Source organism: Rattus norvegicus, chromosome 2, assembly GCF_036323735.1.
Source record: "Rattus norvegicus strain BN/NHsdMcwi chromosome 2, GRCr8, whole genome shotgun sequence".
NCBI lineage: Eukaryota > Metazoa > Chordata > Mammalia > Rodentia > Muridae > Rattus > Rattus norvegicus.
This window is the reverse complement of record NC_086020.1, coordinates 31748770-32037127: the sequence shown is the minus strand read 5'-3', so window position 1 is coordinate 32037127 and position 288358 is coordinate 31748770. Positions and strand designations below refer to the sequence as shown.

The following is a 288358-nucleotide window of genomic DNA, read 5'->3' as shown; positions in this document are numbered from 1 at the left end:
AAAAGAAAAAAAAAGACTGATTTCTAGTCAGCTAGGGTGAGGGTCTTAAGCCCATGCCCACAGTGACACACCTACTCCAATAGGGCCACACCTCCTAATAGTGCCACTTCCTGCGCTAAGCACATAGAAACCAACATACAGGGTAAACAACTTTCCTTTCCCAAGTGTCTACTCTCTCACTGCTGTGCCATTTTCTAACCTTCATGTTCTTATTTTTGTCAACTTTGTCACTTGAGAAATAATAGAGGTTCTAATTAAAGAATAGAAAGGCTGTATGGTTAAAAACAAGTTTATTTACCATCTTAAATTTCAAAATATGTCACTGAAAAATGCCAACGATTCTGCAGAGTCTCACGTCGTGAAATGTAAAGAGAAGACATCACTGGGTGGCCAGTATCGTATGCACTGATGAAAAGCAAAATTAAATAAGTTTTGGAGATATGCCTTAAGATGAGTAAGAGCTACTGTTTAAAACACATTTTTAACTTAAGGTTAGATAGAGACGAAAACCACTTATAAGCCTCTCTACCCAGAATCACTGTATAGCATTCTCATTTCAACATAATGAAAGAATAGATTCTTGGACTACCTCATCCCAATTTTTTAAAAAGATTTATTTTATGTATGTGAGTACACTGTCTTCATTCACACCAGAAGAGGACATCACATCCCATTACAGATGGTTGTGAGCCACCATGTGGTTGCTGAGAATTGAACTCAGGACCTCTGGAAGAGCAGTCAGTGTTTTTAACCACTGAGCCATCTCTCCATCCCCATCTCAACTTTATAACATCTGATAACCAAGGATTTTTTCTTTAAAAAGAATTCCAGGGAATAAATTCTTTTTTTTTTTTTTTCCGGAGCTGGGGACCAAACCCAGGGCCTTGTGCTTGCTAGCCAAGCACTCTACCACTGAGCTAAATCCCCAACCCCCCCGAATAAATTCTTTTACATAATACCAATTAATATTCAGTCCTTCCTCCTTCCAATTAACTTCACTTATTCCCAAAGTATTATTTAGATGAATTAATATTAATTACTTGGTAGGTCCTATAATTACCATTAATTGGTAATCTTTCAGATTAATTTTATTTATTTTATGCATGAGAGTGTTTTGCTGACATGTACACCATGGGTATGCCTGGTCCCTGAGGAGGTCAGCAGAGGGCATTGGACTCCTGAAACTGGAATTAAGAACAGTTATGATATACTTCCTGGTTTCAAGAATAAAACCCAAGTACTCTGTAAAACAAGAGTTGTTGCCCTGAACCATTTTCCCAGCCCCTCATAGATTTTAATGCTATTTTATTTTTTAAGTCTCCAGCAATGTAAAATTCAGTTACCACAGTCCTCTGACTTATACAAGCCTCTACTCTACAACGAAATCTTTTAAGTATAAAAATAAGACCTGTTTACATTTTCCTTGCAGTAAATTTTCTTGCAGACCCACCAAACTGCTCTGGAGGAAGGTTTATATTAAATTGTTTTTCTTAGGAATATATATTCCTTCTTAGAAAATTCCTTTCCAAGAACACTACTCTATCCAACTTCTATTAAATCAACATTTAAAATGTTTAGTTTATTCTATAGAGACAGAGTTTCTCTGTGTAGCCCTGGCTGTCCTGGAACTCCCTCTGTAGACCGGGCTGGCCAGGAACTTAGCATTCTGCCTGCCTCTGCCTCTGGAGTGATGGGGCTGAAAGTGTGGGCCACCATGCCCGGCCATATTTTAGTTATTTTAAATATGTTCCCTTTCAATGTTCAACTTTCTGATGATAAAAACCATATATATTTTTTTTTTTTGGTTCTTTTTTTTTCGGAGCTGGGGACCGAACCCAGGGCCTTGCGCTTCCTAGGTAAGCGCTCTACCACTGAGCTAAATCCCCAGCCCCTAAAAACCGTATTCTATCTCAAACTTTGAGTTAAACTAATTGTAACACTAAAATGTACTACAAGTGAAGACTTTAACCGTCTTAATAAATAAGTTGTAAATATTTGGCATTTTCGAGAATTAGGGGGGGGTTGGGGATTTAGCTCAGTGGTAGAGCGCTTGCCTAGGAAGCGCAAGGCCCTGGGTTCGGTCCCCAGCTCCGAGAAAAAAAAAAAAAAAAAAGAAAAAGAAAAGTGCCTACCTCTCCCATTTAAAACATTTTCAGCTTGAAATTACAGTACTTCTTCTCTCTTGGTGGCTGTACAAGGAGAGAGGAGCTTAGTATTTCCAAGTTCAAGGAACCAGCTTTATATTAGAAACAAACCTAGAGAAGTAAAGCTAATTTTCTAAATCAGGTCGTTTGGTTTATAGATAGTAGTTTCGCGCTACATCAGCACATTTCACCCCGCGTGTTACAAGCGGGCAGCCGTCCGCCCACACCCGTCGGCCTTGTGCCAGGGAAGCAGTAACAGTTCGAGCGGCCTATTGGGTGTCGCAAGGCTCTGGGCTCGGCGGTCCCCGGGGAAAACAAGGTCCGGGCACGTCACCTGCCGGAAGGGCCTTGAATCTGGGCGTTCCCACTCAAGGGCGGGGCAGCGCCGGCTGCGATTGAACCCCAGGCTGGGTTGTGGGGGCTGCAGCGGGCGCGAGAGCGTGTGAGGAGGGCGCGGGGCCGAAGCCGAAGCCTCGACCCCGGGACCCCGCTTGGGAAAACCGCTGCTGGGCGCCACCCGACGCAGGCCCGCAGGCCCAGGCCGCAGTTTTCCCAGCCCCGTCTTCGTTGCCAAGGCGACCGCCGCCGAAGATTCCCGCGCCGGGCTCCGCCCCCCGGCCAATCGGACCGGCGCTCGCCCGAGCCCGGATTCTCTTTGTTCCGCAGCCATTTCAGGCCCCGGACGGGAGGCAGCGCCGCTTCGGCAGAAAGGCCCGAGCGCCGGAGGCCTCTGGGATGGTGTGGGACCGGGTAGGTTGGCGTGTGGGTGCGTGGTCGGGGCAGAGAGGCGGAAGCGGCCGAGCGAGCTCCGACCGGCCGCCGTGCGGAGGGCACCACGCTCGGCTGTCCGCCCTCTCGGACCCGGCCTGGCCGTTTGGAGCCCGCCGGCGACGGCGCGGTTCTAAGCCCAACAGCTGCCGTCCCGGGCACCCTGCGGGACCCGGACGGGACAAGCGATGTCCCGGGGGCGGGAGGTCGGTCCTGGGGCGGCGGGGAGGCCGGCGGCTGGCGGGGCGAGCTGCTGCGTTGCCTGTCAGGCCGCACGGTGCGAGGGCCCGAGGTCGCCCGTCTTTGTCCCGGAGCCTCGCACACTCTGGTTTCTGCAGCCAGCTGCTCCGTCTCTCCTGAGGGCCCTCTGGCCTCGCGACCTGTGAACATAATTTGAATGTTTGTAACTATGGGTTTTGTTTAGGTCTGTGGGTTTTGCACGTCTGCCTCTGTCCTATCCGCCCACGCCACCGGGAACGGCTGCCGAGAAACAGACCCGCCACCACAATCAAACTGGTTTTAGAAAGCCTTTCTTCCTCTTAGAAGTGATCTCGCGGTGTTTAATTTTTTTAAGTCACGTGGGTTTTGCAGGGATTGTTGACAGTTTCACTTTGTTGTGCCAGTCGCAAATCAGCTGCTGTAACTGTAGAAACGAAGTTAGAGGCTGTCCACTAATTGGGGAGATTGTATTAAGAAGCTTAGTATGTCCTGCTCTAAAACAGTGATGGCTTCAATGAGTACGTAAGCAGTGCCTCCCCCCTCACCCCCAAAGACCACTCTTAAATGCAAACTATTGAGTGAAATCAGTATTTGAAACTGACCTGTCTGCAGTGTGCCGGTTCAGATGTAACTGCTGGGTTTTTGAGTCTCCCTATCGAAACTTTCACTTAAGTGTGGTGAGAAAGTGCGCTTAATGAAGTAAGTAGTGTATACGGTTTGTATTTTGGGAGAAATCATGCTTTTTACTGCTCCTCAACCTTGCATCCTGGTTGTTCTAGAGAATGAATGCTCTATGTGGAAACTTGTAGCGGCAAAGGAAAAATACTAGTTTAGAGGCGGCAGATTTCTTTTAAAACCCTCGACACTTGCAATGTGTGGGTGAATAGTGGTTTGGCAATACGGCTTTTATTTGAGTCCGTGTACGCCTGTTGCAATATGGGTGTTCCGTTTTCCCTTTCTGAAGAGAGACTCCGTTAGCCTTCCCGTGCTTTTCCATCATGCCCTGGCCAGGAAGTACTGAATTCCTCCCACTGAAAGACCTATAGAAAATATTTTTGTATTTCTCCCTCTATTTCTAAAAGCCTTTTTGCCGTTACATAGTGTGAACAGAATAGAATTTTGTCTAAAAACAAATATCCTAGCTGTGACTATTTCCAGTATCAATATTTGTTACAGTCATTGTTTTCATGACTAATTTTCTCTACTTAGATTTTGTTAAAGTGAAGTAAATTTAACTGATGTAAACAGGAGGGAAGAAGGCAGCAGCAGTGGGGACTGGCTGCCTTTCTTTGCCAGGTATAATCCCTGCCCCAGGGAGGCAGAGGCAGGCAGGTCTCTGAGTTCAAGGACAGCCAGGGCTACAACTAAGAAACCCTGTCTCCAAAAGCAAACAAAACAGGAAAGAAAGAAAGGAATGTGGTATATGATGCCAAAGATTTGGCCCTCCTCTCACTCCCCCACCTTTCCCCCAACTGCCAAAGAGATTGAGAGAGCTGAGCTAGAGTGTAACTGGTGATGTTTTCAAAACCATGTGGGATGGTGCCCCTTCAAAAAGGAAGGGTTGGGGTGAAATCTCTCACAAGGTCCTGCTTGGCTAGTGTTAGTAAGGCTGTAGCAGGTTAGAGGGGTGAGTTCACTGTTGGACAGAAGTCTGTGAGAGTGTGTGGATCGAGGTTAGGCAGGTAGAGGTTAGTGAAGGGAGGTACTCAGTGCTCGAGTGGTTCTGACACTTCTAGGTAGTGTTCTTAGAAGTACTGTCAGTTGGTGTCATGAGTAAAAATATTAGCTTTCAAGCATCTTCATGCTCAAACTATCAAAACAGGAAATGAGGATGGAAATTTGTCTTAAACTTTTTTTGAGACAAGGGCTCACTGTATAGTTTGGTTGGCTTGGAACTCACTTTGTAGACCAGGTTGGACTCAAATCCATGAAGAACCAATACTACTCCTTCAACCTCCCAGTGCTGGGTTTAAAAGCTTGCACCACATATGTCTGTCTTCAAATTTTTCTGAGATAAAATGTATACAAGAATGATGGCCACATCTTGTTTCCAAAAGGCAGTCAGTGACAGTGGAACTGTTTAAACTCAGTTTGCAAAGGAGACTGGTGGCTCTTGGTGTGACGAGCTTGAGTCATAGGTGCTGTTCTAATGACTTTATGATACAAGGTAGAGAGAGAGAAGGTGTCCTATGTGTGGATGGGCAGTCTCAGCTAGGCCCTTTGTAATTGTCAGTGTAATGTGAAACAAGTTACAGTGTCTCAATTAGTAGTATTCTGAGAACTAAATGAGTTCACATGATAAGCTCTCAGAACTGGGCCTACATGGAGTGAATGCTCCACAAATCACTAATGTTCTCGTCATTGTCATTTTCATTGTTGATAATTTTAAAACTATAAGAAGTAAACTTAAAATTGCCAATTTCAAGATGGTACAGTAATTTCTGCAAGCCCTTCTTCAGTGTGTTTCCTTCAAATATGTATATTTACACAGTTGAGATTTTATTTTTATTTTTTTTTTTTTTGGTTCTTTTTTTTTCCGGAGCTGGGGACCGAACCCAGGGCCTTGCACTTCCCAGGTAAGCGCTCTACCACTGAGCTAAATCCCCAGCCCCCACAGTTGAGATTTTATTGCATAAGTAATTTTCTGCTTTTTTAAAAAGATACATGGTACAGCTTTTTCTTTAGCTAGTTATAGTGTTTGTTTTTATGACTATGTGATGTTTGTGAATTTCTCCTCATTAAAGAGTTTTTAGTTGTTTTTACAGTTACATAAGAAACACAACTGAACATCTTTGTGCATAGGACAATAGCTGCATTTTAGATGTTTCATTCAGATGCTAGGCATCATCCACGTTTCTGAATTCATATTGTCAGGCTGCTTTTGCTTACAGCACGCTTATTTCTTGTGGTGGTTTGTGTTTTGAGACAGGGTCCCTCTACATAGCCCTGGCTGTGTGGGAACATCATAAGTAGACCAGGCTGGCTTCAGTCTCACAGAGGTCTGCTTGCCTCTGCCTCCTGCGTGCTGGGATTGATGGTGTGGGCCACCATGCTCTGCTCTTGGTCGTGGTTTGATCTTCCTTGCTGTTACTGTCAGTGTGAGCAGTGGTGGAGATTGAACTCATAACTCCATGTCCGCTATACATGTTGAGAAAGGACTAAGTTATGAACGCTGGCCTGGAACTCACTCTAGTCCAGGCAACCCTGAAACTCTTAATGCTCTTGCTTTAGCATATGCTTACAAGCCTTTACCGTTAGGCTGCTTCTCTGTTGCTCAGGTTCTGTCCTGCTGCTGCCAGCATCCCCGTGCTGAGATGTTCACTTCTACCCTAGGCTTGCTTAAGCTGCATAATATCAATGCCCTACTGATGGGAGACAAGGGAAGAAGGACTGAATTAGTACTCCATTGTAGTGTGCCAGGAGTTACCTGTGGTCATCTAGCTGGTATATATCATTTCTTATACGGAATTCTCATCATCAGACCTGTGCTATAGATGGAAATTATTTTCCTTTAATTGATGGGAAAAGGTGGAGATGCAATTTGCACAAGGGCTGGGTGTGCAAGCCTGACTCTGAATCTAGGTCTGTCTAAATAAAAGACATTATTGTACATTTCTATGTAAGAAAAAATTTCAAAATGTTCTATTTCTAACTACCTGTAGCCTATAGACCACACTGTTCAAATATAACTTTTCACATTTTAGAAAATAAAAAAAATATTCTTTACCTGGAGAAAATATAATTGTGTGTGTGTGTGGATAGATAGATAGATAGATAGATAGAGAGATAGAGAGAGAGATAGAGAGAGAGATAGAGAGAGAGATAGATAGATGGAGAGAGGGAGAGAGGGAAGGAGGGAGAGAGAGAGAGAGATCTGGATTCTAAAATGAATGCAGCAAGAATATGTGGACTCAGCATTCTTATTAATGTTGTACAACAAATGGGAAAGGGAAAAACCAAAGAAATCACAAATTTGATTAAATTTAGTGACTAAGAGAAGTTTAAAGGCCCATTAAGTAATTGAATTGAAAAACACACTTGATGAAGCCCATTACTGGTGAAATAAATGAAAGTCTTAATGGGAAACAAACCAAGAAGACTGGAGCTGTTTAACATAAAAGAATAGATGATTTCATGCCGAAAACAGAAGGCAAGCAAACCCTACACATGCAGGTGGGCTGCATTTTACAGCTGACTGAAACAGCGATGAAATAGTGACATTGCACCCCTAGTCATGCCCGCTTATCTCAGAAAGGACACAGCGCCTTCCTATCACTTTTGTCTTTACTAACAAAAAAAATTCTAGGAGAGAAATAATTGAATGTCCCAAACTATTGTTGTATTTCTGCAAACAAACGCTTAACTAGATGGTGACAATCACATCATTAAAAATGAACAGAGTTACAGAGCCACTTCCCTTTGTGTTCCATTAGGAATTAACATTTTTGAAAACTATGTGAGCTGGGGAGGTGGCTCCATAGGTCAGGTGCTTGCCATGAACGTGAGCAAGCTTGGATCCTAGAACACGGGTCACCGCTTCTCCTACAGAGGTGGGAGGCGGAAACGTGAGACTCTGCAGAAGCTCGCAGGCCAGTTAGCCTGGCATACTCAGCAGTGAGGCACTGACACACAGGGGTGTCCTCTGGATACTCACGCGGACACATGCACACACCAGTATTTAATAAACTAAAGCGGTTTGCAGAAGTCAGTAAGTTAAAGCAGGAAGGTCTTGGAGGCTGCTCGGTTCTAGGACTGGCTGTTGCATGTGGCTGTGGAGAGATGTGAGCAGCGGATGCCTTAAGCACAGTGAGAGGGTGACAGACAGGTTTGACGCCAAGCCCAGGGAGGACTGGGTAGAGTCCATGAGTAGAGTAGAGCGTGGGTAGAGCGTTGGGAGATAGAAGGCCCCTCCCCCTGAGGATGCGTGAATAAGCACCAACTGTCTCTTAGTCCACTGAGCAGCGCAGGGTCCTACCTGTATGGCATAGGTCAGTTCCGTGCTTTTTGCTATACACGGTAGATTATAGATATTTCCTACTCTGGCTCATTCTAGCCTTGTCATTGTAGTGCAGAGCAGTTTCACACAGTGAGGACACTAACTGGTGTGGTCAGATTTGCCTCAAGTATTTTAATTCACATTACACTGGAATGAACGATTGAAATTTCGAAATGAAACATGTTCATTGTATAAATCATCAAGAACAGAATGGATTTTTTAAAATTCTGAAATACATAAAAAGGAAAACAATTCGATTACTTTATTACTGTTCTTTTGCAACAGACTCTGTATAGCCCTGGCTGGCCTAGAACTTACTACATAGACCAGGCTAGCCTGGAACTCACAGATCTTCCTGCTTCTGCCTCTCAAGTGCTGGGATTAAAGGTGTATGCTACCACACCCAACCTAGGTATTTAAAGTAAAACCGTTTTTACCATAGTAGCTTCTATTTTTTACCAGGATGGGTAATCAGGTGTCAGGATGTCTTTGTCAGTAACTGCAGAGGCTCCTGGATCTGTTCACAGTCATATCACCCACCCACCTCCCCATCCTAACTCTTCTTACCTTTATACTATGTCCTCTGGGATTTACTGTCCACCTACCAAACAGAACTTTCAGCATATTTTTGTTCTTCTTTAGGGGTTATTTATTTTTATGTGTGAGTGTTTTGCTTACATGTATGCATGTGCATTGTACATGTATGAAGTCTGAGGAAGTCAGAAGACATCCAGTCCACTGGATCTGGAGTTAGGGACTGTTGTGAGTGACTTTGAGTGCTTAAAGCTGGGTCCTCAGCAAGATGGGCAACTGTTCTTGACCACTGAGCCATTTCCCCAGCCCCTTTCAACATGTTTTTTCTTTTAAAAATACTTCTTAGATTAATTTTCTATACATGAGTGGTTGGCTTGTATGCGTATGTGTGCACCATGTGCAACCCTGGTGCCAGGGAAGGTCAGAAAGGGCTTCACATCCCCTGGGACTAGAATAACAGAAGGTTGTGAGGAGTCCTGTGCATGCGGGAAATCAGACCTGGGTCTTCAGCAAGAACAAGTACTCATAAACACTCTGGCAATTCTCCAGCCTTTCAACACACTGAGAAGCATCCCTCTTTCTCCATCGGCATCTGTCCATCTACTCTGTCATTATCTAAGCATTACCTAGGATCTCAGACTGGTCTCAAACTCAGTCCTACTTCTGCCTCCCATGTGCCACTGCCTGGGCCTCCTTTCTTGTCTTGCTGGGAACCTGGCACGGTTTGCCTGAGTTAGTTGGTTGATTTTGCATATTTTTCGTATTTGCTAGAAGCGGGAACAACATCTTGAAGTCTCTTTCCTGCTATTAGGCTATTCTCTCCCCAGTCCTCAGCCTTGGGTTCTGTCCTAAAGGCCTGCATACCTGTTTATTCCTAGTACCACCTGCTCTCTGTATATTGTGAGGTGTTTGACCCGGTGCTAACGACTTCTTTGCTCACCCCTGCCAGCTTCTGCCATAGTGGAGCAACCCTCACCCATCACTGCCCCCCTGCCGCTCGCTGACTTGTTTTCACTGTTTTACATGGCGTTCACTCAGCTTAAATTCCATGTTTGTCATAGAATTTTAGATCTCCTTCCTTGTTCTTTGCTTATTTTTGTTGTTTAGCAGAACCAGGTTGGTTAAACCCAGTTCTCTGCTTTGCTTTGTACCTTCTTTTGTATGTGGACAGACTATACAACTGTACAGCCTCCCTTGACCGTAAAGCGCATGGCCCACATGATGCCTGGTGTTCCTTCCTGTATTTCCTGTCTGCTCTAAGTGACTGTTTCATGGCTTCTCTTTTTACAAACTCATGTCTCTTCTCCCATCCTCATTTGAAGCCCATGATAGGTCATGGGCTTTCTACTCTTGTAAGAAAACTGAAGTCGTGTGAAGAGAATCTCCACACTCCCAAGCATCTGCATTAGTGTGTGCTGTCTTCCTGCCTGTGACCTTATGGTTCTTTTGTCTAATTTTGTTCTAGCTCCCTCTTGTTTCATCTGCGTAACAATATTGCTTTATTCTTTGTCAAGTCCCACACTGGGACTAATGGCTGTGGTGTCTATTTAGCATATCAAAGCAGACCTGGCCGCCAGCTTCCCACCCTCAGTCCCTCCCTGCCTGTTCAGCCTTCTTAGTTACCCACCCCTTTTATCCCTTTGACCTCTTAGCTCCTGCACATGGTTCTTCTGGAATGACTCAAGGTTATAACCATTCTGATCTCCCAGATGTATGCTGTCCTTTTAACTACAATACATTTTCTCATCCATTCATAGGAGCAGTCCTGTCCTTCCCTTAGACTTTTTTTCACTCATGAATAAGAATTATACATTTCCTGTTTGTTTGTTTTGGGAGAGACAGTTTCACTGTGTAGTCCCCTGGCTAGCCTGGAACTCATTACATAGAACAGGCTGATCCGAACTCACAGAGATCTGCCTGCCTCTGCCTCCCAAGTGCAGGGATTAAGAGTGTGTACCACTGTATGTCTGGCTTATTTCATTTTCATTATGGAATTATTTCTCTAAGCAGCTATTATAGTCATCTCAGTGTTTGTGAAGCATTGTTTCCAGGACACCCTTCCTCCCCCACCAGGGTACCAAAATTTACAGATGTACAAATCCCTTTTATAATGTGGCAAAGTATTTGTATAGAACCCATTTTTAGATGATTTATAATACTGAATGTAAATTCTGTGTCATTGGCTGTTATCCTTACTGTATTGTTTAGGAAATAAGAGTCTGAGTCATGTTTACTAGACATGGTTTTATTTGCCCTCATAGCTTCAGTCTGCCCTCGCTACTGTTCAGAGGGGACAACTGTATTTCACCCTAAGAACTGACCCCCCCAAAATAAATTGACCCACTTCAGCGCTTGCTTCTCCTATTTTGTTTCCTTTGTAGTAGTGCCGTTCAGCAAAATTGTCAGCCCTTGTGATTGCCAACTTTGTTCCTCCATATTCTCCTAATCTTTCTGCAACCAGGTCTTTGCCTCCACCAGTTCAACCAATGGCTTCTCAGGTATCAACTTGAACTGGCAGCATCCGTCCCAGCCGTTTCCTCCCCTTCGTCTTGACAAGCTTGCTTCTTTGCTTCCAGGTTACCACACTCCTCATTATTCACTCCCCCAGGGCAGCTCCTTGTAACTCCTCTCTGGTTCTTTCTTAATGCTGCAAAGCTCTTGGCCTCTGTCCTGCCGGCAACACTTCTCCATCCATATTTCCTCTTTTTAGTCTTACGGTTTGAAAAGTCTTCTAAATGTCAGCAGTGCTTGATGGAATGTGTATTGTTAGCCTCTTTGCCCCAGTCTTATTTATTATGTCTACCTTAGTGTCTAATGGTAGCTGTTAAACCCAAATGTTCAAGCCTAGTCCTAAACTTTGTGCCTGATGCTACTTTCCACAACCTTCCTTTCTTACAATAGGAAAAGCATCTTCTGAAACTGTGGCCTTTTTCTGGACTTCACTTCCTCTCTTAGGTCAGCCTATTTTCTGTATCTTTCAAATACATTGAAGAGCTACTCATACTTCTGCCTCCAACCCCCTGGTCCCAGCCACTGCCCTTGTAGCCTGCTCATTGACAGCAGTGTGTTACTATGTGCTCTGCCCATTCTACCTGGCCTCTCCAATCAGTGTTTTTTTAGTTCATTAGTCAAGGCGAGGCTGCTGCACATCATTACAGCCCTTGCTACTTTTCCATCCCATCCACAGCAGTTTCTACTGTGCTCTGAAAACCATGTATCCTCCCAAAACTCATGCAGGGACCCTGACTCCCATGGTGATAGTGTTTGGAAATGGGGATTGTAGTGATTAAGTTAGACAAGTCAGGTCCTCGTGAATAGTTGTAGTGCTTTTCCTAAAAGATGTCTTTGGAGCTGGAGAGATGGCTCAGCAGTTAAGATCACTGGCTGCGGGGTTGGGGATTTAGCTCAGCGGAAGAGCGCTTGCCTAGCGAGCGCAAGGCCCTGGGTTCGGTCCCCAGCTCCGAAAAAAAGAAAAAAGAGAAAAAGAAAAAAAAAAAAAAAGATCACTGGCTGCTCTTCCAGAGGACCTGGGTTCAATTCCCAGCAACCACATGGCAGCTCACAACTTCCTGTAACTCCAGTTCCAGGAGATCTGACACCTTTATACAGATATATATGCAGACAAAACACCAGTACACAATAAATAAATAAATAAATAAATAAATAAATAAATAAATAAATAAGAAAAAAAAGATGAGGATTGGAGAGATGGCTCAGAGGTTAAGAGCACTGACTGCTCTTCCAGAGGTCCTGAGTTCAAATCCCAGCAACCACATGGTGACTCACAACCATCTGTAATGGGATCTGATGTCCTCTTCTGGTGTGTAGCTATAGTGTACTCATACATAAAATAAATAAATCTAAGGGGAAAAAAGGATATCCTTTGGAGGATACAGCAAAAAGGAAGCTCTCTGAGCCAGGAAGTAGGCCCTGAGCAGATTCTCACAGTAGTTCAATCGTGGGTTTCCTGACTGGCAGATGGTGAGAGACTGCCACTGTGTTTAATTGGCTAACTCGTATTTGGTTATAGCAGCCTGTACATACGCAAATATTCCTAACCAGTGCTCCTCACAGAGCCAGGCCCTACACTGAACGCTGAAGTTCTGCCTGGTCTGTTCAACCCATTCTTCCTTTCCTGGCCTCCCTTCCTGTAGACGCTTTGTCTTTTTCCCGCCATGCTGCTGTTTCTACCAACGGCAGGGGCTGCAGTCTTCACCTGCTTGGCTCAGTGGCTTCACCTCTAAGTCTTTGTTCAGATCTTACTTTCTACAGGGTTGTAAAGAGCATGGAACACATCTGTGGCCTGTAGAGCCTAACGTTTGTTTTGTTTGGTATTGGTGGGAGTGTTCATTTTTATTGGTGGGTGTGTGCATGCACTCGCGCCTGTGTGCTCCAGAGAGTTAACCCAGGGCCTTACACATGCTGGGGAAGCATTCTGTTACATAGTCCCAGCCCTTCCTAATCTATCCTCTGTCCTGTTTAAAACATAACCGCTATAGAAACCCTACAGTGTATACCCAGTAAAATGGCTTTCATAGGTTTAAGATGGTTAGTAGGTAAGTACTCATCAGTGATCTATACTGTAGGTCACTCAGTCTATGGACTATACTGTCATTCTATAGACAGTGACTAGGGAAGCTAAGGCACATTTTGAGTGCTTTGTTACAGAGCAGAAATAAAATGCTTTATTGTTTCTACATATTTAGATGCACAAAAGAGGACTTTACACAGATAATACAAAAGCACATCCCAGAGTGCTTCTGGGAAGGGAACCAAGATTGCGAGATGGTTCTAGGGAGCTGGAATTCATATTGTTTTCCTGGCAATGCAAAGAGTCTTATTAATTTTTATTGGAGGTTTTTTAATGAAATAAAAGGAAAATAATGAAATAGATACTTTTAAAAACAGCGAAGTAGTGAGAGAAATAGATCAGTTGGGTGGAGAGGAAGAGGAGGACATTGCCTTTCTGAAGTGTCACGGTCTAGGGAAGGAGGGGCCAGTAGGGGTGGCAGGGCCAAGCTGAAGGTGGCAAGGGACAGGTGTGACTGAAGCGTGGCGACCAAGGTAGGCAGTAATGCAGTCAGGGAAGTACAGACCTACATTAAACAACATCCCTGAAGGCTACCCCAGGACTGTGAACTCCACCCACGGTTAATTACAGGGTTCACTGAGTCAGCTTTGCTGCTTTACCTCTAGGGAATAAAACGGAGGCCCGGAAATGTTGTACAGGTCACGTTCTTAGAGAGCATGGTGTCTGGACTTAGCTCCTGCAGTGAGCAGGCCGAGGAGACACAGTTGAAGGTGTATTTGAACAGCAGTGTGGGCGTTTTAGAAAATCAAGAATGGCCTTTTACTGCTTTGATCTGAGCAGCAGGGTGAAACTAGTGACATTAGTGATAACAGACTGCGGAGGGTAGGGGGGATGGAGACTTGTCTTTCAGGGCTAGTTTGCAATGACAGGTCTTGAAGCCAGACTGTAAGTTCCAAGCCATCAGAGCTACAAAGGCAGGCTTCTCTGTCTCTCCTACCTGACTGTGAGGTGACTGTCTCACAGACACGGGGGTAAGGCTCGGTATCTGGACTCCGGTATTTGAGTCCAGAAATCATGGATATGGAGAAAAGAAGAGGTCATAAAGTATTTAGGGGCAGCGAGTCATCTAAGGAGCCTAACAGTGACATTAAGAAAGCTGTGAAGACTGCTACAGCTGAGGTGAGGCAGTCGTTCCTCAGTCCTACAGACCCTTGGGTATGAGTCAGGTGGGTGGTCTTTTTGTAGTCTTTAGATGTTTATGAAGGAATTTCAAATGCACAGAGAAGTGCTTGTTTCAGTACTACCCTGTATACTAGTTGCTTGTTTCAGTACTACCCTGTATACTAGTTGCTTGTTTCAGTACTACCCTGTATACTAGTTGCTTGTTTCAGTACTACCCTGTATACTAGTTGCTTGTTTCAGTACTACCCTGTATACTAGTTGCTTGTTTCAGTACTACCCTGTATACTAGTTGCTTGTTTCAGTACTACCCTGTATACTAGTTGTGTTTTTATTTCAGTGCGCAGTGCAGTCAGACCCTTGTGTTATATCCAGTTGTTAACACTTTTTTAGAAGAGAGGTCTTTTTTCTTACTGTGATTTAAGACAGAACTTTGTTTAGAAATTTCTATAGGGGGCTGGAGAGGTGGCTCAGTGGTTAAGAGCACCAACTGTTCTTCCAGAGGGTCTGAGTTCAAATCCCAGCAACCACATGGTGGTTCACAACCATCTGTAATGGAATCCAATGCCCTCTTCTGGTGTGTCTGAAGACAGCTATAGTGTACTCATATACAAAATAAATAAATAAATCTAAAAAAAATGATTAAAAAAAGAAATTTCTATAAAATGAATTAATCCTCTTGTGCTAAGGTCAGTTAGTATCTGGATAAAATTCAAACACTGGATCTGAGGCAGGCCTCATGATACGCGCCTTCAATCCGAGCACTCAGGAGCCAAAGACAGGCAGATCTCTCTGAGTTCCAGGCCAGCCAGGGCTACGTAGAGAGACCCTGTCTCCAGAAAAAAACAGACACAGACAAAAAAAAAAAAAAAAAAAAAATCCAAACCAATGAACAGAAACCACTTAATCTGTTGCAGTTGGTTTCAGCTCAAAAAGTACATTTTTTTTCTTTTTTTTTTTTTTTTTTTTTTTTGTCTTTGAGACAGGTCCTCACTGTGTAGTCCTGTCCCGCCTGTCCTGTAACTCACTGTGTAGACTAGTCTGGCCTGGAGCCCATAGACATCTTCCTGTATTTGCTTCCTGAGTGTGGGATGAAAACCATGAGCCACCATGCCCAGCTCAGCAGTAATCTTCCTGCTCAGTGCGACTGTGAGGAGTGAGCCCAGGAAAACGCTGCCCTAACCCTGCGCCTCTACAGGAGCCATGGTCTTAAGGAGAACCAAGTGACAGACAGGTAGCTCTGAGTAGCATCTTCCAGGGCATGACTTGCATGACTGACTAGAATAGCAGTTTCTAGAAGGTGGGGGGAAGGGAGGCTTGGAAAGTTGCAGTAGCTTAAAGAAATGAGGCTCCTTTTGTACATTTTAACCATTTATCAGTCACTATTTACAGTCATTAAAGTTTTACTTCTAGAAGCTGAAAGGCAGATGGTCAGCCTTCAGTTGATTTTATGTGAAGAAATAAGCCAAAGGGATTAAATAATTAGTGTAGCATGCTCAGCGGTTACTGTCAGTGCAGAGGATTGAGAATGGAGTCTGGAAATGCCACACACCCCCCCGCCCCCGCCCCCCCCCCCCCCCCCCCGCCCTGAGACTTAGAGGCTATTGGAGGGAGGCAGTTGTGTTAAAGCTGGCTGCTGGCTCTAGCTCCCTGCAGGCTCTAGCTGTGAGTTTGGATCACCTTGCCAAATACCATCCCTTTGGCCCAAATCTTTTGCTCAAATAAATAAAGGATGTGAAACAGTAGAACTCCTGTAAAGTTCGTGAATCTTCCCCAATCTTGTTTAGCCTAGATAGTACCGAATCACGGGCTAGAATATGGAATAGTATTTCCATGTCAGAGTTTCAGAACTAGGAGAGCACTCAGGATTCTAACTCACCTCGGAGGGTACTTAGTACTTAGTACTTAGGAGCGTGTGTGGCCCAAGGCGAGCACAGTGCTGCTTGTGCCAGGAGAGCCTTTGAGTTCTAAACCAGCCTGGGGGCAACGTGGTGAGACAGATGTATGATTTTGTTAACTCTACATGTTAGAGGTGGTTGCCGCCTGCACTTGTTTTTAAGTGAAAGGTCACTTCACAGCTTACAGTGCACCTTGTGTATTTGAAAGTCAGTACACTTGTGGCTTGTAAGTGTATGAAGTCTCCAGTGGTTGTCTACTTAGAGGGTGATGCAGACTCTGGAACTGTGCCTGGCTCTAAACCAGGGTGAGCCTGGCTTCCAGTCTCTCACCCCTTCTTACCAAGCTTCACTGAGCTGACCCCATCCGCAGCACTTAAGCTGTGAGCACTTTCATTTGCTGTTTTCTGAAGTTTTGTTTTTGTTTTTTTCTTCTTTTTTTTTGGAGCTGGGGACCGACCCAGGGCCTTGTGCTTGCTAGGCAAGCGCTCTACCACTGAGCTAAATCCCCAACCCCTTCTGAAGTTTTTTAAAAAATGATTTAAATGTTCTTAGCAAGGGCAACTCCATTAACTCTGTCAGGTGAGCAGGCACGGACAGTTTGTCATTGAGGAGGAGCCCATTTGGGTTCTTGTAATGCATCACTACGTAAGCCTCTCTCAGATATTATACTTATAATTTCTTGAAAATCTGCCCACTTACTATTACCGAAGTCTCAAGACCCAGTGTAGAGTCAGGCTTTCCTTTCTGGGTGGCTTTTGTCTGTTTTGTCTGAGGATTTTGTCCTACTTTCTCACAGTCCATGTCGTAGCTTGGCTTCCGACCTGGCCTTTTCACAGTTACTCGTTGGTGTCTTGAGAACTTAGAAATTGCTGACGGGTGCATACAGTGCTGTTTCTTTTGAAAGTTGGTGAAATCTTGGTGTTGGTTCTTATGTTCAGTTTTGGGCAGCGAAACTGCTTCTTTCTGTCTTTACTTGATATTTTATGCTTAAGTCCGAACAGTATTCTCTTTCTGTGATGCCATTGTTAAAATAGGCTCCACAGAGTTAGGATGGTTATCATAGTGGACTTTCCAGTTACTTCTGTTCCTTAAGGAAAAATGAAGTTTCTGACTTCTGATGTTCAGATCAGCTTTTCTGACATAATTCTAATGGAATCACTGGCTCACTTTTTTGTTTTTTTTATTCCTATGAAGTTTGTTTTCTTTTTAATTATTATATTTACTCATTTCAGTGCCATAATTTGGGAGAGAGTAGTTCCAAGTACACGAACCTTATAGTTAACTAAGACTTGACTGCTTTCTTTAAACTTTTTACAAAGGTATTTTATTATTTTAGTGTATGAGTGCCCAGCGCCTGTAGAGGTTAGAAGAAGGCATCAGATCCCCTAGAACTGCGTTTGGGTTGGTCATGAGCCACAGTGTGGGCGCCAAAAATCAAGTCCAGGTCCTCTGCAAGAAGACCAGTGAGTGAGTGCTCTCAACAGCTGAGCAGTCTCACCAGCCCCAAGACTTGGCCCGTCAAATGTGATAACCTTCAGGGGATGTTTTCTGTATTTAGTCTGTATTCATGCTTTTGTGTCTTTTAAATAGTTTTCTTTTTCAAATTATTTTTAATTTTCATTATATTATTTTTTCTATGTCTGAGTATTTTAATTGTGTACCATGTGCATGCTTGGTGCTGGTAGAGGCCAGAAGAAGGTGCTAGATGTGTGGATCTCTGGAACTGGAGTCAAACCCTGGGAGTCGAACCCTGGTCCTTAGTGGTTGCCAGCTCTCCAACACTTTAACACATTTTTAAAAAATGGCCATTTGGGCTGGGGATTTAGCTCAGTGGTAGAGCCCTTACCTAGGAAGCACAAGGCCCTGGGTTCGGTCCCCAGCTCCGAAAAAAAGAACCAAAAAAAAAAAAAAATGGCCATTTAAATTGGTCTTTTCCTGCATGTATATCTGTGTGAAAGTTGAACCTCCTGGTGTTTTAACTGTATAGCGTATAGCATATGGAACTGGAGTTAATAGTTGTGAGCTGCCAAGGGGCTACTACTGGGAATTGAACCTGGGTCTTTTCTAAGAGTATCCAGTGCTTTTAACTACTGAGCTCTCCCACTGGCTCTACTTAGCACATTTTCAAAGTGTAAGTTCTATGACTTAAGTCACTGCTTCGAATGGCAACATTGTATTATGAACTAGCTGTAATTTTGAGGGTTGGGGAGGTTAGTCTATGCTCTAGCTATATATGACTTCCAATAACTCTACCAGGGGAAGATTGATTTTTTTTTTTCATTACAAGCATTAAACCCACAGTTTTAAAACATTTTGAGGAAAAATACCTTATGACACTAACACTTTGATAACCTACTTTTTTGTTTTTTGTCCAGTCCTCTGTGTGTGTGTGTGTGTGTGTGTGTGTGTGTGTGTGAGAGAGAGAGAGAGAGAGAGAGAGAGAGAGAGAGAGAGAGAGAGAGAGATTGATTTTGTTTGGGTAAGGCTGGAGTTTCTCTTGTGAATTTTCTTTTATGTACTACTGTCTTTTGGTGCTAAATTAGTTTTCCAGATTAAGTTATTTATGTATTACTGTTAGGAGAATATCTCAGTTCATACAAGTATTTTATGTATGTTTGTGATTATACTGTGAATGCAGCTTCTGTTTTCTTTTTACCACTTAGGCACAACCATATTTCATGTCATCACAGAAATTACCAACTTTTTGTTGGCTCATTAATTAAGCGTTATGCTTCTTACCTATAGATTCACTTTAGCAGAAATAATCCTGGAATAAAAATAAATTTAAGTTAACCCATTTCTGTATTTAATACACTCAGAATACAAGCTTAGAGAATTAACCCCGAGGGAAGCAAAAGTAAGCATGTCTAAGGCTCACGCACACTGAGTTTATTTCCAGTAGATTGTGTTAGTTTTAGTCTATCATGGCTAACATGTACTTATCACCGTAAACTAAAACTCTTTATTACTAAAAACTATTAAAGAGTTACTTCGCTGCTGCATTTATTACTTGATGCCGAGGCGCCATGGCCTCCTGTGTCCTGTGAATACTTATGTATTACTCTATAGAGTTTATCAGCTTGCACTGAGAGACCATGCTGTCTGTAGTGCCTTCACATTTGTCCAAGTAAAGCACACGTAAAGCACACGTTGGTCTACCGATTTACCCCCTAGAAATGCAGGCGAGGGGAAGGATCTTGGGAAACAAGTAGCATCCTTAAACTGGCATCATAGTAGGGAGAAGTGCCGCTGTCCTACATGGCGAATGTGATGAGGTGGCTGCCCTTCCTCAAAATGGAAATAGAACATGGGACCTGGAGACATAGCTCAGTAAAGTGCTGGCTTTCAAAGGCACTTTAAAAACCTTAGGTATAATGGCATATGCACCTGTGCCAGCACTGTAGCAGCAAAGACAGGAGGATCTCTGGGGTGCATGCCCTGGCCAGCCAGCCTAGCTGACTTGGGAAGTTCTAGGTCACTGAGAGTCTGTTTTTTAAAAATACATGGTAAAGCTGGGCAGTGGTGGGGTATTGCTTTAATTCCAGCACAGTGGTGGCAGAGGCCTGGTTGAGGCCTGGTTTGAGACCAGCCTAAAACAGAGCGAGTTCTAGGACAGCCAAGGCTACACAGAGAAACCTGTCTCAAAAATAAACAAATGTGCAGATATGTATGTGTGTATATGTACATTTATATGTATAATATATGTATATACATATACATACATACACACATATACTCTCTAAATGTGGGTGGTTCATAAGGAATGTTACTTGCCCTAGTCCTTCCTATATGCTTGCAAATATGCGTTAACATGGGTATGCATACCCATACACATATACACAAAAGAAAGGAAGGACAGTGAGTAATAACAAGAATTTAATAAAGGAGGATGCATGCCTTTATTGGTTGCTGACTTACTCTCCTACTCAGCTTTCTTTCTCCCTTATATGTGTGGATTTATTCATTATACCCAGTATCTCTCATAGACTTTGATGTTTGACTGCTAATTAATGCTGCTAAGGAAATTTGTTCCCAAGATTATCTCGAGCCATTGTTGTACCAATTCAGCAGTTCCCAGAGAACTGCAAGTATTCAGATGAAGCCAGAACACTTGGGAAGGTTGTTGCTCCTATTGTTACAATCATATGGTATGTTTAGTTACGTATAGGTATTTTAATAGTTGGTATCTCTTTTTTAGCTAGGTTCTTTTCTTTTTCTTGTTTTGTTTTGTTTGTTTGGGGGCTTTTGTTTTGTGTTTTGAGACAGTCTCTGTAGTTCTAGCTGTCTTGGAGCTTGCATTGTAGCCTCGAACTCACAGAGGTCCATCTTCCTCTGACTCCACTGGGCTGGCATTAAAGGCATGCGCCTTGTCTGGCTCTGGCTGAACTTCTTTCAACAAAAAGAAATGTATACCAATTATTTTAAAAGCAAGGGTGAGTTCCATTTAAATCACTCATGGATTAGAGTTACAAAGGAATTACAATCAGGAAGCTAGGCAGCCCAAAAGATCCTGCTCAGCTCTTCACAATCCTCTGCTTAGAATTTCTGATCTATGTAATTTTGCCTTGGGTGTGTTTACCTGCCTACCAGTTGTGACCTTTTAGCTTAAGCTTTTGGAACTGGCAAATGGTAACTCTCTTGGTACTTCTGATCGTCTTCCCAGGAAAGGAAATTCAATAGAGTGAGTTCATGTTTTCGTGCTAGGATTCATCACATCGAAGGTCATTGTCCGGTTTTATCAGTTGTGCTTAGAAAATGAAGCCACCAAGTAAACTTTGCCATTATTCTCCTCCCTGAGACATGGGCTATGAGCTGCCAGTTCCTTAGAGAAGGGGTCGGTGGCTTTACTGAAGTGCTTATCAGATGTCAGTGAACCATTCAAACATGGAGGTAGGAGGGTCTCATAAAACTGAACGCTCCCTTCTAAAATCAGAAATAAAATTCTTCCTCTTAATTTGTAATTTTGATTTCTGAATCTTATTTTTAAATAAAAAAGATCGACTAACTAATGTCTAGCATTCTTTGTGTTCTTGTGGTTAAATGACTGTTCTTCTCCAACTACAGTTCTATTCTAGTTAATGAACTCCAGTTCTGTGGACTGAGGGTGAATGATGCCCCCTGGCCGTTAAACACCCTCGGCGTGAGAGAGAAACTGACGTATCCCACACTGGCCTCAAGCTCCGATCCCCCTGCCTCTACTTCCCAAGTGCAGGGACTTGTGCCATGATGCCTGGCCTTCATTTATGAATTTCTCATTAAGCTTCATTGTTTTTTATTACATTAAAAGGAAAACAGCCTCTCTCTGTTCATGGTTCCAAGTTGTTCTCAATGACATTAGCCAATGTTGGGGTTACTATTCATGCCATGTGATTTTTCTGCTGTTTCCCATACCATTTAGGTGTGCTGCAAATTAGCCTAACAGCAATTAGGAGAAAACGTCTTCAGAGAATAGAAGACAGGACAGAAAATAGGAAACAAAAGCAAGAACTTTTATATTTTTTTCAAAGCAAATATTTAGAGCGATACAGAGTGTTGATACATCTCTAGCATGGAGTGTATGAGCCACTGTGTTATGTGATGGACGTGTGCTCCTTTTACTTTGGTAAGTCAATAAGGTGTTGAATATAAACACTTTTTAAAAAGAAAAAGCATCCTCGAGCACACATGGACTACGTCACATTGCATTTTGTGTTAAAACTTGAGTTATGTGGTTGCACTTTCATCCCTGCACATTTTCTCCATGTTTGATTACCTATAAAGTGTTCTTGTGATATATTTAATCTGACTCTGAGGACTTTGGAGATCACTAGCAGCCAACCTCCTAGTGTTTCGCATACATAATTTTTGCAGGCTTATTTCCCTCGTATCTGACTTAATAGTCACCACGTGATGCCCCTCTTCTGTTTCTCATTCTTCTCTAATGTTTTCCAGGTTTTCTGGTCCTACGGTATCATTACCTAAGTCTGTTCATGCCACTGCAGTAAAGTACTTTAGACTGGGTGGAGTCCCTCTTGGTCTGTGAATGGTGCCTTCCTGCTGTATCCTCATGACGTTATAGCATATGTTGGAATAAGAGAGGAAGGGTCAGAAGTCCACCTCAGCCCTCTTCTAAGGACACCCTTTCACTCTCCAGAGACCCATGTGTTGCTATCCGCTGGAAAATGAGTTTCAATGTAACATTCAAACCATACTCACTCTCCCATTTGAATGACAAGTTGAACAGCCCACTTTCCTTGAATATTCTTTGTTTATACACAACTAATGTCTATATTCTTCATCTTCCTATAGTCTGATGGTGTAGGCAGCAGTGGGGAAATCTGGAGGGTTAGCAACAGTTTTCCTGGGAAGTGCAATGTGAGGGAATGAGCAGTATTGTGTGTGGCACTTTGTCCTTGTCTGACCTTTTCATCAGCCCATTTCACAGACAGTGAAACCAATGCTCAGAAAGTTCCCTGAAAAGGTGGACTAGAGAGGCAGGCCAGCAGTCAGGTCAGACAATGGCTAGCCCAGGAGCCAAAACCATCGAAGTCATCCCTGCTCTTACTGAGGACACCCACTCTTCATACCCTCTTATGATCTCCTTGGGCACTAGGCACGCATGTGGTGTATGTAGATAACATGTAGATAAAAACATAATGCACGCACACACAACCTCTCTAAAACAGTTTCCCTTGCTGTGTTTTTCTGCTCTGTCCATCCTGCTATGACCGAGTGGTCACTGAGCTGTGCTCCTCTTAGTGTTGGAGTGGGCTTTCAGCAAACAAATGGGCGATTTGGGCACCACACAGCTAATCGCAGTTCTAACTGCTTACCTACCTGTTTTTAAAAACCATTTTATCTTACTCTTGAAACTGCTCTGGGCATTTTCTCATTTAGTCCTTAAGAGTGCTCCTTTTTCTGTTTTCCTTGAAATGGTAAGATACCAACCAAATCAATATATTGTACTTGAGTATAGGCTGAAGTATAAGTGAGAAATAGCACTTGAGTTAGACCGTCAGAGCAGTCTAACCGTCAGATGGCATGCTTGTCATCCGAGTGGCCTGTAGTCTTATCCCCATCCATATGCTAGCAAGTCTTCTTAGAAATCAGTTTGGTTTCACATTGACTATACTAGCATGGCTTCACAATAAAGATGGACACCAGAGTCTAAAAGTATCAGACCATTTCTCTTATTGACTTGACGATTTCAGTGTTTCACAGGAAGAATATTTAGCTGTTGTCATCCTTGTCATGCTTCTCCTAGTCTCCCAGTTCCTTACATTTAGTAAGAGCAGTAACTCTCGTGATGCTGGCGTGTTTTAAATAACTCAATACCATGACTTGCCTGAGCACTGCGTGCTTGTGACACCAGTACAGGTTCACCTCCATCGTCTATGCGTGCCAGCATTTAAACCAGTGAATTCAGAAATCAAATGGGCTGCAGTTTTATTGATCGTAATTATCTATGAACTAAAGCAGTTTAGAGTACTAAAAACATTGGATCCAAAATAATAGGAAGACATTCCAGCTCAATTATTTTTTATTACTTACTTTTGCTTATGTGCATGAATGTTTTGACTGCATAAGCCCAGAAGACGGTGCTGGAGACCCTGGGGTTAATAGTTATAAGCCTCCTTGGAGCTTGGGCACCAAACCCCAGTCCTCTGCAGGAGCAGCAAGTCCTCTTAACTACTGACTCTCTCTCCAGCAGCTGACTTTAACACTTAGTAGCTAAGTGACTTTTAGTGAGTGAGCTGGCATCACTAAAGCTAGCTCTTCAATTCAAGTTAGAATTTTGAAAAATACAAAAGCATTTAAAAATTATTAAATACTATATTAAAACCTTGGCAAAATCAATATTCTGAGATAAAAAGTATAATCATGTTGTAATAGTTAGAGGAGACTTTATAAGAGCTTTCCCTTAAATCCACATCCCAGAAATAAAAACTACTACAGTAAGCAATGGTACTAATTCAGTTCAGAGAAATAACCCCAAACCACCTAGGTTCTCTTCGCTGTTGTTGGGCTTATGTGCAGATCCTTACCAAGTGTTTGGTACCATTAGATGAGAAAGCCTCTGGCTTGTCCTTGCTCTGTTGTCTCTTAACATTCTCTCCTCCTCACCCTCTCTGTGTACTGGTGTGTATGTCTGTGCACAGAAGTACAGGTGCCTGAGAGCCCAACAGGCACACGATCCCCCCCGAAACTGGGGCTAGAGGTGTTTCTGAGCCTCCTGTGACTGTAAGGACTGTCCACTGTAAACTGGAGCCAGCCTTAGCTCTGTAATACAGATAGATACTACAGTACGCTCTTTTTTTTTCTTTTTAACTCTTTATTTTATGTATGAGTTCTCTCTCTCTTTCTCTCTTTCTCTCTCCCTCCCTCCCTCCCTCCCTCCCTCCTGACACACCAGAAGAGGGCACTGAATCACACTACAGGTGGTTGTGAGCCACCATGTGGTTGCTGGGATTTGAACTCAGGACCTCTGGAAGAGCAGTCAGTGCTCTTAACTGCTGAGCCATCAACTCTCCAGCCCTACAGTATGTTCTTAAGTGATGATTTTCATCAGACTCTGACAGCAGAGCTTCCATATTAATCACTTAAGTCTGCAATCTGTTCCTTCTAGTTTTTGGATTTTGTCACTTTGTAGTTCAGAAATTGCTCGCTAGAGAAAGAAGCAGTGAGCATTTCCAGGAGCAGATATATTTAGTTAGGAGACTGGTTCTCATCTAGCTGCGAGTCTCTAGTGACTATAATATGTGGTTAGACTTTAGAAACCACTGGCTCAAGTTGCTTAAAGATACACAGAGATGGAGACCCACTTCGATGGTTAAATTTGTTATAGAACTCAAGAAGGAGTTGCTGTTCTGCAAATGACAAATATTACCAAAAGCTAAATACAAAGCGATATCAGCCCTATCAGCCTTATGTTTTGATTAAAGGTGAAAAGTCTAAAAATGGGGCCCATTAGATAGATCTGTTAGTCTGATCTTCAACATCTACGTTAAAAAACAAAAATATGCAAAAAAAGTCAGGCATGGTGGTGTATGCTCATAATCCCAGCACTGGGAAGGCAGGGCGAGGCCAGCCAGCCTAGTGTAATAGTAGGCTCTAGTGAGTCAGAGACCTTGTATCAAACTGGACAACACCTGAGGAATGACACCTGAGTTTGCCCTCTGGCCCTCACATACATGAGTGCCCCTGCACCCCCTCCAAGGAACTCTGAAACAAGGTTCAGTTTGTCATACCCCAAGTGGTTGAGCTGGAGACAGTAGATTGAGGAGGGTGCTGAGTTCTCGGTGCTACAGATGATGGGAAAAGAAGTACACCCAAGAGTGTTCGCTGTTTGCCCACTGTTGTATTCTGTGAGTGGTTCATCACATGTGGAGCGATGGGGAACAGGCTAGGTAGGGTGAGAGGACGTGTTGGCTCTAGTCAGGCAGCCCTAGGCTGGAATCCTGGCTTCCTGTTTTCACTCTTGGTGACTTTCCTTAGGCGCCCTCCCCTTTTGGAAAGTAGAGATAATAATGGTATATATGCATAGGATTGGATGAGGTCTGGCATTTAAACAGCAGTGTAAAGCCTGTGAATACTTGGATCTGTACAGATCTGGGGCTCGTATGTTGGTGTTGAATAGCGCCTCTGCCATGCGTGAGCTGAACATAGACTCTGCAGGGCCACTCCTGACCTGCGCCCGTTTGCAGTGGATTAGGAGCTGACTCATGGCTTTGTCGGGGATGCTAGTGACTAAAGCGTAAAGGGTGCCTGGGTATAGATTGGGTTGAATTTGGGGTCTCCAGTGTCGGTCACTAAGAGACCACATCTACTCATGGTACTGTGTATACTTTTGCATTTGACTAGCATATTTGTGAAAAGTCTTCCTTCCCTCATGCTAAGAATACATTTTTAAAAGTTTTTCTTGGTTCCTGTTTTCTGGTTTCTCTCTATTCTGTCTGTCTTACAGCCCTTATTGGCAGCAATGAGTCCGTAATACTGGAAAACTAAAAGCTTAGCATCTTTCTTCCCAGCAGCACACTGGACCACTTACCCTAAGCAGTCAACCAGTGCAGAGTGTTTCAAACTCACATGTCTACTGCCATGTTCCATACTGTCTTGCTGGGAGTGTAGCTCCAAGGCACAGTACTTATCTAGGTGTACGGAGTCCCGGATTCAGTCTCCTTCACACACACACCCTCACCCCCTCCCTGCCCCACGCCCACCAACAGTGCTGCTCCTGTTGCCTTCTCGTCTAATTGAACTTGGTTCCTGAACGAGGTTAGGCTCAGCTTACAGATCTGTCCCACGCAGCCTCCCTACCCACTCCTCCCTCCCCGTGAACACTCGTCCCACAACCCATGGAGATCTGGTTCCCCACTTTTTTGCTCATCTTAGCTTCTTTTTTCTAATAAGTCATAGCAAAGAGATATTTACTGTGAAAGGGTGGCTCATTTTTATTCTTCAGATTTTTCACCACAATTCTTAAGCTCTGCTTGTTAAATGAAAGTAATACACACACACACACACACACACACACACACACACACACACACACACACACACACACAAGCAGATTTAGATTTAGGATTTTTAGTTGTCAGGCTATATACTGATTTTTCAGATGTTAGGCTTTTACAATAGTGAAGAGTGCCTTTACTCTTTTACCTCAGACAGAGCTATCCAGTATTTGTTGTATGTGTGTTTTCGATTGGTTTCCCAGATTGCAGACTGATATTTCTAAGAGACCTGGACCCTTATTTGATACCTGAGAGGACTGGTGGATGGTCTTCGTTTTGTTGTTCTTTGCTTGATGTTTTGAGACAAAGTCTTGAATTTGTCATCTCCCTGCCCCTCAGGACTGTGATACAGCACCACCACTCTGGCAGGAGTGTACTCTGAAGCCAGGTGAGTTTGGGTTGAGACCTCGTCTTACTCTGTACTTGCTGAGTAACTAAGAAGTGACTTCCCTGGGTGTCAGTTTGCATGTGGTTTCTATCAATACCATATCAAAGTTGTGAAGTTAAGTTAGTTATTATGTAAGTGCCTCTAGAAGATTGCTTGTCTCAAAAATATTATCTGCCACTCTTATCAGCATAATCATACGTTGGGCTTGTTGCCCTAGATAGGGGCTTGCCACTCAGCCTTGGCTGGCTTTGAACTCACTATGTAGACCAGGCTCTGCCTCTGCCTCTTTAGTGCTGGGAGTAAACACAAGCACTACCATGCCCACCATGTTTAAGTCTTTTAAAATGTAAGGACAAGAACTTTGAGTTTGCCTTCTGTGAAACATGACTACCTTCCTCTAGACACTGGAACTCTACTTAAGATGAAGTTGGGACAGTTAAGTTTCTGGTGGCTCCTGCTGTCACTGTGGCCTGAGGGGTTTGGCCTGACAGCACTGGAGTCTGGAGCAGAGCATGGAGTGTCCTGCACTCAGTTCTCCTCGGTGGTGGGTGACTATGCCTTCACTACTGTCTACTTACTAGCCACTGGGTCAGAAAGGCACCCCCACACCCCCTCTTAGCCTTCCTCAGTTCCATCTCAGCTGAGAAGTCCGTTCTTCAAGGAAGTTCTTTCCTGGCCTCCTAACTGGATTAGCGCTGTTGTCTTTCCGCACCTTCCTCTACTGAGACAGTGCTGCCGACTAGGAGTGATTGCCTGATTGAGAGGAACTCTTTCATTTCCAGGGTAGGACAGAGGCTGTTATAGGACTACTAGGAAGCCCTGTCCTAAGCTTCACTATAGTGTCTCATATTGGTCAAGCAAAAAATGTGCTTATAGTTTTCAGAGCCAAGAGCCTAACTTTTTTGTTTACATATATACATGAAACTTGTGGCAAGGTTGTTTTGGTGCATGCACACATACAGAGTTTTCTAGTTGTGAACTGCAGTGTGACCGAAGGATGGCTAACCTTGTCTCCTTTGGAATACTGCACAGCTTTGGGGAGGTCCTGACACTGCTGGCAACATCTGTCTCTTCACAGCGATGCAACATGCATGTGGGAACTTCGCTTTGGCTCATAGCTGTTTACATTTGAGTGGCGTTGGGGAAGAGCTTTGAAGCAGATGAGGGAAGCCAGGCTTTTCTCCTTACCATCCATCCCGCAGTAGACAGTGCACCAGGCTCTCACTAGGTACGAGCTGTGCTTCACCTGGCCCTCACTAGGTACGAGCTGTGCTTCACCTGGCCCTCACTAGGTGCGAGCTGCGCTTCACCTGGCTCTCACTAGGTACGAGTTGTGTGCTTCACTTACCTTTGCCTTGGTCAGTGCTTACCAGGCAGGGGATGTGAGCCTGAGAGTCCAGTCTTGGTCCTCTAGAAGACCAGCCCGTGCTCGTAAAGCCGTCTCTCCAGCATTATTTGTTAACTTTTTTATCTGGGGCAAGGTCTAAGTAGCTCCAGGTATCCTTATACTCCCAATGTAGACTAGACTGGCTTATGAACTCACAGAGATCTGCCTTCTGAGTGCTGGGATCAAAGGTGTACTTGTTGGGGTTTTGCCTTCGTGTGTATCTGTCTGTGCAGCACCACAAATAACAGGTGCCTGTGGGCCAGGAGACATTGCTAGATGTCCCTGGAACTGGAGTAACAGGCAGTTGTGGGCCTTGGGTGCTGGGAATGGAACCTGGGTCCTTTGGAAGAGCAGCTGGTGCCCTTAACCACTGGGCCATGTCTCTAGCCCCTGGGTTAACTCTTAGAACTCCATTTTTTCCAGATCATTCATAATCTTTGCTAGGTATCTATAATCTAACTTGGCATTGATATATTTCCATATAATAGTTAGGAAGCCATGACTCAGAGGGATTGATTTACACTCATAGGTTTTTACATCTTAAATGCCCCAGAATAATTAATTTTGAGACAGTCTCATGATGTAGCCTTGGCTGGCCTGGAGCCCACTCTATGGATCAGACTGGCCTTCTAACTCAAAGATCTGCTTGCCTCTAGAGGGGTGTGTGTGTGTGTGTGTGTACACCTATGGAGGTCAGAGAGTAAGTTTGTGGAGATGGTAGGATAAAATGCTAGTTGTAGCAAGTCCCTTTACACTGTGGATCAATCTTGTTGGCCCTCCCATCTGCTTTTTTTCTTTTTTCTTTCTTTTTTTTTTTTTTTTTTCTTTTTTTCGGAGCTGGGGAGAACCTGGAGCCTTGCGCTAAATCCCCAACCCCCCCCCCCCCATCTGCTTTTTAAACTAGTTTACAGCTCCTATGGGGAGGAAGCTTGGTAGTTTACTGTTTTCTATCTTGGAAATTTGTATCTGAGTTTAAGAATTTAGGGCTGACTTTGTTTTTGCCTTCTGAAGGCAACCTATCACAGCAACCTAAATCTTACAAAGTTGCCCTTTAGTCCAGTGCCATACCTCTGTACTAGATTTATTTATTTTAATTTTACCTATATGGGTGTTTTGCCTGCATGTATGTTGCCATCATGTGGCTGGAGTCCAGAGAAGCTAGAAAAGGGTGTATAGGATTTGGCTTTATGGATGGTTGTGAGATGCTATGTGGGTACTAGGAATTGGTCCTGTGTAACCATAGCAACTGTTCTTCAACATTGAGCCACCTCTCCAGCCCCTCTAGTTAGCTCTCCAAGAACTATCTTTTGAGTTTTTATTTACCATCGGGTGTTACTTTTTTTGGGGGGAGGTATTTAGCTCTGTGTCTTCAACAATGAAAAAGTATGTCAGCTACTAATTTTTTAAATATTAGAAGAAAATCTTTATTACTTTTGATATTCAATTTAATTGACATAAATGTTCTTTAAAGCAGTGGTTTCTACCTTGTATAAAGCCGGCATGCTTTGTTATTGTTATATCTAATGACTTTGGAATGGTTCTGTCCACTCCGAGATTTGAATTGTTATTAAACTGTGCTGAGTGCTGGAGGCGGTCGTGACGTCATGGTCATGAGAATGCTCTTGATGCTGCTAAACTGTGCACTAAGAGTGGCCAAGTGGGACCTGGTTATAACTGAGTAGTATGCTTGCTTATTGATGGCAGGCTCAAGCTCTGTAGCCAAGACTGGCTTTCAAGTTGGTCCTCTTGACGGATCCTCCTGAGTGCTGCTGAGACTGTAGGCGTTTGCCACCACGCCTTGCTTTGCACAGCTTTTAAGTGCGATACAGAAGTTCAAAGTAACAATTCTCAGTCAAATATTTTTGAGAGGCTTTTGTTACAGATAACTTGAATTAGGTATTGGGGAACACTTATCGTAGTTTGATCAAATTAGATTTAGAGGGTTTTCCTGTGTAGCCCTGGCTATCTAGGAACTAGCTCTGTAAATATGTCTGGCCTAGAGCTCAGAAGATCCACCTGCTTCTCTGCTTCTAACCCTGAGTGCTGGGACTAAAGATTTCTGCCGCCAGCCTCAAATTAGATATTTTTTTGGCTTGTTTGTTTTTGTTTTGTTTTGTTTTTTCAAAACAGGTTTTTTTTCTATGTAGCCCTGGCTCTCCAGGAATTCACTGTGTATACTAGGCTGGTGTCAAACTCTCTTCCCAGCTCGAATAAGATACTATTAATACTGAACTGTTGGGAAAACATAGGTCAGGATGTAGTGGGGCACATCATTGATCCTACCAATCAGGCAGTCTTTGAGTTTGAGGATCATCTGTTGCACAGTAAGGCCTTGCCTCAAAATACATACATACATACATACATACATACATACATACATACATACTGTTTATTTGAATGCAGGTCTGGAGAGGGAGGTCTGATATGTCTTTTGGCAACCACCTTTAGAATGAGTGTGATGGCTGTGCTCTTCTAACCGAGCAACTGTTAGTTAGCCCTGGCTTTAGTTTCTCAAAGGGCTCTGAAGGCATAAGTGGGCTATTTCAGCAGGTGTTGAATGAATGCTTTGGCCTGGAATGTTGGTCATGTTATATTAGATGTGAAAGGTTGCAGAGTTAATATTAATGTGGCATTAGTGTATGCATTAGTTATTTTTTTCTCTTTGCTGTGACACATTTTCTGAAAGAAGCAGCATAAGGGAGCAGAGTTGACCTTGGTTTACAGTTTACTGGGGAAATACAACCTATTATAGCAAAATAACTGCCCATCTTGTCAGGCAAGCATGGTGTCCTGCGGCTTCATAGTCCTAGAAATGTGTGGCTGGAACTTGCCTCTTCTTTGAATCTCAAAGGAACAGGAAGTAGAAACAAGACTAAAAAACTTGAAGGCCCGCCCCCAGTGATCTGTATCCTCCTGGGAGGTGCTACCTCCTAAGGTCCCAGCACCTCTCAGTAGTATTACCATAAACTCAAGAGTGCAAACTCATGGACCTGTGGAGGACATTCTATGTTCTAGCCAGAACACTGTCATTTCGATTAGACAACTGTGAAAATATACCAGATTTAATCATCTCAGAGACATAATCTTGGTGGTAGAATTGAATCAACTTTACTCATATAACTGTGTCGTTTTAGTATAATGTAGTTCTTGTAATTTTAAAGAGCTTTTGGAAGTTAGAACAAAACAATAACCTGGCGGGGCAGGGGGTGGAGTTATGGGCTGTGGAACTTTTGGGGGGGGGATAAAATCTGGAGTGTAAAAAATAAACAAAAATTTAAAAATTGAAAAAAGAAAGCAATAACCTATAGTGATAGAAACTCTACTAAGGTTTATTGTGGTAATGAATATGAGAGATCTCCATCTTGTACCAGGTGGAGGGTCAAATAGCTGTGCTCACTTGTAGAAGTCCATTCGCTTATGTGCTTATGATTTGTATAGTTCTGTGACTGCCAATTTAAAAATTTTAAAGTTGCAGCACAACAATAGAATGGAATACTGTCTGTTCCAAAATATTTTCTTAAACCATGTAAGTATACAAACAGGGAAGAACTGACAATTTCACTATTGCGTAATATTAAAGTGCACTGTACTTAAAACGAAGTAGCAGTAGATGCCAGGGAGGCTGGAGTAAGACCAGTACGATAGCAGTTTTTGTTATAATAATAGCAGTAATGTCCAGACGAGACGTGTAGGCTGTGGGTTGCTGTAGTTGTTGGGCCCTTTGTTGTTGTTCCTTTTGTAAGAACAGTTGATTGTATTTGCCCGTTTTAGGGAGACAATAGAAGAGGTTAAGCAAAGTCGTGTGAGGGATACGAAGTCTGAAACTGAAGGAGAGGAGAAGAAAACATGTTTAAAAACTGAAGGAGAGGGCAAGGTCAAATGGAGGATTGTAAGAAGATGAAGGGAGAGAAATAATCTGCTAGAAAAAACTCTTACCAGGTGAAACTGCTAAACATGTGTGCTAGAGTTGATTAAAAATCCTCTCCTTCACCAAACCTCTCAGGTTTAGTTATTAAAAATAATTCACAGTTAATACTTGAGTTTTATTAGTTCAAGAATTTAGTTTTAACGAAACTGTCATTAACATAGCAGCCTCACTTTGCTGTAGTCGCTGCAACTCACACTTTCTCCCACTCTGCACCGATTCTATTACCCTTTGCAGTACTGTGCACAGCCCGCCGCCTGTGCTTTAGCGAGGGCAAATAATACACCTTACTTCGTCTTAGAGTCAAGTGGGTGGGGGCGGGGGGGATACTGTAACAAAATTAAACACCACTCAATTGTAATTTACATGATTTTTCTTGTTTATCCTTCATTCCACAGCCCTTTTGTAAGGCAATTATTTCGTGATGGAATTTATTTCACTTACTGAGTTCATATGTTGAAGTTTATGAAAGGGTGAATTTTTCTACGAAGGGTGAAGTTCTACAAAGGTTGCATTTAATGTTTTTGAGTCGTGGTTATGATTGCAACGTGCCCTCAATATTTTATTTGAACGACTAATAGCATTGTAGTGTTTTTATTTCTACTATTGAGCTGTCAGAGGGAGTTTCCCCCATTCCGAAAGTTGCTGTCGTCATTCCACCACGCTTATTTAAAATAATAACCCGAATCCGATTTCTACTGAGGCTTCTCAGGGGCTTCCTTTTGAGCAGTCTTCGTCTAAGTAGCCCGGCTGCATGAGTTGTGTTGGTCTGAGAGTGCTCCGTGGCACTAGGACCCAGGGGGCTCCCGTGAGCGGATCTTGGGGCCAGATTGCAAATTCGTGGTGACTCAGTCTGGTCAGCTCCTGGCGCTCTAGGCGGCCGCGGCGCACAGCACAGACACAGCGGACGTTGGCGCGGAGCTACAGAGCAGTCCGGCCAGGCTTCGGGTCCGAGCCTCGGTTGGGGCCGCGGCTGGGGCTGGACGGCGGGTGGTGGGCAGCGGGCGGGTGCGCGGGCGCCCGGCGGGCCTATGCGTGGGACTAACATCTGCTCGTCTCTTCCTGTGTCTGGCTTTATTTGCAGCAAACCAAGATGGAGTATGAGTGGAAACCTGACGAGCAAGGGCTTCAGCAGATTCTGCAGCTGCTCAAGGAGTCCCAGTCCCCAGACACCACCATCCAGAGGACCGTGCAACAAGTATCCTTGCCATTCGATGCCGGGCCTTGCGCCGCTGCCCGCTGCCCGCCGCCCCTCTGGGCCGCGGCCCCCACCCCGCCGGCCCGTGCACGCGGCCGCAGCCCGCCAGGCCCGCCGCCGCCGCCGCGTGGGGCTCGGCCGCCGTTTCCGGGCCGCCGCCGGGGAGGCCACACGTGCCGCGCCGCCACGTCCCCGCCGCCGAGCGGGAGCTACCGGTCCCACACAATGATCGGCGAGGCGGGGGGCGGCGGGCCTGCGAACAGGGCTTAGCCGGGCAGCATGGCGCGGCCGGGGGTGGAGCTGGCGCGGGGTTTGAACTGTCGGGAGGGCCCGGGGCTTTCTCCAGCCGTGCCTGAATGGCCGGCGATTATGGTGCTTGCCCCGAGCACCTGTTGCAGCCTCCTTGGCGCTCCAGTGAGGTTTACATGTTAAAGGCTTTGGCCCAAGGCTGGATGGACTAGAGCTACACAAGGCCTTGCTGTGTGTTGAGTGCTGGTGTAGAGGTCCTGTTGCCACAGTTGGAGAAGGTAGTACATTTGTAGGTGCACGGATGGAGAGCTGCAGGCTCCAGAAGGGGGAACAAACATGCAGATGGCAGCCTCTTACTCCTGTTAAGTCCAAGCAAGTTAATTCTTTAAAAACTTAGATTTGTTGTGTTCACACCAGATTCCCTTGTAATGCTTTCCAGTAAGGAGCAAAATAATCTAAAAGGGAATCTCGTAAATTAAATAAGATCCTGGTGTTTGAGCTTATTTCATTTTAAAAATCCACAGAAGTGGTGCTCCTAGGGGGTTTCAAGAAGTACTGCATTGCTGTAGCCTCAGCCCTCCAGTAGATGACTGACTATGACACTGCCCATTTAAAGAGCCATTTTGTTTGAATACCTTTGATACTAGGGAAAATAGTAGTTTTGGGCATAATGGAGCTTTTATCTGAACACGACGCTGCAGATCAGTCTTAATTTGTGTTGTCATAGTTCCATGGGTGGTAGAAGTTGAAAATATGTAAGTATTATTTTACAAAATAATAAAATTAGCCAAGTCCAGGATTGCATCGTATTTTCTGTAGCACTAAGTTTTTTTTATTTCTTAAGTACCCATTGTAAAACGCTTGGGCCAGCCCAGTAGTCAATGTACAGTTTGCTCTGGGTATTGGAGCATATTATGTTCTGTGAGAAAGAACAAATTAACCAAGCATGGTCGCGCCACCCCTGTGATCACAGCTCGTGGGAGGTTAGAGTGCTCACGATGGCCTGTTCTTTTGTGTCCTTAGAGCAGATTTGTTGAGTTACACAGATACGCACATGTATGTGTGTGGGTATCTTAAGTTGTATGGAAGCATGCCTTATCAGAAGGTAATGATAAACATTAAGGTTGGCATGCTGAAACTAAGAATCCTTGTTTGAGCTCTACTTGGAAAAGTAGTTATATTTCGCTAGACTTTACATACCAACTCCAGACATTTTAAGGACATTTCCAGTATGTAAAAAGCCTATTTAGTATACCTAGTATATTTAATAACTAATTTAGATTTCTTTAGTAAAAACATTTTAATCTCTGTGCAGGAAAGACACCCCTAGCAAGCTTGGGCTTGAGAGATTTAGAGCATTGTGTCCCTGGCCGTTAGTGTCCTTGTGTGTTGTGTCTTGGGATGAAAGGGAGCTGATTTGATGATGGGACTTCATGTCTGAGGAGGATCGGTGTAGGGATGCGCATAAATGGCATTCTCTGCTTTTCACTTCCAGAGAACAAAGGAGTCCAAAAGCACCCTGCTCATTTCCTCCAAAGCTCTTGAGCTCAAAAGTGCCTTATTGAGCGTGCAGACAATTGCCTTCATTTATGTCTTATTGAATATATTTAATGCAGTATTTTAGCCAGAAAGAACTGAAAGGTTTTTTTTTTTATAACAAATACTAGTGTGTTGTAAATAACATATCAAGTTTGATTTAATAAGTGAATGTTATTCTTAGGAAAATGGAAGGCTAAAAATTGTTAGATTTTAAAATGTTTAATTTCTTTTTTAGACTGTATAGAGAAGTTTCCTTAACTACTGTTTGTTCTAGAAACTGGAACAACTTAATCAATATCCAGATTTTAACAACTACTTAATTTTTGTTCTTACAAAATTAAAATCTGAAGGTAAGTAGAGCTTAAGTAACTAAAAATATCTTTAACACTGTTAAGATCTTTATACTGTGAATTATTACTGTCAGGGTTTATTTTGCCATCTAATTAATGGGTGTCAGATGTGCTGCCTAGAGTTACTACCTCTGTAGTGTTTAATGGATAAGGACCGTTCTCTTGCTAACTGGATGCTGATGTAAGTTCCCTTGTTGTTTGCAAAATGAAAAATGGGTTGCAGAGTCTATCTTGGTGTTCGTCCCTGAGTATAACGAAGATTGGTTTTTTAAAGACTATGCAGATTGAATGCAGGGCTTACTCATTACCTGGATATATGTGTGTATGTTCATTGTAGGAAAGCATGAAAAGCCATGTAGCCAAAATGAAAACACTAACCATCCAGTAACTGTTGTCTCTGAGCTTTAACTTCTGATTATATTGTGTGCAAGTCATTTACAAGTGATGGAGTCCTTAAGTGTTACAGCTTAAATTTAATTACTCCTACTTGTCTGTTCCTAATGCATGCCACATATTGTTCTGGACTTTATTTCACAAATGATATATTCATGAACACTGCTTCTTTGTCAGGCCGTGTGCATCGTGGGAAATACGAATGAGACAAATAGTGATCATTGCTCCTATTGGGCTCATAGGACCGTGAGGGCTGCTCTTGAGGGCTGTGTTTGGGCGTTGAATGTCTCTTCCTGGAACTCACCACAGGCGCTCACACAAGTATCAGCAGTTTTCTGGCCTCTGAACAAGAAGAGTCTTAGCCCTTGTTTGGCAGTGGGTGCCTTAGAAGCTAAAACACTGCTTTATGGATTAAGCGCTGTCAGGACTCTGACACTGGGCCCTATAACCTTTCTTGCTTCTTTCAGCCGGAAAATGCCTGCTAGATGTTTAGATGCTGTAAGATCTCAGCTCCAGAGCCTAGCATGCATAGGAGGAAAGATTTGCTAATTCATACACACGCTTGTGGTTCTTTTGACTTGTTCTCAGATGGTTTTTAATGAATTTTGTGGTTTTATGACTGAAGGACATAATAAAAATGTTAAAATCTAGGTTTTAAGCTAGAAATTATTTTAGTATATCTTTAAAATCAGTGATTATTCTGCTTTGGTGATACTTGGGAATATACTATTTTTCTTAGTGTAGAAAAATCTCACATACTGGTGATCAGTAATCACTTGGCTGGAGGTGTAGCTCATTTTAGAGTAGCGTGGGTGAAGCCTCTAACGCTGCAGACATTCCCTCATTGCACACACACCTTTTTGGTGAGTTGTAAAGTTGAGACAGAATCTCTCAGTGAAGCCCTGACTGTCTTGGAATCCATTCTGTAGACCAAGCTGTAGATCTCAGACTCAGATCCTCTGCCTCTGAGGGCTGGGATTAAAGGTGTGTGTCACCAGACCTGGGTAAAATATTTTGGTTGGTGGTTGTTGTTGTTTAATCATTCTCATATTCCATCCCAACTACAGATCCTCCACTGCCTTCAGATGAGCAGGCTGCCCAGATGAGCATGCCCTCTTGGCAAGCTACAATAAGATTTGGCCCATACCATACTGAACAGGGCAACCCACTAGGAAGAAATGAGTCTCATGAGTAGGCAGGAGTCAGGGACAGCCTCCATTCTCTCTGTTAGCTTGCCCACAAGAACACTGCTATTCAGCCACAACATATGTAGAGGACCCAGGTTAGACTCCTGTAGGTCCCTAATCTCTCCCAAATCCCACGAGTCCATCCTCCTGGTATGACCCTGAACCCTCCTATAATACAAACTTACAAAAGACATTCTGCTCTGTAGTTGTATAAGTAAATTTATTTACTTATTATTTATTTATTTAATGTATACGACTACACTGTCGCTGTCTTCAGACACACCAGGAGAAAGCATCAGATCCCATTACAGATGGTTGTGAGCCACCATGTGGTTGCTGGGATTTGAACTCAGGACCTGGAAGAACAGTCAGTGCTCTTCTGAGCTGTCTCTCCAGCCCATAAAGATGATTTTGGAAAATACATAACTCAATAATGGGTAGTATTTAGACTCTGAATTTTAGAAACTCTAACTTACCCCGCCAGACCTGTTAAATTATACACCCACAGGATATTCACATTTTCTTGACTTGTCGTTTATCTATTTTAGGTACCCTTCAAAGGATATAGCGGGAGTTTTGTGTTTCTGTAAAACTTTTATTTCTTCTTTTGCCACTGATAAATTTATTTCCTCTCAACCCATCAGAGTGCCAAACCTAATTTTTCTAAGAAAGAAGGCAGGCCAGCTTCTACTGTTAGCATTGTGGTCATCTATATTACAGAAGGAATATGACTTTGTCTTTTAATGAAGATGTTTATTTTTCCTGGTTGTCTTGGAACTCACTCTGTAGACCAGGCTAGCCTCAAACTCAAGAGATCCACCTGTCTCTGCCCTCCAGTGCTGGGAATTAAAGATTTCCACCACGACTGCCTTGCCCTACCATGAAGTTTTAAACTTAGAATTTTAGTGTATTTTAAGCCTCTTATTGAAACATGCTCTGATTGGAAATAGAAAGGTATGTTGCCTAGAGCTCTTGCTCTCCATTGCTTCGGTGCTTGTTCTGAGACTGCTCTTTCCTTTGGAGGCTTTGCCAGTCAGAATGCAGAGCACATACTAACTAGACCAGGTCCAAGGTAGAAATTTACTAGTTAATGGGCAGGCCAGACAGTGATAGTACACAACACTTAGTACATCAGCTTTTACACTTGTTCTTATTTATGTGTGTTCTTCTGTCTTGTCTGTTGGCGTGTGCTGTGTGCGTGGGTGTCGTCAATAGGTCCCTTGAGGATGGGGTTACCAGTGGCTGGGAGCCACCCAATGTGGGTGCTGGAAGCCAAACTTGGGTCTTCTGTCTTCTAACAGTAGCAACTGTTCTTATCCCGCCCCAGCCCTCTTGATTTCTGTATCTTGCATCGAGGAGGGGCATACAGTGAAGAGCAGCAGGGAATGTGTTGTGCTAGGCACTTCCTCAGGTGGACCATTTGTCTTTCCATTCAGGGCTTCTGGGTGACTTCATTTTGAGACAGGCCTCTATTTAGTCCTGGTTCTACTGTCTAGACCAAGCTTACCTACTCACAGGTGGTTAGGTGCCTCTGTACCTGGCTGATAATTTTAGATAATTTCAAAGTCTGAAATAATAAGTAGATAAAATAAAGGCGTGTGTTATCACACTTGGCCTGTGTTTTAAGTCCCTTGACTTCAGTTCCAGTTTTCTTAACTTGTGTGTTGTGAGGATTAAATACAGTAGATACTGTGTTGGTATTAGTGCGTAACAAGTATTTAGAACATGTCAGACATTCTCATGTCATTCGTTAGCACTAGTAATGAAGTGGTTTTTCAGAAGACACGTGTGAGCATTAAACAACTTTAAAGTCAATTTATTTTTAATGCTTTGGGAGGGAAATTTTGCTTTGCTGTGCCCCACCCCCCACTCCCCACTCCTAGACAAGTGACAAGCATTGCAGTTGTAGTGTAGGACAGTGACCCTGTTTATATCTTTGCTTGCTTTTTTGTTTTTCCAACCAGGAAGTTTCTTATTTGTTTGTTTTCTTCTTCTCAGGAACAGTTTTCTTTCAATAAGACATTTAGCATTATATAAAAATATTTTAGATTGCCATGTTCTGAATGGGTGCCACTGGTATCTATGACCAGTAATTCCACTAAGCATCTTAAAAAGGAACTTAGCCAGTACCCTGCTCCAGAGAATTACTTTGAAAATGTCAGTAATGCCAAAGTTGAGAAACACTGAACCATGCCTTATAGAGCTGATTTTTTTTATAATTTATAAGTTTTAAAAAACTAACTATAGCAAGAAGAAATTGGAATCAATCTCTGACTATAAATGGTTTTAAAATGACTGTTGTTGATGCTTGACAGTGATGGAACACGCTTTTCATCCCAGAGGCAGAGGCATGTGGATCTTTGAATTCCAGGACGGCCAGCCAGGGCTACAGAGAGAAACCCTGTTGCGGAAAACAACCAGCCACAAGTGGCTGTTTTTGACATCCTGAGACACAGAATCCCTTTAACACTCAGTGCTGTCACTGCTTTCCTCCAGATGAGCCCACACGGTCATTGAGCGGTCTGATCTTGAAGAACAATGTGAAAGCTCATTTTCAGAACTTCCCGAACGGTGTGACGGACTTCATCAAGAGTGAATGTCTAAATAATATTGGGGACTCCTCTCCGCTGATCAGGGCCACTGTTGGTAAGTAGGCCAAGTCACAGAAGCCTTGCTTAGGCTTTCCGAGTTCACTCGGGATAGACAGCATAGCCTCTTAAATCCTTCCTTTAGCATTCACCATGGCAGTAACAGTTCTAAGTCACTGGTTGCTATCTAGTGAGGTGATTTAGAATGGGGCATCGAGGGCTGTCAGGCATTGTCTGTAATGCCTTGGATCATTTCTGGTGTCACTCTCTAAGGTGCAGCATCAGTCTTAAGTATAGGATTCTAAATGTTTACTCTTCCAGTACTAGCCTTCTTTAAATCTGCTTCAATAACAGGGTTTGGTTTCTTTGTTTTTAAAGTCTTCAGTGTACATCTTGTTTTCAGGGATTGAAACTGTTTATATAATAAATAGTAAATTAAAATAATTACAATAGCTGATATAAGTCATGTTGAGAGACACAACTGCTGATGGTAAGTGTGTGTTAGGAGGTCACCACAGAAATAGGCAGCTGCACTCAGAGAAGCCCCCACCATCAGTAGTGTGCCCAGCCTTTAAGAGGCTGTCTTTTACCAGGATCCTTTGTTTTTATACAGTTTTTCTTGGAGGTTTGAGAAGTACTGTTCATATCTGAGGCTCCATGACTCTCTTCAGGCGTTTCCATGTTAGAGACGCCATTACTCTGACTTCAGTTCTGAGGAGCGTGGGCCATTTGTAGTTTGGGGTGCAGATTATTCTCGTGCCTTTGTGGATCCTCTTAAAGGTACAGCCAGCTCTTGACAGTGATGAAAAGAATGGAGTGGGCTAGCAATTCTCTACTTAAAACCAAGGGAAAACTGTAAATGTAGCAAAATGGGATTAAAAAGGTAGTTTCCTCAGAGAAAAAGCAGTTCAGCTGAAAGGCAAGGAATGGGTGAGATATAAAGATTAAGTGAGATTTTGGCTCCCTGAACAGTTGTGTTATAAGCCTGCCGTTTCTGGTGTCCAGTTGATAGTGCTCCGTAGCTTGACTGTGGAGGTTGGGAGTACTGGAAAGAGTCCTCATTTACCTTTCAGCGAGTGAGGCCTGCACTTCTTTCCAACCTCTCTGGGCTGGTTTATTTTAGGATCATTCCCCATGTGGTTCTAGGAATTGAACCCAAGGCCTTAGGTAGGCATGATAACCACACCTTGCCCTGTGCCTTGTCAAGTTTAAAATTAATTAATTATTATCTGTTGTTTTCTTATTTCAAAATAGAAATGCTGATGGCTGTAATTTGTATTTCTTGATATTTCATTAAAGTTTGTATGATTCTTGGATATTAGGTCTTGTTTTCGGTATGTACTCTGGTGTTCTGACTGTGAGAGGCCACTGACATTTTTCAGTGTAACCAACAGTTTAATCTAGCTTCAGGTGTAAGTGCAGTGTGTTTCCAAGTGATGCCTGGAATACGGGTAAAGAGTAATTGTGAGTCTGGTTTGATGTGGGTAGAACAGCTAAAGCTGTGGTTGGGGTGTGAGGTGAGTGCCTTCAGTTAGTCATCAGATATCTTCACTTCCATGTGCAGATTAAGTATCTCTTGGGGTTTTGGAATGGTCACATATTTTGCCAGTTGGGCAACCTTTACCAGGATTCACATTGCTATAAAATATGACTGTTCTGAGACAATCTCACTGTATCTCTATGTGGCCTTGAACTTACTATGTAAACCACGCTGGCAAGGTCTCCTTGCTTCTGCCCCCAGGAGTACTGGGATTCAAGGCATGGGCCACTATAGCTGGCTAATAATTTCTGGTAATTTAAAAGTCTGAAATACTAATTACAGAAAGCTACCAGTTAAATAGATTGGCCAGTTAAATTATTTGCTTTGTGTTGTTAATTAAAAATGAAAGGCCAGTGGTACTCCCAAGACAATAAAACAAAAGCTTAAAAATATGCAGATTAGGCCTGGAGAGATGGCTCAGTGGTTAAGAGCACTGACTGCTCTTCCAGAGGTCCTGAGTTCAGTTCCCAGCAACCACATGGTGGCTCACAGCCATCTGTAACGGGATCCAGTCAGGATCCAGTGCCCTCTTCAGGTGTCTGAAAGCACAGCAGTGTACTGTAGACGTTTACTGGTGTGGATGATGCTGAGGATGAGAGGTGGTGGACTGCTCAGCTCAGATGCCACATGTCTACTACCCTGTCTAAACAGGTTCCTGTCAGGGAACATCCCGGAAGGCGAGGGCAGGAAGAGTGTGAGGAAGCACAGGCAGCCAGTGAGCAGGGCTTCAGAATGCTGTATTCTGGGCATGACATGGCCGTTGAATTCTCCTGTCCTGGGACTGCACCAGATTGGTCCTGTAAACAGCCTGTCATAAGTAGAGGTGGGGTTCATGGGGTCCCACTACCTGCTGAACTGTGGCGTCTGAAACACTGTGGGAGAAGTATGGTCATTGTCTTCATTTGTGTGCCCACTGGTGATCCACAAAGCTCCAATATACAGCTTCAAAGGATGGGTCATAGAAGGAAGACTGAATGTGGAAAGGGGGTGTGAAGAAAAAAGAGGCAGATGAGTGAGGAAGTATCAAGGGTGTAAAATTATCAAGGGACAAAAACCTTGAAAATGGTGTCCTTCTCCTCTGTTTTGATGCAGAGTAAAGATGGTAGAACAGTAGAAGAAGAGAGATTATTGCACAGGACACAATAAAGTACTTTTGTGGTGGAGGTAGGCTCACAGGAAACAGTTACCTGGAATTGTGGGAGTGCTGTTTTAGCTTTTTTTTTTTGCTTGTTTTGCTTTTCTTCCGGAAAATTGTAAGATGATGGTTTCCAAGAAACCTGGGATTTTTTATTTTTTGATTAGTTAATCTTAGTTCACATGAGAAAAGATTTTAAAAGATTTTAAAATCTTAAAGATATATTTTGAGATGGTATCTTGTTTTCTGTTCATTCTCCTGAGCTGTAGCTGCAGGCATGTGCCCACTGTACCCAAATTTAATTTCTTCCTCTCTCCGTGTCTTGTGTGATGTCAATCTTCTCAATTCATTTGGAAGGTACTTTGTTTTAATGATTGTATGGTAATCTATTGCCTGAATAAATTGCTTGTCTTATCAAATGATACATGTCTTGCTTGTAATGTTACTATTCTAATTATACACTAGTGGAAAAGTTTATATGAGATTAATTCATAGAACTAACTTTATTGGCCAGGATACTATTTTAAGTTCTTAAGATTTTAAGTAAGTATTATCAAACACAGTTACAGTTGTCGTTTGTTCTTTTGGTTTTGTGAGGAAGTCTCAGGTAGTCCAGGTTGGCAGAGTTGTTGTTCCTCTACCTCCGTTCTCTTGCATGTTGGAGTTACGTATGTGACCCTTTTTTAACTCTTCTTGCTATTTTTCAGAAGTAGATGGACTTATAGAAATACATAAGTTGGAGTTTGTCTATCTTGTCAACATTCTTTAATGTTTCCCTAAGGGGATGCCATTCAAGTTGTAGATTGTCTCTCTTTTGGTACACTTGATTTCTCTGAAATTTTATTTGGTTTGTTCTTGTTCGGAGGTTGGTTGGAGTTTTTGAGACAGGGATTCTCTATGTGGTCCTTAAAGACCTCTAGATCAGCCTGGCCTAGAACTTGGAGATCTGCCTTCATTTTTCCACAGTGCTGGAATGAAGGCTGTCTGCACTGGGCCTAGTTTGGCTGGAGCTTGTATTCTTCCTGCTTTCACTTTCCAAGTCTGCAATTGCAGCTATAGTGAGTACAAGACAGACTAGTTGACATGAAGAAGAGCAAGGTCTTGGTACCAAATAGATTCTCGCCTAAAGGCCAAGAGTAAGAGGGGTAGCTTTAAGAGGTCTTCAGGACTTAAGGTTTGTTTATTCGTTTTTCTACTTGATTACCTTTTAAAAAGTGAATTGTTTGTTTGTTTGTTTGTGACAAACTAAAAATAAAAACTACTATGTAGTTCTAGCTGACCCAGAACTCAGATAGCCTGTAACCCACAGAGATCTGCCTGCCTCTGCCCCTGCCCCTGCCCCTGCTGGGATTAAAGGTGTGCGTCAGTAACTGCTGGGTGAAAAGGTAAATCTTTGTCAGCAGTTTTGCTTATTGCTCAGAGTGCAATTTCGTTAGAACAAAAGGGGAAAGTTAAAGCTTGTCTTCACTCTGCCGCTTGCTCAGTATCTTGATATCTGTTAGGTGCCAGGCAATTTTGTGTGAGTTTTCCTGAATTTTCAGAATAACTCTATGAAGAAATTATTTTTTCATTTTGCAGCTTAGATTATACATAATTTACCTACTGTCAGTTTATACCTTCGTATTATGGAAAGATCCACAGCCACCAGGTTTTCTGAAATGGATGGTGCACAACACAGTCAGAAGGAGATGCTTAGTTAGAATGTGCCACCAGTGTGGACTCTTGTAACATTTCATAATGTCTACTTGAAGTAGGGGTCTATCTGTCTTAGAGATTTATTACAGTGAAGAGACCAAGACCGAGGCAGCTCTTAGGAAGGAAAACATTGAATTTGGGCTGGGTCATGGTTGCAAAGGTATCGTCAATTAGCCCTGGCGGTGGGTGTGCTGGCAGGTGGTTCTAGAGAAGAGCTGAGAGCTCTGCATCTTGATCTGCAGGCAGCAAGGAGACTGTTTCACATTTAGGATCTCAATGTCCTCATAGTGACTCACTTCCTCTAACAAGGCCATACCTCCTAATAGTGCCACTTCCTATGGCCAAGCATTCACACACATAAGCACAGGGCCTGAGAAAGCACGTGGACAGACTGGATTAGTCTACCTCAGTGAGGCTCACAACTGCTTGTTTATCCTGCTGTAGTCCTTGGTGGCTGGGTTCCTATTTACAGTGGAAAGCCAGTCTTAGTTTCTTTCTTCTCCTTTTTATGAGCCAGGGTTTTTCTGTGTAGCCCTGGCTGTCCTGGAACTCGCTCTGTAGACCAGGTTAGCCTACAACCAGAGATCTTCCTTTCTCTGTTGGGATCAAAGACATGTGCTGCCACTACCACCACCACCACCACCACCTGTCTTATTCTTAGCTTTTTGGTGAATCTTGATTACGAGCCATATAATATAGATCATAAGCTCATTGTAGTGCTTCTGGGGGCATGTTGGTGTCTATTTACCTGTAGGTGATTTTCATGAAATTTTGTTAATTTTAATTAGTGGAAGTATCAGGTATTTTTTTTTTTTTTTTTTTTTTTTTTTTTTTTTTTGGTTCTTTTTTTCGGAGCTGGGGACCGAACCCAGCGCCTTGCGCTTCCTAGGTAAGCGCTCTGCCACTGAGCTAAATCCCCAGCCCCATGAAGTATCAGGTATTATATATAGAAAAGCAAGTTGTAGGCTTTTTGTACAGATGTTTGGTAAAATTTTTAAATTTGGAGGAAACATTGGGCAACGAGATGAGAAAGATCTGATGAGTGTGGGGTGATGGTGACTGATGTGTGTTGTGCACACACCTCACACAGTACAGTGCGCTACAAATGTGTGTTGTCTTTCTAGGTATTTTAATTACGACCATAGCCTCCAAGGGAGAACTGCAGAATTGGCCTGACCTCTTACCAAAACTCTGTAGCCTGCTGGATTCTGAAGACTACAACACCTGTGAGGTACGGCTATCTGTCTGTCTTTGCATAGCACTGGTTAACCTCTGATGAGATGCTCCTGCAACGGACAGCTTCAGAGCTCAGAGCCTACAGCTGCCTGTGTACTTGATAGTTGTTAACCTTTATGCCTTCTGGGAATAAGGAGATACTTTGTCTTTCTAAAGTTACTCTTAAGTGTTACATGCATGTGATTGACAGCTGTTTAATACTGCATTTAATCAATTTTTAATTGTATGTGTGGAAATGTATATGTGTGTACCATATGTGTGCTCTCAAGGTCAGAAAGTCATCAGATTTCCCTACAACTGGAGTTAGTGATGGTTTTGAATTACTATGTGAGTGCTGGGAACCAGATTTGTGTTCTCTGCAAGAGCACTGTTAACCTGACTAGCAAGCTCTCGCCAGCCCTCGCTGATGCTTTCACATACTTACAGAAACAAACTGAAATCTACCAAAGCACCAGACCATAAATCGTTGTATTTTTTTTCCTCTAAATTAATGACATGCAAGAAAAGGCTCAAACATTTCTAATCATAAAGTAATAGTGATTCTGATCTTGATTTCATGGTTTAGTTTCTTGGTATTTATTTATTTGGTGTGTGGGTTGCCTTTTTCTTGCCACTAGGAAATTATATAAATATATTATGTATGCTTGAGGAAGTGAAGAAGTCGTTTGGATTTGGGTTGTTTAGATCAAAGTCTCATGGTGACCTTGAACTCTTCTGACTTGCCTAACCTACTTTCCAAATCCTCAGGATTGAACTGCAAACGTGACCCACCACGCCCATTTAGAGTTCCTTTCTTGAAATTGATAAGCACTAATGTGTTTGATTTACTAGCACACAGAATGAACCAACCTACCTTCCCTCCTTCCTTCCTTCCTTCCCTCCCTCCTTCCTTCCTTCCTTCCAAGACAGAATCTCACAATCTAGCACTGGGCAGCCTAGAATGTCTCCTAGAGATCCAACTAGCTTTCTTCTGAGTGGTAGAGTGAACGTCATCCTGGGGCAGAAACAGTTAGATGCTTTGGCGCTAAAGCAACACACCTTGGAGGTATAAAAAACAAGATCGTATGGATGATTTTATGACCACCCTGGAGCAGCAGTCTGGGGAGAAGAGAGATTTTGTCAAAGCAGTCTTTTAAATCACTCGTTAAAAAACTTAATTCTTGGGCTGGAGAGATGGCTCAGTGGTAGGGATCACTGGCTGCTCTTCAGAGAACCTGGGTTCAATTCCTAGCACCCACATGGCAGCTCACCACCATCTGTAACTCCTGTTCCATGGATGAATGCAGGCAAAACACCAATGTACATTAAGTAAGTCATTTTTAAAAACAAAACAAAATGTAATTCTCAGATATATGCTGCAGTCTAGGAAATACAGTGGCACAGCTTAAACAGCACTTTGATATATGGTAAATATAAAAGATGAGATATAACCAAGCAGTTTCTGGGAACAGAAGTATAAACTATACTAATGGCTAAAGATGAAGGATTTCTAGATGTTGGTTCAGAATAATTTCTAAATGTTATCAGTGGAAATTTGGTCAGGTTTTTTGTTTGCTTGGTTGGTTGGTTGGGTTTGGTTTGTATTTTTGCTTTTGTCCTTGTCTTTTTAAAAATGTATTCTTCTGCCAGACAGTGGTGGGTGGCACAAGTCTTTAATCCCAGTGTGGAGGCAGAGGCAGGTGGCTCTCTGTGTTTAAGGCCAGTGTTGTCTACAGAGTGAGTTTTAGACCAGCCAGGGGTACAAAAAGAACCCTGTCTTGCAAAACAAAAAAAAATAAAACCAATATATTCTTCTATTATTATTTTGGTGGCTGGTTGGTTGAAATTGTTATTCCCACAATAGGAAACGAGTGAACATTTGACTTCAGTCATTGCCTTTCAGAAATATAACTTGTGTGCAAAAATCTTAATATTTGAATATATCTATTTTTTAAATTTATTTTATGTATGTGAGTACACTGTTGGTGTCTTCAAACACACCAGAAGAGGACATCATCGGATCCCATTACAGATGGCTGTGAGCCACCATGTGGTTGCTGGGAATTGAACTCAGGACCTCTGGAAGAGCAGCCAGGGCTCTTAACCATCAAGCCATCATCTCTCCAATCCCCAATATATCTGTTTTAAGCTAAAACCTATGTTAGGTTAGCATGGTAAATCTAAGACTGACTTTATAGTTTTGATAAAATTTTAGGTTTAAATTTCAAAGTTAACTTTTGAGGCATTGTAAATTCTAAAAAGAATTCTAAAATAATCACCTTAAAAGACTGCTTTTTGTTAGCACTGTTATACACTAACTGCTACAGTTGAATACCAAGTTGTCACTGATGGGAGCAGAAAGAGTAAAGCACTAGACCTGCTTAGAATGTCATGCTGGGCACATGAACTCTGGGCTACCCTCTTGTGAGGAAAACAGTGGTCAAGTTGAATCTTCTGTTAGTAGTTTCGTTGTCAGTTTCCAATATATGCCTCATGTGATTGTTTTAAAGTATTAATAAGTTATGTATTTCAAATAAATGTGTTAGAGTGGTAAATACATTCCTATGAAAAGATGGCTTTACATCCATTTTAGCATTTAATAAGAAAATTTAAATATGGACTTAAAATTGATGAGCATCTCAGTGGAATTACATGAGATTAGATATTTATAACTAACCAAAATATTTTCCACTTTTAACTTACTTAATGCTAGAAATTAAATGTATCATTAGGATAATATTTTACTACTCTGAATTGTTTTTAAGTTCTATAAATTATATGTGGACAGAGAACATAAGTGTACCTAAATTAGCATTTCACACATCTTGGGTTTTTGCTTTGTGTAGCTTTGTTCCAATTCTTTCACATGGGATCTTGTCGTGTTGTCTCAAACTAGTTCGTGATGTGCATGTCTCGCCTCCCAAGAGCTGGGATTACAGATACCGTGCTGTGCCCCCGACTATTAGTAACTGATTCCAGTGAAGTCTGACGTTACAAACTTGTCTTGCAGGGGGCATTCGGTGCCCTTCAGAAGATATGTGAGGACTCCGCGGAGATTTTAGACAGCGATGTCTTGGATCGCCCTCTCAACATCATGATCCCCAAGTTCTTACAGTTTTTCAAGCACAGTAGTCCCAAAATAAGGTGCGTATATAGTGGTATTGGTCAGCTATTTTGTCTAAGACCAAGATTAGTTTGGGAAAATTGTTTTAAATTATCTGCCTTGTCACATCCAAATACCTTCATGTATAACTGAATGACTAAGCCTTCCAGTGCAACTTTGACATGCCCATTGAGGGGAGCAAGAGTAGCTAATAATGTTCTGTGAGCTTTTAAACAACATGTCCTCTTTACTGCTGTCTTGGTCAGGGTTCCTATTCCTGCACAAGCATTGTGACCAAGAAGCAAGTTGGGGAGGGAAGGGTTTATTCAGCTTACACTTCCACTTTGCTGTTCACTCCAAAGGAAGTCAGGACTGGAAATCCAGCAGGAGCTGATGCAGAGGCAGGCCATGGAGGGATGCTACTTACTGGCTTGCTTCCCCTGGCTTGCTCAGCTTGCTTTCTTATAGAACCCAGGACCACCAGCCCAGGGTCGGCACCACTTACAATGTGCTGGGTCGTTCCCCCTTGATCACTAATTGAGAAAATGTCTTACAGCTGAGTCTCATGGAGGCATTTCCACAGCTAAGGCTCCTTTTCTGTGATAACTCCAGCTTGTGTCAAGTTAACACACAAAACCAGCCAATGTGCCTGCCTACCCCTATTTTGTCTGAATTGTAATGAAGACATGTTTTCATTGAGTTGTGGCTATTGTTACTTTGAAGGTGTTGCATCTAATTACAGAGAGGAGGGCTCATTTAAACACATAGGCACCAAAACCTTTTAATACTCTGAAATGACATAGTCTGATGTGACAGTTCCTCAAGCTTAGTCTAGACTAGTGTCTTGTCTTCACCTGAGCAGTTGCAGATCTTAAAGGGATGGTGGAGAATCTGCCGGGGAATGGTGAAGATGCTGTATTTGAAGATAAGGGAGCCTTGGTTAAACCTATGCAGTCACTTTCCCTAGAAACTGCAATTGCAGTGTGTTAGTACAAGTGTGCAACTCTGATGTCTCCTGTAGCCTTCTGAGCTGTTGAACTTGTTGCCTTTTGTTTTGGTGTGTGGTTGGTTGAGTTTCCTAACTTGTTAAGGAAGGTGTTGCCGTTTCTGCTAATTATCAGTTCCTTTGATATCTTTTTTTTTTTTTTTTGTCACTGTTTCCTGTGTTTCCATAGAATAAACAGATGTACTGGCATATGACTAAGGATCATTGGCTAAACTAATCAGTCAGTCAGGATAAATGAACTTCAGTGCAGACTACAGCTAATACTTGGGGTTCAGTATTCTATCTCACAGACTTGTTTCAACTGTGATCAGAGAGCTAACCTGAATTTATTTCTTGGTTAAATTCCCCGTCTATGTTATTGTCCTGCAGCTGTTTCCCTCTTTGACACTGTCCTTCCCTTTCCCTGGTCCTCTTTGAACTTCGATGTGTTTCCTGTGTATATTTAAATTTACACCTGCTTATGAACCTAGTGCGATGTGAACTTAGTCTCTGGGTAAGGCAGATTTCACATCTCCAGCTCTGTCCGTGTCTGCACATGTTATGATTTTTATTCACAGCTCTGTGAATAAAAGTCCATTTTGCAATAGGTGGGTCAGTGAGCATGGACATGCAGTGTCTCTAGGTTTAGGGTATTTGTGTGTGTGTACCAGGCGTGGTACAGCTAGATCATATGGTAGTTGTGTTTTTTAGTTTTTTGAGGAAACTGTATTGATGGTTGCTGTTCCCATCATCAGCTAAAGTAGTTCCTGTTCTCAGTGTCCTTGCCGGCACACATTGTAAGTCATTTGTTAAGTGGTAGCCATTCCAGTAGGGGGAAGACCATATCTCATGTAGTTTTAATTGACATTTCACTAATGCTAAAGGTGTGCAACACTTTCTAATATTTATTGATCATTTCATGTATTTCTTTGAGAGCTGTCTCTTCAGTTATTATCCCATTTAGTGATGTGATTTTTTTTAAATGTTTTTGAGTTCTTCATATTCTGCATATTAATCTGTGTGTAGTTGTCAAATGTTTTCTATTTTCTATGCTGTTTTCCTCTAGCAGTTTCAGTTTTCAGGTCTTGCATTAAGGGCTTTGATTTATTTTTGAATTGATTTTTCTGCAAATTTGTAAAGTATGGGTCTAGTTGTTCGTTCTAGTTGTGCAGATGCCCAGTTTCCCCAGGGACCTTGGAGAAGAGACTCCTTTCCAGTGTCTGCGACCTTTGTCAAGGATTGGTAGCTGTGGACAAGCGCATTTCCTTCTGGACTGTGTTGTATGTCATGGGTGTTTTGTGTATGTGGTGCAGTTCCTAGAGCTGTGACTCTAATTCGAGACAGGTGCCATGCTGCCTTTAGCACTGCTCTGTGCTTAGGGTCCTAGGCCTGTCCATTGTCTTTGTAACTCTGAATGAGTGAACTAACTGCCAGTTAGTGCCTTCCCTTAGAACTTTCCCTGCTACCTCATTTTGACCACCATGTGCTCTGTAACAAGTTCTTGGTGTTAATTTGGGCATTATGAGTGATTTTTTTCTTTGGATATCTGTTTGAACATAGTGCTTCCTTGACTTTGGTTTTTGTTGTTTGTTTGTATTTTATTTTGTGGGTTAGAGAGATGATGGCTCAATGCTTAAGAGCACTAAGGACCTGAGTTCAGTTCACAACATCCACACAGCAGCTCACATCTGTCTGAACTCCAGTTTCAAGAGATCAGATATACACACTGCCACTGCCACCGCCACAGCACATGAAATTAAAAATTGAAAGAAGATAAACATTTTATGTGTCTGGGTGTTTTGTGTGCATGTATGTCTATGCCATATTCATGCGATGCCCATGGAGGCCAGAAGCTAGGTTTGGCTGTCTGGAACTATAGTTACAGACTGTTGTTAACTGCCATGCAGGTGCTGAGAAGAGCCTAGATCCTCTGGAAGAGCAGCCAGTGCTTTTAACTACTGAACCATCTGTAGCCTCTCCCTGATACCTTATTTTACATCTCTGATAATCTCTTCTGTCTTGTTGATTCTGTTGATGATATGTTCTATTTCCCTTTTTAATTTAGTTTATGTGAATTTTTCATCTCTGATACCTCTTCTACCCCACCTCTCAATATCAACTTATTTAACTGTATTTCTCTCATTTTGCTTTTTTGGCTATGTGGCTGAGGTTTTCAACCATTTTGCTAACTTTCTTCTCTGTGCTTCTGGCTTTCGTCTAGATGGTGCCTTGATTTCTTTCTTAATCCATCTGCTTGTTTATATCCTGCTTGAAAACATTGATTCTTTTTGCTGTTCAACCTTGAGTCGTAAGTGAAGTTAAGATCTTGAAAGGAGCCTTGTGGCCTTGGCCTTTCACACTTCTGTGCTTCTGTGTTGCAGTCTATACAGCTCTGGGCTTCCTCTTCCTCTTTTATGTAGGGATCTTACTTAGTACTTTATTTATCTACTTTAGTGGGCTCAGTTAATTCCCAATTTGACTTTGTGAAGAGAAAATAGAGTTATATCAGCAGCAGCTACAGCAACGGTGCACAACAGGCACACGGTCAGAATCTCTGGGCAGTCATCCTACTGAGCAGCCGAAGATCAGAAGATTAGTGTAGTCAGTGTATCGTGAGACTGAAGATGTAGAGTGAATGTGGACACGGTAATCAGGTCAGATGAAAGGAGGAGGCAGGAGCTCAGGGAAGATGAGGTTAGGTAGATAGAAAGGGAAAAGAAGGGGTTGGGGATTTAGCTCAGTGGTAGAGTGCTTGCCTAGCAAGCACAAGGCCCTGGGTTCGATCCTCAGCTCCGGGAAAAAAAAAAAAAGAAAGGGAAAAGAAGATTGTGGAGATTCTGAGAGGGAAGAGAGAACAGGCAGTTAAATAAAAAGAATTCTCCAATAATGAGAAAATATGTGAAAACAGTAAGATACAAGTAAGTAGGGGGAATAAAGCTAACATAACAAAGGCTTTTCAAATATAGAAACTGGGTGTGGCAGCACTGCCTTTAATTCCAGCATTCAAAGAGGCAGAGGCAGGCAGGTGGATCTCAGGGTTGGAGGCCAGGTAGTTGGTCTACATAGTGATCACAGAGAGAGATGTTAGAGAGATGGCCCTATTTCAGAGGGCCTGAGTTAAGTTCCCAGGACCCATACTAAGGCTCACAACCACCTTTTAAGATGTGATTACTTGAGTGGGTGGTGGTGGCTCACTTGTTTAATTCTAGCACTTAGGAGGCAGAGGCAGGTGGATCTCCCAAGTTTGAGGACAGCCAGGGATACACAGAGAAACCCTGTCTCAAACAAACACTCCACGACTCCACGGACCGTTGCAGTCACCTGCACAAATACATATATACAAACACACATACATGTGATTTAAAAACCTGGGCTGGAGAGAGGGCTCAGTGGCTTAAGAGTGCATGTTGCTCTTGGAGTGGACCCAGGTTTGATTCCCAGCACCTACATAGCAGCTCACAGCTGCTTTTCTGGTTTCTGCAGAACTGCATACATGTGGTATACAGATAGATACCACATGCGTACATACACATGGTGCAGATAGATACACATGCAGACAAAGCACTTGGAGACAGAATACAAAAAAAAAATTTGTTTCTTTTTTTTTTTTTTAATTAGAAGCTTTACTAGAAGTTTTTATACTAGAAAAGAATCATCGGACATTAAACTTGCCCGATGATGGGAATGCACACACAAATACATGAAAGGTAGTAAACTATGAAAAAGTAAAAATGCTAACTCCAAAAGGAAAGGGACAGCCAGTAGTAGCACACTGGTGTAGAGTCTTACTGGGCCTTTGAGTTGGAGCATGCTGGGGATGTGCACACTGTTGGAAGGACAGTTGTGCCTGGGGGCTCTTGGCTTTCTTCAGTCCTCTCTGGTTGTAAGCTTTGGTGGTCTCCACTTAGGCTTCGTTGCGCTCTGGGGCTCTCTGCCCACCAAGGTTCACCCTGTGTACTGTGCCCTGGGGAGTTCTCTCCTCAGCTTCCTGAGAGTGAGAGTGGACAGCAACCCAGGCACTGAGGGCTGCACAGGCGAAACTCCTTTGCTACTCTTAAATCCCTGGTGGTGGGATGGGCCCGGGATGTCACCTGCTCCTCTGGAGCTTCAGAGTTGAGTCTGTAATGGTAGCTGCTCCAAAGGTGACTCCACCTGCGGCCATCAGGAGGCGTGACCTTAATACTCTAGACTTCCTCTCAGCGGCTGAGTTTGCATGGGCATCAGAGGCTACGGTGCCTTTCTCCTTTCCCTAAATACTCCTCTGCCTGCACGGAGGACCTGCTACCTTTGGTTGAAATTGACTTCCAGAATTATCCCTCATTCTGGGACAATGGCACATTGCACTTAGGTCCTATTACTTCGATTCTTTTCTGTTCTCAGATGCCCAGGTTAGCTCAGTTTTAAACATTAGCATCTCTCTTAGGATCCCACTGGGCTGCAGCCCTATTGGAAACTCTTTCCTACTGCTGATCTGTCCTGGCACAGAGGGCATGGTCTCAGCAGGGACCATGACTAGATTTGAGGTTTCAGAGAGGCTTGTCCTGTGTGGGCCTTGCCTTCAGGTGAGGCTTCTGCTTTTCTTCTGCCTGCCACAGACATCATGTGACTGGAGCTATGTTTAGCTTTATCACACTTCTACTACGTTTATTTTTTGAGAGTAATCACATCATTTCCACCCTTCCTTTTTCTTCTTCCACCCTTCCTTCCTGTCTTTCAGGTTGCATGGCCTTCATTGTTAAACAAGTCATCTTGGTGAGACAGGTGTCGAGTCTGATAGTCCCAGGACACAGTGTCACAGCAAACTCTCCAGGCCTCTGGCTTTTACAGCCTTTCCTCCCCAGCCCCTTCCAAAATATTCGTGGGCCTTAGGTATTTCATTTTGGCTCCTTTGGTACTGGACTCTGCAGCCCTGCATCTGTGGTTTTCTGAGTGGTCTGTGTCTGTTGCAAAGAGAGTCCTGGACCAGAGTGAGGACTGACTACTTATCTATGGGTATAAGGACAAATAATTTAGAATATACTTAGGTGCTTCTTCGAGACCCGTTTGTGTCCTTGGCTGGGTTTTTAGTACCAGGCCTGACTTCCCTCTTGCTGAACAGAGCTAAGTCCAGTTGAAGAGCTGTTGGTTACTGCCAAAGCATGTGTGCCATGCTGCACCCGTAGGTAAGCATGCCCGTTGTTGATAGTGTTGGATCACCGTTGATAGAACTTTGATCAGAAGCTTTGAGCTTCTGAGTCGAGAGAACACACATCGTGTCTGTCTTTCCTGGGCCTGGGTCACCTCACTCAGTGTGATCTTTCCTAATTTTATTTATCTGCACAGGTGATGACTCCATTTTTCTTTATAGCCGAGCAGTACCATGCACTGTAAGCATACCTACTAGGCTTCCATTGTCGTTCATGTAGGTTGCTGGCACTCCCTAGCTATTATGAAGAGGGAGGGCTGCGGCGAGCATGCCCTAGCAGCATCTGTGGAGCAGGAGCTCCACCCTCTGGGTGTGTGTCAAAGAGTGCTTGAGCTGGGCAGTCGCCAAACTCACTGTCAGCCTCATGATCACTCCCCAGCCTTTCTGTAGGGACTGCACCAGCCCGCCATCCCATCAGCAGTGGGTAATGGCTCCCTTTCCAAACTCCACATCCCCCCCTAGCATTTGTAGTAGAGTTTTCTCTTGATCTTTGCCATTCTGACTGGGTAAGATGAAATCTCAGAGTTATTTTGATTTACTTTTTCTAATTACTAGAGGCAGTGGACATTTTTTAGATATTTCTTTGCCATTTATTTTTAAATTCACTTAAGAACTGTACGTCCTAGACCCATTTGGTGATGGGTTTATTTCTTCATTTGTTTATACATATATTTTGGATATTAGTCCTTTGTCTGGTGTGTAGCTGGTAGACAGTTCCCTCTGTTCTGTGGGCTTCCTCTTACCTACTTGATGACTGTTTCTTCAGCTATGCAGAAACCTTTCATTTATTTATTTACTTATTTATTTATTTATTTTTGAGTACCACATGTCAGTAATTGTTGATTTTTATTTTGGGGCAAGTCAAATCCTATTTGGGAAGTCTTTTCCTCCACCTAAATCATTTACAGGGACTACCTGTGTTCTCTTGGAGCAGTTCCAGTGTTTCAGGTTTTGCATTTAGGTGTTTGATCCATTTGGAGATTTTATGCGGGTCATAAGATAGACAGGAGTCTTAATTTCATTCTTAGACATATGGATGTCCAGTTTTCCCATCACCATTTGTTAAAGTTGTTTTCTTTTCTCTAGCCTATGCTTTTGGCATTATTTGTCACAGAAATAGCTGGAGTCACACGTGCTCATATTTGGGCCTTTGATTATTGTTCCAGTGGCCTGCATGTCTGTTCTTGTGCCAGAGGCATATGGGGGTTTTTTGTTTGTTTGGTTGGTTTGGTTTTTGGTGTGTGAGTGTATTGTTGGTGTTGTTGTTTTTGGCTTTTGTATAGGGTCTATTTATGTAGCCCTGGCTGTCTTGGATCTCTTTGTACGCCATGCTGACCTCGAATTCAGAAATCTGCCTAGCTCGGCTTCCCAAGTACTGGGATTTAATATGTGCATCACTACGTAGCGCTCACATTAGTTTTTGTTACTATGGCTCTGTAACATCCTAAGGTCTGGAATGGTGATTCTTGTAGCATTTCTCTTTTCAATAAGAATTGGTTTTGCCTACCTGGGATCTTTGGTATGAATTTTGATATAGTTTTATTCTTTATTTTATTTCTGTTCATCACATTTAAAATGTTGCTAATCAGGAAGGTATAGAATGTTTTGCATTGATTGTGTACTTTTTATCATTAAGGCTGTTACCTCTTCATATTAATTATAAGCATTACTTTTTTTCATTTTATCTTTGGGTGTCTACAGATCTATCTCCTTCTGTTTAAGATAGTCTATGATGTTCAGAATGGTCTCACATTGCATATATATCTCGACCTTCACGTGATTTCTGGATACAGACCACCACATGACTCTAGCATAGTGGTTTTCAACTTCCCTGATGCTGCAAACCTTTAATACAGTTCCTCACATTGTGGTGACCCCCAACCATGAAATTATTTTTTTACTAATTTGCAACTGTAGTTTACTACTGATGGGAATCATAATGTCTGATAGGATATCTGATATTCGACCCCTATGAAAGGGTTATCTGACCTCCAAAGGGGTCAGAACCCAGACTGCTGCTCTGGAGGTCAGGATTCCATTTGAATAGTGTATTTCCCCCTAGCTGTCTTGGTTGTATTGCTGTGAAGAGAAACCACCATCAAGGCAACTCCTAAAAGGAAGCATTTAATTTGGTCCTTGTCATCCTGGAAGACGCGTGCAGGCAGATGCAGAAGAGCAGTGACTACGCAGTGTGTCCTGATGCACAGCAGGGGCGGGGGAGACAGAGACAGAGACAGAGACAGAGACTGGGCCTGGCATGGACTTTGGAACCTCAGAGTTCACCCCTAGTGATACTTTCTCCAACAAGACCACTCCCACTCAAACAAGGCTACAGTCCTAATATTTGTTTCCGACAGTTCCACTCCCTGGTGACTAAGCGTCTTAGGCCTATGGAGGCCATTCTTATTCCAACTACCACACTAACACATTCATTAAAGTAATGTGTTCTTTTGCCAGGCATGATCACATATACCTTTGATCCCAGATCTTGGGAGTCAGAGGCAAGTAGATCTTTGAGCTTGAGACCAACTGGGGCTATGTGGTGAAAACTTTGTCTCAAAAAAAGAAAAAAAAAAAATTCCCACATTAGTTTTAAAAAAAAAAAAAAGTCTCACTTGTCAATGTAAATTCCATGTATACGTAGCTTCTTCTGTGTTTTTGTTTCATGACCACAATATCATACTGGGCTGTAGTTTGCTCTTTGAACAAGAACTTTTGAGGTTTTAGCAAATTACATTCATTTAAAATATAGCTCATAAAAGAGAATTGGGAGTGAGGCAAGAAAAGAGGTAAGACGGCGGATGCTTGCAGGAATACTGACTCCACTTACAAGTTCTTCTCTGGTACAGAAGAAAGTTGTGATGGTGTCAAGCTACTGACAAGAACAGATGAAAACTTACTTCAAAAGTTCTGTCTACTGAAAGTGTGGATTGAAGAAAGACTTATCTCGCCTAAACCTTACAAGCATTCCGAAATGGGAATTGGAGTGGAAATGTGTTTGGCTTTATTTAAGTTTGCTCTGCATTTACTAAATATTCAGATGCTTCTAAAGAAAGCACTTTTAGTCTTTCTTCAATTTGCAAGTATTTTGTTCTACAGGGAAGAAATGGCACTGTAAAAACATGTTATTTGAGTAAGTGCCATTTGTAGGATATCAAGGAGGTCTTCCTCAGAAATCAGTTAAATCAAAGTGAATGGCTCCATGGCAGGACTATCTGCTGTGCCATGGATGTACAGATTCCGGCTTAGACTTTGATGGATACACACATCACAGTATCACCAGAGATGCATATTGAGTTTGTAACCACAGTAAGTGCATGTTGATTAATGTGTGGCTTGGTTTCTAGGTCTCACGCTGTTGCATGTGTCAATCAGTTCATCATCAGTCGGACCCAAGCGCTCATGTTGCACATCGACTCCTTCATTGAGGTAAGACTCATCACTGCCCGCAGAGGGCTGCCCTGTGCTGCTCCTTCAGTATACAGCTAAGAATTTGCAATATAGACATACTTATTATTGCTGGTGGTATTAAAATTGGATACAATATTACTAGTTCTTCCTAGCTGAGAATAAAAGCATTCTTTCTGTGATGGAACGTTGGGTTATGTGCTGAGTATATGGAGTCCAGCCTCCTAGCTTGACTACTTAGACGTCCTCCTCAGCACACATTCAGTTTGTACATGTAGACTGATTTTCCTAGACCATGAGTAACATTTGAAACAAGCAAACACAAGGTATCTAGTGAGATTGGATGAAGGTGGCCTGTAACAGTCCAAAGGTGCGCACTGAAAGAACAGCTGCATAATGCTTGACCTGGCTGTTGGCTGGGCATTGCATGGTGGTCTTAAATCACCTCAGTATGTAGTCCAGACCATTTAGGAATGGTTTTTATTCTTCCATTGATTTACATTATGAATACAGAGGAGTCAAACTATTCACTCTTAAATACTAAATGCCATCTTACTGGCATAAATGCAGAAAGAATAAATGACGTCATGGGGTCTCACAGAGACTGAGCCACCAACCAAAGCATTTGGGGGCTGGACCGAGGCCCCCTACATATTTGTAACAAAAGTACAGCTTGGTCTCATGTGGGTCCTAAACTACTGGATCAGGGCTGTCTGTGACCCTGCTGCCTGCCATTGGGTCCCTTCCCCTAGCTGGACTGACTGGTGTGGCCTCAGTGGGAGAAGATGTGCTTAATCCTGCTGCTACCTGATGTCCCGGGCAGGCGGGTGCCCAACGGGAGGAGGGATTCGTGAGGGTAGACCTGGGAGGGGTGTGGGCTGCTACTGGATGTAAAGTGAATAGATGGATGAGTGAAGAAGACTAAGATCCTAACACCTGGCCGTGATCCATCAGCAATGCAATTCCTTTCAGAACCTCTGCTTGATTACAGCGCGCATCCAAGCTGAAATTCTACAAGGGGATGGAATCATTTCAATTTTCTTTTCTTTTTTTTTTTTTTTAATTAACTTGAGTATTTCTTATATACATTTCGAGTGTTATTCCCTTTCCCGGTTTCCGGGCAAACATCCCCCTCCCCCCTCCCCTTCCTTATGGGTGTTCCCCTCCCCACCCTCCCCCCATTGCCGCCCTCCCCCCATAGACTAGTTCACTGGGGGTTCAGTCTTAGCAGGACCCAGGGCTTCCCCTTCCACTGGTGCTCTTACTAGGATATTCATTGCTACCTATGAGGTCAGAGTCCAGGGTCAGTCCATGTATAGTCTTTAGGTAGTGGCTTAGTCCCTGGAAGCTCTGGTTGCTTGGCATTGTTGTACTTTTGGGGTCTCGAGCCCCTTCAAGCTCTTCCAGTTCTTTCTCTGATTCCTTCAATAGGGGACCTATTCTCAGTTCAGTGGTTTGCTGCTGGCATTCGCCTCTGTATTTGCTGTATTCTGGCTGTGTCTCTCAGGAGAGATCTACATCCGGCTCCTGTCGGTCTGCACTTCTTTGCTTCATCCATCTTGTCTAATTGGATGGCTGTATATGCATGGGCCACATGTGGGGCAGGCTCTGAATGGGTGTTCCTTCAGTCTCTGTTTTAATCTTTGCCTCTCCCTTCCCTGCCAAGGGTATTCTTTTTCCTCATTTAAAGAAGGAGTGAAGCATTCACATTTTGATCATCCGTCTTGAGTTTCGTTTGTTCTAGGGATCTAGGGTAATTCAAGCATTTGGGCTAATAGCCACTTATCAATGAGTGCATACCATGTATGTCTTTCTGTGATTGGGTTAGCTCACTCAGGATGATATTTTCCAGTTCCAACCATTTGCCTACGAATTTCATAAACTCGTTGTTTTTGATAGCTGAGTAATATTCCATTGTGTAGATGTACCACATTTTCTGTATCCATTCCTCTGTTGAAGGGCATCTGGGTTCTTTCCATTTTCTGGCTATTATAAATAAGGCTGCGATGAACATAGTGGAGCACGTGTCTCTTTTATATGTTGAGGCATCTTTTGGGTATATGCCCAAGAGAGGTATAGCTGGATCCTCAGGCAGTTCAATGTCCAATTTTCTGAGGAACCTCCAGACTGATTTCCAGAATGGTTTTACCAGTCTGCAATCCCACCAACAATGGAGGAGTGTTCCTCTTTCTCCACATCCTCGCCAGCATCTGCTGTCACCTGAGTTTTTGATCTTAGCCATTCTCACTGGTGTGAGGTGAAATCTCAGGGTTGTTTTGATTTGCATTTCCCTTATGACTAAAGATGTTGAACATTTCTTTAGGTGTTTCTCAGCCATTCGGCATTCCTCAGCTGTGAATTCTTTGTTTAGCTCTGAACCCCATTTTTTAATAGGGTTATTTGTTTCCCTGCGGTCTAACTTCTTGAATTCTTTGTATATTTTGGATATAAGGCCTCTATCTGTTGTAGGATTGGTAAAGATCTTTTCCCAATCTGTTGGTTGCCGTTTTGTCCTAACCACAGTGTCCTTTGCCTTATAGAAGCTTTGCAGTTTTATGAGATCCCATTTGTCGATTTTGATCTTAGAGCATAAGCCATTGGTGTTTTGTTCAGGAAATTTTTTCCAGTGCCCATGTGTTCCAGATGCTTCCCTAGTTTTTCTTCTATTAGTTTGAGTGTGTCCGGTTTGATGTGGAGGTCCTTGATCCACTTGGACTTAAGCTTTGTACAGGGTGATAAGCATGGATCGATCTGCATTCTTCTACATGTTGCCCTCCAGTTGAACCAGCACCATTTGCTGAAAATGCTATCTTTTTTCCATTGGATGGTTTTGGCTCCTTTGTCAAAAATCAAGTGACCATAGGTGTGTGGGTTCATTTCTGGGTCTTCAATTCTATTCCATTGGTCTATCTGTCTGTCTCTGTACCAATACCATGCAGTTTTTATCACTATTGCTCTGTAATACTTCTTGAGTTCAGGGATAGTGATTTCCCGGAAGTCCTTTTATTGTTGAGAATAGTTTTAGCTATCCTGGGTTTTTTGTTATTCCAGATGAATTTGCAAATTGTTCTGTCTAACTCTTTGAAGAATTGGATTGGTATTTTGATGGGGATTGCATTGAATCTGTAGATTGCTTTTGGTAAAATGGCCATTTTTACTATATTAATCCTGCCAATCCATGAGCATGGGAGATCTTTCCATCTTCTGAGGTCTTCTTCAATTTCTTTCCTCAGTGTCTTGAAGTTCTTATTGTACAGATCTTTTACTTGCTTGGTTAAAGTCACACCGAGGTACTTTATATTATTTGGGTCTATTATGAAGGGTGTCGTTTCCCTAATTTCTTTCTCGGCTTGTTTCTCTTTTGTATAGAGGAAGGCAACTGATTTATTTGAGTTAATTTTATACCCAGCCACTTTGCTGAAGTTGTTTATCAGCTTTAGTAGTTCTCTGGTGGAACTTTTGGGATCACTTAAATATACTATCATGTCATCTGCAAATAGTGATATTTTTACCTCTTCTTTTCCGATCTGTATCCCCTTGATCTCCTTTTGTTGTCTGATTGCTCTGGCTAGAACTTCAAGAACTATATTGAATAAGTAGGGAGAGAGTGGGCAGCCTTGTCTAGTCCCTGATTTTAGTGGGATTGCTTCAAGTTTCTCTCCATTTAGTTTAATGTTAGCAACTGGTTTGCTGTATATGGCTTTTACTATGTTTAGGTATGGGCCTTGAATTCCTATTCTTTCCAGGACTTTTATCATGAAGGGGTGTTGAATTTTGTCAAATGCTTTCTCAGCATCTAATGAAATGATCATGTGGTTCTGTTCTTTCAGTTTGTTTATATAATGGATCACGTTGATGGTTTTCCGTATATTAAACCATCCCTGCATGCCTGGGATGAAGCCTACTTGATCATGGTGGATGATTGTTTTGATGTGCTCTTGAATTCGGTTTGCCAGAATTTTATTGAGTATTTTTGCGTCGATATTCATAAGGGAAATTGGTCTGAAGTTCTCTTTCTTTGTTGTGTCTTTGTGTGGTTTAGGTATAAGAGTAATTGTGGCTTCGTAGAAGGAATTCGGTAGGGCTCCATCTGTTTCAATTTTGTGGAGTAGTTTGGATAATATTGGTATGAGGTCTTCTATGAAGGTTTGATAGAATTCTGCACTAAACCCGTCTGGACCTGGGCTCTTTTTGGTTGGGAGACCTTTAATGACTGCTTCTATTTCCTTAGGAGTTATGGGGTTGTTTAACTGGTTTATCTGTTCCTGATTTAACTTCGATACCTGGTATCTGTCTAGGAAATTGTCCATTTCCTGAAGATTTTCAAGTTTTGTTGAATATAGGTTTTTATAGTGAGATCTGATGATTTTTTGAATTTCCTCTGAATCTTTTGTTATGTCTCCCTTTTCATTTCTGATTTTGTTAATTTGGACGCACTCTCTGTGTCCTCTCGTTAGTCTGGCTAAGGGTTTATCTATCTTGTTGATTTTCTCAAAGAACCAACTTTTGGTTCTGTTGATTCTTTCTATGGTCCTTTTTGTTTCTACTTGGTTGATTTCAGCTCTGAGTTTGATTATTTCCTGCCTTCTACTCCTCCTGGGTGTATTTGCTTCTTTTTGTTCTAGATCTTTTAGGTGTGCTGTCAAGCTGCTGACATATGCTCTCTCCTGTTTCTTTCTGCAGGCACTCAGAGCTATGAGTTTTCCTCTTAGCACAGCTTTCATTGTGTCCCATAAGTTTGAGTATGTTGTATCTTCATTTTCATTAAATTCTAAAAAGTTTTTAATTTCTTTCTTTATTTCTTCCTTGACCAGGTTATCATTGAGTAGAGCATTGTTCAATTTCCACGTATATGTGGGCATTCTTCCCTTATAGTTATTGAAGACCAGTTTTAGGCCGTGGTGGTCCGATAGCACGCATGGGATTATTTCTATCTTTCTGTACCTGTTGAGGCCCGTTTTTTCACCAATTATATGGTCAATTTTGGAGAAAGTACCATGAGGAGCTGAGAAGAAGGTATATCCTTTTGCTTTAGGATAGAATGTTCTATAAATATCCGTTAAGTCCATTTGGCTCATGACTTCTCTTAGTCTGTCGACATCACTGTTTAATTTCTGTTTCCCTGATCTGTCCATTGATGAGAGTGGGGTGTTGAAATCTCCCACTATTATTGTGTGAGGTGCAATGTGTGTTTTGAGCTTTAGTAAGGTTTCTTTTACGTATGTAGGTGCCCTTGTATTTGGGGCATAGATATTTAGGATTGAGAGTTCATCTTGGTGGATTTTTCCTTTGATGAATATGAAGTGTCCTTCCTTATCTTTTTTGATGACTTTTAGTTGGAAATTGATTTTATTTGATATTAGAATGGCTACTCCAGCTTGCTTCTTCTGACCATTTGCTTGGAAAGTTGTTTTCCAGCCTTTCACTCTGAGGTAGTGTCTGTCTTTGTCTCTGAGGTGTGTTTCCTGTAGGCAGCAGAATGCAGGGTCCTCGTTGCGTATCCAGTTTGTTAATCTATGTCTTTTTATTGGGGAGTTGAGGCCATTGATATTGAGAGATATTAAGGAATAGTGATTATTGCTTCCCGTTATATTCATATTTGGATGTGAGGTTATGTTTGTGTGCTTTCATTCTCTTTGTTTTGTTGCCAAGACAATTAGTTTCTTGCTTCTTCTAGGGTATAGCTTGCCTCCTTATGTTGGGCTTTACCATTTATTATCCTTTGTAGTGCTGGATTTGTAGAAAGATATTGTGTAAATTTGGTTTTGTCATGGAATATCTTGGTTTCTCCATCAATGTTAATTGAGAGTTTTGCTGGATACAGTAACCTGGGCTGGCATTTGTGTTCTCTTAGGGTCTGTATGACATCAGTCCAGGATCTTCTGGCCTTCATAGTTTCTGGCGAGAAGTCTGGTGTGATTCTGATAGGTCTGCCTTTATATGTTACTTGACCTTTTTCCCTTACTGCTTTTAATATTCTTTCTTTATTTTGTGCGTTTGGTGTTTTGACAATTATGTGACGGGAGGTGTTTCTTTTCTGGTCCAATCTATTTGGAGTTCTGTAGGCTTCTTGTATGCCTATGGGTATCTCTTTTTTTAGGTTAGGGAAGTTTTCTTCTATGATTTTGTTGAAGATATTTACTGGTCCTTTGAGCTGGGAGTCTTCACTCTCTTCTATACCTATTATCCTTAGGTTTGATCTTCTCATTGAGTCCTGGATTTCCTGTATGTTTTGGACCAGTAGCTTTTTCCGCTTTACATTATCTTTGACAGTTGAGTCAATGATTTGTATGGAATCTTCTGCTCCTGAGATTCTCTCTTCCATCTCTTGTATTCTGTTGGTGAAGCTTGTATCTACAGCTCCTTGTCTCTTCTTTTGGTTTTCTATATCCAGGGTTGTTTCCATGTGTTCTTTCTTGATTGCTTCTATTTCCATTTTTAATTCCTTCAACGGTTTGATTGTGTTTTCCTGGAATTCTTTCAGGGATTTTTGTGTCTCCTCTCTATGGGCTTCTACTTGTTTATTTATGTTTTCCTGGAGTTCTTTCAGGGATTTTTGCGATTCTTTCAGGCATTTTTGCGATTCCTCTCTGTAGGCTTCTACTTGTTCTCTAAGGGAGTTCTTCATGTCTTTCTTGAAGTCCTCCAGCATCATGATCAAATATGATTTTGAAACTAGATCTTGCTTTTCTGGTGTGTTTGGATATTCCGTGTTTGCTTTGGTGGGAGAATTGGGCTCCGATGATGCCATGTAGTCTTGGTTTCTGTTGCTTGTGTTCCTGCGCTTGCCTCTCGCCATCAGATTATCTCTAGTGTTACTTTGTTCTGCTATTTCTGACAGTGGCTAGACTGTCTTATAAGCCTGTGTGTCAGGAGTGCTGTAGACCTGTTTTCCTCTCTTTCAGTCAGTTATGGGGACAGAGTGTTCTGCTTTCGGGCGTGTAGTTTTTCCTCTCTACAGGTCTTCAGCTGTTCCTGTGGGCCTGTGTCTTGAGTTCACCAGGCAGCTTTCTTGCAGCAGAAAATTTGGTCCTACCTGTGGTCCTGAGGCTCAAGTTCGCTCGTGGGGTGCTGCCCAGGGGCTCTCTGCAGCGGCAGCAACCAGGAAGACCTGTGCCGCCCCTTCCGGGAGCTTCAGTGCACCAGGGTTCCAGATGGTCTTTGGCTTTTTCCTCTGGCGTCCGAGATGTGTGTGCAGGGAGCAGTCTCTTCTGGTTTCCCAGGCTTGTCTGCCTCTCTGAAGGTTTAGCTCTCCCTCCCACGGGATTTGGGTGCAGAGAACTGTTTATCCGGTCTGTTTCTTTCAGGTTCCGGCGGTGTCTCAGGCAGGGGTCCCGCCGCTCCTGGGCCCTCCCCCACGGGAGCCCAGAGGCCTTATACAGTTTCCTCTTGGGCCAGGGATGTGGGCAGGGGTGAGCAGTGTTGGTGGTCTCTTCCGCTCTGCAGCCTCAGGAGTGCCCACCTGACCAGGCGGTTGGGTCTCTCTCTCACCGGTCAGTTCAATTTTCTTAACAGCTTCTTTCTGAATTTACTCTGTGGACCAGGCTAGTCTCTTAACTCACGGATCCGCCTGCCTCTGCCTCCCCAGTGCTGGCAGTAAAGGTGTTCTACACCTCGGCCAGCTGTGTTTAAGAATTTGTGAGAAGCACACACATAAGTCACTTCTCCCCTACCGTTTTCCTGCTGAGCTTCTTGTTTCTGTTCCTGTGTCACAGAAGTGGTAGCTCTCAGGCCTTTGGGTTTCCTGGTTATGCCTGACTCTACCACCCAGCTCACTATAGGAGTTGCTGACATTGCAAATGCTATCACTACATCAGGTTCTTCTGTTTTCTCCCTTTAAAAAGGCAAAACAAAACATTGTCCTAAGGATAAATCTCAGGTCTTTAGACTTTCAGACAGCACACGTGTTCAAGTCCCTGAGCCAACTCTTAGCAACTTTTGAGGTTTTCTTGTATGTATCCTAGAGTGACCTTGAACTCTTAGTCATCCTACCTCCCATCTCTCAAGTGATGGGGTGACAGGACAACTAGAGAGCACAAGCTTCTGTGCCCATCCTGAAGTTGGCTTAGTCATCTGTGAAATGAGTAGTAGTGTCTCAGGCTGTGGTGAGTGGATATGTTGCTCTGTTGTCTATTTTTGCTCCCACCCCTTAACCTTCTAGGAGTTTGTAAGAAACCGCACAGGAGTCATTGCCTTGGTCACTGTTCCCTTTTCTCCTACTAGTGGTAGTTGACTGGGTGAACAGCAGGATTTAGGGTTAGGTTGGTGGTTATCCTGCCCCCTCTGCTGCTCCAGTATGGGAGTGAACACTTAGACCTGGGTGATACAGTTCCATTTGTTTGATTAGTTGGTTGGTTAGTTCTTTGGAACAGGGTCAGCTCTGTAGGTTGGCCTATAACTTCTGCCTCACTTTCAGATGACTAGCACAGCACATTCAGCAATCTAAAATAACTCAACCAAAAAAACTTAAAAATTACTTTAAACTACAGCTGAACAGCTGAGAAGATGGCTCGGTCTATAAAGTGATTTGAGCTCAGATTTTCCCGAACTCAACATTAAAAGCATGGCATTGTGTCCCTGGAACCCTAACACTGGGTTGGGTTCAAGGAGGGGAGATCCCTTAAGCTTGATATTCAGCAGTGTCTGGAAGAATTGGTGTGGCTTCAGTTCAGGGAGTGAGCTCGCCTGATGGTGATGGTGGTGATGATGATGGAGATGGAGTAGCAGTAGCAGTAACAGTATAGATTGGCTGTGGAATATTCTGGTCTCCATGTGCACACACTCCACACACACGTGTACTAACATCACTTACATGTATATATTGCACACAAACCATCCCCAAGTGTAGCTGTCATTAAGAATGGTGTTTTAGGCCTGGAGAGTGTCAGGAGCATGACCACTCCTCTAGAGAGCCTGAGCCAATCCCAACACTCACATGACATGGCTCACAGCCACCTTTGACTCCCAACTCCAAGGACTGACACCCTCTTAGTCTCTATGGGCACTTGTACTGTGTGCAGCCCCCAGACATGTGCATGCACATAACAAAAAGAAATAAATGTTTTTAAATATATTCTTAGGGTGCGTGTTTTAATCCTGGCCCTTGGGCAGCAGAGGCAGGTGGATTTCTGAGTTCCTGGCCAGCCTTCTCTACACAGAGCAATATGATAAGCCAGCAGTATATAGAGACCTTTCCTCAAAAACCAGAAAGGAGAAAGAAAACGGCCTTTTGTCTTTATATCACAATTGTGGTCTTTGGTAATTGCCATCCCACAGTTACTTAGTTCTGTTTTATCATTAATTGTTTGAAGGGCAATTCTGGGTGTGGGAATGTTTGTTGGTTTGGGTTTTTTGAAGCAAAGTCTGTAGGATCTCATTCTGGCCTTGAGCTTTAAAATCTTCCTGCCTTCAGCTGTCAAGTGCTATGTCAAGCTTCCAATTTGGTCTTTTTGAACCCCGTTACCTTAGCATTCCTATTAAAAATAAACCTTTTTATTTAATGCATGGGAGATTTTAAACTAGGAGGGAAAATGTGTTTCTTGTACAACAGAACCTCTTTGCACTGGCTGGTGACGAGGAAGCCGAGGTGCGGAAGAACGTGTGCCGAGCGCTTGTGATGCTGCTGGAAGTCCGGATGGACCGTCTGCTGCCGCACATGCATAACATAGTCGAGGTAACCACAGCTCGCAACTATTACCTCATTTCTTTTCAAGAGAAATATTTGGCACAAAATGTGTAATATAAGGATAAATTTTTCTGATTTTTTTTTTTCTATGACACTTTTAGGGGAAAAGACATAAAATAGATGATTGTTTTTAAATTGTAAATCCTCTTGTGTGTGTACATATGTGTGTGTGTATGAGAGAGAGAGAGAGAGTGTTAAGATACTGTTGGAGGAATTATTTAAGCATAGAGACTAGGTTTTGGTCATTGTAACTAGGAAATTCTCTTTAAAAATGGTATGCCAAGTTACAGGTATTTTGGGGATATCAATTTATAGTTTCATTATCAATATAATTGGTTTGATTTTTGTGACTTATGGGAAGGTTGAGGTTTCTAAGAAGGACATTGGCACACCCTTAGTCCCAGCACTTGAAAGGCAGAGGCAGGCCAGCGGGGTCTATAGAGTGAGTTCCAGGACAGCAGAGGCTGCACAGAGAAACCATGGCTGGAAAAAAACAAAAAGGACTGTTGACCATTGCGGTGTCAACAAGCCATGTGGACTTCGAAGGCTTTTCAGTTCTCACACAGTTAAGTAAATTTGCTGACTAAGTGGAGGGCTGTGTAAGGTGACAGAGCAGGTGTGTAGGCCTTGTTTACTACTCTAGAGTCAGGCTCCACCTGGTAGTTTCACATTGCTGAGGACAATCATATTTGTTTATTACTTGACTTTACAAGTGCTTTAAGCAGCATCGTCAGAGCCTCACTTGTAATCTGTATGCTGAGAGTGGGTCTCTTAGAAATGGAGTTAGTGTGCTAGGCTCTGGAGAGATGGTTAGAGGTTGAGGGTTCTAGTCTCAAAGCTGCTTGTAACTCCAGTTCCCAAAGGCCCACTCTCTCCTCCAACTTCAGTGACACTTTGTGCACAAGGTCCTCACACTTGCAGTCACATACAATATACATACAAATGCCAAATTCAGGGGCTGGGGGTTTAGCTCAGTGGTAGAGCGCTTACCTAGGAAGCACAAGGCCCTGCGTTCGGTCCCCAACTCCGAAAAAAAAGAACCAAAAAAAAAAAAAATGCCAAAATTCATAAGTAAATCTTTTTTTTAATGTATTAGAAAAATGCTGGCATCCACATTCTGCAGCATCTTCTGTTGACAGAAATATAGAAGTTGTGTCTTTGAGCCTGTTTCATCTATGAAGTCAGCTATAATAGGTTGAAAAGTTAAAAGTAGAAAGTAATTGGAAAGTTTAAAATGTATTACTTGGTGTAGGTCACACCTAGGGGGCCTAATTTTATAGTGTTAGGTAATCCTTTAATCAGCAGTCCTCTGGAGCATAATATTTGACATACGGTAGAGCAGGCCTGTGGCTCTTTCCATATTTGCCATGCAGTGTGTTTCAGTCCAAAAGAGAGTGTACTAGAAATGCATCAGTTGACTTGATTCTAGCCCCAGGCATACTGGGAAGTACGTGAGTGATTCAGCTTGCTATGCTCAGAGGTCATGATGAAGCCTTGTTGAAGCTACAAACTATACTGAAGGAACGTTAGAGCTAGGTGTGGTGATGCATACCTGTAGCCCTGGCACTTTGGAGACAGGAGGAGGATTCTGAGTGTGAGGCCAGATGGGCTATATAATGAATTCTGGGCCAACCTGGGATCCACGCTGAGACCGTCTGCAGAAGACAAAAGCAAAAAGGGGGGAAAAACCTGGACACCTTTCCAGATTAAAGTGATTGGTTATATTCACTCTAAAATATGGGGGAAAGTCTGTCTACAGAGACAGTGTGTTAGTTTTATATTATTTTAAGGAAGATATGTAGAGTTAGTTTTGCTTTTCTCTGATTAGCATTGACATGTCAGAATATATAGCAGTTTCCTTTTGTGCATACAAATAAAACCTTCCTTCTTAAGCAGTGGTTCTTGAATATCAGCCTTGTTTTAAAGGCGCACAGGGAGCTGTGAGAGAGAGAAGCACGGGTGGGAGCTGTAAGAGAGAGAGAAGCACGGGTGGGAATGTGAGAGAGAGAGAAGCACAGGTGGGATGCGGTTTGCAGTGGGGGTCAGGGCTGAATTGTTAGTCGCTGTCCAGATGAAGCTGGTGAACAAGAGTATGGATTCTCTTCACAGTACATGCTTCAGAGGACCCAAGACCAAGATGAGAATGTGGCTCTGGAGGCCTGTGAATTCTGGCTGACTTTGGCTGAACAGCCAATATGCAAAGATGTACTTGTAAGGCATCTGCCTAAGTAAGTGTCCGCGCTGAGTGTTGCTTGTCCTCGGCAAACTCATATGTACTCTGAGCGTGCATCCTCACGCTGTAGGGGGTCTTCTAAAGAGCCGCTTCATTGTCCCCATCAGTAGACTGCCAGGATTACCTTTTTAAAACAACGTGAAAAATAGTCTGTCCCTGTGTTTGGGGGTGGGTGCACAGGCACCAGAACAGGCATGTGGAGGTCGGGACACTGTCCTGAAGCTCCGCCCAGACATAGAAGCATAATTGCAATAGTCACTTGCTATTGGTCTTCTATTTTGGAACTTTGTGAACATTAAGGTTGGCCCTGGCCCAACTTTGTTAAATCTGTCCTGTCTGTATTCCTTGAGTTAATGGGGGAGGGGCGGTGATGTAGCACTGGATATGCTGAAAGACATCCTTCCTCTGTGGGTTTAATTAGTACAGATAAGGTTGGCAAAGACAACTTAAAACTGTTAATATTTAGATCTTTGTTTCATAAATTCTTTCTAGGTTGATTCCCGTGTTAGTGAATGGCATGAAGTACTCAGATATAGACATCATCCTGCTGAAGGTAAGGAAGCCATTCTCTGACTGGGGAGGGTAATATCTATGTTGATTATAAAGCTTTGGATTTGATCAGAGTATGCTTCTTTAGGATAGACCCTATGGAAAGACTCCCTGTTACATATGCTATGCCACAACAAGCATGATGAATTTTCATGGCAGGAAGTCAGACCTTCATCACAGTGACTTTGGGTTTTCCATTATTTACTTTGAGCAAAACTATTTGGAGTTTTTTGGTTTTGTTGTTGTCATTGTTGTTTGTAATGTGTTTTCTTTAAGTCCATCTTATTTTCTCTGGGGTTTATTTTAAATACACTGAATTTGATTCAGGTTATTCTTATTGTACCAAGTAATAGTTGACAGGACCTACTACTACTAACTTAGCAGGTGCCATATACTCCATTGTCCCTTTCACAGGGACCTGTTCACTGCAGAAGGGAGTAGTTCTCAATCGGGACACACTCCAGCACCCTGTATGTGTGTGACTCAGCCCATATAATGTTCCGGCTCCGTTACTTGCATTGGTGTTTACAGCGTAGAGTAGCCACTGAAGGGTTCTGTACAATAACCACAGGGGGATGTTGAAGAAGACGAGGCCATCCCTGATAGTGAGCAGGATATACGGCCACGGTTCCATCGCTCAAGGACGGTGGCTCAGCAGCATGAAGAGGATGGGATTGAAGAGGATGACGACGACGACGATGAGATTGATGATGACGATACCATTTCTGACTGGAATCTCAGTAAGTTGGATAGGTAAAGCACGGTCGCTTACGTGGAGTAACTCTGTTGTTGGTGTGGGATCCAGTTCTTAGGAAGCCGAAGAGAAGGTTCACATGTTTGTCGTCAGCCTGAACTATGTAGCAAGGCCTTTTGTCAAAGAAAAGGTATTGGTAATACGTGAGTTTGACTTGTAAATCTGTCTGACCGTCACCATGGTCATTAATGCAGGATATGATTGTTAGCTGCATCCCCACATCCCACTGCTGTCAGTCTGTGTCTGTCTGAGGATGTGCTGCTTAGCTGTCCCTCAGCGGCTTCTACCTAGTGTGATGTTTTTAAGGCTCACCCACTTTGTAGCATGTGTCCATAGCTCTTTCCTGGATCAGTTGGTAGATACTTGCATTATGTTTCCTGTTTTGGTTTGGGGAGTAACAAACCATGAAGATTGATGTGCAGGTTTTTATGTGGACAGATTCTCTGGTCTGTTGGCCAGTGCATCCACCTCAAGGTTCCTGGGCGACGGTGCTCTGACCGGAGCATGTTCTCCATGGGGCTGCACTGCTGTACATCCCACACCAGCACTGGTGTTTGTTTCTCACATTCATGTCTCTTGTCCTGTTGTCGCTAATGAAAACCAGGAATCTTTGGCTTTTATATCCCTTATAACACGTTCTTGTAATTAATAATCATATTTACCTTGTTTGTTGGATTATTCCTCTCTAGGCAGAGTCTCACTGGGAGGTCTAGATTTTACTGTGTAGACCAGGCTGGCCTCTGGATTGTATCAATCCAATTGCCGTTAGCTTCCAGGGTGCATATTGTACATGTTACACGCCCATTACTGTACCCAGCACATCACTGCATTCCTCAAAAGGCCTTTCCTGTTTTCCCAACAAATTTTTGTATGTTTGATATATATAGTTGGCATTAAGAATAAGGGAGAATCTCCATTTTGTTTTCTCTCTTCCTGACAAACCTGGAAGCTCATCACCTAAGGAACTGGCATTCTGACCCACATCCTTTTTTTTTTTTTTTTTGGGTTCTTTTTTTTCGGAGCTGGGGACCGAACCCAGGGCCTTGCGCTTCCTAGGTAAGCGCTCTACCACTGAGCTAAATCCCCAGCCCCCCTTTTTTTCTTTTTAAATTGTTGTTTGATTTGGGTGTTTTGCCTGCATATGTCTCTATATCAAGTGACTGGTGCCTGAGGAGGCCAGAGCAGGGCATCTGATAAACTCAAAGTGCAGTAACGGATGGTTCTGAGCTACCATGTGAGTGCCGGGAATTGAACCCCAGTCCTCTGCAAGAGCAGCAAACTTTGCCTGCTGAGCCGTCTCTGCAGCCCCCAACCCACACTCCTAATTAAAGAGTAGCAGCTTGCTGGCTTGCTTACCTGAAGCCTTGGAATTCCACCTCTAGGCCCTTACTACACTCTTTTCCAGCCATAGACTAGATCGTGGCACATCTTCTGAGAATTGGTTCTGATTTCACAACATAATTGGATCTACATGTCAAGGAAGGCTGAATGCTACTGTCCCTAGCTTAATATACAGAAATGCCACTTATTTCCTTGGTTAAAAGATGCCCTTAGTGCCACAGTGTGGTTCCCACATGGCAAGGACCTCAGCCTGTGGTTGTCTTTGCTTGTTAGCTGGTTTTTAAAATCTGCTCTGGTTCAGGATTTCTCACCCTTGACATTATTCACATATGAGTTCATACAATTTGATTCTTGTAAGGATTGTCTTGCACATCATAATATGTTGCTGTCGTACAATCAGTGGTGTTCCCATGCATTACTAGACACCCCCGCAACTAAAACACTCTCGTAAGGGCTCACCCTTTTTTTTTTTTTTTAATTATTTATATATTATATATAAGTGCACTGTCGCTGTCTTCAGACACACCAGCAGAGGGCATCAGAGCTCATTACAGATGGTTGTGAGCCACCATGTGGTTGCTGGGAATTGAACTCAGGACCTCTGGAAGAGCAGTAAGTGCTCTTAAACCACTGAGCCATCTTCCCAGCCCCCTCACCACTTCTTATTATTTTGAAAGTATTTGAAATTTTTAGTAATTTTTAATGCGTTATCCTGGAACACATAATTTTATGCGTGCTTAATTTCTTATATATAATCTTTTAAGTTTTAAAATGTCTTGTTTGCTGTGCACGACACCAGAGACTTCGTATGCATATCACAGTAGTCATCCCATTAACCTTAGGTAAGAAGGGAACTCTGCAGAGTGGTGTGGATAGATGGATGGACAGCAGATGCTTACATCCTGGTTACCTTCATACCCTGCACACAGAAAATCTCTTTTGTTTTTTTGCCCGTATGCTATTCAGCTGCACAAATCTACCATTTGTTGATTAAGACTTTTCTAAGAGATTATCTGTTTCTTATGGGCAATATAGCATCTTTACTGTTAGAGAATGTTTGCTGTTGACTAAAGTTTGTGATCAACTAGTTCACATTGTAATAAGTTTATACTTTATATCCTTGTTATTGTAATGTAATTATCTTGGTAATGAAATTTTAGCTGGTTTATAGTCTTTTAAAGATTTTTTTTTCTGGTATATTTTATTTTGTTTGGTAATTTTAATTTATACTTAGATAACTTCCAATTAAAAAATTATATACTTGATTCCAATTATCTACTACTAGAACTGTTAAATAGAACTAAGTTGGTGTTTTGTTTGTTGTTTATTTGTTTTGTTTTTGAGACATGGTGTCATGTAGCCCTAAGTGGCCTGGAACTCAGTGTCAAGCGGGCTGGCTTTTGAGAGATTTTCCCGAAGTGCTGGGATTGAAAACATGCCACTACAGGCCTGGTCCTGGGTAGAACAGTCTTAGCTGTGACCTCTTACCTGTTTGCTTAAAGTGAGCACATTTTGCCACAGACTTTTAACAGTAACGATGGCCTTGTAGAAGCATTGGGTTAGATGAAACATTAGATTTTCCCATAAAGATCGAAGATTTCTGTAATCAAATACAGACTAAAGTATCTTAATAAATTGGCTAATTCTGTCACAAAATTCATTTCCTTAGGAAAGTGTTCTGCTGCTGCTCTCGATGTTCTCGCAAACGTTTATCGTGATGAGCTTTTGCCACACATTTTGCCACTTTTGAAAGAATTGCTTTTCCATCACGAGTGGGTTGTGAAAGAGTCTGGCATCTTGGTTTTAGGAGCAATTGCTGAAGGTATGTCGGCTGAACTCCCGCGTTCTCGCTAGGTGTTAGTCAGTAAGGCAGACTCCTGTGATTGAGTAAGCTGGGACTTGTCCCTGGATTCACACACTTCCTGGCTCTGCTTGTAATGCCAGATACGGTATATAGGATTGATCCACACCAATTAAGGTAAGCTGCTACTAGGTACCACATCTTTTGTATAAACAATCAGAGGCTTACTTCTGTTCCCAGCCAGCTATCTCAACCATATGTTCTGTGGTGTTTTTGTTATAGTACATGAAACTAAAAGAAATCTGATGTATGGGGGCTGTTTCTTGTAAAATAGCTTTATCATTCCCCAGATTAATCTAGGAACTTGATAACACAAGTGTCATGATCCTCTTTAAAGGATGTCTCTAAAATGGTGGTCTACACTGTAAACATCGTCTCAAAATATTTATAGATGATCTTGAAAACCAGAAATTTCATGACAAAAAAAAAAATGGAATGAAATCTTAACCTCCTTTAAGACACCTAGCAATAATTAACTCTCATTTGTTATTTTTTAATAGTTTGGTATCAACTTTTATATTTGTAGCACTGGGACTATAATAAATGTTTCTTTGTGGATGCTGTGTGCTCTCTGTGTAGGTTGAGTTAGCACTTCCTGAAAGACTTCTGTTCTTTTCTAGGTTGCATGCAAGGCATGATTCCGTACCTGCCCGAGCTCATTCCTCACCTCATTCAGTGCCTTTCTGACAAAAAGGCTCTTGTGCGTTCCATCACCTGCTGGACTCTAAGCCGCTATGCACACTGGGTAGTCAGCCAGCCACCAGATACATACCTGAAGCCATTAATGACGGAATTGCTGAAGCGTATCCTGGATAGCAACAAGAGAGTACAAGAAGCTGCTTGCAGGTAGGACAGATTCATAACACAGTGTCCGTTACGAAGATGAGACCCTGGTTTCAAACCAGCAGTAGAATGTTAGTGGGTTGTTTTTGGTTTTTTGTTTTTTTTTTTTTTTTTTTTTTTTTTGTTTTTTCGGAGCTGGGGACCGAACCCAGGGCCTTGCGTTTGCTAGGCAAGCGCTCTACCGCTGAGCTAAATCCCCAACCCCGTTAGTGGGGTTTTTATACCACAAAGTGCTGCAGTTATGATGGAAAATTTAGTTTTCGTTGGTTAAATATTAATGGAACTGATTGGTAGCGTTTACATGTTGCCATTTCAAGGGGGTTCTGAAATATTTTTACTAATGGTTTTACTAAACAAAATGGGACTTTTAGCTAAAGATATAAACCTCTGCTTTCTTTCTCATTCTGTCACCTAAGGTATTTGTGGTTCTCAACAGAATAACAACTTTAGGTACTTCTCCAGTGTGTGGATCCATTGCCTTTACTTGAAGACAGAATGTCCTGCAGACTTTGACACGTCCTCGGTGGGGCTGGGCTCTTACTGAGTCAGTGCCAGTGGCTGTCCTGTTGGATTTGGGCACTCTGTTCACATCAGAGATGTCACTTAGAGACATTTACCCACTCTTGCAGAAGGCCTGGGTTCAGTTCCCAGCAATACATGTTAACTCACCACCATCTGTAATTCCATTTCAGGGATTAGAGGCGCTTACTATGATTGTCAAGAGCTCCTACATGCACGTGGTACCACATATGCAGACTCGGGCATCTACACAAAAATGAATAATTTTTAATAAAAATGTTTTCAAACCAAAGCATCATGCAGAGTGAAGCAGTGAGAGGTACATGTGATACAGAGTGTAATCATCTATGAACTGGAGACTTCATGTGTTGTTTGTTTTCTCATTGTAGTGCCTTTGCTACGTTAGAAGAGGAGGCTTGTACAGAGCTTGTCCCCTACCTTGCTTATATACTCGACACCCTCGTCTTCGCCTTCAGTAAATACCAGCACAAGAACCTGCTCATTCTGTACGATGCCATAGGGACACTAGCAGATTCAGTGGGACATCATTTAAACAAGCCAGTAAGGACCTGAGGGTGACTGCTGTGGGGACATTACAATGAGCTGCAATAAATGCATAGTGTATATTCAAAGTAAAAAGACTGGCAAGTGTGAACAGTTAGTTAGCTTTTTTTTTTTTTTTCTTTTGCGCCTCTGAAAATATAAATCTTAAAGAGTTGAAGTAAGCTTATGGTTAGTACAGAATTTAGTAATATCACATGAGTACACTTTACAGTGTCTGGAAGAAAGAGCGTAAGATCTACACACTCCTTCCTCTTGAGAGTGTGCCAGACTGTAGGTATCTCCTGTAAAAGTGAGAGCAGGAATGACAGCTGAAACTGCTGAGTAGCAGTGCAGAAGTGTATTGGCTGTAGTGGGATAAAACATGAGGTGAGGGTTTGGATTTTAACAGAGTCAAATGTCTCTGCTGAGTACTGTTGGATAAGATACACAGTCTCTGTAGGAAATGCGTTATCAGTAACTTAACTCACTCTTGGTTTTTGTTTTTTGGTTTTTTTTTTTTAATTATGCTCAAAATTTGAGCAAGACAGTTTTGCTTTTATTTTGCTTTGGTAGTGGCTGGTTCGATTAGCTGAGGAGTAGATCACGTTTTACAGCCTGTACTTTTCACTTAATTAATGTGGGTGCATTATAAAGCAGCAGTCGCTATGGTGTAGGCCACAGCCAGCCCCTCCCACCTGAGAACAGATGTCACTTGAGAATGACACTTGTGATTTGGTCTGCAGAGATGGATGACTCTGTGCTTGGGATCACTGGCTGCTCCTCCACAGGTCCTGGGTTCAGTTCCCAGCACCCACATGGTGGCTCACAGCCATCTGTAATGGGATCTGATGCCTTGTTCAGGCATCCAGGAGTACATGCAGATAGAGCATTCGTATACATTAAATAAGTAAATAAATAAATACAATTTTTTTTGTAAAGATCTTATTTATGTATGTGAGTACACTGTAGTTGTCTTCAGACACACCAGAGGAGGGCATCAGATCCCATTACAGATGGTTGTGAGCCACCATGTGGTTGCTGGGATTTGAACTCAGGACCTCTGGAAGAGCAGTCGGTGCTCTTAACCGCTGAGCCATCTCTCCAGCTTTTTTTTTTTTTTTTTTTTTTTTTTTTTTTTTTTTTTTTTAAAGCTTGTGATTTACCAACTTAGGGATTATACTGGGTTTGGTGACACTTAGTACCATCATTTGGGAGGCAGAGGCAAATGGATCTCTGGCTTTGGGGCCAGCTCTGACTACATAGTGAATTCTAGGACAGCCAGGGCTACACAGTGAGACCATCTGAATAAGGAAAAAAACCCAAGTAGTAGGTTTCAGTGGAATAAGGTACTTACTGATAACACGTTTTCTTTTAGAAAAGATACAGATTACTTTAAATCAGGGTCATATGAATTAAAAAGGAGAGGTAGAGCAGAAAAAATATTGAGGAAACTGTAAAGAGTGAGTCTTAAAATGTAAAAATTTAGCACAGTTGCTCCAGATGGGTTTTAATTTGTATAGTGTCAAATGAGCATGTTTACAGAAAATAGTGAAGCCTTTTGTTTATTATTGTAAACAGGAATATATTCAGATGCTAATGCCTCCTCTGATCCAGAAGTGGAACATGTTAAAAGATGAAGACAAGGATCTTTTCCCTTTACTTGAGGTATGTTGAACTGGTGATGTTATTCTAACTGTCATTTAAGAACAAACATACATGTCCTGAACCAAAATGTGTGCATGTGGTAAAATAACAGTTTTTGAGAACAATTTCTGTTGAGTTGTGTAGAATATAACTTGCCTTTTGCAGAATTTGTTCTTTGACAATAGAATGTATCTTGGTCATTTTTAACCCAAATCACCTTTCCTACTTCTAAAGTTAACATATCCACCCACCCCAACATCTACCCAGAGTGCACTTGTGCCTCCCTCCCACTCCCAAGTCCTTTGTTTTATTTTGAGACAAGATCTCAATATGTATGTAGCCCTGGATGTTCTGAAATTCATTATGTAGACCAGGTTGGCCTAAAACTTATAGACATCCTCCTGTTCCTGTCTCCTAGGTTCTGGAATTAAAAGAGTACGTCACCATATCTAGCTTTTGTTTTGTTTTTCTTTTTAAATAACCTGTTGTTTCTAATTAATGTTGCCTTTGTGTGTCCATGGGTATGGAACTGTCCACTAGAGGATGAGCAACCTACCAGAGGCCATGCCCCTGAAGAGAAGTAATTATCCTGTTGTTCAGCAGCTAATAGCTGCTCAGCTAGGGGTGGCCCTCACAATCCCCCCATCCTAATTTGATGCTATGCCATTGTGAGTTCATGAGTGCAGTGGCCTTGCCATATCCAGAACAGCATTTCATAACACTCCTCATCCTCCATCTTTTATATTCTTCCTAACCCCTCGTCCATGACATTCACTGAGCTTGGGGGGATATGGATGTCCCATTTAGAGCTGAGTGTTCAGAAGTCACTCTCAGTTTTTGACTGCTTCCCAGTGCAATAAAAGAGAAGCTTCCCTCTCCAGGGTTAAAGGTATCATTAATTTATGACTAGTTAGCCATGAACTTTTGACTAGGTTTACAGTGCCAAGCATGAATTCTTTGCAGTGGAACAGGCCTCTGATTAAATTATAAAGTAATCGGTTCCTTTGTTAACAGTCTGCCCCTACTGTACCATATGCATAGTTGTCTGCCTGGCAGACTCACTTCCTCAAACTCAAAAGTCTGTTCGTATGATCAAGTTACATGTCATGTTTGTCATACACAACTTTACATGTCCTCTACACCTCTGTGTAGTTAAAGTACATCTAGATTACCTGTAAAGCCTGATACGGTGTGAGTTTAAGTTGTTTCTGATGAATTGACAGATCGGCTATGCGTGAGGTTTCAGAAGATAAACCGTCATCGTAGCGCTGTAGAACGGGTTCATAAATGAAACTTTTTTGCTTGCTTTAAAGCACATATATCTCTATTGTAATCTAAAACTTAGTGTGTGTGCTTGATTCTTTTTAGTGCCTCTCATCTGTTGCCACAGCCTTGCAGTCTGGTTTCCTTCCATATTGTGAACCTGTGTATCAGCGTTGTGTAAACCTGGTACAGAAGACACTAGCACAAGCCATGGTATGTGTGTGTATATACACTTTTTTTTTAGTTATTTTTTTCCTTCCTCTCATAAACTTTTTTTAGAGATAGGTATAAATAATATGTACACATTTTTTTAGTGTCCAACAACAAAGATAATATGTTTAATTTCAGCTAAACAATGCTCAGCCAGAACAATATGAAGCTCCAGATAAAGACTTTATGATTGTGGCTCTTGACTTACTCAGTGGCCTGGCTGAAGGACTGGGAGGCAACATTGAGCAGCTGGTGGCCCGAAGTAACATCCTGACACTGATGTATCAATGCATGCAGGTAAGACTTGTATCAGTGGGGGACTTGGAACCTGCTTCTTTGTGTTACAAGAAGCTAACATCTTCTTATTTCTCATAGGATAAAATGCCCGAAGTTCGGCAGAGTTCTTTTGCATTACTAGGTGATCTGACTAAAGCTTGCTTTCAGCACGTTAAGCCTTGTATAGGTATGAATGTTTTCTGCTTTTGGTGTGGGCTGTTCTACTTGTTTTAACTGTTTCTTTTATTTGAAAATAAAGTGTACCTTTTACAGGGTTGAGGGAACTGTTGTTTTCCATTAGCAGCTACTGAGTTACCATTGTATCTGGGAATGTTTGAATAGTATCAGTTTATAGAGAATGTTAGATTGCAACTATTTAATTTATGTAGTATTAGTGTGTAACAATGTAGCTAGCTTTGTTTGACATGAACTTGCCTTTTTTGGAGGGGGGTCTTATTTTATAGTTCTGACTGGCCTAGAACTTACAAAGGTTGACCTGTCTCTACCTCCTGGCACTGGGATTAAAGGTGTTTGCCACCACACCCAGTAGGAATATGCTTTTTAATCTTAACTATTTCTAGATTTTTAAATAATGTCAATGGCGATATGTTAAATCGTTAAGTATTGGCTTAATACTCTAAATTATAATACATCAATATGAGAAGCTGTTTACAAACCCTTAATGTGTCGTTACACATTAAGTCACGTTTCCCATATGTTGCTATTTATAGACAAAAAGACCATGGTATTTTTAAACTCAGTATTTTTTTTTTTTTTTGAACTTATCTCTAAGTCTCTTTCTTGTAATGGTTTTCATTGCTAAAAGGATCCAAGGTTTTGTCACGCATTTACAGCCAATTTTAGTGTACTGATCCCACCTCTGGGGTCTTTAATACACACCCCATTCCTCAGTATTCACCATAAATTCAGTTAGATCTAGATGCTAAGCTTCAATTTGATTCCGGGCTTTAGAGTGGAGGTCTGTAGGTTGGTTTTCCCAACGTGCTTATAGGTGGTTTTGTGTGCTTGTTTTTATTTGAGGCGTATTTGTATCTATGTTCATGTATGTATGCCAGCATGCATTGTTGGGTTGTGTGTAGACACATATCCAAGGAGGCCAAAGGGCATGGATCTCCTGTAGCTAGAGTTGCAGACTTGTAGCCACCTAGTGTGGTTGCCGGGAACTGACTCTCGTTGTGTTGGAGAGCAGCAAGTGCCATCAGCCACTGAGCTGCTTTTCTCTCTGGCAGTCACAGTGGTTATTAAATAGACAGTGGTTCTCAGCCTGGATTAGGTTTGCTGTCTTTGGAATTTTACAGTATCTAGAGATATTCTGTTCAAGTAAATTAGTATTACTAGTGTTGGGGTGTGTGTGTGTGTGTGTGTGTGTGTGTGTGTGTGTGTGTGTGTGTGTGTGTGCGCGCGCGCGCGCATATGCATGCATAGCCAGGCAGGCGAACATCCAGTCACATAAGAGAAAAATGAATGTAATGGGGAACTGTTTCCTGAAGTAGACTTAGGCCTTGTGAGAATTCAGTAACCTGATATTACCTCTTGTAGTTTTAAGAAAAGGATTACCAGCTCCTGTAAAAATATTTATTTGCGGGGCTGGGGATTTAGCTCAGTGGTAGAGCGCTTACCTAGGAAGCGCAAGGCCCTGGGTTCGGTCCCCAGCTCCAAAAAAAAAAGAACCAAAAAAAAAAAAATTTATTTGCATGTTTTTACCAGTTTCAGAATTGACACTGTAATGTTTGTTTTTTGATTAAAATTATTTTAGCCCGGATTTCAGTTTCTATCTAGATTTCCTTTAAAAGTAAGACGTCTGCTGTTGACAAGTTTACTATGTAGCTTTATTTTATTATTTTGTTCTTTTTTGTTTTTCCTAGCTGATTTCATGCCAATATTGGGAACCAATCTAAATCCAGAGTTTATTTCAGTCTGCAACAACGCCACCTGGGCAATTGGGGAAATATCAATTCAAATGGGTGAGACTGTTTTTCTTGGAGCTGTGTGCCATAGTCATTTTTGTCACTGTTCTGTATTAGTTTTGATATTTAAGTTTCTGACGGAGTTGGAGGGAGGGGAGCGGAGAGACAGACTTGCTCACAGTTGTGAGGGAAGCGGAGTGTTGGTGATGCTGTCTGACTGTCTGTCTCTCGTCTCTCTCTCTTCCTGTGCTGTGCTAGGCATAGAGATGCAGCCTTACATCCCTATGGTGCTGCACCAGCTCGTGGAGATCATTAACAGACCCAACACCCCAAAGACGCTGTTGGAGAACACAGGTACCACGTGGCTGAGGCGGTGAAGGGAAAATGACTTGCTTCCTCACTCTGAACCAAGATGCATAGAGAAACCAAAGCAAAGCTAGGCTCGCAGACCCAGCTGCTTACTGTTTACGTGTGTCTGAATTCGTACCGATGTCTTAGTCTAGCTGTGTCCATAGCCCGTTTACAGAAACATTGAAAAAAATTTTTTTCTGTGAATTCTCATTTAGTACTCTAAAATGTTATTTTTGCTACAATACAATAAATATTACATAGTAATAAATAAGATCAGTTGGGCCAATAATTTACATATGGCCAGAAATACATTGTAATTCAGCAACTGATTGGCTAAAAATGGCACATGTGTTTTGTATTTCATCCTAAAATCTTTGTAAACCAGGAACGTAGTGGTTCCTGTTGGGGTTTTTCTTCAGAGGCTTGTTTCTCCTGCATTTATAGGAAGCATGTTGGTGTTACAGAATGAATGCCTTCCATACAACAGCACTCACAGGGCGATTCCACCCTTTTCCCTCCACCCTCTCTGACTGCTGCTAATTAATATTTAAGTTTCTTTATATACTGAGGTAATGATTCTAGTAGTTTCATAGTTAATGTGAGTCCTACCACAGTAACTGGATAAAGTTTAAAATAAGGTTTTTCTAAGTATGAAAGTTTTCATTTTAATTTCATATTTTTAAATTACACAGTTTATCCTCAAATAACTAAAGCTTATAACGTTTATTGGTATGGAAGGAAATCTTTTAATTATGGGACAGTTATCTGGCTGATTGGCTGTATGGGTACTGTTTAGTGCAAAGTAAATTACTTTTTATTCTTGAAAAGTACAACAGTCTACATGTAGGGTTGTCTTGAAATCTTGGCAGATCTTTATGTTCCTAGAATGCAGTACCTATATATTGTTGAACCTAAAGAAAAGTTTATTTATTTTTAAATGTGAATGCATAACTGGAAATAAATGTTGAGTGTAATGTATGCTGAAGTTTCTTGTGGGATATCAGCTGGTGGATGTCAGCATATTTCCTTAACTAATTGGCTTTATCCGATTATACTCTGGCATGATCACACCCAAGTAATAATCAAATAGCTGATGATGCCGTAAACTTGCTGAATCAGGATGGGAAACACCCAGATTCGCTGAGTCATTTGCCACAGTGGCCACATAAATTATTGACTTCTTCATTCCTTGCCCAGAACAATGGGTTTTAAACTATTAAAAATCACCGTATAGTTTAGCGACTTAACAACCATATCCTCGCTATTCCCTGAGGTCAGTTCCTTAGTGTGTTGTATTTGTTTTCCAACTCGTATATCCTGCACTGAACTTTTTCAATGGACCATCATCTGCTCTCTCGCATGTCTCATTGGATTGTTCATACTTGCCTGTTTAATGAGAATGTTGCATAGTTCGTGTCTTTTGAACATAGGTTTTCTTTCTCTTGCTTCATATGAATCTGCTGAATTTTAGTATTATCTGTGTAGTTTGCTTCAAGTAATCCTTAAACATTTTTCTTTACTCCCCAACCCCACCCTTTTTTATAAAAGGTTAACCTGTAAGTTTTTGAGAGAACACCATTAAAGCACCACATAGTTTGTTTTCTGTTTGTATTTTGTGTATAAATGTACTTACATGTATGTACTTTTGAATTGCAAGATGCAGTTCTGATTGTAGCTTTTTAGCTCTTAGGGATTATTTAATTTTGATGGACAATGTTTACCCACTTCAATTTTTTTAAAAATCAAATAATGTACTCTGTCATTATCTATTTTGGTCAAGCCTTTTACAGCAAAGGTTTTTTTCCCTACAGTCCATATCACCGTCGTCACAATGGACTATGTAAATTTATTTCCTTTGCTAGGATTTTATCTCATGTGTGGGTAGAAGCTAGTGGACTGTTACCTGAGTAATCAGAGGATAGTCAGAGTGGATTCTGATATGCTGGAGCAATTTTCAGTGTTTCATTCAGTAGACACCATGGTACATCGTGTCTGACAACTGATTTTAACATGAGCAGCAAAGTCCCATTAGTTTGATAAAAGTTAACTTAAAAGCTACCAAAATTTGGGTTAATATCCCTAGGTGATTTTTTTTTCCTAAAGGTGTAATCACATACAAAAAGTTAAAATTTTGAACTAATACAGCTACAGAGATTGTTTGAATAAATTATTCATAAACATAATCACATTTCCTGATAATTCTTGGGGAAAGATTTCATCCTCTGCAATGTTGAGTGGCACTGAATGAAGGCCCTCAAGCCGCCGCTCACTTAATCGCTCAGCTCTTACCATACTTGACATTTAGGTGAGCGAGCAAAGCACTTGACGGTTTTTGGTGTTCTCTCAAGCTTTAGTTATTTAATCCCTTTGTTTTCCTTTTCTAAGAGTATGCCATATGTGTTGCTGCCCCTTCCATCGGGGGTGGTAATAGCCAGCACTGGTGAGATCTTATGTTTATTATCATACACAAATTCTGTTGGTTTCTGTTTCTGAGTTATTTGTTGTTTTTTCTTTATTTTTTCTCCTTCCCCCTCATTTGCTCATGTCTTGGTTGGCGTTTGGTGGTGTATAACCGTGATTGCGTTACCTTAGCAATAACAATTGGTCGTCTTGGTTACGTTTGTCCTCAAGAGGTGGCCCCCATGCTACAGCAGTTTATAAGACCCTGGTGTGTATTATTCAATCTTTTTTTTTAATTCATTTTTCTTCACTCTTTCTTTCTCTATCTCACTTTTAGATATATTTTCAGTTGGTTACAAAAATCACAATCCTTAATCATTGCCAACCATGTGACTAATCTTGTCCTATCAGGTTTGTGAGGTTTTCAGTAGTACCGTCATGTTTATTTATTTTATGTTGTGGCTAACAACTAATGGATGCATGGGATAAGATTGTCACATGCTTGCTGTGTTTAAAAGCTTGATTATACATAAAAGCATTTAAATATCCACCAGAGAGATTAAGATGCATGCAAATTTTTATAAATTTAGGTTCTTGCATTACATTTCTTTTAGAATTAATTTGGAAACTTGGATTGCATTAAATACATGTTTAAATTTGTTACGTATAAAATCTTATTTGCTTGTTAATGTCAGAGTTAAACATCTACACCCTAAGTGTATAGTAATAGTTTATATTGTGACAGTATAGCCTGTGTTCTGCTTCTTTCAATTGATAATCTTTCAATCAAATCATTTCTAGTAGTGTTTAATGGAATACAAGACATTAAACAATTTTTAAAAATAACTTGGTACTATACTCTCTTTGTCTCAGACTGACTGATAGTTTGTGGAAGAAAGACCAGTTGTCTATTTTTATAGATTTAATCTATTAAAAAGTGTGAACTTCACTGTTAACACTGTTGAGATGGGTCAGAAATACAGGAGTATGAGAAACTTTGATGAAAGTCAAGCAAGCTTCCTGAAAATATAGTGACCATCATCTCTGTTGTGAAGCCTATTCCATTAAATACTGTCTGTGAGCATCGTGTTGGATCCGCTTTCTACTTTAAATACTAAATTCAGTTCTGTAATTCAATAGGTGTACCTCTCTGAGAAACATAAGAGACAATGAAGAAAAAGATTCAGCATTCCGTGGGATTTGTACCATGATCAGTGTGAATCCTAGTGGCGTAATCCAAGTAAGGTGTTCACAGGGCTTTGTTTTGAGTGGACCGAGTGCTAAATAATACATTTTTAAAGGGAATACATTTTAAGGATTTAGTTATATTTGTTTATTGTGTGTGGACACACACGTGCCATTGCACACACGTGAGAGTCCGGACAACCTGTAGAAGTCAGTTCTGTCCTCTAACAAGTGGGTTTTCTTGGGGCTGACCTGAGGTTCTAAGGCATGGCGGCATACCACTGGTGTCTTGTCTTGGCAGATTGGGAGAGGAAGGTTACATTGTTTGCTCCTTTTTATGCACATTCCCTCATTTATTAATTTTGTACATGCCTCCTGTCCATGGATACAGCTTTACTGAGTTTGAACTTAAAAATAGCAAATAAAATAGAATAGTGATTTATTCTTTGAAATTGTTTTTGAAAGCTTATTAATTCATTTAATTTATTTCCTGAGCTCATGCTGTCTTAACTGCTGAGCCATCTCTCCAACCCCTCTCTTGACATTTAATTATTTAGTGTTAGGTTTTGTATGTGGGAGTTGAATCAAATGTTCCAACTGCCAGTTTGTCAGACACAGCATAGAAGAAACCATTGAATTCTACACCACTTCCCCAAAATACAAAACGTGTATGAACACTCAGTTAAACACTTAGCATGTATTTGATTGGGGGGTGGGTTGGTTGGGTTTTGGTTGGTTAGTTGGTCCTCTCCAAGAGCAAGTATCTTTTTAGCCCTGAGCCGTCTCTGCGGACCCGGGTTGGTTCTTTTGAAATAGGATCTCACTGTGTACAACCTGTTGTGCCGAGGTCTGAACCGAGGTCCTCTGAAAGCAACCAGTCTCTTAACTGCTGAGCCTTCTCTTGGGCGCCTTAGTTAGGGCTCTCATGTAAGATGTGGAGGCTTGGAGGACAGAAGGCTCCTAGTTTGAGCAGAGTGAGCTAACTTCATCAAGGTGGCTTTTAAATCGGTCCCTTCCTCTGTGTCAGCCTAGTCCCGTAGTCTAACGTGGGAGGATTGCAGGTGTACAGTCCAGCCAGAACCTTGTCGTCATTGACTGTGTCTGCTACTTTCCGACCATTTCTAATGCTAAATATTTGTTAGGCTGGGTTTGCTCCTTTTTAATACAAAATACAATAGGACATTATACTCCAAGGTGATATAAATTACTAGAAGTTAATGAAGTAATGGAAATGTTCAGCAGTCACTTCTAATCCAATAATGGTTGTAGTTGTTTTAAATGTTTTTGTTTTAGCTAAGTCTGTTGTGGCAGGCACTGAAGTTTGTAAATAAATGCCTCTTGCTTGTTACAGGATTTTATATTTTTTTGTGATGCTGTTGCATCATGGATTAATCCCAAAGACGACCTCAGAGACATGTTCTGTAAGGTAACTAATAAGCATTTGTGACTGTTCGCCCAGAGCCCGGACATTTGCGTTCCTCTCTACTTAAACCTGGACTCTTTAGCGCAGTATTGAATGACTATGTGAACTAAATTTTTAGCAAAGAACCTGGCTTGATCTTAGGATATAGAACTAACATTTGCCTGTATTTTTCCAATTAATATTACTAATTCATACTGTCTTACTGTTACAATTGTGGAAATGGCTTGCCGTTCTCGATGAATTTGGAATAGAAGTTTAAACTACACACGCCTTTCACAGAGATGGAGCGATGTTCTTCTTTATCAGTGCTCTGTTCTCAGTACAGTCTGTGCTCAGCTGTAACAGTGAGAGACGCAACACTGCTACCCTGAGGAGCTCCATAGTGAGCCTAGAGGACATTCACAGTCAGAGGCCCAGAGCTTGTACATTGCTAACTTGAAATAACCCAACACTTTTTAAAAACTTACCCATTGGATAGGTTTTATGTTTGATTGGGTTTTTTTTTTTTCTTTTAATTTGATATGCAGAGGTTTCTTGAGCACATCATGTTGCTAAGGACATTGCCTGAATTTTAAAGTATGGAGGTGTTTTGGTGAAGTCATAGGATGTAGAGAGCTTAATTAACAAAGTTTGAGAATTACCACTTTGAAATGTCTAAAAGTCACAATTAATATCAATACTAAATTGATTTCTAAAGCTACTTAGATCTGAGGTTTTATCTTTATTAATAAATAAGTTAATAGTTTTTCGCTCTTTGCAGATCCTTCATGGATTTAAAAACCAAGTTGGGGATGAAAATTGGAGGCGATTCTCTGACCAGTTTCCTCTTCCCTTAAAAGAGCGTCTTGCGGCTTTTTATGGTGTTTAATCTAATACACTTAAGCTGCAGTCCCAAAACTAGGGGTAAGTTATAAATTTTAGAAACTTTCAGAGTGAAAGACTAATACTGCGGTCAAATAATGGCTCCCCTTGAATCTTAGATAAACAGAAATCCTGGTTGGTACACTGGTTTGATCTCTATCTATATATTATTTTATCCTTCTCAGTCTCTCTTTTTCCCTATAAGGGTTGAATTCATGGGGTCGGGGCGGGGGGGTGGCACAGTGGTTCACATTTGAAGCCCTACTTTATAATCCTATACATGGCAAGGATAAGAGGCTGTATGTTATGACCTTTAGGGAAACACATTCAATATTGAAACCAAATTCTGGGAATAGGTGATGTTTAACACCCTTTCTCAGGTACCCAGCGTGCTTTCAAAGTTGGTCATGGAAGACTGTCTCAGTTGGAGGAAGTACAGAGCCACCTGCATTGGGGTTTTGCTCTTGATAGTCTCTGTTCACAGCTCCTGATTGGCGCTAGCCTGCTGGTTAGGTCCAGTTCCCTTGCTGAGTTGTGTTGAGAGTTAAACTGAACTAAACAGTAGCTCGCTGTTTGGACCAGTACAGTGAGCAAGTAAAGTTTTCAGGGTTTGAACAGAATCTGAGACCCATCTGAAAGCCAAAGGACGGGATAGATGTGAAAACGTGTACTAAACTGAAGTACCCTTTACACCACAGGGATGGCATTATTCTCATTTTAGATTCTGCTAGCTGCTTGTTTAATCCGAGCTAGAAAGATTTCATTGTCTTACGTTACCTAGAAGGGAGTACAAATTAGTTTGTAGCCTCAGATTCTCCCGCTCCTCTGCGTTGTTCCACTTAGAGCCCTCGGCTCCAGCATTTTGAAAGGTATCCTGTTTGCTTTCTCAGGTCCTACGACTGCAATAGAGGGGTGACTTAGCTGTAAAGACTCAGTGTTGGGTCAGTAAGTCTTGGGAGTTTGTCATTCCTGTTGCCACCACCAGCAGGAGTTAACTGTGAAGTAATTGTTTCCTAGTTAGATTTAAAAGAGGGACAGGGCCTTTCATTCTTGCTTCTTGTGCTCCCTTGCTGAAGCAGGAAAATAGGGGCTGGTTGTCACTGTGAATTCATAATGAACATTTCCCAAGTGTCCAAGGTTTGATATGAGTGGTTGGTAGTGTTTTTGTGAAACGACCACTATCAGACATTGGTTTAAGCAGCTCAATAACCTTGATTTCTTATGTCTGTCTTCACATTAAACTGTGTTAGCAATTTAAAAACATAACATCAGCAACATGAAATTGCCCGAAAATATAGAAAATACCAAATCAAATAGGGTTTAATTAAGAACATCAAGAAAATGGCTGTTAAATTTTATTTTTGGACATTACCACATGTTCTGACCTAGTAGGGTAAAATAAGAATTTGTTGTCTTAAACTTTGGATAGGAAGTAAAGTCACATTATGCAGGAAATGTTCAGTTTGGACGTGGGTCCATTATGCTGAAGAAGGTAAAGATGAGTAACACTGTGCAAGGTGGATCCATTGCATGAGCACTCCGTATGTTCCCGGTGGGCTCACTTGCATGTCTGGTGCAGAATGTTGACAGTCTCATGGAACACAGCATGGTCTCGGTTTGCCCAGTTTCTTACTTTGTTTATTGCTAAACCTAGAGTTGTCACTGGACTGGTTTTATGCTCTATTGCCTTTGAAACAGAGGAAGGTATTGAAGATAAACTTTGTCTTGTTCTTTGCAGGTCCGTCAGTCTTGGAGACTATATGGGAGCCTCTGCACCCAGGGAAAATGTTACCCTTTACAGGGGGGAAGGGTAAACCAGTAGGGAATACAGTACAATCCCAACCCTACTGGGAGGGGCGGGAGGGAGGTGTTGCCGTCACTGTATTAAGTCGATGTTGGGAAATGTTTTAACATCTGGAGCCTTTGTGGGTGGAAATCTGTCTCCAATTACAACTCTGCACTGGATGTGAAGAAGCAAAAACTATTCCGTCTACTCACAGAACAGTACTTTCTGGAATATTATGGGGAATTGTACCAAACAAGAACCACGTAAGCAATGCCTAGGGATAAGGAGGAGGAAAAGCACATGGTCCACAACAAAGGGCACCTAAGAGTGGGAAGCTGCAACAGTAAGGAAGCTTTTTATTAAAGGTTTTATATAAATTTTCCCACATCATGGGGCCTTGTTTTGCATGCTGATGAAGAGCTACTTAGAACTAACGATTAAAATCAGCTGCCTCCCCTGGTTAGACGCAGGTTCTTGAAAGTTACAATTTAAGGTACCCCCAAAAAGTTGGAAATAAAAGGAAACAAATTTGAACAACGAAGCACCCTGTGACATGCCGACGCGCCACTCCTTTTACCTTTGCGGGCTGGGCAGGGAGGGAGGAATCAATGGGGTCGGGGTCAAAGGAAAGGTGACATCTAATTTTACATTAAAACGTTAGTGGATATAAGTTCATGGTTGTACTTCTTAGATTTAATTTCTAGGCCGACATGTTATCTAAGGTGCAGTTTAAGGTCCAGGCATGCGCTCGGGCTCATAGTGATTGACGTGGTGTGCATTAGTGACCGCAGCATGCTCGCCTCATAGAGTGCGGTTGGTATCCATTCACCGATGTCGCGCCAGTTTGGGTTGCCGTTTACCAGTTCAATATAGCCCTGCATTTAAAATTCCTTTTGAGATTCGTGGATTTTATTTTTATTAAGAATATAGATATATAAAGTACTGTAGTTTACAACTAGGCCTTGAAATATCTTTTTAGGATCTGTTAGGAATAAGATTGATATTGTATTGTGTGTAACCTGCACAATGTGGAAAGCTGATATACCTGTGCAAAATCTTTGCCTCTGTGCTGTCAGTGTGGTGTGCTTTCTGCATGGTTATATGCGACTAGTAATTTTATCAAATTTCAAATTACATGGTAAAAGATCTGTAAAAGGCTGCATAAATGTTAGTTGGCACATAAAGACAATTGTAGAAGTTGAAACATGATTGCTATATTTCAATGTTTATTCCCACTCAACATATTGCCTCTAAGCTTTCCTTTAATTTTTTTTTTTATTTTTATTTGTGTTCGAAGCATGATCTTAAAGATATGTTTAAGTTAATGGATGTAATGCAGGGTTCCTACACTGTATTGGCGCATGTTGGTGGCCCTCTGTGTCCTAGGCTTGTGCACATAGGGCACGTACAAAGCTACAGAGTGAGAGTTGGTTTGGATCCTCTTCATTTCATTTGTTTGGCTTTTCTGTTATTTTTTTCCCTCTACTTACATGTATTTCTGTGAATAAATCCTTGTTAAGTTAACCCTTTACTTTTCCTTCCATGTGTATTTTCTTATATACTGTGAATGTGAAGACCCTAACTGGTACACTTGATCTTATGTCCATATGAAAGTGCAAATCTTTATTAATTTGGATTGCCTGAGCAGTGTGTATCCCATGATGATGAAGGAAAATGGAGAGATTTTTCCTTTTAGCTCTGCTGGTCAGAGATGAAGCCACACCTTTCCATTTTTCAATGCTGCATATTTAATCTGCAAAAAAAGTTAAGCCATAACAGCCTTTTTCTATTTTACTTTGTCACCTTTGCATTGCAGAATAAATACCGAATAACCGTTTTTTATAAGCAGTCGCTCCTCTTTGCATGGTTCTGTTCTATAAAAGTGACTGATAACGGCCATTGCACTGAAGTGTGAGCTGTGTGTGTGTGTGTGACTTTATAAATACAATTTTAAAACATTTCACATGCATGGTAGCATGCACAAAGGTTTTTGTTGTCGTGTATATGTTTGTTTTAACATGTTCTTTTACTTTTTTTCTTTTTATTTTGGCTTTGCAAATTTCAGTCTGTAGGGCCTGAAATAAAACCATATGTAGTGCCCAGTAAGCTAGACTCGAGGGTGTCTGGTATTTTCACTTTTTAGTAAATTACCTTACTGGAAGCTTAAAATTTGCTTCTGAGTTGGCCTTCAAAGCTAGAGTGGAATAGCTGTTCTAGCCTTAGGTTGTAGTGTTCCCTGCAGCGCCTCAGATACTCGGGGAAGTTAATATAAGAGATAGTCTTACGTAAGTAGTGAATAAGGAAACGGCCACATTGTCCAGTAATGCATAAGAAGTGGAGGAACGTTTTCTGGACTTGTGATAAACAATTCTGTTAAGTAAAAGAGCAGTTCTATTACCTGTCTAATTAAGAATTTATTTCCAATTTAGCAGTTATGCAGCTCAAAAACAATATTTGGCTTTATAGTAAATTTGTTTCTAAATCTAATAACTTTAAAATAGAAGCTTAAGTAAATATTACTTAAAACCTAAAACTAGGGTGGTTTTCTTTTCTAATGCAGCTTTCCCTGTTGAGGCTTTTGTTTCTTCTTAAATTTATATTCTATTTTAGACAACATCGTATATAGCACAGGAATTTGCAGAAGCCATTTAAGTTTTTTGAGGTCAGCGCTGAGTTAGCATTTATTGTTTTGATGAGACGTAACACATCATGGGATATATATATATATATATATAAAGAACTTAATTCTTGTGGTGCAGTGTTGATAGTTTTGAATGTTGCCTAAATGTCTATGAGGTTGTGAGTTTGTCATTGTTACATTCCAGTGTTTCTGCCTCTTGGCATGCTTAAAGCACGGCTTACTTCATCCGCTCCTTACACACTAAACTGCTCTTAGTGTGCTCAACTACAGAGATAGCCGCTGCTGAGTGATGTAGATTTTCTACTTGAATATTTTTATGTTGTAGGAACCTCAGGAGGTCAGTGTTTACTGTTTTATATATGCCTTCTTTTTCCTGTTTGAGCTTCTCTCTCTGAAGGATTCTAACAGAACAAAAGCTGCTGATCAACCTAAGTTGGAAACAGAAAGTGTGTCTAGTGTCGTTGAAACACGTACTTAGCAGTCCCATGTCACAGCCCATTAATTAGCGAGTGAACTTAGTGCCACAGGTGTTCATTTACTTGGGAAATGGTTTTGCTTTTTGTATTGTCTAATCTCTTTAATGACTTCATACTGTGTAAGAAAAATCACTTTTGTATTGTTTGTTGGTTATTTCCAAATAACTGACTTGTAAATACCCTTAGAGCCAGTTCGATGCTTTACATCACTGCTACCTGATTTTGTTATGCAGCCTAGATCTCAGATCGCAGAACACTTAACCAAGCCATTACATCTTAAAGCAAAACAGGTAGCAACATTTTGTAATTAACATTGATAAACACTGTGATTTTTTTGGTTAAAACTTTTTCATTGATCTGAATTGCTTAAATTGCATATATTGTAAAATAGAGTCAGATGTATATTTTAAAATAATTTCAGCTAACTTTCCTCTGACTGCTTTGTCTACTCAGTTATGAAATATTCAGATACAAGTTTTATCTCAGGTGAATATCCTTGTATCATTTTGCTTTGGTGACATGTTTATAAAGAAAGATCATCATACCTTCTAGTCTGTGGGGGTTTGTGAGGTGTTTGGTTTTTTTGTTTTGTTTTGTTTTGTTTTGTTAGAATTTAATGTGTTTTCTCCCCAGTTAGTCAGTTTTGCCCCTCTCCAATTGTTTTATCAGACTGGAGAGAGAAATAAAAGGCTCTCCTCACATTTGATACGGAGATTTAACTGAGAATGAGTTGAGTTTGGTCCTCTCCTTTTCCAGACACTCAAAATACAAAAGTGGAACCTTTCTCCCTACATAAAATTCTGCAAAGTTGGGGTGCCAGAATTAAATTATGTGTTGAACTCTTGTCTCCATTTAACACCTTTGCAGTGACTTTTTTTTGCTTCACATAGTTAATTATATTCATATTGAATGTATTAACAGATAGAGTGCAAATGCACTCTTCCCGAGGGAAGCGTGTGTGGTGCACAGCTGCAGCCCTGACCCCTCCTCTGGGGCTTCAGGTGCACACAGCCTCCTTGTGGAGCTACTTCAGCAACTGTTACACGGTGGGGGGACACTAATTGTTGCTGCTAGTGCTGTTTAATGACGTGGTCATGGGAAGCTATAAGAAAACTGGTTAACACCCTGGGATAATTGAGTGGCCTGTGTTGGTAAGGATTTCTCTAGTTCAGTGCCGTGCGGTAGCATTGTATATCAGCTGGAGCATTTCATGCTGCATTAAATATGGCAGTGCTTCTAAGCCTCGTTAACGTTAAGTTTCACATGAAAGTTAGCTCCTCTTACCTGTGTGCTTTCTAGGTAACTGGAATCTAACTTCAGGCTTGATACAGATCTTCTCCCTGTTGGTATTACATATATATAGATAGATAGATAATTCTCAATGCCTAATTATTATACTTATACATTTGTAAGGTATAAGCATAATTGCAGCAACTGTTGTTATAGTTTGTATCCCAGAGTTTATTGTGTTGACATAAAAGATGTGTAGCAGCAGAATGTGTGCATGACCTTGAGGGAAGTTCAGGCTGGTTTTCTTTCCCCCCTCTGTACATTGAACAACCAAGGCAAATGTATTGCCAATCAGAGATCACTAATTACAAAGCTCTTTTCCCTTTCAGTAGGAGCTTTTGTTTGTTATCCATTGCTGCCGTACTGTGGCTCAGTTCTGAGGAACCCTATGTCACGGGTCTAGTCATCTTGTCAAATGCCTGCTCTAACATGCTTAGCCTACAAGGCAGTGTTGTCTCCTCCCAATGGTCACCTCATAAAGACGTTCCCCTCATCTTTCTGTCACTGCTCTCCTATGTGGATATATATATATAACCAGACTGATTCTTTGGTTTTTTTATGGAGATAATAATTAGATAATACTATGTAATTAATTTTACTTGGTAGATTATCATCTTAAGAGATACTTAAATGTGGTAAATCACTTCATATTATGAGAGTTTTACACTTAGTATTCATGTTAACATTGGGTGCAATAACTTAGTAGAACCTGCTTAGTTATAAATAACTGGATCTTTCTGCTGACAACTTAGGTTGTATGAGTTATGCTTAAAAGCTTTAAATCTGATGTTTCCTGTACCTGCCACACTATGTTAGAATGTGTCCTTCAAACATATCCTGCAACTTCTCAAACTGTACTAAATTGGTAGTTCTTGAAGTCTAACTCTGTGCTAACAGATCTTCATTTTAAATAGAATACGGTTTTAATTTTTGATAAGCTGCTGAATTTTAAAGAGAGTTTTTTGGGGCCACCAAATATTTTGGATCATGCAGAGAATATATATTGTACTGTAGTAATTTTGTATTTACATTTGTATGATGTGACATAATAGATGTGAATGTTAATCACTGCTTGACTATGTTAATAAAGTTGTTTAACTATAGACGTTGCACTCTTGATTTTTAATAGAAAGAAGTTACCTTTGTCCTCTTCCACTTTGTTCCTTGGGGGGTGGGGGTTACGTGTGTGTGTGTGCTCTGGCTATGCCTTAGCTATACGTGTGTTAGTGACCTATTGTCATCCAGACAACTTTTTTCCTTATGTGCTGCAGTAGGATGAAAGTTTCGCATACATTTTAAGTTAACTACTTCTGGCGCTTTTCACTTGGAGCTGAGGGAGATCTGGGTGAATAACGGCTGTGCCAAAGGAATGGCTGATGGCGAAGCTGTAGCCGTGCCGAGGTGGTGAAGGAGCAGTGCTAAGAGGCGGGGTTTCACGCAGAGGAGTAAGGCTTATGGGTTTGAGAGTTAACACTTGTCCAGAGTGTAGGTGTATGGGTATATGTGTAAACACTGTGAGGGGTTGGTTTTTTGTACTCAGGATCTAGACTACTGTAGAAGAATATAGGGCCTGAGATGAGTCCTTGTAGCCCAGACACTTAAGGGAAGCTTGAATTTCCTTGTTTTTGCTAAAAGTATTTGAGGTAACAAAACTGTGTTGAATGGAACGGAGATGTTCTCTAAAACACCATGAAAAGGGATTTAAGATTCCAGAGTGTGAAGTAAGGCTGTGGGAGAAGTTCATTAAAATTTCTTCTGGTCATTACTTCTGGATTTTGATTTGCTTCCTACAGCAACTGTTTCTGAAGATAAAAATAATGATATTTCAGTGAAGCTGCAGTCTCACGAGTTTCACCAGATGATTTTTTAAATCTCAGTTTACGAGACAGTTGTATCAATAAGTGAGTGAATGGGTCTACCCATTTCTGAACTGGCATTTCCATGCTGAATTCATAATCTGATGTCAACAATTCTATATCATGTGATTATTTTGGGGCCACGATTAAAGTGGCAGTGGAAAACATACAGGTCTTGGATGAGTTTTCTTTGTTGTACACTTGGCAGTGGGAGATACTGCCATTGGGACTTGACTGTCAGAGTCTTAAGTTAGTTTGTAAAGCAGTGGTTTTCCTGAGACGTCTTTTTTTTTTTTTTTTAAGATTTATTCATTTATTATATATAAGTACACTGTAGCTGTCTTCAGATACACCAGAAGAGGGCATCGGATCTCTTTACAGATGGTTGTAAGCCACCATGTGGTTGCTGGGAATTGAACTCAGGACCTCTGGAAGAGTAGTCGGGTGCTCTTAGCCGCTGAGCCATCTCTCCAGCCCCTGAGACGTCTTTCTTATTACAGTTTGCAGGTGCCAGTCTGGAAGTTTAATGAGACTTTCAGTTCCCTGGCAGTGGTGTGAAGATGCTCTAGTTACCATGCAGCTCCCGTCAGTGACTGTTAGCAGTTAGTCGCTCTTACCAGGGCCATCCCAAGTATGCCTCTTCAGTCTTTACGTTGGCTCTTAAAGAAGGTCGTTAAATGGGTGAGTAAGAAGTGAACTGCACTTAGGAGGCAGAGGCAGAGGGATCTGAGTTCAAGCTCAGCTTGGTCTTCATAGCAAGTTCTAAGATAACCAGGACTACATAGAGAGGACCTTTAAAAAAACAGCAAATGTGTTTTACTAGTAATGCGTTAATGTTCCTAGGCAGTAATGTGTCCAGGTTTGTCAGCTAAGCGATGCACATAGCTGTAGCTACATAACACTTGACTTATTCCACGGCTTCTACAGTGGTCCTCTTGCACACACTGTTAGAGTGGACAATTGATGGTGTGCGGATGCTTAAACATGGCCTTCGTTTGCAGTGGTCTTTTTGGTGGAATAGTCAGGCCAAACAGAGTAGTTACAGCAAGGTTATGTGATCTGTAGGGTTTTTTTTGTTGTTGTTTGTTTTGTTTTGGTTTTTTTGTTTGTTTGTTTGTTTGTTTTTGTTTTTTTTATGGCCAGCAGCACCTTGTGTACTGTAAGTTGTAGTCTAATGGCTTAGATTTCTGTTTTGAAGAAGTTTTATGAATAAAGTATGTCTCAAATTACAGATTTAACAGTTAGCCAAGTCTTGTATTCAAGACACTGTTTCTAGTCACGAGGCTTAGTTAGCCTTTTGTGGAGAGTGAGCTGTGTAAAGCAGCATGTTATGCGGTCAGAGTTAGTGCTGGTGTAAAGACTGCAGCTGATGGGAAAGCACTGATGTCATGAGCTGAAGGAGATCAAAGTAGGCCAGAGAGGATGGCATTAAAGTCTGAAGGAGCAAGGCTGTCGGTGATTGGGGGAGATTGTCTCAGGTAAGGGAACAAAGATACATGGCCTGGATGGTAACGTTTGGATGTTGACTAGGTAGGTGTCTAGAGCAAGGAAGAGAAAGAGAAGGATTAAAAGGAAGGTCGCCAAAAGCCAATGGAAAGGACTCTGTAGACAGGTAGGAAATGAACAACTGATTGTAAGTACCCTGTGGCACTGAGGGATGCTGTTGTGGTCAGGGGAGAGTAGTACTGGAGATGGGCGGAAAGATTGGGTTTGGAGTAATGAGGACTTTGACAATATACTGAACTTGTTATGGAGGGGAAAATCAAATCATATCTAAGAATGGCAAAGGATGTGAAAAAGTCGGGCCAGACGTGAAGCGTTCCAGCATTGGCACTCACGTGAGTAAAGAAAAGCAGAGAAGTTGAGACTGGAGAGATGGCTCAGAGGTTAAGAGCACCATCTGCTTGTCCAGAGGTCCTGAGTTCAATTCCCAGCAACCACATGGTGGCTCACAACCATCTGTAATGGGGTCCGATGCCCTTTTCTGGTATATCTGAAGAGAGCGACAGTGTACCCACATACATAAAATAAATCTTCAAAAGGAACACTTACTGTTCTTGAGTTCAATTTCCAGCACTCACATGGTGGATACATGTAGATAAAAACTTAAATACATAAAATGTAAACCTTTAAAAAAAGGAAAACAGACGCATGTTGCGTCTGAACATGTGTAGGAGGGTGTGGGGTGCATGAAGTCTTTGACTTTACAAAACTAAAATGTAGAAGCTTGTGAAAATCAAGTTGATATAGCTTGAGATAATTTTAACACCACCTTCAGGAGATTCATAATTTTCCTTAACTGGATAAAGTTACTAGTTCATTAAAGCAAGCAGGAAATAAAAGTGAGTGAAACAGTTCTGCATTTTCAGATCGATGATACAGATTACTGCTGGGAATAAGTAACTTCCCAGTGCTAAGCCCAGAAACCTCTGAACATTAGACTATCGTACTTCAAAAGCTGGCATCCACGTAGAGAAATGAAATGGTAGAGTATTTGCTGTTTTGAGTTCTGATTACCTCACTATATATCTTCCAGTTTCATCTATTTTTCTTTGCAGGTTTTCACTATCCATGTATCCCAGAGATACCTGTTTATGTTTCTTGCTGGGGGTGGGGGTGTTACTCTATGCTTTCACCACAATAGCAGGATGGGTCTTAGTGTCCACTGTCAGACAGATGCACTCAAGTGCTAAGAGTATGCCATGCCATGAGTTGAAATCCAACTCCAGTTTGGTCACCTAAACAGTGAGGGAAAGTGAGATCCTTAGGGTATAGGGCAGTGTGAAGGCCGTCTGAAAAGGCCCCAAACCACATAGGCATTTGTGCCCAACAGACATGCTTGAGCTTCATAGATTATCTACAGAAACTTGGTAGGGCCTCTTCTCCCTGGACTGTAACTTGTTAATGTGTAGGCTGAATGCTGCATGAAGGTTTTTTTTTTTTTTCTTCTTCTTTTTTCTTTTTTTCGGAGCTGGGGACCGAACCCAGGGCCTTGCGCTTGCTAGGCAAGCGCTCTACCACTGAGCTAAATCCCCAACCCCATGAAGTTTTAACAGTGAACAGGAAAAGCTCAATAAAAGAAGCTTCCAGCTGTTTATCTTAGGTGATGGTTTTGAAATTTGTTTTCATTTCTGACTGAAGCAGAATTTTTGCTTGGGTACTTTATGTAAAAGTGAGAGGCTACTGGATATCTATACATTCTCTAGACTGATAAATAAAAATCCAGTATATATTGCTAATGGAAGACACGTCTTCAGCGGAGCTGAACCTGCGGTGTTGATCTAGCACACTTACCATTGGAAGGCGTAAACCTGAACTACCAAAGGCAATACAGAAACCTACATATTCTCTAGAATGCCCAGGGAAAAGCCACTTATGTATATCCCAAAACCAAACAGGAATTAGAAAATTTGGGCAGTCATAGTACATAATTCAGCTTCCAAGACTACTTTGAGTAAGTAGCTCTCCATATTTAGTATCACACTTGCAGATTGAGCACAAACAAACCAAGCAGGACTAGTGATGCTTTATAAAAACAGGCCTGACGCAGGCCAGCTTATGTAATGGTGTGTTAACATTAGTCGACTGCCAGTTGTGCACACCTTTAATCCCAGAGGAAGCAGAGGCAGGTGGATCTCAAAACTTCAAGGGCAGCCAGGGCTACACAGAGAAGCCTTGTCTTGAAAAAGGAGAAAAAAAAAAAAAAAAAGACTTGACAGCCCAGTGTACATGGAAGGTAAATAGTGTAAATGTTTATCGAGTTTGTTGTTTCTACACCTCAGCAAACCAAAATAGTGAACATTTGATTGTAGGCCCGCTCTGAAAAGCAAAGGTGAGAAGGTTACTAAGTAACAGGTTGGTTTGTTTTTGAGTACATATGTGCTCTCTCAAGTATGAGTTGTGAGGCCAGAAAAGAATGTCCTGTCCTGGAGGTCCAGCAGTTGAGTGCAGGCCCAGGGCAGGTGGTGGGCACTGACCAGGGCCTCTGCAGGAGAAGAACCAAGTCAACTGCTGAATTCTCTCTTCAGCCCCAAGTCGCTAGCTAGGTGGGTGGGCTGGTTGTTTTTTTTTTTTTTTTTTATTATAAAATAACCATTCTGGTTTTCAGTGTATATACACATTTTAATCCTTAAAATGCACACATTTAGTGGTGTGAGTCTTGCCTGTAGTGCTAATGTGGAGGCAGGAATGTCAGTTATAGTCACAATAGTTCAAGGCCAACCTAGGCAACAAAAAATGGCTGACCTACCCCACCCCTGGGTTTTTTTTGTTGTTGGTTTTTTTTTTTTTTTTTTTTTTTTTTTTTGTTCTTTTTCTTTGGAGCTGGGGACCGAACCCAGGGCCTTGTGCTTCCTAGGCAATCGCTCTACCACTGAGCTAAATCCCCAACCCCTAGGGTTTTTGTTTTTTTAAGCTCAGCAATTTTAGTAGATTTTATCTGTAAGAGAAAATTATGATCAAGCAGTGGTGGTGCACACCTTTAACCCCAACAGGGACTTGTAGGGAGCAACAAGGCAGGCAAGCTGTAAATCTTAGCAGCCGTCAGGAAAAGGGGTGAAGAGAAAGCCATTACACCTGTCATTTACAGTGACTGTCTACATTTGATTCTGTAACTATATAAAGTTAAACATAGCTTCATATTGACATCTTCAACTGTAATTCCCTCCAACAGCTCCCCTTTGCCTATTGGCGATATTCTCTGCAAATAAATAAAACTGGCTCATTATCTTCAATGTGTTCTGTCATTTATACCACCCTAACAAGAATCTAGTTTTGGACTTTATTACCTTCTGGATTGTGCCTGAAGGTTGATACCTTCTGGGTATCCAGCTGGAGCACTGTTCCCCAAGGGGCCTTAGGCTGCTCAGCTGCTCTCTCAACATTGCAGCTTATGGTGTGTCCTTGAAATATATAAATCCACTACGTAAGTCAGTATTTCATATGTGTATCCTGCCTCCCTTGGTTTTCTTATAAAAACCTGTTCAGTAAAAGTTCTGATTTAGCAGGCTAGCTGATCTTAACTGCACAGGAACTTTCCAAAATAGTTCCATTACTCAAAATATTTCCTCCATACAAGCACTCATCCCTCGATCACTGATAACCATGGACTGTTTTCCGTCCCTATAGATTTGTCTTTGCCCGATATAACCAGAATCATAACAAATAGCCTTTTGAGCCCAGCTTTCCATTAACAGTGTCTTAAGAACTTAAGTGTTGGGGCTGGAGCAACCATCTGTAATGAGCTCTGATGCCCTCTTCTGGTGTGTCTGAAGACAGCTACAGTGGACTCATATAAATTTAAAAAAAAACAAAAACAAAAACTTCAGTATTGATTCCTGACATCAGTTGCTCATTCCTTTACTATCATGTAGTATTCCATTGTATGAATGAATATACTTTTTTGGTATGGCTCTAAGGTTCATTTTAATAAATATGGGTGTGTAAATATTGTCTTTTAAATCTTTTTTAAGTAGACAAAGCTTCCAGAACCGTCTGAGTAAGTTGGAAGTGCCTCTTTATCAGTAAGTATCTCAACATGTATGCCCAGAAATGTATCTTTTGCAAACACACACACAAAACAAAACAGTGGTCTGATTTGATGTCACTCAGGAGATTGAGGCAGGAAGATCCCAAGTTCTAAGCCATCAAGGGTATACAATAAGTAATCTCAAAAATAAAAAATATCTAATTTATATTTCCAGATGTTACTAAGTATCCTAATATCAGAAGAAAAAGAAAAAAAGAAAAGAAAGCCACCAGCAGTGGGTGATTTGCTTTCACCTGAGATTCCTCAGCCATTCATGGCATTGGCATTTTGTTTTGTTTTTCTTTTTTTTTTTTTTTTTCTTTTTGTCGGAACTGGGGACCGAACCCAGGGCCTTGCGCTTGCTAGGCAAGTGCTCTATCACTGAGCTAAATTCCCAACCCCGGCATTGGCGTTTTAAAAGAGAATAAACTCATTGCTGTGAACAGGTACTGCCATCTCAGTTCATTCCTTCCCTTACTGGGTCCAGAAATGTGCATTTGGAGTAACAACAGCATTTTCTAAGGAGTACCCTGCCGGTGGGCCCGTCATGCCAGCCGTGTGCTGCTGACCACACTCTCCGATTTGGAATAAGCACATATCTTTCGAGCAGTACTTTTGCATCTTCAAGACACCCCACTTCCTGTCACATTTCTGGAAGTTTTGAGCATTTCTTCCTTCTTGTCTGGGGTGGTTATAGCAACACATGCTTTTCTACATACTTTTTAAGCTGGTAGTAATCTTATCCTAGATAAAAGTGATTCTGACTTGGTATGGGGGGAGGTATTGGGAAGCTTGGGGTTCAAGAGAGTGGTGGCTCACACCTATAATCCTAGCACTCCAGTACTGAGAAGATGGAGGAGGGAAGGAGAGAGGGAGAGCAGCTCCAGACAAGCAGGGCAAGTGCCAAGGACTAAATCCTCCAATGGAATTTCCAAATAGATTTAAAATAAAATGTGCAAGCCTTTAATTCCAAAACTTGGGAGGCAGAGGCGTCTCTGTGACTTCAAGGCCAGCTTGGTCTAAATAGCAAGTGCCAGGACAGCCAGGGTTACACAGAGAAACCCAGTCTTAAAAAAATAAAAATGGTATCAACCACACTATATCTTGTATCTTCAAGATTAGAAAATTCTACTAGGGCTGGAGGGATGGCTCAGAGGTTAACCTCTTCCAGAGGTCCTGAGTTCAATTCCCAGCAACCACATGGTGGCTCACAACCATCTGTAATGGGATCCGATGCCCTCTTCTGGCATGCAAGCATACATGCAGGGAGAATGTTGTATACATAATAAATAAATCAAAAAAATTCTAATTTGTGTAAGTTAGCATAAAAGGGAGAGAAAACTTTGTTAATAACAAGGCAAGTCATGGGGTTGCTGTAGTGTGGGGGCAGGGGGTTGGTTTTTGAAAAAGGCTCTGTATAGTCCTAGCCCTGTCTCACTGACCTCAGACTCATGCCTGCTTCTGCTTCCTGCCTTCGATCATTAGATTCAAATAACATCAAGAGATCATATGGAGATCCGAGCTGCCCACCTCCAAGGGCCTTCTAAATGAGTGGGAGTTTCCCCATCTGACCTGTGAGATCATCATTTAGATCCTTAGACAGACGCTTGTTCCCTAGAACCCTGTCTGTTCCTTAGCCCAGGCACCTGTGGGCTGTTCTGCTCTGGCCATTGTGCATGGCACTCTAAACCAAGCAAGGTAGTCCCCCAGTTGAAGCTCAGGTATAGCATTCAGTAACTTAAGTCGAGCCGTTAAAACTTCTCCGAAACCTCCCAGCATCCCTCAATGGCCCTTCTCAGTTGAACCATCTTTATTTTTTTTAAACATTTATTTATTATGTATACTTCATACAGCTTTCTGCCTGCATGTATGCACCTGTAGGCCAGAAGAGGGCACCAGACCTGATTATAGATGGTTGTGAGCCACCATGTGGTTGCTGGGATTTGAACTCAGGACCTCTGGAAGAGCAGTCAGTGCTCTTAACCGCTGAGCCATCTCTCCAGCCCCCATCAGTTGAACCATCTTTAAGGATGAGCTCACAGGAAAGCCACGGGTCCTGGGAGAGGAGAGGTGAGTGGCTTCTGAAGAAAGCATGAGCCAGAAGGACTCCCTTTTGCCATCTTTAATTTAACTGGACTCACAAAGATATCAACAACACAGAGAACTTAGAAAGGGTACTTGGAGGAAACAAACATAAGACTGAAGATTTGGGAAAATACAAAACACAAACATGAGAATTGGTAGAAATTGCTAGCACAGTGGAACTTAAACCAGGAAACAACCGAAGTACTGACTGCTAAGTCAGTCCTGTAGGAATCACCAGCTCCCCTCTAAGGCATGGAAAAGTCACTCCTACAGCTTCTCTGAGCAGGAGAGGAAGTGAGGCCAGGCTCTTCCTGTCCATGTCCCCATCCAGGTCAGACCTGACCCTGGGGAGAGAGTGAGGCCAGGCTCTTCCCTTCCATTGCCATCCAGTAACTGGCTCATGTGGCAGATTACTTGGTAAGCAAATTAGCAAATGCTGCAAATCAGCATGAACTCTCACCTCCAAGCTGGCTGTTAAACATTCACCAAATACCACAGCTCCAGAGCAAGCTATGATTGGAGAACAGGGACAATGCCCTGGAGAGTCAGGGAGACCAAACCTAGAGGTCAGGTCACCTACAGCCTGTTCTACCCCAACCAAAGCCTGTATCCATTACCAGGTAAACAGTTCCCTTTTGAAGTGAGGGTTTCCTGTAACTACAGATAGGGACAGGAAGTAAGGAATCACCACTATGGGGGAAAGTGAGTTTAAAAAATAGCACCAAATTGGGTTGGGGATTTAGCTCAGTGGTAGAGCGCTTGCCTAGCAAGCGCAAGGCCCTGGGTTCGGTCCCCAGCTCCAAAAAAAAAGAAAAGAAAAAAAAAATAGCACCAAATTTAGGAGCAGAGCAGGGATACCCTAGCATAACAAACTTAAATGGGTACAGATATGAACTTTGCATATATATAACTAATATCCTCAGGACCAGAAAGACACTTGCACATCCATGTTACTGCAGTGCTGTTCACAACAGGCAAGTTATGGGAATTGGGCTGATGTACGTCAGCCATAGATGGGTAAAGAAAGCATCATATATATGCATACACACACACACACACACACACACACACACACACACACACACACACACATTGGAGTTTTATTTAGCCATAAAGAAAAAAAATTATGTAATCCAGAAGGAAATGGGGAACATGAAGTGACTCAGATAAACATGTTTTTCCTATGAGGAATCTATTTAAACCTCGACTTAAATACCAGCATGTATATGTATGCATGTATAGATGATGTAAAGTGGAGGCCTATTGGGAGAGAAAAAGGAGAGGGGAAAGACAAACAGTGTGTGCTTTCATAAGTGCAGAAGTTACACAAATATATGCAAAGGACAGGAAAGCAGAAGGGGAACCTTTGGCAGGGAGGAAGTGGGGAGGAAGGGCACTAGCAGTGGTGGCAGGGATCCAGGGGACAGCGGGGAGGGGCAGATGTGAGCCACATATACTGACATTATAATGAAAATGTAATAATGTAATCCCTTTGTACCTTTTATTTTTCTTTTCTTTTCTTCGGACCTGGGGACCGAACCCATGGCCTTGCGCTTGCTAGGCAAGCGCTTTACCACTGAGCTAAATCCCCAACCCTGTCCCTTTGTACTTTAATCCTTTTTTAAAAAGCAAAATATAAAGGGAACAAAATGAAAGCAAAGCTATCCAAGTATTAACACTACACGGAAAAGCCGGAAGTCTTCTGCCTCTCTCCTTAGAAACTAAAAAGTAACAAGAATAAGAAACCAAATCGCCAGTTCCACAACTCCCAAACTAAACGACCTAAAGAGGAAGGAGGCCTGTCAACTGAGAAAGGTCACAGCCACTGGAAGACCCATGCTCAGCTGTGGGACTGAGAAGAAGCGAGTAGAGCTCATGGCTCCAGAGCAGAGCCAGAGATGAAAAATTAACAGCCGAGCAGGTGGCACACGCCTTTAACCCAGGACTCTGGAGGCAGAAGCAGGCAGATCTCTAAAGGCAAGGCTAGGCTGGCCTATACAGTGACCAGGACAACCTACAAAGGCCCTGTCTCAAACAGCAAATAGTCCCATTGTTGGACTAGTGGTCTGAGGTGTTAGTGGGAACTGACCGAAAAGCTGAGGGAGTGGATTTGAGTTAGAAATGATGCAGATTAACTCTGATTTTCCAGGAAGCAGCATGCTGTGGAAGAGAGAGAAGAGGAAGTCTGTCCTGTGACACCCCTTCGGTGTTAACATCAGATGGCCGCACAGATGACAGGCCACTGAGATGAGTCACATGTAGAAATGCTGTTAGAAGGAGAATTTCTGCCGAATGGCATCCAATCCTCCTCTCTCTCAGAAAACAAAGTTGCACCTTTATTTGAAGTTCTTTTCAAAATCATAGGAATGATATTTTACATTACACATGTATTTTGAGGGGTGAAGATATTAGTTCTGACCAAGTAAATGTCAGACTAACCGGTTTCACTCTGTCTGTGACAGGTAAAGAAGGGAGCCAGACAAATTGTCATGAGTTTTTTTTTTGTTGTTTGTTTGTTTGTTTTCTTTTTCTTCTTTCTTTTTTTTCGGAGCTGGGGACCGAACCCAGGGCCTTGTGCTTGCTAGGCAAGCGCTCTACCACTGAGCTAAATCCCCAACCCCTGTCATGAGTTATTTTTATGAATTAACTTTTCATTTTGTACAGATTTTAAAAGTTTGGAAAGAATGATCATGTAGATAAGATCACAAATGGTATCTTTCAACATAAGCAGTATAGAATACTTAATATGTTCACTTGTTAGTTTAAAATATTTATTGTAGAATTCAGAGGAACATGCCAGAAATAAAGACATCAGCTAATCAAAGAGGCATAATTTATCATTGACAAAAATCTCCTTACCAGAAACAAAAATCGATTCTTCCTTTCTTCTAAGAGCAGAGGAAATCACTGGAGTCCTTGAACCTCTTTGTGGAGAGGAGACATCTGTCTGAGAATACCTGCTGTAGCCCTTCATCCCGCAGAGACAGACTTCTGTCATCTTAGTACCATGGTTGGGGGCATACCATGATGCTTTACTCTGCCTTAGCTTATGTAGGGACATTGAGCAAAATCCATGGGGAACATCTTTAACAACATAGGTTATTTTATTTTTAAAGATTTATTTATTTTATATGTGAATGCACTGCGGCTGTCTTCAGACACAGCAGAAGAGGGCATCGGATCCCATTACAGATGATTGAGAGGCACCACGTGGTTGCTGGGAATTGAACTCAGGACCTCTGGAGGAGCAGTCAGTGCTCTTAACCGCTGGGCCATCTCTCTAGCCCAACAACATAGGTTTTAATAAATATGTTTGCCTTTTTTTTTCTTTTTTTCGGAGCTGGGGACCGAACCCAGAGCCTTGCGCTTGCTAGGCAAGCGCTCTACCACTGAGCTAAATCCCCAACCCCAATATGTTTGACTCTTAAGAAAACAAATCAGAGACTGAAGAGGTGGCTCAGTGGTTAAGGGCACTTGTTCTTGCAAAGGACCCATGTTTGGTTCCTGGCAACCAGATGATGACTCATAATTATTTGTAACTCTTAGTACCAGGGGATCTGATGCCCTCTTCTGACCCCAATGGGGCTGGGCACATAGGTGACACACACACATACACACACATACGTACATATGTATGTACATACATACATGTAGGCAAAACAAATTTTTCAAAATTTCTTTTTAAAATGGATAATCTTTTAGACAGGAAGGTTTTAAAAGTAAGTAAAAACAATTCAGGCTGAAATGGAAGGATTTGTTTTGTTTTGTTTTGTTTTTTTTCCTTAGCTATGTTTCTAAGTCTCCGTGTGGGAAGGTACACAAGAGAGAGAAGTTCCTGCAGAGTCCAGTGTCCCTGGAGCTGGAGTTACAGATGGTAGGAGCTGCCAGTCTGGCATCCTAGGACCCTAACTCGGGTCTTCTGGAGAGCAGGATGTGTGTCCTTAACCACTGAGTCCTTGTCCTAGGCTGGAGTGTTCAGATGTCACAGATGCTTGCAGCTTAGAGTAGTAGAATAATCCTAAAAAAATCAAGAAAATCAAAAGCATCATGTAATAATAATTTTGCACAACCGATAACAACCAAATTGCATTAAAGTAAAAGAAAAAAAAAAAAAGGAAAACTTTTTTTCCATGCTCAGAACTGAACCAAGGATCTCATGCAAGCTTGGCAAGCTCTACCACTGAGCTGCATCCGCGGACCAGGAAAATATTTTCATTTTTATTATATACATTCTTCACCTCTGCAGTGATATTTATGTTTTTCGTACCAAGCATCCAGACCATACTGGTACATCCAGTTACAGCACTGTCCTTTAACCTCGGGGCCACCGCCTTTTTTTTTTTTTTTTTTAATTTATTTGAGTATTTCTTATATACATTTCGAGTGTTATTCCCTTTCCCGGTTTCCGGGCAAACATCCCCCTCCCCCTCCCCTTCTTTATGGTTGCTCCCCTCCCCATCCTCCCCCCCTTGCCGCCCTCCCCCCAACAGTCTAGTTCACTGGGGGTTCAGTCTTAGCAGGACCCAGGGCTTCCTTTCCACTGGTGCTCTTACTAGGATATTCATTGCTACCTATGGGGTCAGAGTCCAGGGTCAGTCCATGTATAGTCTTTAGGTAGTGGCTTAGTCCCTGGAAGCTCTGGTTGCTTGGCATTGTTGTACATATGGGGTCTTGAGCCCCTTCAAGCTCTTCCAGTTCTTTCTCTGATTCCTTCAACGGGGGTCCTATTCTCAGTTCAGTGGTTTGCTGCTGGCATTCGCCTCTGTGTTTGCTGTATTCTGGCTGTGCCTCTCAGGAGAGATCTACATCCGGCTCCTGTCGGCCTGCACTTCTTTGCTTCATCCATCTTGTCTAATTGGATGGCTGTATATGCATGGGCCACATGTGGGGCAGGCTCTGAATGGGTGTTCCTTCTGTGTCTGTTTTAATCTTTGCCTCTCTATTCCCTGCCAAGGGTATTCTTGTTCCCCTTTTAAAGAAGGAGTGAAGCATTCACATTTTGATCATCCTTCTTGAGTTTCATTTGTTCTAGGCAGCTAGGGTAATTCAAGCATTTGGGCTAATAGCCACTTATCAATGAGTGCATACCATGTGTGTTTTTCTGTGATTGGGTTACCTCACTCAGGATGATATTTTCCAGTTCCGACCATTTGCCTATGAATTTCATAAAGTCATTGTTTTTGATAGCTGAGTAATATTCCATTGTGTAGATGTACCACATTTTCTGTATCCATTCCTCTGTTGAAGGGCATCTGGGTTCTTTCCAGCTTCTGGCTATTGTAAATAAGGCTGCTATGAACATAGTGGAGCACGTGTCTTTTTTATATGTTGGGGCATCTTTTGGGTATATGCCCAAGAGAGGTATAGCTGGATCCTCAGGCAGTTCAATGTCCAATTTTCTGAGGAACCTCCAGACTGATTTCCAGAATGGTTGTACCAGTCTGCAATCCCACCAACAATGGAGGAGTGTTCCTCTTTCTCTGCATCCTCGCCAGCATCTGCTGTCACCTGAGTTTTTGATCTTAGCCATTCTCACTGGTGTGAGGTGAAATCTCAGGGTTGTTTTGATTTGCATTTCCCTTATGACTAAAGATGTTGAACATTTCTTTAGGTGTTTCTCAGCCATTTGGCATTCCTCAGCTGTGAATTCTTTGTTTAGCTCTGAACCCCATTTTTAATAGGGTTATTTGTCTCCCTGCGGTCTAACTTCTTGAGTTCTTTGTATATTTTGGATATAAGGCCTCTATCTGTTGTAGGATTGGTAAAGGTCTTTTCCCAATCTGTTGGTTGCCGTTTTGTCCTAACCACAGTGTCCTTTGCCTTACAGAAGCTTTGCAGTTTTATGAGATCCCATTTGTCGATTCTTGATCTTAGAGCATAAGCCATTGACCGTCGTTGTTTTTTACATCTGGGTAAAATTTCTCTTTTAATGTTAGAGTTTACGCTTCTAAGTATGTAGAACAATGACACGAAGCAAAGACTAGCAGGCACGAGAGGCAGGCAGTCCCTCAGGCTCTTCGATTTTCTTTCCCCTTCTTTCCTCCTCCACCTCGGGTTTTTCTTTGGTTGGTTTTGGTTTTAGGTTTTTGTTTTGTTTTGTTTTGTTTTTTGAAACAGGGATTCTCTGTGAAGCGCTGGTTGTACTGGAACCCACTCTGTAGACCAGGCTGACCATGAACTCCTCTGCCTACGGAGTGCTGAGATTAAAGGCATGCACCACCATCTTTTTCTTTCTTTTTTTTTTTTTTTAAGATTTATTTATTTTATGTATGTGAGTACTGTCACTCTCTTAAGACACACCAGAAGAGGGTATCGGATTTCAGTATAGATGGTTGTGAGCCACCATGTGGTTGCTGGGAACTGAACTTAGGACCTCTGGAAGAGCAGTTAGTGCTCTTAACCACTGAGCCATCTCCAACCCAGCAATTTTTTTTTCCCTGTGTTTTTCTACTTAGGATGCTATGCATCTGGAATCTAGTGGTGTGCTGGAGATGTTTAAGAACTTCTTGCACGGGGTTGGGGATTTAGCTCAGTGGTAGATCGCTTGCCTAGGAAGCGCAAGGCCCTGGGTTCGGTCCCCAGCTCCGAAAAAAAGGAAAAAAAAAAAGAACTTCTTGCACTTCTATAACCCATCTTTCACATCACAGCAAGAATAGACCTTGTTAGCATTTGTTCATGACATTCCTTTTCTGAAAACCCTTGGATGACTTCCTGAGGCTCTTAGAACCCTATCAGAAGGGCCCTTCCAGGCCTGAGGTCACCTGGCCCTGGCTTTAGTCTTTGCCTCATTTTTCCAACTTGCATTCACTTTTCTGCCGCAGACACCACAAGATTCTTTCCTTCCATCTCAACCTCTAAGTCTACACTGAATATGCCCTCCCAAATAGCTCCCTTGTTCCCTGTTCTGAATAGTCTTAACTGCTTTCAGCCGGTGTGTTTATTACAGTGCAGGTACTATTCTCAGAGTTGTACGTGTTTCAATTCATAATAGCCCCTCTTTGAAGTGGGGACGATCATCCCTACTTTACAGCGACACAGCCTGAGTCACACACGTGGTTAAGGCACTATTCTTAAGGACAGGGAGCTCACAAACCACAGCCTAGGTAGTTTTGTTTTACTTTAGAGTCATTGTCTACATGGTCCCGAGTTACTTACTTAAAAACAAACAAATGAACATTTCAGTAGTGGGGACTAAACTCAGGTCCTCCTATGTACTAGGCCTGTGCTTATCACTTGACCCCATAACAAAGCCTCTCCCCACCCATTCCCAACAGCCTTTTGGAGACAGATCTTTCTAGGGAGCTCAAGTTAATATCAGCCTCTTGAGTACTGGGATTACAAGAGTGCATTGCAGGGTTGGGGGTTGAGGAGTGGTGTGTGTGTGTGTGTGTGTGTGTGTGTGTGTGTGTGTGTGTGTGTGTGTATACGCACAGGAGTGTGCTGGCTTTAATCCCTGGCAGAGGCAGGTAGAGCACTGTGAGTTCAAAGCCAGCCTTGTCTACAGAGTGTATTCCAGAACAGCCAGGAATACACAGAGAGAAACCCTGTTTTGAAAAATAAGTGATTAAGTAAATAAATAAATAAAAAAGCATGCATAGCATCCCTGGCATACATTACTTTTTATTTGAAAAGTACATATTTATCTGTGTACATCGTGGAAACACCACTGTGCATTCCCTCACACATGTATTTTCCTGTGTGTAGTGAGAGCAATTAAAATCTCTTCTGGGCCTGGCGGCTGTGCCACACTTTGGTAACACGAGCTGGGCCTTTGAGTTAGAGCCTCAGCACTGAAAATGTAAGGTGCCCAGTGATTTTGAGAAGTGCAATGTTTTGTGTGAACCGCTTGCTCTCGTGGATTGTACTTCAGCACAACACTAGACTGATGCTGTCCTGGCTTATGTGTTGACGTTGTAGTTATTTATCAGCCAGGTATCTACTCACATATATTATGTATTCTCTTGTCTATCCCTTCTGGCTGTAAGAATTCTGAGAACAAGATTCATCTGTTCTTTTCACACATGTAGGATAGGCCAAAACACATCAGTGATGTAAGAAATGCTATCCCAAATATAGAAGCCCATGCACAAAGTGGAAAGTAGATGTGCCTTTTTGTTTGTGGGTTTGCTTTTCAAGACAGGATGTCTCTTTGTAGCCCTGGCTGTCTGGAACTTGCTTTGTAAACCAGGCTGCCCTCCAACTCACAGATATCTGTCTGCCTCTGCTTCTGAAGTGCTGGGGTTAAAAGCTTGGACCACTACTGCCTGGTGAGAGGGTACATTTTTCAGGAGCAAAGAAACAGGACACCCACCCCCAATATACACATGGAAACACCAGGTCAAATGTATGTACCTGCAAGAGGAGAGCAAAAAAGATATTATAAACAGAGGTTATGGCTTTTTTTTTTTTTTTTTTTTTTTGGTTCTTTTTTTTCGGAGCTGGGGACCAAACCCAGGGCCTTGCGCTTCCTAGGTAAGCGCTCTACCACTGAGCTAAATCCCCAGCCCCTGAGGTTATGGCTTTTGTCCCAGCTCTAGACTACCTCACTGAAGGCCTGCATCCTTCAGTGAACACAAAGAGATGGGAAATACAAGGGACTTTATAGCAAGAATATGTGTGAGTGACATTCTTTTCTCAGAAGACATATTTGAAGACAATTTTGAATAAAGGAAAGAACTGGTTTTAGCTGGCATGTGGGAGGTAGAAGAAAAAAACAACAACCTATATTTTATGTGCCTAAATGGGGAAGCAAAAAAAAAAAATCCCCCAAAAAACAGTTGGTAACACTTTATGATCTTGGAATACAATAAAGAAAGGCAGATGTCATCCAGTAGGATTTTAAAGCTAGGATCAAAGGTCATTTCTGTGCATGTGTGTGTGTGTGTGTGTGCATGAGCTGGATAGGTGCTCTTGACACTAAGCTATACCCCAGCCTTACTTCCATTATTTGAATCTCTGGTTGACTGTGAGTGGCTCTCCCTATGGAGGATTATGTAGATGTGGTAGTGGTTCTTAAGGGTTTCGATGGAGGGCATTCAGAACATCTATAGGCTTGGAGGGTTTTCTATCTCCTTCTACTGTAAAACAGGCTCTTTTCCTTTTTCCTTTTTCAGTACTTTTGATCGAATCCCTCGCCCCTGCTTCCCAGCTTCGCGCATGCTCAGTCTATGCTCTACCGTGGGGCTGTACCCTCAGCCCACAGGGACCAGCGTTTAATACAATAACCAGATGTCCTGTTTAGGGCGGGTCAGCCCTATATTTTTATTAGACCTTGAGTTTTTGAACAATTACACTTTAGAGCTGATAGTAAGGAGACAAAAGAGTTTTAAAACAGGAAGTTGAATATAAATGTCTTTAAAATTTAATGGGACCCTTATTAGCATTCGTATCCGTATCATATCAAGTCATATCATACCTAGGTTTAGGGGGAAGGAAGCCAAGGAAAAGGTCGATCTATGGAGAGAATGTGAAGACTGTTGAACAACAACAACAAAATCTCCCCAAAACACTCATATCTATAGATCTATATCTATGTATATGTGTATATGTATGAATATGATCAAATTTGGAAGTTAAAGTCCCAGGTACAAGTTTAGCTTTCCTCCTAATGCTCCCTCTTTTCATCTTGGTGCTCAAGGTCTCACTTCAGTCTGTCTACACCTCTTTGTGTGTTTGTATGGAGAAAGTGGGAAGTGGGGCAGTGGTCAACCCCAGGGGTCCTTGCACCCCCCTCCACTACAGGGATTTTAAACTCTTAGCATTACTCTTGACTTTTTATGTGGGTTCTGGGGATCAAACTCTGGTCCTATGTTTAGACACCAAGTATTCACAGACTGAGCCACCTTCCCAGACCCTTCTCCATTCCTTCTTTATATGGCTATAGTTACAATACCCCCCCCCCAACCCCAATTTACTCGTTATGAGATCTTAGGCAACTCATTTAATTTCCTGGAGTATGTTTTCTCAGTACAGGAAGCACATGAAGCAACACGCCAATACAAAGTCTTGCCTCTCTCAAGGAAGGGCAAACACCTAAAGATACCTCCAGAAAGGAGCGCATACTTATAGATCATAGTCTAGTGATGTTCATTTCAAACAAATCATTCAAAGGCAAATACATTTAAAATTTTCATATTGAAACTCAAGTTTTTGTTCTTTTTTTTTTTTTTTTTTTTTTGGAGCTGGGGACCGAACCCAGGGCCTTGCGCTTCCTAGGCAAGCGCTCTACCACTGAGCTAAATCCCCAACCCCGAAACTCAAGTTTTATGCCAAAGATCATTTTCCTTTGTAACTCACAATGTAAGGATTGTGCTAAAAATTTGAATTATCATATTGAGGAAAATGGGTCTATGGAGATAAGAAACTCCAGGAGAGGGGTTGGGGATTTAGCTCAGTGGTAGAGCGCTTGCCTAGCAAGCGCAAGGCCCTGGGCTCAGTCCCCAGCTCCGAAAAAAAGAAAAAAAAAAAAAAAAAAAAAAAAAAAAGAAACTCCAGGAGAGAAAGGGGTAGGGAGTAAAGGAGGAAGGGAGGGAGGGAGAACACTCCCATTTCTTTCTAAATTGTTTGCCTCCCAACTCAAAAGGCCAGCTAGAACTAATTGAAGGAGAACAGGACATCAGTACCACCACTTTTAAGGAAGTAGGGCTAGAAAGAGCCTGGCGATAAAACGGGCCCTAAGATCTTGTCTTCTGGGCATAGCAACACAGCCAAGACCAGGTCTAGAAGTCAATCATGGATCAGGGAGGGGCTCAGAGGTTCTACCCTTCCCACTGACCTACTGGCTACAAATTGGTTTTAGGGGAGGAACAGTCACCGTGTTCAGCCGTGTATCCCGAGGACTCTAGGGATGTAATGGAGTCACATGGATGTAATGGCGGAGTCCTTTAATATACAGGACTGAAATAACACATGAAGCAGTTGTTTCTCTGACTAATTGTCAAGATCCTTAGGCTCCACTGGGTAGTTCCAAACTCACAGTCATGCAGAGGCTCCTGGTTAGAGTCAGTGAATTAAAAAAAAAAAATGATGAAGCTGGGTGGTGGTGCAGCACAGGACTTTAATCCCAGTACTCTGGAGGCAGAGGCAAGCAAATCCCTGAGTTCGAGACCAGCCTAGTCTACTGAACAAGTTCCAGGACAGCTAGGAATACACAGAGAAACCCTCTTTTGAAAAACAGAGGAGGGAGAGAATGGAAGAAGGGAGGGAGGAAGGGAAGGAGAAAGGGCGGAGTGTTTCCTTTACAAGCCTCTGCGGTGAAAGCAAGCTGAGAGAAAAGGTAATACAGGGAATCTGAGTGGAAGAAAGAGAAAAGGAATAAAGCGAGAACAGCTCCCAGAAGCTGGCAGCTAAAAGGAGTGACTGTGTCCCCACATGTGTCTGTCCCACTGTTTAATTAGGGTTGCTTGCATGAACGTGAGGTAGGGGCTATTTTGGAGCAAAGGCAACCTACTAATGGCTATACCACTGAGGAAAATAAATCTTCCCTTAGCAACCATTGACTGTCAACAGTTCCTCAGGAACAGATGGAGGCATGATCCCTTTCCTGTCTACTATGGAATGTTGCCAGGCCCTGTCTCCTGCAGGTAACCTTAGCTGTTGAGTTCATGACTGCATGATCCTGGTTAATCTCAGTGGTTGTACTGGCTGGTTTTCTAACAACTTGACACAAGCTAGAGTCATCAGAGAGGAAGGCATGTCAGTTGAGGCAATGTCTTCATGTGATCCAGCTGGAAGGCATTTTCTCAATTAGCGATCAATGGAGAGGGCCCAGCCCACGATGGGTGGTGCCATCCGTGAACTGTGAACTGGTGGTCCTGGGTTCTATAAGAAAGCAGGTTGAGCAAACCAGGAAGAGCAACCCAGGAAGCAGCACTACCTCCATGGCCTCTGCATCATCAGCTTCTGCCTCCCGGTTCCTGTCTTTTGGTCTCCTGTCCTGACTTCCTTCCTTGACGCTTCCTGAGTCTGGGAGGGAGTGATGGCTTATTTAGGACTCAGCACTCAACAGTCGCTTACCCTTAGCACTTTGGCCAGCTGTCTCTTCACTACCTACTGCTCACTATAAGGCTGAGCAAGGCTGAGAGCAGCTCTAAGTGAAAAAGAAGACAGTTGATGCCTTGTTCGTTTAGGCAAACAACAAAGGTAGGGCCCCCTAGAGCCTATGATCTCCCTAGCCAGGGGCTTTTGACCAGGTTTACAGTATCAGGCATGGGTTCCTTTCTGCAGAGCAGGCAGGCCTCAGACCCTATCAAGCCCAGCGTTCTAGAAATTGGAGAACACAGCACAGCCAGCTGCTCAGTTGCAGTGCAGGCCTCTTGGTAGACGGCACCACGGTAAGTAGAGTTCGAGGAAGAGTTCACAAGAGATGTCTGGCTACGTTGTAACTTTACAACATTCCATTTTTGCACGAACCAAGCCAGTCCCAAGAGACCTGCATTAATCCCTCATAATGAGTGCTCTCGTGGCCTAATTATTTCCAATAGGCCCACCTCCCCTTAAAGGTTCAAGTATCTTAACAGCACCGTACTAGAGACCAAGTCTTCAGACACAGTCTCATAGGAAAGGAGCTGGATCCGAACCATACCAACCAGACTCAGAGCCCTGCCCAGGCTCCAGAGGATCTTTAAGGATGATCAAGTCTACTTCCTCCATGCACAGCTTAGCCAAAGGTGCCTCTTGCTTGGCTGCTGTAGCTTAGTTCCTAGTGCTATTCTTCTAGCTAGGGAGATAGCCAGCCCGGGGAGTCATTCTGGTGTCTACTGTTCATGGGTGCCCCAGTCTACTGTGCTAAAGGAGGATAGCCCTTGTCAAGACAGCTTCTTGTTAGTTCCTTCATGAAAGAGAAACGGAAGAGGAAAGGCTAATTTCTGTGAGAGTACCCTTTTGAAACAATGCCACCTTATTCACTTAACACACATGCTCTGTTACCACCGGTGTGTCAGGTACTGTTCCCATACCTTAGTGAGACTCTTCCATCGTCTCCAGCCCCCTGGATTGTGTCTTAATTAGCTGACTACTGCCTATATAAATGAGGGAAGGGAGAGAACCAGTGAAGGATATTAAAGAAGATTAGGCCCAGTTACAGTTAAATAAAAAGAACAAGAATTGTTCTTTACTCTGGACATGGTCCTATTAAAGTAAAATAAAGTATTTAATAATTATTAGTCTAAAAACTTATTCATTTTTCTATCTCATTCTTACCTCTGTACAAAGTATTTTTGTGAATTTTGTGTGTGTGTGTGTGTGTGTGTGTGTGTGTGTGTGTGTATCTGTGATTTTAGCTTACTTATCATACCGTCTTCTGCCTTTCCACTTAACATTCCTGTCTTTAGGCTGTCAGTGCCTTTGTGACTCTCTAGTTTCTCTTAGTTTCGAGAGAGCTCTATTTGGCTCCTGGTGTGGCCACCACTAGTGTAAAGCCTGCCTGTCAGGTGTTTATGCTTTTTGAGCAGACAGCAAGGGAAGGGAGCCCTCCGGGGAAAATACATCTCATTCCAGAGGGAGAGATGATGCCACATCTAATGGCTGCCAGTCCCAAGTGCACCTGCGAGAGAAGAGAGACGAGCGCCTGGCTGTGCAGTCAGAGCAGAGGCAGCTGTGCAGAGGATGCATTTGCTTCCCTCCTGCCCTTTGCTCTGCTCGTTCCTTCCTACCCCTCAGCCTTCACAGCGCAGCCTGCCTGGCTACCATCTGCTACCTTGGCTTTTCTTTGTTTTGCATAAAGCGTTAGCTTTAAATATGCTTGTTCTCAAGCAGGGGGGAAAAAAAAACAAGAGAATTGCAGATGTCTGAGATCTCCCTGTTTCTTGCCTCTTGGGGGCTTAGCTCTTTCCCCACTTGCTGTTGTTGGGAGGAGTACAGCACCTGCCACAAGATGTTGCCTTGTGAAGGAAACAACAGGGGCTGGGTCTTACTCAAGCCTCTCCTGAGCTGCTCTCATTTGAGGACTTGGTGAAATAAATGCATTTACAAAAATTACATCTAGCACAAGTGGGAAAATGCGCTTTCCTTTAGAGCCACTCCTCTGAAACGAAACTAGCAGTTATGAGGAAATAGGCCTTGCCACTAAATGTTGACTAATGTGCTTTCAGCTGTAAAGCTGGGTCAGAAGGCCACATTCATACTGAAGAATGCATAAGTGGACAAGTTCTATTGCTTAATGCTTTGGGCCTTTGAACTTGGACGTAAGCCATATTTTATAAGCCCCAAGTAAGCTTATTTTATGTAAAATTTTCCTTCTATTACTTGCTACCGTTCATTATGTTATGATTTAACAGCCCAGGAATGCTTTGGGCTGTAATGTCTATGCTTGGGTAAGAATGTAATGGGAAACAGCAGCCTCTCCCCAGACATGGTTATAGCAGGTATGGGAGATAATTCCTATGAGGACATCTCAAAATGGGAGGCTCAAGTGTTGAGCGCTGTCCCCACGAGAGCTCCTGTAAAGCCCATCTTGAATACTTTTGTACTGGCTGGTTTTGTGTGTCAACTCGACACAAGCTGTAGTTATCACAGAAAAGGAACCTTAGCTGTGGAAATGCATCCATGAGACCCAGCTGTAAGGCATTTTCTCAATTAGTGATCAAGGCGGGAGGACCCAGCCCATTGTGGGTGGCGCTGTCCCTGGGCTGGTACTCTTGGGTTCTATAAGAAAGCAAGCTGGGCAAGCCAGGGGAAGCAAGCCAGTAAGAAACATCCCTCCATGGCCTCTGCATCAGCTCTTGCTTCCTGACCTGCTGGAGTTCCAGTCCTGACTTCCTTTGGTGATGAACAGCAACATAGAAGTGTAAGCTGAATAAACCCTTTACTCCCCAACTTGTTTCTTGGTCATGATGTTTGTGCAGGAATAGAAACCCTAACTAAGACAACTTTGTTCAATGTCATCTTAGTTTTACTAAAACCAGTACTCTATAACAAGGGTGCTCAAGCCCATAAGAATTTGTTTGAAACTATTTAAACTAAGGTGAAAAGTTCAACCAAGCAGAACCCCATATTGTTATAAGCATTGGATTAGCATCGAGATTAAAGAGCATGTGTAAAAGAATGGAGAGACTGCATCGCCAAGGACTTGGCCACCTTGGCATGCTTATGATAGGCTTAATGATCCACTCAGTCACCAAACATTAACTGAGTAACTGTCAGGTGACTGGCACTAAGTGACAGGAAGTCCTACATTGTTGTTAGACATGTCAGGCCAAGTGTGTGAGCAATCGTACTCTAAGGCGTCCGAGTGGCTCCCCACTCAAGGCCTTTCCTCTTCCAGAATCCCTGGGAACATCTCTCATAACGATGGAAGGTGGCTGACGCCACCCAGATTCTTCTTCTATTATACTGTCTTATCTGAAATCCCGTCACCTTAATCACTATTTATAAGGCTCTGCAACTTAAAGACCAGGTAATCACCACACAATGAACCTTATGAGTGCCCGAAACACACAGAAGAGTGTTTATCTTCGTGGCAGACAGCCTTGATATCTATGAGACCAACAACAAAATGGTGGCCAGTGTAGCAGCTACGGCTACTGTGAGCACTCTGCTGAACAGTCTGTTTTGTAACCACAAATTAGAACCTTAAGAGAAGGCAAATCTGGCTTTGACACTACTCCAAAAAGCCACTTTTTGTTATGCAAGAGCCAATTGCATTCAAACCGAGAGGAAGGGTTTGACAAGTTAACCTTCCTTCTGTAAGTACTTCAGTGTCTCAAATTTGCCTGAACTTCAAAGCTGCCTGCTTCTGATGTGGGTAACCATTCCACACCACTCACGGGTTTTCACTGCCATTCACACTTTACCTTTTAATATGAGGATAGAGAGGGCTGGAGAGATGGCTCAGTGGTTAAGAGCACTGACTGCTCTTCCAGAGGTCCTGAGTTCAATTCCCAGCAGCCACATGGTGGCTCACAACCATCTGTAATGAGATCTGATGCCCTCTTCTGGTGTGTCTAGAGACAGCTACAGTGTATTCACAGCAAATATGAGGATAGAGAAAAAGATATTAACAGGGGCTTTGCTGGGACCCGAATGGCATTGGTTATGGGAAAGGAAGTTTGTGGTTAGGGATTGGTGCTTAATATTAGATCACAATTAACAGTCACTTGTGTAGCTAATATATATGTGTATGTGTATATATATTTATATACACACATCTATAAAATGTTTATATATAACAATATATTATTTAAGTTATTTTATTTATTTTATGTATTTTATGTATATGACTATACTGTAGTTGTCTTTAGACACACCAGATTGGATTCATTACAGATGGTTGTGAGCTGGGAATTGAACTTATGACCTCTGGAAGAGCAGTCAGTGCTCTTAACCGCTGAGCCATCTCTTGAGCCCATAGCTTTTCTTTTTAAAGGAAGTGTGTGTGTGTGTGTGTGTGTGTGTGTGTGTGTGTGTGTGTGTGTAAGAGAGAGAGAGAGAGACAGAGACACGGACACACAGAGAGATATGGTCACTTAACACCTAGAATTTCAGGATCCTTTCTTGCATTAAGTCCCCAGTGATATTAGGAATCCATGTCAGCCACTTTTGCAGGGTGAACTTACTCCTTTTGTTAGAATTTTCTTATATCTTCAGCACCAAGGATAGTATATCTACTGATGGTTTAACAGAACAAAAGCAAATATTTAATAGGAGAGTTACCATATATAAGAAAAAAAAACCAAACAAACAAAAATACAAAAGGAGAGATTGCTCAGTGGTTAGGAGCATTACTGCTCTTGCAGAGGACTCTGATTCAATTCCAATGTCCACATGGTGATTTACAACTCTCTATATCTTCAGTTCCAGGGGATCTCACACGCTCTTCTGGTCTTATTGGGCACCAGGCACATGCATGGAATTCATACTTAACATGCAGGGAAATCACTCAGACACATAAATCTTTTAAAATAGTATATTGAATTAGCATTTTTCTATCACCCAACTCCAAATATTAACTCTTATGGCCAATCTTGTTCCACCTGTACCCTAGTCTTCTGCTCAGCTCCCATGGAATACTGTTAAGCAGATTCTAGATGTCGTATTCTTCTAAAGGTACAACTGTAACCTGGTTATATTTTGCATTTCAACCATATAAAAGATATATTAAAGATTTTATATACATCCATATGAAAGTTTTTCCTTTTGGGGAGGCAAATGATTTTCCCTTGAAGAAAGTGTCATATTGTCCATGTTTGAAAACAAGATCTTAGAGAGCGCGGTGTATATATTGTAGTTAAAACGACACTAAATCATTTGTGGAGCGCTTGACTTCAAACTTGCAGATTTTGACCTAGCTTAATGAACTTGGGACCTCTAAAAGTTTTTGTTTTAAACTTTTGGAAAGAAAGGCATGGAGAGGGATTTATTTTCTCCATCAGGCCGAGGCATGTTAAAACTTGTGTCCTTTCTTCCTGAGTGTACAAATTGGTAAGATTGCCACCATGGGCTTTGTGAACAGGCCTGGAGGTGTCGCCTTTCGGGTCACTCCTGCTCTCAGCAGGCGGTCCAGGCGGGCCGGCTCCCTTGTGACCGACTGCGGTGCCCGAGTCTTGCAGGCGACATTGGGCGTTCCCTCCCTTTCCGGCCTTGGATAGTTTTGTTTTGGATCTTACTTCCCAGTCAAGGAAAGGCTCTCTTTGACCAAAGGTTTCCCAGTCTCCTTGGGGTGGCCGGCGGCCAAGTTTCCCTAGTCCCAGCCTGGCCGGACCTGGGTCTGTTGGAGATCCTCGAAGGCCCGGACAGTGGCCGCGAGTGGGTGGGGCCCTATTAGCCCCGCCCCCGGGCCTGCGGGTCGCTTGGCTCCCGCCAGCCCCAGAGGATCGCGGAGACTAAGCTCTGTTAAATTCCCAGCGAACGCTCGGACCCCGACAGGCTGCGCGCACGCGCACTCGGGGCTCCACGTCCAGGCGCTCGTCCCCCTGCGGCGGCCGCTAGGTGGCGCATGCGCCCTGGAGGGCGCGGGCGGTCTCTGGGAAGAAGGCGGCGGCGGCGGCGAGAGGCGGGGGCGCCGTGGGGGCCGGTCCGTGTTTACACAGCGGCGGGCGGGTGCGGACGCGGAACCCGGCGCGGCGGCGGCACGATGGTCATGGCGCATTTCGTGGAGAATTTCTGGGTGAGCGGAGGGTGTTGGGGACGCCATGGGCTTCGGCTTCTCCCCGCGGCCTGCGTGCGCGGCGGGCGGCGGCTCCTCAGGCGGCCGAGCTAGAGTCCACGGCCTGGGGTTGCCCGGCCGAACTCCTGCGGGCCACGGCTCTGCGGCTACCGCGTCCTCCGGGTCGGCAACTGCGCGGGGCGCCCCGGCTGGCAGCGCGGCCCGGGAGCCGTGGCGGGGGGACTCCGAGGGCCGGCGGCGCCGGGCGGGGACAAAGCGCCGACGGGGCGTGCGCGGCGTCGGGCGCGGGGAGCCGGGCACCCGGCCGGTCTGCTTCCCGCGGCGCAGGCCCGGAGCCCCGCTCAGAGTCCGTGCACGGCCGCACGGGCTCGGCACTTCCTCTCGGCCGCGCGGCTGGGCTGGTGGGGCTTCGCCCAGGACTTTGCCTCCAGGCCTGCTCACAAAGCCTGTGGAAGTTGGATTTCGTGGACCTTCCTCGTTTTCCCCACAGCCCTCTGCTCAACGAGTGCTTTCGTGCAGTTACTGTTAGCCGATAATGGCAAGTACGCTTCAGCCGTGAACAAGGAAAGTTACGTGTTTGCTCAGGTATCTTGGCCGAACTTGGTTTTTGTGGCCCGACAGTTGAAAATACGGCACTTTTATTTGGGTAAGGTGTAGAAGTGTTGAAAGGAGTCAGCTTTCAGTCACGCCAGCCACTGCTGTCTGAGATTCTTAATTCAGTCTCAAGCATGGGCTTGCTCAATAATACAATCAGTTCATGGTTATTTATTTTCAATGTTAACTCGTTTTCCACAAACATCGTACGCCGTGGTGTTTTTAAAGAGCGAATTTATTGAGGTTCTCTTTCCATGTATGCAGTGCATGCATTTAAAGTATGTATTGTGAAGAGTTCTTCATTGTTTTGGTCAAACATCACCACAGTCAATTTTAGAGCAATTTGATAAGCTCAGAAAGAATCCTTACCGGTTAGCAGTCATTTCCAGTTTGCCCCTTGCCTCAGCCCCTAGGCAACTGATCTCTCTGCTTCTACAGTTCTGTCTTTTCTGGACTCAGCATTTAAATGGAACTCTGATGACTGGCCTGTTTCACTTAACATAATATTTTCAAAGGTAATCCACGAGATAATATATATAAGTATTTCATTCCTTTTTATGATCAAATAATATTCCATTCCATTTTTTTACTTATCTATTCATTGGTGATGGATATTTGGTACCCATCCTAACTACTCTTTTATTATGAGTAATACTGCAGTGAACACTTATACATGTTTGTCAGAGCATGTGTTTTTATTTCTTTGGGGAATGGAATTTACTGGATCATGTGGTTAACTCTATATTTGCACATGGTTAGCCAAAGGGCCAAGAAGCAGATGTATTACTAGTTCAGTCAGCTGCTAGACTGTTCCTCAGAGTGGTACAGCGTTGCAACTTGCTCTGTTGTGTCTCAGAGTATATACTCACTAACACTTGCTGTCTTTTATTATTATGAAGGTGGACATGAAGTAGCATCTTGTGGTTTTGATTTGCATTTTTCTGTGGTTAATGGTATTGAACTTTTTTTTGCCCATTTTAAGTATTTTTCTTTGTAGATCCATTGTCAGTTTTAAAATTTGATTTTTATTGCCTTTTTGTCACTGAATTCTTTTTATAGTTGGATAATCCCCCCCAAATCTTGTGCCTGCCCACTATTTAAAGGCAGTTTCCTGGCCTTCTGATCCTCCTGTTTCTGCCTACAGAATGCTGGGAATACAGGTGTGTGCCGTTTCTATTAGCCCTGGGTGCACTTTTTTTTAAAAAAATTAATTAATTAATTAATTTTTTTGAGATAGGTCTATTTACTTAGCCCTGACTGTCCTGGAACTGACTGTGTAGACCAGGTTTTGAACTCAGATTGCATGCTTCTACCTCCCAGGTATACCATTTCAGACTTTTAGATACACGCATCTACCTACCTATCTACCTGCCCTCCCTCTCTCCCTCCCTCCCTTCCTTCCTTCCTTCATGTAACATATAAACTTTATTTAATAAAAGTGACAAATAAAGTAAAACAGGCACTTGTATTAAGAAAAAAAACTACAAGAAAATTTATTTTCAACAACTTATATTTAGCTGAATACTTGCTGATAAGAATACAGGTCATGCACAGGTATGGATGGAAGATTTGTACATTTTTCAAATATTCACTGAATACTACCTTATGTATACATATTAAATTTGAAAAAAGATTAGATGATCCCAGCTATACTTAATTGTGTGTGTGTGTGTGTGTGTGTGTGTGTGTGTTTTGGAAGAGGTGTCTAAAGAGAATATGCATTTTGGGCTCCTGAATCGTGTACTGAACCCATCCTAGACTCTGTTGGACACAAAGGCTCCTCCACTCCTGTTCAGACATCAGATGAGGTTGTGGCAGTTGTTTAGAGAGTGACATGTACTGTGTAACATGACAGTAGATCTGCTTGTAGGCCATCCTGCCTGCAAGGAGGAGAAAACAGGAGCAGGAAACCAGAGAAACTCATGACCACCTGATGGGCATCGCAGCGACTTAACAGTAGCTGCACAGACACATGGTGTGGAGGCGACTTCTCCACCTGGAGGGCTGCCTCTTTATTTTATAATAGTACCTTCTGAGGTCCAGCTCCCACTCTGCTGTCACCTGTGCTTCTATCATCCTAAGAGGCTTGTGCTAGCCTAATGGATGTCTGTCTCCTTAGTTTTACTTTATCTGTCTCCTGTGTTCTATTTGAACATAATCCTGTGTGTCAAAGAAAAGGCTCCACGTCCGTCTTTGAAGTGCATGTCTTTGTGCTAGTTTTTTTTTTTTAAAGGTCTTCTTTCCTCATTGGGTTTTGGTGATCTTCAAATATCACTTGACCATGAGTGTATGAGTTTATTTTTGAATTTTCAATTTTATTCCGGTCTAATTTTATGTCAACAGCTACTATACTATTTAATACAGGTTTGTATACTGAGTCAGGAGGCAGGAAATACACAAATCCTACATGTTTTTTCTTTCTTTTTTTAAAAAAGATTTTGGTTATTCTGGGGGGGGGTCCCTTTTATTTCCATATGAGTTTTAGGATTACTCCACACACGTTAGACTTAAGTGGAAACTTAGAACCCTGTTACAAAGATTGCCTAGGGATTGATGTTCTTAGGACAGGCACAGATAGCAAAGCTGGTTAAGACTTCTGTCTGAAGCCTGACAGGAGGACTTGTGTAGTAGGGCAAGACTCCTGCAGTTGCCCTCTGTTAGCCTTGGCTGATAGACATTCCCCACAATCTCTCTCTCTCTTTTTTTAATTAAGTAATTTATTCTATGTGTATGAGTACACTGTAGCTGTCTTCAGACACACCAGAAGAGGGCATTGGATCCTATTACAGATGGTTGTGAGCCACCATGTGGTTTCTGGGACTTGAACTCAGGACCTCTGAAAGAGCAGTCAGTGCTCTTGAGCACTGAGCCATCTCTCCAGCCCCCCACAATCTCATAATAAACATATGAAATTAAAAAAGAAAAGCTTTTTTTTTTTTTAAATATTTATTTATTTATGTATGCGAGCACAGTGTCTCTTGTATTCAGACACACCAGAAGAGGGCATCAGATCCCATTATAGATGGTTGTGAGCCACCATGTGGTTGCTGGGATTTGAACTCAGGACCTCTGGAAGAGCAGTCAGTGCTCTTAACCACTGAGCCATCTCTCCAGCCCGAAAAGCTTTTTTTAAAAACATATTTTGGACATGCTAATATTTTTAAGTTTACTAACAATTTTAAATTGTTTTTTCCTGTTTCAGAGATGTTTTGTCAGTTGAACATTAAGTGTAGCCTTGTTTTTGCCTATTTCAGAATATGAGCTTCTGGATGTTTTTGTGTATATTTTTCATGCCTCTTGTTCAGATTAATAGAGGAACAAGAATAATTTGAATATCTGAAATCTAATTTATGTTTCAATCTTTGCCTTCATTTCCACTACTAGGAACAAATAGGGAAATAGATTAAAAATAAGTTGAATTTTATTTCCAGTCTGGAATTGGGGCTCTAAATTAGAGCATGAGAGGTTCTCAGAGGAGGCAAAAAGGATCGAGGAGAGCCTAGGAGCTATAACTAAGCAGCTAGCTTATAAGGGTCTCATAGTTTCTACCTTAAACATCTTACAGTTTTACAAAGTGCATGGTCATTTATGAAATAATTCTGTAGAGAATTAAATATTTATTCCCTCTAGTATTTGCAGTGGTAAGAAAATAAAACTTGTCAAAGTTTAAAACATATTGTACATGCGTACACACATTTTTTAGTTCAAAAAAAACCAAAAAAACAAAAAACAAACCAGTGGTCAAGGTGAGGTAATGGAAAAGGTTGAAGTTAAGTCTCTAGCCAAACAACCAGTGAGTGGTGTTCTCCCGAATGCTTATGAAGACAGACCTTTTTATTGTGGCATTTTGATAGGGGAAAGCTTGAATCATTGAAACACATTTCAAGCTGTTTTGAAAGCAGCACATCCTCCCTTTTTCTTTATAGTTTTTCCTAAGTGAAACTGCTAAATTAAAAATTCCTTAATCCTGTACTTTAAAGAAAAAAACATGTTCAAGACTTCCTACATAACAGATGTTTTGTTGCTGATAAGTCTGTTGCCCTAAAGCTTAGTGTACTATTGATAATCAAGCTGAAATATTTTTTCCTGTTAATCCACACCATTACTCTTAATATGTAAAAACAAACGTTAGCTCCTCAACATATTACATAACTTTAAAAGGCTATTATCCCGGATTTTGTTGTCTCTTTTGCTGAATCTTGCTTACAGAAAGAGTTAAGTAATAGTTTACAATACTGAGATTATCTGTAAGAACACTGCACTGTAATAATTAAAATGACTTTGTATATATACACCTAGATTGTTCATCAGTAAAAACATAAAAGGAAATAATTTCACAGATAATAATTAAAAGGAAAATAAGTATGATAGACTTGTGTTTAATGCTTTATGAATATTACTTTACATAGTGAACCAAACCCATATAACATACCACGTATTCCTTAGTGCATGTCACATTATGATAAACTGAAGTTTTGAGTTAGGTAACTTTCTCCAGAGGGCGTCTCAGTCAACACATCAAAAGTTAACAAACACATGACTAGGTGTTTTGATCCTGAAGCCTTTCCTTTTAATCTTACTGTTTAGCCTGTAAATAGTCTCATTTCATTCACTGCTTCATTGGCGTCGTCATAGTTTAGTCTTAAATTAAGTTGAAGCTCTCAGTTATCCAGTTTGATCTGTAGTTATATGGGTAAATCTGGGAGGATTAAAATGCTTTTAGAAACTCTATTATTCTGTCAGTAGGACTTTGGAATGTAAAACAATTTTTGTCAATTTTAAATCTGGTATTTTAGATGAGAGATTAATAGTACATTTTGGTGGAATTTTTTTAATCAGGTGGAAAATTTAAAATTGTGTCTTTAGAAAAGTATTTGATATGACTGGAAGCACAAAATAGAAGCTTATCTTTTATTAGTTTAAAGTTCTAAATAGGGCTGGAGAGATGGCTCAGAGGTCTAATCTTCCAGATGTCCTGAGTTCAATTCCCAGCAACCACATGGTGGCTCACAACCATCTGTAATGGGATCTGATGCCCTCTTCTGGTGTGTCTGAAGACAGCAACAGTGTACTCATATCCATTAAAGAAATAATAATAAAAAAGTTATATTGTAACTTGGTATTCTTGCTTAGAATATGATCCCATCAGATGGTGCACTAAATTTAAATATGTATACATATGTGGACATATATGTAGAAATATTTGCTATGTACTAACAGACTTGTAAATTGTTTTATATCTATTGATAGATACTCCAAAGGTACAAAAAAAAGACTGAAATATAAAGTCTCCCCTTTTCTTTGTCTAGATTTCCCCGAAGGCAGTTACTGGTACAAAAAAAGACTGAAATATAAAGTCTCCCCTTTTCTTTGTCTAGATTTCCCTGAAGGCAGTTACTTATTTCTTTTTAGCATCTGAGAAAGCCTGTATATATACAAGCATAAACATTTGCAAAGTGAAATGTATTAGGGTGTAGCCGTGAAAGCAGTTACGTACCCAAGCTGTTTTTGTTGCAAAAGACGGTATCCTGCTACAAATTCAAGTAAGTCAGCCAATGGTTCTACTAAATCACATGATAGTAGACATTCTGAAAATATAGGGTTTTTGGTTTTTTGAGACAGGATTTCTTTGCGTAGGCCTGGCTGTCCTGGAACTTGCTCTGTAGACCAGCTTGGCTTCAAACTTAGAGATCCACTTGCCTCTGCCTCTCAAGGGCTGGGAGACTTGGGTTTTTGAGGTTTTGCATTTCAGTACCATCTATTTAGAGCTTTACAACTTCATTATAAGCTGGTGGGTGGTTTTATCAAACACGTGCAGTTTCTGTGTTCTAGTCCAGTGATAGCATCCCTTGGAAGATCCTTTGCTTTTTGTCTATTCTATTTCTATTTATTTATTTTATTATTCATATTTATTTTATTTTAGTTTCTCTGTATAGCCTTTGCTGTCCTAGAACTTGCTTTGTAGTCCAGGCTGGCATTGAACAGAGATCTGTCTGCCTTTGCCTCCCTAGTACTGGCATTAAAGTTGTGTGCCACAACTGCCTACCTCGTTTGTTGATTCTAAATCTACATGATGATATTTCGTTTGATAATGGTTAGCTAAGAGAATATTCTTATTTTGATTGAAAAAAAATGGCTTGACAAACAGTATAAGTTAAAAAACTCACAAAAATCTAACGTTAAATAATACATTCTTTTTTTTTTTTTTTTGGTTCTTTTTTTTCGGAGCTGGGGACCGAACCCAGGGCCTTGCGCTTCCTAGGCAAGCGCTCTACCACTGAACTAAATCCCCAGCCCCTAAATAATACATTCTTAAATATGGAAACCTGTTGAAGCTTAGGGAGATGTTGGACTCAAAATAATTTTATATTTTTTCTTCATGGATAAAAATGGAAGTTCAAAATACAAAGTTTTTTTTAAAGATTTATTTATTTATTATATATAAGTACACGGTAGCTGTTCAGACACACCAGAAGAGGGCATCAGATCTCATTACAGATGGTTGTGAGCCATCATGTGGTTGCTGGGATTTGAACTCAGGACCTTTGGAAGAGCAGTCAGTGCTCTTAACCACTGAGCCATCTCTCCAGCCCCCAAATATTTTCTATTACTACAAATATAATATTTTTATTTGTTGTATGTGTGGCAAGTACTTGATGTTTACAAGCTAAGAGTTTATTAGAAATGATGTCAGCTTGGTTTGAAGTTCCTGTTTGCTGCTGTTTTGGTAAGCTGTTGAGAACTTAGATTTCCGGTCCTGTGTACTTGCTTATAGGATTGCTTCATACCCAGCACATATTTCATTCCTCATTTTACTTTCATTCAAGAAAATTAAAAACTTAAGCCATAAATATGGGCATTGTTAAACTTAATTTATTGTTCTTTATTTTACAGATTAAATGGACATTTTTGGTATTTCCTTTGTAATAATTTGATAATATAGAACTTACACGGTTAAATACTACAAAGACTTTAAAATTTGTATGATTCTTTTAATCCCATCAGTTGGAGATAAAACAATATCTTGTTTCTTTTCTTTTTTTTTTTTTTTTTCTTCTTTTTTCTTTTTTTCGGAGCTGGGGACCGAACCCAGGGCCTTGCGCTTGCTAGGCAAACGCTCTACCACTGAGCTAAGTCCCCAACCCCTTGTTTCTTTTCTTAAATCTTTATTTTAAGGAAATAAAAATTGTGGGGTTGGAGAGCTGGCTCAGCAGTTAAGAGCACTGGCTTTTCTTTTTGAGAACTGAGGTTCATTCCCAGCACCCGCATGGCAGCTCTTAACGTTGTAACTTTAGTTCCAGGGTGTCTGACACCCTCACCAGACACATACGGACAAAACACCAGTGCACCCAAAATAAAATAGAGCACTTAAAAAACTTTAAGCTCTTTTTTCAAGTTTATTGAAATCTGAATAGAAATTACAAAATATTTTATGATGGTCAAAGCTTATGTTGTTAATAATAGTATGCTGATTTGACTCAGAAGTCAGGATTTAATTTTCTTTCCATCCATCCATCCATCCATCCGTCCATCCATCCATCCATCCATCCATGGCAAGGTCTCAGTATAGTCCTGGCTATTCTAGTATGTAGACTAGGCTACCCTTGAGCTCAAGGAGATGCATATCTCCCTTTACCTTCCATTGCTGGGGTTAAAGGTGTACATCATCATGCTGAGCTGGGATTTAGTTATTTTAGAGCAAAAACATAAATAATCCAGAATCTCTTGATATGTTAATGGGGTTTTATAATGTATTTTAGAAAGTCCCTGTTGATTGCCTAAAATATGGTGTGCGTTTCTTAAAAGTTTCAGATTAATCTCATTGATTATACACTTTAGCATGTGTGTGGAATGAGTATGTATAGTCAACTGTAAATGTTATTAAAGGTATGGAAATTGTTTTGAAAGTATGTAGGCAGTTAACAATTTTTAGCTTAAAGAAAAATAGCTTACCAGAACATAAGAATTATATAATAATTAATAATATTGTATTTTCATAATTTTAATGTCTGGTTTTATTTATCTTTTGAATTTCAGGGGGAAAAAAATAATGGCTTTGATGTTCTGTACCATAATATGAAACATGGACAGATATCAACTAAAGAACTAGCAGATTTTGTAAGAGAAAGGTATGTGTTTTTATAAGTGGTTTAGCAATTTACCAATTTAAATTTAAGAATATAAATAATTGCAAAAATTTTAGTTGGACTTAAATAATCAAGATTCACTTTTTAAAAATATAGTATAGTTGTATTTTAAAGCAGTGTTTTACAAACTTTTATCATCTCCACACTGAGCGCTGATAAAATGGTTGAAGCTCGGGTTTGCAAATTACTGCTTTATAATATCTATACATTTCACATTGAATGTATTAGCAAAATAATGTAATGAAACAAGAATTTCAGAAGTTGAAACATTTGTCATTTCTTTTGTTGTTGTTTTTGTTTGTTTTTCTCCAGACTGGGTTTCTCCATGTAGCTCTGGCTGTCCTGGAACTTGCTCTGTAGACCAGGCTGGTCTCAAACTCAGAGATCCTCCTGCAGGGTGTAGCACTACCACGCAGCACATTGCCATCTTTTTAAAGCAGATATGCTAAAATAATTTGAAAAAACTCTCCCAAACTCAGTTTAGTTGTTCATTATAATTTCTATTGAAAAAGTTTTATAGTTTTAAATGCTATAAATTTTATAAAATGTTATTTTCTTTAGACTTTAGAATATAATAGTCAATTTAGAAATTACTAGAAGTTAATATAACTTGACATTTACAAAGCTGCTTTTGTACTTGGATTCTCTACCCCCCCCCCCTTTTTTTTTTGTAACAAGGTTACACTGTGTAGCTCTGGCCAGTCCAGAGCTCACTATGCAGACCAGGCTGGCCTGGAACTCAGTTCTGTCTTCTCAGCCTCCTCAGTGCTAGAATTTAAGGCCTGTGCCACTGTGTCCCCCATCCCAATAACCAAAATCAGCTCAGGCTGGCCTTGAATTCTCTATACAGCTAAAGATGCCATTGATCATTTTGTTTCAGCCATCTCAGGCTGGGACTACAGGCATTTGCCGCCACATCCACTCATTTCTCCTGCTTCATAGAGCTGTTCTGTGATGAGCTCTACCTCATTGTGTAGTTGTTGTTGTTTTGTTGTGTGAATACATTAAAGAAATCTTTATTATAGGGACTTTTGGCCTTTAAATCTATTCCATTTGTTCATATTTTCTTTGAATAACATAGCTGTCTCATGTTTTCTTAGTACCAAGTATTTGCTTTCATTCTAAAGATAATGGTTGCAAATATGTATCATCTTTCATGGAGTTTATGGGAAGGGAGATAGATACATGATACACAGGAATTGGGATATTAATGATTTTACATGGGACAGTTCTTCTGGCTTCCACCTTTCACCTGGAGAAGGAATCTCAGATAGTTGGAGCGCTGGGTAAAGGCTGACCTTCCTGGCTTCTGCATCAGCAGCAGCAGCAGCAGCATAAGCAGGAATAAAGGAAGGAAGGCACAATATCTCTGATATCTCCTGAACTTTCCTCTTACCCAACACATTCTTCACTGCTGTCACTCTCTGCCTTGAGGTCTCTATTTATGTCAGTCACAGGGAGTCTAGTAATTGTGGGGTGATTTCTTCTTCTTCTTTTCTTCCTGAGGCAGGGTTTCTCTGTGTGGGCCTGGTTGTCCTGGAACTTGCTTTGTAGATCAGGCTGGATTCAGAATCACAGAGATCACCTTCCAAGTGCTGGTGCGTGCCACCATTCTTACTAGAATGGAAGTGCTCAGTATTTGATTTATTTATTTTATTGAGTGTGCTCTGGCTCCTGTGTTTATTATGTCATTAGGCATCGAGTAAGCCCTCAGTAAAGGATGATTTACAGTCTAATCATCTTGACTCTGTATGTTTGCCTGAATGTCAGCATTTGCTCTTACTGGTTCATCTTCACTGATTTTTGTTCTAGAATCCATTCCTTGTATTGTAGTTAGAGGATTTTTTGTTTGTTTTTAATTTTTATTTTTGAGCTACAGAACAGCTTGTTGGGTTCTTGTTTAAATTATTTCATAGGTTTTCTGTTTCTGTTAAGATAAGCCTGAATTGTCTTAGCTCCCACCAGGTTCCTTCTTACCTCCATCCTGAGATAGCAGTCGTGAGCAGGCTTCCTCCACTGTAGGCACTGCCACTGACTTGTTCTTTGTACGTTCATTCGTCGTCTTTGTTGGTCAGGCTTTTGCAGTGTACTCACTCACCCTGCCCTTCCTGGTCTGTCTGACTAGGGTTAAAAACACCTATCTTGATCTCTGGTGATATTGTAACATCTTTTAATTATTCATTTGTATTTGTTTCTGAACCACAGAAACACATTGTTGTACTTAGGAGACACTGCAGTGTTCTGTTGTACCTCAGCAGGCTTCAGTGTGCTGTTGTCTGATATGTGTGCTGTTGTCTGATATGTGTGCTGTTGTCTGATATGTGTGCTGTTTTACTGTCTTTCTTCACTGAATAAATAAAGCTCACATGGCACAGTCTGCTGCTTTGTTGTGTTATCTTTGTTTTGTTTTTTTTCTGGTCTATCTTCTGCACTTATTCTCCAGTAATTTATCAATCTCAATGTCATCTTAGTTTGTTTTTCTGTTTTTTTTCTTTTTTGTTGTCTGCTTTTGGGCCTTTTTTGTAAGTCTGTTTTCTTCCATTGGTTTAAAAGTAGCACCTGCAGTATGCTTTTCAGTTTGTGATTATCCTAGGTCTTACAGTAAGAGTTCCTTGTCCTATTAATAATGACTGTCACTTGTTAACTGTTTCCTGAAGATGTGCAGACCTCAGAACATCACTTCCTCTTGGCGTGTTTGGAGGTCAGAGGACAACTTGCAGGACTGGCTGTCCTTCTACATCCTGTGGGTCTGAGAGCTCACACTCAGGTCGTTAGCCTTGGTGGCAGGCCATTACTCACTAAGCCATCTTATCAGCCCCTTTCTTTAAAAAAATACCTTTTTTTTAATTTATTTATTTATTTATTTTATTTATTTTTTTATTTATTTATTTTTTTGTTTATTTTTTATTTATTTCTCATATATTACATCCAAACCTCAGTTTCCCCTCCCTTTACAATTCCCAGTCCTCCCCCCAAACCCCTCCTCTTCCCCAGACCCCACTGTTCCTTGGTTTCCCTTCAGAAAAGAGGAATCCTAGGATATCAACCAGAAAAGGTAGAACAAGTTACAGTAAGACTAGACACAAACCCTCATATCAAGGCTGGATGAGACAACCCAGTAGGAGGAAAAGGATCCCAAGAGTAGACAGAAGAGTCAGAGTTCCCCCTTCCCACTGTCAGGAATCCCACAAGAACACTAAGCAATATAGCCATACAACATATGCAGAGGACCTAGCTCAGACTCACACAGGCTCTGTGATTGTCATTTCAGTCTCTGTGAGCCCTGCTTAGTTGATTCTGTGGGCTTAACACAGCCCACAGTGTCCTCAACTCCTCTTTTCTGGTTCCTACAATTCTTTCTTCCCTCTTCCACGAGGTTCCCCAAGTTCTGCCTAATATCTGCAACCACTCCTCTTGACCAGTGAAGTGCCTCTCTGGTTCCTTACCTTTCTGGTTGGTTGGTTTTTTGTTTTGTTTTGTTTTGTTTTTTCCAGAGGAGGTCTCACTATGTAGCTCTGGCTGTTCTGGAACTCAGTACATGGACTAGGTTGTCCTCTGACACACATCTGCCTGCCTCTGCATTCCCGGGTGGAGTTGAAGGTAGTTTGCCCTCGTGCCTGGCTCTTCTATTTAACTTTTCTTTTGTATTTAAATGGATTTTCAAGACAGGGTTTCTCTGAGTAACAGCCCTGGCTGTTCTTGAACTTGATCTGTGACCACATGGCTTCTAAACTATAGAGATCCTCCTGTCTCTATCTCCTGAGTGCTAGGATTAAAGACGTGTGCTGCCACAACCAGCCCTAACTTCTTAAGCCAACATTAGATTAACAGATGTTACATTTCCTCCTTTACCAGTGAGGTCACATGGGCATTCCTTAACTCTAAGTTTTGTTTATGACAAACTATTTTACTTCAGTTTTTTTAGCTGCCTTTTCTAGATGTTCTGAAGGAAAAAGCTGCCTGACATATCTGATGGCTTCTTGGCATCCTTACTGATTGTTAAATTGTCAAATGTCCTGTTCCTAGTTCATAGGTATTTTAGTGTCTTTCTTTTTCTTATAATTATTATTTTTATGTGTATGGGTGTTTTGCCTGCACTTGTGTGTACCATACATGTACAATGGTCATGGAGGCCAAAAGAGGGTGGCAAATCTCCGGAACTAGAGTTAGAATTGGTTGTGAGCTATTATATGTGGGTGCTGGAAGTTATATTGAGATCCTCTGTAAGAGCAGCCAGTGTTCTTTACTGCTGAGCTATCTGTGTTTTTCCAATTAAACTTCACCACTAAGATACTAATATTTCACCAAAAAAAAAAACCCCAAAAAACAAAAAACCCAAAAGAACTAGCTGGGTGGTGGTAGCACATATCTGTGTGTGTGTGTGTGTGTGTGTGTGTGTGTGAGAGAGAGAGAGAGAGAGAGAGAGAGAGAGAGAGAGAGAGCGAGCGCACGCTAGTTCACATGGGCACTTGTGTTGTTTTTTGTTTTTCAACACAGTGTTTCTTGTATGTAGCTTTGACTGTTCTGGAACTTGATCTGTAGACCAGGCTGGCCTCAAACTCCCAGAGACCTAACTGTCTCTGTTGGCTGAGTGCTGGGGATTCAAGGTACGAGCAACCACTGCCCAGCTGGGACACACATTTAATCCCAACACTGAAGAGGCAGAGGCAGGGGGATGAAGAGGCAGAGGCAGGGGGATGAAGAGGCAGAGGCAGGGGGATGAAGAGGCAGAGGCAGGGGGATGTGTGGATTCAAGGCCACCCTGGTTTATAGAGTTGAATCCCAGAAAGAACAACTAGGGCTATAAGAAAAACCCGTCTCGAAAACCAAAAGAAAAAAAGAGATGCTAGTATTTATTTCTGTATTTACTTTTTAAAGATGATCAAAGTACTACTTATAGTATTATTTAAAAATATAAATAAAACCAAAAAAACACAACAAAATTTTTGTTGTTATTGTCTGTTTGAGGTATTGTCTTGCTTTGTTTCCTGAGCTGACTTTATGATCTGGCTTGGCCTACTGAATAGATAAGATTATAGGTATTTGCTCTCATCTGTGGCATATAAATGAATAAAAGTGCAGAAGAAAATCACAGGGCTACCAGTGAGGGGCTATTTCTGTCAGTACTTTTTGGGCAGTTGGTGTTTGTTTGTTTGTTTGTTTGTTTTTTGTGACTAGGAAGTATTTGAAGATAAGTATAGAAATTTGGAGTTGAGGGGATACAGATGTCTTAACTATAGGTATATAGTTAGGCTGGGAGAGTTGAACATTAGTGCAAGAGTGGTGTGGAACTCATCAAAATAAATGGACGGGGACGGTTGTAGGTTTTTCCACTATTAAAGTCAGTGCACAGTTAAGAAGGGCTAGAGAAATTACGGAACAAGTAACGAGATGTAGCACTTAGAGATTTTATATATATAAAATCCCTCCACACCAATATTTATTTTATATGTAACACTACTAATTGTGTTTCCTTTTAATTTTAAATTTAATTCTTTTTAGTCTAAAATCTTCATGTTAATAGATAAATGTTTTCTAGTATAGTGTTTTAGATCTTATTTGCAAAATAAATTAAACTCTGAAGTTCAGGACCTACCAATTGCTTGGTGACTCATACTTAGTTTTGTGCAAATGATTGTCATAGGGTTCATTAATTCAAAATTGTTTTAATTAAATTTTTATTTATTTTATGTGCATGGGAGTATGCATGGGTCAGGTCAGAGGTTAGAGGACATCTTGTGGGATTTAATTTTCTCTTTCTACCATGTGAGTTCCAGGGATTAAATTCAGCTTGTCAGACTTGGTGGCAGATACATTACCCACCGAGCCATCCCTCCAGCCCCAGGCTTATTACTTTAAATACACTTCCCAGTGTTGGAAATAATCAAACTGTGACGACACTAAGTACTCATCCCATAGCTCAGGCTGGGAGTGTTAAACCTAACTGCATACTGGCCTTAAAGTTGTGATTCTCCTGCCTCAGCTTCCCCAGTGCAGGATTACAGATGTGTCACCATGTGTAGCCTTACTGGTTTTGTCATTGTTGTTGTAGTAATTATTTTATTAGTTATTATGTTAATTTCTTAGTGTGCCTAACTTAAAAATTAAATCATAGACATATGTATAGGGTGAGAGTATTAATTGTAATGTAGATTTATTGTTCATACTTGCTATTGCTACAAGAAAACAAATTAAGAAAGGATTTATTTGGCTCACAGTTTCAAAGATTTTAGCCCATGATCATTTATTTATGTTACATTGACTCTAAGGCAAGGGTAACTGTCACATCAGTGAAAGAATCTAGAAGCTGCTTACCTTACCTTACGATTGCCAGGAAGCACAGAACGAGATCAAAAGGGGCTGGGATTGAGGTTTATCTTCCCAGGACCCACAACTCCTCCAAGTAGGTTTGATCTCTTTATTCTTACCACCTTCCAGTAGTGTCACCAGATTGTAAATCCGCCAAAGGATTAATCCATTATTTAGGGCAGAGACCTCCTGACCTTATGCATTCTCAATGATTGAGTTAACCAGCTGGAGACCAAACCTTTAACATGGGAACATTTTTGGGGATACTACAAATCCAAACCATAACAATAGCACTTAACATTGTCCAAGATTTTAGATATCCACTGGGGCCCCCTGCTGGTTTTTTAACATGAGTCATGTTCTCATTTTCACATTTTTAATTAAAGTTTTGTAACTTTGTTATGTTTGGATCACTAAACAATAGATATTATAATATAGCAATTTAATTTAACAGAGCTACAATAGAAGAGGCATACTCCAGATCAATGACAAAACTAGCGAAATCTGCAAGCAATTATTCACAACTTGGGTGAGTTAATTTCTGGCTGTTTTTCAAAATGTATTAAGACAAAGTTCTTGAGACTATTGGGTTTTTGCTAAGAATCTGAAAGTTTGTAAGTATGATATTTAGTGATATATCTCTTAGTGCTAATACATTTTCGAAATGTGTTAACATGGAAACTTAAGGGTTCTTTGGAAAGTCCGTTATGTTGGATGGTGCTTTGCTGGGTCAGACACATGAAGGAGTGTTTTCCTGAAGCGGACACAATTGAAAGATTGTTTGCTAAAGCAGACACATGAAGGAACATTCTGCTGAAGTGGACACAGGTGAAAGGATGTTTCGCTAAGGCAGACTCCTGAGCGGATGTTTTGCTGAAGCAGACTATCAGGTAAAAAGATGTTTGGTAAAGCAAACGTGAAAAAACGCATGAGGAAGGATTCTTCGCCTGTCTTCGCTAATGACATGCAAGGATTGGTCCACCCTGCATTGCACAGTTGAGCTCCATTTGTTGTGATGCCATAGAGAAAATGCACCAAAAGCCTTCTGCTGGTGTTCTGGCAGCTTCTTGCCACTTCCGAGAAAAGACTCAGGCCGATTGGCAGTGTGATGTCAGCTGATACAGACTCACATTCTGAGGCAAGACCTGTGGAAGACGTGGTGTTTGGAGGGAGTGTAAATAGAACTCCCGTATACTGTGAGAGGGGCTGGCTTGTAGCTAGCTGTGCAGTGCTTCTTGGTCTAGAGCCTTAGCTGATCTTTGCTTTGTTGAGAGAGGTCCTACAGAGAACTCCTGGTGTCCCTGGTGGTCCTGGTCCCTCCTGCTGACTAGTACTGATTCAGCTGAGGCCTGGCTGTCTCTGCTAGGTCATGCCACCACTGCTGATTCTTGTTTGCTATCCCAACTCTACCGAACTGGACTGCTGGTGTATTCATGGAGTGTTTGCCAGTGGACCGAGCTGCCACTGCTGAATCCTGTGAACTGAACTGCTGATTTCCTGACAATGGGATCTGCTCCAAAGAACAATTTCTAAACAGGTCCACTTCCCCCATATCCTAATGACCTTTTTTTCTCTCTGCATCTGGTGGGTGGTTGGCTAGATGAGAGGTTAAAGCATTTAAGAACCATATTAAAAGTAGGTTGAGAAAAAAAATCTAAAGCTTCAGTGTGTTGTTAGGCAATTTTGTCATTTGTAAACAGCATAGAGTATATTCACAAAAACTAAAATGGCCGTGAGAACACTCATTGCTAAGGCTTTGGTGCCAATGATGTCTGTTGTTGAAAATGTCACTAAGAGCATGTGGCAGACTGTATTGTATACTTAATTTTTTTTCTTTTTCTTTTTTTTTTCTCTTCTTTTTCTTTTTTCTTTTTTTCGGAGCTGGGGACCAAACCCAGGGCCTTGTGCTTGCTAGGCAAGTGCTCTACCACTGAGCTAAATCCCTCCAACCCCAATTTTTTTTAAAAGATTTATTTATTTTATGCATACGAGTATACTGTAGCTGACATCAGACACAACAGAAGAGGGGCATTGGATCCCATTACAGATATAGATGGCTGTGAGCCACCATGTGGTTGCTGGGAATTGAACTCAGGACCTCTGGAAGAGCAGTCAGTGCTCTTAACCTCTGAGCCATCTCCCCAGCCCATGTACTTATTTAAAATGTTTGTTTCCTATAAATATATTCCTGGTAGAAAATGTCATGTAGTTACTGAATCAGTCAGTACAAAGATAATGAAACTTTTTCTTTAACAAATTTTGAAGTTAAAATATAATCACATTTTCTCCTTTTCCTTTCCTCTGTCCAACCCTTCCTACTGTACCCTCCTTGTTTTCTCTCAGATTCTACCTCTGGTTTTTTAAATGTCATTACATAGATTTATATGTTTAAGTGTATATAAACATAGAAATACAACCTCTTCAGTTCTTATAATATTGTATAAGTTATTTCAGGACTGATCATTTGGACTTGCATAACCACTTTAGGAGCTCTTCCATGTAGAAGAGACTATTTCTCCTACACTTAGCATTTCTTAGTTGCCTGTAACTCTTTGTCTAGGATTAAGGCTTCATGAAACTTATATTTTCAATGTAATCGTTTTATATTGTTAAGTTTTGAGATTGCAATTAAATATGTGTAAAGTACTATTCTAGTTTTCTGGAAGTTCATTTAAATTTTGTTGCACTTTAACAGTGATCTTTAAAAACTCATTTAAATGATCTAGCGTGGTAATACATGACCTGTAATCCCAGCACAGGGAGACTGAGATGGGAAGATGTCAAGTGTAAGGCCAGCCTGTGTAGGAACATAGTGAGACTCTATCTTAAGATTAAAACACAGCAACAGCAAATCACCTAGAAGATAAACTTCATTTAAGATATTTTTAAATTTCTTCTATTGTTTAATAGACTTATTACATTTTCCTTTGAAAATTTATATTCCTTATAAAATGAAAATTAATAATACTTCATTTGCTGTAGAAAGCATACTTACAGTGTAACATCTGTGGCAAGAATAATTATGTAATAGGAACTATAACAACTCCAGAATGAAGGGTTGATTATTATCTTAAAGTTGAGGAAAGGCTGGTTGTATGTGTATTAGTCTAACGAGATTCTGTGGTGGTTTGTAGTAGAAGGCTCATCTGTATCTGGGATTCTGATAAGTCTGAATTTCTTGAAATTTAATACAAAGTTCTGTGAATATATATCACGTACTCCTAATTAGTAGAACCTATATAAATAATCTAGTTTACAAGTGTGTCTGTGTTTTAAAAATGTTAAGAAAAGCTATTTATAAAAAAAAAAAAAAAGAAAAGCTATTTCTGTAAGTGTCATGTGGTGTGGTTGAGTGAGTTGAAGACTTCTGCTTTAGCCCAGGCTCTGAGGAGAAACCCAGTTCATCTTCACTCAGAGGCACGGTTTGGCAGTGTGCTGTTTGCAGTAATGGACCTGCAGGCATTCGCAGTGGCTCGACAGCTTCAGGCTCTCCCGTCCTTTGTACCTAGCATTGTTGAGACTATTTTTATTTTTACCTCCATTGATTCTCCAGTTCTTTTCTTTCCCTTTCTCTTTTTGTCTTAGGTTTATTATTTTGTTATATCTCTTCTCAGAACTTGTTTTTCTAAAGGCTCCATGTTAATGTCTTCTAAACATAGTTTCTTTTTTTCCTAACCACAGTAGGAGAGTCAGAAATAATGATGAAAGCTGATTCAACTACTTGATTTCATTTTATTTAGAAAAATCTATTGTAATTTTTAGTTTCTTGATGAATAAAGGAAGAAATATGGGTTGACTTGACCTGTGATTTCTGACAACATTCTTGGGTTTAGAATGTGTGCTTCCTTTTTTTTTTTTTTTTTGGAGCTGGGGACCGAACCCAGGGCCTTGAGCTTCCTAGGCAAGCGCTCTACCACTGAGCTAAATCCCCAACCCCAGAATGTGTGCTTCTTATGTATAAGTTGTACATTTCTTACATTTTTTGTAGGTTTATTTAATTTTATATGCGTGCATTTTCTTATATGCATATATGTGTGCCATGTGTGTGCTTGGTGTTCCTGGAGGTAGGAAGAGAGCATTGGATCTCCTGCAACTACAGTTAGGACGGTTGAGAGCCACCATGTGGGTGCTGGGAGTGGAACCCAGGCCCTCTGCAGGAGCAGCTAGTGCTCTAAAATACTGAGCTATCTCTCTCCCTTCCACTATTATATTTTTGTTCATCTCTTAAGAGCATAGAGATTTTAAATATGTTTTTGTTTATTGTTGTATATTTTGTCAAGTTTAATTTTATGTTCCTTTAGGTTTATTTGAATTTCTCAGTTTGCCTATTAATATATATTACTTGCCCAGAAAAGAAATTGTACATATCACAATCAGGAATTTAATAGAGTGCAGGGTTAAAAGTGTGCTCCAGCATGAATGTGTGTATAAGTGTAAATAAGTGTGAACAAATAAATGTGCATATGTGTACACAGTAACATGTAGAAAAGAAAACAGGAACGACTAAGTCAGTGTTAGGGTGCTAAAGGACCAAATGCAGACACTGAGCATGGATTATAAAGAGGATATAAAGCCATTTGTATTTTCTAGTTTAACCATCATGGATTTTTTTAGACTCAGTGTAGATAAGTGCATCAAAACATATCCAGTAGTGAAAGTATAAAATTCAGTGTAAAGCTGGACAGCTTCCATTCCAATTGGCTACTCTAACTATACAGTTCACTGAGTTGTGTCTTTGGGTCTGGGCTTGTATGTGATTTACTTTTCTTTAATTTGAAACTTTCTTATAATTAAGTTTTTGGAACTGGAGAGATGGATCAGTGGTTTAGAGCATTTGCTGCACCTTCCAGAGGACCCAGATTCAATTCTTAGCACCCATATCATGGCTCACAGCCATCTGTAACTCCTGTTCTAGGAGATTCCGTACTTTCTGGCCTCCTTGGGCACCAGACACTCACACATGGTATGCAGGCAAAGCACCCATATACATAAAATACAAATTTAAAAATTCTTTCATGGTGGAGGTGGGTAGGAAGGTAGTGCCTTTGTGGATTCAGCTCTCTTCTTTCTACCTTCACATGGGTTCCAGGGACTGAAGTCAGGCTATTAGGTTTATATACCAAACACCTTTGCTCACCAAGCCATCTTGTTGGCCTCAAGAAACCTAGTTTCAGAGAAGTCTTGTATTGTCTATCCTTTTCAGTGTAAGACTGTTGATAGTGGTATATTCTCGGATCTGCCTTGTGATTTTTTGACTAGTATATATTACGCTTACAGGAAGTGAAGTTCATGTAGTTTTGGGTATTTTTTTTCTCTTGAAAATTTCCAACCCCTGTTAGATTTAGCATTGATTAAATTTCAAATAAGATAAAATCTTACTAATCAGAACAGTCCTACTCTGAGGAGTTTACCCTCATCAAGCTTCTTTTTAACTACATGTCATGATTGTTCCCAGCTAAGTTTTCTGCTGGTTAGGAATTATAATAATTATGGGCTGGAGAGATGACTCAGCGGTTAAGAGCACCCGACTACTCTTCCAGAGGTCCTGAGTTCAATTCCCAGCAACCACATGGTGGCTCACAACCATCTATAAAGAGATCCGATGCCCTCTTCTGGTGTGTCTGAAGACAGCTACAGTGTACTTATATATAATAAATGAATAAATCTTTAAAAAAAAAAGAAACTAGGAATTATAATAATTATAATAATTATAAGAGTACATGCCAGAATGAGTGACTGCAGAGCTTTGTTTTGTGTTTTTTCTTTTTGTTTGCTTGGTTTTTGTTTTGTTTTTCAAGACATGGTTTCTCTGTGTAGTAGCCTTGCTATCCTGGATTTGCTGTGTAGACCAGACTGGCCTCATACTCACGAAGATCTGACTGCCTCTGCCTTCTGAGTGCTCAAGGCTTCTGCCACCATGCCTGGTTGTGACTGTATTCTTTACTGTTGTGTCTTAGTGGCTGTTGATGCCATTTGTTTTTCTTTTTCTTTTTTAAATGGCTTTCTGAGACAGGTTTTTTTTGTGTAACAGACCTGGCTGTCCTGGAACTTGGTTTGTATATCAGTCTGATCTACCTCTTAAGCACCATGCCCGACTGCCATGTTTTTATTTTATTTTATTTTTTTTTGTTTGTTTGTTTTAATCTATTAGAAGTTTTATTGAACATGCTTTTAAAGCATGTACTTGAGCACAGCATTAATTATTCTTAGAATATTCTGCACTAACCAGTCTGATTTAAACTAACCATAGAAATTTAGTGCTGTCCAAGGTAATAAGTTCTTGAATCTTTGAAACTATTGATCATTTTAATCTTCTACTAGTGAGAAAAGGTGGCAGAAAAATATGTTGCATATTCCATATACTGGTAGAAAGATGAATCTGCTAGTATATTGTTTAAGTACATAGGTACAGTTACAAAGCTCGGATGAAGAGTTCAGATTGCTGCTGTTAAATTGTGTGTAATTGTTGAAGACACAAAGAAATCATGTCTAAAAATTGATTTTTGCTTATTTAAATTCAGAAGAGAAGGTTTTATTTTTGTTACCTGATTATTGTGGTGTTGTGAATCCCACCCAGGATCTCTTACATGTGAGGCAAGCCTCAGTCATTGAATATGTCTCCAACACCAGAGAAAGTTTAGTTTTGATGGAGCTTCTTTACTGGGAAACTAGTATTTGAACGTTAACTTTCAAAGGCTTGTGATGTATCTGAATACACTTAAATGGCTGAGCTGTGAAGACCAGTGAAATAAAGTTAACTAGGCTTTCTGTCCCTATAGTTCAAAGATACACATAATTTAGCCAGGACAAATACACAAAATCTATAGTGCATTGTTTTAATTTCATCTTTTTTCCAAAGAAAATTTCTGAACCAAGTTCAACCTAGAACCTTAAACTTTACTTTTTCTCTCTTTTTTACTGGCTCCTTTTTCTATTACTAAATTACTTCCATATTGTGCTTTTCCCTTAGAACATTTGCACCAGTGTGGGATGTGTTCAAAACATCTACAGAGAAATTAGCAAATTGTCATTTGGATCTTGTTAGAAAATTGCAGGAATTAATAAAGGAAGTTCAGAAATATGGAGAGGAGCAAGTAAAATCTCATAAAAAGGTAACTTTCTTCTTGTTGAAGGATTGAGTGGTTACATGGTAAGTGCTTCATAGTTCATTTTACTGAACCATTTCTTATCAAACAGACTAAAGAAGAAGTTGCAGGGACTCTGGAAGCAGTCCAAGCCATTCAGAATATAACCCAGGCTCTCCAGAAGTCTAAGGAAAATTATAATGCCAAATGTGTAGAACAGGAACGTCTGAAAAAGGAAGGAGCTACACCGAGAGAAATAGAAAAGGTAATTATAATAAAAATATCTCTAGAGCTTCCAAAGTCCTTTTTTTGTATGTGTATATGTGGTGTATGTAGAGCACGTGCATGCACGTTTGGAAGCCAAAGGTCATTCTCTCCCCCTCTGTTACTCTGCCTTATATTTTGAGGCAGGGATTGCCACCGAACCTGGAACTAACAGAGCTATATTGACTAGGAGGCCATTGAGTCCCTGCAGTCTAAGAGTCTTTCCTTGCTTCAGTACCAGCATTGCAGAAGCACATCACCATGCCTGGCTTTTATACAGATGCTGGGGACCTGTCTTTTTGCTTCCTTTACTTTACTGAGCTATCTCCCCACCCCTGGTTACTCACACAGTAAGACAGTTGATTAAATAATTTAGTGTATTTAGAAAAACATAGCTAAGTAACGACAAGTTTTAAATATATATTGTTGCAGATTGACCAAAATTTATGTTGCATTTTAGTGGACCGTAACCTTCTCTCCTATTCTGTTTTAATTGAAAGAAGGTCTTTTTTTTTTCCTCTTTTTTTTTGTTTTTGTTTTGTTTTTTGAGATAGAATCTTTGTGTGTCCCTGGCTGCTTGTAACTCACTATTGCTTCAAACTTAGAAATCCTCCTGCCTCTGCCTCTTGATTACTAGGATTAAAGGGGTGTGCCACTACAGCTTTTACCCTTCCTCTTAAAGCAATTCACCCGTTCATTTTTTTTGATGCATATTTTATTTAGAAACAATTTAGAAATCTTTGTAAAATATTTAACATACCTAATTGGAAAACAAATATATACCTTTGGGTAAAAGTTGAATGAGGAAAAATAAAAAGTTGATGGGATTTGGAGTAATCAGTTCCTTTACAGTTTATATAATAAATAAAAATTGGGATGCAAGAAAATATGAGGTACATCTTTAAACCTTGTGTTCCAGACACAGCAATTACAAGAAATGCCAAATTAACAGAATCGAAAGGAAAAGTATTGTCTTTGTGGGTCAGAATCCCAAAATGATATGAGAAGATTGTAATCAAAACTTGTTGGGCTCAAATTTCTAAGATAGGCATGGAATGTTGACGCTTGAAAGACAAAGGGGAACAGAAATCCCATCTTGTGATGAAGCATGAACCAGCAACCGAGGAACACGCACAGGCTGGACCTAGGTCTACCTGCACATAAGTGGAAGCTTGATCTGCGTGTGGCTCCCAAACAGCTGGAGAGGGCACTATCCCAAAAGCTACTGCCTGTCTGTGGGATATGTTCTACTAGCTAGGCTGCCTTGTCAGCCTCACAAAGACTTGATGTGCCAAGGTGGGGGTGTTCCCAGGGGGTGCCTGGAAGTGACTAAATAGAACATAAAGATAATAAATAAAAGGTTGAAAAAGAAAGAAAAGAACCTAGCTCACCGCTGAAAGCCACATAAGTGAAGGAAAGGTCTTAGGACTGTGGTCTAAGTCCAGGGACTGGGGAGATTGGGATCTTAGAGACATAAACTATAGATGCGTAGTCCTGTCCCACAGTCTGTGGAACCAGTTCATGACTCTTGACCATACAGATCTCTAATATTCTAAAAGGAATGTAACTTAAAACCATCTTTAAAGACATTCATTAAATTCACTCTTGGAGAGCTGGCAGTAGACAATCTGAAACCTAGATGGTTGGGTGCGAATGAGAAAGCACACGTGGGGTGGGCACTGCTTCTGTGTCCTGTGCCTGCTCTTCACTTCTCATGGCCAGGGAAAGAAGAGGGGGAACCCAAAAACCTCCTATTTGGAATGAGCAAACAACTACAATTCTAGAACACATTTAAAAGACCTAATGTTGAGATAGGTTACTAATGCACTTAGTAATTAGAATAAGAATTCTTGGATGAAATTTAAATTTAAAAAGCATCAACAAAAAGAAATGTTTGTGTTAGGTTGTGGAAAGAAGTAAGTACATATAAAATCATACTCGAGAGGATTAAGAAGTTAATTGGAGACCTGATGAAACAAGATTTACTGGATAAAACCCAGCTAATTTGAAAACATGGAAATGAAAAAAACAATTTTTTTTAAAGATTTATTTATTTACTTAATGTATATAAGCACACTGTGGCTGTCTTCAGACACACCAGAAGAGGGCATCAGATCTCATTACAGATGGTTGTGAGCCACCATGTGGTTGCTGGGAATTGAACTCAGGACCTCAACCGCTGAGCCATCTCTCCAGCCCAACAATTTTTTTTTTTAAAAAGCAATAGCGATAAAGAAGTTATAGTTAAAGAAGAAATTTGGAAGCTAGGCTACTTTGAGTACTCTTTATCTAAAATTCTTGAACCCAGAGTGTTTTTAGATTATTGGATCTTTTCATATTAGGGATATTAATTATTAATGATATTAATACTATTATTGTGAGACAGTTTCACTTGTAACTGTGGCTGACCTAAGAGATCCACTTGCCTATGCCTCCCAATGCTGGTATTAGTACTGTGTACCAGCATTCCTGACTGGATTTGGAGTATATGAATATGTAGAATAGGATAGTAGTAGGACCCAGGTATTTATGTAAATTAAATTACTTTGTTTATACTTTATACATTTGTATTAAAGATAATTGCTTAAAATATTGACCAAGCCAGGTCAGTGAGTGAACAGGTTCTCCAGGACTGGAGCGAGGATTAAAGAGAAAAATGACAATTAGACAACACTATAACATGACCCCAGCCAGTTCTGAAGTGAAGTGGGTTTATTTTTTTCCAGTCTGCTTTTATACCAGTATAAGTACATGCAAAATGATAAGATCAGTCTGGGTGAAGGAACAAGCAAGGCCATAATCAAAATCCCACGAACACCTTTCTAGAAGCTAGTCCAGATGACTAAGACTAAAGGAATGTCATGCATGCCTCTGCTGAGTTTTGCATCAACTCAAATGTAAATGTTCTTAATCTGGGCCTATTTCCTGAGTCCTAGCCCAAAGTCAGATTCCTGCCTTGAGCTTGCAAACAGACCCCCAAAGCCTTCCACATCTCCCCCTATTTTATTTCATAAAAAAGACTGCACTTGTTTTAGGTCTTTCTGACAAGAAGAGCCCCTCAAACCTCTCCAGAAAATATTTTAATTATTTTTTTGCATCTAAAGTCCCACTGGATTTTTCTTCTTAGGTGAGAGGTGCTTAGCCTTTGTTAAAAGACCTTGCTCAGAGCATGTTACAGAAAAATAAACTCATCTACATTCATTTAATGTAAATTTCTAATAGAATTAAAAAAACTAGGTAATGATATACAACTACTGCTTAGAGAATCAGTAGTTCACACTGAAGTTACAGTTGAGGAAACTCAGTAGTCTTCAGTTTGAAATTAAGCGTACTAAATAAATGTAGACTTAGGTACCAGAGAGAAAGAAAATGTGAAAAGCTAGGAGGCAGTTTTCCCCTTATGTCTCTGAAATCAGAATGCATACTCTCTTAATGATTTTTGTCTAATTGCTGTTGGAACGTGACATTTATGATGAGGCTTCATTGCTTGTGTAAACTTGGCTTGTATGATTGGATAGCTGTATTACCATGCATACGCAAACTGGCCATGTAGTCAGTCCTTCCTTCCTCCCACCTCTATGTGCTGGGTGCTGGGTGCTGGGTGCTGGGTGCTGGGTGCTGAGTGCTGGGACTTAGGCTTCTCTACTACCACACCAGTTCTGCAATGCTGGGGGTTGACTCCAGCTTCACATGTGCTAGGCAAGAGCTCTACTACCTGAGCCAATCCTCACCAGATTAATGTTATCCCTTCCAAGTAAAGACTTGAGTACAAAACTACTTAGAACCCTGAAAGTTATGGGAAGAAGATGAAACGATGCTCCAGGAGTATACTTTCATCTCTTAAATACCCAGCTGATGTAAGGACTAATGTTGAGACATAATTAGTGTGGTTTGAATATGTTTGGCCCAGGGAGTGGCACTCTTAGGAGGTGTGGCTTTGTTGGAGTAGATGTGGCTTTTGTGCCACTGTGGGGGTGGCTTTGAGACCCTCCTAGCCATGTGGGAGCTCTCCTTTTAGCTTTTGGAACAAGATGTAGAACTCTCAGCCCTCCTGCACCATGCTGGATGCTGCCTTGCTCTTGCATTGATGAGAATGGACTGAACCTCTGGACCTGTAAGCCAGCCCCAACTAAATGTTCTTATAAGACTAGCCTTGGGGCTCTTGCTCTTTGCTCTCTTCTCATCCCTGCTCTTCCCCCTTGTCCCTTCTCTCCCCATTCCCCTCCCCCATTTCCTCATGGCTGGCCTTTCCTCTTCTCTTCTACTCTTCTTCTTTTCCATGTTGGGGAAAAAAAAGTTGCCTTGGTCATGGGGTCTGTTGACAGCAGTAAAACCATAACTAAGATAGTTACCTAGTACAGATCTGTGGGAAATAATGTTTGCCTAGAACAGTTGACTTTATTACTGTTGGTTTATAATAGTGCTATCAGTATTACTAGTATGAGAGGTCATCACTATATTGTCTGTTACTTGAAAAATTATTTGAATTTCCAGTTTCTTAATGTAATAGAAACAACTTTACAAGTTTGTTTTAGCTTCATGGTTTAGAATAGATTATTTCCTTAATGAGTGATTTCCTTAAGTATATTTTGTGAGTGACTATTGGATTATGGTATAATAATTGCATTAGTAAATAAATGTTTTGGTTCCTAGCCTCTTGCTGTGCTTTAGTAGTTTAACCCTAAGTACATGTTATCCTATTCTGTCTTCAAGAAGCTTCCCTTTTCATAGAGAACTAAAATACATTATTACATAGTATAGAGCCAGAAATCAGAGAGAGGATAGAGTGATGTGTATAGAACACGTGAAAAGGAAAAATTATGGCTAGTTATGTACATCAGTGGTAGAGCATCTGCCTAGCATTTTGTGTGTTTTCTTAATTTGTTTTTATTTTATTCTAAAATATTTTAGAATATTTTAGAATCCCGGGGTTGGGGATTTAGCTCAGTGGTAGAGCGCTTGCCTAGCAAGCGCAAGGTCTTGGGTTCGGTCCCCAGCTCCGAAAAAAAGAAAAAAAAATATTTTCATACAATACATTTTGAGTATATTTTCCCCACTCCAGCTCCTCCCAGATCCTATTTTCCTTCCCATTCAACTTTGTTCTCTTCCCCTGCCTCTCTCTTTATCTCTTTCTAAGAAAAGAAAGAAAGAAAATTAAAAGAAAAAAGAAAAAAACAGTAAGACAAAAAAATGTCCAAATGAAACACAAACCCATAAAACAGTTTGTATTTTGTTGGGCAACTACTCCTGGGCATGGATACTGCCCTGGAGGGGCTTGGTAATACCCAGTGACACTCTTATCAGAGAAAACAGACTCTTCCCTTTGCCAGCAGGTACCAGTTACAAGTAGTTTCTTGCTTAGGAAAAGGACCTGATGTCCACTTCTCCTTCTTAGTTTGGGACCCTGTCTGGGCTGTGCTTGCTGGCACTGTCTGATGTCATATGTGCATCAGTGCTGTTGTATCTTGAAGACATCATTCCCTATAAGTCATCCCTTATTTCTGGCTCTTAAAATTTTTTTTTCCTTTTTTAAAGACAGGGTTTCTCTGTGTAGCCCTCTGGCTGACCTGGAACTGCAGGCAGACTGACTTCAAACTTAAGAGATCTGCCTGCCTCTGCCTTCTGAGGGCTGAGACTGTGGTGGGCATATATCTTACTTGCAGAATTATTTGAATTTTCCAGTTTCTTAATATAATTAAAACAAATTTACAAGTTTGTTTTAGCTTCCTTTATATTTTAGAATAGACTGTATACCACCATGCCCAAACCTGGTGCTTAAAAATTTCCCCTTTATTCTACATGGATCCCTGAAGGGTTTGGTGAAGATATCCCATTTAGGACTTAGCGGTTAAAAGTCTCTCACTCTGATTGTTGTCCAGTTGCAGGTCTATGCACCTTTCACTTCAAGAAGCTGCTTTAACGTGGGTTGAGCAAGGCACTGATCTGTAGGTATAGTAGTATGCCATTAGGCTTGAAAAGAAATGGTCCCCATAGATTCACATGTTTGAATGTTTGGCTAATAGGTAGTGGCACTATTGGGAGGTGTGGCCTTGTTGGAGTAGGTGTCACTCTGGGGGCTTGCTTTGAGGTCTCATGTGCTCAAGCTAGGGCTAGTATAGCAGTTTATCTGCCTTTGGATCAAGGTAGAAAGCTCTCAGCTTGTCCTCCAGTACCTTGTCTGACTGCACACTGCTATGCTTCCTGACATGACAATAATGGGCTTAAATCTCTGAAACTATAAGCCAGCCCCAATTAAATGTTGTCCTTTATAAGAGTTGCTGTGGTCATGGTGTCTCTTCACAACAATAGAAACCCTACCAAGACAAAATCACTTCATTACTATGTTCCTTTAGCAGAATACTAGTATTAGATGTTTCCCTAGGCCCATGACCTATCCATTCTCAGGTTCTTGGCCACTTTAGGAGTGTCAGACAGGGATTCCATCTCATGGTCTCATGGAGTGGGCCTTCGATCCAGGCAGAAAGTGGTTAGTTACTTCCACAGCATTTGTGCCACTAGTCATAGTGTATCTGGCAGGCCAGTTTCCAGTGGGTGTCTCAAGGTTTATAGCTGGGTGATATTGATGATATCAAACTCCCCTGGATGTTTGCAGAGTACCTTCTAGTGCTATGAACACTAGCAGTAGGGTAAGTGTTGTCTTCATCAACAGGGCCTTACCATGGAGAGAGCAACCAGTAAGCTTGGCAATAGCCTGTGATTTGGGGATCCATGGGGACCCCTTTGCTAAAGTCTCTACAAGGTAGAACCCATTACAAGCACTGAGGGTTTGACTTGGTTTTCATAGGATTTGTATAGCCCCTAGTTTGATTTCTCTAGCATTGAAAAATCAAGGAAAGAAATGGATTTTAAGAGTCTATTAGGGGTTGGAGAGATGGCTTAGTAGTTAAGGGTTAAGAATATTTGCTGTTCTTCCAGAGGACCCAGTTCAGTTTCCAGCATCCATATCAGGTAGGTCACCACTATCTGTAACTCCAGCTTTAGGAGATCTGATGCCTCTCCGCTCTACAGATACCTGCATTCCTGTTCCCAGACCCACCTATAGACACAACACACCTACACCTAATTTTAAATAATAAAGTAAATCTTAATAAAGATTTTATGAAAAAAATTGCATTTAAAAGTATAGACATGGGTTGGGGATTTAGCTCAGTGGTAGAGCGCTTGCCTAGCAAACGCAAGGCCCTGGGTTTGGTCCTCAGCTCCAAAAAAAAAAAAAAAAAGTATAGACATAGCCACTTTTAAAATCTGTATGAATTTCCCTTTAAATTGTAAATTTCTCAATGATGCTCTTATTGGTTTGTGACAAGTATATAGCAAAATGTAATAGACAGCAGAATAGAAGAGATACTAGCAAGAAGAGCAGGGAAGAAGAGTCTACCCCTCAGACTACATAATTTTGCTAAGCTGTTATAAAACCGCTCCATGGACTGCAGATTGTTGATTGCCTTTGTACAAACTCAAAATTTAGTTGGAAGAAAATCCAAAAAGAAACCCAGCCGACCATGTCATTAGATTTTGTTTCTGTTTTTTGAGACAGGATTTCTCTGTGTAATAGCCTGGCTGTCCTGGAACTTTCCGTATAGACTAGATTGGCCTTGAACTCACAGAGATTGACTTGTCTCTCTGTCTTCCAAGTACCAGTACTAAAGATGGCTAGAGTGTTTTCTAAAGTAAACCCTAGCAAGCATGGTTATACAGAGCTCCTGGGATGGAGCTCATTTATTAGTAAACTTTACAAAGACATTTTATCTAGTTGTTATACTTGAACAGGGCTGGCGTTCTAGAGAAAAGAGGGTCAAATGGCTGGACAGAACAAAAAACAAAAGATAAAACTGTAGGAGCAAAGTAAAAATAAATCTTACAGATTTTTTCAAAAAGATTTATTTATATTATGTATACGGATGCGTAAGTACACTGTCGCTGTCTTCAGATACCAGACGAGGGCATCAGATCCCATCACAGATGGTTGTGAGCACCATGTGGTTGCTGGGATTTGAACTCAGGACCTCTGGAGGAACAGCCAGTGCTCTTAACCACTGAGCCCTCTCTCCAGCCCCAATCTTACAGATTTTAGCCATGTTCTTAGGGAATGGGAAACTCAGTGCAAGTCAGTACTTAGACATGCCTTTATATAACAACAAAATTTAACAACATATATTTTTATGTTGTTCCTTGTTAGAAACATAAAAATAGCTGTTAACAGTTATTTATAAATTTGTCTATGTGCCAGATCCTATCATAAGCATTAAATTTATTTATTTATTTATTTATTTATTTATTTATTTATTTATTTATTTAGTGTGTGTGCGTGTCAGTCAGAAGATAATATGCGGGTTTGGGGATTTAGCTCAGTGGTAGAGTGATTGCTAGGCCCTGGGTTCGGTCCCCAGCTCCGAAAAAAAAGAAAAAAAGAAAAAGAAGAAGATAATATGCTGGAATCAGTCCTCTCCTTTATGTGAGTTTCAGAGGTGTCAGTGTGGCAACAAGCATCTTTACTTGTGACCCATGACCTCTAACTAGCTCCCAAGCACTTTGTCTAATTATATTTGGGTACCTATTGCAGCCTTAAAAATATCTTGTATTGGGCTGGAGAGATGGCTCAGCGGTTAAGAGCACTGTCTGCTCTTCCAGAGGTCCTGAGTTCAGTTCCCAGCAACCACATGGTGACTCACAACCATCTGTAATGAGATCCGATGCCCTCTGCTGGTGTGTCTGAAGACAGCTACAGTGTACTTATATATAATAAATGAATAAATCTTTAAAAAAAATCTTGTATTATTTCTGTTTTATGAGTAAAAGAGCAATGTAAAACTCAAGAGATAATGTGATGGGGGAGTAAATGGTAGATCCAGAATTTTAATTAACCTCTTCTGGCTCCAGTCCAGTTTTACTGCATAGGAAATGGCATCCTGCATGTGCTTTATTTACGAAGGCTGGAAAGCAGCTGGAGATGGCTGTGAGTTAGAGTCTTAGCACCCATGTCAGGCAGTTTAGATTTAACTGAACTCCAGGTTCAGGGGATTTGATACCTTCTTCTGGCCTCCCTGGGTATTCACACACATGACAGGCACCCACATACCATAAATAAAAATAACACTTTTCTTTTAAAAGGCAGAAAAGCATATACCATGTGTTTGGTATAATTTCTATTGAATTTTAGAGAACACAGCATTGTCTGTTTAGAGAAGACCATGTGTGTCTGTTGCCAGTCTTAACCCACAGCAAAGCTGGTTTTTCTGTCTCTGGTTCTCGTCCTGGAAATACAGCTAAAGGTGATTATGTGTCGTCACTGATTGGCCCTACACAAATGTCTTGTTGTAAAGCTTTTACTTGGCTCTTAGCACTACTTTAGACCCCTCGGAAGTACTTTTAGTGACTGAGACTAATTGTTTGATATGTCCCCCACACCATAGTTTGATGAAACTCACTTTGTTCTTACCTCGCCTATCTTACTATTTGTTGCTCATCAGACTGTCAAGAAGAATATGGGGATACTTTTATATTGATCCCTACCGTCGCCCTTCACCTTTGAACTCTTATTTTACAATCCATCTTCTTATCTCCAAGTTGATCAACCTTTAGACAGTAGGCATTTCTTTTCCCCTTGCCACCACCAAGGCTGGCCTGCTACCCCAGACTGCCTGCCTTGGCGTCATGGCGTCATGCTCTTATTGACCACATACCACTGTCTGCCTGCAGCACTGAGGACTCTAGCTGTGTGTCTAGCACAGAGCTGCCTTCTCTCCAGACTGTCTCACCCAAGCTTTATATTGATTTCTGTGGTTTTATTCCTGATTTCTATATGTAGGTTATTTTACAAAGTCCTTGAAGAAAAGATGTCTTACATAATTTCATGTTCCTTTCATTATATTTCCTAATTTCATTAAGTAACTGATAAAATTAAAACTATATTATTACCGTAGTGGGTTTTTATGAAAGAGTTCCTGAGAAATCGATAAAAATTAAAAACAAACTTACTGGTTTATTAGAACATCCTAGAAACTGAGAATTATCATGGTAAGCCAAATTTTTTTAATTTTTGAGTTTGGTTTATAGACCTGCCCCGGAGCTGAGGACGGAACCCAGGGCTTGCTAGGCAAGCGCTTTACCACTGAGCTAAATCCCCAACCCCCGGTTTATAGACTTTTTTTGTTGTTGTTTTGTTTTTTGTTTTTTCGAGATAGGATTTCTCTGTGTAGTTTTAGCTGTCCTGGAACTCAATCTGTATATAGACAAGATTGGCCTTGAACTCAGAAATCCTGCCTTAACCTCCAGAATGCTGGGATTAAAGGCATGTGCTGCCATCACCTGGCTAGTGTATAAACTTGAATTAGACATTAAATAGAATGTGTGTGCATTAGTGGGAGAGGAGTAGAAGTGTGTCTTATTTGTGCGCTTTTTTACATTGCTTTGCTAGTTTCTCACAGCTGTTCGTTACGGTGGTAGAATCCTGCTCTGGGCTATTAAGTGGGCATGTTTGAAGTTTTTGAACATTCCATTAGAAAGAAGAGTCCATGTTTAATACCTGAGTTATTGTCTGCCCACTTTTTTAAAAGAAGGCAGGGATTAAAGGATTAAAGTTTGTATATCAAACCAAACTCTTAAAATGTATTTTTAATTTGTTACTTCATACCTTACTTTAAGATAGAGAAAATGGTTAACCTCAGTTTAATGTTTTTTGAGGGTGGGTTAGAAAGCACCAGGTCTTGCAAGGGACCCAGGTCTGATTCCCAGCACTCATATTATGGCCCGCAACCATCTGTAACTCTGATGCCTTCTTCTGCTCTCTGAGAGCACTAGGTATGCATGTTGTTCACAGGCAGACATATATGAAGGCAAACACTAACATACATAAAATACATATGTCGTTTAAAAATGTGTTCGCTTTGTTACAGGCAGCTGTTAAGTCCAAGAAAGCTACAGACACCTACAAACTTTATGTGGAAAAGTATGCATTAACAAAAGCTGATTTTGAACAGAAGATGACAGAAACAGCCCAGGTTGGTATTTTTAAGGTTTTAAATTGAAGACAGGATGTTTATATTTGTGGACATTGGTTAAATAATAGAATTTTTGTTTAATTTTCTTAGTATTAGAAAAGTTTAAACGAGCTGTTTGAGTACTGTGGTGATTTATATTGGCATTTTGTCTGGGAGAGTGCGGCCAACATGGCAGTGCCAGTGTTGCTTATACCATGTCTCTTTCCTGTCACCATGACCAAACAGCTGAGGGAGGGCTGCCCTTACCTTGGCTTATGGGTTAGTGGTCATAGTAGAGAAGCCAGAGAGGAAGCGGCTGCTTTGTTCCTTCTTAGTGATTGGGAAGCAGAAGTTCAGTCTGGAAGTAGAGCCAGCCTAGACTCCCCAAGCCCTGGCCCTGTCCTCTACCTCCACCAGCTAGGCACATCTGTCCAAGTGACTCTAGGATGTCCCAAAACAGCTAGCTGGGGACCCAGTGTTCAAACACAGGAAGGAGTCCATGATGGACATTTCTCAAGCAGACTATAACAATGTCATAAGAGTTTACTCAAACAATAAGAGCTGTTTAAGTATAATTGAGGACAGTGAAGTCTTTGCTAGATGGTGAACATAATGCTGGTCTCCAGGCTTGAGTCTTGATTTTATGATTTCTGTGTAAGAAGAAAAGTGGAAGATAGTCAGTACTGAAGGTACAGCAGTAAACAAACAATGAAAAAACCCTGTTCTCAAGTTTTCGTGGATGAAGGTAGACAATGAAGATGTGATCTTTTGACTTGGGATAAACGACATGTAATTTGGTGTTCTTTCAGTCCTAGTTGAAGGCCCACTTTAAGGTAGGTATACTTGATGAGTTCTACCTAATAACACTACTACACTCACTCTGTCTCCTTATGCTCTTAACTTAAGGCGTCAGGAATTCAGTTCCATTTAGTAGATAGCAGAGGACCTGCAGATCACAGTGACTCAGCATATCATGCTGCATGGTTTTCATGGTGTGCTGCAGCTCTGGGCCTGAGGCTAATGTTGGAACTTTTTGGAACATTTCAGCCATCATTTCTGAGGGGCTACACCATGGTGAAGTACACTGCTTCACTCCTGTTCTATTTCGTGTCTTTTCCATGTGTAAATTATATGAGGACAAGGGTCAGGTACTTTATTTTTTCAGCAGTTAAAATAGTTTCTTTTTTTGTTGGGCATTTATTAGATGTGAAAGAAGTCTTGATAATTCTGAAACTTTGCTAGTTCCTTATTCTGTCTCCTCACTGGAGGAAATGAAAGACTTCCATTTCATAACCTAAAAGGGAGGTGTGTGTGTGTATGTGTGTGTGTATGTGTGTGTGTGTGTGTGTGTGTGTGTGTGTGTGTGTGTGTGTGCGCGCGCGCGCGCGCGCGCGCACTCTCATCCACGGTTACCTATTATGCCAAAGGCACTATTCAGTTGATAGTACAGAGCCTGGGGGCAGACATGAAATACATGCTTATATTAACAAGTTTTATAAGTGTTATAAAGGGAAGGACTGGGCTGGAGAGATGGCTCAGCGGTTAAGAGCACCCGACTGCTCTTCCAGAGGTCATGAGTTCAATTCCCAGCAACCACATGGTGGCTCACAACCATCTATAAAGAGATCTGGTGTATCTGAAGACAGCTACAGTGTACTCATATATAATAAATAAAATAAATATTTAAAAAAAAATAAAGGGAAGGACTAAGCTTCTAGGAGATAGAATAATAATAACCTAGAATTTAAACCAGGAGCTTGGGAGACTTGTTTTGGAGACCTGATATTTAGAACTGAGACTTGGGGCAGCCAAGTAAAGGCACTTGCTGCCTAACATCCAGAGTTCAATCTCCAGAGCCTATTTGGTAAAACAAAGGAATTTGTTCCTACAAGTTATCATCTAACCTCTACATGAGCCATGGCATACCCCTCTCCTCAGTACAACAAAGAAATGTCAAACATAAAAATAAATAAAATGGAGACTTGAAACATGAGTCAAATGTAGGACAGAAGCAGCCTAGGCTTTAGGGCCGTGAGCATGAATTCCAGAAATATAAAATATGAAATCGATAGATGCTGTATTCTACAAAGAAAAATGTAAAACTGGGAAGAATAGAAAGGAAATAGTGAAAAGAAATGAGGTTAAGAAATTGGGTGAAGGGGCTGGGGATTTAGCTCAGTGGTAGAACGCTTACCTAGGAAGCGCAAGGCCCTGGGTTCAGTCCCCAGCTCCGGAAAAAAAGAACCAAAAAAAAAAAAAAAAGAAATTGGTGAAGACTGGGATATACAAAGGGTTAGTTGTTCTCTAAGAGCAGCTGGCAACCTGGTAGCCACCTAAATTTTGTTGTAACATGATTGGATCTGTATTTTAAAAGTTAGCTTTGGCAGTTATGTGAAGAATGTATTATTCTAGCCCCAGAGGAGAGGAGTAGTCCAGTGTGGAAGTCAGCATAATAGTCAGGTGATAAGGGTGATGAGGGTCTTGTGGTTCATTTTGGAGGAGAGCTGCAAATGCTGTGGATGGCTAAGGGATTAGGGAGGGATTCTCAGGGAGCTGAGATCACTTTCAAATTTTAACTTGTCAAATTCGTGGATAAAGAGAAATGGGAGAGGCTTCCTGAAGCACGTAGTTGGTGTGTAGTGAGCGGGTCATGCTGAGGTAGACATGTTAACTCTGAGGTAGCAGGTGCAGTTCTAGCACTGGATGCAGTGTTCCAGTCTCATAGCCATATCACAGTTTCGTAAGTCCAAATCTGTTTTTATCATGTGTCTTTCAACAGCAAAACTTGATCTGAATCTGCATGAAGCTGTTTACAATTTTAGCTTAGACCGAATGTACATGCTTTCATAACAAATATTAATGTTACTGATAAGCACAAGATTATACTGGCAATAATATAAAATATGCCATATTCTTAGAGTACCGTGTGCATTTATTTTAAAAAGGAAAAAATGAATTCTAAAATGTTTTGGGTAAGAAATTACAGTTTGAGCCTTTTTAAAATAGTGTAAGTTCACAAAGCCATGCTGACTTCATGTTTGTTTTACATGGGGTCATTAAGAACTTGATAGAGGAAGAGAAGCTGAAACCCAAGTAGAAGCTAGAGAAAAAGAAAACTAGGATGTGTTATATCAGCACAGCCACAGATAATGATTGAAGAAGGGTTCCATTTGTGTTATATGGAAAAAATGATGCTTCCACAAGAAGGCTTTACTTCTATTAAATGAGATTTCTAAAATAGTGAAATTTCTGTTGCAAAGAAGACTGTAATAGACTAGAGCAAAGGCTGTTTTGTCTTCTAAATCATTAAGAACATGTATTTATTATAAAGCAGTTACTATTGACTTGTTAATTTTTCAATTCTACTAATTAAAATACTTTCAGTTAATTATTTAAATTAGCATAGAAATTTAAATCTGCTGTTCAGTATTTTTATTATATTGATGTTGCTTAATATTTTTTAAATTAAGTAAATGTCTTATGAGTTTGACCTGCATAGGCCATAAGAGGCTATCAAGACCCCTGGAACTGGAGTTACAGGTGGTTTTGAGCCACCGTTTAGGTGCTGAGAACTAAATATGGATCTTCTGGAATAGCAGCCAGTGCTCTTATCCACTGAGGCATCTCTCTACCCTCTCAATTTTTTAAAATTTATGTTTGTGTGTAGGGCATAGAACAACTCGATGGAATGAGATGTCTCCTGCCTCTCTGGGATTTAGGGTCCAACTCAGACCTATAATTTTATAAACAGACACACACATGTTGTTTGTTTTGTTTGTGTTTATTTTTTAGATTCTGTTTAGGCCAAGCTGGCCTCCAACTGGTAATCTTGCCTCAGTCTCTTGAGTGCTGAAATTATAGGCTGGTATTGGGTGATTGCCATGCCTCATTTTATATTTCTTCTTCCCCTGAAAAGCTGGGTTTCACTATGTAGCCCTAGCTCACTAGGAGCTCACTACGTAGACCAGGCTGCCACTGAACTCACAGAGATCCATCTGCCTTTGACACCCTCGTGCTAGGATTAATGGTATGTGCCAACACGTCATAGACCATTTGTGGGATATCATATGCAGTTTTTAAAATGTCAATATTTTAAAAACATTTTTCAGCATTCAACCTTCCATTTCCTTGTCTTTTTCTGCTTTCTCATTGCATTTTTTCAAAATAGCATTTTAATTATTTGTATATATATGTTATTTGTATATATTTGTAATATATATTACATTTTTCTGCATCTTTCTCTTTTTCGTAGCTCATATGGTGTGTACTTACACACATGGAAACACACTGCCTAGTACTGTTTTTATTTTTTCTTAAGATTTATTTTTTAAGTATGTAATAGATGCCCAAAGAGGCCAGAAGAGGGCATTGGATCTCCTAGAGCTGGAGTTACAGGCAGTTGTAAGCCCTCGTCCTTTGCACACACAGTGTACGCTTTTAACTGCTGAACTACCTGTTCAATCCCTGTGTGTTCCAAGCTGGCCTCAAACTCAGGACCTTCTTCTTTAGCCTTCCAGCTGTAAGCTGTTACACACCACTAAAAACGGATTCCCATTGTTTCTTTCCTTTTTTCATTTTTAAAGAAACCTCTATTTATATGTGCATATGAATGTATGGTGAGTGTGTGAGTGTATGGGGGTATGTCTCAAGCCAGAAGAGGATTTTAGATCCTCTGAAGTGTATAGTAGTCACTAATTTTGAGTATTAATATTAGTTAGCAGTGTGCTTTTTCTTTTTCTTTTTCTTCTTTTGGTTCTTTTTTTCGGAGCTGGGGACCGAACCCAGGGCCTTGCGCTTCACAATGTGCTTTTTCTATCTGGAAAGAAAACCCCACAATCTCAGAATTGTATTTGATGTGCAGCTTGATCTTCATGCATGTTCCCCAACAATTGAAGCAGGGGACTTACCCTGATTCTGTTGCTTGCCTGTGGATCCTGTTCCCCTAATTGGACTGCCTTGCCTAGCCACAGTGGGAGAGAATGTACCTAGTCCTGTAGTGACTTGAGGTGCCAGGGTAGGTTGGTACCCAGGGGGGGACTTCCCTCTTCTAAGGGGTGAAGGGGAGGGATCGTGTGAGGAGTGGACTGAGAAGAGAGGAGGGACTGTGATTGGGATTAAAGTGAATAAATAACCTTAGGATTAAAAGGCTAAAAAAAAAAAGAATTGTATCTGAATTACACATTGAGTTAAATGTGGATTCATGCTGCAAGATATATACTCTGATTAGGGGCCAGGAGAGATAGCTCAGTGGTTAAGAGCACTGATTGCTTTTCAGAGAACCTGGGTTCAAGTCCCAGCACTTACCAACTTATCAGCTCACTATTATCTATAACTCCTGTTCTAGGGGATCTGACACCCTCTTCTGGTTTCTTCATGTACAGCAGGCACATGGTGCACAGATAATACAAGCAAGCAAAACACTCACAAAAAAATAAAAAGATAGTTCTGTATAGTTCAGAACATATCTTATTTGGTAAAGCTGTTTTAAGAAGGAATGAAAACACTTTCCTTGGAAGTAGAGAATCATCCATACTTTACTATATTTGGTTGTATTTGTTTATGATAAAATATTTTGTTAATTTCTGATATTTAAGCTAAGGGGTATTTCTTTTTAAAACATTTTTTTGCTGTTTTATTTTATGTAAGTATTTTGCCTGCATGTATGTATGTGTACCATATGCATGGTGCCTGCAGAGGTCAGAAGAAGGAACAGATCTCCTAAAGTTAGGAATGACTGTGAACCATCATGTATGTGCTGGGAACTGAACCTAGTCTACTGCAAGGTGATCCAGTGCTCTTGTAGAGCACTCTCTCCACCAGTCCTGGGCCCCATCTCTCTAGCCCCTGGGCCATTTCTTCTATTGTGGACCTGGAAGAATTATCCTCCTGTTGGATGTTCCTCAAGTCTAACTCCTTCTTTAAAGTTCGTTTTTATGTATGTGTGTTCTGTATGTACATCGGTGTCTGCTGAGGTAAGAGTCTCAGATCCTCTGAACGAGAGGTACAGGCTATCATAAGTCATCTGATTTGGGTGCTGGAAACGGAACTTGGGCCTTCTGCAAAGGCTGTATGTGCTCTTCAGCACCGAGTCAGCTCTAGCCTGGGTGTTCTTCAGCTCCTAGAGATAGTTCAGGAGGACCTAGAATAGATATGTCATTAGCTTGGTCAGGGTGAATCACTTTATTATCTGACATCCTCATCAATAAGGTTGATTGAAGTTTGGGAATTGTTCGTACAATTCTTTTTTTTTTTTTTTTTTCCTTTTCCTTTTTTTTCAGAGCTGGGGACCGAACCCAGGTCCTTGCCGTACAATTCTTCTAACATAGTTTTGCCTCTCTGTTGATATATTTTTAATTGATTCACACAAACTAGATAATTTATATTAATGATTTCTGATAAAGTAACTCAGTGCTAGATAAATTTGGGCATTAATATGAGGAGAGAGAACTTTATTTGATAACTAACCAGAAAAAAGTAATTGGAAATTTAGGCCCAGTCTTTAGAACTGATTTAATTTGGAAAAAAAAAAAAAAAAGGTGATCTGTGCAGTAGAACTGACAGTTGTGTTAGGGAAGGAGAAAACACTCAAAGATTGTGAGGTTGAAGTTTGGAAAATGCTGGGGTAAGCAAAATCAAACAGATTGCATTATTTTAGTATTTCTCAGGGTCTTGATCATGAGTTTCGCAAAGCAAGAGCTAGCAATGGTATTCTCTGGGAAATGCTATCATAACTGGAAAGTTTCTTTCCCAACAGCATTCCTGCCTGTCCCATTCTCCAGGCATCCTGGAGACCTATGTTCTGGTGTGTGCCCCCCACCCCCACCCCCCAACCCAGTGCATTCCCACCTTCCATGGAGACCTGCTGAGATGCAGTTGAACAGACATGTTGAAAGTCTCTGGTCAGATTGTAGACTTCAGCACTAAATAATTGCGCTTTGCTTTGCCAGCACCAGTTTTTAGTTTTGGAGACTTTTCTCTGGTTTTGAAACATTGTTATTTTATGGGTCTTCTTAATTTTTAAAATCCTGATTGTAGAGTTTAACTTCTTGTATCTTTAGACTCTGGAAAGGTTTATTTATATTGGCCTGAGAAAATGGGATAATGAAAAGTTATTAGATTCATTTGTCTAGAAGAATTTCAAACATAGTGCTCATTAGTTTAATTTAGTTACCTATATTGAAATGGTTTCTGAAGCTTCTCTTGATTCCAGAGTATTTGTTTGTATGTGTTTATGTATATTTTATAATCAAAACTTTTATATTTCAAACCCAGAAATTTCAAGATATTGAAGAAACCCATCTCATTCATATAAAGGAAATTATAGGATCCTTGTCAAATGCTATAAAGGAAATTCATTTACAAATAGGCCAGGTAAATTCTTTGCTTTATGTTGAAGTAAAAGTTTATGAAATTTTTATGTTCACTTATAGCTCTTTATTAAGTCTTTTATCACTTTGTTTGGAAATCATACATATATTTGTTTCAGATGAAGAATATGTATTTGCATTTTTTATTGATGACAAAACATGATTTTTTTTTTTTTGGTTCTTTTTTTCGGAGCTGGGGACCGAACCCAGGGCCTTGCGCTTGCTAGGCAAGCGCTCTATCACTGAGCTAAATCCCCAACCCCGACAAAACATGATTTTTTAATTATCATTACTATATTTGTGTATGCTTGATTGCTTTCCATCTTTTTTAAAAATTTATTATATATAGTGCTCTGCTTGCATGTATGCCTGCGGGCCAGAAGACGACGCCAGACTTCATCATAGATGGTTGTGAGCCACCATGTGGTTGCTGGGATTGAACTCAGGACCTCTGGAAGAGCAGCCAGTGCTCTTAGCCTCTGAGCCATCTTGCCAGTCCCCAGTATTTGTTTTTTTGAGACAGGGTTTCATTGTGTAGCTCTGGCTGTCCTAGAACTCACTCTGTAGAGCAGACCGGCCTCAACTCAGAGATCCTCCTACATTCTACCTACCAAGATTAAAGATGTATGATGACAATTTATTATTTTTTAAGATATATTTTTATTGATTATTTTTAAATTGTGTTTGGATATGTACACATGACTGAAGATATCTAGAGATTACTCTGGAATTACAGCTACTGGTGTCTTTTAGTGTCTTTAATGGGTGATGGTGATCGAACTTGGGTCCTCTGGAAAAACAACATCAAGCCATTTCTCCAGCCCCAATTTAAATTGTTTTAAAGTAACTAAGTACTATATAATTATATAGCTACTATATGCATATACTTATCAGTATTCCTGTATACCTAACCAGATAGTTACTGTATATTAAACATCTGTTTCTTAAATAGTTGTGTACTTCTACATATTAACCTACAGTCTTCATTTACTGAAATTACCAACTTCTAAATACTTCTCTTTTCAAGTTTTAACACTTTAAAAGATTAGAGAAGGAACTTTAGTAATTAGAAAATTTAAATGTGGGGGAAGGGAGAAAATTTAAATGTGGAAGTGTTCAGAGTTTAATGATAATTTTGGTTGTTTTTCAGTAAGGGGAAAGGAGATGTCTTTTTCTTTGTTATTAAGATGTAAACATTGTCTTCGTAAGTTTTATTTATCATGAGAATTCGTCTAAGCAGAGGCTGGTCTCCAGAAATCTGCAGTTAGGAAACAACATGGAAGGTTAAAAGGAAATCTAACTTTCTAAATTGCTGTGTAGTAGGTTTCTGAAAAAAGTAAGAATGTAATTTAAAAAGAAAAACCTTTGTTTTTTTTTGATAGGTTCATGAAGAATTTATAAATAATATGGCTAATACAACAATTGAAAGTTTGATACAAAAATTTGCTGAGTCAAAAGGCACAGGGAAAGAAAGACCTGGTAAGATAAACTGCAAGGAAACAAATATTTGCCTTATTGTTTTCTTTATTATTTTCTTTACTATTTTCTTTATTTGCATTTCAAATGTTGTCCCCTTCCTGGTCTCCCCTCTGTAGCATCTAACCTCCTCCCCCTCCCCTTTGCCTCTGAGAGGGTACTCATTCCTTACTCACTCCGGCCTCACCCCACTTTCATCCCCCTTCACTGGGGCATCAAGCCTCCACAGGACCAGGCACCTCCCCTCCCACAGATACCAGACAAGGCAGTCCTTACTTTCTTTTCTTTTTTCTTTTTTTCGGAGCTGGGGACCGAACCCAGGGCCTTGGTGCTCTACCACTGAGCTAAATCCCCAACCCCACTATTATTTTTTAAGACAGAATCTTACTATGTAGCATACACTGGCTCGTGATCCTTGCCTTAGTGTTTTGCATCCTTTAAAGATTTGTATTTGAATGTATGCATATGATGGGTAATTTTAACCTTATATCACATATTTGCCCTAAATAACATTTTTAAACCTAAAATGGAGTCAAGCTTGAAATTGAGTCATGCTAGTTTGGTTTGTTGGTTTTAGATTTATTTTATATTTGAGTGTTTTATGTACATGTCTATATGTATATCATGTGCATGCCTGATACCTAAGGAGACTAAAGAGGATACTCACTTCCCCTGAAATTGGAGTTATGGGTGGTCATGGGCTACCATATGGGTGCTGGGAATTCAAGCTGAGTCCTCGGCAAGAGCAAGTATCTAAAACATTGAGCCGTCTCTCCAGCCTCTAATGTAAAGCGTTTGTCACAGCCTTTTAGTTAATAATTTAGCTACTTAAAATGGTTATATAACCTTTATTAAATGAACCTATCTTCGGTTTCAGTAGATTTCTGAAAGGAGAATTAGCCACAGATACAGAAGGCCTGTTTAATAAAGAAAGATTGGGATAAAATATTGATTCTTTAGCACTAAGACCAATATAGAACCTTTCTTAAAACTTACTACCTTTTCTTTTGTCACTGACAGATATTTCTAGGTAATCTTTTATTGAGTGATAACTGCTGGGCATTAGGAATATACCAGTGATTGAGTGAGTGTAGGAGTCCTGCTTTCAGTTTTGTGACTAAATGACCCTAGCTTCTAAATTCTACTCTTCTCTTGTCTCCCCTCCCCTCCCCTCCCCTCCCCTCCCCTCCCCTCCCCTCCCCTCCCCTCCCCTCCCCTCCCCTCCCCTCCCCTCCCCTCCCCTCCCCTCCCCTCCTCCTCTCTTCTCCCCTCCCCTCCCCTTCCCTCCCCTCCTCTCCCCTCCCCTCCCCTCCCCTCTCCCTCCCTCCCTGATTCCCTAGGGTCTTATTACGTGACTCTGGTTGCCTGGTACTCAGTATGTAGATCAGGCTCATGGAGTTTTTTCCTGCTTCTGCATCCTGAGTACAGCGATAAAAGGCATGTGCTACCATGTGTAACTTCTACATTCTACTTTTTATTTATTTATTTTTTTAAGATTTATATAAGTACACTGTAGCTATCTTCAGATACACCAGAAGAGGGCATCGGATCTCTTTACAGATGGTTGTGAGCCACCATGTGGTTGCTGGGAATTGAACTCAGGACCTCTGGAAGAGTAGTAGGGTGCTCTTAACCGCTGAGCCATCTCTCCAGCCCTACATTCTATTTTTTAAAAAAGGTATATTGTATGTCTTAATTTTTTGAGACAGGGACTCTCTCTTACGTAGCTCTAGCTGTCCTGGAACTCTATGTAGACCAGGTTGTTCTCGAACTCTGCCCCTGCTTCCCAAGTGTTGGGATTAAAGTCTGGACCTCTGTGCCTGGTCCCGTATCTTACTTGTATTGAGCATATTGTGACATTGGGTGTAGTAAGTAGTCATTACCTCTTATTATTTAATTTACAGTCTTCCAGACTTTGTTTATTATGCATTATAGTATGAAAGAAATGTATTTTATTTCATAGATAAAATTAATTCAGTCAAATGAAACTATAATATGGAACTCAAAAAAATAGGTAAATGATAGAAGAAAAGTTTGGGAATCGGTTTTCTTCATTATATCACAGAAGCAAGACTTGAAGTCATCTAAATTTTCTTTTTTTCCCAAATCTCATTAATTATTAAATGTTACTAATTGAATGATAAGATATTTCTTCGTCAGATCTTTCTGAATAATTTGTAGTTTTCTTACACAGCTAAGGAGATATTTTTTTACCAGGTCCCTTTAAAATATTATAACATGAATGTTTGACTATGCAATTAACAGTTAACTGGGGAAGTGGTGGTGCATGCCTTTAATCCCAGCGCTTGGAAGGCAGAGTTAGGAAAGCCAGTCTGGTCTGCAGAGCAAGTTCCAGGATAGCCAAGGCTACACAGAGAGACCTTGTTTCAAAAAAACAAAACAAAACAGCACAACACAAAACAAAAGAAAAACTTTAGAATTATGTTACACATAAATCTTTGAATGGTAAGATTAGACTGAAGTGGATGAATTTACTTTCAGAAAATCTTCATTATGTGTTCAAGATCTTCAGAAAGTTGCTAAAGACCAGTGTGCATCTGCAGTGACTGTAGTACACAGGGCACAGAAGCACGTGTGCACTGAGCATTAAGTGTGACCCTCCGAAGCGGGCACTGGTATTTGTTTTACAGTTGGTCTGAGAAGCTTAAGATATGCCTGTGTGAACATATGGGTTCCAGTTCCAGGATTCTTGATCCTAAGACCAATTAGGGAAAATTTGGAGCAGACCTAGTTACAGATAGAGTGAAGATGGTGAGATGTCCAAGTGTACAGGTTTTATCTTTGCATTCTTGTTAGGGTGTCAAACTGTCCTCTCCCAAATGTTATCACTGTTGGAAATTGGGGAAGGAATTCCAGACATCAGCCTCTATTGTTTTTTTTTTTTCCTTCCATTTTTATTAAATTGGATATTTCTTATTTACATTTCAAATGTTATTCCCTTTCCTGCTTTCCTGTCTATCAGCCCCCTAACTCCTCCCCCTCTCCTTCTATATGGGTGTTCCCCCCCATCCTCCTCCCATTACCGCCCCCAGCCCCCAACAATCCTTGCAGTACCAAGGGCTTCCCCTTCCACTGGTGCCCCACATGTGGCCCATACATATACAGCCACCAAAACTAGATAAGATGGATGAAGCAAAGAAGTGCATGCTGATGGGAACCCAACATGGCTATTCACTGCTATCTATGGAATTGGAACCCAGGATCAGTCCTTGTATAGTCTTTAGGTAGTGGCTTAGTCCCTGGAAGCTCTGGTTGGTTGGCATTGTTGTACATATGGGGACCCAAGCCCCTTCAGCTCTTTCAGTCCTTTCTCTGATTCCTCCAACGGGGGTCCCATTCTCAGTTCAGTGGTTTGCTGCTGGCATTCGCCTCTCTATTTGACATGTTCTGGCTGTGTCTCTCAGGAGAGATCTATCTCCGGTTTCTGTCAGCCTGCAAATAGTGATATTTGACTTCTTCCTTTCCAATTTGTATCCCCTTGACCTCCTTTCGCTGTCTGATTGCTCTGGCTAGGACTTCGAGAACTATATTGAGTAAGTAGGGAGAGAGTGGGCAGCCTTGTCTAGTCCCTGATTTTGGTGGGATTGCTTCAAGTTTCTCTCCATTTAGTTTAATGTTAGCTATTGGTTTGCTCTATGTGGCTTTTACTGTGTTTAGGTATGGGCCTTGAATTCCTGTTCTTTCCAGGACTTTTATCATGAAGGGGTGTTGAATTTTGTCAAATGCTTTCTCAGCATCTAATGAATTGATCATGTGGTTTTTATCTTTGAGTTTGTTTATATAATGGATTACTTTGATGGTTTTCTGTATATTGAACCATTCCTGCATACCTGGGATGAAGCCTACTTGATCATGATGGATGACCGTTTTGATGTGTTCTTGGATTCGGTTTGCAAAAATTTTATTGAATATTTTTGTGTCAATATTCATAAGGGAAATTAGTCTGAAGTTCTCTTTCTTGTTGGGTCTTTGTGTGGTTTAGGTATAAGAGTAATTGTGGGGCTGGCGTGATGGCTCAGTGGTTAAGAGCACTGACTGCTCTTCCAGAGGTCCTGAGTTCAATTCCCGGCAACCACATGGTGGCTCACAACCATCTGTAATGGGATCTGATGCCCTTTTCTGGTGTGTCTGAAGACAGCTACAGTGTACACACATACATGAAATAAATAAATATTTTTTTTTTTAAAAAGAGTAATTATGGCGTCATAGAAGGAATTTGGTAGCGCTCCATCTGTTTCAATTTTGCGGAATAGTTTGGACAGTATTGGTATGAGGTCTTCTATGAAGGTCTGATAGAATTCTGCACTAAACCCATCTGGTCCTGGGCTGTTTTTGGTTAGGAGACTTTTAATGACTGCTTTTATTTCTTTAGGAGTTATGGGGTTGTTTAAATGGTTTATCTATTCCTGATTTAACTTTGGTACCTGGTGTTTGTCTAGAAAATTGTCCATTTCCTCCAGATTTTCCAGTTTTGTTGAATATAGGTTTTTGTAGTAGGATCTGATGATTTTTGAATTTCCTCTGGCTCTGTTTTTATGTCTCCCTTTTCATTTCTGATTTTGTTAATTTGGATATACTCTCTGTGCCCTCTCGTTAGTTTGGCTAAGGGTTTATCTATCTTGTTGATTTTCTCAAAGAACCACCTTTTGGTTCTGTGGATTCTTTCTATGGTCCTTTTTGTTTCTACTTGGTTGATTTCAGCTCTGAGTTTGATTATTTCCTGCCTTCTACTCCACCTGGGTGTATTTGCTTCTTTCTGTTCTAGAGCTTTTAGGTGTGCTGTCAAGCTGCTGACATATGCTCTCTCCTGTTTCTTTCTGCAGGCACTCAGCGCTATGAGTTTTCCTCTTAGCACAGCTTTCATTGTGTCCCATAAGTTTGGGTATGTTGTACCTTCATTTTCATTAAATTCTAAGAAGTCTTTAATTTCTTTCTTTATTTCTTCCTTGACAAAGTTATCATTGAGTAGAGCATTGTTTAACTTCCATGTATATGTGAGCGTTCTTCCCTTATTGTTATTGAAGACCAGCCTTAGTCCGTGGTGGTCTGATAGGGTGCATGGGATTATTTCAATCTTCCTGTATCTGTTGAGGCCTGTTTTGTGACCGATTATTTGGTCAATTTTGGAGAAGGTACCATGAGGTGCTGAGAAGAAGGTATATCCTTTTGTTTTTAGATGGAATGTTCTCCAAATATCTGTTAAGTCCATTTGGTTCATAACTTCTGTTAGTCTGTTTATGTCTTTGTTTAATTTCTGTTTCCATGATCTGTCCATTGATGAGAGTTGGGTGTTGAAATCTCCTGTTATTGTGTGAGGTGCAATGTGTGCTTTGAGCTTTATTAAGGTTTCTTTTATGCATGTAGGTGCCCTTGTATTTGGAGCATAGATATTTAGGATTGAGAGTTCGTCTTGGTAGATTTTTCCTTTGATGAATATGAAGTGTCCTTCCTTGTCTTTTTTGATGACTTTTGGTTGAACGTCAATTTTTATTTGATATTAGAATGGCTACTCCAGCTTGCTTCTTCAGACCATTTGCTTGGAAAGTTGTTTTCCAGCCTTTCACTCTGAGGTAGTGTCTGTCTTTGTCTCTGAGGTGTGTTTCCTGTAGGCAGCAGAATGCAGGGTCCTCGTTGCGTATCCAGTTTGTTAATCTATGTCTTTTTATTGGGGAGTTGAGGCCATTGCTATTGAGAGATATTAAGGAATAGTGATTATTGCTTCCCGTAACCTGGGCTGGCATTTGTGTTCTCTTAGGGTCTGTATGACATCAGTCCAGGATCTTCTGGCCTTCATAATTTCTGGCGAGAAGTCTGGTGTGATTCTGATAGGTCTCCCTTTATATGTTACTTGACCTTTTTCCCTTACTGCTTTTAATATTCTTTCTTTATTTTGTGCGTTTGGTGTTTTGACAATTATGTGACAGGAGGTGTTTCTTTTCTGGTCCAATCTATTTGGAGTTCTGTAGGCTTCTTGTATGCCTATGGGTATCTCTTTTTTTAGATTAGGGAAGTTTTCTTCTATGATTTTGTTGAAGATATTTACTGGTCCTTTGAGCTGGGAGTCTTCACTCTCTTCTATACCTATTATCCTTAGGTTTGATCTTCTCATTGAGTCCTGGATTTCCTGTATGTTTTGAGATAGGAGCTTTTTGCATCTTACATTATCTTTGACAGTTGAGTCGATGATTTCTATGGAATCTTCTGCTCCTGAGATTCTCTCCTCTATGTCTTGTATTCTGTTGGTGATGCTCACATCCATGACTCCTGATCTCTTCCCTAGGTTTTCTATCTTCAGGGTTGTCTCTCTTTGTGCTTTCTTTATTGTTTCTATTTCCATTTTTAACTCCTGGATTTTTTTTTTTTCATTTCCTTCTCCTGTTTTGCTATTTTTTCCAGTAGTTCTTTAAGGGATTTTTGTGTTTCCTCTTTAAGGGCTTCTAGTTGTTTACTTGTGTTGTCCTGTATTTCCTTAAGGAAGTTATTTATGACCTTATTAAAGTCCTCCATCATCATGATAAAACGTGGTTTTAAATCTACATCTTGGCTTTTTGGTGTGTTTGGGTATCCACTGTTTGCTTTGGTGGGAGAATTGGGCTCTGAAGATGCCAAATAGTCTTGGTTTCTGTTGCTTGGGTTCCTGTGCTTGCCTTTCGCCATCAGGTTGTCTCTGGTGTTAGCTTTTCTTGCTGTTTCTGATGGTGGCTTGACTCCTGTGGACCTGTGTGTCAGCGCTCCTGGAGACCTGTTTTCCTGTTTTCTTTCAGCCAGTTATGGGAACAGAGTATTTTGCTCTCAGGCATGTAGTCGTTCCTCGGGGCTGGCACTCAGCTCTCTGTGAGGGCAGCAACCAGAAGGGTTCTACCCCTACTTCTCCTAGGTCCCTGTGCATAGGGGCCACAGATGGCGCTAGGCATTTTCCTCTTGAGTCAGGAATGTGGGCAGAGATTAGTCTCCTCTGGTTTCACAGGGGTGTCTGCCCCTCTGATGGTCTGTTCCTCACCCTGCCCCCCCCCCCCGGGATTTGGGTGCAGGGAGCTGTTTGACTGGTTTAGTTCAGATTCGCGCACAGTCTTGACTGCGGGGATCCTGCAGCTGACTGCTCCTATCTTCCTATGTCCAGAGGCACTATGCAGTTTCCTCTTGGGCCAGGGATGTGGGCAAAGGTGGGCAGAAGTGGCGGTCTGCCCTGCCCTGCAGTCTCAGGATTGCCCACATTTCTGGGTGTTCAGCTCCTCTCCCCTGGGGTTTGGGAGCAGCGAGCTGTGGGCTGGGATCAGAGAGGTTCGGGCCACGGCCAAAGACCGAGAGTGCCCAGTCCCAGAGGACTTCTGCCTTTCTGTGACTTGAGTCCACCAGGCAGGTCACTTGGAGCAGAAAAGTTGGTCTTACCTCTGCTCTCAGGCATGTAGTCACTCCTGTTGGCGACTTCCAGCTCTTCGTGAGGGTAGCAACCAGCTCTCTGTTGATTTTTTATAACTATATAAAAATATAATATGTATTTATATTTTATACATAATATATACTAATATGTTATACATAAGTGTACAACATATTTATAAGTATAACTTATATATGTACAGTTATCTAAAATTTTTCTAAAAATTTAGTCAAAGCCAGGTCACTTAAGCAGAAACCTGAACCTAAACTTATAAGCAATGCTTTATCCCATAAGTCACAGATCATCCACAACAGTATGTCGAAAAAGGATCCCCTTTGAAGTGGCTTGTCTTCAAACAGTACCTGAGAATAAGTGGAACGTTAGAATGTTATCTCAGCAGTCCTTTTTTTTTTTTTTTTGGTTCTTTTTTTCGGAGCTGGGGATCGAACCCAGGGCCTTGCGCTTCCTAGGCAAGAGCTCTACCACTGAGCTAAATCCCCAACCCCCCAGCAGTCCTTTTGTCCCAGCCTCTGGAGAGCAGCTTCTAGAGTTATCATCATGGTTTACCATTTTCAGCTCTGACTGGCATTAGGGTTAGAGGTTGAGACATAGTTTCACTGGGTATCTCTAGTGATATCCTAGAACTCACCCTGTACACCAGGCTGGCCTCCAACAGGAGAACTCCTCCTGCCTCTGCCTCCCAAGTATTGGGACTAACGGTGTGGTCACCATGTCCAGCTCCAGTTTTAATAGCATTTTATTTTTTTCTCTTGATGTAATTTTTTTTGTTATTTTGTGTTTTCGAGATGGAATCTCTCTGAGGTCCTGGATGGCCTCAGACTCATAGAGATAGGCCTCCCTTTGCCTTCATAGGTCAATGACTATGTCAGTTGAGAATCAAAATAGGAAAAAAAATCAAACTTTGATTGGCTAGTATTAGTATACTAATTTTAGGGAAGGTGTTTTTAGGGCATGTCTGGTTTAGTTCTAGATTGTAGTATCTGTTCAAAGCATATCATACTATCAAATAAAAGCTTTTAAAACTGGAATCGATTGTATATATGTTTCAATTATAGGATATAATCATGTTATTAATATTTAATCATTAATTTGAAAGATCAGTGCAGAGGATTTAGTTTGTAATTAGGTAAACTAGAAGGAAAATGTTATATAACCTGACTTGTCTTGCTCTCATAGAATTTTACTACTTAATGAAGACTTTAAAATAATCTTGTCCAAAGCCATAAATATATTGGAACTTATGCAACATGCCTTTCATTTCATACAGAAATCCTACTTTGCTTTCTGTGGCTGTGATAAAACACTTGACAAAAATTTGAAGAGAAAAGAGTTTATTTCAGGTTACAGTTTATAGTCCATCATATAGGGAACTCCATTTAGATCCCCACTTATATTCTTTCGTTATCTTAGTAGCCCTGATCAGTCATGTATTTCATTTGATGATAGGATTTGTATATGGCTGATGCTAGTCTAGAGCTTGCTATATATAGCCTAAGTTTTCTTTTTCTTAAAAAAGATTTATTTTTATTTTACATGTATGAGTACACTGTGGCTGTCTTCAGACACACCAGAAGAGGTCCTCAGATCCCATTACAGATGGTTGTGCGACACCCTGTGGGTGCTGGGAATTGAACTCAGGACCTCTGGAATAGCATTCTTGCTCTTAGCCAATGAGCCATCTCTCCAGCCCCCTAGACTAGGTTTTCAAACTCAGTCTTCTTGCTTCACCTCCCATAGTTCTGGATTTCAGGTACAGCACTATACCCAATTTAGGATTCATATTTTTGTTTTCTATTTTATAGTCATCCTGCTAGATTTACTGTCTGCTTTTCATAAAAACTTAGTGCTACCAGTTATAAGAAATAATAGGTAACTTTAAAAAATAAAGTTAACAGGCTTTGTAAGTATCTTTAAATTGTGTAAGGTTTGAAATAAAGGCTTTGTTGGAACACTTGTCTTTGTTTTCATTACATGACAAAGTAGATTTGTAGCTTCTAGTTCAAAGTTCTTAAAGTCAAAGCTGTAGATCTTTAAAAATAAAAATAAAAACAGGGGAAGGGTAGATGTTTAAAAAAAAGAAAAAAAGAAAAAGGGGAAAATGAACTTCTTGTGATCATAGTTCCTAAGTGAGGTTAATATATTTAGATTCTGTAATATTTCAGCTTCTACACTAGGTATATTACTACAAATTAAAAGATAAAACAAGTACTTTTTGAAAAATAGATGACAACCTGTTAGTTATCTTTCTAGGCCCCTTGAAGATTTGGTAAAATGTCAAGCCTAGAGAACTTACTATCCCATGATGCTATCTAGTCTTCTTTTAAATTTTATAAATTTATTTTTTTAAATCTTGCAAATAAATAAAATTTTCTACACCAGAATTAATCAGATCCTAAGTTTGTATGGTTCTGAATTCTATGTAGTCGGAATAGTTCTTTGGAATGGAAGCTGTGGAACTTAAACTTTATCCTTTTAGCAATGAATATATTTTATGCACTTAGCCACCACCCAAACCAAAAGATCCATGACAGGATTAGAACTAGAAAAGCAATTGCTTTATATCTTTTATCATCTAGATTTTTAAAAATTGCTTTTAAAATAAGAGAAAATAAAGTAAAAAAATTTGTTTTGAGGTAGGTTATCTCTGTGTGTAGCCTTGGCTGTCCTGCAATTCCTTCTGTAGACTAGATGCATTTATCAGAGAGAAGGGGAGGGGGTGTTTGTTGCTGAGCTCCCATAATCCTCCCATCTCCCTCACATCTCCCTAACCTCAGAGATAACCTTTAAGATAGCCGGAGATGGCAAGAGAGAAAAGATGCTTGAAAATGTATGTTGAGCATAAGTTTTCACTCTAAAGTTTGTTGCAAACTTCGATATCTGTTGAATAGTGGGACGTATTTTAAAGTGAGGCGTATGTATTCATTTCATCAGACTTTGTGTCCACAGCGTTTGACAGTCTCACCATGACCTGCTTAGGTTCTGCTTTGCTGGTGTTTGTCAGGGCTTAGTTTTGTGCTGGACTTGAATAAGGGCAGGATTTCTGGTCTGCATTTCCCTAAGAACTAACGGGATACATCTTCTTATGCTGTGACCATTTATGATTTTCTCGTCAAAGCATTTCAGATCTTTTGGCCATTCCAAGAATTGGACTGAATGTGTTATTAATACTGAATATGTTAAGCTGTATGCCAGATCTATATTTTGTGTAGTATTTTTGTTTGTTTGTTTTTTAGTTTGGATTTTCTTTTTTTTAAATCTATTTGTCTGCCTGGTGCTCTCAGTATTGGATCTCTTGGGATGTGAGTTAACAGACAATTGTGAGCCACTATGTGGGTACTGAGAATTAAATCTAGGTGTTCTAGAAGAGCAGTCAGTGCTCTGAACCACTGAACCATCTCTCTTAGCCCCTGGGTTATTAGTTTGAAAATCAAAGGTTGATTTTGATCAAGTCCAGTTTGCCAGATTTATGTTTTATGCTTTTGATGGTATTTTCAAAAATTTTTTTTGTGTTACTATGGAGGGAATCCAGGGCCTGTCACACACTAGGCAAGCTGCTCTACCCCTGAGCTATATGTATTGCCCAGCCTTGTTTTTACTAGGTCACCTTCTGACCCAGAAAGACATTCAATTCAGTCCTCTTGCCTTAGCCTCCCAGCTAGCTTTGAAGCCTGCTTCACCAGTGGAGCTTAGTGTCATAGTAAAGAAGTACTTTATCTCTGTGCCCATAGAGGATGGTACACACCTTTAATCCTAGCACTCAAGAAGGACAGCCAGGGCTACATAGAGAAAGCCTGTCTTTAAAAAACAAAAAAATAGGGGGTGGGGGGGTGGGGGGTTGTTACCATTTGTCTAATTCAATATCACAAAGATTTTTTCCTAATTTTCTAGTTTTATTGTCGTTTTATAGCTTTAGAAGGACAAAGGAATAGTCTAAAAAGCTCCCATTGGTCATAGCTAGAATGACTTGAGCAAGTAGTAAGTAATGAGTGGATTACATTGTAACCCAGAAAAGAAAATCACTTGCTGCAGTTTTGGACAGGCATTGAAAACTTTTAGATAAATAATTAAAAGCTTTTTATCAAAATAAAAATGTATAAATCTTTTTTAAAAATTACATTTATTCATTGTGTGTGTGTGTGTTTGTACATATACAACTTAAGGAGGTTGATTCTCTGCTTCTGTCAGGAGGGTCCTAGGAATCTAATTCAGGTTGTCAGGCTTGGCAGCAAGTTCCTTTACCTGCTGAGCCATCTTTTTACCATTATTTCTAATTTTGATGTTGTTAATTTTTTGAGACAAGGTCTTATTATATAGCCCTGGCTGTCCTGGGATTTGCCTTGCTGACCAGGCTGGTCTCATACTCAGAGATCTGCCTGTCTCTTCGTCTAGAGCGTTGAGATTAAAGCCTGTACCATGACTTTATTATTTTTATTTTTAATTTAATTAGTTACTGAATTTTTGATATAGGCTTTTACTGTATAAACCTAGGCTGCCCTCAAATTACAGGTAGCTCTTGCCTCAGCTTTCCTAAGTAGTAGGATTACAAGTATGTGCCCCATACGTAAAAATAGTGATATTTTGTTTTGTTCTGTTGGAACTCCCTATGTAGAACATGCTGGCCTCAGCAATCTGCCTGTCTCTGTCTCCTAAATTCTGGGGTTAAAAGCGTATGCCACCAATACCTGGTCCAAAATTCATAATTTTAATAACCAAAATAACAGCAGCAACAACAACATTTAAATTTTTTAATACTTCAACAAAAATATGTGAGAGTAAAAAGAAAAGAAAAACATGTGAAGAAAACTTCAGTAATTATTAAGGATGTTTAAATTAAGACCATACTAACTTTTCAAGTTACAAATGTATCACCTTAGAAATTTTGTTTATATTATCTAGTTTGAAGATTTTTTCCTCCAACTTTATTAGATTGAGTATTTCTTATTTACACAACATCCCCCAACCCCTCCCACTCCCCTTCTATATGGGTGTTCCCCTCCCCATCTTCCCCCCATTACTGCCCTCCCCCCCCAACAATCACGTTCACTGGGGGTTCAGCCTTGGCAGGACCAAGGGCTTCCCCTTCCACTGGTGCTCTTACTAGGCTATTCATTGCTACCTATGCAGTTGGAGCCCAGGGTCAGTCTATGTATAGTCTTTGGGTAGTGGCTGAAGATTATTTTTTAACCATTATATTGTAGTTAATGTTCCTCAGCTCATTTAGCCATTATTATTGACAAACTATAGCATTAAGTCAGGTGGATACTTGTTAAGAATACAGAATTTTAACCTGGCAGCCTTTAATCCCATCTTGGGAAGCAGAGGAAGGCAGATCTCTGAATTCAAGGCCAGTCTGGTCTACACAGAGATCCAGGGCATCCAGGGAAACACGGAGAAACCCTGTCTTGAAAAACAAACAAACCAGGATCACAAACCCTATCAATCCCAAACCAGAACATATATTTTAACATGACCTCTGGGTAGTTTGCATACAGGACAGCTGGAGAAGCCTTGTCTGACTTAAAGGAATAACAGCCCCAGTGTCCTATAGAACTGCACTTCTCTAATGTGATTCTTTTTTTTTTTTTAAGATTTATTTATTTTATGTATATGAGTACACTGTAGCTGTTGGTTCTCATTACAGATGGTTGTGAGCCACCATGTGGTTACTGGGAATTGAACTCGGGACCTCTGGAAGAATAGTCAGTGCTCTTAACCGCTGAGCCATCTCGACAGCCCTCTAATGTGATTCTTGAACCATCAAAATGCTGAGTCCTGAATACCATCCTGGACTTGAATAGGGTTCGCTGGGATTGTAGTCTAGAGCTATGTGGCTTGACATACCCTCCCCTCTGGATGGTCATAACCTTGGGATCATTGATTGAATAATGTTGCAGTAGGACTTTTTGATGGTCAGATGGGATTTTAAATTAAAGAAATTGTTTCTACAGGTTCTTTACTAAAGTAGATATCGTTGATATTTGTAATTTCCAAATGGTTTAACAGAAGAGGAAGGGAAAAATGTATATGGATATATGTAAAGAGAAAGCATACATGACAAAGATCACGTAAGCATTCCCCTTTCATATGTGATAAGAATGAGTGACCCTACACTCAAAATAAGTCACCAACTATCTAGGAACCGAGTGGTAGAGCTGTGAACACACAGACTGAAGTCTAGTGCTCTTTCGCTATCAAGCTTGTCTGACTGCCAAACCCAGGAGCAAGCTTGAAATGAGTGTTAGACACCTCTCTGTTATTCTTCCTACCCAGTGCAGGCACATACATGCACACACATGCTCCTCCGTTAGACTTGGGGTGTGTGGTTGCATGTATTGTATGTTTTGCCTTGGCTCTATTTAAATCAACTACTCTTTAGTTGGAAATTTGTAGAATCTTACTTGAATTTGGATAGTCATGACATACTGAGTTTTGAGTCAGTTTTTCTTTTAAATTGTATCTTTTCATGGAAGAGCCTTGATATTTTATTTTATTTTCCTCTATATGCCATCAGATTTATTGGAATTGGGTTGTAAGCCACCATGAGGGTGCTAGGAACTGAACCTGGGTTCTCTGCATGAGCATTAAGTGCTCCTAACCACTGAGCTCTCTCTCCAGCCCCTTAAAGCAGTTTTTAATGAAAGTTGTAAATTTGCTCTGGTGCTGGTCTGAGATTTAGGATTAATTCCAAGGTAATGTGAACTGTTTAATATGTCTAAACACGTTACATATTTATATTCAACCTCATTCAACAAAATATTTTTGGTTCAAGATTAAAAAGTTTGTTTTTCCTTTTGTAATATTTCTTAAACGTTCTAATTCAAATTAGTTTGGGTGAATTCATTAGGTTGATGACTTTTTGTAGAAACAATTTCTACTTTCTACTAAAGCATCATATTTAAGATATTTTGCTTTGAATTACTGTCCTTTTGGAATTGTTCTCTTATGAGTAGAACATCCAGTGGTGTTTTTTAGAAAACATGTGATGGAAAGCATCAAGAGACGGAAGCAAATGGTTTTACTTACCTTTTTGCAAACTAAACTGCCCTGTGACCAAGCATGAAGCTAAGTGCTAAGAGCAATGGTTTATCTTCACAGCAGAATTAATCGAGTCTAAAGCAGTTGGAATTCCATTTGTAGCAAACTAGTAATTAAAACTCTTACTCTGGCTTTGACAGTACTTATCAAAGAAAAAAACTGGTTTTATGATTAAATAGCAAAATGACAGGTGTAAACTGCATTTGAGGGAAATGCTGACTAAACTCTAATGAGACATGCTACCATGAGGTCAGACCGTGCCGTGACATTCAGCTGAGCTAGCAGCTGACACTGAGTGAAGCACGTTCTTTTCACATTAGAAATATTTCCATTCAGTGGGGTGTGAGGCTACACACCTTTGATCCCATCAATTGGGAGGCAAAAGCAGGTGAATTTCTGCTTGAGTTCAAGGTCAGCTTGGTCTTCATAGTGAGTTTCAGCTCAGCCAGAGCTACATAGTGAGACCCTGTCTCAAACAAAACTCTTTTCATTGCCTGCAAACTGCACTGACTCTTATTTGACCTTCTAACACTTAGAGATCTGAATTGTAATTCTAGGGTGACGACCTAATGAGGCTGTAATTACTTATGCAGTGGGGATTTACTGGGGATTTAGTGAGTCTAAGAATTGAGGGTAGAATAAAGAACGGGGCACCTGAGGTGCCGGGCCTCAGATGAGTTGTACTCTGGTACTATTTACTGTTTTCTTCAAGGACTGCTGCCTCTGACTGCTCATTTCCTCCATTAACTATGCTTCAAGATCCTTGTAAGCAGAAACTTCATTAGCTCTGTGCTATAACATAAGAACAGTTTCTAGTAAATTGCCAGGTATTTGTTGAGTAATCTCAGTTTTTCATTTTTAATTTACATTAATGTGTAGGGGCAGTATACATACCATAGTGTACTTGTGGGAGTCAAAGGGAGATCAATGATTCCCTGTTATTCTACCATGTGAGTAAGCTCCAGGGATCAAACTAGGCGGTCAGACTTGGGGACAAGCATCTCTACCTGATGACCCATCTTTCCAACCCTTAGGTTTGTCTTCTCAGTTAGAATTATTTAATTTAAAACTACTGCTAAGGACAGAGGCTCAACAGTTAAGAACACTTGTTGCCCTTTCAGATGAGCCCCATGTATTTGGTTTCCAGCAGTCAGTTGTCAACTCACAACTGTCTGTTACTCCAATTCCAGGGGAATCTGACACCCTCTTCTGTATATGGTTCATGCCCATACATGCAGGTACTCACATAAATATTTAAAAACATTGCTAGGCCCAGTGAGGTGGTTCAGCAGGTAGAGACATTGATACCAGCCTGGCACCTTGAGTTGGATCCTTGGGACCTGGGTAGAAGAGCCAAGTTCTGAAGGCTGTGCTCTGACCCCCACATGTGTTCCAATGCATGTTCCCGCCAGGTCTCTTGCTCTTAACACACCTGTACAATAACGTCACAACGCTTTGTTATTATAAGCACTACAGCATATTTAGCATGGTTTCAAAGGGTGTCTTGTCAGGCTGGTGAGATGGCTCAGCAGCTAGAAGTGCTTGAAGCTCAAGTCTGACAACTGAGTTCTATCCCTCGAGTCCAGGTAAGAAAGCCTATGCAGTGGTGTTGATCAGTTTGCTCTCAAGCCCGCCAGCCTTGAGTTCAAAGTACAGAATACAGCAGATACGTGGAGACCTTTTCTCCACAAAATAGAACGAACTCCTCAGTTACACGTGTGCTAGAGTGTTTATGTGCCTTTACTCATACAAGATATATTTACAATTAAATTTAAAAAGTTAAAACAGTTTATCTGGTAATTGTTTTTTAAAAAACAAGTTTTTCTTTTCTAAACTAGGCCTTATTGAATTTGAGGAGTGTGACCCTGCTAGTGCAGTTGAAGGTAAGTTTGCCTGTAATACCCTGAGGCATGTGAGAACTGCTGTCTTCTGCTTGTTGAACAAGTAAGAAGTGACTGCTATCCACTGATGTCATCAGCGTTAACAGACATATATTTAGTGGTCTTGATACTGACCAAGGACCTAACATTTACACTACTAATGAGCTATACCCATATCCCACGATAATACTTTTAAAAATACATATAATGAATTATGTACTTTTCGAGTTTTAATGTCTTTATATGCTTATTTTATCTGAAGTTACAAAGAGTTGCACATTTTACCAGAGGAGAATTTTATTAAGTGAATATCCTTTTTAGTAACTCATGTTGTATGAATGTAAGAGTTGAAACAGACTGATTTAAGTTGTAGGCTTTATTAGCTGACACTTTTTATTATTGTTTGATCATTTCTTCAGTTGTTTATTAATTCATTAGGATTTTTGGGAGGAAAGGTTGTGCCATGTATGCTCCCTCATATGGTAACAAACTCATAGCCCTCCTCTGCCCCAGTTTCTACAGCGCTAGGACTGCAGTGTGCACTGCCACTATTGGGGAAGTTTATGTCTTTGATTCGAAGTCCGCTTGATGTTTAGAAAAGACTTGTCTGAGTATGTTGTGTCTTATCACGTGCAATTATGCTTCTTTACAATGTGCATTTATGTTAAAGGCATAAAACCAAGGAAAAGAAAGACTTTTGCTTTGCCTGGAATAATTAAAAAGGAAAAGGATGCAGAATCTGTGTAAGTATTTTAACCATTGCCCAAATTCTTTTCATTGTTTGTAAGTGATTTAGAATTGTTTTGATTTTTGAAAGGAAAAAGTCTTTGAAAATATTGAGTGTATGTATCTAAACTGGAAGAAGAAAAAAGCCTCTCTTAGCAACTAGATTTGTTAATTTCTTTGGCTTTAGTTCAGAGCATTAACTTTCCTAATTTATTACTTACAATTCGAAGGCATTATAGACAAAACTGACATGCCTAGGACCCGCATGTAGAAAAACAGAAGCAAGTTCTACAGGTTGTTCATGGGCACCCCACCTCTATACAGTTTTAAAAATGTAAACACTGCCGGAAAGCCCTGTAGAGTAGACAGCGTCGTTGTTGCACTGATGAGTACATTACTACAAGAGAAGTACAGTTATCCGCACTCACAGTGTGTGTGAGCTCTTTATGTTTAACAGTTATTATCGATAGGACATGGTCACGCCCTCCCACAGTCCTTCCTCTCCTCTGAGCAGGGGGCCTACCTGGGTATCCCCCCACCTGGCACTTCAAGTCTCTAGCAGATAGTTTTAATAATTGAATCATAAAATACTTCATTTTTGTTTTGTTTTGTTTTTAAAAACAGGGAATGTCCTGATGCAGATTCACTTGTAAGTAATTTTAATTTTACTAAAGAAAATTTAAATTAGGCATTTTCATTAGAAAAAAAACACATTTGATTTTATTTTAATCAGTCTTTAAAGAAAAATACCAACCATGTTAAAGTTTGGTACTAAAATAATTTTAAAGATGCATCTCAGTTTTACATTACATTATACTTTACTGCTAAATGAACATACTTTTCATTTTCTTTGAGAAATGGGTAATTTTGCTTTTAAAATTAGAGTGGCACCATGTTGGTAAAGTTTAAAAAAAATCTGCACCCCTTAAAATTGGCCGACATTTATTAATTTAGACTTGTTTTGTTTTGCTTTGTTTTTTTAATTTTTCAAGATGGGTTTTCTATGTGTAGTCCTTGTTGTCCTGGAACTCACTGTGTACACCAGGCTGACCTCTAACTCACAGATCAGCCTGCCTCTGCTTACAGAGTGCTAGGATTAAAGTCGTGCCTTACCATCTTCTGGCTTCAAAGATATTATCTATTCGTGTATTTGGTTTTTATTTAAGACATTTTAGAAATAGCAACAAGTGATCGTCACTGTTCTGTGTTTTAAGGTTTGTTTCTGTTTCTTGGTTAAGTGCTACCAAGTTGAGGTCCCAGTGTGCATAGTGCAGGAGTAGATTTACCAAATGCTGGAGATAGTGTGCACACAGATCTATTTCTAGTAGACACTAACTGCTGATTAGCGTAAGAGTCTAAATACTGCTTTTGTGCTTTGTTTTTGTTTTAAGGCATTTTAATCTTAAATGATGTATGTAAGTAAGAAGTGAGAGTATTTTGTAAAATGCTATCTTATGTAACTTAGATAAACTAGTATTTCTGTTTTCTATTTCAGTTTTCAAGTAAGAGAGTTGTGGTTTATTAATAAATTTATTTGCAAATAGAGGCTGGAGAGATTTCTCAGTGGTTGAAAGTCAGTACTACTCTTGCAGAAGACCAACATTTGGTTCCCAGCCCCCACATCAGGAAACTCACAGCTGTCTGTAACTCAGATGCCCTCAAACCTCCTCCTGCATCTGTGAGCACATGGCACATATAGCTGATGCAGGCACACACAGATAACACAAGTAGTAACAACACCCAAGTCTTTAAAAACGTATGTGGAAGTTAAGAGTGAGAAGTCGTCAGAGAAGCCTAACCGACTAACAAAGGTAGCAGGTGCAGTTGATGCGTACTATGGCTCTCATCATGTATGAAATTATAGCATTTGATGGTTGCAAATTTATTAAACCCTTTACTTTCTTAAATGTTTTATCTATATGTGTATTCTTTTAACTTTTTAATTCAGCTAAATGCTACAATAGTTGTTATCCAGACAACTTTACATATAATTATCTATGACTTTACTATACTTTACATATAATTATCAGACTTTAGGAGAGGGCCAAAGAGAACATTATGTTCTTGTGCTGTGGAAGAAGAGATTGGTAAATTTGGTTGTAGATGTGAAAATTTTAAGTTAGGAAAATCATATACCATAAATGGTTTTGTATCACCATATTGGCAGTATATATTAAAAGATATCGGGGTTGGGGATTTAGCTCAGTGGTAGAGCGCTTGCCTAGGAAGCGCAAGGCCCTGGGTTCGGTCCCCAGCTCCGGAAAAAAAAAAGAACAAAAAAAAAAAAAAAAAGATTTATTTATAGGGGTTGGGGATTTAGCTCAGTGGTAGAGCGCTTGCCTAGGAAGTGCAAGGCCCTGGGTTCGGTCCCCAGCTCCGGAAAAAAAAAAAAAAAAGAGCACTGGCCCACAAGTGGGGAGGTGCACTAGGGATTCTGTGGAATATTTTGGGGCTGGAGAGATGGCTCAGTGGTTAAGAGCACTGATTGCTCTTCCTAAGGTCCTGAGTTCAAATCCCAGCAACCACATGGTGGCTCGCAACCATCTGTAATGAGATCTGATGCCCTCTTCTGGTGTGTCTGAAGACAGCTACAGTGTACTTATATACAATAAATAAATAAATCTTATAAAAAAAAAGATATCAAAAAAGGAACTTTGATTTTTTTTTTTTTAAATACAGGTCAGTTCAGAAGTTAAGCAGTTGACTAGCAAGAAAAGGATGTGAAATTGATCCAAGCAGTTTTGTTCAAAAGAAACAGAAGTAGTGACTAACCATAACACAGACCTTATACATGCGTGCCATTGCATGCGCATTAATACAAACTGGGCATCTGTTTTCTGGATAATTTGACAATATCTCCCCAAATAAGTATAGATTAGTTTTAAGCCAGTAGCCTCTGCTCAGTGTTTATTATTATGACTGTATTCATAGAACATTTGTATCTATCTGAGGTGTGTGTGTGTATGTGTGTATATATATATATATATATATATATATATATATATATATATATATAGAGAGAGAGAGAGAGAGAGAGAGAAACCAAAAGGGGGAAAAGATATTTGTTTTTATTTTTCAAACCTCATATCAAGAAAATATATTAGCAAAATACTAGAGTGCCAAAATATTCATCAAATGAGAACTAGTTAAATAAATTATTAATAGAAGCAGATTTTTACAAAGAATTATGTTGACCTATATTTGTAACTGTCCATATGGAAAGAATTTTTTAAGTAAAAGTGTAATATCTCTAACTGATTGCTATTTCAAAAGTAAACCACGTCAAAAAGTAATTGTGATTGCTATGGGCAGAATGATTAGTTATGAGCAGGACAGGAGACTCATTTTTCTTTTGCTTCATTTTGTTTATGGCTAGTTCATGCCCTTATCGCCCTCTCTCTCTCACTATCCCACTTGCCTGTCCACCTGCCCACCTGTCTGTCTGTTTTAGACAGAGTCTCTGTAAATAGCTCAGGCTGTCCTTGAACTCCCAAAGATTCCCCAACCTTTGCCTCATTAGTGCTGGGATTAAAGGCGTGTACCACCACATCTGGCTATTAACAAGAACAAAATCAGTAAGTTGGTTTTTTTTTTTTTTTTTGGTTCTTTTTTTCGGAGCTGGGGACCGAACCCAGGGCCTTGCGCTTCCTAGGTAAGCGCTCTGCCACTGAGCTAAATCCCCAGCCCTAGTAAGTTGTTTTGTAGGTAAAATATTATTGTTTCCTGGTTCTTTTTAAAAAACGTGATTTCAAAACTAATTTGGTGTACATCTTTTGAAGGCTGCTCAAGTGAGAATAGATTGTTCTTTTTGGGGTGGGGTACATTGTCCCTGAGCAGAGATTATAAAATTTTGCATTGACTCTTGAACTTTTTCAACACACACACACACACACATATGAACACACACACACACCCACCCACCCAACGACCCACCTTGGTTGAATGAGTTCTCAGCTTCCTTAGTGGTAAGGATTACAGGTCTGTACAATGCTCACAGTGTGATTTTTTTTAATGTTTTTCCCCTTTTCCCTCTCCCTCCCTCTCCCTCCCTCCCTTCGTTCCTTCCTCCCTCCCTCCCTCCCTCCCTCCCTCCCTCCCTCCCTCCCTCCCTCCCTCCCTTCCTTCCTTCCTTCCTTCCTTCCTTCCTTCCTTCCTTCCTGAGATGGTATTTCTCTGTGTAACTCTTGACTGTCCTGGAACTCACCTAAGGCTGATATTGGAAGCTGCCTCTGCCTCCTGAGTGCTGGGATCAAAGGTGTGCACCATCATGCTTGGGCACATAATGGTTTGATTTTTGTTGTTTAAAAACCACTACTACCACAACGATATTTTTAAAATGTTGAAATTATTTCTTCTTTTCTTTATATAGCTACTGGCATGATACTTCATTAAATAGTGAGAGCCCTAATATAGAAACATGGGTTAAATGAATGAAGACATGTAGTGTAATCTTCATGCTTTTATTAGTATTAGAGTTCTGTGAATAGTTTCAGTATTTCAAAATCTTGAGTAACTGACTCATTTTGTTGTTTTTTACTTCTTATTTTCTAATTTGTGTTTCTCTGTCTGTGTTTGCCTTGTGTGTGAGGATGTCTGCAGAGGTCAGAAGAGGGCATCTGATCCCCTTCCTTACCCCTACCCCAGTCCTTTCCAGCTGGACTACCGGGTGGTAGTGAGCCACTGGACATGGGTGCTGGAAGCCAAACCTGAGTCCTTTGGAAAAGCAGTAGATGCTTTTAACCACTGACCATTTCTTCAACCCAGGCCTTCAGGAAATAAACAGTGTCAGCAGTGCAGTTATGTAAAGGGAGTACATAGCACCCTCTCAGATTGTTACACTCTCTCACAGTTCTCAGGGCACTCATCAGGGCTGGTGAGGGCATGATAAATTCATTGCTTTCTGTGCTCAGGAATATCAAAGTTTGTTCAAATGCTAACCTTTATATGGTATTTTGGGTTTTCTTGTTTTGTGCTGTCAGAAATAAACTTTCTGTGAATACTTGTGTACATGTTTTTATATAGATAATTATTTTCTATGATTGGTAATTTTATTTCTGAAATCTAATCTTAAAATAACTACTTGGACTTTACTTTTGTTTGTTTTGTTGTCTTGTTTTTCTATCCTTTTTTTCAACCTATTTATAAGTTGATCTTATTATCGACATAGTTCGCTCAATTATCTTTCATTTGTTGTGTCAGTCACTTAATTAATTTTAGTATTAAGTGTATTTTTTCATTTGTCGATTCAAAACAAGAACATTTTATTTATTTTTTTGAAATATATTGTTTTTATTTGATAAGTTATCATGCATACTTATTAGACATCATGTGGTATTTTTAGTGTGCATATCCAATGTCTAATGGTTAGTTCAGAGCCATTAGTATAACCATCAACCTAAAATATTGTTTCTTTAGCTTCTACATATAAAATATGAAGTATTTTGAGTGTGAGTGTGTGTGTGTGTGTGTGTGTGTGTGAGAGAGAGACAGAGAGAGACAGAGAGAGACAGAGAGAGACAGAGAGAGAGAGAGAGAGAGAGAGAGAGAGAGAGAGAGAGAGAGAGAGATCGATCATTTAATATAAAGCCCTTCAGCCTGGTCTATGTAGCTCTAAACGATAGGACTCATTTTTTGTTGTTTGAATTTGTGGCTGTACGCCATTTCATTTTGAATGCATATTGTATTTTATTTACTCAGCCACCTGATGATGGACACCGTGGCTGATTCTGTCTTGACTACTGGAAATAGTACGCAGTAAACTTAGGAGTACAAATATCTTTTTAAAAAACATTTTTTTAAAAAGAAATTGGATGAATCAGTTTTTTAGAGCTTTTAAGTGGTTATCCCATGTCAGATAGTTTTAAAAACTATGTATTTTCACCATACTTTATGGTTGTTATCTGCAAGTGGATCCAGAAGCAGCCTCTTAGAGAACGGCTTTCCAGCCTCTGTGGTGTACCGCTGTTTGCTAATGCTTGACTACAGTTTGTGTGGATTTGTTGCTATGTCTGCTGTCTGTCCTGATCAGCAGTCCCATCTCTCCCCATCTCTGTTGAGCTCTCCGCTTGTTTGCTGAAGAGACTCTGGTTTGTAGCTTCGCATAAACTGGATTTTGCTGACTGTGTATTTCTATAGTGAGTTATTTCTCTTCTCTGTGTTATTTAAGTTGGTGCTTAGCTCTGTAAGCGTGATCAGATTTAGATTCAGTGGGTTTTGTTTTCCTCTGGATCCACATGATGTTTTCCTTTTTTTCTTTTTAAAAATACTGACGCACTGTCTTATATAGAGCATTGGCTAGTCACACTTTAATCTCCTTTAAAGAGGCTCTGTCTTAGATCTCCTTGCAGCTGCTTAAGATACTGAAAGAATAGTTATCTTGGCCGTAGTTCTTTTTCTTTTAATTCATTATTTCTGTTTTCTAAAATGGTTTTATTTATTTACCAATTGTTGCCTACCTTCTGGGTCCACCCTCCAAGAGTTCCTCACCCGTGGCCCCTCCCCTTTGCCTCTGAGAGAGTGCTGCCTCACTAACAGACCCTTCCATCCCCCTTCCATAGGGCGTCAGGTCTCTACAGGGCTAGGTGCATCCTTCATTTTGGATTTTAACAGAAATGTGGATCTTGAGTATTCTGAATTGGTTTTCACCTTGGTGTTTTTCTTTATTTTTAAAGATTTATTTTTAGGGACTGGAGAGATGGCTCAGTGGTTAAGAGCACTGACTGCTCTTGCAGAGGTCCTGAGTTCAATTCCCAGTAATCACATGGTGGCTCACAACCATCTGTGATGGGATCTGATGCCCTCTTCTGGTGTGTCTGAAGACAGCTGCAGTGTACTCACATACATAAAATCAATAAATAAATCTTTTAAAAATATTTGTTTTAAAAATTAATTACGTATATATGTATATTTATAGGGGGAATACATATGTGCATGTATATGCAAGCCTCTTCAGATGTAGAGGCTGGCAGTGTCAGATCCTCTTGAGTTGGAGTTACAGGAAGTTGTTAGCCACCTGATTAGCTGCTGGGTGGTAGGAGCCAAATCAGGGTCCTATAGCAGAGTAGTGTGTGTTCTTGGCTACTAAACCATCTGTTGTACCCCACCTTGGCAATTTCTTGCTCTAAAATTACGAGTTGTGATTTCCTATTGCATGTTGCGGGGTTTTCTTCAGGTTTGGGAGCATAGAATATGATTTAAAACTAATAAACTAAAGAGATTTAATTTTCCACAGTGCTAAAAATTTTGTTAATCTATTGATATTTGATACAGTAGCTTAGTTCTTCAGTAATAAATCTTTTTAAAAATTTTTGGTATTTTTCAAGAAAGGGTCTCACTGTCCTGGAACTCAGAACCAGGCTAGCTTCAAACTCACAGAAATCCACCTGTCTCTATCTTCCATGTGCTGGGGCTAAAGGTGTGCACCCCTACCATTGGCCCTCAGTAATATTTTAGACTATAAGAGTTTGCTCTCTTTAGTGTCTTTAAATATTGGTGCTGTCATAATAGTAATTCTTTACTGTTGTTCCCTAGAATATTCCTGATGTAGATGAAGAAGGTTTTAGTATTAAACCAGAAGCAAATCAGAATGATATCCTTTTGTGATCTGGGTATTCTTAGTGGATGGTGTTGGCATATACATAGCTATAAAAATAATGTCCTACTTAAAGCCACTTCTGTTTTTAGTTAGCTAAAATAGACTGTTCTTCATTTTACATGCTTTGTTAATTTAAGTGAGTAGCTTTATTCCTATCCATATATATTCTCTTATAAGGCTCTTTTATTTTTGTATTAATGTGGAAATCAGTTTTCAAGATAAGGTAGACACTACATTCTTTAACTCATCCTCACATACCAAAGAGAACCATTTCTACTCATCCAGTGACTCTGACTCTGAAGACGAAGAACCAAAGAGGTACCGGATAGAGATAAAGCCCGTGCATCCCAATAATGTGCATCACACAATGGCTTCTCTGGATGAATTGAAAGTGTCCATAGGGAATATAACACTGTCCCCAGCTGTGTCTGTGAGTATCTGAGCGCGAGCCATGTACTGTCTACCTACAACTGCTTAATTCTTTTAAAATAATATTTATTTTATTAATGTGTACTTGTATATGACATGTAGAGGGATGTGCACATGTGCCACAGGGTAGGTGTGGTGGTCAGGTCTCCCACTATACTTTTACATGGATTTGGAGATCAAAGTTGTGATGTTTGTATGTGTGACAGGTCATTTTTTTTTATCTGCCGAGATATCATACTCGGTTATGGTTATCATGGTTAATTTTGAGAATAGTAAATAAATAATAGAACTGGAAGATATTATTTTGTGATTCTTAGATTTGTTTGTTTGATTTTATTTGAGTTTTATATACTGTATATTTTTTACAAATTGAGCCTGAATCCAGGTCCTCTAGCTCAATCCCAATGCCCTCTTCGCTCCCTTTGTTGTCTTCCCCAGAGCTGTTAGGTACGTGATGAGTGTTTGTGTGCATGGACGTGTGTGGATCATGTCTGTGAGGTGCCGAGGAAGGCAGAGGGGGAGTTAGACCCTGGAACGGGACTTAGAGGTAGTGAACAGATAATGGTGACATGCCATGTCGGCGCTGAGAACTGACTCTGCGCTTGCTAGAAGAAAACCCAGTGCTCACACCTATCCAGTCGTCTCCAGCTCAGTTTATAATTTTTATATAGATAAATAAGGCTATTGATTTGGCTTAGTTATGCTCTTGAAAAAAAAATTGTTGTGTTTTGTTCGAGACAGGGTTTTCTTGTGTGGCCCTGGCTGTCCTGGAACTCATTCTGTAGACCAAGTTGGCCTGAACTCAGCTGGGGCTAAAGGTGTGCACAGCGCCTGATGGAACAGTTAAGGCACGAAGTGCAGAGCAGTCGGTGTTTGTCACACTGTGCGGCAGTGCTCTGGGTCTCGGCAGAAGATTGCGAACTGACAAAATTATTATTTTCCTCATCTAATTTAAAGGATTTCTTCTGTTTTCAAATCTAGTGTAAAAGGATGCCATGAAAATCAGTTTAAAGGTTAAGTTCAGTCTTTCCCTCCCCTCAGTGCTGGAGCTTGAGTCTCGGCTTGTGCTTGTGCTGCGCACACTCTACCACCGACTGACACTCTGGCTCTTTTTTGGATTTTTATATTCTTGTCTTTCTCTGTCACATTTGAATTTGAAGAAGAAACAGAATACGAATGTAGCCAATAGATGTCTCACTGTTAAGAGCACTTGCTATGCACCAAGTTCGATTCTCAGACCCCACTTTGTAGGAGTAAACTCACTTTCAAAAGGTGTCTCCTGGTTTCCATCCACATGAGTGCCTGCATTCATACACACAAATATCATACACAATAGTGATAAAACTAAGAATGCTATAGTAATAATGCCACTGACGTCATATGAATTGAGAGGTATTACAGAGGAGAAAGGCATGTCTTAGAATGAGAAGTTTCTATGGAAATATGCATATTATCATTACTTAAAAGCTGTTTTCCTTAATAATTTTTGTTATAACACCATTTTATGTATTATACCTAATTTGTATGTGGGTTTTAATTTTTTAAATTTTAATATATTATTTTGAGATAGGCTGACTAGTATATGCTCCGTAGACGATGCTGGCCTTGAGCTCACAGAGATTTGCCTGTCTCTTCTTCCTGCTAGGACTAAAGGCATGTACCACCACACCTGGTCCTAATTATACGTTCAAAGGTGTGTGTGTGTGTGTGTGTGTGTGTGTGTGTGTGTGTGTGTGCGCGTGCGCGCGCGCGCATGTATACATACCTACCCACCTACCTATACATACTTGTTTTGGAAGTGAAAGCGTTTCTTTCTTAGTACTCATGTTCTTGAGTATCAGTCCGTGGTAGAACATCTGCCAAGCAAGCATTGTGCCCTCAGTCTGATACTCAGTAACATGGAAGGGGAGGGAGGAGTAAGTATTTTTTGATGGAGGGAAAATGTTCTATAATTCTCAGCACCATGCCTCCAGGATTCCGAAGTGAGGATCTATTATATCATTACTATTTTAACATTGATATGTTATGAGTATGTAGTTATGAGGAGACTTGGTGTATATTTGAAGTAGTCAGTTATGAACCACTGACAATTTTTATTGTGTAATAGCATAACTAATGAAAAATAAACATAAGCAAACGCTTAAAGGGATGGGTGTAAACATATATATTAAAGTGCTATGACCTGTTCATGAACAGTTGAGGTCACAGGTATTCTTAAAGCTTTCGTGTCTCATCTGTGGTTTCTGTTTGTATTTAAATTAATATATATCAATTTCATGCTCAGAAAATAGTTAAAGGAACAATTTAACAGTGACTATTGTGTTTGAAAAGAAGAGCTCTTTGCATGTGTGTTGTTGCCCACGTGGTTTACCTGTATGATTTTCTCCCTAACTGTGTCTTTTAAGGTGAATGTGTTTTAAGTAGGATTTAGAAGGGAAGAAACAAATTATTAAGTGTGAAAAGAGAATTAAATTCTATACTGAACATTGTTTTCTCTTTCTTTCCATGCACTGCTAGAGACACAGTCCAGTAAGTGCCAGATTTTTATATTTTGCCTATTGACTTTTTAAAAATTAGTGTAATAAAACATTTGATTTTCAAAATTTTGTTAAGTTTAGATTATTGTAGTATTTTAGATATTGAATATTTTAAGAACATTGTATTAGGTACATGTACTTTACTTTTTGAATTAGGTTACTACACTAGAAATTATTACGTCTACATTTAGAGATACATTTATAAGTACTGAATTTTTTAAATATATTTTTGTAAATGCAATTTACAGTTAAGTATATATGATACAGGCCACATAAAGTAGGCTAGTATTGATAACATTTTATTACAGTTTGTTACCAAGTTAAATATTTGTTTAATAATACTTAATTTTTACATTTCTGTTTTAGGTACAGATGAATCGGAATTCATCTAGTAAGTTTGATAACAGGAATTGGTTGATTATGTAAGGATATCAGACACATTGCTGGTCTCAGCCTTGTGTAGTTAAGGGATTAATGCTCTGTTTGCATTGCCAGTCTTACTGGTAGACTAGAGGATACTTATGCAGAGAACAGGACCCACAGCGTTTGTTGTTGCACTAGGAAACATCCCTTAGTCCTCGTGTAGCTTACAGAATTCTTTAGAAACCGACAAAGCTAGAGAGGAGCTGCTGACTGAGATGCTAAAATGGACTGTTCATTGTCATTAATGTGATCCTAGTACATGAACGTCCTTTGGGGTCAAACCCCAGCGTTGTGGAGGAGGAAGCTGTGAGAGTGTTTTATAAAATAGTAATAATCTTTAACTTTACTTATTTTAAGGTCATGTTACAGTTACAGTTTCCGCAGTTGCTGTAAGGTGGAGGACAGTGCAGCAACCCCTGAGACAGAGCAGACATCCAGAATAAACCCAGGGAAAACCAGTGCAGGCAGCTCGGTACTCCTGATGAGCTGTGCTGCCCATTGGGGTCACTGCTGGCACCAGTTTTGCTTGGAGATGTAGAACATTTAAGGTGTGGCCAGAGTTGATGTTCACTGGTGAGACCTCACTCCAGTGTTGTTCTCACTGGTCAGATGAGAGCGCAGCAGAAAGGATGAGGACACCCTCCTTCAGTAGCTCATCTCCACTAATGATTGTATAAGTCCGTAGTACTTAGTATTCTGAGAGTGCGAAACCGACTGTGGGACTTATCAAATAAAACTCTTGTGTAGAATACACACACGTACTTAACCCATTTCTTCTAATTTTTCTTATTACTTATTTTTGAGATAAGGTTCTTTATATAGTCCTAGAACTCACTATGTAGACCAGGCTGGCCTTGTAGTCACAGAGCTTTCCCTTGTCTCTGCCCTCTGGAGGGCTGGAAGTAAAGGCATGAGCCACCATGCCTAGCTCTTACAATGTCTAAAGTTACAGTCCGTGCTTTCCTTCATAAAGCTAATAAAAAGAATCAGGAATCAGCAGAAATTCAGCTCTGTGTTTTTCACAGTTGTTTATATTTATTTTTTCTAGTCCAAAATTTCTAAGTTGTTTTTAGCATTGGAATATGTAAATTTATAGAGGAACTTTTAATTAAAGTATTTTTGCCTCAGATTATTAATTTTTCATAATACTTTAATTTTTTAATTAGATGAAGAGTTAACAAAATCAAAGCCGTCTTCTCTACCCACTGAGTAAGTTTGCTGTTTATTTTTTTTAGTAGATTCATTATAGACTATATTATTTCAAGCAATTTTAGGTCAACCTCAAAGCCGGGTGAAAGGTACAGAGATTGCCTGTATATACTCCCTACCTTAGCATGCCAGGCTTCCTTCTCAAACCCCTTACCAGGGCAGTACTGTTGCTGAACTTGCCTCTTGACATGGATCCCCCAGAGAATTTCAGAGGTTCTTGTACATTCTGTGGGTGTAAGCAACTCTTCCTCTTTTTCCTCTCTGCCACCCCACCCAGTCTCTCTAGGCAGCTCTCACAGGACTGGGACTGTAATGTCATAACCAGTGTCTTTACTGTGTAAAATCTCATGCTCTTCTTTTTAAAGCCACATTTAGATTTAAGTATTTTCTTTTGTCTTTTTTTCCCTAGAAATATGCAGTTATATGTTAGTCATGTTTTCTGAACTGTAAAATTTATGTTGGAGTTTTTATATATTTTAATTTCTTTTCACGTGAAACTTATTTTTATGATGATTTTCTAAAAACAAAACAAAAGTGCCGCTGGCCTTGGTAGCTGTACTGCTTCCTAACAGATGTTGGTGACCATTTCATGTGTATGTGTTTTCATCTTTTTATGGGAATTTCCCACTTCTCTTTCTCACTTTCCTCTTCACTTTTGGTTGTGACTTTGTAAAATGGACCATATATCATGAGCTTCAAGATGGAGTATCTCAATTAATATGAAAAGGCAAAAACCAGATAGCCATCTCACTAGCTCTTAAAACAGATGAAGGAAAAAGCCATGGCAGCAAGAGTATTCCCTTTGAGTTCATGTTTTCACATGCGTGAACATTCAGCTTAGTGAAGTGGGTAGTTGAAGATTATTTGGTGCCTGAGAAGTATGGAATGAGGGCAGTGGGGTATTTGTTGTATTTATAACGTTTAAAGTTGAGCTGTTTAGCATCTAAAGCTTAATCTTTAGACTTTGCTTAGATAGTTACAGTAGTAGGCTTTATTGTACAAGGTAGGACATATTTGCATCAGTGCATGTTGAAATATTAGATAGGTGATTTTAAATCAGTGTAACAATTTTGACAGAATAGACCTCGATTCTATTCAGAATTTCTTACAGATTTCACTTCTTTTGAATTTTATATTGTAGACTGTACTAGAACTCAGTCTGTTTAGGTTCTGTTAGCTATGTCTATTGGGTAGCTCATGTACATTGCTGCTTTTCTTCATTTGTAAATCCACAATTATTGTTCTTCACACTCAGTTTGAGTTTAGCAAGGTATGATCAAAGAACATCAATCCTTATCACTCTCCCTGCCAGCACGATGTTATATTGTAATTCTGCCTAGTGCTGTTTGCTAAGTCTATGGACTACATTTCTCAGTATGTCTAACTATTTAATCACAGTTATTGAACTGTTAGAATTTTGTGGAACTAAAATAAATGGTTTTATGTTAATAATAATCTTTCTAATCATTGTTCTTAAAATGTTATTCTAGGAAAGGGACCAATGATTTACTTGCTTGGGACCCCCTATTTGGATCGTCTCTTGAGTCATCTTCAGCTCCATTAACTTCATCATCATCGGGTAAAAAAGCCCTGATAAAATAAAATATATGTATATAAATGATGTCTTAATTTTGGGAATATAGTAGCAGCATTTTCCCCATGATTGATTGTGTCTATGTATTATGTTTAATCATCTAAAGCTTTTCCTTTTAAGTTTGTCACCCAGTAATAGTGAGTTCCATCGCTACTACCACTGTAAAAAATGGAACACTCCAGAACACTTAGGAATGGGGATAATCATAATCATCTCTTTTCTTCCAGTGGCCTCTAAAAGCACTGACGGTGGAGATTGTGTGCAGATGTAATATTCATTTATAAACACTAGTGCCAATAAATATGTTACTAGTGTTTTTTATAAAGTAATTCTGATTATTGTAAAGAATTGAATTTCATACTTACACACGGCTTGGCTTAAGTCCGTTTGAAATGCCACTTGGACAGGCCTCCTGATACGTACCTCACTTACGCCTGCCTCTGCTGTGCTTACTCACCAACAAGCTTCAAGTGTTGAGTCTCGTTCAGTGCCAGCTGCACAGGGAGGACCGCATCCTTAAAATAGCTACTTAATAGCAAAGGGAAGTGTTGCAGTCATTCGGGTGGTATACATTTCTTCAGATTATACCTTCAAATGCAGGGACAGGGACAACATGAAAAAACTATTATCATTTGAAAGAATGAAGCAGCCTCTGAATCCAGATTTGATATTATACAGGCTTCCTCAATTGTGAATACATACTTTCATGTGATGTGCTTTCTAAGGATAATTCCTTCCTGTGAGTTTATTTTCTATCTTGTGAGTGCCTTTTCTTTTTGCCTTCTTCGTACTCTCCTTGAGTGATTACCGAGATCTTTAGCTTTATATTTTATTTTCTCATGTATTTACTTAGGCTGGTACTTACATGGTTTGAATTTTGCACATTTGTAAATGTAGAGAATTTGCCAAATTTATTTTTTCTACTCATTATATTTTTTAATGTTTGAATTATAGTACATATTTTTAGTGGATCAAAGGTCTTGAAAACCATTCTATTTGGAAATAATTTAAGGGCCAGTGAGATGACTCAGCAGGTGGTACCGTGGTCAAGCCTAATGACCCGAGTTTCATCCCTGGAGCCCAAATGCTAGAAGACACTGATTCCCACAACTTGTCCTCTAACCTCCATGCACACTGTCTCAGTTAGGGTTTCATTGCAGTGAACAGACACCTGACCAAGGCAGCTCTTATAAAGAAAAGCATTTAACTGGGGCTGGCTTAGAGCGTCAGAGCATCAGTCCATTATCATCATGGCAAGGAGTATGTTAGCGTACAGGTAGACGTGGTAGAAGGGCCAAGAGGATAACATCCTAATCCACAGGCAGCAGCAGGAGACTCTCTCTCTATATATACATACCACACTGGGCATAACTTTGGCATAGGAGACCTCAAAGCTCACCCCCTCAGGGGCACCCTTCCTCCAATAAGGCCACACCTCCTAATAGTGCTACTTCCTATGGGTCAGGCATTCAAGCACATGAGTCTACAGGGGCCGTTCCTATTTAAACCACCACACTCACACACTCAGAACTACATTAATAATTTTATAAAGATAGCTTAATATTTGACTCTAATTCATTCCTGCTTTGAGATATATATATATATATATACATATATATATATATATATATGACTTGTTAGTATACAATTGAAATTTACTTAACATTATGATAAAGGTACTTAAGTTAGGAATATTGCTTTTCAAAATTATAAAGTGTTACAAATGGCATTGACAACATTAAATTCATACAGGATTTAAGAAGAATGAAGGTATTATGAAAATTTAAAAAATGAGTTTTACTAATTTGGGGTAATATTTTTAGAAAATTAATAGTCTTGAATGGTTTAATTATTATGAATATTACAGTGTAGTTTTACATAAGTCAGACCACAAAGGTTAATTAAGGTTAGATGTGTTAATTGGCATTCATGTTATTCTGCAAAGCCTTGATCTCACATTAGACTCTGAGTTAGATATATTGATAGTAAACCAAAGACATTTGAATTTAAATTAGTTTATGATCTGTCAGATTTAATTTTTATATATGTATAAAAAGTTGAAACAGGAATAAAATTTCTATGTGTCAGTTTCGTTGGAAGATTTAATAATTAATTGTTTTGAGGATTATTGTGAATATCAGCGATAGCTTTGATAAAAGTCTATTTGATGGGTAGATTCTCAGTGTTTCAACAAATAACCTTGATTATATTAACACTATTAGAAATGATCGTTGAATTCTTCTGTCTTTATCTAAGGATTGGTGCATATTGTTGATTTTTCTTCAAATTCTCCTTTCTCTCCCATCAGCCAGACCCACGACACCTCTTTCTTTAGGCACCATTGTTCCACCTCCAAGACCTGCTTCCAGACCAAAGCTTACTTCAGGCAAACTGAGTGGAATTAATGAAATAGTATGTATTCATTTTTCTTTTAAATTATATAACTGTTTCCAGTCTCTTTATTTGTCTGAGGCAGGGTCTCAGTGTGTAGCCCTGGCTGTCCTGGAACTCCTCATGTAGGCCAGGCTGCCTCAGCCTCACAGAGATCCATCTGCCTCTGCCTTCTAAGCGTGGAGATTACAGAGATTAAACTGTTCTCTAAAAATGATACAATTATTTCAACTTAAGATACAGTTATTTTTCTATATTCCCCTGAATAGTTAAATCCTTTTTTTCTAAACTCCTTAAAGAATAGGAATTTTTTCCAGTCATACTTCTCTCTCTCAAAAATCATACTGGCAAAGAACAAACTGTGTAAGAGAACAGAGGTTTCCTTTTTAAAAGTTGGTATATTACACAAGCCAGTGTCCATTGACTCAAAATAAACAAGTTCATGTAATTGTCTAAGTGTAATATTTAAGAAAAAATGTATTATGTTTTAGGCCTTAGTGTTAGGAGATCCCAGGGGTCATCTGTCTATTCCAACTTTGTTTTATACATAGAGGTCTGGAGTCCATTGTATGTAGATGATATGAATGTACAAGACAATGAGGAGCACTGAATTCTCTAAAGTCATCAATAGTGGCAGGAACATCTGTGAGTTCCCAAGCCAGCCTCTGTGCCTCCTGTGTGCTCTGTTTTGTTTCATCTTTCACACTAATTGCTGTTTAATTACAATTACGTTTCTGAAACCCTTGCATATTTTTTCCTTATCTATTTCCAGCAATGTAATCATTGTGGTTGAGTCTTGGTTGAATGTAAAAGATACTTTAAAGTGTCTCAGCCATACCAGCCGCCCCTTTCCCCCCTTTTTGTGTCTATTCAGCTACTCTAAACTTTCTGGTGTTCTCCAAATACAATATGCTCTTTATTCCTTCTTTTGTTTTCTTTTATGAATGGGGAGGGGCTGTAAGGAGATAGAAGTGAACTTTGGGCCTCATGCATGATAAGCACACACTCACACTGCCACTGAGTTGGTTCTTTTATTTTCCACATCTACATTTTCTCATTGTACAACTCCATTTGAAGTGACAGTTTTCACTAAGCAAAAAATGGCCTTTTTCTTTAAGACCCAGCTATTATCCATTAGCTGCCTTTGGTCACTCCTCCAGCAAATCCTATCATTCTTTGCTCACTCCCACATACTTGTATTTTTGTTAGAGTGCATCTCACATTGTGCAGACTTAGTGGCTGTTCTTTTGATTGCGTGATGTGTTAGCCAGCTTCATGTCCACAGCAGTTTGCAGAAAGCCTGCAACATGGTACACAGATAGGAAATGTACTTTGAGTGAAGGTCACAGTAGAAGGGACAGCCTCTTTAATTAATGTATTATCCCAGTGAACTGACTTACTGGAAGTGAGGTAAAGACTAAGTACAAGCTGCCAAGGAGATGGTTATTTAAATAATATGAAAATTACTAAGTTTTAGTTATTTATGTATTTTTATGCATGAATCCCCTGTCTGCCTACATGCCAGAAGAAAGTACCAGACCCCATTATAGATGCTTGTGAGCCACCATGTAGATGCTGGGAATTGAACTCAGGACCTCTGGAAGAGCAGCCAGTGCTCTTAACCACTGAGCTCTCTCTCCAGCTCAGATCATTACTTTGTAACATGTCTTTTTTTCTGTTTATAAAACTTGTTTCTTGCTTCTAAATCATGTTAGAAAATAAAAAAACATACAGAAAAATTGAATCTCCTCAATATATTACCAACAATAACTATGTTAACATTTTAGTATATATTCTTTCATTGTTTTCCTAATGCATAAATATTGACCCTAGATAGTAAATTACCAGTTACTATAAGGACAGACATATTAGCTGTTCAGTGTTAGATCAGTTTTACCGGGGCCTTGTCTAACCCCTGTATGTGGGCTCTGTGGATTCTACCTCCCCTTTGTTGGGCATTTCAGCTGGTCTCATCCCCTTTGGGTCTTTCCTATGTATGTGTGTCCAGTATTTTCTGTTTTTTTTTGTTCAGACTCAACTACATTGTATTTTCCTAAAAAGTGATGATACCAACTTTAAAGTCCCCATCAGCCACACACGTGTTCAATATAACATAATGGAGCCATGGAATAAACAGTAAAACTTTAACTACTTTATTTGCTACAAATAAAGGAATTAACTTTCAAAAAAAAAATAGTCCTAGGGAAGATGGACTTACGTGACTTAATGTGTGTAAAATTGTAAGGACATTGTTGAGTGCAGATAATAACTTAAAAAGTTATGAAGCATATATTTTAATTCATATTTTACATATCTGTTATTTTTGCTTGGATATTTTGGAAATGTCTTTTGTGAATTATTTTTGCTTTATAGATTTCAAGTTACTTTAAAAATAGTATCACCTACTTTGGGTAACTTACAGCCACCCATAACTCTAGCCCAGGGGATCCAATGCCCTTGTCTGACCGCTGTGGGCACTCACATATCCATTCCATTCAAACACAGGCACACAAACACACACATAAGCAGTAAAACAAGAAAGTTTGAAAATATGCCTTTTAAAAATTAACTAGAACATTTAAAAATTATTTTTTCTTATTTCGTGACTTATTACTGATAGGATACAGAGAACTAATCTCCTGTTTATAGAAATAGTGTGCATGACCTTTCTGGGAAGCAATTTGGTAGTATTTGGAGAACTTTTATTTTACTTATGAGCACTGTATTAAGTATACTTAAAATAGGAGAATATTTTATGTACAAACCTTCTTGATAGCATATAGCCTTTTCAGGTTTCAGTATATTCTTGGAAGCAAAGTGCTTCCAACACCTAGTTAAAAGAAACTCATGGTAAAGTTGAATGGTTTGTTAAGACTTAACTTTTTTCTCTGACAAGGAAGGAGGACTTTCTATATCATTTGATAAATAACTTTTTGTTTTTAAGCCCAGGCCATTCAGCCCACCTATAACTTCTAACACCAGCCCACCTCCTACTGCTCCCTTAGCCCGGGCAGAGAGCAGTTCCTCTATCTCTTCCTCTGCGTCATTGAGTGCTGCCAATACTCCAACAGTAGGTAAGTGGTTATTGTTGGTTATGAAAGTTAGTTAGTTAGTGTGCAAAGCTTTACATTTGCATGGGTGAGAAATGTGCATACACACATATTTGTTGTTTTAGAGAAGCAAGGTCTTTCCGCATAGCCCTGGCTGACCTAGAACTCACAGAGATCTGCCTGCCTCTGCCCCACCCCTGACCTGCCTCTATCTGCTGCGAAAGATGAGAGTCATGTGCCACCACGCCCAATACATACATGGTTTAGAAGGCCTTAAATTTTTTAGTTTTATATACAAAGACTAGTCTCAGCTCTTTGAGTAGAGGCCTTGAATAATCTGTTTAAGGAAAACTGCTTAGTTCAACTTAATGCAGCCTCTGTCCTTCGCATACTGACGGAAACATTGCAGCCCAGGAACAGCCTGTATTTTTGGTTCCCATGCTAGTAGTTTGAGTAGATGTAGAAGAGTGAGAAGAACCTGGGCCAAATTTTTGTGGGTAAGTCCAGTATAGCATCTGGTGAACCATCTTACCCTAGAACTTTCATTAAAGGAAAAGCAGACACTCACATATACCCTTTTTTTTCTCTTCCCTGGTGAGAAGTAAAGAATTTAACATCAGAAATTTTGTTTTTCTGGACATACATTTATACTTGTGAAACTGACCACATTTTTTCTGTTTTAGTTATTACTGTCTATACTTGGAATGTTGTAACTATTGCTGAAACTCCTTAAGAATTTGCCAATATATAAATTGCTGGTCAGTGTAAATTACCAAAGGAATACTGTACAATGCAGTCAGTTCTACTGTGAATTCACAGTTGCATTCTTAAGAAAGTTTGTGGGGCTGGGGATTTAGCTCAGTGGTAGAGCGCTTGCCTAGGAAGCGCAAGGCCCTGGGTTCAATCCCCAGCTCCGAAAAAAAAAAAAAAAAAAAAAAAAAAAGAAAGTTTGTGTTTGGGGGCTGAAAAGATAGTTCAGTGGTTAACAGAGCTCTTGTAGAGGACCCAGGCTTGATCTCCAGCACAGACATGGCAGTTCACACCACCAGTAACTTCACTCTGGAGGAGCATGACAGAGTCAGGTTAATTCACAATGTTGTACACATACATACACCATACACTCAAACATACACAAAAAAGGAAAACAAAGTTCATGTTTGAAAATCATTTTCTTGGAATGTTTTATTCAATGAAAGAATGTTGTGTGTTTGTGGTGAATTATTTATCTTATAGAAATTTAATCACAAATATTAAAAATAAGTTATTAGGCTGAAATTATTTAAATAATCTAAACCATACCAAACAAAACCAATGTTTTACTGCATCTAGATTTTACTCAAGAATTTTTTAGCATTGTCTCCTTTATTCAGGCTTCTTACAAGTTCTCGTTATTTTTCTAACCCGTTGTCACTGTGAAAACAAGCAGGAAGCTCCTGACGTGTACCAGCTGGGTTTCAGGTGCAGCCGTCTCCTGGGCCCTAATGGAAATGTAGACGTTAAAGTCAGACACTCAGGACTGGAGGCTGGGCTTTTCCATGCTTTTCAGGGGGATTGTGATATGACCTATAATTAAGCTAATTTAATTAAATTCAGTTTATCACAGCTGACTTAGAAGGAATGCACCTTGTTGGTGTGATGATTGCATGGTGATCGACTTGACGGACATGGGAATGATTCGACCTCTCAATGGTCAAGCCTGACACTACCATTTTATTTTATATGCCTTGCACATTTTCCATTTTAAATTTATGTAACTGAGTATAATCGATAAGTTTGTTCTTTGAATGAACAGCTTTATTTTTGTTTGTATATGTGGTTTTCTTAATTTTGTTTCCACAAAATTTATACTTTAGTCATAGGAAAAGATTAGCTCTACTAGAAGTTGAGCAGGCAGTTTGAGTAATGAAAACAGACTTCAGCATTTTCATTGCATACTGGTACGCCCAGCTTTTTGCCGTCTGCATGGCATTATGATCTGTACACATGCTGGGTTGTAGTCACACCTGTCCTGGGGTGCACAGAGCCCGCTGGATGTGCCTATTTCAGACAACCGGTTTGTGAGTGGAAATGTGAAGTTGATTTTGATTGAGCTGGTATGTATTTGTTTATTGTCTTAGTCCCTAATGTTGACAGTAGGAAATCTGGTACAAGAGATGAGACAGGCAAGGCAGATGGATTCCAGGTTTTTGCACTAGAGGGTCTTCAGTCTATCTAAAAAGTTCCTTTGTTATGACTATTCAGCTCTGTTGAGATTTGAAGTTGTTGACTTTTCTTGTTTCTTGAAAATGTTTTCTTTCCCTGCAATATTTTATCTTATTTAAATGTGATAGAAGATGATAATTTGATTGGGACACTCTCTGAAATTGAAAAGCACTGTGAGACAACACCAGGTATTGTTACATGTGACTAATACTCCCAAAGCTGTCTAAACTATTTCACCTAATTTTTTCCTTTTCCAGCACTGTATAGTGTGTCAGCAGTCAGGAATAACTCTAAGATTAACTGTCTCAATTTTGTGCTAATTATGTCCAGTCACTATACGAGACCAGGCCTTAATTATAAAAATGCATACTGATCTTGTATTTTCTTCCATCCTGCCTAAGGATTAAAAACCAACAGATTGGAACTCTCAAGCTATCAGAACAGAGTGGTTAGAAAAGAAACAAAGTGGGTCTGGAGAGATGGCTCGGTGGTTAAGGGCACTGTCTGCTCTTCCAGAGGTCTTGAGTTCAAATCCCAGCAACCACATGGTGGCTCACAACCATCTGTAATGAGATCTGGTGCCCTCTTCCAGCATGCAGGCATAATAAATAAATCTTTATAAAAAAAAAAAAGGAAACAAAGTATGTCAGCCTTAACAATGTTATAAAAGGGGCTGGAGACTTGGCTCAGCAGGTAAGAGCACTGGCTGCTCGTGCAGAAGACCAGGTCAATTCTCAGAAACTCATGCTGACTAATAACTATCTATAACTCTAGTTCTGCGTGTTGCATGCACTCAGTGTATTCAAGCAAAGCAACTAGTGCATACACATAAAATAAAAATAAATAATGCTCGCAGTGTGAGCGCAAAGGCCATGTGGACACTGTGCTCAAAGGAAGTGCATATAACTACTCAGTGTTGAAGGAAAGTGCTCTGTATCCTGCTTATCCTACTAGACGTTTTGTATTTTCAGAATTTAACGCTTTCTAAATATGTAGCAGTTAAACCAAAACTGGAAATGAATGTGTCCTTAGTAAGAGTACAGATTGTTAGACTGACAGGAGGGCTGGGTGGCAAGCAAGATGACCCAGGCTCAGGGCACCAAGAGGAAAGTTACTTACTGTGATGACGGGACATTGAAAACTACTATTATGAACAAGGGCACCCGGTGAAGCCTCACTGAATCTGCATGACTCATAGTAGCTGCTCAATTATGGTCTCTACCAAAAAAATGGAAATCTATCGTTCTCACAAAGCCAGTGCTGAGGAGATGACCAAGTACCACAGTGATGACTACATTAAATTCTTGCATTCTATTCGCCCAGATAGTATGTCTCAATACAGCAATTCAACGTGGGTGAGAACTGTCTGGTATTTGATGGCTTGTTTGAGTTCTGTCAGTTGTCCATGAGTGGCTGTATTACAAGTGTAATGAAACTCAATAAGAGGCAGACTGACATCGCTGTGAAGTAGACTTGGGGCCTGCACCATGCAAAGAAGTCTGTAGCATCTGGCTTCTGTTACGTCCATGATATCATCTTGGCCATCCTGGAACTGCTAAAGTATCACCAGAGGGTACTGTATATTGACATTGATATTCACCATGGTGATGGTGTGGAAGAGGCCTGCTATACTACAGACCAGGTCATGACTGTGTCCTCTCAGAAGTACGGAGAGTACTTCCCAGAAACTGGAGACCTATGGGATATTGGGGCTGGCAAAGGCAAGTACTACGCCGTTAACTACCCACGGCGAGACGGCATTGATGATGAGGCCTATGAAGCCATCTTCAAGCCAGTCATGTCTGAAGTAATGGGGATGTTCCAGCCTAGTGCAGTGGTCCTACAGTGCGGCTCAGACTTTGTCTGGGGATCGGCTAGGTTGTTTCAGTCTGACCATCAAAGGTCATGCCAAGTGTGTGGAGTCCCTGAAGAGTTTCGACTTGCCTATGCTAGTGCTGGGAGGAGGTGGCTACACCATCCTTAGTGTTGCTCAGTCCTGGACTTACAGCTGTGGCCCTGGGCACAGAGATCCCTAATGACCACTTTGGACCAGATTTCAAGCTTCACATCAGCCCTTCCAGTACGACTAACCAGAACACTAATGAATACCTGGAAAAGACCAAGCAGTGCCTCTTTGAGAACTTGAGAATGCTGCCCCATGCTCAGGCCATACCTGAGGACGCCATCCCAGAAGAGAGAGGTGAGGAAGACCCTGACAAGCGAATCCCCACCTGCTCCTCTGACAGACGCACTGCTGTGAGGAGGGGTTCTCCGACTCCAACGAGGAGGGGAAGGAGGTCTCAAGAACGCTTCTAACTTCAACAGCCATGAGTCAGGACAGAGGATGAGAAAGAGAAAGATCCCAAAGAGAAAACCAAGGAGGAGGGTGAGAAACCAAAGGGGTCAAAGGCGAGGTCCAGTTGGCCTGAGCAAGGTCTGTAGCTCCATCTTCTCCCCAAGTCCCTCACTTGCCCTCAATTTCTCAGACTTTATATTTTCTATTCCTGTGTATTTATATAAAATATATTAAATATAACGTCTTCAGGGACTAGATAGGACCAGCGCACAGGACAGTGGTACTGGGAGAACTCTTTCCAAAACTTCCTTGTCTGTCCTGCCCCAGATCTGAGTTTTGAACCAGGTCAGAGCAGAAAGAAAACAACTGGAAGACAAAATCCTGAACTGCAAGTGCCTGCTTAGGAGCTCAGCTAAGATGCCCTGATTAAGCTTTTTAGAAGGGGTGATTGGGTCTTCTGGGACCTCTTTGCAGGCTAGGGTACTATCCGCCATTTTTAGATTGGGTCTGTTTATACCTTCCCACCCATCCTGGGCAAGCTGCTCTCTTCCCCCAGTTCCGTAGATGCAGGTTGTGAACCTTGCCTCCTCCTTTTTACTTCGTGAGTCTCTTTGTAATAAAACAGCACATTTCTATAAGAGAAAAAAAGTACAGACCGTTTTCACATCCAAAAATGCTTAACTATAAATGTAGAATAAGCTTTTTATTTTAGACAGGTAAATATTTCCTTTCTATTTTAGACAGGTAAATAGTTCCTTTGCAAGTCCATTATTTTGAAGTCTACATGTTGTGGATTACAGTTTTGAAAACAAAAATGTAATTAAAACAAAAACAAAAAACCAGAAATGCAAATAAACCAAATGGTAAAGTGTTTTTGAGCTCCCCTCAACCTTCTAACTCTTTGCTTGCCCATATTTCATAAGAAGCATTGCAGTGTATGGGGAAATTAGTTCAAGAATTATCGTTAAATGACCAGATTATAAAACTTAAATGAATAACTGACTTGGTAAAATAGTTTTCTTTTTTTACTTTATTATTATGTATGAAACCTGCTTGTCAGTTGCTCTAGCAATGAGAGAGAGAGAGAGAGAGAGAGAGAGTGTGTGTGTGTGTGTGTGTGCGCGCGTGTGCACGTGCACACGTGCACATGGAGGCCAGAGGTCAACAGCAGATATGATCGTTGACTGTGGTCTACCTTAATTTTTTGAGGCAGTGTCTTCCTCACTAATTTTGCTAAATTGGCTGGCCAGCGAGTTCTGGGAGTCCACCTGCCTGCCCATCTCTAGTTTATAAGTGGGTTATAAACACCTACTGCCATGCCCAACTTTGGATGGGTGCTGCCTGTCAAATGTAGGTCCTCGTGCTTCTGTAGCAGGCGCTTTACCAACTGAGCTAGCTATGTAGCCTGGTTTCTTTTGATTTTTATAGTCAAAGGAATAGCAGGTGCTAGTTTATCTTTGACTGTGTGCTGATAGTTATTTGTGGGCTATTCAAGGAAAATATGAATTTCATGGTTAAGAAAAGGCCTTGGTATCATAAAGGACTAGTAATTTTTACAACCTTGCAGTTAAAAAGAAAAGCCGTGGATGCTCAAGTCCACTGCCATTGTTTTAATGTGGCCTGCACACATCCTCTGGTGGACGTTAAATCATTTTCACGTTACCTAGAATATGTAAGACAAGATAAGTGCTTTGTAGGTAGTTGTTATACTGCCTTGTTTAGGGAATGAAGACACCAAAACATAGTGTTTTCTCATATATCTTGTGTGCTGAACCTACAAATGCTGAACATTCAGGTTCAGTGAACCAGCTGTGTAATTCTTCTTAATAAGAAAGTCATTGGACTGGGATATAGGTCACAAACCTTGCTTCTTACGTGTGAGTCCTTGAGTCTGATCCTTATTACTGCCAGACAAAACAAATCACAAAAAAGCATAACAACATGTGTTGGCAAAGGTTTGATGAAAACTGAGAACCTCTTTGCGTGGAGAACAGTGTGTCAGCTTGTCAGAAAATTAACAAAATTAATTGTATGATCTAGCAGTTTAACATCTAGGCACACATCCAAAAGGATGAAAAGCAGGAACTCAAAGAGGTAGTTTCTTTACACTCATTTGTAGCAGTACCATTTACCATAGCATTTACAGTAGCAAGAAAATGGGAGCCTAGACACATGTAATATGTATATGTCATAGAATATTATTTAGCCTTAGAAAGGAAGAGAATTCTGACATACCACAATATGAATATTCAGTATATTGTGATCAAATATTATTTGATCTAATTTTAGAGTCAGGCTCATGGACAGAAAGTACAGCGATGGTTGCCAGATGTGGGTAAATGGGGTGTGAGTATGGAGGGTAATTGTTTAACAGGTATGGCGTTTCAGTTTTGTGTGAATGAGAGTTATAGAAGTACATGATGATGGCTGTGCAGTGTTACTTGTTTCATGTCTTTGTACTTAACCATGTACCTAAAACTTGCTAAGACCGGAAGACCCTGCCTCAAAAAGTCAAAATAATGGACCTAAGCGTTAAGACCACAACTTTTGTTTATATTTTACCACAGTTAAAAAAAGATAGTTAAGGTGAAAAGAGCTCTTATCTTTGCCTAAGAATGCGCTGTCCTTACATTCTGGTGACTTTCTACTTTAGAATGTTAGAAAAAAGTTGATGAATTCAAGTTTAGTTTTTTTTTTAATTTTTATTTATTTATTTATTTATTTTGATGGCCTTGGTCCATATGCAACTCAAGGAAGATTAAGTAGGAGCCACCTCAGTGTAGGTTATAGACACTTTTCTGCCTATAAACATGTATTTATACTTGAAATCAATAAGCTCATACTTAGTAGCATTCCCCCCCCCCCCAACCCCCCGGAGCTGGGGACTGAACCCAGGGCAGGCAAGCGCTCTACCACTGAGCTAAATCCCCAACCCCGGTAGCATTTTTCTTAACATTTTCTCACTTGCATGCTCACATTCATTCCTCTTGATTAATCCCTTGTCTATCTGCCTGCCTGCCTCTCCATCTGCCCATCTATCCCATTCCATCCATCCATCCATTCATCCATCCACCCTACCTACCCACGCATCCATCCTTTCCATCGTTCAAGTTTTTGAGACAATGCTTCACTGTGTAGCCCTGGCTGTCCTGGGAGTTTCACGCTGGTCTCTAACTCACAGAGATCTGCTTGCCTTTGCCTCCCAAGTGTTGGGATTCAAGGCATGCCTTAGGCCTGGCTTAATTCATTATATTTTACCTAATCATTTTTAAATACAGATTTAAACTTGTATGTGTTTATTTTCAGTTCAGTATCATTTGGTATTCTGAGTGACCACAATATTGCTTTTTTTGAATTTTGACAGTGGTGGCATTTTTTTAAATTAATTTTTAAGTTAATGTGCAAATTTCCTCATGCCATTTTTGTCCCCCTGCCGCTCTTTCTGCCTCTCATATATCCCTTTATCTTTTCTCCCATAGTTCCCTTTCTGTTGTTACCCTCTTTCCCCTAATGTCTCTTAAGGTCTTGTTCCCCTTTCACTGTCCTCTTTGTAGTTTTATGACCTACAAACAAACCTGCATACCTTCGTGCACACACTCAAATAGTCCATGTATACACATTTAAATATCGGTGTCATATGTGAAAGAGAACAAAGATGTATTTTACTTTTGAGTATTGCTTATGTTTTTAAAAACATGAGTTTCCTTTCTGTCCATTTTCTGCAAATGTTGTAATTTGATTTTTCTTTATGGCTGAATAAAATTCTGTGTACACTACCAGATTTTCTTTATCCACTCTTCCCTTGATGAATATCCAAGCTGTTTCTATTTTCTAGTAGTTATAAATAGTGGAGTGAATGTGTAAAGGTTTATATCCTCTGATCAGGATCATAAAAGCTACTCTGTCCTCTTCATAGCTGTCTGGTAACCACGTGCCCTTCCTCCCGCCATGCCACACTTCCCAAAACAACAACTCTAAGACTTAATTATGTATGAATTAATGCCTAGGCTTTAAGCTCGGTCTTGTTTCCCAACTAGCTCCTAACTTAATTAACTCGTTCATTCTATTCTGTGAAGGCCACAGGGCTGGTTACCTCTCCTCAGAGTTCCTCTCTCCCTGTCAGAACTCCCCTTCCTATATCCTGCTTCAGCTCATTAGCCAGTCAGCTTTGTATTGACCAGTGGCGCTTCCATACATGCACGACATTCCCTCTACACTGTTTATCTTTCCTAATCCACATATGTATTTCTGTTCTGCAAAAGTGTGACTTGTTTGTTGCGGTAAAAATTTAAAAAGAACGTTTTCTCTCAGTTCCCACGAGCTGGATCAGCTCACTCCGGCTGCTGCTCTGCCACACGGTCTGCAATCTGCGCGGGCAACAGAAACACATCCGCACGCTCCAACTGCCTCTCAGCCATTTCTTTCACACACTGTCCTCTTTAGTCTGGTAAAATCAAAGTTCCAGAAACTTGTAATTTAGCAATTAGATTTACATGTTAAGTTCTCAGTCCACAATTCATCTACACAATAAATTCACTGCCAGTTGATAAAGATATGAACCTCCCACCTAGACAAGATGAAAATCGATCTAGTTCACTGAACCGTCCTCCTCCACAGACTCCATTTTGATCCCCTTCCTTCCTCCTCGCTCCTGCCTTACGAAAACTTTGTCCCCGCCCCACTCTCTACTGTCCAATCATGTATTGCCTTGTTATTAACCTATATTTGTTACTCAAAAATCTCTTATTTTTTTATGCTACCTTAGCAAAATGCTTTGTACCTGCCAATTGTCTTTGATTCAGAATGCTCTGAAATTTGAAGATTTTTGACAGAGTTTCAAATTCCGGAGCCTTTTGGATAACAAAAATGTTGAGATTAGAGTTGTTCAACTGGCAGAGCTTATGAAAATATTCCCAAATTGGAAAAAAAAAAAAAGCCTAAATGCGAGGGACTAGTCTGGTCCCAGGCAATTTAGACCCAGTTTATTTAACCTGCAGTGGTCGCTGTTATGTGAGTCCACTCTGATCTCTTATTTTCACATGGAGTTATTTATTGCTCATGTTGGAGAGGACACCTTCCCAGGGTCCAAAGCGCCAGTTTTGATCTCCGAGTAGTTTTCATCACTAAAGCTATTTTTATAACAATAAAGAACCTTTTAATCAAAATTCGTTCAAAGTCTAGAACAGTAGGTCTTCTTGACCTCTTGAGCGTATAAAACATTTGCTGTCACTCTTTGTAAGATTGTTTGGTTGCAAGGCATTAGACACTGTGGTCCAGTGAATGCTCACCTTTGGGAAATCGTTACAGTAATTGTGGAGCTTACGTTTGAAGAGCACATCTGTGCGGACTGAGCGGGGAGGGAGGGAGTTAGAGAGCAGTGTGAAACAAACCCTGCTATTCTTGTGTTGAATACTTGGCTCCCAAACTGGTGACAGTGTTTTGAAGATTTTGCATTTTAGTACAAAGCATCTAGGACCCATGCAGACAGAAGAAAGTCCTAGCCTCTAAAGGTTAGGCCTGTCCGGTCCCTTTCTCTTTCCTTGCTTCCTGTCATCCCCCACCATATGCTTCTGCCCACATGATCATCTACTGAAGCGTATGAGACCAACCTCAATGGACTAAGCCCCGGGAAACCATGAGCCAATACAAATAATTGTTCTTGAGTTGTGCTAGGTATTTGTCCACAATGACCATAAAAATAGCTGAACTTTACACTTGATCTTAGCCAAAAGGCCGAGAAGCGATGAAATAGCTGAACTTTAAATTAGTTCACAGATTTGTTTAGTATTTTATTAAGCTTTTAAAATCACGGTCTTTATGTTGTACAGTTCAAAAGGTATTTTGACTGAATGAAAATTAAATTGGTTTTAAAGTAATGTTTGGTGTCAGGCACTTATTCAGGCTAAGTAACATGGGACTGCAATACAAGATAAGTTCCTGCAATTTAAAAATTGAAAATCTGAAATACTAAAGCTTCTATGGTGGTAATTCTCAAAACAGTTTGATTTGGGGGACATTTTAGATTTGAAGCTTTTAGGTTAGGGATGATGGAGGTTGGTGAAGATCAGGCAAATACTCTAAGATATGAAACACTCCAAATCTGATAGATGTCTGACACCAAGCCATCCAGATACACTATACTTAGGATATATAGGCATCCAAGAGGGGTCTAAAAAAGTAGTATATGAACTATTATTATTCGGAGAAACAACAAGCACAAATCTTATATAATGGCCTGAAGTGTCTGACTGATAAAACTTTAAAAAATTGATATTTGAAGGGTTTGGAGGATGCAGTAGTTACATTAGCTTTTCAAATCGATGACCTTTGCCTTCTGATATTCTTAACCATCCTGTGTCTTTCCATTTAAAAGTCAGTTTTATAGCCTTCTAGACTTGTGTGTGTTTTACATTATGTTCTAATTTGTTTCACGATGTCTTTCTTAACCTCTAGGTTTATACTTGCAGAATTATTGAAACCAGTAATAATTTCTTTTGTGACAGCCTAACATGAATCTGTCCTAGTATTTATGGTATGAGTCTTAGTATTTAGCGTGTCTCTTCTAGAATGATTTAACAAATGAATTATGTCTATTCTAGGTGTATCACGGGGTCCCAGCCCAGTCAGCCTTGGAAACCAGGACACTTTGCCTGTGGCAATCGCCCTTACAGAATCTGTCAATGCCTACTTTAAAGGAGCAGATCCTACCAAGTTAGTTTTAAATATACATAAGCACTTGTGTTATGTATTGGGCAGGAATTGGGGTTTAGTGGTAAATTTTAAATTATACTTTGATTTTAGATAGATAGATAGATAGATAGATAGATAGATAGATAGATAGATATTCATTCATTCATTCATTCAGGGATTCCTATACACACACACATTTTAACATCTTGCTTTTGAGAAAAGTTACATCTCCTTTAAGGTTTTGTTTTAGTTTCTCATATATATATATATATACATATATATATGTATATATATATGTGTGTATATATATATATACATATATATATATATGTATGTTCCCTGCATGTATATATGTATGATGTATGCCATATGCATGTCTGTTACCCACAAAGGATAGAAGAGGACATTAGAGCCCCTGGAACTGGAATGAACTGCTTGATGTGACTGCTGGGAGCTGGACTTGGGTCCATTATAAGAGCAGCAAGCATTCTTATTTACCAGGCTATTTTCAACCTCCATTGCTATTGTCTCTAGCATTCAGTATACATTCATTCCCAAAGTACTTGAGCACTCACTATGCGTAAGACTTTGTTTTTCTTTTTTCTTTCATTTTTTTCCTTTTTTGGTTATTCATGAGACAGGGTCTCTCTGTGTACCCCTGGCTGGCCTGGAACTCAGAGATCCACCTGCCTTTGCCTCTCCAGTGTTTGGGATTTCAAGTGTGCACTATCAAACCAGTAAGACTCTTGATAAGTACTAAAGCTACTTCAGAAAACAGGGGTCTCCTGAGCTTGCATTAGATAGAGTAAAGAAAATATCGGAGAAGCAGAGAGAGTGGGCATTAATACATGTTACTAAGAGGGTGGGAAATAGGGGTTGGGGATTTAGCTCAGTGGTAGAGTGCTTGCTTAGCAAGTGCAAGGTCTTGGGTTCGTTCTTCAACTCTGGGCGTTTGTTGGGGAAGAAGGTGGGAAATAACAGTAGGGCAAAGACCTTTTAGTGATTTTAAGCAGATATTTGAAAACTATGGTAAAACAAACCATCCACACCTGGGAGAAGAGCCCCATGGGAGAGAATCGGGGTAAATGCATGCTTGGAGTATTCAGGAGACAGTGAAGGGGAAGCAGGGCACTGAATAGGGAAAGGTAGGAGTGTGGTCGAGGATTCATCCAGAAAAGTCCCAGGCCAGATGGGCTGTTGTAGCCCATGATAAAAGAATTAGGAATTCATTTCTAGTAAGGCAAGAAGGCATGTGGACACTGAGTTGAGAGGTCATGAAGTTATTTGTGGTTTTGTAGTATTCTGGCTGCTCTTTGGAGGATAAACTCAAGAGTTAGAAGATTTGCTGCAGAAACCCAGATAAGAGGTGATGGTGACTTGAATATTAGCAGGAAAGCTTGTAAGCTGTGATGACATTCTAACTGTAACTTGAAAACAGTTATCAAGATTTATTGAGTTTGAGTGTCAAATTTGAGAGTACTTGTTGAGTGCTATTACTGTGGACAAGTTGGTAGCTTCATACATGATTCTGGAGCTCACTGAGTAAGTGTAGACTTGAGAGAAATAGAAGCCCTGTAGTGGCAGAAGAATGAGTGACTAGACAAGAGTGGATTACCAGGTTATGCTAAGGGAGCAGATCGGAGAGGTGTGGTCATGTAGAATTTTCTCATTCACATTCAGTGTGTGCAAGTGGGGAGGAAGCAAGATTTAGCCAAGACCATTGAGTTAGCTAAGCAGTTATGTAAGGAGGGCTTATGCAGAGTGTCCGATGAGGAACCTGGAAATTCAGAGTTGGTTTATAAGGTATGATGTTTGAGAGACTAATGAAAGTGGGGTAGGATGGTGAGGAGGTAGGATGGTAGGATGGTTGATATTAGATGGGATGAGTTAGACAAATAGGATTCTGAGTAGATGAGCGAGGATTGTGAAACTGGAGGAACTGTGGCCTGACTGAGTGAGCAAATAAAGGACAGAGCCACTGGAAGGAAGACATTGAAGAGCTAAGTGATGACAGATATTGAGAGGGCCATCTGGATGGATAGTGAGCTTTACAAAATATTATGCTGACATAGTGGGGCAGAGAGAGAGATGAGCAGTGAGCCAGGCTTGGCGTTTAGAAAATGCAGAGGGACTGCTGAAGATCTCGTCTGAGGGGGATAGGTCTGAACAGGACCGTGTGAACCATGAATTTCAAAGGAAGAAACAGAACAGAAAGAGCAGACATCACCACACCCAGGTTATCAGAGGGCTCAAGAGAAGAAGATAACTGCAAGGAGTTAGTGATGGTATTACCAGAGCTGCACTTCCTACAGATCTTCCAGGGATGGCAGCCACACACAAAGAAGTATGCTTATGTTAATAAGGAGTTTTCTAAGACTAATTTATCTCAGTTATAATAAGGGATTTAAGTATATGTATGTATGAACAGAGAGGTGAACAGCTGTATGTATAGGGTTACAGCTGTAAGGTATACATACATATACCTTTAAAGCCAAGCAGACTTTTTGAGAAGAGATTAGAATATCTTATTTAAGTACTTGCCAATGTCCTTCCTCGTCAGGTGTATTGTGAAGATTACTGGAGACGTGACAATATCATTTCCAAGTGGAATTATTAAAGTCTTCACGAGCAACCCCTCTCCAGCTGTGCTGTGCTTTAGGGTGAAAAACATCAGTAGACTCGAGCAGATTCTTCCAAATTCACAGCTTGTGTTCAGGTTTGTTTGCTCTGCTCTTAAGATTAACATTGAACTTTCTTTTTAAGAAATGTTTTCTCTGTGCCATCCTCTTATTTTCTGTTAATGCTGCTGCTGTGTTTCAGGGAAACTGCTGTGCTCTGTCCTTCACCTTAGTTTTCCCTCATCCCACCTTTTGGTTCATTTCTATAATTTTTCCCAGGTCACCAATTGACTAAATATAAGAAAGAAAAAGATAAGTCAAATGAAATAACAACAATGTTTCTTACACATACAGTGATCCATCACAGTGTGATTCCAACACAAAAGATTTTTGGATGAACATGCAAGCTGTTACTGTCTACCTCAAGAAGCTGTCAGAGCAAAATCCAGCTGCTTCTTATTATAATGTAGATGTACTAAAATACCAGGTGAGTGTCTGTAACCGAGACAACCTTAAGTTTGCATAGAAACAAGTGGAATCTGGCAGAACACTGAAGGAATAGTGTCAGAGCCAAATGAGGTCCATTCCAAGAGTACAAGATTGTTTCAAAAATTGAGACAATATTAGTTAAGGACTTTCAGCCAAATGATACAGTGTATTTGTGACTAAACTACTGAGTAAATATTAATACATGAATTTATATTTAACCTGGAAACTCCAGTATCATTGTTCTTCATAAAGAAATGCCAAAGCAGTCAGTTAAAGTTCAATATGGCAGGCACTTGCAGTTTCTGTTAGCATTACAGTGTTTAAGTGTGCCTCTGGGTTTGTTGTTACTGTTAGAGAAGAGTTTATCCCTGGCAGCACACAAGCATGCAAATTCTCTATTCTACATTTATGTTTGAAATTTTAATAGTGTAGTGATACTAAAATAACTTGTGTTTCTAAAAAAAGACATTTGTAATTAGTGCTTGTTAAATGCTGGGACAAGGATATTGTTATGTTAGAAAATACATGGTATGGACAAAAGGGAATGGCCTCAGGGAGCCCTTGAGAAAGGAGCTGAAGAGTCAGGAGGAATTATGCCATTTACTATCCTTAAAGTTACTAAGTATTTGCTAACCTTTGGGATCTCACTGATGTATATCTAAGTTCTTTATAATTTCATATTAATTAATGATGAATCTTAGAATCCCCCTTTGAAAGGCTTTAGACTTTCTAAAAATAAATAATAAAAAATTACATAATAGAGCTGATTTCTGGGTGCTGTCCCAAAATGTATTGTAAGGTCAGATTTTCTGCAGTTGGATCCTGGGGAACTGCATCATGGCAGTTTGCCCCGTAGGTTGTTCCCTGTCCTCTGAGCTGAGTGCTTTACCCAACAACAACCACTCACAACCTGCTCAGTTGTGCTTCTGCAGATTCGTAGGCTTAAGTGTTCGTCATGAATGTGCTTTGTTTACTCTTCAGGCAGACAGGTATTTGCTTGATTCTTTTTAAAGGTATCATCAAATGGCATTCAGTCCACTCCTCTAAATCTTGCAACATACTGGAAATGCAGTGCCAGCACCACAGATCTGAGAGTGGATTATAAGTACAACCCAGAGGCTATGGTCGCACCTAGTGTGCTTTCCAACATACAGGTGGTGGTACCAGTGGATGGAGGAGTCACAAATATGCAGTCCCTTCCTCCTGCAATATGGTAAACTATTTTTGCATCCATTTGCATTTCTGTTTGTCTCCAGCTGCAACAGTTCTAACCTCTTAAACTAACAGTAGTTGGGCTGCTAGGGTGGATTGTGAGTGGGTTAAGTGCTTGCCATGAAAACCTGATGATCTTAGTAAACCTGAGAACCATGGAAAGGAGGCCCTCTGACCCTTGTATGGGCCAGTGGCAAGCACATCGCTATGCATGCATAGAATTTAAAGCAGTGTCCTAGTTTAGGGTTCCCATTGCTGTGAAGAGACACCATGCCAAGGCAACTCTTACAAGGACAACATTAAATTAGGGCTGGCTTGCAGGTTCAGAGTTTCAGTCCATTGTCATTAAGGTGAGAAGCATGGCAGCGTCCAGGCAGGCACGGTGCTGGAGAAGGTGAGGGTTCGACATCTTGTTCTAAAGGGACATCGTAGTTTTTACAGTAAAAATATTTGAGGTACATTTATTGAGTGTCCATTCACGTAGTAGGTACTGTTAGAGACTGAATTTGACGATACTTGTTTTTATTACAGGAATGCAGAACAAATGAAAGCCTTTTGGAAATTATCTGGGATTTCGGAGAAGTCAGACAGTGGAGGTAAGGGTGTGCTCCCTCTTATACTCTGTGCTGGGGATCAGATCCAGGTTCTGGTGTGTTCATGCTAGGCAAGTAATGTGTTACTCTGCTGCCCCAGCCCCGGCCCCTAGCCTTGGTTGTTTTCTGTAACTGTCACTACCTTTGTTTGTTTATGTGTATGAGTGCATACAGGTCTGGTCACAGGAAAGCTTGCAGCAGTCAGTTCTCTTTCTTCTGCTCTGGGTCCTGAGAGTGAAACATGGGTTTTAAGACTTGGTGAGGCATTGCTGAGCCATTTTATCTCGCCTTCAGGTTTTGTTTTTGCTATTTTTCTTTTGCTTGCTTGTTTGTTTGTTTGTTTTTTAAAAGCTTATTTATTCACTGGAAAGTTTCCCCCTGGAATTTTATGTCTTCAGTTCAAGAACTGACCACTAGGTGGAAGTTAGTACCCTACATAAGAATGGACAAGCTGAGATTTAGAACAGTTTTTCCTGTAAGAAAAATAACAATTTTATAACTGCAAGATAAATGCTTCTTGTGTTACATAAGAGGAATGTCTAGTAATAGATTTTTTTTTTAAAGCAGAACTATCCCCAGGTAGATAACTCAGATAATTGCAGATGATTGATCTTACTCTGTTAATGGGGTACCTTTGCTTTCCCCTCTCCAGTTACATAGAAAATAGTTTTGAAAATACATAGAAAAGCAGCCTTGAGAGAATGCTTGTCTGCTCCGTCTTGCCGAGGGGACCCTTCTGTTCATTCTTTTTGGAGTTAACGTTAGTCTTCAGTTCTGTATAGCAGTTTTAAGGAGAAGCAAGTTTATTGTCTCCTACTGACTGCATCTGTCTGTTCACTATGTGTCTTTTTTTTTCTTTTTGGTTCTTTTTTTCGGAGCTGGGGACCGAACCCAGGGCCTTGCGCTTCCTAGGCAAGCGCTCTACCACTGAGCTAAATCCCCAACCCCACTATGTGTCTTAAAGACACATGACAATCAACTCCTTAAAATGAGTTAGTCACAGTCTCTAGTAGTTAAAAGAGAACTAACTTACCTTCCTAATTAGCCTCCACTAAGTTTTCTTACTGAGTTAGCACTTTAGTTCTTCCCGTTGGTTCAGGTGTTCATTTTGAACATTTTGAGAATGTCATTGTTTTTTCTTCTTAGGATTTCTATACAAAAGACCATCAGCAAGTCTGGGCTGTCTCTTATTTATAACTATTATGCAGGGTCAGATTTGCGCTAGACAGATAACCAAGGTGGCCTGAAGTTCCTTTTTGTTGTTTAGTGCTTACAGGGAGCATTTTTCAGTCAGTAGATTCACTGACTTTTCTCCTACCATAGAGAGTTTTGTGAACCACACTGAACTTCCTAACTTAGATGGAAAGCAAATCAGAAATCCTATGTATTAGGCTAACAAACAACCAGCAAGGAAAAGAGAGTATCTTGTTCCTCTATTTAATAAAGCACATGTTAATTTATTTATTTATTTATTTATTTATTTATTTATTTATTTATTTATTTATTTATTTATTTATTTATTTATTTATTTTTCTGGAGCTGGGGACCGAACCCAGGGCCTTCCACTTGCTAGGCAAATGCTCTACCACTGAGCTAAATCCCCAACCCCTACATGTTAATTTTAAATATACCTGAAAAGGAATTATCCCTCAAAAATAAGATTCATATTTTCTATCCACATATTTAGTACTTTCCTTCTGTTATTCAGATAGGAGAGTGTTCTAGATGAGGAAATGGGAGAATTTTATGAATGTGATTTTGATGTTGTCAGTAAAACCTTTACAAAGAACAACCCAGATCTGAACACTGTAAAATAGTAATCTGTTTTCTCTTTTATCTCAGTTCCCAGAATAGGAACAGGAAGCAGTTGGAAAGCTTAAGGGTAGCTGGGTGAGCTGCTCCTTGCCGGTTCTGGCAGTGGAACTTTCACAGAGCTGAGCTGTTGAACAAGGGTGTACAACCTTCAGACTGTGTGGGCAGCAACTAAGAGTTCTGCACTGCAGTGTGCGTCACCAGGCATGATAGTGGAGGACAGGCTAGTCACAACAGCTGTTGAACTTTTTTTTTTTTGGTTCTTTTTTTCGGAGCTGGGGACCAAACCCAGGGCCTTGCGCTTCCTAGGCAAGCGCTCTACCACTGAGCTAAATCCCCAACCCCTGTGCTGTTGAACTTTATACAGGGATTAAAATGTCTTACTGCTGCTACTGAGCAAGTCTGTCCACTTCCCCAAACACAGTAGTTGTCAACCCTCCTAATGCTACAACTTTTTAATACTCTTTTTTCATCATGTGGTGACCCCCAACAATAATTATTTTCATTGCTATTTCATAACTGTAATTTTTCTACTGTTATGAATCAAAATGTAAATATCTGGTATGCAGGACGTCTTATAGGACTGAGGGATCATAGCACTCTAGTTAAGAAACATTTTCCTGGGGTTGGGGATTTAGCTCAGTGGTAGAGCACTTGCCTAGGAAGCGCAAGGCCCTGGGTTCGGTCCCCAGCTCCGAAAAAAAGAACCCAAAAAAAAAAAAAAAAAAAAAAAAAAGAAACATTTTCCTAACCAGAAACCCAGGTTAAATTAGGTTAGAAATTCTTCTAGACCCCTCCTTTCTTTCCTTTTAAATACTGTGTCTTCTGCCTCGGCCCTACTACAGATCCCCTCTCCTGTCACCCAGAGCTCTGATAAACTGTTGCATTGTCTTACAGTTGGTCTCTCTACTTTGCATCTAGTCCCTCCTCTCTTCTAGGACACTAATCTGAGATATCCTTGCCTTTCTTTTCTTGGGTGTTAACTTTGTGGTTATGTCATAAGCTCTTTGTTGTAGTCTGGTCTTTGCTACTATTCTAGTCTCATCTCAAGTGCCCTTTACTTGTGTCCTGTTCATCAGATACGGTGGTCTAGATGTTGTTCTCTTAAGCCTGTTCTCACAGGTCTGTCTTCATCCCAGTACCTTGTTCTGCCTATGGTACACCCAGCATGCCCATTAGTGTGTACGTTCAGTAGAAACGTGTTTTCACACACCCTTTGTCAGATTCATTAGTGCCACTGATTGTCTACTTGTACTGCAGTCATACTGGCATACTGTGTAGTTCCTGCTACCCTGCCTTAAGCTCCAGGCGGACCACACTACCTGCCCTGCCAGGTTCCCTTGGATGCTCACATGAAAGAGACAAGCACACACACTAGCTTATTTGCATATGCTTTAGCTCGGTGGCCGGGCTCTTCTAGGCCTCTCGTGGCTATTGCACCGTCCCTTTCCCTCCCAGCTCAGCACCCTGACTCTGCCTGCAGCTGAGTTGCCTTTCTAACCTCCTCCCTGCTACCCCAGGCCCAATCAGAGAAGCAGCCGATGGCCACTCCACCCTAGATCTCACATGGCTGGTGGCTCTCTCTCTCTCCGAAGCATGGTGAATCTCTAGTCCTCTCTCCTGCACCTGTGGGAAAACTGGAAGTCACAAGTATCTGCCCAGCCATTAGCCTCTTTATTGATCAATCAAAAACCAGTTAGGGAACACTGAAGGTTCCTGATCAAAACATTAGAACTACCCCCTACAGGATACACTGAACAAATGACTGAAAGGAAGTCTTACAATGTACCTAAGGGGCAATGTTGTATGAGTAAAATTTAAAAAATGATGGTGGTGCAATTAGCCAGTTTGCTCAGTTGGGTACAGGATGGTGCTAATAAGCAAAGATGAGTGGAAAAGAGTGAGGCTGATGCCGTCATCTCATCCGCCTTTTCTTATCCCTTTGGGGACTGTATGTTCTGGTACTCAGCACTCACTTGTCTTTACTTTGTCTTGTTCTGGGTTTGTCCCCATTGCGGCTCCCCCAATCCCAGTATTTGCTGTGTGCTGTCTGTCCTCTGTGGTTTCCTTCATCCTTGTTGACTCACTGTAATATGTATGCGTCGCAGGCATCTGTCTAAGTAGTATTCATCTCTGAACGCTACTATTAGTAAAAGGATGGTTGAGATGACCTAGTGGGGCCAGTGAGATGGCTCAGCAGTTAATTGAGCTCAGTTCCCAGCATTCACATGGTGGCTCACGACCATAAAGAAATCTGATGTCCTCTTCTGGCATTTAGGTGTACACGCAGGCAGAGTGCTTCTACATTTAAACGGAAAAAAAGAAAAAAGATTATGTAGTAGAAATTCTGGCTCACTGAAAAAGGTTTGATTTTAAGCAGGCAGTGGTTTGTTTAGTACATGCATCTCGTGAATTTATTATTGACCTGTGGGTGTCGACCTGTCTGGGGGTTATATATTCAGATACTTATATTAGGATTCATAACAGTAACAAAATTACAGTTAAGAAGTAGAAACAAAGGTAGCTTTATGGTTGGGGGTCCCCACAACACGAGGAGCTGCAGTAGGGAGTTAAGCATTAGGAAGATTGAAAAGCACCAGCTTAGATGCTCATTTAGTTTTATTTGCTGTGCAGTGTATTGTATCCATTATGAGGTCTTTATTCTTATCTTTACAGGTTCTGGATCCCTCAGAGCAAAATTTGATCTTTCAGAAGGTCCCAGCAAGCCTGCCACACTCGCGGTGCAATTCCTTAGTGAGGGAAATACCCTCTCAGGAGTAGACATCGAGCTTGTTGGTACTGGCTATAGACTTTCTTTAGTAAAGAAGCGTTTTGCCACTGGTAAGTTGGCATGTTTTGAACTCTTTTAGTGTACATGGGAAACACTTGTGCTCTAGTAGTTTATAATTTAAATGGACTACCACCTCACCCCACCCCCACCCCCACCCCCACCCAGACCTACAGACACAGTAGTTGTCAGGTAGAGGCAGTCTTGGTAGAGAGTTTTCTGTTTTCAGCATAGATGTGATTCTAATGACTTGTAAATGACAGAGGGGAATTAGAGTTCTGTGTCTGTAACCACAAAGAACACTGAATATATCATTTGAATATATCTGAAACTGTAACTGTGAAGGTCTGCTTGGTGTTTTTCAGGACGATACTTGGCAGATTGTTGATGGAACCAGAATGCGGTTTTCTCAGGGGACTAGTGGGCACCCGCCACTCTGCGTCACCTGTTCCTCCCAAACACTATTTCTACTTGTATGATGTCTTTCAAATTCGCTCTTTGAAAGCTGACTACAAACATTAAATTGCACTTTCAAAGTATTGTTGAAAGAAATAGCACTGAAATGACCTTGTATACAGTAAATGATCAAATGTGATATTCTGGAAGCATGTGCATTCAAATTGTCACTAAAATTGACGCTTGTTATCTTCAGTGTCTGTGTTCTTAAAAAGGTTAGAATGTAGTAACAAGCCTAAAATTTCAGGAGAGCAAGCACAATGTTATTTAGCTTTCCATAAGTGTTTAGACTCAGAGTTAACCTTTGAAGTTTCCTAAGTTTGAATAAATATAACAAGAACATGAATTTTTAGGCTTTGAATGTTAAATCAGAACTCAATCTAATTGAGTTACGTGCCATAAGGTAATCAGACCAGAGTCCAAGTTGTATGCAAACAAAAACATCCCTATAATCTGATTCTCCGAAGCACATTGATAAAGTGTAAATGGTGTTTTATATAACTTTTTGAAATTCTCAAGTGCAATGTGTTTTAAAATAAGCTTGCAAAGGACAGCAGAAAAACTTACTTCTGCAGTTAATTAACTTTATAGAAGTTGTGATTGTTTTGATGAATTAATGCTGTAGATTTAATTTATTTTTGTATGGATTACATAATGTGTGCCTTTTTAAAACAATAACAAAAACCAGAAATGTGCCTCTCTAGTTTGTGTTAATTAATGTGCCTCACTCCGGATCTTCTCTTCAGATTCATACCGTGCTCAAGCATATTTAAAAGATATTTGCAACTTAAAAAATACTTCTGGCTTGTAATTGAGAAGAAAATTCAAAATAACTAAAAGATAATTTATACTTAAAAATCCTGTCTCATTTCTTTAGTGATACACCGTAGCCACTAGAAAAACAAATCAGCCTAGTGGAGTATGTTTACTGGGAATAAAATTACCTTCAGATATTCAACATTGACCTCATTATAAGTGTGTGACACAGACAAGCTCTGAAACTATGGTGGTAAATCCGTAACTGGTATTTTAACTATAATTTAGCATTTCCCTTACCCTATTTATCAAAAAAAAAAATTTACACATTATTGTGTTGTGAACACAAGTTTTCTAGCCTTTTAAGAATTTTTTTTTTTTTTTGAGGATTCATTTAGCAATGAAAGAAGTACTATCAGTTGTTTTATTTTAACAACTAGGAGATGGTCAGATTCCCACATGGTGAGGTGGGCGATGTATGACGTGAAGGACGGGGAAGAGCCTCTTAAATGAGCTGCTCATGCCGCGCAGCAGCTTGACGTCAACCCCACTAACAAGAGTGTGTTCTAGACAGGGCCTCATAATTCACAGACAGGAGTTTATGATAAATACCAGTGTCCTTTTTTTTTTCCATAGAAGTGATAGCTTGTGTTATATCTGGTAATTTATGTAAACCACTAATTTTGTTAAGCATTAGAGAAAATAAAATCCCTATTTCTAGACATTAATATAACACCTTGCTATATTAAACAGCAGAAATCTGTTCTTTTTCACAGTATGTAATACAAATGAGCATTTTTTATTCAGTATTATTCCTTTTCTAAATTTAGGTTTGACTTAGGTAAAGATAAGAAAATTCAGCCTTTACTAACTATCAAAATGAGAGTTTCTAACTCTTACAATCTTTAAAATGCCAGTTTCAATTACACTTACTAAAATATTGACTAAATCTGCTTTTATTGGGCAGTTAATGCTTTACTATTTGAAATCTGACACTGTCTGTTGTTAATCAAGTATTACCTTAAAATGTTGAAGTGAGTGGAATGGTTGGTTAACCTTGTGCACTTTCCTAATCCCCACAGCCTTCATACTGAGTGTCGACATGCAAGTTTATATTGGGTACAGGTTACAGTTTTAAAGCCATATGAGTTTATAGTGATTCTTTTTTCCATTTAAAAATTCACTAATGTTTAAAAAGACCCAGTAGAGTCAGTGGGAGACTATCTTATCTAGCAAGCTGGTTCTTGCTTGTGTACAGTGATAACTTTGTAGCTGCTTCTTTAACAAGAATTTGTAAACACAGAACTCTTAGCACAGTGAGCGTTCAAGGGTCGTCATTTACTACTTTGGGTTGTAATTAGAGCACATCTGTCTTCCAAAATTTTGTAAATACTTTTGATTTTTTCATAAAATGTAAATTTTACATGAAAGTTGTATTCCTAATAAACGTGTAATATATAATTTAGCAATGACTTTATGTGTCTTTGTATCCTATTAATATATGTGTTATAGGTGTTAGGAGTGTGTGCTTAACTTGAACTTTACTGTAATTGTTCTCCTTTTGTGGTAGTAGAGCTCAAGCCCAGGGTTTGGTGTGTGCTAAGCAAGGCACTGTGCCCCTGAGCCAGAGCCTCAGCAGGGCCCCAGCAGGCTTTAAGCTTCAGGTCACCTCTGTGCTAGCGTACAATTGAACTGCTGAAGTTTTCCTAGTCATAGAGAACTTGGAGTGTTTCTCTAAATATCAAAAATGCTTAACAATGAATTATTTTTAACATATTTATAAATATATTTAAGTTGATTGTGAACTTCAGTAAAGACTTTCTTCTTAACCAGTTCCTTAGGAACAATTATATATAATTTAAAATCATGATGAGGCTCAAGAGGTGCTCAGCTGGGAAAGGTGCTTGTCACCAAGCCTGATGACCTGAGTTCAGTCCCCCAGGCCCACACAAAGCAAGGAGGGAACTGACTCGCATCAAGTGGTCCTCTGACCTACATACACACACAATAAGATAGCAAGTAAATAAGTGTAACTTAAAAAAAAAATCATGTCAGAAGTTAGGAACATCAAATCTGAAAAACAGAGTAAAACCAAAAGACCACCAAAGAAAGGAGCAAAAGGTCACTGTTCTGTTGCTGTGAAGAGACACTTTAGTCGTGACCATTCCCATAAGAGAAAGCATTTGATTGGAGCTTTCTTACAGTTTCAGACGTTTATTATCATGGCAGGGACCATGGCAGCACACTGGCAGACATGGTGCTGGAGAGTAGCTGAGAGTTCATCAGATCTGCAGACAGCAGGAGGAAGAGAAAGTCACTAGGCCTGGCTTGGGCTTTTGAAACCTCAGAGACCACCCCGAGTGACACATTCTCCAACAAAGCCACACCTCCAAATCCTTGTGAAGCAGTGCCACTCCCAGATGACTAAACATTCAAATACATGAGCCTAGGGGTCCATTCTTAATTCAAAACACCACCACAGTTACTGATACTGAAACACTACCACAATACTGTTAACTCCATACTAAATTTCACTATCTTTGAGACTGCTGTCCTGGAGCTCATTAAGTGCCCAGGCTACCTTTGGGCCCATAATCTACCTCTGCTCCCCAAATGTTGGAATTACAAGTATCCACCACCATACGTAACCCTCTATTTTTGTAAGTGTGTACACTGAAAGCAGATACCTTCCTGGAACCCTCACCAAGCCGTTACAACTTCTGTTTTCATTTTATACAAATATTTGCTGTTGTCCATGCTTTCTTTTCTTTTTCACATTTATAGTATCTTTAGAAAAACACTTAGAAATAGAGTGCAGGTTGAAATTCCTGTTGATGTGAACTGCACAAAATTTTTTCTGCTAAAGCTGCTTCCCATAATTACCTGATTTGCAGATGATCCTACCAGGATAGCAAGATTTTTGGTGGTGGTATATTAAAATACAGCTTGCGTCAACATTGTTCTTCCTCTAAAATCAAGGCCACAATTCAAATGAGCAACAGAGATGAGGGCGGGAGCCTGCAGCAAAGGTGGTTTGATTTCAGCTTAGATTAGGGTAGTGCTCCCTTACAAAACTTGAGTTTCAGTTTTCACAAAGTAAGAAAAGCAAATGCGGCACATGCCTTCCATTGTAGCCCTCAGGAGGCAGAGGCAGAGGCAGACAGATCTCTGTGAGTTTGAGGCCAGCCTGGCCTACAGAGTGAGTTCTAGGACAAACAATAAAACAAAAAACCCTCGATAACCAAATAAAAAAGAAAAACAAACTTTTCCTCAGTTCATCTCCATGTCAGTTTACATGTAAGCCCTCACATGTCGATGTGACCAGAACACCCAGGTGGCAGTCACTGCTTGAGGTGAGGTAGCCTTTCAGCTTCTTGCTAGTTTAGTCTTCAGAATTTTTTTCTCCACATAAGTGCTGCTTTTGGCTTTGCTTTCTTAGGGTTCTTGTTGGAGGCACACACAGTACTTAGTGAAAAGCTCCAGTCAGTCAGCTAGCTGGGGGAAGGAAGCATCTTGGTGTGCCAGCCTAAGAACAGAAGTGGGCAAGCAGTAGAGGCTTGCACACTCAACAGAGTGACTTCTTTCTGGTCTTTTTTTGATGTTTGTGTGTAGAAACACATACACACACACACACCACACACCCCACACATTGACATCTTGTGACTCTACAGTTTAGCCTGGTCTCAGTCCAGGCTAGTGTTGAATCAGGATTCAGCTGCCTTAGTCTCCTAGTGCTGGGTATAAAAATGTGCCACTAGACCGGGGTTGTTTTTTTTTTTTTTTTTTTTTTTTTGGTTCTTTTTTTTCGGAGCTGGGGACCGAACCCAGGGCCTTGCGCTTCCTAGGTAAGCGCTTTACCACTGAGCTAAATCCCCAGCCCCTAGACCGGGGTGTTTTACAGCCCAAGTTTTCAAATGAGAAGCTGGAAGATGTACTGGAAGCCTAGCTTCTGCAGGAGGACATTTCAGTTGATTCACATGGGTGAACAGATTTTTTTTTTTCTCCTGAAAGAAAAGACATTGTATGAAATATGTAAAACATGATTGCAAAAACCTCTGAAAACAGATGTTTTGTTGATAGTCAAACTATGAGGAAGGGAAAAAGACAACCCTATGAGCTTCTTTGGGTAAGAAACATGAGAATTTCTTAAATACAAATATTTTCAAGTTCAGTTATTAACCAGAAGTAATGTAGCCTGTAGAACATCGCAAGGTATGCAGATTTTATATGGCTTCAATAAATTTTCCAGATACTATCTGCTTTGCTATAAAAATCCTAGAAATAACCTCTTGTTTGGCTTTTCGTGTGAATAACTGCATACCATGTCACATGGCATTTCTTAGAGCAGTCAAGGAAAAATACCTAGATATCATCAAGGACTCTGAAGTTAGTTTCTCAGAAGAAACTAGAAGGGGACTGGTCCCATACAGAAGCTGCTCCTTTGTATGCACCAATTGATGCCCACCAAAGACTTTATTTGGAGGCATGTGACGCTGGTGAATATTGAACCTAGGTGTCTAGTCACTTTACCACTGACTTTCCCTGGAGAATTTTTGATTGTTTTATATTTTTTGATACAGGTTTTCTCTGTGTAACCTTGGCTATCCTACAACTCTGTAGACCAGGTGAAACTCAAAGATCAAACTCAAAGACTCTTCTCTCTGAGTGCTGGGATTAGAGGCGTGTGCTACCACTGCCCAGCTCTCCCTGGAGATTTTTTACTGGAAATGTGTGGCTGTGCTCTGCCTTGCAGTCTTAAACCCACCACTCATTCCTATTAACTGCAAAAAATTCTACTTCTTGTCCTACAGCCAAGGTGACTTGAAATCGCCAAAGTTTGGCTCTGTTGTTTGAAGTTCTAGAAATGTAACCTTGTTGATCTGCATAAGCGTAGTCCTTTAGTTCTGCATCATGTGGCTTAGGTGCCACATGTTGTTGTTTCTGGGTATGGTAAAGGGATCTTTGAACTAGGAGAAAACTTCTTGGCTGTGGCCCTTCGGTGTATGTGGCAGTCCTTACCCCTGTGATAGGTGGTAAAATTAAGGGAGTGATACGCCCTAATGACAGCAACTTGTGCTGTTTCCAACTTGATTAAGAACACTTTAGTTTGCCTTCTATGTCCATTGCTACATACAGTCTTTGTTCTAAGGTGCCAAACTGTACAGACATACCTTGTATGAATATTCTAGGGAAGATACCAGGAAACAGCCTTGTAGTTTAACAGAAGCATGGCTGCCTAGGGACGGCCTAAAATCCAACTACCGAATCTCTAGACCTTTACCTGGTGAGGAAACCCATCTCATGCACACACACGGGCTTTCTCTTTCTCATAGATGGGCATGTGATACATTTAGGATTTGTGTTTTAAACTGGTACTTTCTCCTGGTATCAGTTCCTGACTACTGAGTGAGAACTATGTCTGATAATGCAATCTATAGGACCTAGGGATAAATTCTTAGATGACGAGTGATGGAAATGAAACTCATGTTAAGACTCCATGGTTTGCAATGGGAAGTCGAGGTTGCTGACAACCTGTGAAGGTGTGTAATTATTTCCATGAAGCTTGCTCCCATTCTTCAGTCCTCTTGCTTGCTCTCAGAGACTGCACTATTGACCAGGCAGAAATCTCAGAAATGCAAGCTGGTTATGTTCTGTCTTCACACCAGTGATCTAGCAGTATCTGATGAACACCCACCTGCCCTGCCCTGTCAGCAGAGCACGTTCTAGTTGAAGCCATTATATGTTGCAACTGGTCAAGTGGCCTAGCTAAGCCCAGGGAAGCCAGTCACGGATACTAGATATGCCAGAGGCACAGATGAACTTGTGGGCACCCCGCCAGTATCCAGAAAACGGGACCTGATCCTCTGCAAGAGCAGGAAGTACTCTCAACCAACAGGCCATCTCCCCAGACCCTTGTATGTATTTTTAAATAACAATTTAGCATTCATGATACAGGTTATGTCAATTAGACTCTGAGTGGAGTGTGTGTGTGTCAGAAGGGTAGCGACGGTGTTGTTGGTCGCTCACCACTTTGATTGGGATGTTGTTAGCAACACCCTCCTACTATTTTTAGCCTGTCCTAGAAACTATCAGTTTGATGGTTCTTTCCACGAAAATGTCTAAAGTCTCTCTTGCCTTACAACATTGAGAAAACCCCATATTTGGCATTGTAAGTTGTTTCTTCTTTGTCATCTTCTTCATTGTCTTCATCTTCGTGTCCTTTGTCCTCTTCATCTTCTTTGTCGTCGTCGTCGTCCTCCTCCTCCTCCTCCTCTTCCTCCTCTTCCTCCTCTTCCTCCTCTTCCTCCTCCTCCTCCTCCTCTTCCTCTTCTTCCTCCTCCTCCTCCTCCTCCTCCCCTTTTAGACAAGGCATCCCTGTTTATAGCCTGGCTGTCCTGGGATTCTGTAGACCAGGCTGGGCTGTAACTCAGATATCCCACTGCCTCTGCTCCAGAGCTCTGGGATTAAAGGCAAGCACCACCATGCCTGGCTCAAGGTGATGTTTTTACCTAGAATGTAGTCCCTTCTGATTCTGTGGGGAATGAGGCAATCTCTCCTCCTTACTCTATAATCATGTTTGATATTGGATTCCTTGTTTCTTTGTTTGTTAGATTTTAGGCATGTAGCTCTGGATGTCCTGGAACTCATTACACAGACCAATCTGGCCTGAAACTCAGAGATCCATCTGCCAATACCTCCCGAATGCTGGGATTAAAGGAGTTTGCCACCACTGCCCTGCTTGGTCTTCGGTTCTTTAGTTGAACAGACTCACTATTAATCCCACGGCCCTTTTTAAAGCCCCGGGTTCTGCCAGTCATGATCTTCTACCCCACTTAGAATGTCTGCCTCTGTTTCTTCATCACTGGCATTCAAAATCCTACCTGTGTAGTGTATGCAAACTTGCAAACCTGTGTCCCATATGTGGGAGCCAAAGGTCAATATTGGGTGCCTTTCCCAATTGCTCATTGTTGGGGTAACCTTCCTCGATGGTATAAAGGTATGTCTCTATATTTTCAATTGTTAATTTTGTACTGACAAAGAGCTAAATGCTGGCAGGACTCTGGTATTGTCATTTCTATGCCCCCTAACTGGGTTTTCTATTTTGTAAATATTTCTCCTTCCTCATCTGCCTAAAACCAATCTAGGACTTGTATCAGATGTTGTCTCACTGTTGATTGGTTGTAATAAAGAGCTAATGGCCAATGGCTGGGACAGGAAGTACAAGGGTGGGACTTCCTGGAAGAGACGGCAACAGAGAAGATTCAGAAATTGATGTGGAAGAGAATAGTCATGACCAGAGCAGAGCAGGGAGGTATAGAGTTAGCCACATGGGGGGAGGGGGGGAGTCATAAGCTAGCATGGTCTGGTTAAGTTTAAAGAGTAGCTGAGAGATTCTCCTAACTGAAGGCGTAAAACTTTAAGCTGTATAAAAGTCTCTGTGTCATTACCGAACCGCTGGTGGGTCTGAGAAAGTCTTGTAATAGCTCTTAACCTTAATTTTGAGATGGTCTCTCACTGAACCCAGGGCTTACCAACTGAACTAGATGGGCTGGCCATCAAGCCCCAGGTATCCCGCAGTCTGTATTTCCTCAGTGCTGGGATCTGAAATCAGGTCCTAATGCTTGTGTGGCAGGCCCTGTACCAATTGAGCCATTTTGATCCCTCAAAAGATTTCTTTTCTATCTCTCTCTTTATTTTTAATAGAAAAAAAAAATCCTGTCATCTTCAGAATTGTTGCCAATAGTGACTCTGTTGGGTGGTTTTACTTGTTAAGTTGAACCTAACTAGAGTCACCTGGGTAGAGGGAACTTCAGTTGGGTAATTCCCTTGTCAGGATGACCTGTGGATGCTTTGTAGAGCAGTTTTCTTGATTGCTAGTTGATGTAGGAAGCATGTCCCACTTAGGAAGCACATTCCTAGGCCAGGGTTCTGGACTGTTTTAAAGAGCTAGCAGAGAGCAAGCAGGAACCAGTAATTCTCTGTGGTTTCTTCTTCAAGCTCTCCTGGCTTAGGTTCCGGCCTCCCCCATGATAGACTGTGACTCCTCCTCTTTTTTAATTGGATATTTTATGTATTTACATTTCAAATGTTATCCCCTTTCCCAGTTCCTCTCCTCTCCCCCTCCCCCTGCTTCTATGAGGATATTCCCTTTCCCACACACCCACTCCCACCTTACTGCCCTGGCATTCCCCTACACTGGGGAATCGAAACTTCACAGGACCAAGGGCCTCTCCTATTGATGCCATCATCCTCTGTTGTTGTAAAAATATAAAAAATTTAAAAAAAGTATGGTTGTCTTTTGTCCCCACTAGGTTTGTCATTGTGGTGCCCCAAGATATCTGCTGGATATCTTGCCAGAAGCACACATTCCAATTCCTTGGCAGCCCAGCCCAGCTGCCCCACACTCCATTATACTTAAATCTACACATGAAAGAACACACAACACAATAATCCTTGACCCAACTGGTAAAATATAATTGCCCACCTAAACATACAAAGCCCAGTGCCATCCATTCCTTAAGAACATTAATAACACCCTGTAAGTACACAGAGCAGAATCTTAACATTACCTGCCATGGCTTCGAACCCTCCCCTCCTGTCTCTCTCTCCTTTCCGTTTCAGTCTTCTCCTCTTCCTTCAAACTCTTCTCCCGCCCATCCTTCCTTCTCGTCCAATGACAGGCCTCCTTCTATCATGTATCTGCCCCTCACCTGTATTTTACAATTTAAATGGGGAGAAGGTTCTGGAAAAGTCACCTGAGTCCTGAGTATGTGACTAGGCAGCTTCCTTGGGGCAGTGGAATTAGCATCAAAATACAGATAACTCCAGGGCAAACCATAACAATCCTCTGCTACATATTCAGCTGGAGCCATGGGTCCCTCCATGTGTACTCATTGGTTGGTGGTTTAGTCCCTGGGAGCTCTGGTGGGGTCTGGTTGGTTGATATTGTTGTTCTTCCTATGGGGTTGCAAACCCCTTCAGCTACTTCAGTCCTTTCTCTAACTCCTCCATTGGGGGTCCCCATGCTCAGTCCAATGGTTGACTGTGAGATTCCACCTCTGTATTTGTCAGGCTCTGGCAGAGCCTCTCAGGAGACATCCATATCAGGCTCCTGTCAGCAAGCACTTCTTAGCATCAGCAATAATGACCAGATTTGGTGTCTGCATATGGGATGGATCCCAGGTCTCTGGATGGCCTTTCCTTCAGTCTCTGCTTCACTCTTTGTCCCTGTATTTCCTGTAGACAGGATCAATTCTGAGTTAAAATTTTGAGAAGGGTGGGTGGCCCCATGCCCCCAACCGGGGGACCTTGTCTAACCTCTGGATATGGTTTCTACAGGTTCTCCTTCTCCTTTGTTTGGCGTTTCAGCTAATATCCCTGTTAGGTCCTGGGAACCTTTCGGTCTCCTGGCATCTGGGACTTGCTGGTGGCTACCCCCAGTTCCCCACCCCCCATTGCTACACACCTCTGTTCAAATTCCTGACCCTCTGTATATTATCCCTTCTCCTCTAATACCTGATCCTGCCCCCTTTTCCCCTCCCCTTCCTCTTTTCCTCCTAAGTCCCTCCCACCCTCTACCTCCCATGAATATTTTGTTCTGCCTTCTAAGAAGGACTGACCACATTTTGGTCTTCCTTCTTCTTCAGCTTCATGTGGTCTGTGAATTGTATCTTGGATATCCCAAGCTTTGGGGCTAATATCCACTTTCAATGAGTGCATACCATGTGAGTTTCTTTGTGACTGGGTTATCTCACTCAGGATTATATTTTCTAGTTCCATCCATTTGCCTAAGAATTTCATGAAGTCATCATTTTTAAAGCTGAGTAGTACTCCATTGTGTAGATGTACCACATTTTCTGTATCCATTCCTCTGTGGAAGGGCATCTGGGTTCTTTCCAGCTTCTGGCTATTATAAATAAAACTGCTATGAACATAATGGAGCACATGTCTTTGTTATATGTTAGAGCATCTTTTGGGTATATGCCCAAGAGAGGTATAGCTGGGTCCTCAGGTAGTGAAGGAACCACCAGACTGATTTCCAGAATGCTTGTACCAGTTTGCAATCCCAGCAACAATGGTGGAGTGTTCCTCTTTCTCCTCATCCTCACCAGCATCTGCTGTCATCTGAGTTTTTGATCTTAGTTATTCTGACTGGTGTGAGGTGGAATCTCAGGGTTGTTTTGATTTGCATTTCCTCAATGACTAAGGATATTGAACTTTTCTTTAGGTGTTTCTTGGCCATTTGATGTGCCTCAGTTGAGAATTCTTTGTTTAGGTCTGTACCCCATTTTTAATAGGGTTATGGAGTCTAACTTCTTGAGTTCTTTGTATATATTGGATAATAGCCCTCTATCAGATGTAGGATTGATAAAGATCTTTCCCCAATCTGTTGGTTGCCATTTTGTCCTATTGGCAGTGTCTTTTGCCTTACAGAAGCTTTGCAGTTTTATGAGGCTCCATTTGTTGATTGTTGATCTTAGAGCATAAGCCATTGTTGTTCTGTTGAGGAAAATTTCCCCTGTGCCCATGTGTTTGAGGCTCTTTCCCACTTTCTCTTCTGTTGGTTTCAGTGTATCTGGTTTATGTGGAGGTCCTTGATTCACTTGGACTTGAGCTTTGTACATGGAGATAAGAATGGTACCAAAGTTAAATCAGGATCAGATAAACCATCTAAACAGTCCTATAACTCCTAAAGAAATAGAAGCAGTCATTAAAAGTCTCCAACCAAGAAAAGCCCAGGGCCAGTGGGCTTTAGTGCAGAATTCTCTCAGACCTTCAAAGAAGATATAATACCAATACCCTTCAAACTATTCCACAAAATAGAAACAAAAGGAACACTATCCAATTTGTTCTTTGAAGCCAGAATTACTCTTATACCTAAACCACACAAAGACCCAACAAAGAAAGAGAACTTCAGACCAATTTTCCTTATGAACATCAATGCAAAAATACTCAATAAAATTCTTGCAAACTGAATCCAAGAACACATAAAAAAGATCATCACTATCAAGTAGAATTCATCCCAGGGATGCAGGGATGGTTCAATATATGGAAATCCATCAACATAATTCACCATATAAACAAACTCAAAGAAAAAAAGCCACATGATTGATCCTCTCATTAGATGCTGAGAAAGCATTTGGCAAAATTCAACGCCCCTTCTTGATAAAAGTCTTGGAAAGATCAGGAATTCAAAGCCCATACTTAAACATAGTAAAAGCAATATACAGCAAACCAGTAACCAATATTAAACTAAATGGAGAGAAACTTCAAGCAATCCCACTAAAATCAGGGACTAGTGTCCTTCCACTCTCTCCCTACCTATTCAATATAGTTCTTGAAGTCCTAGCCAGAGCAATCAGACAACAAAAGGAGGTCAAAGGGATATGAATTGGAAATAAAGAAGTTAAAATATCACTATTTGCTGGTGATATGATAGTATACTTAAGTGATTCCAAAAATTCCACCAGAAAATGTAACTTTAAATAGAAATCAAGTCTTTCCTCCCCACATTGCTTTTGATCATGGCATTTATCACAGCAAAAGAAAGCAAACTAGAAGAGTGACAATAGTGACAGACAAGTGCCAACTCTTCCCCCTCCCAAAATTGGAGGATATCGAAATCACCAAGGACAGTGAAGGAGTGCCAGGTCAAAAAGAGCCAAGCAGAATAGGAGATCATTCAGGTGATGGAGCTGAGGGAACTTACACAGGACCATTTGCCTAACAGATTAGAGCAGCTTGGTCAAACAAGAAGGATGCCTTTGGATCCTATGTACACGTTAGAAAGGAAACAAAGTAAACAAGCATGAAAAGAACCCCTGTAAGAACAGGGGTGGACATAAAGAAGTTGTGGTGCCGGAACAGCAGGAGCAGGACATAACTGACGATCTGAGGAGCTGCAGAGAACGGGATGGCTCCTTTGCAGGCAGGGTGGAATCCCTGAATGAGGTAAGTAGACTAAAAGGACCATCCCTGGCTGGAGCCAGTCAGGTCAGTTCATTTCTAGATTGTGCCTTTGGAATTTTCATGCCCTGTGCCTTATTTGGATCCTGGCATACCTGGCCTGTTTTCTGAATGTTTATCAGGGCCACTAGGTCTGGTTGGTTGACTGAGGGTAACAATGTTTCCTTTGACTTCTGCCTTGAAGGTCAAGGACCTTGCCAGAGGTCCCGAGTTCTATTCCCAGCAACCACATGCAGCTCATATTTATCTGTAATGAGATCCGATGGCCTCTCTGATAGGTCTGAAGACAGTGACAGTGTACTCATATACATGCATAAATAAATAAATCTTAAAACAACAACAAACAAATCAGGGTTTTAAAAAAGAATCCACTATTTAGTTCTCAGGTCTTGGCTTTAGTGGGTTGACCAGGTCACCAAGGAGCAGGTCTGGAAGAGTCTCCTCTCAGCTAGAGAAGTTGTAAGACTCATCATGGGAGCTTGGCTTCTTAGAAGGACAGCTGCTTTGAATCCTCTGGGATGGAGAGCCCTCACACTGCAAGAAGAGGACCCCTCCCCCCAACCCCATACCCATACAGTCCTGCTGAACAGGTATCCAGCTTCTTAGGTGACCTCTAAAGCAAATTTAAAAACATATATGCCTCTTTGCTCATGTCAAAGTTGAGGGGTTTTTGTCATAAATTCAAATGAAAGCATGTACAGTATGGCGTGCTGCATATGCTGTGTTGTAATGAGCTATTGTAAGTACTGGTATCTCATTATCCAGTGTTCCTGCTTTTAAAGATGCTCAGAGGATAAGCATTCCTCAGTGATTTTTGGACAGTGTTAAAAATGCTCATAATTTACTTAAAAATCCTGTAGTCTGTGATATTGTATATGTGTCACCCAGGTGACACAGGACGTCAGTGAGGAAGTGGGCTACACAGCCGGGAGGCAGCATCTGCAGATGTGCTAGCCAGCCTGAGGCTCAGATGATTAACTGAACATCTGAGATTCTGCTAACTGCATCGTTATGGGTGAAGACTGGACTATTAATAGTAAGTGGTACAGTGAATGCTGGCTGTGGGGGCTCCAGGGAAATCATTTTCCCACACACCGACTGAAAAGAGAGAGCTAGTGGACAGTGGAGCTCCTCTGGGTGTGAGATAGAAGGGTGACCCGGGGTTTGACGCCAGGCTGTGAATCACAGCCAGACACTGTCAAACAAAACAAACCAAAACTAAATATCCCCAACTGGTGTGTGTGTGTGTGTGTGTGTGTGTGTGTGTGTGTGTGTATGTGTGTGTGTATGTGTGTGTATGTGTGTGTGTATGTCTATGTGTGTGTATGTCTGTGTGCTTATGTCTATGTGTGTGTGTATGTCTGTGTGTCTGTGTATATATCTGTGTGTGTGTCTATGTGTGTGTATGTCTGTGTCTGTATGTCTCTGTGTGTGTCTGTATGTCTGTGTGTGTCTGCGTGTCTGTGTGTATGTCTGCGTGTCTGTGTGTATGTCTGTGTCTGTGTGTATGTCTGTGTATATGTCTGCATGTCTGTGTGTATGTCTGCGTGTCTGTGTGTATGTCTGCGTGTCTGTCTGTGTGCATGTGTGTATGTCTGTGTGTGTCTACGTCTGTGTGTGTCTATGTTGGTGTGTGTGTGTGACTGGTGGCCCAAAGCACAGGGTGTGTGAGAGAACTGAGTTCTGGAATGTTCAGGTAGCTGCCTCCAGATAATTGTTGGCAAGCTCATGGAACACAGCTGCTGTATGAACTGCTCTGTAATTGCTGGTTAATGTTTAATGACGCTCTGTGGGTTTAACAGAACTTGATCTGTCTGAGGTGTTTGCTTGTGCCCATCAGTGGGCAGAGATGCAGTCACTGTAAGATATTTTTGATTGCTACCGAAAGTCACCTGAGTTGCATGTGGACATTGTAAGTTGTATTATTTCATGACAACCATAATCTACTTTTGGTCAGTCAGATTATTTAAAACAGATTATTTACTATGTTTTCAGCATAGTAAACTTTTATTTCTATGTATTTCATTGTATTAATTTTTTTCCTGAGGCATTATCCTGATAAGATTGTTAGTCATTATTTTATCATAATTATTATATTAGTACACATCATATTTACATTTTGTTTTATTTATTAATTTATCCACAAGTAAATTATTAATTAAATTTATTATTATATTTCAAAATATATAAAACATGCTTCATTTTGAAAAAAGTTATAGTTGTATATGTCTCTTTTTATAGCCATTTTTTAAAACTTCCCTATAAATGTTAGGTCCAAAGTATTAAGAAATAAAATACTCCTGCACCACACTGTGAGCACCAACTCTAAGTAGCATAATTGATCAGGTACAGATTACACAGGTTGGTAGTCAGTAAACACAGAAGCCAGCTTTTGTTGAAAAGTCCTGCTCTGACACGGTGGGTGAAGACTCGCAGTGACGAGCCAGTACTCGCTGCTGGGGTGACACAGCTCCATGTACTGCTGTGGGGTAAGCAGTGACATTTTCTGTCCACATACACAAGCACAATAGAACATTTTTTTTTTTTTTGGTTCTTTTTTTCGGAGCTGGGGATCGAACCCAGGGCCCTGCGCTTCCTAGGTAAGCGCTCTACCACTGAGCTAAATCCCCAGCCCCAGAACATTTTATTATAGTGAGACTTTTTTCTTCTTTGGATTTTTTCCACCACTTTACTTTTTTTATTTTTGCCAAAAAGTTACATCATGACTTTTACCTAAAAATTATTTATAATGACTTAGCAGCTGACCACCCCATCTATTTATGATGTAGAACAATGTTTGAAAAGCCATTGGCTCTTAGGATTAGGTAATACTTAACATACACACACACACACACACACACACACACACACACACACACACACATATATATATATATATATACACATACACACACACACACACACACACACGCATGCATGCACATACACACTTAGAACTTCTAGTGATGTGAACCAAGTGGAGTCAGGAGGGTGAAGACTTTGAGTCCTGCCAGGCCAGAAGGTAATAATAATAATAATAATAATAATAATAATAATAATAATAATAATACAGGATTTCTTTGAGTAGCCTTGGGTGTCCAGGAACTAGCTCTGTAGACCAAGCTGTCACATGCCTTTAATCCCAGCATTTGTGCCTGGCTTATTTTTCTGTACAATCACATCCTCAAAGTTCATCCAGGTTATGGCCTTGTCCACATTCCTTTCCTTTTAAACACTGAATACCATTCCCTCCTAGGTGTGAAAACTATCTCCCGAAATGGAAGTGCTTATGTCAAACTCTAATAAAATGGAGCTGTGAAGAAAAAGCCTTCCTGTGTATGCTCCTTAACAAGAACTGCCATAAACAATTTCCTAAGCACTGTCCAAACAAGGCTTTTCTGTTTGATGTCTTCTACCTGCACTAGCCGACATCCTCACTAACAGTGCCTAAGAGTCCAGTTTCTGCGCATCCTTACCAACACTGCATCCTCGCCAACACTGCATCCTCAACAGCACTGCATCCTCACCAACACTGTATCCTCACCAACACTGCATCCTCAACAGCACTGCATCCTCGACAACACTGCATCCTCGACAGCACTGCATCTTCGACAACACTGCAGCCTCACCAACACTGCATCCTCACCAACACTGTATCCTCACCAACACTGCATCCTCAACAGCACTGCATCCTCGACAACACTGCATCCTCACCAACACTGCATCCTCACCAACACTGCAGCCTCACCAACACTGCATCCTCACCAACACTGCATCCTCAACAGCACTGCATCCTCACCAACACTGCATCCTCAACAGCACTGCATCCTCACCAACACTGCATCCTCACCAACACTGCATCCTCAACAGCACTGCATCCTTGACAACACTGCATCCTCAACAGCACTGCATCCTCAACAGCACTGCATCCTCACCAACACTGTATCCTCACCAACACTGCATCCTCACCAACACTGCATCCTCACCAACACTGCATCCTCACCAACACTGCATCCTCAACAGCACTGCATCCTCACCAACACTGCATCCTCAACAGCACTGCATCCTCACCAACACTGCATCCTCGACAGCACTGCATCCTCAACAGCACTGCATCCTCGACAACACTGCATCCTCAACAGCACTGCATCCTCGACAGCACTGCATCCTCAACAGCACTGCATCCTCGACAGCACTGCATCTTTGACAACACTGCAGCCTCACCAACACTGCATCCTCACCAACACTGCATCCTCACCAACACTGCATCCTCACCAACACTGCATCCTCAACAGTACTCCATCCTCGACAGCACTGCATCCTCACCAACACTGCATCCTCGACAACACTGCATCCTCGACAGCACTGCATCCTCGACAGCACTGCATCCTCACCAACACTGCATCCTCGACAGTACTCCATCCTCGACAGCACTGGCCATTGGACTTTTTGTTTGTTTGTTTGGTTTGGTCTTTGAGACAGGCTTTCTCTGTGTGGCCCTGACTGTCCCAGAACTTGTTTGTAGACCAGGCTGAACTCAAGAGATCTGCCTGCCTCTGCCTCCCTAGCACTGGGTCTAACGGTGTGTGCCTAGCATGTCATTGTACTTTTGAGTCTTTTCTAATAATTGAAATGGTTATTGCTCATCTGTAAAATCCTTCATCCATCTTTGGACAGAGTTGCTTTTAGCATTACATAGGACCAGCTTTTGTAGTGAGCATGGATTTGGCTCTACTGAGATCTCTTTTCTCTCTCTCTCTCTGTGTGTGTGTGTGTGTGTGTGTGTGTGTTCCTATTTCTATGCATGGAGGTGTGGGTGTGTGTTTCACCTCGCTGCTGGAGTGTATGAAAGCTGCTTGGAGAATCCAGATGCAGGAGCCCTGGGCTACATTCCTTCTTTGTCCATCCTGGTGTCAGGATTGCAGGACCAGGAGGAATGCAGCCTAAGATGGGGCCCCCCCTGCCCATGAGAAATGGTGCCTGCTGGGGTTGAGGTTGTGGTTCTCTAACTCCTGTTCACCCAGTGCCAGGGCCACTGGGAACTTCAAGGAGTTGAGAATGGTGTCCTGCTTGTGGGCTGGTGATGAGTCCAGGGCTGGGGGATATCTAGCTTAGCTCAGGGTGAATGTCAGGAGCATGGAATGGCCTACTGCAGGAGACTTAGGCAGTGTGGCTTCCCCCATGGAGGTCCTTGAGGAAGGAGACAGTTCTTGTTTGTCCAAATTGTTTCTTCATGGTGGAAAAATGGATGCATATGACTTACTCAGGGTGGACCAGAGATTAAATATCTTCTGCAGGAAGGAATGTCCAGGAAGGAAGCTTATTGGCTAAATCCTTGTGGCCCGTCTAAATTCCTTATTAGCCTGGAGAACCCTGGGCTCTATGCTATGTGACCATGGCCCTCTTACTGAGGTGTCATGGTCACGAGTTCCAGGATAGGAATCTATTGGGAGTAGATTCAAACGCAGTCGTTCACAATTATGAGAATTGCCAGGGTTCATTAATCTGCTCGGCCTTACCAGTTTTTCTGTCTTGTGACACGGTTCTGCTTGCCCCACATGGGGGTGCATGTATATATATGCAGAGGCCTAATGAACAGATATCTTCCTTTTAAAAAGATTTATTTTATTATTATCTTTGTATATATGTGAGTGTTTTGCCCACTTTTATATGTGCACCTTGTGGATATCCACAGGTCCTTTGCAGGAACTGCAAACCCTCTTAACCCTTGCATCAACTTTCCAGCCCACAGGAATCTTTCTTCACTACTCTCCACATTGTTTATGGAGGCAAGGTCTCTTGCTACATTCAGAATTGCCAATACAGCTTCTAGTTATTCAGTTAGCTTGTGCTAGGAGTCTTGTCTCTTCCTTCTTAATACTAAGGAGTGTGTGTGTGTGTGTGTGTGTGTGTGTGTGTGAGTGTGTGTGTATGTGTTGTGTGTATGTGTGTATGGTGTGGTGTGTGTGTGTGTATGTATATATGGTATATGTGGTGTGTGTGTATGTGTGTGTGGTGTGTGTGTATGTGTGTATGGTGTGTGTGGTGTATGTGTGTGTATGTGTGCATGTGTATGTGTATGCATGTATTGTGTGTATATGGTGTGTGTGTATGTGTATATGTGTGTGTGTATGGTGTGCGTGTGTATGTGTGTATGGTGTGTGGTGTGTGTGTGCATGTGTGTATGGTGTGTATGGTGTATGGTGTGTGTGTGAGTGTGTGTATGTGTGTGTGGTGTGTGGTTTGTGTATATGGTGTGTGGTGTGTGTGTATGTGTGTATAGTGTGTGTATGTGTGTGTGGCATATGTGTGTGTATGTGTGTGTATGTGTGTATGTGTGTGTGGCATATGTGTGTGTGTGTGTGTGTGTGTGTGTGTGTGTGTGTGTGTGCGTGTGTGTGTCCATCCACCCACCATTCTTACCTGGGTCCTGGTGATTTAAACTCTGGTTTTTATTCTTGTGCAGTAAGTGATTTATTTACCCACTGAGCATCTCCCCACCAGAGACCTCTACTTTCCTTATGACTTTTTTTAAGGCAAGGCCTCACTATGAACCTAGAACTCGGAGGTACACTTGTCTCCACCTGTGCTGATCTCCATGTGACTAGTTTCTGTCTGGCATCCTTCTGGTTAACTTGCCAGGTCCCATTGAGCATTTCTTGTAGAGCAAGCCAAGCGACAAGCACCAGCTTTTGCTTGTCTGACAGTGTTTCCATCTGTCCTGACACTGAATGACAGTTTAGCTAGATGTCTCACTCTGTAGTCCTGGTGGATGGGAAGTCACTATGTAGATCGGGCTGGCCTCAAACTCACAGAGATCCTCTGCCTCTGCTTTGCACATGTTGGGATTATAGACAGGCATGGGATAGCCGTCGTGCTGGTTGGGTGTAGGATTCTTGATTGACTTTTAAAAATTTTAACTGCCTTTCAGCCTCCTGAACTTCTCATTCAGTTTCTAGTGAGAAATCTACTGGTGGCCACCTTACTTATCTCTTGCTGCTTTCAAGATGTTTGTCTTTTTAAAGTTTGGTTGTGGGTCTGCCTTGTACAGGAACGATGTCCGCAATTGGCCTGACCCCCAGATTTCTGAGCTGCAGGACTGTGGCTCCCAGTTGGCACTGGTCTGTGTTGTCTACCCTTCCCTAGCCAGTAACAGAACATTAGGCCTCCTGAGTCTGCTGTGTCAGCCACCACCAGAGCTGGTTGTAGTGGAGAACTGACCTCCCGGAGAGGAAAGTCTTTCTGCAGTCCTAAGTTTATTCCTCTGAGGGGAAGAACAAAATCTCTGAAAATCCACATAGGAAACAATGATAAAAAGATTTGCACATTCCAGAGTCCTGCACTGTAAAAACTGTATTACCTCAGCCCACCCAGTTTCTAGGGATTGGCATCAGATCTTCAGGGAAGGAGCGTAGAGTGTTTGTATCCCTAGGAGTATTGCTGAGGGATGACAATGTGTTATGGTTTGCTTTGGATGGCACTGTTCTCAACCTGCTAGATTCAACCTGTCAAATTCCAGAAACATCTGGATGATAGCTTGCAATGTATGCCCCTCCGGAATGCAGAACTGTTGGTATGAACCTGGAGTCACTGGCAGGAGGAGATCGGGACAAGGCGGTTCCTGTTAGCCCAAGCCTGTTCCAAATGCCGACAATCCAAATTCTAACAGTAAACAAGTCAGATTTGTTCTTGCTTGAACCCAAGAACAAATAAAAGCAGTTCACAGGTGAAGTCGGCCACAGCTTGAATAGCATAGCTACAAGGAGGGAGCATAGGGCAAACACTGAATCAGGTCACGGTCCTGAGAATGCATTTGGTTACTTGGAAAAGATGCATTGATTTCTCACGATTTGTTCTGAAACCAACTTAACTTTGTTTATACGACACTGCTTATTAAGAATATGATCAAGGTGCTGGAGAAACAACAGCTAAGAGCGTGCAGGACTCTTGGAGAGGATCCAAGTTGAATTTGATTTGGCTTCACAAGAAATGTTCGATAGAACCTACAAGCTAAATGAATGGATGCGAGACAGGAACTCAGTCTTATGTGGATGAGCAGGCAGAGACAGGCGTGTCTGTGAATTCCAGGCTGGCCATTGGTTCATAGTGAGACCCTGTCTTTAAAAAAAAAAATAGCAATACTATGTGCATTTAGTAACAACTAGAAGAAAAAAAAGAGGCCATGATTTGAAGAAACAGGTAGGATTATACGGAAGGAAGGGTTTAGAGAGAGGAAAGGAAAGGGAGAAATGTTGTAATTAAATTAAAATCTCAAAAAGGGAGTGGCCTATTCCAGCACTCCTGTCAGGCAACTCTGAACCACCTGAAACTCCAGGTGTAGGGGATCTTCTTTTAGCCTCCTCAGAAACCTGTACACATGTGACACACTCATATACACATGTGCACACATGCACATAAAACATCTTTAAAGGAGAGACTATGATAAAAGTTAACCATATACGTAAGTAAAAATAAAATTGTCGAAAAAAATATAATGCAAAATGTCACTAAAGCTTCTTTATTTTATTTGTACTTTTTCACTACTAAAATAAATTAAAATCGTACTTAAAAATAGAACCCATGGATCATGATGTTAAATCTAAGTGCTCAGACATGTTTTTAGTTGAAAACTTTTTCATAAGATATATTCAGATCACACTTTCCCCTCTCAGTTTCTTCCCACTTCCCCACTCACCTAACTCCACCTGTCAACCTGTCCTCCCTCTCTCTCTCTCTCTCTCTCTCTCTCTCTCTCTCTCTCTCTCTCTCTCTCTAACACACACATACCATAAAAGCCTCAAACAAACAAACAAAACAACCCACAACCACAAAAATCGAGAAACATAATATACAGTCAAAAGATCAATAAGACAAAAAAAAAAAAGAACCCAAATAAAGTAATATGAGACAAAAAAAAATATCACTCACAAGTTTGCTGTTTTATTCTTGAGTGTTTGTTAATTGGAGATGTAGTCAGGGTGACAACCAAGGAGAGCCCTCACAGCACCAGTTCCAGCTCTCTGTGCTCAGTAACACATGTGAGTGCTGTCTTCAGCAGCAGAGCATAACCATCAATCTGTGGATAGTGATCAATAACCTTGGCAATAGCTTGAATTGTTTGGGGGAGGGGCACTCAGTCTGGCACCAATGGCCAATGATTCAGCTAGATCCTGGCACTGGAGGTCTCATTTGGTGGTAATGCTGGCTTGCCTTAGGTCAACTTAACAGGAAGTAGAGAATTGAGAGAATGCCTGCATAAAATCCAGCTGTAGGGCATTTCCTTAGTGAGTGAATGGTGTGGGAGGGGCCAGCCCATTGTGGGTGGTGTCATCCCCTGGGTTAGTGGTCCTGGGTTCTATGAGAAAGCAGGCTGAGCAAGCCATGGGGAGCAAGCTAGTAAGCAGCACCCTCCATGACTTCTGCATCAGCTCTTGCCTCCAGGTTCCTGCCCTGTTTGAATTCCTGTCCTGACTTCCTTCGGTGATGAACAGCAATGTGGAAGCCAAATAAACTCTTTCCTCCCCGACTTGCTTTTTGATCATGGTGTTTCATTGGAGCAATAGAAACCCTAACTAAGGCAGCGGTGTAAGATGTCTAGTTGGGATTTTTTCTCTCCCATCATTAAGTGGCTCCATTTAGATTTATTTCACATATGTATATATTTTTAAAAGCTTCTACAGTTGTAGGTTTCCATATGGCTCCTCAAATGGCTCTTGGTCTTTATTGCCCCTCTCAGTGTTCCCTCCCCTCACCTGCCTCTCCTTTCCCCTTCCCACCCCCATCTATTCATAGCTCTATATTCTACTTTCCCTTCCTTGGGAGATCCTATCCCCTTCCCCCAAGCCCTTGTTTGATATCTAACCACTGTGATCTTGTGGATTGTAGCAAGCACATTGAAGATTTAAAGCCTAACATCTACATATAAGAGATAATATACATTATCTGTCTTTTTTTTTTTTTTTTTTTGGTTCTTTTTTTTCGGAGCTGGGGACCGAACTCAGGGCCTTGTGCTTCCTAGGCAAGCGCTCTACCACTGAGCTAAATCCCCAACCCCATTATCTGTCTTTTTCAGTCTGGGTTAAGCTCGGGATGATCTTTCTTCCTAGATCCATCCATTTACCCACAAATTTTATAATTTAATTTCTAGCAATACTTCAATAATATTTAACTGCGTGAACTTACCACATTTTCATTATCCATTCATCAGTTGGACATCAAAAGTTTTTTATATGTATGAGTGCTTTGCCTGCATGTATGTCTGTGTATCTTATGTGTGCCCCAAGCCTTTGGAGGCCAGAGAGGGTGACAGATTCTCTGGCATTAGAGTTATGGACTCCAGTTGTGAGCAGCTATGTGGGTACTGCAAGAGTAGCCAGTGCCTTTAACCACTAAGCTATCTCTTAGTAGGCCTTTCTGGTTTGGTTTTGTTTTGAAGATAAAATTTAAAGTTGGGTAATTAAAGGTGTGGGAGTGGGGGTAGTACACTTTTTTTTTTTTTTTTTGGTTCTTTTTTTCGGAGCTGGGGACCGAACCCAGGGCCTTGCGCTTCCTAGGTAAGCACTCTACCACTGAGCTAAATCCCCAGCCCCAAGTAGTACACTTTTTAATCCCAGCATTCAGGAGGTGGAGACAGAGGCGGGGGCAAACAATGCTCTGTGAGATAGAGGATAGCCTTGTCTATATCTAGGCCATGGTCTACATCATAGCCTGGTCTAATTCCAGGCCAGCTGAAGTTACACAGTAAGACCCGGTCTCAGACAAACAAACAGAAGTTAACATATCATTTTATTTCCTGAAAAAGAGAAATCTATATGTTGAATAATGTCTATATTCTTTCCCTCACCAGAGACAAAGCTACAAATACAGAGAACGCCCTGGGTGTGCATGGAGAGCAGAACTGAGCAAGGAGAGAGGACATGACCCATGGTATAAAATAATGCTATAGGACAAGGTATGGTTTGAAGGACAGGAGGCTGGGAAGATGGCTCAGTGGGTAAAGTACAAGGAGCATGAGGACCCGCCCCTGTTGCCCACAGAAAGAGTAGGTTAGGTGGTGTATGTCTGCAACTCCAACCATAGCAAGGAAGAAACAGGAGGGTCCCTAGGGTTTGTTGGCCAACCAGTCTTGCAAAATCAGTATGCTACAGTTTCACAGAGAGACACTATCTCAACAAGTAAGCTGGAGAGCAATTGAGAATGACACATAAACACACACATACAATATATATATCCCGGAGCAGCTGGATCTTGCACCCACCAGCAGCCCAGTGAGCCAGCCAGGCCGGTGATGCCTTGCTGGGGACTAGGATGATGTCTGTGGCACATGTTACCACTGAGGGCCCTGCAGACGCTCATGCTCTGTGCTGCAGCATGAAGCCATGTCAGTGTCCATAGGCGGTGTTGCCACCTCCAGTGGCAAACTGATCTGAGTGTCCTGTGCTGCCACCTGAGGCCATGGTGATGTTTGGGTCATGGTCCTCCTGTAGCCAGTGCCTGTGTTGATAACTGTGGCGTTACCACCCAGAGCCATGTCCATGGTCTGTGCTGTAACTTTGAACCCACCTCAATGTCTGTAGGGTGCGCTGAACCCAGGGGCCATGTTGATGTCCATGATCTGGGCAGCTTCCGAGAGCTTTGGGTCCATGGTCCTACTGCAGCAGGGGGCTGTGTTAGTGGGCTGTGTTTTTTGCCAGAAATGATGTGGAGACCCATATCTTGCTGACTGCGAAGAGCACGGAGTCTACTTTTGCTGTGATATCGCTGACTGCAGATGCACAGTTGAGAGGGAGAGACATGGAAGGCCTCAGTAACAACCTCCCTACCCCCAAATAACAGCCTAGACAGGAAGCCACTGAAGAGAACTTTTTTTTTGAATTTTTTAATTTACATTTCAAATGTTATCCCCTTTGCCCATCCACAAACCTCCTATTATCCCATCCCCCTCCCATTTCTTCTATGAATGAGGGTGTCCCCCACCCATCCACCCACCCCTTCCCGCCTCCCTGCTCTGACATTCCCTTACACTGGGGGGCTTCTCCTCCTATTGGTGCCCAACAGAGCTATTCTTTGCTACATATGCAGCTGGAGCCATGGATCTGTCCATGTGTACTCTTTGGATGGTGGTTTAGTCCCTGGGAGCTCTGGTTGGTTGGTATTGTTATTCTCGTGGGGTTGCAAACACCTTTAGCTCCTTCAATCCTTTCCCTAACTCCTCCAACAAGGGTCCCATTCTCTGTTCAATGGTTGGCTTCGAGCATCTGCCTCTATATTTGTCATGCTCTGGCAGAGCCTCTCAGCAGACAGCTGTATCAGGCTCCCGTCAGCATGCACTTCTTAGCATCAGCAATATTGTCTGGGTTTGGTGGCTGAATGTATATGAGCTGGATCCCCAGGTTGGGCAGGCTCTGAATGGCCTTTCCTTCAGTCTCTATTCCAAATTTTGTCTCCATATCTCCTCCTATGGATATTTTCGTTCCCCCTTCTAAGAAGGACTGAAGCATCCACTTTGGTCATTCTTCCTCTTGAACTTCATGTGGTCTGTGGATTGTATCTTGTGTAATTTGAGCTTTTGGGCTAATATCCACTTATCAATGAGTGCATACCATGTGTGTATTTCTGTATTTGGGTTACCTCACTCAGGATGATATTTTCTAGTTCCATCCATTTGTCTATGAATTTCATGAGGTCATTGTTTTTGATAGCTGAGTAATATTCCGTTGTGTAGATGTACCACATTTTCTGTATCCATCCTCCATAAGGACATCTGGGTTCTTTCCAGCTTCTGGCTATTATAAATAAGGCTGCTATGAACATAGTGGAGCATGTGTCTTTGTTATATGTTGGAGCATCTTTTGGGTATGTGCCCAGGAGAGGTATAGCTGGGAACTCTTATAGAGGGTGATGTGGATGCTGAAGTGAAGCTCTCCACAGTTGATGGCTTCTGGCAGAGGTGTGGGAGGAGGGGAAGGACTCAGTTCTACTCAAGGGCAGGCCCCTGAGAGTCTGACTATGCTCCAGTGACATATGTATGTCACTTGACAGTTTTCTGGGCACTGTTGCTTTTTTCTCTGTAGATTATCTCTGTCCCTGTTTCTCTGTCCCAGACTGCTATGATGTGTGTCATGGCTGGTGTCCCATAGGCCACGCTCACCTCTTTCTGTTACCCAGGATTCTGTCCTGTGATCCAATCTTCCAGTTTACCCATACTTCATTTGTCTGCTCAAATCTGGCTTTGAATCTCCCCAGAGAAAATTTCATTCTCTTTACTGCATTTTTCAGCTCCCACACTCCTTTTTTGGCTTCTATTTTGTGCCTACGTTGTCGCCTTGACTCTCTCTACATCTTTCTTGAAGAGGAGGACCTGTGAGCACCGGCGCCTAACACAGTGCTCCTCAGCCTTCTTGACGCTGCGACCCTTCAGGACGGTTCCCACCTTGTAGTATTCCCCAACCATAAACGTATGTGCTGTTACTTCATAACTGTAATTTTGCTACTGCTATGGATTGTAATATAAGTATCTGTGTTTTCTGATGGTCTTGGGAGACCCCTGTGTCACACACGATCCACACAGGCTGAGAACCACTGGTATAGGAGACTTGACGTTGGGCTTTTTTCCGAGGGAGTCTTTGTTGACTTGTTTAGTTTTCTTTTTTTTTTTTTTTTTGAATTGTCCATACTCTGCTCTTCGTATGCCCTGAGATTTTTGTGGTTGGTAATTGGACACTGAACCTAATCCTGTGGTAAAGCGGAAGTAGCTTCCACTCTCCTAGGATTTACTGGGTTTTTCTTTCTTTTCTTTTCTTCTCTTCTTTCTTTCCTTTTTCTTTCTACTTCGGAGCAAGTCCACGTTCTCGTGCATGCTAGGCAAGCGCTCTTCTACTGAGCCACACCGTCATGCCTGTGAGGCTGCTTCTCCCCCGGTGACTGTCTGTCTATGTGCTGTGGATCTGAAGGACCCTGTGGATTTTGGACTCCTCAGGTATTTTGTTGGACATGTACAACCACGACCACGCTCTAACCTTTCCTGTGTAGGCATACCTTTTTCATGCCGTAGGCTTTAACGCATAGCTCTCTAGATCGTGAAAGAGCGGAGAAAGAGCACTGTCTCTTTAAATTGGAGATGGGGAAGCAATACCTGATCAGAAAAGCACAAAGTTCCCCTAAACTGTGTGTGAATACTTCATGCAATCGGGAACAGCATAGACACTTGGCATGTGGCTGAGAAGCAGGGGCCGCTACTATGCTAAGGCCCCAAATTGACAAAGAGCAACCGTAAAGTCCTGTCCAAGCCTTCTTTTGTTGGAAACTGAGCCCTCACAGATCTGAGAACTGAGCCGTCAGACAGCTCAGACTGTCTGTCAGTTCAGACAGATGGCACTAGTGTAGCTTCTAAGTGGAGGGTAGGTTTTTGGTGGTATTTTTATTACTGTCTTCCTGGACCCACCCCCTTCCCGTGTGTGTGTGTGTGTGTGTGTGTGTGTGTGTGTGTGTGTGTGTGTGTGTGTAAGTACCTTTAGGGGAGCTGAAAAGGGCACTGGTCCCTTGGGGATGGTTGTGAGTCACCTGATATGGGTGCTGGGAACTGAACTTGGGTCCTCTGGAATACTTCATTTTTAAAGTCTAACCGATTAGTGCAGGAGTGAGCAAATCACCATCCAAGGTCCCATCTGGGCTGTCATCTTTTTTTTTTTTTTTTCTTGTATGGTCATGGAGCTAAGGACAATTGAGTACTTAAAGAAAAGGAGATTCTGGGGGTTGGGGATTTAGCTCAGTGGTAGAGCGCTTGCCTAGGAAGCGCAAGGCCCTGGGTTCGATCCCCAGCTCCGAAAAAAAAGAACAACAACAACAACAACAACAAAAAAAAAAAAAAAAAAGAAAAGAAAAGAAAAGGAGATTCTGTGGTGCCAAGGCTACATGAAACTCTAACTTCAGTGCCCATGACTACAGTTGGATGGGCCCACGGCCTTGCTGGAGCATTTACTGTTGGCCTACGACACAAGAAGCTTGCTAACCTGTTTTAGGTCCTGTGGAGAGATAGAGGTAGTTCCCGCTTAGGCCATTTGCAAGAAATAGCAAAAGCGTTTGAGGAAAAGCTTGTGACAGGATGGAAGATGAAATCACGGACACGCCGGTTCCAGTCTAGTCACCACGCTGGGACGGGGAAAGGGGGGGGGGGCGGCCTGTGGGGAGAGCGCTGCCACAGCAGGAGGTTAAGACCGGAAGTCACCAGTTGTGGTTGGCAGCCATTGTGCTCTGGGAGCCCAGCAGGTAATAGCAAATTGAGGAGCAGCCTGGATCTAAGCCAGGGACGCGGCAGGTAGGGTATGCTTGGCTGAGGTTCACCTGCTTGTTGTCTGGTCGGAAGATCTTTGCGGCCTGAGCCAGCCAGGTCACCTGGGCACAGGAAAGGGCTTGGTGAGCTTCACAATCTTCTGTGAGTCCAGGAGCAGCCGGGGATTGTGTTGGCCAGACATTGTTGAGGCCCCGCTTTAGCTGAGAAGATGGTGATTCACAAAAGTGGCAGTGGGCTTTTGAGTTGCCTTTTTCTTTTGGCAGCAGAACTCAGGGACTGAGGCAGAGGTTCTGGGTATTAAGGTTCAGATCTTAAATGCTCGCCAAAGACCATGTGCTAAAGCGTGGTGGGCTTGGTGGCCAGCCTGTGGTACTAAGAGGAGGTGAGGCCTAGAAGAAGGAAGTGAGGCCTTAGGATACGCCCTTCAAAGCGATATGGAGGCTGTGGCCCCTCCTCCTTCCTGTCTTTGCTTTGGCCCACACTGGCCCTGCACTTCCCCCAGTGAGGTTACGCTTTGCCTCAGGCCCAGGCCTGGTGATCAGGGATGAACCATTGAGCCCAAACCAGTCTCTGCTCTTTGGTTTGTTGGGACATTTTGATGTAGGACCAGAGAGCTAACCAACACGATGGGCAATGACTATACCAGATGGGAACCGGAAGACACAGAACAAAAATTAGGGTGACCCCACTGTCCTGAGCTGGTAGTTGGCCACAGAGCCAACACTACTCACGAGGAAGAAGCTTGAACTGCTGGGCCACAGAACAGGCTGTGAACTAGATTAGGAGGCAACTGAAGGTGAAGCAACAGGGTGGCGCCTGCGAAGGAAGGGCAGCAGATGCCTCGGGAACCGCTGGGTATGTGGCACATGCGCGGTTGACGCTGCAGCAGCCTCCGTTTGGCAGGAGGGCGGTTTTGGCACCACTGGTCCTGGCTAAGCAGGCAGATGGTAGTAGCTGAGGCACACGGAGGACTTGGATAACAAGGCTTGGGCTCCTGGTGGGCCACCATATAGAGGCTAAAGAGGAGCAGGATGAAGGTGGGATTTGGAGTGACAGGAACCAGCCAGATGCTAAACGCCAAGAAACTCCAAAACACCAATGGTGATGGAAGGGCAGGAAGTGACCCCACGGGTGTATGTGTGTGGGTAGCTGTGAACAAGATAATAGCTCAGGTAAGGGCCTTGACTGTAAAACAGATGTTCTGTAAATACAGAGTCACAGGTGGCATAGGTACCAGGGCCCATTAGATTAGAAGGCCTCACTGGGAAAGAGCACCCAGCCGCGATTGTAAAGGATGAATGGGAGTCTGTCTGTCCCCGGCTGACTCAAAGCTGATTAATAATCATGACTGCTTCCAGGTGGAGGCAGAGGGTCCCCTGCAGAGCACTGAGCTGGTTCCCGGTCAGTGAATCTGGGAGGTACCTAACAGGTGGCCACCTGTCTGCACTTGTGGGACGGTCCCGCACTTGTGGGACGGTCCCATCTCAGCTGTACCCACTTCCTAGTCCACTCAGCACACACAAGGCATTCACACCTTTGCAGGGGGCCAGCTGAGGCTGGCCGTGGGTAGAGGGAGGTGCTGAGAGAATTCAGGTAACTGTGTCTCCAGGATCATACCCAGCACACAGGACGACTGGTCCTTCTCTGCGTACGCTTACCTCTCTAGCCAACCTTACGAACGAGGTCAAAAAACAACCCTTGCTGATATGACAAGGCCTCCTGCTCCAGCTCTACCTGTACTCTGTGATTTCCACAAAAAGCCCTTTGTTAAAATGTGGGGCACTTGGGCTGGCTTCCTGCCAAGTTGCCTTTTTATTTAATCAAACCCTCCTAGCTCTCAGGTGTTAGACTCTTTATTACTTTAAAAAAAAAATGGTTTTTGGTTTTGTTTTTTAGGCCAGAAGTTACTGTGGAGAAGTTGAGGGTTTCTAGCCACACCTGGGAAGAGCCCTAAACCCACCAGACCTGTGGCCTGGGTCGTGCAGCACTTCAGGAAGGCAGGGGGTCCTACCTAGGTCTCTGGATCAAGCCATGGTGAGAGCTATCCCTAAGTGCCTCCCTCACACAAGCTTCTCTAAAACAGGCAAGTCACCTATGCGGGTAAAATCAGAAGGATTCTATCTGCCATCACCCTGCCCACAGCCTCTCCGGAGGAGGCCAAGGTACTTCACTGGGCTGTAATTTCAGAGCATAGTAAACTGATCTGACTCCATCTTGGAGTCAGCAGCGGCCCCCACAGAGTGGAGGGGCTGGAGAGAGAATCCAGAGTCTGGGTTGCAACCAACGGGGAAGGAGCTGGGAGAAGTGGGGCAGGTAGACCTGAGCCCAGGCCGTGGACTGGCTGTAAGATCACCTCTGGAAGGTCACATGTCCCTCTGGGGAAACCAGCGGCAGCTGGACACCTTTTACAAGTGCTATAAACGTAGATACCACAGAGGTGGAGACACAGGACCGATAGCACAGGGTGACTGTGTAGACATGCCCGTGTCTGCAACCACCTGAGGCATGCAATCCTCCCAACCCCAGAGGGGACAGAGAGGGCTGCTGTAGGGATTAGCTCAAGCCATTGCAACACCGTGATCTGGCTGGGTCTCGGGGAGCATCCTCATCTCTCCTGAGGTTATCTATCATTTGTTGATGTCCTCCACCTGACATACGCTTAGCTTTTCTGGTAGGTCTTGTTATTCCCATCTGATGAAGGAGGGCTGAGAGGCATAGGGAACATGCTACTTGCCCTAGACCTGTAATTAGTAAGGTGGCAAAGGTGATATCAAAATTCAGCCTAGCAGATCCCCTTTTTATGCTGGGAAGAAGTCATCTACCCTTTGGGGTCCCGTAGGCAGCAGAGAATTGAACAAGATGCGGGGAAACCACCATTTTACCCTCAGACCCTGCAACAAATTCATTTCTTCTAAACCCTCAGAGCATTTCGTGTGTGTTGAGGGTGTCTCTCTCCCCTGACAAAGTACAGAAATGTTGTCCCCAGTAAAACCACAAGTGCTCCAGGCAAACTCCCTCTTCCCAAAACAAAGGCATACATTCCACAGTCCTGGCTACCAGGCACTTGGGCAGAGCTGTTATCAGCCACGTGAGGCCAACAGCACCACCCAGGCTGTAAAACGACTACGAACTGTGGTTGCCTTTGTGTAAGGTTGCCTTTGAGGTACCCAGCCCGAACCTTACATTCTAAATTGCTGGTCAGTCAACCTCTCCCCATGTCTCCTGGGTTGAGGAGAAATTAAAAAAAAAAAAAAAAAAGCCCCTGGAACACTGGCAGCATCTGCTGAAAGGCTGGGTTGTGGGATTAAGCAAGGCAGCTTCAGAGGAGTATCCGGGAGTCTCGGGGGAAGGGTTGACACACGGTTCCCAGTACCCATGTTGGGTGGCTCACAACCATCGGTGACTCTGGTGGACCTAACACCTCAGGCCACTGTGGACACTGCATGTGTATGTTCACATAACCCTACAGCTTGCGCACGTGCATGCGCACACACACACACACACACACACACACACTCTATTTTTAAAAATTTCAAAGCAGTGGCTCAGGTTAGAGCAGTTGCTTAGTATGAGCAAGACCCTGAGACGGCTATCTAGCATTACCAAATAAATTAAATATTAAGTAAATGAATGAATGAATGAATGGATGAATTAATGAATGAATCAGCAACCCTAGCTTCTTAGAAGGTTAAGGCAGGAGAATCACTCAATCCTAGTACCTAAATGCCCCAGACCTGCCCACGGGAACTCATCTGTAAATAACCAACCAACCAGCCAACCAGCCAACCAACCAACCAGCCAACCAGCCAACCAGCCAACCAACCAACCAACCAACTAACCAGCCAACCAGCCAACCAGCCAACCAACCAACCAACCAGCCAACCAGCCAACCAGCCAACCAACCAACCAACCAACCAACCAACTAACCAGCCAACCAGCCAACCAGCCAACCAACCAACCAACCAGCCAACCAGCCAACCAGCCAACCAACCAACCAACCAACCAACCAGCCAACCAGCCAACCAGCCAACCAGCCAACCAGCCAACCAAATCAGATTGTATGCCAGGTTCAAGAGCCAGCCCATGGTGTTGCCTCCACTGAGACGCTCGCCTGCTCGCCCGCCTGCCCCTGGCAGGTTTTCCCTCTCCCCCAGTCCAGGTGTTCCTGAGCCCCTGCTGGGTCTGCCTTGTCAGGGTTTGTTTTCCAGCGCTCAGTTTGTGTCCTGTGCATCTCTTCTCTTCTACCGTCCTGACCACTTTGCTCACACCTACCTCACTTACCCTGGCCTCCTGCCCATCTCCAAACACACAAATGCCCACCTCAGAGCTTTTCTGCTAGTGTGTGTGTGTGTGTGTGTGTGTGTGTGTGTGTGTGTGTGTGTGTTTTGTTTTTTCCAGACAGGATTTCTCTGTGTAACAGAGTCCTAGCTGTCCTGGAGTTTGCTTTGTGAAACTTGTTATGTAGACCAAGTTGGTTTCAAACTCAGAGAGATCTGCCTGCCTCTGCCTCCCCAGTATTTCCGAGTTCCACCATGCCTAGCCTCCCCCTAGCCCCCTAGCCCCCCCATTTTAATTAAATTAAAAGAATGTTTACACATATGGATAATTTGCCTTAATATATGTCTGAGCACCAGCTACATGTCCGGTGCCAGCAGAGGCCAGAAGGCGGCATTGAATCCCCTGAAACCAGTTATGGGCCTTAGGAGTTGAACCTGGGACGACTGCAAGAGCAGCAACTGCTACCAATGGCTGAACCATCTCTCTGTTCCCTCTCGGCTTTTAAGGTTTATTTCTACTTTCTTTATGTGTGTGTGTTCAGGCGTGCATCTATCACCCCTGTCTGGTGCCTGCAGAGGCCAGAAGGGGGCGTCAGATCCCCCGGAATTGGAATTTCACGTCTTCGTGGGCTGCCCAGTGTGAGCGCTGGGAACTAAACCGTTACTTTGTGTCCTTCGGAAGAGTGCTAAGCCATTTCTTTAGCTCTCACACGGCTGCTGTTATCTCTGCTTAAAGTGGTCTTTCCTTCTTTTCTCATATCATAAAGCTTGTCTGCAGATCCTTTGATGTGTAACCTAATCTCTCCTCCCCTTGGCTTAGCGGCTCAATCCTGAGGGCTGGAATGAAGTGGAGAAAGATGATGGAATCTCAGAGGCTACTCCGGGAAAGACCCTGCGTCTTCTGCTCCCCTGGTTCCTTCCGGGAAAGCCGGCTGCTCCTTTGTGAGGACATTCTTTGATTTCTCTGAAAGGAGTGACTCTTGGCAACAGTGCATGAGCCACCTTGAAGCTGCTACCCCAGCCCCAGCCACACCTACACATACCTCCCTCCCTGACCCTGCTCCTGCAGGGTGACCTGCAGCCTTTGGAGAGACCCCGAACTAGAACCACCAAGCTTAGCCACTCCCACAACCTGACCTCCTTTATGACCTTCAGGAACTGTGGGAGGAAGTTTCTTGTTCTGGGGTTGTTAGTTATACAATAATAGACAGTGTGTGGCTTCCTCATTCCCGTCAAGTTTGTGTCATGCCGCCACCTGTGTAGACACCTCCAGCACTCACACCACTAAGAAGAGCACCCCAATCCCCCTCCTCCATGTGCTCTTCTCCTGAGCTTTCTTAATCTTTGTCTCCCCACTGAATTCTATAAATGCTAAGTAAATATTTGCGGGGTGAATAAGTGAACACTCGCCTGTTTTATTCTTCTGTATTCAGAGACTGGACGGATCTGGGGTGTATCCAGTATTTGGGGGGGCAGTATCATTTTGTTTTACAAGATAGAGTCTCACTACATAGACCAGGTTAACTTGGAACTTGTTATGTAGTCAAGGCTATCCTTGAACTCACGATCCTCAGCTAGGATTAAAGGCCTTCACTCTTGTGCCTGACTTCATACAGTTTTTTTTTTTTCCTTTTCTTTTTTTTTTTCGGAGCTGGGGACCGAACCCAGGGCCTTGAGCTTGCTAGGCAAGTGCTCTACCACTGAGCCAAATCCCCAACGACTTCATACAGTTTTAAAATCCTGTTTTGACGCTGTTCTTAGTGCCATCTGTGTGTATGTTTTCTCACCACCTAAAGGCTGGGGAGGAGTCCCAGCCTTGGATCATGCTACCCCTCAACGTCTCTCTCCCAAGACCAGGCCTGATTTGAAGACAGCACCTTGAAGTCATACTTGACAGATGATCGGTTTCCAAGGCTTTGATACAGTCAAGCCGGCTCCAAAAGACACAAACAGTGGCTATCCCAAGGGGAAGCTAATCTGATTGTCCTTGGTGCCAGGACATTCAGGTCTGTCATGGGTGGCGAGCCCGCAGTCATGTGGCACTGGAGGGGCAGCTGTATCAACAGGCCCACACAGAACTCAGCCAGAGACTGACTTTCAAATAAAAGGGAGAGGAAGAAGGATGGGTGATGGGTACAGAACCCGTCTCATACAGTGCAGAGATGTTAGCAGGCCTGGGTCAGAGGGGGCTGATCCTATGTGACTGCCTGAGTTCTTAGAAAGCTCAGGGCTCACTAATAGTGTGCAACAGCTGCTATTCGTCCTCTGCCCACTAACTGGGCATACCTTGGTGCCCATCCAGAGCTGATATCTTGACACTTTGACCAAGATATCCCCACCCAAGACATGGATGACTACAATGTCCTTAGGATAGTTGCTTTATGGATCTGTACAGGTCTCTCCCTAGCACCACGAGACTATGTAATAAAAGCATTTCCTAAGTCCACAGCATGTGTGTTCTCTGGGTGACAGGCGAACCCAGAGAACATTGTGGCTTTCAGAACCCCTGGCTGTTGGCCAGGTAGAAGCAGCCATAGTGATCATTTCAACCCCTGGGCTTTCAGTCCCTTCACTGAATGAACTGGTTTGCTTTGTCCCCATCCACTCATGACCCCAGCTTTTTCAGAGAGCTGGAGACACACAGAAGGAAACCGTGGGCTGCTGGGGAAGTCAGGAACGCCCTGAAGAGCCGGCTGCGTGCTGAATACTGATATTAACCATGATGTAAGTCTACCGTGTTAGAGACTGTGTGCTCAGAGCACCCTGGCTGTGAGAAAGCCCACATCGGACCCACTAGACCAGTGCCGCCGCCACATTCCCATGGCTGTGTGTTTCCGGCTGTGGCCAGTCCCCATCTCACCCTTCCCACTCCGCCAGCCCTAAAACCGTTTTGACCCCACCGTGACCCCTTTCTCTGCTTCTTCTTACCAAGTCTAACTCATCCATCAGGAAGCTAACAAGAACCGATGGGCTTTCAAGGTGACAGGAAGCTAGGGAGAAAAAGCAAGGGTGGGAAAGTCCCCAGAGCTCCCAATGCCTCTGTGTTTGGGCCCAGAGCACACTTGACTCACCTCTCACAAAGGCCTGACCTCTGGTGTGGAAACTAGCACAGTTGGATAGTTGTCAAGTGTCACGGGGCAGGTTACAAATAGCATGGGGATTAGCAAACCCATCAGACACACTGTTCAAGGGCAGGAAAAGTTAACAGTTTAATCTCCGGAGCACCAGGAAGGGTGTTTTATGGCATAGGAGGGCTGGATGCAAATCTATGACCAGAAAGGGACAAGGGTGACCCACCACAGGACCTCTGGGGATAAGCTTCAGTCTAGGAGTTAGGCTGTCATGTTGAATGCTAGCACACGAGGTCTCCACGGGTTTTATTCTCCATGGGTCCCGGGGGGGGGGTCCCCATATTCTCTTATACAAAGCTCCCTGTGAGGCTCTAGGTCCTGAAACCCTGTCAAGGTCTCAGAGCAGTAGAAGGACCATCTGCCTTCGACTGGCAGTGGCGTCAGAACGACAGGGATCCCTGCTCAGCCACAGACCGAGGCCCTGGGCTTTCCCTGTTGCTCTGCTCAGGGATCGGCTATCCCACAGCAGGCCCCCTCCCCCTCCCGGATCTCTGCACCTAGCCTGCGAAGGGACCAGCTCCTTTCTCAGCTGCCTGCCTCCGTGTCGCCACCGCACGCAGCCCCGGCTGCCAGTGGGTACAATCTGGACTCGCTGGTACCCACAACTTGGTGGAGCGAGCCCATCTGCCTTCACCCCACGCCGGATCCCTCGCTCGCACCGACAAATCCTCTGGTCCCAGGGCCGCGAAGTTGACCCTAGTTCCGCACTCCGGAGTGGAGCGCCGGTGCCCCAGGAGGGCAGCGCCCGGCAGCGGCCAGATCCCACCGGCCAGCCCTGCCCTGCCCCGCCTGGCCGCCGCACCCGCGAGCCCGGCACTGCCTGGCCCTCTGCACACCGAGGAGGCCCGCCCTCTGCGCCCGGACGCGCAGAGGGTGTGCGTGGAGCCAGGGGTGTGGCGGAGAGTCCCAGGACCAAGGCAGGTAAGCCGCTCCCCGGGAACCACAGCTGCTCCCGAGTCCCCGCAAAGACATTCTCCTCTCCTGGCCTGGCCTTGCCAACCCTTCCGGGCTTTGGACTCAGAGATGTGCTGTTGATTTGGGTCTGGCTTTTGGAATAAGCAAAAGAATACTTAGGACGGATTTGGCTTTGTGAGGAAACTGAGTTTAAAGTAGAAAAAAAGGTTCAGTTTCTTATGTAATTTTCCATCTATTTGGACGTCCCTAGGTGTCCCTGTTTTGAGTGCACCCTTAAGGGGGCCGCTGAAGTATTCCTCACCTTAGTTTGGATCAGGAACTAACATATGTGCCAGTAGGTGTCCCTGAGTGAAAGAAACTACAAACCTAGTTTGGTGCTTCCTCGGCTTGTATTGTCGGTGTTTGGAAGTTTGCCTTAAAAGAGTTGAAGCCCCGCGACTGGCTGCAAAGCCGAAGATCCCAAGAACACAGTGAGTTCCTGACAGAACTGGCGGTCCTTCTCTGGAAAAGCAGCTGTGGGATTATGTGATTCAGGGGAAGATGAGTTTTAAAAGTAGCAGGATGCTTTAAGTCTTCCATTTCAGCACCTTCATGGAATGTGGCTTTTGCAAATTCGAGAGAAATGCTTCCTTCACCCCTTTGCTTCCTTTCCCCCCCTCTTCCACTTCTGATTCTATCGCCCTCTCCCTGGGAAAACATCAGCAGCAGCATCTGTCTCCTTCCATCACCCAAACACCTTCCTTACACATGAGCCTGTCAGGGTGAATTCTTTCACATGATGATGAGTGTGAACGGCAAGGTCGGTTTGAAAGCTTTTCTGTGTTTGAATATGTTCTGCCTGACTTTAGATTGTGCTCCTGAGTGCTACTCTCATTCACCAGAGTGAGATCAGTGGTTCAAAGATCAATGCCGTGTGAACCAACATGCCCTCTAACCGCTGCTTGCCGAGGTTAGGATCTAATATTCTCTATCATGTAGCCCTGGCTGTCCTGGAACTCACTCTGTAGATCAGGATGGCCTTGAACTTAGAACTTAGAGATCCCCCTACCTCTGTCTCCCATTAAAGGTGTTTGCCACCATGACCTTGTGTGGCCTTGTGGAAGGTCTTTTCCACTTGGTTCCACTTTTGGTTTTCCAGCAAGTTTTGTTAGCCTTCTGTGTTCTGTAGTTACTTGCTGTTCGCTGCTTCTAAGCCCCTGTGGAAGTAGGTGGCACTGTGGAGGAGGGTGACTGATGGCCACCTGCTGTGGCCTGTCTGCCTACCTGAGGGCACTGTCTACCTTGGCGATAGGGCTGGACTTTACCTGTTGGGCCAGATCCTCTCAGGTCATGCCAGTGTCCTGAAACTGAGCAGCCAGTCGGGGGCAGGGTGTCTGGGCAGCCTCAGAGTTTGCTTCTTGAAAACACAAGGGTCACATTTTTGACAGAATTAACGTAAAAGCCCACAAACCCACTGTCTTTCGGAACCACCCTTTTGTTTTATGGAGACATTGGGTCGTGTGGCAAGGCAACCTTACAAGACGGCGGGAAATGAAAAGTTGCTGGAGTCTTAAACAGGAAGTGGAAAGTTAGTAAATTGGGCAAGAATTTACCAAAGTGCTCAGAGCAGTTCTGACATCATACCAGGCAGTCGTTTCAGAAGCTATCCCTGTTGCTCTTCCCTTATCTGCCATGTTTTTTTTTCTCTTGCCTGGAGAAATGAGTTTGTAGGTCTGGGGACAGGAAAAGCCACACCCACACGGCCGTCATTTTATTTATTTTTAAAAAGATTTTCTTATCTCAGAAACATGGTAATTTAATTTCCTCTTTTTTTTTGATATATTCATGAAATCACACATTTGGGAGTCTCTGAATGCCAGTCCACCTGACTCATAGGCCAAGTCATTGTTCTATGGTAGACCAATTGCGAGGAGTTCCGCCTCCTGACAGGTCACCCCTCTGTGATTTCTGCAATGGCCAGCAAGAGATCAGAGCTGGTCAGAGATTCCTGTACTCAGGGTAATTTTACATGTATTACTGCTTGCAGAGTCTGCAACTGTCAGAGGGAAGGACACACATTCCTCTTTCACATCGGGGAGCAGTGAGGAGGCCTTTTCTTTTCTGGCCATGTCTTCTGTAGGAACTGCTGAGCCAGACGGAGACCAGAGGGACCGACAAGTCAGCAAACTCATCTTCTTCCTCTTTGTCTTCGGTGCAGTCCTGTTGTGTGTGGGGATCCTGATCTCCATCTTTGGGTACCAGGCATGCCAATATAAGCCTCTCTCACACTGCAGCATGGTGCTAAAGATTGCTGGGCCTTCCTGTGCAGTGATGGGGCTGGGAACTGTGATTCTAGCCCGGTCCCGGGCACGCCTGCAACTGAGGGAGCGACAGCGGCAGGGCCATCAGGACCCTGACCAATCCTTCTTCTGTGGAGAGAGCCGCCAGTTTGCCCAGTGTCTCATCTTTGGGTTCTTGTTTCTGACCAGTGGCATGCTCATTAGCATACTGGGTATCTGGGTGCCAGGATGTGGCTCAGACTGGGCACAGGAACCACTGAACGAGACAAACAGTGGAGAAGGAGAACCCCAGATCTGCAGCTTCCTTTCTCTGCAGATCATGGGGCCCTTGATTGTGCTCGTAGGATTGTGTTTCTTTGTGGTGGCCCATGTTAAGAAGAAAAGCAACCTGAGTTCAAGCCGAGATACCTCTGAAATCGAAGGTGGACACACCCACAGTACAGAACCTGTCCACATCACTGTGGGTAAGTGTCTGTCACTGTGCACTTTCTCAGGTCACAGTGGATGTTGCAGACTTAACCAGACTTCCCTGGGTCTGTGTAGATTCCTTTTCTCAACTTCTCTGTCTCATACATGTGTACACAGTTGAGCACACGGATACCTGCCACCACCACCACCACCACCACCACCACCACCACCACCACCACCACCACCACCACACACACATTCTGTGGTATACCCTGGCGGAAGCATTAAGGCAGTGAGTAGTGACCCTGACTGGGGATGAAGGCAGCCTTGGAACCTTCTGTTATCTTAGGAACCAGCCAAGTGACTCCCATCTCTCCAGTTCTTCTCATGCTGGGATGGAGCAGCAGTTTCAGCTAAGGGATACTCTTGGGGTTCCCCTCACAGCCTATCACCTTCAGACATAGAAGGATTGGGTAATGAAGCCTCCTGAGTTCGAAAGTGTGGAGGTACAGAGAAGGGACAAATAGGCGAGACGTGCCTGATGTTTGGGACATCCTCTGGCCCTTCACTGGTGGTGGGTGGAGGGAATGAACTCATTGGGCCTCTGGTCTCCTGAGCAGATGTAAACTCTCTGGATCATTTATTTGTATCTATAAATGTTTATAGTAACAAAGCAAGTCTCATACTAGCTAGCACTCACAGAGGACCTAATCCTGGGTCAAACACCTCCCTAGGGTTAAAGAGCTTACTGTCTGAGATTCCTCAAGCTTAGCCTGACTGGGAAGAAACAGGGACCCAAGGTTACAAAGGAGCAAGAGGCAGGAGCTGGCCAGATGACAGCCACGTACAGACCAGCTTATGCGGAGAGCCTTCCCCAGCACTCACAGATGGGATGGTATTTTACTAGCCACAGGTCTTGTTAGAAGACACTCTGGGAGATACAAGGAGAGCTCCCCCAGTGTTACATATCTGTTATGTATGTTTAATTCTGAAGTAACGAATGCTTCAGAGATGGGGGCTCCTCCACTGGTCTGGGAGTATTTTGAGATGTGTTCTTAGGGTTCACCAGAAGGGGACTTCCCTGTTAGTAGGTGACTGGAATCTGGTGCAGGCTGGGGACAGAGCCAGGGTGCTCCTGAACACATACCCTTGTCCTAGCATGCCTTTCAAGTTGCAGATTTTAAAACGCATGGTTTACTTTCTCTCTGGTGCCCATCTCACCTATGAATCCCTAGCTTCTGGAGCTCTCTCCTTGAGGTTGTGGAAGAGGGTCTACAGGTTTTGACACTGTTCCATTGTAGACATGCTCAATGCTAGATCTTGGACACGTGAGCACACATCAAGAGGCCTGTTTTTAGTGAAAGCACGTTACAGGATGCACTGTGGGCTTACTTTACAGGCCTTCTACTATATACTGTAGTATATAGTTAAAGTGAATATTCAACTCCAGTTCCTAGGTCCACTAAGATCTTCTTTGTATAAAAAAATGAGATTTATTTTTTCATTTATTGATTTTGTTCATTTGTTTGTTTGAGACATGGCCTCACTCTGCAGCTCTGGGTGTCCCAGAACTCACTCTGTAGACCGGGTTGACCTCAAATCCACAGTGATCTGCCTACCTCTGCCTCCTGAGTGTTGGGATTAAAGGCGTGTGCCACTATTACTCCCAGCTAAGATATATTTTATTTTTAAGTAAGTGTGTGTGTGTGTGTGTGTGTGTGTGTGTGTACATATACACATGAGCAGGAATTCCTGAGGCCAGAAGAGAATGTTGAACCCCCTAGAGCTGGAGTTATAAGCAGTTGTGAGCCTCCTGACGCTGGTGTTAGGAGCCTTAGAAAGAGCAGTATGCTCCCCTAAGTCATTGAGCCATCTCTGCAGCCAACCGCCAATATCCTCTGACAACAAGATGAGTTCAAAGGGAGCCTCTCCCGTGGGTCGGCTCCCACCAGTGATAAACAAGCGAGGGAGAGCAGGGTTTCACGGATTCATTCATTTTTCTGGGCATCGCTGTGGCCTCTGGGGGATGGCTGAAGCCAGGGCAGAGAGCACCAGTCGGAAGCGTTTCTTCATTAGGCAAATAAACGCTCTTAGCTGGTGATGAAGATGAAGATACCTTCACCAGGTGTGAGAGGCTGAGCGGTTTGCTCTGTGAAGTGGTGCTTAAACACTGGACACAAGTGGCTACTTCCTGTCCTTTTTGTCCTTCCTGGCAGGTGCTGTTCAGCTGCAGCTGACGGCTGTAGGAGCTGGAGCCAGAGAATTCTGGGTTTGCTTGGGGCCACACGGGCTTGCACCCACCCGCCTCCTGGCAAATGGCTTTTAAAGGCCCTGCCACTAATGTGAACTGGTCTCCTCCCTACAGGGAAGTAGAGTTCTCTCTTCCACATCTTCCTCCCACTGTTAACTGGTGGGGCTGGCCTATCAGAATCCTCCCTTCCCCAGTCCTATGTTAGGAGTGCTGCTTCCTGTCTAGATCACTCTTGGGTGGCAGTCATGGTGCTATGAGCTGGAATTCTAAGGGGTTGGAATTTGGGGACAAATTGGAGCTGGTTTCTGGTCCCTTGTCCCTCTTCCTTGAAATACAGGGGCTCTGCTCAGAGTAAGCAGATACAACCCCAAACTTTCTTTTGGTTTGACCGCCCCCCACGCAGCTCGGGTAAAGGACGGACACAGTGTGGCATGTGGCCATGCGTCCGGTTTTTGAGCAACTCTGCACTTTATCTAGCAGCTGACTTTTGATGAATTAAGACTCTCAAGAGAAAGCAAGAGGAGCTTTCTTGGCAGAAGACACCACTGGGAATCTGTGGCGAATTGACTCTCGCAGACGCTTTACTTTGTCTTGGAGAAAACTCAGAGTTATAGACCAGCTTGTTTAAAAATGTGGTGACCTGTAGGAACCACTAAGTTTAGGACCAGTTTCTAATCCCACATATTTTAATCCCAGCACTCAAGAGGCAGAGGCAGGTGGATCTCTGTGAGTTTGAGACCATCCTGGCCTACACAGCAAGCTCTAGGCTAGCCTGGGCTACATGGTGGGACCCTGTCTCAAACAGAACAACAAAAAAACATACTCACTTAACCGTCTTTAATTTGCATGTATTTTGTGTTGTGTGAGTCTACGCGCACATGTGGGATAGAAGCTGATGTTGGTATCTTTCTCAGTCATACGACGTGAGATGAGGATTCCAGCTGCCACCAAAGGTTTGCTGATTTGACTAGGTTGCCCAGCCACAAACCCCAAGAATCCTCCTGTTTCTACTGCTCCAGAGCTGGGATCACAGCCCCACACCATCTGCCCAGTGTCTTGCAGGGGTCCAGGGATTGGTTTGAACTCAGGTCCTCCTGCTTCTGAGGCTGGTACTTTACTGACTGAGCCATCCCAGTTACCCTCTCCACCCCCCACCCACTGCACCCAGCCCTATGTTAACTGCTTTATAAATGTGCCAGTTGGTGGCGCACATCTTTATTTTTATTTATTTATTTATTTTTGGTTCTTTTTTTCGGAGCTGGGGACCGAACCCAGGGCCTTGCGCTTCCTAGGTAAGCGCTCTACCACTGAACTAAATCCCCAGCCCCCACATCTTTAATCCAAGTCCTCAGGATGCAGAGGCAGACGGATCTCAGAGTTTGAGACCAGCCTGGTCTACAGAGTGAGTTCTAAGACAGCCAAGGCTACACAGAGAAACCCTGTCTGGAAAAACAAAAACAAAACAAACAAACAAACAAACAAACAAACAAAAAACCCCCCCAAAATTGCAATGTGACATTGTTAAATATACTCAAAATACCGTAATACTATCATCAAGATCAGCTTCCAGAACCTTCCCATCACCCCAAACCGAAACACCTGTTAGACAGCAGTCCCCTCCCAGCCACAGCCTGTTTTACTTGACATGGAACTGTCACAGGCCCACTTCTTTATCTCAGCGCACTAAGAGTGTTTTGACCTTTATGGGGGAGGCAAGAAGGATGTCATTAAATTTGTTTTATTTTGTTTTCTAACCTGCGGTTGCGTGTTTCCCCAGGTGACTCAGTGATAATATTCCCGCCCCCTCCACCACCTTACTTTGCTGAGTCTTCAGCAGCAGCTCCCTCTCCTGGGGCTAACAGCCTGCACCGGATCGAAAACCCACCTTCCTACTCCAGTCTTTTTAATCTCAGGTAAGACTCCTCTTCAACTGTCACCTGCGGGCATGTGTAGTCATCCCAGGCCAGTGAATCCAGGCCAGTGTCACTTTTAAGGCTTGTGTATATCTGGTGGCATGTCAGAGAGCCTGCCTTGCCGCTCACACTGAGCCAGGAAACCTTGGACAGCTCGGAGGCTGAGTGATGAGGGGTTGCTAGGACACCTCTGAGCATCTTTATCATTCCTGTAGCTTCCCCTCTGTCCGCTGTCCACTGGGAGCTGCAACAAGGACTGGGGGCCTCAGCTCTGTGAGCTTTGATGGTCCCAATGGTGGAGAGGTTCAAGGCCCCAGAGGACCTTCAACATGTTCAGAAGGATTTCAGTATTCCAACGGAGGAGGCCTTGACCTGGCCTGGCCAGACTCCTTCCTCCATGTTCAGCTGCCTCTGGGCCTCAGAGCTTTGAAGAACCACCGAAGAGAACAATGCAGGCTTCTCCGTGTAGCCCTGGCTATCTTAGAGGAGAAGTTAGACCTTAGGGACTTGGTGCCCATAGCTGTCAGCACTCAAGAGCCCCCTCCTCCCCTAGGATCAAAGAGAGCCTTAACATTCACATAGAGCAGGTGTGAAGGGACCAAAGACAGGTACCCTTCCTCAAGGTTCTAGAAAAGCATGAAGTTTTCCCTGTTTGCCACAAAAGTCGGGGGAGAGGTCCTCTAATTAGAGGGGGCAGGAGGTGGACAGAGGACAGAGCAGGCTCGTGTCACATAGGGAGCTGGGGACCAGGGTGTTTAGTGCACATGTTGGTGCACCGTGAGAAAGACCAGACAATTGGAGACAGACATCTAATAATGAGTGCTGTATTTTTTTTTTCCTTCCCCAAACCTAAACACCATTGTCTAGAGGTTTCAAATAAGTCTCTTTTGCAGCTGCTGTAGTGTAGTGTACCTCTGGATCTGGCTTGCAGCTGCTGTAGTGTAGTGTACCTCTGGATCTGGCTTGCAGCTGCTGTAGTGTAGTGTACCTCTGGATCTGGCTTGCAGCTGCTGTAGTGTAGTGTACCTCTGGATCTGGCTTGCAGCTGCTGTAGTGTAGTGTACCTCTGGATCTGGCTTGCAGCTGCTGTAGTGTAGTGTACCTCTGGATCTGGCTTGCAGCTGCTGTAGTGTAGTGTACCTCTGGATCTGGCTTGCAGCTGCTGTAGTGTAGTGTACCTCTGGATCTGGCTTGCAGCTGCTGTAGTGTAGTGTACCTCTGGATCTGGCTTGCAGCTGCTGTAGTGTAGTGTACCTCTGGATCTGGCTTGCAGCTGCTGTAGTGTAGTGTACCTCTGGATCTGGCTTGCAGCTGCTGTAGTGTAGTGTACCTCTGGATCTGGCTTGCAGCTGCTGTAGTGTAGTGTACCTCTGGATCTGGCTTGCAGCTGCTGTAGTGTAGTGTACCTCTGGATCTGGCTTGCAGCTGCTGTAGTGTAGTGTACCTCTGGATCTGGCTTGCAGCTGCTGTAGTGTAGTGTACCTCTGGATCTGGCTTGCAGCTGCTGTAGTGTAGTGTACCTCTGGATCTGGCTTGCAGCTGCTGTAGTGTAGTGTACCTCTGGATCTGGCTTGCAGCTGCTGTAGTGTAGTGTACCTCTGGATCTGGCTTGCAGCTGCTGTAGTGTAGTGTACCTCTGGATCTGGCTTGCAGCTGCTGTAGTGTATGTACCTCTGGATCTGGCTTGCAGCTGCTGTAGTGTAGTGTACCTCTGGATCTGGCTTGCAGCTGCTGTAGTGTAGTGTACCTCTGGATCTGGCTTGGCTTGTGTTATTTTCTGATTTTCATCAGAATATTGTAGATGAAGGAGCAGAGGCTCAGGAGGGGCGAATTGTGTGTCTAAGATTGCCCACTGAGGAAGCAGCAGAGTGGAATGAAAATGTCAGTCCCCTGCCGTTGGAGCCTCTCCGGTGACTAGTGTTCCTGTCAAGCTTTTGGTTTAGGGCTTTAATGATCTATTTGCATATTCACATACCTTATTGTATCCCCTTTGGAAGACAGTGACTGTGCCTGCCCTGGTGCTGGCACATAGGATGTGTGCCCCGGTGCTGACAGATATGATGTGTGTACCTTTCCACTTAGAGCCTTTTCATTGACAAAGGCAACAACAGCAGGAAACAGGCTGTCTTAAGGTCTCAGCCGGAATAAAGAAGAATAAAGAATAAGGGTCTGGCAAGATGGCTCACTGGGTCCAAATGTTTGCTGCCAAGCCAATGACCTGAGTTCAATCCTGGGGACCTACATGGTAAAGAACCGGCTCTTGAAAGCTGCCCTCTAACTTCCACACATGCACCATGACCCACCCCCACACAGCCTTTTAAAAAGAAAAAGTAAGGGGGAGGTAAGGAAGGAAAGCAAGATAGGCAGGTACAGAGGCGCACACCTTTAATCCCAGCACTCGGGAGGCAGAGATGGGCAGATGTTTGTGAGTTCTAGGCCAACCGGGACTACTACATGGAGAGAACCTGTCCAACAACAGCAGTGACAACAAAGCCAATCCAGGAGGCAGCTAGCCTGGGCCAAGGCTCCTGGGAGAATGACACTCAGAAAAGCCCAGGGTTTAGGGGCTGGCACATTTTCATCAGATCCCCTCATGATCTTGCTCTCTCTCTCCAGCAGGACCCCAACTCCTGAGAACCAGGGAGCAGCCTCTGAGAGAGATCGGGAAGTCATATACACCATTTCTGGGCCAGGTTCATCCTCCGAGAGTTCACACACTGGGCATCTTCCGCTGGACCTGCCCCCGAGATATGAAGAAAAAGAGACTGCTCCAGCCACACCCTTGGGTGCCCCTTCTGAGTCATCCCCACCGTGAGCTATGGACTCAGGCAGATGATGGACAGTTTTATATATATCATGGATTGTTTTTTATTTAATTTTTTTAATAAAAAATACAATAACATTTTCTGTGTTTCCATTTTTCTGCTATCACACCAAAAGGAAGTGAGTCACATTTCAGGTTAGACCCTACTGTCTGTGCTTCAGGCCACAGGGGAGGTGTGACATGATCCTGTCAGGCAACCTGGGATTTGCCTATTGAGACCTACAATGCTGGGAGCTGGTGGCCTTGTTTGTACTGGTGGATAAGGAACCAGAGACTCAGAGAAACTAAAGGCTGTCTTCAAGGTCACAGAACTTCTAATGAAGGAACTGTGAACGCGCGCGCGCGCGCGTGTGTGTGTGTGTGTGTGTGTCTGTCTGTCTGTCTGTGTATACACCTCCTCCTTCTTTTTTTTTTTTTTTTTTTTTTTGTTCTTTTTTTTTTTTTTCGGAGCTGGGGACCGAACCCAGGGCCTCGCGCTTCCTAGGTAAGCGCTCTACCACTGAGCTAAATCCCCAGCCCACACCTCCTCCTTCTTATTCCTTCCCTCTCCCCTTTCCCACACCATCTCCCTGCTTCAGAAGCCTCACACTGAAGCCTCTGAATAAGCCCGTGTGTAATTTCCTCAGAGGCTCTGATCTGCTTTGTTTCTGAGACAGGATTTTGCTATGTTGCCCAGGCTAGCTTCAAACTTGTGTTCCTTATGCCGCAGCCTTCAGAGTTCTGGGATTATAGGCCACCATGCTTTTTGTTCTCTCTCTCTCTCTCTCTCTCTCTCTCTCTCTCTCTCTCTGTGTATGTGTGTGTTCGTGCCTTCTCTATAATCTACAAACCCTGCAAGCCTTGGTGTCATCTAGCATTCAAGTGTCTGAGGACTGAGGGCAGGGGTGTGGGCCTGGGAAGTTTGTCTGCCTTACTGACTGATCACCTGTGAATTGCCACAGTGTTAAATCAGGGTGGCTTTTTGGGCCAGTAGTTGTAATCTGTTTTCAAATTGGACATTTATTGGATTGAACTGCTCTTAAAAGTCCGCGTTTTTCTTTTTCCTCCTGTAAAGTTAATTATTCACAGTTTAAAATCAGAACAAAGCATGAATTATGGCCACTTCCTTCTGTGGTTATTTGTTTAAAATGGCCAAGCTGAGACTTCTAGGTAGAATTACTCCAGTTACAAGTCTTTATTTATAACCCGGAGCCCGTTTAATGGCTCGAAGTTGGATTTTGTGATTGAGGGCTTTGTTTTTATGTGGTTGTAAAGCCAGGCAAATGGTTAGGAATGGTCAGGAGTAAGTCTGACCTCGTGGTCATGGAGGTCTGTTCCAACCCGTCAGCTCTTGTGGTCGCTTGGGGAGTGAAGCCAGAGGCTCTGGCCTCCCAGCAGAGGCCTGGCCTTAGGTGAGCATCCCACTGCAGAACTTCGAAGGCAGCAGGGAGAGTTGGGCTGGATCATGTCCCAAACACACGGACAAGTGGCTAAGGTGACTCTTTAACATATCAGAGTGGACCTGGCTGTCAGGTTCTCCCAGCATCCCAGTTTCTACCAGTTACAGGGTATGACTGACATGCCGCTTCACCCTACTACCAGCAAGGTATGAGAATTCGAGGTTTTCTATATCCTCACCAATGCTTGTTTTCCTTTTTTAAAAAGAATAGACTACAGCTTTCCAACGTGACTGTTGGGGTGAGTCTTGGCTGCATTGCTTTGTGCTCCTGCCTGGCTGCACACACAGACCTGCCCAGGTACCCACCCAGGAGCTACCTGGGATCCATGACTGGAAAACACACACACACACACACACACACACACACACACACACACACACACACGCCAGTTAATTTTAAAATACCTCAAAGTTGTGCACCCCTAAACCTTCCCCTGCAACCCCAGGTCCAATGGCCACTTCCCTGAAAATTCCCATGGCTGGTTGGTTTTATCTTCTGTGGCTACCACATCCCCTTCTTTTTCTTCTTCCCGAGTCTCCAGATTCTCCCTGTATCTTACCCTCTAAACTTTCAGTGTCCCACCTAGTGCCACTGGCTGCTGACATCTTTATTGACAGATCAAAAACCATGCATCTGGACATGCAGAGTCAAAGCATTAACGCCAATCTCCAGCCCATGACGTACAGTAGTATTTCACTGTAGCTTTGACTCGCATTTCCCTAGTGACTAATGATGTTGAGTCCTGTGAGGGCTGATTTCGGTTGTCATCTCGGCAGGATATGGAGTCACCTGGGAAGGGAGTCAGACATGTCTGTGAGGGGTTGTCTTAATCGGGTCAATCGAGGTTAGAAAACTCATATGCGTAGTATCGGTTACTGTGAATGGAATGGAAAGGTAAGTGAGCGGAACACAGAGATGCGTACCCCCGTGCTGTCTGACTATGACCAACAGTTGTGCCTCCTGCTGTGGTGAGCCGACCCATAGGCCAGGTACACCTTTTCTCCCTTAAATTGATTTGGTGAGAATGTTTTATCACAGGACAAGGAACTATGATGGTCGTTGATATTGAGAAGGGAGGTTGCTGCTGCGAGGAACCTGAGTGGGTGATTCTTTGGTCTTTCAAACTGTTTTGTGGCTGGAATATGGAAGAACGTGGTTCTCTGGGACAGAAAAGTTCCGGTGTGCTGGAGTAGAGCTTAACTGCCCCTTCTGGTGGGAGCTTGAGAGAAAGATGCTGAGAGAATTACAGACTGTGGAGGTCTGGCTAGTGACCTTTCAGAGGGGACAGAGGGCTCTTTCAGGATCTGGGCTAGAGGCCATTTGTAAGTAAACTTTTGGCCAAGAATATGGTTTCATTTTGCTCCTGCCATGAGAACTTGAACAAAGATGAATTTGAAGATGACGGATTGATTTGTCTGGACAATTTCAAGGCAGGATAGGGTTTAGGCTGCTGAAGAAGCAGCTGTGTTGCTGTAAATTTATTAAAAAAAAATGCTGTCTTTTATCCTGCTCTAGATCCAGCATGGTAGTGCCCAAAGATATCTGGTAGATGTCTTCATCTCAGTCAGCAAAGCCTTTCACCCGCTGTGCTCCATTCCCTATCACACTGCCAAAGGCTTCTCTCTGAGCCTGGCAGCAATCTCTCTACCCATCCAGTTCCCAAGGCAGGCTGCCACCATGCCAGAAATATACGTCCCAATTCTGTGGTGGACCAGTGTCTCTCCACCACGAACTCTCTTGAACTTAAATTGCCACATGAAAGACACACAACACAATAACCTCTGATCCAATTGATAAGATACAATTGCCCACCTAGACATACAAAGCCCTGTACAATCCATCCCTTAAGAACATTCATAACAAGCTGTAAATGTGCAGACAGAAATCTTAACATCAGCCTCGATGTTCTCCTGGCAGCTTCTTCTCTCTCTAAAACTTTTCTCCCGCCCACCCTTCCTTCTCATCCAATGACAGGCCTTCACCTGCATGATGATATCATCCTACACAGCTGTGACTGAGAAATCAGTTGATCAGCACCATCATAGAAGATTCTCCTGAACTGCCCTGGGTCCTAAGGGTGAAATCACACCTTAGAGGCTCCACCTTGAGACGGTGGCTGAACTTGGCTTCATGGTCCATGAGCTGCTTTTCTGGGGTTGTGGAAGACACAGGATAGAGTGCAACTGAGCCAGGCAAGGCATTAGGTAGTCATTCCTTTTGGTATTTCAACACCTGAGTGAGGAAGAATGGGCGAAGCCAGGGGAAGAAGGAGTTCAGAGAACGAGAGTCCTTAATCTCCACCTCAGCATTTAGAGTGGGGTGGCAAGAGGGCGGGAAGCCCTATGGGGGTCCCTTGATGTCCCCCTATGAGTGTGACCTTGTTGTGTAGATGTAGCACAGGGGGCTCAGGCCCTGGTGGCCTTTCTCCTTTGAGAGGACCATCATTCTAGAGTGGGCCTCAGAAACAGAGAGCAGGAGACAGAGTATTCTCAGGACTAAAGCAGAAGCAGCATGCGCTGTGTGTCCCCAGGTCCAGGAAGGCAAGAGCCACCTAGAACAGCTGCTACGGCGTAAAGTCCCTCCATCCAGTGAGCGCAAGCCATGTTTATCAGTGAGAGAGGCTGAAGACAGCCTCTTAGACACAGCAGAGACAATACACATCTGGACAATCTCCTCCTGCCTCTTCTGACTTTGGGAAGTCTTGCTCACATTCCCAGCTGGTACTGAGGAACCCTGAGGGGAGGTCTGTGGGGTCAGAGATGGGCCCCCAGGGTTGTTGGGGGGCTTCCCACTCTCTCCTTGTTTCAGCCTCCCAGGTAGGAAACCCTGGGCTCCTCCACCATGGAAGGCGTAGTTTCATCTTTCTCATCTCTTATGAGGCCAAGAGCTGGTCAAAGCAGAGGTGGAGAAATGAAATGGATTCAAATGAAAACAACCTGAGGTTGCCCAAGTGGGACTCAGCATGGAAAGGTCCCAGGCAGGGTTTCTTCCGGCCGGCCTGTCCCTGCCAGCCCCTGGTGAATCAGGTAGATGAGTTTTCCCAAGGAGCTGGGCTGGGTTTTGCTGGTCGAACCCTGATTCTGGGCCTCCCAAACAGCGGCAGTGAGCAGGGTGAGGTCATGAGGCACACCGTGGAGGCGGTGGGTAAGAGGAGGTAAGCACATTCAGAGGGGAACCATGCATGGTTGCCTAGAAGCCCTCCTGGGATTGATCTTGCATACCTGGCATTCCTGGAGTATCAAGCTTGCTGCCACCAGCCCAAGTCCCCTGGGAGGAGCAATGGTGAAGGAAGAGAGTGAAGGATGAAGCTTTCACTAATTGGGAATGCATTCTTTCTCTCATACACACATACACACATACACACAAAGCAGAAGGGGGCAGGGAAGGAGAGGGAACAGGGAAAGGGATATTGAGTTTCTGGTTAGATGCAGCTTGTGTGGTTTGGCTCTCTACTGTGCTCTCTACCCCACACCAGAGCACTGCCCTGCCTGAGGTGGGGCCACCCATAGCATGTGGTGTGGGAATGTTGAATGGATGGAGGTGACAGACAGGAAACTGGGCTAGGCAGCAAGCGCTGGGCTATGAGCAGCTTAGAAAGCCACAATGGATGGCTGAGTTCCTTCAGCTGCCCAATGCCATGCCAAAGTACTCACAGGGCAGTTCCTTAAAGGTCATTGACCTTATCACCGAGTCCTGCCTACTGGTGTTGGCTGAACCAGGTAGCATATCTAATCACCAAGGGGGAGGGTGGCTCTTTTCTGGAGAAACATGAGGGACGAGGGTGGTGTCTAGGGTCTCCCTAGGCCAGACTGTGCAGGCTGACCCTTTCTCAAGCTTAGCATCCTCCTGCATCTCCAGACCCTGCCCAGGCAGTACTGCTTTCCCTCAGGAGCTGCTGTGGTACAGGACCCTTCGGTCAGACCCAAGGGTGCTAAGTCACCTCGTGGAGTCTGTTTCTTAAGCCCGAGGTCTCCTTTCCTCCTTTGAGTGTGAGGACGGTAGAGTTTTGGGGACCACCCCGCTGCTGTGATACCTTTGCTGCCCAGGGATTCTGAGGTGCAGCCTGCCTGGTCCATGGTATGACCACACTGCTCTGAGGTGCTACAAAGCCTCTTTGTGAGCTCTGTGCATTTTCCTGGTGTGCTGGGATGGCCCAGGCATGTAGCACCAATCACAGCACTGCCTCCTGCATAACCCGGAGGAGACCAGATCCTCACTGTTATGCAAGTTGTAAGTTTGTGTGAGCAGAAAACTGCAACTCTCCCATCAGGCAGCCGTCTGTCCATCCGTTTGACTCTGGAAAGGGATGAGAATTACAGCCTAGATTTGTAAGAGGGTCCCTCATCTTTTTCCAGAGTAGGCTACTGATTTGAGGAAACTTCCTCTCTGGAATCCTGGCTGAACTGAGCTCCATCAGGCTGGATGGAGCTAGAACAGTGTGAGGGCTAATGTGGACATCAGGGCCTCAGAGGCAGGTTTCAGGTCCAGTTCCAGGCCTTAAGACAAGCTGCCAAGGACACCTTTGCTACTGGGAAGGCACTCTGGGGTTCTGTTATGGGAAGAGAGCTCGCTATACTAGTAACACCCTGTGGGAATGTATTGAGTACCCGATGCTCATGGGAGTCCACTCAGTCCCTAGCACATGGCCCCTCCTGCAGCACAGAAGGGATGGCCTGTGGCTGTGTGAGAAGTAAAAACCTTCTGGGAAGCTTAGTTAGCTGAGAGATGTTTAGTGACAGTCAAAGTTTAGTGATTCAATGTTCGGGTTTCAATGACATTTATCCATTCTCTTATTCTGGGACATTTAGGTTGCTGTCTGTAAATAAACGGTGGGAAGCAAGGGGAGAAGTCGTGAGTTCTTGTCGCCGCCTGGCCACCTTGCACAGACGATTCTTTTTTTTTTTTTTTTTTTTCCGGAGCTGAGGCCCGAACCCAGGGCCTTGTGCTTGCTAGGCAAGCGCTCTACCGCTGAGCTAACTCCCCAACCCCACGATTCTTGACATATGGGAGGTCAAGCCGCTTGCCTTTCCAGCCTGACCTTCTCACACGGAGTTGTTCTTGATGTAGCACATTGGCAAACACAGACAGCATTGAAGGGAGACCAGCAAAGCTCCCTCGGTTGTTGGATCCCTCTCGCCAAACACAAAGGCTCATGAAGCCGCACAAGGATCAGGATCATCAGAGACGCTTGTCATGTTCTTTCCTGTGGCGGTCAACCCTGCGAAGGAAAAAGTGGGATGGAGAGCGAGGCGCCCCAGGCTTCTTCCTCGGAGAGTCCTGGTCTGCCATACACAGTAGATCTAAGATGGCTGCCGGGACGCGGGTGAGACACATAAAGGAACCGAGGCCAGGGTGGTGACTGCTTCCTCCATCCTCACGGAAGTTCTAACACGTTACTCCCCCACCGCCAACCTCCGCCACCTCCTTCTGAGGAACCTCATTTGTCAGGGCTTTCATTGGGGCATGGTGATGGTGTGGTGAGATATGATTGGCTGAGAACTTAGGGGCTTGGGACTGTGCTTGTGCGTCGTACTTGGTTCCCTCCTCCCATCATGGGTCCCAGGGATGGAGCTCGGGTTGCCAGCCTTGGAAGCAGGCATCTTTACCCACGGAACCTTGTAACTGGCCCAGAAATCACTCTTAAAAAAAAAAAAAAATTCAGCTGGTTTTTTCATTAACGGACTGGCCAGTGGTCTGTTGTCTTGTATTCTTGTCTATGAGTAGTCTTAGTTGATATGATCTATGGTTTCCCGTGTTCCTGGAAACTGGAACTAGAAGCTAGAAAAGATTGCGGTTAAACAGAAACAAGAGCACTTCAGAGGGGCCGCGATGGCTACACACTTCATCACCTTCCTAGGTGGGATCATCTTAGGTATCTGACGTTTGAATCCTAAGATGGTGGTGGCGAAAGCTTGGAAAAACAGTTGGGACAGGGCAAATCTGTGGTTCCCCAGCAAAGCTCTACCTAATGGCTCCATCCATAGTCCTTGCTCGACCTGTTTGGTAGTTTCATGACTTGCTCAGCCAGAGGTTAAGTCTCAACTGTCCCCCTACCCAGAGACAAGATAAAGGACCCATTCCTTATTTGCAGTGGTAGACTTGGAGTGTATTGAGTTGTGAAGTTACCAAAGCAGGATATCCCCCACACGGACCTGCTCAAACAACAGAAATTCATTTTTTTCCCCCTCATGACCCTGGAAGATCTGAGTCCAAGGTCCAGGGCTGGCAGGGCTGGTGTTTTAGGAAAATTCTTCATGGCTGCGGTAGCTGGCATCTCATGGTGTCATGGTGTCCTTACATGGCCTCTCTCCGTGATCACACTCTTGATAATTGCTTCCTCCTCTGGGAAGTTCTCATGACCTGTAGCATTGCAAGGTCACCCCCTTTATGATTTCATTTCCTCATCATTGTGTCTTCCAAGACCCTTCCCACCACAGCCATATAGAGGTTAAGGTCCCAACCTGTGAAACTGGCGAATTCTGGGACACAATTGTCTCCATTGCACAAATGTTTGTGTGTACTTGTGTGTACATCTCTTTATTTATTTAATTTTATTTATACAAGTACACTGTAGCTGTCTTTAGACACACCAGAAAAGGGCATCAGATCCCATTACAGATGGTTGTGAGCCATCATGTGGTTGCTGGGACTTGAACTCAGGACCTCTGGAAGAGTAGTCAGTGCTCTTAACCACTGAGCCACCTCTCCAGCCCAAACATCTCTTTAATAAGAGCAAATGAGACCCTCACTCCCTCTCCATGTGTCTCCTACCAACCTGTGGAGCTCATTTCTAATTGATTCAATGCTTAATTGTGTGTTCAAATAGTCCCACATTTGGTCAATCTTTTGAGATGTTTTATGTCTCCATAGTGTCTTTGCTAGCTCCCTGGCTTTTTGGCACCCGCTACCCACACTGCCCCCTGTGCCTCCCCCACCCCAGAGCCAAAGGAATGACATCTCTTCAGGGCTGGGCTACAATCTGGAGACATACAGACTCCTGTGCTCAGCAGGTCAGTAGAACCAGGGCTTCCTATAATCACAGCTGATGTTAGCATTCCCACTTTTGATTTAAGGAGGAGCCCGTTCTCTTTCGCCTTGGCTTTGTGTTTATAGCTTGTCTCTTACCCTTTAACTCTTGTTTGTGTTTAGGTTTGCTTGTTTTCTTCTGTGTGTATTGTGATGGTTTCTATGCTTGGCCCAGGGAATGGCACTATTAGGAGGTGTGGCTTTGTTGAAGTAAGTGTGTCACTGTGGGTGTAGACTTTAAGACCCTCCTCCTAGCTGCCTGGAAGCCAGTATTCTGCTAACAGCCTTCGGATGAAGATGTAGAACTCTCAGCTCCTCCTGCACCATGCCTGCCTGGATGCTGCTATGTTCCTGCCTTGATGATAATGGACTGAACCTCTGAACCTGTGAGCCAGCCCCAGTCAAATGTTGTCCTTATAAAGAGTTGCCTTGGTCATGGTGTCTGCTCACAGCAATGGGAACCCTAAATAAGAAAATGCCCATTTCATTTACGTACTGATTTATTATACAACACACAAAAGAGTCTTGCTATTTACATAGTCTAATATTATTAATGCCAATAAAACTATTGGATTAAGCACTATTGTTTTGGATTTTAAAAGCATCTTTAAAATATCTGACTATGCTCATATAGTAAACATAATACGCCCCAAAGCGTTTCCGTTATTATTCATCTTTGCTTTTTCATATTTAAACATTCTGTTCCACCTGAGCACACACACATGTGTGTGTCTGTCTGTCCATCATACATATGTATGTGAATGGTGAACAGCACACCTGTAGAGATCAGAACACAACTTTCTCTCCTCCCACTCTGTGAATCTCGGGATTGTCCCCACGAGGACATGGGGATCAAACTCAGATCATCAGATTGGGTTGCAAGCCCCGGAGGAGTAATTTTGTTTGCTTGCTTTTACATTAATAACGTGACACACAGTTAGAGCCATTTGGTTCTTTTAAATAACCTGCTAAGGTTAATTTTGGAGTTTGGATTAATTTGAACATGTAAGGCATTGAGTACACAGAGTAGAGGATACATGAAGTCTTGCTCCATTTGCTTCTGGAACTCTACCCATTGCTTGTCCCTCAGTCGGTCATCATTACTTTGTTTATTTTTTTCACATAGGTTATTTCCCTTGTGTTTCTTCTGGACATGCACACATGTATACATACACATTGGTCTAACTTTTTCTTTTCAATCTAATACTATCTCCTGGCCATCATTCCACATACTTCCCTGTTTCTTTTGCATGACGGTGTAGTCACCCCGCTGTGTGGCTATGACGTGAAGAATTATTCTAGGTTCCTGTCTGCGCACCACTGCTATCTTAAAGGGTGAATGACTTCTCCTTGAGAGCCATTTTAGAAAGAAAGATTTACTTTTTTTCTTTTTTAATATTTATTTATATGTAAGTACACTGTAGCTGTCAGACACACCAGAAGAGGGCATCAGATCTTATTACAGATGGTTGAGAGCTACCATGTGGGTGCTGGGAATTGAACTCAGGACCTCTGGAAGAGCAGTCAGTGCTCTTAACCGCTGAGCCATCTCTCCAGCCCAGATTTACGTTTTTTAAATGTGTGTGCATGTGTGTGTGTGAGTGTGCGTGTGTGCGTGTGTGTGTGTGTGTGTGTGTGTGTGTGTGTCAGAATGTATGTATGTGTTCCATGTGCATGCAGGTTTCTGTGGAAGCCAGAAGAGGATATCAAATCCCTTGGAAGTAGAGTTACAGTTTGGGGACCACCATGTGGGTGCTGGGAACCAAACTCAGGTCCTCTGCAAGAGCAGTCAATGCTCTCGGCTTCTAGACCACTGCTCCATCCCTGAGGGCCATTTCTGTATCTCTACTAGAAATATGTACAAGTTCCTACTTCTTTTCTTTTTCTTTCTAGAACTGAGGACCAAACCCAGGGCCTTGCACTTGCTAGGCAAGCGCTCTACCATTGAGCTAAATCCCCAACTCCAAGTGCCTACTTTTTCGTAGCTTCAGTTTCTGTCAATGTTACAATTAAGAAGCCACACTTCAAGAGACTTCTAATGGACAATTGTCTAACTCTTATGAGACTAAGCTATTTTGTCAGTGTTAAAAGTTGTTTGACTCTTCTGTGAACTACTTGTTAGTTGACTAACAGGTTACTTATATATTGTATATTAGTTATACTAATTAGTTTACTAAGTTATAGCCTATTTTTTTTGTTTTATTTTTCAAGACTGGGTTTCTCTGTATAGCCATGGCTATTCTGGAACTTGATTTGTAGACCAGGCTGGTCTCAAACTTAAAGAAATCCCCCTACCTCTGCCTCTGCCTCTTCTTCTGTCTCTGCCTCTGCCTCTCTGCCTCTGCCTCTGCCCTCTAATGTATTTCTGGTAGCCATAGATATAATATATAATATGTAATATATAATATATGTAATATATATCAAATGCCAATCAAAATCAATAGGGAAATACAGAGCCCTCCCTCTTAAAGTTTGTCTAGCAGAAAGTTCTTGTCTATTAGAACGCTCCTAATATTTAACTTTTCTCTATAGGTCCCATTGAATCAACTGGAGCATTTTGGCAACAACTTACCATCTTAATGTTTTTAGAATCTTGGCCAATCCCCTGGTTTCATTGGAACATGGTGTTAATGAAAGAAAGATTGCAGTTTGCACAGCCACATGTGCTATTGGCTACATGGGGAAGGCTGTTCCACGGCAAGTAGTGGGGCCCCCCCAGCTGTCTCACATGCAGACAGAGGTCTCAAAAGAATACTTTGTGGGGAGGGATGGGCTGTGGCGTCATCTCCAAATGTTGTCTACCCAGGGGGTGGGTGTCCCAGGTTGTGGCTCTTTAGGGGCCCAATGCTAAGTTTTGCATGGGAATTTCTCTATGAGGTCAGCAGCCATCAGCCAGACACATGTGCCAAGCAGGAAACGGAGCAGACCTTTGCTTTGTGCTCATCTCAAGCCAGATGCCTCAAATGGAGGGAGGTGAGCCTCCCCATGTGATCCCAGCCACAACTCTAACAGGGTGCAAAGTCCCTGTTAGTTATCTACTGTTGCATGAAAATTGTTCTCTAAAGGAGGGCTTAAGGGAGTAGACTGTTATCTCTCGAATTTCAGGAATTCAGCACTTGCTTGACTGGTGGATATTTCATGAAAGTGGTGAGGGTGTGAGAGATATCAGCCAAGACGTTGTCCGATGACATGAGTGAGAACAGAGACCTACTTCCAAGAGAGTTTCTGTTTGACTTAACGTGTTCCTCTGTAATTTCCCTTGTTGGGTTTTAATCCACAATATGATGAGGATTGAATCAAAATGTCATCTTTGGAAGTGCTTAGTCATGGGGGTGGAAGTCCTTCACCTCTCTTACTATGCAAAAATATAAAGTCATCCACCTCTGACCCAGGAAGGGAGTCCCAACCAGACATTGACGTTTCTAGCACCTTGACAGTGGTCTTCCTAGTCTTCAGACATGGAGGAAAGCCAGTAGTCTGGGTGTGTTTGTCATAGAAGCCTGAAGGGACTCACATGGCTGACAAGTTGGTGTTGGCTGGTAGCAAGGCTCTCCGCTCTATTCCAGTCATTGCAGTATCTTCATAGGGTGTCTGATTTCCTGAGTGAGACTTGAGAGAGATTGAGTGAGTGTGTGTGTGTGTGTGTGTGTGTGTGTGTGTGTGTGGTGCTGCATTGCTTTTTAAGGTCTAGTCTTAGCATCACTCACCTTCCCTTGTTTCTATGGTCTATTAGAAGCAGGTAAAATCCGGCTCATAATCAGGAGGAGTTAGCCTTATCTTTAGAAGGCCAATGTCACAAGGAATTTATTCACAAACACTTTTTTAAATCAGCACAGACTCTGCAGCTATGGTGCTTTCCCTCTTGAAAGCAAAGGGTACCCCAGCCTACCCCTCCCCCGCGCCCACCCCCACCCAACTGCTGAGGCATGTCTACCTCTCCGGTAAACCTCAACACAGAAATTAAGAGGCATACTACACATCATCTTGGAGATATAACCCAGAATTTAATGAATTGTGGATTAATTTAATCCAGAATTGGGGTGATTCCATGAGGTGCCTGAGTCCTGAAATAGTCACTCTGTAAGGCAAAAGTGGGCGAGGACATTGTCACGCAGAAGGAGCAGGTGAACTACGGTTGGCAGGTCATTTGCTTGTCTATGCAAATAGTTTTGATTAAAAGAGTCCTGCGCACAGGTGTGCTGTCGTCTGCGTCAGCACTGAGCATTTGAGCTGTAAGGACTTAGGTGTGTCTGTAATGACTTCTCCTCTCAAGTGTATGGTGACAGAGTCAATGAAGCTGGATGTCCTGGAGAGGCATACTCATCTCTAAAGGAACAGAAAAGGGATTTAAATTTATTAGAGTAGTTTACAGAACGTGGTCTGGGTAGTCCGATAGTGGCCGGCTCACACTGAAAAGGATAGGACTCTGACTGACAGTTGTGGTCCATGAGGCTGGGTGTCACGGCAGCCCCAGTCCAGCACTAGAGTTCTAGAAGATTCCTGGAGAGTGGCTGGCTTCAGTCTACATCAGAATCCTGGAAAAGTTGATTCTAATACTAGTGAAGGAATATTTTGGCAACACAGTAGATGAACTTGCCGTGAGCATGTGGGCAAGTAGGCAAAACAGTTTCCTTTTTCCTCATCCTTTTATCTGTGCTGCCACCAGAGAGTACTGCCCTCATTTAGGGGGAATCTTTCTGCTTCAAATAATCTGATCCAGAAAATCCCTCACAGGAGTGTTCGGAGCTTCAGTTTTGATTCCAGATGCAGTCAGTTGACAACCAAGGTTAGCTCTCACCCTGGGTATTATCTACTTTCTAAAAAAAAGCTTGATGCTAGGCTTGGTGGTGTGTAAGGAGTGGTTCGGATGCTCTGGTCAGGAATCGGCATGTCAACACTGAAGGTCCTGTTCCCCACTTGGTTCTTGATCGATCAATAAAAATGCTAGAGGCCAATGACTGGATGGAAGAGTTGGAACTTCCAGGTTCCCACAGGCAGGCTAGCAGATGCAGCGGGAGGAAAGCATCCCCCATGCTTTGGAGGGAGAGAGCCACTGAGCATGTGAGATCTAGGGTGGAGTGGCCATTGGCTGCTTCCCTGACTGGACCTGGGGTAGCAGGTGGGAAATTAGAAACATAACTAAGCTGAGGGCAGATTTAGGGTGCTGAGTAGGAGAAGGTAACTGGGCAGCTGAGCTGATGGCAGATTTAGAGTTGAGCTGGGAGTGAAGAGAAGGGCACACTAGCTGAGAGAGACTTAGAAGAGTCCGGTCATTGAGCTAAAAGCATATTAAAATTAAGCTAGTCTCTCTCTCTCTCTCTCTCTCTCTCTCTCTCTCTCTCTCTCTCTCTCTCTCTCTGTGTGTGTGTGTGTGTGTGTTTATGTGTTTCACCCATGGATCCAAGGGAACTTGGATAGGGCTGGTAGTGTGGTCCGCTTGGAGCTTGAGGAGCGGTATTAGAGACTACATACAACAGTGGTGCATACTTTTAATCCCAGCACTTGGGAGGCGGAGGCAGATAGATCTCTATGAGTTTAAGGTCAGCCTGGTCTACATAATGAGTTCTAGGACAGCCAAGGCTATAGAGAGAAAGACCCAGTTTCAAAGAAGAAGAAGAAGAAGAAGAAGAAGAAGAAGAAGAAGAAGAAGAAGAAGAAGAAGAAGAAGAAGAAGAAGAAGAAGAAGAAGAAGAAGAAGATAGGGGGTGGTGGAAAAAGGCTTGTGTTGTGGGAAACAAGTGGGAAAAAGAACTTTCCTTCTCTGTATAATGAGTAGTACTAGATGTACATATCTAGAAACCTAATAGAATATTAATGCATTAAATAACTATTTTCAGCAGCACAGGGCCAAAGGTTACAATTAAGGTGAGCCTTTCAGTCATCCGCACTCTGTTAGAGCCACATGCCTATTCCATCACAAGGAAGAGACACAACAGTCAGTGGTCTCACTGGACTGAAAACACAGATGTTGGGGTTTAGGGAGGAAGGGAGGGAGTAGGGAGGGAAGGAGGGAGATGTCTTAGGGTTCCATTGCTGTGAAGAGACACCATGACTAGGGCAACTCTTATAAAGGACGACATTTAATGATTTATTTTTATTTTATGTGCATTGGTGTTTGCACACACATCTGCATGATACAATATGCCCGTGTGTCAGAGCCCATGGAACTAAAACTATAGACAGTTTTAAGTCACCATGTGGGTGCTGGGAATTGAACCCGGGTCCTCTGGAAGAACAGCCAGTGTTCTTAACCTCTGAACCATCTCTCCAACCCTAAAGGGAAACATCTCATTGGATCTGGCTTATAGTTTTAGAGGTTTAGTCTACAGAAAGCTTGACAGCATGCAGGCAGCATGATCCTGGAGAAAGAGCTGATAGATCTACATCTTCATTCTCAGGCAGCAGAAGGAGACTGTCGTGTGAGATTAGGAGACCTCAAAGCCCACTCCCACAGTGACACACTTCTTTTAACAAGGCCACACCTACTCCAACAAGACCATATGTCCTAATAGTGCCATTTCCTATTGGTCAAATATTCACCTGCATCAGTCCTTGGCGGTTTCCTATCTAAACCATCTCTGGGGAGCCAACTCTGGCAGATCATCTTTATTGGTTCTCTCTTGAGGTAAGCAGAGGGGGAAGAGCAGGCAGCAGTGAGACTTGGTCTTGTGAGATATTTAGGGTTTCCTTTTCTATATAGGGGTTATCTGTCTTAAGTCTAAGTTACTTTGCAGTGTTAGCTGACCTGCCTGACTTCCTCTAAGGCCAGAAACTTCAGTCTCTGGTGTTTAGTACCTTAAAGTAAAACAGCTGGGGATTAAGTAAAGGGATTTATTGCTGGTGCTCCTTTCTGTGGTGAATCAGTCAGAAGCCTCTCTGGCTAAGCTGGTTAACTCTTTGTGAACCAGAGAGGAAGGGAAGAAAAGAATTAAGATGCTTTATACAGTCAAATATGCACAGACACATACATGCAAACATTCATACATCCACACTCTGGCTGGGCCGGACCCTCTGTAACAATCAACACCACAAGTTATTCATGCATGCTTACATACATATACCCTACACATAAACATATAGACAAAAAAACATACACATTTGGATGGATGGATGGATGGATGGATGGATGGATGGATGGGTGGGTATGTGGATGGATGGATGGATGATGGGTGGATGGATGGATGGGTGGGTGGGTGGGTGGGTGGATGGATGGATGGGTGGGTGGGTGGATGGATGGGTGGATGGATGGGGCAAAACTCCCTAAGCCAAACCATCCAACCAACAGCTTCATTTCTTTTCTCTGGTCTTTTATACTTTCTTAAACAAAAAGTTCTTTAGAAAATTACCTACAATAGCATGTAGATAAAATGTTACACAGAATGGAGTGACAGAAGGATGTTAATATTAAGTTCAAAGCAGTGTTTCATTATAATATGCTCATTGTAAGTTCCGCCACAGTTTTTACAGGGTCTTGCCTTATTTTAGTGCACACACGGGTGCACTTTATCCTTGCACCTGAATGTTTTTTTTCTTGAGCGCAAATTTGTCCCAAGTCTATTTGTCTTTTTAGTGTAATTATGAAAGGTCCCTGTATTCCTTATTATGCAGCCTTTACTTACTATTCTGGGGAGTGGGCAAATTCTAACTTTATTACATCTTTCTAGCTACTAAGACCATCTCAAACTTTCTTCCTAAAATTATTTGAATTGAGTCAGGAATCCTATAGAATTATTATCTATCTGTCTATATGGCATCACTACCAAACAGTACATACCAAACAGTACATTTTCATAGATCTGCAGATATCTGCTCAAAAGGGAGAGTCAATAGCTAGCGATTGTTATATATTTAGTAATACCAGGAAAAGCGTATCGATAGTAGGAATCTTTCCTCAGATGTAATGTAGTCAGCTTTGCCTAGAGAAGCAATTCCATCATAGGCTTTAGTCCATGGTTGACCCAGCTCAGGAAAATCACCTGCCAGCTCTTAGCTTCTCCTAGGTGGCTCTGGCAGGGAGGCTAAAGTGGAATCTACATAGCAAAAGAACTCAGAACTGCAGGGTTCCCATGAAATCTCCAGTTAAACCAAGCTCTGTAGGACAAGACACCACAAGACCTGTCGATGAAGCCACAACTGTCAGGGAAGAAACTTTCCAGGAGCCAGGAAACTGAATGGCCACGGAGCTCACGAGGGGTAGAGAAAGTCTGGGCACTGAGCTCACAAAGGGTAGAGAAAGTCTGGATTTTGTTTTTACTGATTAATTTTGTTCTTTGATAATTTCATGCACATCTATAATATATGCTGATTGTTACTGTTTACACTGTGGTGGTTTGAATGAGATGTTCCCCATAGTCTCAGGCATTTGAATACGAATATTGAATATTCCCAGTTGGTGGCACTGTTTGGTCAGTTTAGGAGGTGTGGCCTTCTGAAAGGAAGCACGTGGTGGGGGTGGGCTTTGAGGTTTCAAGTTCTCTGCCTTTCCTAGCTAGTTCTCTTATTTCCTGCTTGCAGTTAAAGAGGTGAGCTCTTGGCTGTAGCAGCTGTCATGATTTCCTGCCAAGGCACACTCTCATCCATCGGGAACCGTAAGTCCAAATCCATTCTTTCTTCTGTAAGTCTTAGCCATGATGTTTTATTCCAGAAGCAGACAATTTCCTCATACAGTCATCCTTTCTTATCTTCCTTCCTATCCTTGTTACCTCACCACCACTACACCACCAGATTCCTACCAATCCCTTCCCTACATTCAGAACTTGGGTTTGTTTTGTGGCCCATTTAATTTAATTGGGGCCATCTTTGTGTTGTAGAAATTTGTTAATCCTGACCCAGGTTTTCTACCCTGCCTTAGATCATTTAGTTCTCGAACAAAAGATATATTCAACCATATATATATATATATATATATATATATATATATATGGTATATAGGTATATAGGATTTTAAAGGTATATATATATATATACCTTTGTATATTATCTTGTGCCTTAAGCAGCACAAGAGCTGGGCAGACATCTACCCTCTCTGCTATTAGAATCTACTTTCCTATCGATAACCCCAAATTATTACTTACTACTTTCTATGTTTCATCTTGGCTGCTCTTAACTCCTTTTGGCCAGCCCTCAGGGCTACATTTTTATGGCTCACCTAACCCATGGCGGCTTTTCCTTCCTCCACCTGCACTTTCTTCTTCTCGTGGTTCTCCTCCAACCCCTGCCCCCTCCAACCTAAACCCCGCCTATGTCTCTCCTGCCCAGCTATTGGCATCTTCATTTACCAATCAGAAATACCTTGGCCAAGGTGAATGTTAAGACTCTCTGGGACAACTGGGTCTTGGGGGCCTGCACTTGACCATTATAATAGATAGCAGAAGACCAAACCTCAGTATCTGTTGTGAGCGTTGGATTGGAACTCTCCACTGGAGTCTGGTAGAGTTACCAGTGGGCACACATCTGAAGGCACTGACTCCCCCTTCCCTAGAATCTGTCAGAGGGAATATAGTTCAAAGTGAGAGACTGGACCTGCCACTAAGCCTTCCTCCATGCCTGACTGTCAGTGGGCCCATTGATGTTCTTGTGTAGACTCAAAAGCAGAGAGACTCCTGTGTTTTAAGCACCAGAGTCAATAGACTTCACTGAACACCAACAGCTTTGAGTAGAGTGACAAAAAAGACCATGTTTCAGGTCAGGATTAAACCAGCTTGGAATCAAGACCATTCTAGAGCTGCTTTGCCGAGGGCTAAGAAGAACCACATGTCCATAGTCTGCCTGTCAGAACAACACAAGACCCTCTTCAAAGGGAACAATAGAAGCCTTCAATGTTTGAGTCTAAGAGCATGTTGAATTTTGTTCTTCCAAACCTTTAACCTCACATTCTTTAGTGAGAGGCTGAATGTTTTCGCTCCAGGTCAAGGCAGGGAAAGAGGTCTTCTTCTGCCGTCCAGTTCAATGTTGGGTTATGGTCTCAAGAGCCAGTAAAAAGAAAGCAAAAATGTTCACTCTGGAAAGCTGTAGGGTGTGATTTCAAACACGTAACAATCTCAGGAATTCTACTAAATTCCTACTAAAACCAGGAAGACCGTTTTCTCCTGTTATTCACTGTTATCCAGCTGAGTAGCGTTGTTGTGGAAGGCTGTGGAAACTTTAGGGCGTAGAGTCTTGCCTAACGGAGTGAGACTGCAGATAGAACGGGCTTTGAGGGTTACATCTTGGCTCTGACTCTCACCTAAGTCACTATGTGCTTCTGGCTTGGCTCTCCAAGATGTGAGCAGAGCATGCTGTAAACCTTCATCAACAGAGCTCTGGGCTACTCCCTACTGCCTTCCCTTCCCTCCGCTTCCCTTGCAGCCTGTACCTCAACAAACCGTGAGCCTCCTCAAGCCATTCCCTTCTTACATTGCTTCTTGACATGCATTTGGTCACCGCAAGAACCAAAGTAACAATACATGCTCCTCAAAGACTCATGTGCTGGAGGCTTGGCCCCCAAGGTAATAGAGGGTGAATGGGAGGTGATTAGGTTATTGGGCCATAACCATTGCAACAGATTAGTGACTATTTGCTGGAGTAGCTGAAAGAGCCCTTGGAACTCAGTCACTTTCAGAGCAGGCTGAGTTTGGTGTTCTTGCTTTCATCATGTGACCTCCACCTCTCCCCCTCCATTTCATGTGCTCCCACCATATGATGCCATCTACTATAAGTCCCTAACCAAAAACCGGTGCCAGTACCTCCAGCATTGTCGGATAAGCAAACCTTTGCTTTAAGAAGTATTTAGCATCAGGTGCTTCATTATAGTAACAACAACAACCAAAAAAAGGTGAGAGAGTGAACACAAAGGAGATACAGATTATAAAACTGACACACATAAATCAAGTATTTCTTGTCTGGGTGTTGGTATATAGGATTGCAATGTGAAATACATAAGAATGTTGTTTTCAATACTCAAGATCAACATGTTAAGCATACATATTCATTTTATCAGTGTAAAAGAGATTTTATTTTTATTTTTAATTATGCATATATGTGTGTCTCTGTGTGGGTGTGTGCGTGTGAGTGCAGGTACCCACAGAGGCCAGAATCAGTTTATGCCCCTGGAGTTGCAAACAGTTGTGAGCCACCTGACATGGGTGCTGTGAACCAAATTTGGATCCTCTGCAAGAGCAGTGCACGCTTTTAACTACTGAGCCAGCTCTCCAGCTCTCCCTTTTAAAAATTGTTAACTAACATATAAAATGATAGATTTTACTGTTATGTTTCCATACATACACACATATATATATATATCCTTATAGGTAAATATATAATATATGATATATGACATATGATATTATTATATGAATTATAGTAATATCATATATCATATATAGTGTGTGTGTATGTGTGTGTGTGTGTGTGTGTGTGTGTGTGTGTGTTAACACAGGCTGTATCTTGCTACTGAGATGGGGGTGATGTTGTCCTTAGAGAGCTCCCCTGCCCTTGACTTTCAGTGCTGAGATTAAAGGCACACACACACATCATGCTTTGTCTTTATCCACACATCTACCCTACTCTCCTTTCGCTTGTCCCCTTTCCTAAATAGACCCTCCTTGTGTGTGTGTGTGTGTGTGTGTGTTTACTCTTTAACCCATATAATACACTTATGTAATCCAGAAATCTTCCAAATTTTTACTTAAGAATAATAGAAAGGGGCTGGAGAGATGGCTCAGCGGTTAAGAGCACTGACTGCTCTTCCAGAGATCCTGAGTTCAAATCCCAGCAACCACCTGGTGGCTCACAACCATCTGTAATGGGATCTGATACCCTCTTCTGGTGTGTCTGAAGACAGCTACAGTGTACTTCTACATAACTACATAATAAATAAATATTTAAAAAAAAGAATAATAGAAAGATAGCTTTACAGAAAGGATTATATAGTAAAGACTTCTCCTAGCAGATGTAGTCCCTTGCGGTTTAAAGTAGAAAACGATCCAAACATCAATCATGGTGACAGGTCTCTCTATACGATGGAACACTGAACCACTTGCACGCAGTAACAATGATGAATCACCAGAATATGACGAGAGATGAAAGGAAGGCCTAAAAGGGGACCCTGTGGCCAGGGTTACAGCCCGGTTGGTACAATGCTTACCCATATAGTAAGCCTTGGCTATCCATCTTCTGGAGGTGGAGACAGGAGAACCAGAAGTTCACGGTCATCTTAGACTACTAGCAAATTGTAGACCAGGGTTACAATAGATCTCCCTCCCTTTTTAAGTATAACCTATACTCCTGTACTAATGAAGCTTCTGAGCTGGCAAAGCTATCTAAAGTCATCAAAGTCAGTAAGTGTTTGC

General features: G+C 41.9%; 3 protein-coding genes, 3 long non-coding RNA genes and 1 pseudogene across 19 annotated transcripts; 5 read left to right on the top strand and 2 right to left on the bottom strand.

Moving 5' to 3' along the window:
- Positions 1–273: 273 nt before the first annotated feature.
- On the bottom strand, positions 274–2809 carry Eif5bl (eukaryotic translation initiation factor 5B like). Its single transcript, NR_185089.1, has 3 exons — positions 2479–2809; positions 2133–2189; positions 274–405 (listed from the first exon to the last, which is right to left on the bottom strand). It is a non-coding gene; the product is annotated as a eukaryotic translation initiation factor 5B like (long non-coding RNA).
- Tnpo1 (transportin 1) lies at positions 2762–95397 on the top strand. 8 transcript variants are annotated; one of them, NM_001399431.1, is made up of 25 exons: positions 2802–2894; positions 33547–33660; positions 35723–35798; positions 39875–40024; positions 45461–45567; positions 48562–48695; positions 58172–58253; positions 67783–67905; positions 70027–70145; positions 70643–70703; positions 71271–71439; positions 74464–74616; positions 75276–75501; positions 76407–76578; positions 78139–78225; positions 79573–79680; positions 79816–79974; positions 80053–80140; positions 81840–81938; positions 82140–82235; positions 84825–84900; positions 85773–85872; positions 87169–87243; positions 88001–88143; positions 89840–95397. In NM_001399431.1, exons 1-24 carry the CDS (start codon positions 2880–2882, stop codon positions 88106–88108), a joined length of 2697 nt encoding a protein of 898 aa, NP_001386360.1. In that variant the 5' UTR covers positions 2802–2879; the 3' UTR covers positions 88109–88143; positions 89840–95397. The 8 variants fall into 8 exon arrangements, with proteins under 8 accessions (XP_063137758.1, NP_001386360.1, XP_038958073.1 ...); XM_039102145.2 differs by lacking the exon at positions 2802–2894 and adding an exon at positions 3522–3649; XM_039102144.2 differs by lacking the exon at positions 2802–2894 and adding an exon at positions 15358–15605.
- A 25259-nt stretch (positions 95398–120656) lies between these two features.
- Positions 120657–223772, top strand: Fcho2 (FCH and mu domain containing endocytic adaptor 2). Of its 4 annotated transcripts, XM_063281689.1 has the most exons (27): positions 120657–121865; positions 130497–130588; positions 137370–137444; positions 143886–144027; positions 144113–144265; positions 155181–155285; positions 162537–162635; positions 164014–164110; positions 180401–180445; positions 181113–181185; positions 181793–181817; positions 188699–188759; positions 189020–189192; positions 191709–191720; positions 192095–192119; positions 193318–193360; positions 194851–194939; positions 197263–197366; positions 200290–200419; positions 202726–202785; positions 211493–211604; positions 214144–214299; positions 214556–214688; positions 215704–215903; positions 216434–216498; positions 220984–221148; positions 221461–223772. In XM_063281689.1, exons 1-27 carry the CDS (start codon positions 121695–121697, stop codon positions 221481–221483), a joined length of 2628 nt encoding a protein of 875 aa, XP_063137759.1. In that variant the 5' UTR covers positions 120657–121694; the 3' UTR covers positions 221484–223772. The 4 variants fall into 4 exon arrangements, with proteins under 4 accessions (XP_063137759.1, XP_063137760.1, NP_001178561.1 ...); XM_063281690.1 differs by lacking the exon at positions 202726–202785; NM_001191632.1 differs by lacking the exon at positions 202726–202785 and having other exon boundaries at positions 121683–121865; positions 188699–188756; positions 189017–189192; positions 221461–221954.
- On the top strand, positions 202792–209425 carry Hdac1-ps8 (Histone deacetylase 1, pseudogene 8; annotated as a pseudogene).
- Positions 223773–257769: 33997 nt separating the features above from the next.
- Tmem171 (transmembrane protein 171) lies at positions 257770–267642 on the top strand. 3 transcript variants are annotated; one of them, XM_039101888.2, is made up of 5 exons: positions 257770–257895; positions 258140–258359; positions 259916–260632; positions 264605–264740; positions 267357–267642. In XM_039101888.2, the coding sequence occupies exons 3-5, from the start codon at positions 259996–259998 to the stop codon at positions 267553–267555; spliced, it is 972 nt and encodes a 323-aa protein (XP_038957816.1). In that variant the 5' UTR covers positions 257770–257895; positions 258140–258359; positions 259916–259995; the 3' UTR covers positions 267556–267642. The 3 variants fall into 3 exon arrangements, with proteins under 3 accessions (XP_038957816.1, NP_001388729.1, NP_001013925.2); NM_001401800.1 differs by lacking the exon at positions 258140–258359 and having other exon boundaries at positions 257862–257895; positions 267360–267642; NM_001013903.2 differs by lacking the exon at positions 258140–258359 and having other exon boundaries at positions 257862–257895.
- A 1947-nt stretch (positions 267643–269589) lies between these two features.
- On the bottom strand, positions 269590–273151 carry LOC108349927 (uncharacterized). 2 transcript variants are annotated; one of them, XR_005500537.2, is made up of 3 exons: positions 272944–273151; positions 272225–272270; positions 269590–269792 (listed from the first exon to the last, which is right to left on the bottom strand). It is a non-coding gene; the product is annotated as an uncharacterized LOC108349927 (long non-coding RNA). The 2 variants fall into 2 exon arrangements; XR_010064047.1 differs by having other exon boundaries at positions 272225–273151.
- A 1502-nt stretch (positions 273152–274653) lies between these two features.
- On the top strand, positions 274654–278689 carry LOC134485825 (uncharacterized). Its single transcript, XR_010064048.1, has 2 exons — positions 274654–276415; positions 278562–278689. It is a non-coding gene; the product is annotated as an uncharacterized LOC134485825 (long non-coding RNA).
- The last annotated feature ends 9669 nt before the right edge of the window (positions 278690–288358 follow it).

Bases quoted from the DNA above. Each gene is read 5' to 3' on its own strand.
- Tnpo1 (NM_001399431.1), top strand. The intron at 48,696-58,171 runs GTGCGTATATAG...CTTGGTTTCTAG, and splicing joins CACAGTAGTCCCAAAATAAG to GTCTCACGCTGTTGCATGTG. The intron at 76,579-78,138 runs GTAAGGACCTGA...TATTGTAAACAG, and splicing joins GACATCATTTAAACAAGCCA to GAATATATTCAGATGCTAAT.
- Fcho2 (XM_063281689.1), top strand. From the start codon at position 121,695: ATGCGCCCTGGAGGGCGCGGGCGGTCTCTGGGAAGAAGGCGGCGGCGG. The intron at 181,186-181,792 runs GTAAGTATTTTA...TTTTAAAAACAG, and splicing joins GAAAAGGATGCAGAATCTGT to GGAATGTCCTGATGCAGATT. The intron at 188,760-189,019 runs TCCTTTTGTGAT...CATCCTCACATA, and splicing joins AGAAGCAAATCAGAATGATA to CCAAAGAGAACCATTTCTAC.
- Tmem171 (XM_039101888.2), top strand. From the start codon at position 259,996: ATGTCTTCTGTAGGAACTGCTGAGCCAGACGGAGACCAGAGGGACCGA. The intron at 260,633-264,604 runs GTAAGTGTCTGT...GTGTTTCCCCAG, and splicing joins ACCTGTCCACATCACTGTGG to GTGACTCAGTGATAATATTC. The intron at 264,741-267,356 runs GTAAGACTCCTC...CTCTCTCTCCAG, and splicing joins TCCAGTCTTTTTAATCTCAG to CAGGACCCCAACTCCTGAGA.